A 288358-nucleotide genomic window follows, 5' to 3' on the forward strand; every position below is an offset into this window, starting at 1 on the left:
TCTCCAGGAATTCCCTCCCCCAGAGCTGGCAGCCCCAGGCCGCACCCAAAGCTAGAGCTGGGCTCCCTGGATTCTGGAGCAGATGTGAAAGGAGCCCAGGTGGAAGTAGAAAGCTTTTGCGGTTGATACTAGGCCTGAACACCTGGAAGACTGGGCCTGTTTGCTCGTTCACCTCTTTTGGGGGTAGGGATATGGATGTCAGCAACTGTTCTGTGGCGTTTAACACACAACTTCTGAAGCCATGTTGGGTACGGAAGCCCCGTTTCTGAAAGCCAAAAGGGCAGGCAGGGGTGGAGCAGATCTTTCCCTGACCCTGCTGCTCATCTCCCCTCAGTCCTTTCCAGCCAAGGTCACTTCTGGCACCAGAGCTTCGGCTGAGGGGTGGGCTGAGGAGCTGCAGGGAGGGCCTTTCGGCATTCCTCACCTGGCTCCCCTCTGGCTCCTCCCCACCTGCATTTCATGCCGTGGGGGCAGCTCTGCTTTTAAGCACCAGCCTTCAGCTCTTGAGGTTCCTCATTCGGTACCTAGCAATCCTGACACCATTCATTGCAAAGCACCGGGTGGGGAGACTCTGCCTGGAAGGCATCTTTGCTTCAGATCTGGCAGAATGGACAATGAGGTCCTGGCTGGTGGTGAATCTTGGTCCTAAGGTTCTGGCACCAGGAGACCCAGGCCAGCCTTTAGGCAGACATCGAGACAGCCATTCAGGTCGGTCTTTTAGCACTGTAAGTTTTCCAATATACACAGGAACAAAACAAAGGCATGTGCAGTGTGTGTGTGTGTGTGTTCTACAGAGAGGGAGAAAAAAAAGAACAAATTCTTCACATACCTTGGACACCTTGTCCAAGCAGGATCAGGAATATTACTCACTTCTAAATCTTACTTTCGGCCAGAGGTCCCCAACTTTTCCAGCCTGCGAGCACCTTTGGAATTCTGACACACCATAAGATGTTCAGCCACAAAATGGCCACCACAGGAGGGGGAGGCAACCACAAATGGCTGCCACAATTTATCTGTCCTTCCATGGTGAAGATCCCTGTGCTCTGGTGGCAGCTGCTACCAAAGCAACATTTTTTTTTAAATCTGCACAGCTAATCAGAAGCTTTTCTGGGTAAAAGCCTTCTTAGCCCCACCCACATTCCAAACACAGGAAAGATGTCAGCAGGTGCGATGGTGCCCGCAGGCTTTAGTTGTTTCCCCCTTCCTGGCCCCCACCCGTTTTGTTGCAAGCTCTTTCCCCCCCCCCTAAATCGTTTTCTGCAGAACTGAAGATGGCTTTGTTCCCTAAACACTGTAGGGAATCAGCCGCCGCAAACCTGGGCCAGCGTCCTGTTCCTGAACATCTGGGCTTGATGGAGAACAGCTTGGTCTGCTAAATACCTCTCTGGCAGGAGGACAAGAGAACCTGCAGTCACTTTACAACCAGGCACACAGATGGGGACGGCAGCACTTCTTTGAAACCTCATTGGCAACCCTGTTTCCCCCGCATTGTGTGCTGCACAACAGTTCTTCAAGAGAGCAGGCCATTCTGCAAAACCCACGCTGCTGCTTCTGGCACACATGCAGCACCCACCAGGGCAACTCAGAGATGTAAGAGGCGATGCTGGCATTATCAGCAACCTAAAGGTCATCAGCTGTCTTGATTGCTTTGGCCACTCCTAATGGGACTGGAAGGAATCCACAGCTCATTTCTGACAGGAATTAGTCCACAGAAACTCATCCTCTGGGAGATGGGAGGAATGCCACTGTCAGGGTGCAGTTTGGTGTGTATATTCCAGCCCAGAAGGAAGTTCAGCCCCTCCACAGTGAGCCAGGTCAGCCATGGGAGAGGTTAGAAATGAGGGCTGCACTCTCAATTGACTGGAGAGCAATTTGGAACCCGGCTGTATTCGACAGACAGGAGCTGGGCGTTCTCACCTGTATTTCCTCCACTGCTGCCAAAACCTGCAAAGGGCTGCTTCAAGGGGCGTGGTCTTGATTCTGGTAGCATCCAGCTTTCCTTGGGGAGGGCATCTCTACTAGCTTCATGGAAATGGATTCCAGCACCTTCTGATAGCGTTGCAGAGCAGCTGGACTGCTTGGCAGCCGCGCCCCCTCTCCTCTGGAGCAGCTCTACTCATTGACCTTTGCAAGCTGACCATGGTCGTTTATAAAGTCTGGATGCTGAATGAATGTGATGGGGAGGCGGTGAAGAGCCACAAAGGCAGCAAAGACAAAGCAGGTTTGGAAGCAGGGTTGATAGCAAATCCAAAATGCAGCTGCAAGGCATACTAAAGCTACTTGCTCTCTCTTTCTCTCTCTCTCTCTCCCCCCCCCCCCGGACAGCCTGTTAAAAGCAGCCTCTTTGCCACTCCTGGAAACTGTGGAGTTAACATCTCCATTAGGGAAGAGGGTGAAGGGCACTCAGCTCTGTGTTGGGAAAAGTCCTTATGACCCGGGGGCTGGAGGAGGGCAGGGTTTCGGGAGGGGAGGAACTTCAAGGGGGTGTAACGCTATAGAATCGATCTTCCAAAGCAGCCATTTTCTCCAAACGGTTTGGAGATCAGTTGTAATCCAATCATCACCTGGAAGTTGGCAACCCAAGGTCCCAACAGCCATGCACATCTGTCTGTTTTACCAGGTGCCTGGATATGATTTCCACCTTCCATATAGGCAGGGAAACAGCAGTGGCATGCATTGAGTGTGAGGGAACAACCCAATCCCTGGAATTGGGGGTGGGGGGCAATTGATTGATCAAGTGAGTGGTCATTTTGTTGAAACAAAGGAGCCTTAGAAAACCTGTTTGTCCAGCTGCTGTGAAATGCCATGGGGTTTGCTGGACACCCACTGCAACAACTGGGGCTGAGGGTTTTGTCCTCGTTGAATGGGAGGCAGAAGGAACAGAGTTTGGTGGCACTGGGAGCTTGCGGGACTCTGCCCCTGCCTCAGTCCTGCCTTTGTGCCAGCCCTTGGCTGCTGCTGTCGGGACTCCATTTCAGCCTCCTTCGGTGGGGGCTTGATTCTGCAGGGACTGCCCAGGGAAATGTCTGTCTTCTGGGAAAACACATGTCTGTGTGACCTCCTATCCTAGCAGCTACTGAGAATACAGACCCCGGCAGTCCTCCTGTCAGCTCAACACATCCTGGCTCCGTTGAATGTCCTCTGCTCCCATCTCTCACCTGCTAGGAGGCCTAAACGTAAGGCAGTTTGCTTCTTGTGCTTAAGCTCAGCTGAGAGGAGCTGCAGGTAAATTTCCTCGAACTGCAGTGGTCAGATCTTCGGCCGTTTTGTACACCAGGATGGAATCTTTGCCTCCAGGGTCCCAATTGCACCTCTTTCACCCGAGCCACCCAAGCCTTTCTCTTGAAAACCCAAACGTTGGCTCCTTCCCCAGTCACTGAGTGGCATGAAACGTAACATCTTCTGATGGACAAGGCAAATGTTCCTCATTTAATGCAGGCATCTCTTTGTATCAATGTGTGCTGTACGATCTCCAGCAGATATTCTATCTTAGCTTTGCTTTAACAGATTTCTGGTCCTAGTAGAATGTCAATAGATCGTCCTTCCTTCCTTGAGGCCTGGATATCTCCCTTTTCGGGGACTTGTTACATAGGGTGTTGCAGCAAACCTCTCTGCCTGCTGATTCTTGGATGTGCTCAGACCAAACGGAACACAAGCATCACAGGGCAGATTTTCTTTGGGTATCAAAGCAACTCTTTTAAAAACTGTGCCTTGAGGCCAGGGTAAAAATCTCACCTGTTGCATACCTGGTCCTTCTCTGGTATTCTTGCTTGTGTCTTTACATGGGAGAGTTACTGGTTTAAAAGGAACCTGGTTTGGAATTGGGAAAAAGAGGTAGAGACTGTGCCTTATCCAAAAGCCAACTGTACTCGCTGAAGGAACTTCTGAAGCATTAGAAGAACATCATTGTTGGGGGGAATGTTTGGTTCCTGCTGCCCCAGACTCTCAACAAAACACCACTAAGTTACAGGGGGCTGGGCTGGGTGGGGTAGAGGAGGGGAGTGGTGGGTAAAGGGGACTTAATTTTCATCTCGGAGGGGCCGGATCTTCATTTCAGTAAATTTGAGGGAGTACTGCCAGCCTGTCCATGAAGACCACTCAATGCCATCCGCGTAGGAGCTGTGATGACCCTTGAGGTACTGCCCGTTCAGGTTGGAGGTGTGGCAGTTGCGGTACCACCAGGCCCCGTGGTAGAAGGCCGCACAGTTGTTCTCCGAGTGGTCATTGTCCAGGTCTTTGGTAGTGAATTTCATGCCATTGTGCTTCAGGAAGGAGTCTCCTGTGGAGGAAAGAAACAGTTCAGCGGTGGCCCTGGGGAAAGGCTATAGGACCGTGGTGGCGAACCTTTGGCATTCCAGATGTTATGGACTACAATTCCCATCAGCCCCTGCCAGCATGGCCAATTGGCCATGCTGGCAGGGGCTGATGGGAATTGTAGTCCATAACATCTGGAGTGCCAAAGATTCGCCACCACTGCTATAGGACCATCTCACTTCACAGACCCACTTCCAAGGGGGGTGAAGGTAAGAGCCAAAAGGATTTGGTTCCCTAAACCATGGATTTTGATGAGAAATAGACTCTTGATGTGGAAATATCTAATTTTAAAACAGCTTTGGAGCTGAACATCCAATATTTTTGACATCTCAAGCAACATTTCACAGTGGTGCAGTTTGGGCATCATATGAAACCACAGTTCATTTACTGTAACCATGGTCGATTCCCCACTTCAAAAATAGATACATACCGGTTTGGTAAGATTCGGGACCTTTTGAGCACGGTTTCATGGTCCCCACGGCAGCTTCTGCCCCCTCGTTCCCAGAAACGCAGCAGCCACGCAGGAGTCCCCACTGTAAGCAGATCAAACGTGCGATCTGCTCAGGGGCTATCCTGATTGGCTGCTGCGTTGTGCTGTGCGGGGAATTGTTTTTACTTTCAAACTGATGGATCCACGTCTCTGCAAGCATGCGCAGAATGACCCTACGCAGGGACGGGGAAACGGGCGATTAAAACAAAGTCCCATTTCCACATGCCTTCATGTATTAGTTTTTAAGTGAATGCAAGGTAGACACAAACACACTCCCCCACCCCCACCCCAAAACTACAAAAAGGTTACAGTGTCCAGAGGTGGGTATTTATGCCTGAAATCATGAATGTGGAGCAGAAGGGACTGGACTTGCTCCAGCATTTTAAGGGGCTAAAATAAAATGAAAACTACTTGTCCCTTGGTGGTCTCGAACTAGCAACCTCTTGCCCAGCAGCCCAATTCTCAATCAACTGTGCCATAGAGACATGCTGGCTTCAGGCTGGGGGAAATGTAACTTAAGTCTCCCTACACAGGTAGAAACAGGGAAATATGCCCTTGTATATTCGTCTTTAAGTGAATGCAAGGTTTTCTGTTGCCTTGTGTTGCTATGTATGTCTTTAGTCAGAAAACCGGCCCCACGTTGCCTCAGATCCACGTGAATCTCTGGTCCATGAAATGTTTTTAAAAAGGGCTGCGAGCACATCACGCACAGCCCACTGCGTCCTAATTGGATGGGAGGCTCCATGTCACTCGCAAGGGCGGGTAGTTCGAATTTGGTTTCATCCCCCCCGCCCCCTGGATATTTTGTGTGATGAGCACGCATCTAATCGTGAGTGTGGAATTGACCCATGATTAGTTTGTCTTTACCCTTTTCCTGAGTGAAGAACTTCTGTGGGTACTCTATAGGGTTTATAGCAGTGAATTCAATATAATTTTCCTTGCACAGTGGAAACTGGAGACATAATTTAAATTTTTGATGACTAATTTTTAGATTTAATTCGACAAGTATGTTCCTGTGTTTAATTCGACAAGTGTGTTCCTGCATTGCAGGGGTTTGGACTTGATGGCCTTTGGGGGTCTCTTCCAGCTTCATGATTCTATGATTTCATTGCCCCACGAGGAAAAGCCAGGATCAAACCAAGGAGCCTGCACTCAGACATCACGTGGAACTACAGTTAAGACTGACTGCAGGCTGCCAATCCCCATTCGGGAAACACCTGGACGTTGGAGGACGGAGTCTGCGGAAGGAGGGGAAGGGGAAGCGTTCCAGAGGGGCATAATTCCATGGGGCCCACCCTCCAGAGCAGCCACTTTCTCCAGGGGAATTGGCCTCTGTTGCCTAGAGATTTGCAGTTCTGGGAGATTTCCAGCCCCCACCTGGAGCTTGGCAACCCTAACTCCAGTTAATAAACCACCGTCAAGCCATGCCCTCAGGTCCTGGCTCTGTCGGGTTTTCCAGGCTGGTATTTTTACTCCTAACGTTTTGTCCACCTGCAGGAAAAATGTGGGTTAGGAGCAAAAACTACCAGACCACAGCCATGCAGCTCAGAATGCGCACAACAGCCAGGTGATTCTGCCTGCCAAAGCCTTTGAGAATACCTTCTGTTTTCATGGAATCCTGGTTACCCATAGTGAGGACCAGCAGTGGTGTACCACTAATGGGGACACGGGGTATCCCATGTCCCCGGGAGCACACTGTTTCGTCATGTGGGGGTCGCTGGGTGCTGGCCAGGTCCGTGCACCCGGCCTCTCCCATGGTGCAGCAACCCAGCTGCCGCCCGGCAGCTCCACCCAGGGCCGGGGCGCTGCTTGCTGGCTGAGCTGGTTCCTGTGGCTGCAGGCCGGCTCCTGTCCTCCCAGCGAGACCGGGGAGGGCAGGAGCCGGCCTACCACTGTGGCACCCGCCACCGAGTGGTCCAGGCTGCTGCCATGGCACCCATCCGAGCTGCTCCCGAGCCCCAGCCTCCCTGCTGGCTCCCGTGAGTGGGGCGGGGGGGGGAGCCTGGCTGGGGGTGGGGTGGGGAGCCCGTCATGCCCCAGGCACCATTTGGGCCTCGTGTGCCACTGAGTACCAGTAGAGGAGGTTCACATCTAGACAACTGCACTATCACAGTAGAGTGACCAACCTCACCATGAGGCTTGGGGTTTTCTCAGAATTACAACTGATCTCCAGGCTGCAAAGATCAGTTCCCAGGAGAAAAAAAGCAGCTGTGGAGGGTTGACTCAACAGTATCAGATCTTTGCTGAGCTGTCCTCTCCACACACCCCCCCTCAAATCTTCAGGGATTTCCCAAGCCAGAGCTGGACCCCCTGACGCACAGCTAGCTGATTAAACCACTGCTGGGGCCCTGTGATGTCTTCACAGAGCCTCAGTGTCCACCGGCACAAGCCGAGCGCTTCCCGTCTCCTCCCGAAGCCTCAGTCTTTTCCCCAGTTGCTTCCTATTCCCACTGGTTCTGAGTCTGGCAGTACAGTGAGGACTTGTTTGCTTTGGTGTAATTCTTCCTGTCTCCTGATTCCCGCTTTCCTCCAGCTTCCTGGGGCACTTTTGACTGGCATGCCTCCAAGGGATGAGTAGGGTCTCCTCCCACTGTTGGGTCTGTATGCCACTGGCCACTACTTTCTCGACACTCAGAAAAAATTAGTAACCACTTCTAGAGAAGTGGAGAGAACTGGTTGGATCCCACCTCTGGGTGGAGCATAAGAAGAAAGAGTATCACATGATGTTCTAGGAATTCCCCCAGTCTCTATGACAAAGACAATCATAGAGACTGGAAAATTCCTCAAGTGTTGAGAGTGCAGCAACTGGAAATGACATCGGCCATGTCACCCCCTCCCCATTTTCTCCTGCTGCGGCAGTGGGCGTGGTGGAGAAGAGCCAGCAGGGGAGAGAGGTTGCCACCTGTGGCTGGTAATCTGGCAAACCTAAGGCCTGGCCATTGGCCAACCCAAAGACTGCTCAGAAATCCTGATATTGTACATCCATTTCCTTCAGTGCATGGTCCTGAAATGCTCACCAAGCAGCCATCCACTCAAATGCCAGATGCCAGATCACTTTCCAGATGGTCTGAGAGGCTTGTCTTTTTCAAACTGGCAAAAATGTCAGGTTGGAGTAAAGATGAGAGTGAAAAACAAACCTAGGTTTATTGGGAGGGGGCATAAAAACTTTTAAGAAGAAGAGTAGTAGTAGTAGTAGTAGTAGTAGTAGTAGTAGTAGTTTGGATGTATACCCCCCCTTTCTCTCCTGAAGGAGACTCAATCTCCTTTCCCTTCCCCCCTGGCCTCATAACAAACACCCTGAGAGGTGGGTGGGGCTGAGAGAGCTCTGAAGAGCTGTGACTCGCCCAAGGTCACCCAGCTGACGTACGTTGGAGTGCACAGGCTAATCTAATTCCCCAGATAAGCTTCCACAGCTCAAGGGGCAGAGTGGGGAATCAAACTTGGTTCTCCAGATTAGAGTGCACCTGCTCTTAACCACTATGCCACTACTGCTCCTTAAAACTCCTTAAAACAACTAACAGAACAGAACTTTTTTTTTAAAAAAAAAGATACCACAGTTCAAATAAAATATTTTTCCTTTCCTGTCAAGTAAACTTAAATATTTGTATCTCAGTCAGCCACTAACCACTGCAATCCAAATTCTTCCTTGGAAATTGGATGTTCCAACTCTCAAACATTCTTACAGCAGGGTGAAATGTTGATTTCTGACATGAAATTTCAGTTCTGAGTGGATGTCTTGAAGTGGAAATTTGCCATTCTGACAGGCCAAATCGTTTCAATGTTATTAGTATCGGTGCTGCATAGAATATAATCCAACTTATTTTGAGCCCAGAAAAAAATAGTTCCTTTAGAGTCATCCATGAAAAAAATATACCCCAAAATGATACCTTCAAAATATACTCATGAAAAAATATACCCACATTTCCAATTAGAGATCAGGAGATTTCTCCCCTTTTGTTTTTTAAACATCTCGTTCTTCTTTTATTTCTGTTTGATAATAAATATTTCTAGAATTAATTCTGAAATTGGGTTGTGCTTGCTTTGGCCCTGCTTTATGTCCTTCTCAAACCTTCAGAAGTGAGATCTTGCTGGGAATGTGTGCCTCATTGCATCAAGATGCTTCGTCTGCAGTGTTCTGCTGATGTGCCCAGGTGCTCTCATGCACAGGTGAAACACCAGACAAAAGGAACTTGGATGCAACTTAGTATAGTCGCATTTAGATTCTGTCTTTGTTTGTTTGCACTTTTATCAATACATGGCTGTGAATCCATGGAGCTGGTGGTGGTGAGATACTGTGCATTCACTGTTCTATGGAAAGTTCAGGAAAAAAAATTTAAAAAGGGAATTCCTAATGCATCTGTTCAGTCTGAGAAGCAAAAGTCAGTAATTTATAATTTATGTACACTAATTTATATACACACTCGTTCCTGATACTCACCTGCAGTCCCTGAATAATCAGCAATGTGGATTGGGTAGCCATCTTCCTCGGGGTCAACCGAGAACAGACCCACAGCAAAGGTTCCGTAATGGGCGTAGGCGGTGCCGTTATCAAAGTCTTCCAGGTCAATGCGGAGCTCGTAGCTGGCTTGTGTGGTCAAGGCATGGATGCGCTTCAGGCCTACAGCGACACAAGAAGGGAAGAGTCAGCATCCTAGTGTGACCCAGATGGGGAGAGGCAGATGCACGGATTTATTTACTACATTTTTATTTTATACTTTTTTTCAGCCAAAATTTTGCTTCCTGAGTGGTTCACAGGGATTAACATCAAATATAAACAACCATTTCAAGACAAAATCTTCCTTCGTGAACTGGCCCAGCAGGGGGGAAATGGCAGGAATTTGGGGGTGGGGATTAGCAGCATCCTAACACGCTGACATCATTCCGTGCATCTGGAAGTGACATCAGAATGTTGCTGGCAAGGGCAGGCTATTCATTGCTGGTGAGGGCCCCCACCATTGCTAAGTCCCCTCCTCCCCTGCTTGGCAACCCTATTGGACCTTTCTACTGGGAATTGTAGGCCTTACAGGAAGGGGTCATGTCTCATGAGGTTTTTTGGAGAGTACCAAAATGTTTACCTTTGAACATGGCCAATGTGTTGCCATCATGTAAGAGATTCAAGAAGAGCCTGGACAAACAAGGGGACAGCAAAACCTTCAGGGCGTCCTTTTGCTTTATTGCTTCTCAACCTTTTGGTTAAGATCAAGCGTAAGATCTCTTTTCAACCCCTTCAAGTACTGGTTAGCCTGGGTAGATCTCTCCCTGTTTACCACTCAGTTTGACCTCGCCGTTAAAGCCTCTCTTAAAAGCTTCACCCAGATGCTGGCAGGGGAATTTGTTGTCCATTAGTCAGGACTGGGAAAGAATTCCATTGCCTTCAGAGCCATTGTGTGTGAGTCTTCCTGCCCATTTTATTATCTCTTGATTAAGAGGGGATTTAATCAAACATTTGGGGAGCTGTCAGCAGCAGTGCTTGAGAGTTCATTGAGAGAAAGGGCTGGGTTCTCACCTCTGTTTTATTTTCTAGTATTTTAAGCTGGGCTTGCAGAAGTGACTCGGTGGGTAATTCTCTTGGGAGCATCTGGGCTTCAATCCTTCTCTGTTCTTTCTTGTGCTTCTGGCTTCTTTTTTAATTAAAGGAGAGTATCTCAAGAAGACACAGCGCTGGCACGGGCCTGCTTTTTAAAAGCCGGGGTGTCTCTGTCTGAAAGAGTGTTCACCAGCAGGCAGCTGATTCACCAGTGGGACACGGTGCACCGGCGGCGGCTGAAATTTTGCCTTCAGCCAAACTCTGATCAAATGTGGAGGTTTCTCCCTGGGGTTAAACATCTGGGGAATTTCAGGGAATGCCAAAAGAACTTTATTAAGGTGAGTGAAATTTCTCCCTGAAGTTTCTTCACTTCCTTACATACAGTTATCGGGCTAGATCCAGTTAGCTTTTCTGCTATTGAAAAAGTAGGGCTGCCAGGTCACCCAGCCATGGGCAGGGGGCACTGGCGTACTGCCCATTGGGCAAGGTGGGCAGCTGCCCAGGGCATCACCTTGTGGGGGGCATCAAAATGCTGGGTTCGTTTTTGGGTATTTTTAGTGGTTTTCCAATTTTCTGGCCTGCAGGGGGAGCGGTTTTTAGGCTAGCAGCACCAAAATTTCAGCATATCATCAGGAGACTGTCCTTATACTACCCCTCATGTTTGGTGAGGTTTGGTTCAGGGAGTCCAAAGTTATGGACTCCCAAAGGGGGTGCCCCATCCCCCATTGTTTCCAATGGGAGCTAATAGGAGGTGGGGGCTACAGTTTTGAGGGTCCATAACTTTGGCCCCCCTGACCCAAACTGCACCAAACCTGGGGGGTATCATTAGGGCAGTCTCCTGATGAGACCATGAAAGTTTTGAGACTGTGCCTTCAGAAATATGCCCCCCCCCCAGCCTGCAACCCCCATTGACAGCAATGCAGAAAACTCAATGCAGAACAAAGATTCTTGGGCAAATTTCTGGGATGTTCCTGAAGGGGGCGCATTTTTGGATGTATCGGCACCAAAATGTCAGGGTATCATCTGGAAACTGTCCTAATGGGACCCCCCCCCCAAGTTTGGTGCAGTTTGGTTTAGGGGGCCCAAAGTTATGGACCCTGAAAGGGGGTCCCCATCCCCCATTCTTTGCTAAGGAGATTTGGGAAAACTCCTGGAGATTTGAGGGTGGAGTCAGAGGGACGAGGCTGGGCAGCCCCCTCTGAAGCACCCATTTTCTCCAGGGGAACTGATGTCTGGAGATGACCTGGAATTCCCCATGGGCTTCCCCATGAACAGGGCAGGAAGGGCTCCCCTTTGATCACCTCCCTCCCCCCCAAACCCCCCCTATGCTGAGGATTATGGGGTCTAATTGGACAAAGGGGTGAAAAAGGATTGGAGGAAGAGAGTTAATTAGGTGAGATCCTGTGGAAAAATCTGACTGCGTCCAACCAGGTCCACATTTGTCATTAAGGGTCACTCTGAGTCCCGCTGCCAGGAGGCAACCTCAGGGGAAGGCCTCGGCCGCTATGCCCTGTTGCTGGACCTCCAGAGGAACCGGTTGGACTTTGTGCTAGATGGGCAACTGTTCTGATCCAGGAGGGCTCTTCTGACGTTCTGATGATATCAAGGGCCTCGTCTATGTTTGTTTGTTTGTTTGTTTGTTTGTTTGTTTTATTTCATTTTTAAACCGCCCTCCCCCGAAGGGCTCAGGGCGGTGTACATCAACATAATAATACAAATATAAAACAATTATAACAATTTTAAATTAATAGAATTTAAACAATTTAAAATTTACAATTTACAGTTTACAGATGGCGACTTATCCCAACCCCATTCCCGCCCATGGGAGACCAAGATGGTATGGGGGTCAGATATGGTCATCCCGCTGGCCAAAAGCAAGCCTGGCCAGGAGGACAGGAGTCCGCTTTTACAGGCCCTGCTGGAAACTCCTGAAGGTCCCGCGAGGGCCATGAGATGCTCCTTAGGGAGCCTGTTCCACCAGAGTAGGGGCCAGAGGCAGTAAAAGCCCTGGCCCCTTGTTGATGCTCTCAGCCAGATCTTTTTTTGGGCCAGGGATTTCCAGCAACGGCTCCTCCCGTCCAGAGCCGGAGGGGCCCTAGTAGAGGAGCAGTGCGGAGGAGATGCCGATCCACCTCAGATATGTAGGTCCAATGCCGCTTAATGGCCTTAAAGGTCAAGACTTACAGTTACTTTGAAGATGGCCCCGAGGAACTTCGATGGGCAGCCAGTGTAGATGGTATGGGACCGGAGCAATCCGGTCCCAACTAGCTGTTCGACCATGTAAGTAGTCTGGCTGCTGCATGATTTGAACGAGGATTTCAATTTCCAGATCACCGACAGAGGCAGGCCAGCCGTGACAAAGGCGTTACAATAATGACCAGCCTAGAGGTGACCGTTGCATGGATCACTGTGGCCAGAGTCCAGAAGGCGGGACAGATACGAGGGGCTAATTGTCTAAAAGCTTCTGTCGCAGATGGTAAAAGCGATTCGGGCAGATTTGAGTGGACCTGGCCCTCCATTGATAATGTCGGGGTCCCGAAAGCCATGCCCAAGCTCTTAACAGTCGTAAGGTTAGATACCAAAGACCTGCGCTACGGTTAGCGGCCGGCAAGCAAGGAAGTCCACCGGTCTCTCCACTCGTCCCAACCACAGGACCTCCGTCTTTGCAGGGTTTAGCTTCAAGCCGACTTGCTTCCTCAACCACCCAGGCTACGGCTTCCTAAACAGCACTGGAGAGCTCCAGGGGCCGCAGACGGGCTGCCCTCCATCGTGAACACGAGCTGGGTGTCATCGGCGTACTGATAGCACCGCAGCCCGAAACTCCGAACTAAACTTGCCAGGGGGTGCATGTAGATATTAAAAAGCATCGGGGAGAGGATCGCCCCCTGCGGCACCCCACATTCAATGTTAATTGTTCTCTACCATTCTCTACCATTCACGTCACTGAGCTTGCTTGGAATCCCGCCCTGTCCAGTCTTTAAATAACAGACCTGCCGAGTATCCTCCAGAACTGTGTCAGACCAGGGGGGGCCTACCTAGCCAATGCTCTCCAGTGAGCTTCCCAAATCCATCCCGATAAGCTTCCCATCCACGGAAAAAATTCACAGAGCCATCTTCACGCCGCTGGAAGACCTGAGAAGACACAACGCAACAGAGAGTTAACAACAGCGAGGGAGAGAAACGAGCACAGCGCACGGTGCTGATCGAGGGCGGACCAGACCTTTGTCACTTATACCCAGGCTTCTTCCGTTCATCGCAGCTGTGATCTCACTGGCAGAGCCACTTCATTAGATCTGAGTGCAAAATGCAAATTAAAAGCTCTTCAGACTGGCTAATTGCATTGAAGTGGCTGAGCACAGAGCATTCTGGAAAGGAAGCCTCTCACGATTAATAGGTGGCGGAGGCCACAACTGGGTGTTATCATATAAACAGTGGGGCTGCTGGAAATGGCAGCTGCATCCCCCTTCTTGTTCTGCAATTGCTGTAACTTACCTGAGCGTGTCCAGGCACCCTTGTGTCCCCCCACTCTACCTTCGCTGCTGGTGGGGAGATGCATTGTATTGCGATGTTAAAACATAGACAAGTTACAGTTTAAATTATCCAAGGGGCGGGGGAATTAGGGGCACAGCTTCTGTTTTCAATGGTAGTTGTGCATATGTTTAGCTCCAGGTGGAAGTAAATTAGCAAGCTACAGCATTTCCCCCTCACCAAGTCACAATTGACTGACAACGCCCCCGTAGGGTTTTCAAAGCAAGAGGCATTCAGAGGTGGTTTGCCACCGCCTTGGGGGTCCCTCACCCAAATACTAACTGATCCCGCTTGGCTTCTGAGGTCTGATGAGATGGGGCTAGCCAGGCCAGGGCTGTGGGGTTTTTCAGGGGGCAAGCAACTCCGATAGATTCAAGCCGTTTGACGAAATATGGACACCTGTCCATTCCCAGTTAACCTGGAGTCTGGTCAGGAATCCACTGTAGATGCAGTGATTGGAATGTTGAACTAGACGGAGGGAGCTCCCTGGGGGCTCTAGGCCCGGCACTCTCTCGCAGCCTTGTTTGCCAGCGTTGTTGTGAGCACAACAAGAGAAAGCTCTTTGTAGAAAGTGCAGGATAAAAATTAGGTAGGTAACTAGGAAGGCTGCTGTTTCTGCGGCTTTTATAGGCCGGTCGTCGTGGCAATTGTAAGTCAAAAGCTATCATGGCTGGAATCAATTGAGTGATGTGGGTTTTCTGGGCTTTGAGACCTTATTCTAGTACAGGGGTCTGCAATCTGTGGCTCTCCAGATGTTCATGGACTACAATTCCCATCAGCCCCTGCTAGCATGACCAATTGGCCATGCTAGCAGGGGCTGATGGGAATTGTAGTCCATGAACATCTGGAGAGCCACAGGTTGCAGACCCCTGTTCTAGTAGGTTTTGCTCCTCACTTTTTGCCTGCATCTGTGGCTGGCATCTTTGGAGCTGCATGTCACAGTAGGATGTGTTTTTCTCTCTGTGGCACAGTGTGGAGCGATTTGTCTGGTTGGGTGGCTGCTTTGTTCACCTCATAAATGGGAGGGGTGGGAGGGGTATTCGCAAGTGTCTGGGTGGAGTTCATTTGCTGTCAAGCTTGTTCATTTGCAGTTGCAATTGGAGTTCATTTGCACAAACACAATTGCAAAAGAACTCCAAAGAGGGTGCAGATTTGGGGCTCTTGACCAGCACGGCTTCTGAGCGGCCACTGGAGATTTGATTGATTGAGCAGAATAACATAATGTTTCAGTGCAGCTGCCACCACCCAAGTGTTGGTTTTGTTTTCTCTCACTACACTTTCTACTGCATTTTTAAAGTATACCGCTTTTCTTCCCTTCATCTGGACTTCCCTTCCTCTACTTCCTGAAGCAGCTATTTTGTGGTTGAGCCTCCCAACCTTTATCAGGATAGGGGTGCTGTGTGGTTTCCGGGCTGTATGGCCGTGTTCTAGCAGCATTCTCTCCTGACGTTTCGCCTGCATCTGTGGCTGGCATCTTCAGAGGATCTGATAGTAGAAAGCAAATGGAGCATATATACCTGTGAGCAAAGGTGAGGGCATCTTGAATAGGAGTGGCCTGGGCAAGTGAAGGTAACAATGAAGTGTGTTAGCACGTGAGTAACAATGGGAGATAGTAAAAGGTCAATATGATGAGGGCATCCCTGAATAGAAGTAGCTTGGCCTTTGTTCCCTTTGATTGTTTATTGTCTATAATCATCCTGTGTTTGTGTGCAGCTGATTAGTCAGTGTCTTGACTCTAGTGTCTTTCAACACTGGGAGCCAAGTTTTGTTCATTTTCATGGTTTCTTCCTTTCTGTTGAAATTGTCCATGTGCTTGTGGATTTCAATGGCTTCTCTGTGTAGTCTGACGTGCCATTAAAATTGGTTGTCAGGAGTGGTCCAGAATTTCTGTGTTTTCAAATAATATTCTGTGTCCAGGTTGGTTTATTGTGTGTTCTGCTATTGCTGATTTTTCTGGCTGAAATAGTCTGCAGGATTGCAAAGGTGCCTACAGAATCAAAAAGGTTGGCGGCCCCTGCATTAGTGGAAAGCAGTTGGGAAGACACCCACTGTACAAATGCAAAATGTTGCTTATTTTAAAACGGCAAGCAAATTGGCAATGTGAGCTTATGGGATGCTCAAGTTGAAAGAAAGCGGCATTATAAACAGCATAAGTTCGATTTTCAAGTACATTATTTGTGAGGGTCAGAGCTGCACTGCCTGTCTACAGAAGCAGACTGCTGCAACCTGTGGGTTACGGCTCTCCTGCATGGCCATCTTCTGTTAGGGCCTGCAAAACAGCATTATTCCACCAGGCGGGTACAGAAAGGCTGCCACTCCTGTTGTTAAACTGATTATTCTCTGAATGTCACCTTGACCAGGTGACATGTACTGTGAGATCAGCGCCATCTGATTATTATATGTTAAAGTTAGTAATTCGGAATTTTACATGATGGTTTTAAGGTTTTATGTTATCTAAGTGTTTATTTGTTGGTTTTAAACATGTTGTACACCGCCTAAAGCCCTTCAGGGGTGGGCGATCTATCAAATTAAAATTATTAATAAATAAAATAAATAGATATGCTCTTATTGTTGTTTTCAGACATTATGTAACCAACAGATCCAGCCTGCTAGAAGTACACTTTCTCTCACTGACTTAGGCCGAATCCCCATCTTCGATCAAACGCGTGATACTTACGTGAAATATCCAGGTTTTGTGCTTCTTATCCGCCTTATCACGGGGGTGTCCCAGACCTGGATGGATGTGCACCCTTTCTAAAAATCCCACAATGGATCCGGATCAGAAGGCAGCGGTGGGGAGGATTGGGGGTTGAAATTCCTGCCACAATGAGTGATGTCGAGCCTCCCATCCAATCAGGGCGCAGTGGGCTGTGCGCAATGTACGTGCAGCCCTTTTTAAAATTTTGCGCCCGCAGAGGCGCAATGTGGAAACGGAGCAATGTGAACTGGGACACTTTGGCTTCTACTGCCTGTTCGCATCGTGTTGACAGCATATAAAAAGGCCTTCCCTTTCGTCAGACTCTTGGTCCATCATGGTCTACACTGTCTAGGTTAAGAACACCAGTCTCCAGGTGGGACCTGGGCATCCCCTGGAATGACACCTCATCAGTCCCCCAGGAGAAAATGAATGCTCTGGAGGGCAAACTATCTGGTGTTATCCCCCACTGATGTTGCTGTTCTTCCCAGACTCCACCCCCAAATCTCCAGGAGTTTCCCAGCCTGCATCTGGAAACCCCAACCTGCCATCCCAGTAAACGGCCAAGGAGGGACCTAGTCTATGCTGAGGGTCAACAGTTTTCTGAGGTTCAGTGGCTTTGGCCACGTCTCAGTGGTGGAGCATCTGCTGGCAGTCAGAAGGGGACAGGTTTCATTGCTAAAAATGAATGTGGGGTGGAGATTAAGACTGACAAACTGTGCTGCTGGCTGAATAAGAAGACAATGAATTGGATTTATATCCCCCCCCCCTTTCTCTCCTGTAAAGACACTCAAAGGGGCTTACAATCTCCTTTCCCTTCCTCTCTCCACAACAAACACTCTGAGAGGTGGGTGGAAGAACTGTGACTAGCCCAAGGTCACCCAGCTGGCATAATCTAGTTCACCAAATAAGCCTCCACAGCTCAAGTGGCAGAGTGGGGAATCAAACCCGGTTCTCCAGATTAGAGTGCACCTGCTCTTAACTTAATTTTTTTGTGAGCCAGAGTTCACTCCGGCAGGAGGCATGGAATCCCCAAAGCAACCTAACTTACTCAAGAAGTTAAACTCCTACTGGCCAATGAGCAGCTAAGTTTCAAGAGTAGGAGTAGCATCAGATCTAAAAGAGGGGGCTGGGGTGGGCTTGGTTTGGATTTTATCATGGTGGGGACTTTTTTGTGGTTACTCCATGATTGAAGGAGTCTTGCTTTGGAGACCCATATTCTTTTTATCTGAGCTTGTTTTGGCAGCTGGAAAGATAACCTGGAGATGGGGCCTGCCTGCCTGTCTGTCTGAACTAGTCCACCGACTGTTGGCTCATCTTTACTGGTTCTACTGCACCTCTCAGTGGCTTCTGAGACCAGACTCAAGGCCTCTGCCCCCTTCTAAAGGGCCGAATGACAATCAAAATTCAGAACAAGAGGTGAACTAAGAGCTAATATAAGAACTCCCACTCTGCACAATTTGTGCAGAGAAAATCTGCACACGGTTTGTGCTTGGATAATTGGCAACTGTTCCCTTCCGTCATTTCCCTTCTTGTCAAGCCTCACTAAAAAGCCCTTAAGTCCTCTGGAAATCTTTATCTGCCACTCCAGCACCCGCCCACCCACCCCTCCAATATGCCTTAACTTGAAGATTTCGTCTTCTCTTTTCAGGTCTGTACTGAGCGACATCATGCGGCTTTCGAGAAGCCAGGCTGCAGACCTCTGCTTTGATGGGAGGAGTCTGGAAGGTTTGCAGCGCTTCCTCCCAGAGAGCAGCCAAGATTCCATCTTGTTTCCCCTGTTACTTAACATAACAAAGCTGTTGTGTCAGACACTTGAAGGGAGAAGTTATCAATATGCAGTCAGCTCTTTCTGCCTTTCTTTTCCACCTTTCAATCTGACTCTAACCATGCTGGCTATGAAGCCCACCGAATGTTCCTGTGAGTTTGTGTAGGAGAAATATCTTTGCTGGCGCAGATCAAAGCCCCCAGAGTTGAAAGTGGCCAGCCAGGGTCCTCCAGGAAACCTACGAGCGAGGCGTGAAGGCAGCAGCCATCCCCTGTTGCTTGACTCCAGCATCAAGTGTTCAAAGGTAGACTACATCAGCACAGGGTGGCTTCATTTAACTTTTGTGATTAACAACCATGAATTTATGTAGGTTTTAAAACCATCTCTGCTGATGGTCAGAAACACATCTTGCAGTAGTTAAATCCAGAAATTAAACATGTCTGAACGAATACTTTCTTCCGCCAATGAATTGCACTGAGTGGCCAGAAATTCTACTCTAAAGAAAGAAGAAGGGAGGGAGAATGACTTCTGTGCTCTCCCCCCCCCCCCCCCCCCGCCCCTGTTTCCCTCTTTTAGCTGCCCAAATATCCCCCCAAGCTTTGCACAGCTATGGATGGTTTTTCCTGAACAGATTTGGGCAATTTCATGCTGTGTAAACTTCTTGTGATTATGTTGTGGCAGGAGCTGGCTGTCAGGAGCTGCTTTGGATGCACGGGGTCTACATTCCTGCCGGCACCGTTCAGTGGCACCGTTGTGTTCAGGGTCACCCAGGAAGCATCTGCCTCTCAGTCAAGATCAAACAAGATGAGGCAGGTGTGGTTCTCTGGGTCCTGAGCATGAAATGATTCCCCCACCTCTTAGAAAACAAACTGCTGAGAAGTGTGTGTATGGGGGGTGGGGGGTGGGGGGAAGGGAGCAGGGGGAATACAATTTGGGGTGACCTGGTCACCTTGGAGAATGGTTATACTGGAAAAGTCATGTGAAGAAGAAGGAGGAGGAGGAGGAGGAGGAGGAGTTTGGATTTATATCCCCTCTTTTTCTCCTGTAGGAGACTCAAAGAGGCTTACAATCTCCTTGCCCTTCCCCCCTCACAACAAGCACCCTGTGAGGTAGCTGGGACTGAGAGAGCACCGAGAAGCTGTGACTAGCCCAAGGTCCCCCAGCTGGCGTGTGTGGGAGTGTACAGGCTAATCTGAATTCCCCAGAGAAGCCTCCACAGCTCAGGCGGCAGAGCTGGGAATCAAACCCGGTTCCTCCAGATCAGAGTGCACCTGCTCTTAGTCACTGCTCTTAGCCACTACGCCACTGTGCTTTGCTTTCCTGTGGGCAGCTGAGGGGAGAGCTGAGGACGGTATGTTTGGGGGTCTGAGGTGGGTCAGCAGCCCTGCATGGACAAAGGGTGAGAGGACGGGGGTTGACAGTGGTTGCAAAAATGGCACGTGGGTGAGTGCTGCAGGGCCCCCCTCGGGCTAGTGTCCCACCCCTCGCCTGGACTGGTATTCTTCTCTTCTCATGGCTGGAGATACCTTTCCAAAAGCAACCAGGGAGAGAAGCAAAAATATTCCAAAAAGATCTTATGGAAGACTTTGTTGTTATTTTTCCCCAGATGCCCACTATCTCCTTACTTTCTTTACAAGGAGGATTCAGTACCCTTTTAGCCCATGCCCTTGATTGGGTGCTGGTGCAGCAAACTGAATACTGGGCAAACAACAACAAAAGGGGGGGGTATTTTGAAAACAACATGGATGCCTTTAAATTAAATCCTTTAAAATCCTTTCACACTGAGCACGTCAAATACCTGCAGAACCACAAGTGGTGATCCCTAGAAATGTCTGCAGCTGTCCTTAAATCTCTCTTTGCCTGTCTCCATCACAAACATCTGTGATCCTGCTTTCAGCTGCCTCCTGTGGTTGGATGACTTCACTGTGTTTTGGGGAGGAGGTTGTGGCAGGCCCAATGCCTCAAATGAGGAGCTGGGCCAAGACCTTGAGCTTCTGGCTGCATGGACGGCGGACTCGGACAACTTGCCACTCACCAAGCTGAATACAACCAGCCAGGTATATTTGGAGCCCCACAAAACACCAGGCAAACCTGCTGGGGGCTACCAAACTGGGGGCAGAACATGAACCTCAGGGGCCAGAAGATATTTCTCATGGATTGAATTCAGCTTGGGGGAGGGTGGGGTTGGGCAGGCCTGCACTGCAGGGGATGCTGATATGACACACTCTACTGTGTGTGTTGGTTTTACAATCACTGGTTCAAGGGTCAGTGGGGAGGAACCAAAATGTCTGAGATAGCTGCATGCACATTATGGACAAAGACCCTTTTAAAAAAATACCAAGGCACACCCTTAGATGAGCCAACCCAAATTTGATATTGGCCAAGTTTGCAATTGCCCCATTTAAGGCATCTGCTGAGGCCTTCTGGTGGGTTCCATCGCTGCTGACCCCCACTTATGCCCCTCCTCTGCCACCTGCCTGCCTTTTCCCAACCGTTTGCTTTAATGGCTCCACCGACCATGCTCCCAGCTGTGCAGCGCCATTGAAGAAAGGCACACAGAGGCCTCTTCGGCACATGTGGAATAATGCACTTTCAATCCACTTTGCAGCTGGATTTTACTGTGCGGAATAGCAAAATCCACTTGCAAACAATTGCAAAAGCGGGTTGAAAGTGCATTATTCAGAAGGGGTCAGAAGGTAGGTTCAGTTGGGGCCCTCTCCTGGTGACAGAACTCCCAGCTGCCCACACTGACCAGTGCCCTCGGGAAAAGGGTGGGCAGATGGTGGAGGTAAATGGGCACGGGCAAGAAGAGGAGCCATAAGCAGGAGAAGGATGCACAGGCAGGTGCGGGGTGGAGAGTGGGAAACGACTGGGCACCTGGTGATGGACGGATGGGACTCCGAGACGTTGCCTGCCCAGGGCTCCCCCACCTTGGGGCTGTCCATGTGCCGCTGGCTGTGTAGTGAGCATGGAGAGGAGCCAGATGTCATGACACTTGCCCAAAGCTCTTCTCCTGATCCTTGCTGTACTTAACCTCTAGTATTAGAGCCTTAATTTCTGTCTGCAGCACTGAGCTCTTGGGAAGCTGCTGTTAAGCCCCCTTTGAAAGGGTTTTTGGTTGGAGAGGGTTGGTTGACAGCAGAAGGATGCTTTGCTGGACAGGGGCCCAAAGCTGATTGCTCCGGAGAGCAGGGGCTGGCCTTGGTATCCATATCAGCCGACCATGGCAGGGGGAGGTGGGGGCGGGGGCCGATTACCCTGCCCCTTCGCTAATCTCCTTTAACCTCAGGCTGGAAAATAGGCCAGTTGTCCGTAGCGCACACAGCCAAGGGTTTGGAGGGGCTCAAGTGCGCTTGCACAGAATCCCCCCCCCCCCGCCCCATGTAATAAGGCCTAATTCCATTAAACGCCTTGGGAGATTAGTGGCACATACGGCTTTGTGGGCAAATGCCTCCAACTGATCACTCCTTTTGGAGGGGTGCAGAGACTGACCAGCTCCACAGGCTGTAATAAGCCCTGCCAAGCCCCGATTGCACGGCTCCATCCTCCCTGCCAGCTTTCCAGTGGCGATGAGGGCTAGAAACCTGACCCCCAAATGCAATTAGCCGTCTCCTTACATTTATCACTGGTTGTTAACATAACAAAGTGAGCCTGTGAGCATGATAACGTTTATGGCCATGAAGCTTCCAGCAGCGTTTACAGTCAGGATTAGGTGGGGTTGCCAACTGTGACTTGGGAAATTCCTGCGGATTTGCTGGCAGGGGCTGGAGAGGGTGGCATCTGGGCAGCGGAGGGATGTGACGCTGCTTCCTCCGGGGAACTGATCTCTGCAGTCTGGAGCTCAGCTGCCATCCTTGGCCGTGGGAAGCACAGGGTGCCTTTCCAATCACTGCTGGCCTCACAAACCTGGCCAGTCCGGACAGGGAGCCCAACCCTGCACTTACCAAGGTCAGCAGACGATGGGCCAAGCACCTGCCCCCCAGCAGGTCCAGCAGTGTGGTTCTGCCCTAATTGCACCCCTTGGAGAGCCTGGCTGGGCCTGCGAGAACAGCAGACATCAAAATGCTGGCTGTATCAGAGAAGGTGTGTCCCTTTTAAGGAGGAACGCCTGACAGCTGGGGCTGGTGTCAGCAGGCCCAGAATTAGGGTTGGTACCTCAAGGTTTGGAAATTCCTGGAGATTTAGGCTTGGAACTTGGGGAGGAGAGGGGCCTCAAATGGGGCATAATGCCATAGAGCAACCTGGGATAATGGGACAGGGCAAACTCCACCCCCATCAGTGCCATGATGTCACTTTAGAAAGAGATGCCATCACGTCAGGCCAAACTCTATGGTTACAACATAGAGTTTCAGGTAAATGCTACAGTATCGCCCCCTGTGCAACAATATCACTTCTGGGTTGTGCCAGAAGGGACACTACTGGTGACATTACAGTTTTGCCAGGAAGGGTGGAGTTGTCAGATGTGGCTCTAGACGGGGCTTGGAGATCTCCAGACTACAGAGATCGGTTCCTCTGGGGGGGAAACAGTGCATCACCCACAGGAGTACTTGCCCCCCTCAAACTCTGTCACCCCCCAAGTCCTCCAGCCCTGAACCTCCAGGAACGTCCTAGTCTGGAGTTGTCAACTCTTGGCAAGTTCCCTCCCCAGGAATCCCCTGACACAACGTTTTGTTTGTTCTGACACAACGCTTCTGACACAACGTTTTGTTTGTTGTCTTCTGGCTGCAGGATCAAGCTTCACACAGTTGGTTAATTAAGCATAAGCCAATGGATTTTCTGCTGGGAACCCAGGGCTTGTGATGTCCTAGGACCGTGGTGGCGAACCTTTGGCACTCCAGATGTTATGGACTACAATCCCCATCAGCCCCTGCCAGCATGGCCAATTGGCCATGCTGGCAGGAGGTGATGGGAATTGTAGTCCATAACATCTGGAGTGCCAAAGGTTCGCCACTACGGTCCTGGGATTTCCACTCAAATACCAAGGCTGTCTCATTAACAGCATGGCGGCAAGCGTGGCCCACTTGGGCTGCTCCCTAAGGAATTCACCAACCCCCTATTCAGGTTTTTGAGTCACAATAGAGCACCATCTTCTAGAGCACCCCGGATATAAGCAGTCACCCTTTGTACTGATGTGCTTGAGGACTTTGTTCTACTTCTGGAGCACAAAAGCTGTGTGTATGGATACAAAGTAACATGACCCACACACTCCAGGTCAGAAAACAAATTAATATTGGTTGGGGCCAGGATCGTACCACCCAGGGGAACATATCGGGTCATCTGTTCCCGGGCTGTGGCCATTTGGTAGCAGGGGGTGGGGGGTGGAAAATCACCTCCCCCACACCCCTCCTCCTCCTCCCCCTGGGTCCATACACAGACTTCAAGACCTGGTGCAAAAAAAGCTGTTTGGTTGTGGTGGGGGAGGGCGGGGCAGCGGAAAACTCAGATTTTGCACCGGGCTACATTTTCCCTAGATACACCTTGGATTGGGAGGGTTACTAGTTTGTGGTTTTTAAAGACTGGCTTCCTGGGTAGTGCCAGGGAAGAAGCTGTTAAATTAGGAGTGGCACTTGGTTAGGGTTAGGGTTAGGGCCTTGACTTACCCTGGCCTTGACTTACTGATGGTTTTACTAGTCAGAGAAATGCAGGCCTTCATTCCTCCCCATCAGGATTAAGCCTGTGTGTCTCATCCACTTCCTTTCCCTTCCCATGGCTAACCATGCCAAATGAGGAATTAACAAATGATTAGATGGTTGTAAATAAAATTGAGATTCCATATTTTGTGTGTGTGTGTGAGTGTCCACTATGATAACTAACTGGAAATGTTATTGGCTGCAGCCAATATTCTAGAAATCAAAAAGCTTCCTTGAACTATGAAGAAAGGTGGCATATAAATGTTTTAATAAATAAGTAAAAAATAGATCCTGGGATTGTGTCACTATGAGGATTCTTACCCCTATTTCTGCCCACATGGCACGAATTTGGGGGGTCTTGACCTCAATAATGGGGTGCCTGTGATGCCTTCAAGCATCCAAACAGTCAGCTTCAATGTCTGTAAGGACTTTCCCACTCCGGGTTTATCCAGACATATTATTATTTGTGAGAGGCTGAAATATTAATATGCAATTCTTAATGTAGGAATCAAAGCTGACGGCCACCTGACAGAGGATTCAGGCTTAAGGAGATCAGATGTGGGAAACATTTGCTAGCATTTCATACAAATGAAACGGAAGCGGCCTGCGCAATATCAATGCCATGTTTGAAGGGTTTAAAAAACCAAAACAAAAAAGGCGAACCTTTGATCTTGGCTTTTGATGGGGGAGTGGCCCAGAAGTGGGGTCAGGGAAGCGCGCAAGCTGCCCAGCCGGCGGTGGGGAACTCCTTGCCTTCAAACAAGGAGGAGAGCCCACTGTGGGGGCAAGCAGCAGCGTGGGAAGCGCTCCCTGCATAACAGGGCCCTCGTCTTTCAAGCTGGGGGTGAATTACACATTTTTGGCTAGGAACTGAAGCATTTTCATTGTTATTTAAACAAGACCAGCCTCTGCCTCTTGTCAACTATGGCACAAATATATGAGACAAAAAGTGAGTCAGGAAATATAAATGGCCATGACTCAGGGGAAATCCCTTCTCATGTAGGGGCACTGAATCCTGCCAGTTAACCCCCTTCCCAATTCCTGTCAGGTCTGAACAAAAAGGAAATTACTGCTTTGATTTTCAGGGGAAAGTTTGATTGAGGTTTGCTTGTTTCCCCTCGGAAGTTGCTGACTGAACAGGTGGCGGACGGGGCTGTCAAAATAGATTTAACACTGAGGGCCAACTAGCAAGGCCAGGCTGGTCTCTTAGCATATGTACTGGTGGGGAAGAGGTTGCCTTGGTTTCTGGCTTATCTCAGGGGGTCTGCTTTGGGCTTGTGAGAGGTGGCCAAACGTTGGCCAAGAATTTAGGAGCTGACCTGTCGTCATTCATTCATCCAAAGTACAGAGAAGAGAATCAGGTGTTGATGGTCCATGGCCAAAGAATGTTTGTTTCAAATCTCCAAAGCCATTCCATTGTGAGCTGCCAGTGATCAAAGAAGCGCCACTTGAAAGCTTGTGACTGTGGGCACGTGAGCGTGTGGGCAGCGGAAGTGGCATGCTGTAGCCCAGTCTTTTCAGACTTCAGAAGCTAAACTAGATTGGTGCTTGGATAGAAGACCACCAAGGAATACTTTGCAGACGCCGGCTGTGGCAAAGATTCTCTCCTTCTCACTTGCCTTGAAAGCCTCTTGTTGGAGTTACCATACGTTGGCTGGGCCTTGACAGCACTTTACACACACATGAGAGTGTGTACACACCCAGAGGGCCACTGCTGTACATATTACTTTATGTAGTATGTTCATTTAACAAAAATTACAGGTCTCTGCCTGAAGTCTAGTTTGATTTATACATGATAGTCACAAGGCAAAAGAACTTATCCATGAGGCTTTGCTCTCAGTGTCTTGCGTAAACTGGTGAACTGTGTAACTGCTTCATGTGGGGAGCAGCCCCATTTAAACTAGCTCCTGGGCATACAAAGGTTTTAAATGAAATAGATAAAATAAGTGCACAGTTCCATGGGCAAAGTTAACCACCTTAATGTATTGTCGAAGGCTTTCACGGCCGGATTCAATGGGTTGTGGTGGGTTTTCTGGGCTGTGTGGCTGTGGTCTGGTGGATCTCTGAATACACCTCTGAAGACGCCAGCCACAGATGCACACGAAACGTTAGAAACAAGATCCACCAGACCACGGCCACTCAGCCAGGAAAACCCACCACAACCAGTTAACCACCTTAAGTTCGGGCAGTGCTGGCATCACTGAAAGGAGGGGGTGGAAAGGAAGATGCAAGGGTACAGAACAATGTTTTTTTAGCAGAAAGTATCATAAATATTCTTGTATCTGTTCAGTCAGGGTGGGGCCTGAATACTGAAGTCAAAAGGCTCAGGGGAAAGGTGAGTTTTAAGAAGGGGGTGGAAGGGGAAGAGAATGGGGTGGCATCATGCTGGGGTATTCCAGACTCAGCTGGCCACAAGGGAGAAGAGTTTAGGCCAGTGATGGCGAACCTTTTCAAGACCCAAATTGCAACCCAAAACCCACTTATTTATTGCAAAGTGCCAACACGGCAATTTAACCGGAATACTGAGGTTTTAGTTTAGACAAAACGGTTGGCTCCAAGGTGTGCATTACTCGGGAGTACGCTTGGTGGTAGTCAATGGCTTTGCTTTGAAGCAACTGGGCAACGGGTGAATCATGACCCTAGGAGGGTTTACTCAGAAGCAAGCCCCATTGCCAGCAACCGAGCTTACTCCCAGGTAAAAGATCGTGCTTTAGTTCTTCGCATGAAAATCAGTGGGGTTTAACAGTGCTTAACAGGGTTACCTACACCGCTTCCCCAAAACTAGGTCTTAGGTTTAATGCTAATAATTGAGCCCAGCCTAGATGTGTGTGTGGGGGGGCGATTTCCCCCCACATGATGAACTCTGTTAGCGCATGCCCACAGAAAGGGCTCTGAGTGCCACCTCTGGCACCTGTGCCATAGGTTCGCCACCACTGGTTTAGGCCATTTTCAAAGAGCAGGAGACCCTGGTGGAGCTGACCAGGTAGAGTTTTGAAGAACATAGAGCTCTCGAGCCGTAGCCTTGATAGGCCAACACAGCTAAAGGTTAAGGGTCAAAACAGATGTGATGCCTGACTTTTCCAACTCAGTTGCAGCCAGAGGGAGGGTTCTGATTCCTTCTGAGGCCACACAGGGTGGGGAGAATGGGTTTAACCCTTTCAAAGCTGCACAATTATACAAGCTGGAACTGCTACCCCAATGACAGACTCCCACCCCTCTTGAAAAGAACAACAGACATCCATGAGCTTCATGACTGCTGGATGACCTTTGAAATCAGGAAACACCCCTGCTTTGAATGTCACCCGTGAACTCCTTTGGGAAGCCCCTCCCTCAGCTTTTGCCCCTCCCTCCATTGCAATACTAGAGTAATCAGGCCACCTTACAAGCATTTCAGCTAGAAAAAGCACATTGGAAGAAAATGCACTTTGGACACTTGAAAACACAGCACTACTAATAAAGGCAGGTCAGGGTGGGAGAAGCTTCAAACAAAAGAATAATTTGGATGCAGAAGGAGATGGGGGCCCAGCACAAAGAGGCACTTGAGGGGTTGAGTGATGAGAGAAGTGAGCGGTTTTGACAGAGGAAGTGTGGGTAGATGTGCGACCAGCGAAGGCTGCAGTAACCAAGCACAGCAGGCACTGGAGGAAGAAGAAGAGATGGGCTTTGGCAGAGGAGCACGGCAAGGTCAGTCCTCATGGTTGGATGAGCAAGAAACAGCTGCCTATATCTTCAGCTTCTCTTTGAAGAACCCTCTCTACCCTCTGCTTGGACACCCACTCTGTAACTTGCAAGGATGCATGTCAAAGCACAAACTCCAGGCCTGGCCAAATGCTTCTGGCACATTCTTGCAGCACATGACTCTGCCTGATGTTTAACTTTCAAAGGCTGGATTTAATCGTGCCTAGAAGCTGGAAGGGGCCCCTGAAAGACCTGTGGAGGCATTTGCTGCCAGCACGATGCTTTGACACTAAAACATTTCCTTTTCAAAGAGAGGGCACCTCCGACTTGAGTGGGCTTTAAACAGGTACTTAAGCTTCTCTGATATCATCTCCTGCTGCTGCCCTTAAGGTGGCCTCCCTTTGGCATTTGGTGCCCGCTAGGATCTGAGGAAGAGAGCCCATGGTGGGAGGACAGCTTTTCTCCTTTCTGCCTCTTTCTTCCTCATCATGAGCGTGGCTGAAGAAAAAATGGCACTTACTTTGCTCCTACAATAGACAAATGCCGTTGTCTGTTGTTGTTTCTCACAAGCACAAAAAATGTAGTTCTGCCCATCACCACTGAGCATAATTTGGAAACGTAGGCAGAGAAGACAAAATGGCCACTTTCATTAATGCATCTGACGACCCATCCATTGCACCATATAATTCCAGTAGCATTTTCTCCTGACATTTTGCCTGCATCTGTGGCTGCCAGCCACATATGCGGGTGAAACGTCAGGAGAAAATGCTACTAGAACACGGCTGCCAACGAACAGGCCTAGAAACAAACACCCTGTTTGTTTATGCATGAAAATAGGAAGCTGTAGTTTTTCATGGCATGGAGGTGAATAAAATCATAACACCTGGCAAAAGCATTCTATTATGCCTCTACTGGTGAAGGTGAGGACACTTTCCTCCTTAGGTAGTTGACAACCTTGTCCCCAGAAACACAAAACAATCTGATTAGGTAGGAGAAAGGCCCACTTTTGTGTGAGTGAGTGAGTGAGTGAGTGAGAGAGAGAGAGAGAGAGAGAGAGAGAGAGAGAGAGAGCTCACTTGCAGGTTTTGTATGCTGCTCTCTGAGGCCGGTTTTTCACAGCTCCTTTGTTAGCACGGGAAATGCCCCGGTGCAATCGAGTGTTCTTTACTGCCCCCACTGCATGTCTGCCATGTTGTTGCCCCGGCCCTGCCCCGGAGCACTGGCTTTGCTCCGTGACTTTCCAGAACCGCCAAAATAGAGGTTCTTTTTTAATGCCCCCGTGTTGCTCTGGGGGCTTCCCTGCTGTGAAGAACTCCATGGCAGCAGCACCAGGGCCATTTTCCCCACCTTGTGGGGGGGGGGAGGGGGAGGCGGAGGTTCTCTCACATGCGCAAGGAGTTTAAAAGGGGGAAAGCAGCGATTCTCTCGCATGCACAAGAAGTTTGGATGGGGGCAGCAATTCTCTCGCACGAGTGAGGATTTTAGAAGGGGGGGGGAGGGCGAGGGCACTGATTCTCAGCACCTGCCTGTTTTCTGATTTAAAAATTAAAATATACTGAAAATGAGTTGGGAATGGGGGAAGATTCAGCCAATCAGAATGCTGGAAGCGGAGGCTGCCCACGCATGCGTGGAAGAGACTGTGGAAGTGCTTGCGGTGCTTATGGGAAAGCTCTGGGCTCGTGGGGGACTAGCTGGGGCTTCCCGCACTGGCCCTGACTCAAGTCAAGGAAAGAGCCGGGCAGCCTTGGGGGGCTACAAGCAGGGTGAGAAGCCCCACAGCAGGTACACTCCCAGGTACGCCACGGGGCATTTCAACAGTGAAAAAACAGACTGAATCTCTGCTGAAGCACCATCCCCTTGCTTCTGAGTAGAAAGCAGCAACCTGAACACACTCTCTCTCTGTGCCTTCCTTTTTGGCTTGGCATCGTGGGCAACTTTGAAGAAAATGTTTGAGTTCCCCTACAAGGATGTATAGAGAAACATGAGCAATTTAACTTGCATCCTATGGACCTTCAAAATTGAGATGGGGAGGGGATTTAACTCTAAGATACACACAGACCTTTTTATTACCAGATGTGACTTATACAAGTTGTGACAACTGTCCTAGAGTGAGCATGCAGTAAAAAGAAAATGACCACCCATCTGTCAGTATGGCTTTAGGGCAGGCCTTCCCCCCAAATTGTTAGCACTGGGAAGAAAGAAATGAAAGGACACCCAGTAGATGAATGAAACATTTTGAGCGTAATAAATCTACTTACATACATTTAGACATGTTGGTGTAGTCTGGGGAGGGCAGGGTGCTCTTTGTGGATGGCGGAGTGGAAAAGGAAGGGACAGCATCTTTGGATACTACAATGTAACTTCTGGTTGCACAGCCAGAGGTAACCTCATTGCACCATATCATTCTTGGTAAAGAAAATACACTGAAAATGGGGAAAGAGAACGAACAGTTGTACAGGCTTAATTATGATGGAGGTTCTGTTCTCAGATGCACTGAAATGCGTGCCACTTCTCTGCAGTTGTTTTTCAGTGGTCTTTCTCTTTAAAAGCTTCGACCATGAATCTGCACGACCATGACAGGGATAGCCCAGTTAAAGGGAGTAGCAAAACAAAAATGGCATATTAAAGAACTTGTGCTGATGTCCAGACTATCTCTCGTTGTCTCCTCAAAATAGCTTGGTTTTCTGGGTATAATCTTGCTAAAGCAACAGATTTTTAAAGATCATACATTGGTTACCCAGTGCACGATGAGGGTGGCCATCTCTACGGCTTCCCCTGATTTAAGAACCCAGCCCAATTTTGAACTCGGAGGAGTCTCCACATGGTGCCTCTCAGCCAGGGCATTGATGGCTGCAAGTGAAGAAAGACGGATGGGGCCCAGGTGACAGTCTCTGCTTTTTCCCCTTAACTAACAAGCTGCAATTGAGTCCCCAAACAATTTGCTCTGGCAGGCCTCTCACTCTTGACTGATGCCAGTAATAGATGGAAGCAAGATTGGCCTAAGCAGAGCCGGGAACAGATATTACTCATATCCCTCCATTTCCCTGCATAAAGGGGCCATGGCAAATTGTACATGATGTTTTGTCAGCGATCTAGATTGTGGAGCTGCTGGGCATCAAAGCCTCCTGACCTGGCCTCTCTGTCATCACTATAGATACCTTTCACAGCAAAGGTAGACACCTGTCAAGTTGTCATCAGCACCGTGCCAGTTTGTTGCCTGATTCCAGGAGAAGGGCATCTCCAGCTGCCTCCAGCTGCCCAATGGACCAATTATTCTCTCCCACTCTCATCCTTCTCTTTTATTCAGACACGTAATAAGGGGGGAGGAAGGGGGCAGGAGCCCTGGGCAGGACTCATGTGGATCATGTGAGGGGTGTGTCTGGTGTGTCTAGGGAGGAGTTGGGGCAGCTTCCACCTGGCTGCAGCTCACCCCAGGCCAGAAGGTGACAGCAGCTGACTGCCCCTGGATGAGCTCTCTTTCCCTCCCTCCCTCCCTCCCTTTTGCAAAATGGCCAGCCAGCCCAAGCCCAGTTCCAGCCTGGGCCTTGAGAAGCTGGGCTGAAGGGCCACTGGGGGAGCAGGCTTTCCAACCAAGGGCACCCCAACGTCACTTCCTGAACTGCCCGCTCAGCCCACTGTGCAAAAAGGCAGGTGAGTGAGGGGGCAGCTGGTTCTCTGAGGAAAGGGAAGCAGAAGCAAGGCTGGGCTCCTGGGATATCTTCAGGGTGCAGCACAGCCTCACCACCAACTCCAGCGGTTGTCCCTCCTCTCCCTGGGTGTTCCGCTGGGCTCAAGACAGCCAGGCTGTGGCAGAAAGAAGGTGAAGGAGAGAAGCCACGTCCCCCGTGCAGAAAGGATGCACACTGCTGGTGGCCCAGCCAGCCCCTGCAAAGTTCCTTTCCCACACTCAGGATTTCTTGCCTGGCCCTCCATTCCCTTCCTCTCCCCTCCCCATGCAGAGCGGGGCACCCAGGCATGGCCTCCTCTGGCCGGGCTGCGGCAGGACCCACTGCCTTACCTTCCTTCTGGAGCTGAGCCTGGCTAGGGTGAGCGCTTGAGATGGTCTCCTGCTCTTTTTCTCCAGCCTGAACCAGAGTGGCTTCCCCGCCCTGCCTCCAAGCTTGTGTGGTGGTGCAGCAGGCATCACGCCTGGGATCAGGGCCAAGGCGGCTCGATACAAGGACTGCCCAAGGAGATGCCCCAACAGCCTGAAGAAGCCATGGGAGGTGGGGGCGCATGGCCATTGGCCGCAGAGCAATCAGAGAGGCAGCAGGCAGGCTAGCGAGGGGGTGGCTGGTCAAGGGGGAGATGGGCAGCAGCCTCCCAGGCCCACTGCATGAGCTCTGTTCAGCATTCTTTGCTTCCTTTTCCTTTTCCTTTTCCTTTTCCTTTTCCTTTTCCTTCCTTCCTTCCTTCCTTCCTTCCTTCCTTCCTTCCTTCCTTCCTTCCGTAGCAAATTAAAAATGTGTTTTCTACTAGGAATGAGGGAATGAGTCATAAGGGAGGATTTTAGATCTGGAATTTGCATATTTACATCTAGCAGCCAAACGAACCTGCTCGCCTATACAATTCCTAATTCCATTCGAGCAGAACCACATCGCTCATTACCTTTATATTCCAATGAACCCCCGTGCAAGGAGAGCTCTTACCATTGTGCGATTCAACGTTATGCCCTCTGCCCTATTAAAGGGTCGGTTTACTAACCTAGAAAAATCTGCAAGGTTATGCAGCTGCAAATCCAATGTGGTTGGAACCCTGGCCCACCAACTTTTGCACTGCACCAGATTTGTTGAAATCAGATCTTAATATATCAATTTATATTCTCTTTTCCAATCTTGGTTGCCAGATCTGATTAGGTTATCCTTATTGCTGAATAACTCTAACCCTAGTCTTTGTGAAGAGGTCGCCAATTTTATTATGGAGATAGCTGAGAGTACCCAATAGTATGTATCTGTTATGGTCCTTTTGGGGCCATTTGTTTTTATTATCACTGTATTCATTTTGCTTTCCGATTATGCCAATAAAGGCTTACATATATACATAAGGGAGGATGTTTGGGGCTGGACAAGATAAGAACTGGCTGAAACTAGTTAGAGTCGAGTACATAGGCTAAAGGGCAAAAGTTATGTAAGCAGCGTTAACTGAGTATGCTTAATGAGCCAATGCATATTAACTTATCCTCCTGCTCTGATGACAACCTTCATTATAATGTACATACAAGAGGGGTGAGGGTGGGGGGCACATATCAAGGAGCAACATGTAAATAGGTGGACCGGAAAGTTGTAACTCCAAGTGTCCTTAGCCAATGGGAGAATGGAGAGGGTGTGGCGGAATTGGGGAAAGGCAATAAATATGGTATGTATGTAACGAGCCATTGGAATCTGCCCATGTGGGGACGGCTCCCCTTTCTTTGCAAATAAAGCTACTCTCTCCCCTTGGCTTGATATTTGGTAACAAGATATTGGGCACCCCACTTCCTTTCACTTTTTCTCTTTCTTTACCTTCCACTTCACCCCTTCCCTCATTTCTCTCTCTCCCCTTTTTAATCTATCAGATGGCGGACAACTGGAATAACTGTCGAAGGCTTTCACGGCCGGATTCAACTGTTGCTGGTGGGTTTTCCGGGCTGCGTGGCACTTCCCTCTGTGATACACCTCTGAAGATGCCAGCCACTGATGCAGGCGAAACGTTAGGAACAAGATCCATCAGACCACGGCCACACAGCCTGACAAACCCACCAGAACCAGCTGGAATAACTGCCAGGTTTCTTTCCTCCCTGATGAACCTTCTTGCCTGCCCACCCATGGAATTCAGGTCTGTGCCACTAAAAGATGGCCAGGGATGGAGACGACGACAGCAACAATTTCACTGCTTACCCTGGGTGCCATTTTCTGCCGAGACACCACTGCTTTTATTCATCCTTTACTATTATTTAGCTCCTGTATTTATTAGTTTTCTCTGTTTCAGGTGGGAAGCCATATTGGTCTGCAGTAGAAGAGCAAGATTCAAGTTCAGCAGCACCTTAAAGACCAAAAAGATTTCCAGGTATACTCTGAAAAGATTTCAGATCCTTGTAGACTTTATCTGTCACCTTTGCACACAATCATAACTTCAAAAAACTCCAAAACTATCCCTTGAAACAAACTAAAATGAACCTAAAATGCAAACATGGCTACAACACTTTCTGATTATGCAAAGTCACAGCCCTCATTACAACACTGCAAGGCAGAGGTGTAGCTGGGCCAGAGTGCACCCAGTGTGCACCCTGGCTTTTTCGCCCCCCCATGGCGCCCCCCCCCCCACACTTACTTTAGCAAACCGAGCAGGTTAGAGAACAGGCCTGCCTGTTCTGGTGGGAAATGTAGTTCCCACACAGGCAGGGTCTCCTGGGAAATGTAGTTCCCACACAGGCAGGGTCTCCTGGGAAATGTAGTTCCCACACAGGCAGGCCTGTTCTCCAGCCTGCTCAGTTTGCTAAAGTGTGTGTGGGGGTGCCGTGGGGGGGCGCTGGGGAGGGGTCAGGGTCGGGGGGAATTTTCCGTCCCCCACGTGACCCGAAGCCATGCACCTGGTGCGTGGTGCACCTCCCCAACCCCGGGTAGCTCCACCACTGCTGCAAGGTAATTTACTCCTCAAATTACAGTTTAAAGACACAAAGGGAAGGCTACCTGAAATCTCCTCATGCAGGAGTCCCCAATGTGGTACCCAAGGGGACCACAGAGGGCCTTGACACCTTTTCTGGCACCCACCAAGTGCTTTTAGGAAGTGGGTGTGGCTAGCTAGGACTTTTGCCCACAAAGGCTTCTGATTGGCTGTGAAGATTTTTTAAAAATGTTGCTTCGGCAGCAGCTGCCAACACTGCACAAGGATCCGCCCAGCGTTACTGAAGTTAAGCGGAGCCATTTTGTGGCGGGCTCCGCCTCCTGCAGCAGCCCTTTCGTTGCAGCCATTTTGTTACTGCACCCACCATGCCATGTCAGAATTCCAAATGTGCCCACAGGATCCAAAAGATTGGGACCCCTGTCCTAATGACAGAGGTGAGATTTGAACTGGAGGGATCTCTTGTTTCATGGCCCAGTCAATTACACAACAGGCTACACTGGTTCCGAAGAAAAGAAAGGTACCAAACGCAGACGTAAAATAATACTGATGAATCAGGAATGGAGCGTATTGAAAAAAACAATCCTGCTTGGTCAAGAAGACCATTTGTGTCCCACGTATTTTCTCTGGCAAATATTCTGTTTGTTTCTTTCTTTGCATGCAATTGCTGGGAAAACAGGTGTTGCTTTTAACATAAATTTTCTATTAAACGATTTACTGCAATTGCTTCTGTTAAAAAATTTCTATCAAACAGGGACAGCTGCCATTTCATCTGGAGTGTGAGAAACCACAAAAAGAAACTTTTCAAACTGAGCCAAAGTTTTCTTTGCGAAATTCAGTAATGACCTTGTCATTAAAATCTATCAGAAATGGAACAGAAAAGCTCATCAGCTTGGAAACAAAAGATCTTCGACATGGCTTTGGTCCTGGTTACCTGAGAGATCACATCTGCCCACATGTTCCTGCCCAGACATTGAGATCAGAGGGGGAGGCCTGCCTGGCTTTCCTGCCACCTTCAGAGGTGAGGGAGGTGGGGGCGGTGTAGAGGGCCTCCTTCACAGTGGCCCCTACATTGTGGAATGCCATCCTTCCAGAGGTTTGCCAGGCTCCTACTTCATCCAGGTGGTGGGCTGACTCTCCTCATCGGGAGGGAGATCCCCCGAGATGTCAGTACAGCCCTCCCTTTTGCAGATGGGTGTGGTGGGGGCTTGAGATTTTAGACTGTTTTAGGGTTTTTAGGATGGGGTTTTATTGTGAGATTTTGAATGGTTTTTAATTGTAATCTGCACTGAGACCCTGATAAAGGACAGGGGATGGATGGATGGATAGATAGATAGATAGATAGATAGATAGATAGATAGATAGATAGATAGATAGATAGATAGATAGATAGATAGATAGATAGATAGATAGATAGATAGATAGATAGATAGATAGATAGATAGATAGATAGATAGATAGATAGATAGATAGATAGATAGATAGATAGATAGATAGATAATCCAATTAAATACAGTCAGGGATGGTGAGTGGAGGGTCTCCCAAATGTGGGCGGTTCTGTGAAAGTCTTGCCCCATATACTACTCCAGGGGTTACAAACATGGTGCCTGCAGGTCCCGTGGCATCTGCCAACACCTTTTCTGCTGCCCCCAAGTGATTTTAGGAAGTGAGTAGGACCAGCTGGGGTGTTTGCCCAGTAGGGCCTCTGATTGGTTGTACAGATAAAAAGAAATCTTATTAAACAGAGCTCCTGTCTCAAATGTTGAAGACTTCACTGCCTGACATTTTATTGTTGGCTCTACCTAGGGTAGCAGGCTGCTACTAGCAGCCATTTTGTGGTTGGCCCCACCTGCTATGGCACCTACCACCTTGTGTCAGAATTGAACAGGTGACAACAGCCCACAAAAGGTTGGTACTACTCAATAGCTGGTGCACAAAGCAGCACAGAAGCAAGGGGGGAGGGGTTTGAAGATACGTGCTAAAGTCTGCCAAGCCCTAAAACAACCAAGGTCCACAGTCCCTCCCTGCCTTTGTAACCTAGTGATGCTGCCCTTGTTGAAGCCAAGAAGACAAATAGCAGGACTCAACATTATTCAGAATTTATTTAGAATCTGCACTCAAAATGGTGCAGAGTCCTGCCCAAAAAAACTGCCTGGAAGGAACATTTCTGTTTCTTCCTGCAGGCAAGGAAAAATGTCTTCATCAGAAGTGATTTTTTTCCACCTCCACGAACTAATCCTCGCCATCCACATGTCCACAGGCCTCTCCTACTTACACTAATCTTCCAGCTTCATCTGTCTGGTTCTCCTTGAGTTCTTCTAACAAGAGCCCAGCCGTTCGTTTCCACCAGCGCCCCTTCTGTGTCTCTGCATTTGGCATTTCTTCACGCCTGTTTGTTAATTTTCACAGGCAGCTTCCAGGCCCACAATCAGCTTTGCTATATGTATGAGTTGCTACCAAGACCCCAGCTCTCCAAGGGAAGGTCACAACAATGACTGTCCTCCCAGAGGCAATCTTGTCAGATGTTGCCAATAACTTCATCTTGGCTTTAGAAAATGGCAGGACACGTAACTGATGAACTGTCCCATTATGAGCCAGTCTCTAATTGTCCGGATGTGGTGAGTGTGTGCTCTGTCCTTGAGAGGTGGCTGCCGGCTGCTTCTGGCTTTCTGCCTGGGATGGGGATTTTTGCTTGTAGGTTATCTGTGTGAAACTATGCTTTGTTTATTCTGTATTGCTTTGAGTATTGGCTTTGTTTATTCTGGTTTGGCGGGAATGTGATGTGCCACTGTGTAAAATCTAAAATCAAAGGTCTGAGGCTCTCAGACCTCACATTGCTTGTATCCAACTATGATTGCCAGCACAATAAAGAACTGAGAACGGTTACTTTGGCCTGGACTTTGCTAGTTCGTTACACTAATAGACTTTCAACTACACTATAACATCTGAAATTCAAACATTCTGGGACTCATACTTAAAATCACGTCTCTGGAAATAGTAACGTCGGGATATGTCATAGAATTCCTTTCTATCCCTCCAAGCTGCTTCATGATGTCCCCTTTATCCAAAATCCCAGAAAAGAGGTTCAGAAAACTGAAAGCTATCTCACATCTAATAGAGATAGAAGCTGTAGAGTGCGTTCCAATGGAACAGAGGGAGCAGGGAGTCTACTCTATCCTGTTCACAGTGTCCAAGAAAAACGGGGAATGGCGCCCAATTTTAGACCTAAAATACGTCAATCAATTTGTCAAACTGAGACTTTTCAGAATGAAAACCCTGCATTCCATCACGGACTCCCTACAGCCCGAAGAATTTCTCACCTCGATCAATCTCTTCGAGGCTTACCTACATGTCCCCATATTCTAAAGTCACTGAAAATTCTTCAGATTTGGCATAGGAAAAGATCATTTTCAATTCAGGGCTCTTCCGTTTGGTCTGTGCACTGCCCCAAGGGTGTTCACCAAGTTACTCATCAATCTGGTGGTCTTACTCAGGGAGAGGAACATCAGAGTACACCCTTATCTGGACGACATACAGATCCGATCGAATTCTCGGGATCAAGCATTATTGGACTGTCAGGAGACCACACTATTCCTAGAGAAACATGGATTTATAATCAACAGGGAAAATAGTTCCTTAAATCCGTCTCAGAGACTGGAACACCTGGGTTTCGTCATAGATACCAAGTCTTGCAAGATTCTGCTTCCATTACAGAAACAACAGACTTTGAGGTAAAAAATACATCAGATTCTCAGCAGGGACAGGTGTTCTGTACTGACCCTCGCCACTTTGATAGGTTTGCTGGTAGCTTACTCCTAAGCGATTCAGTGGGGAAGATTCAGATCCAGACCACTTCAGAGGTTCCTACTACCTTTTCAGGAAATCATCTCCAACAGAATCCAAAAACAAGTTGTGGTTCCGAGATCAATCAAGATCAGTCTTCTGTGGTGGACCAGAATGACCAATCTGAGCATCGGAAAAACCTTCTGGATATTTTCCACCAAACAGATGTTCTCAGATTCCAATTTTCAGGGCTGGGGGGCTATGCTAGAGGGTATCCCGGTCTAAGGGACCTGGTCAGCAACGGAGGCTCGACTTCACATCAATGTTTTGGAACTAAGAGCGATTCGACTAGCCCTCATACGTTTTCAGCATCTGTTAATGGGAACCCATGCTATTGTACGGACGGACAATACAACAGCCAAGTCATACCTAAACAAACAAGGAGGTTCCAGATCGACAGCCCTCCACAGGGAAGCTACTCTACTGTTTCAATGGGCAGAAACACATCTATCCTCCATCCGAGCCAAACATATCTGGGGCAATCTGAACATTCAAACGGATTGGCTGAGCAGGCAGAGCGGAGAGAGTGGTGTTTGAAGGAGGAGATCTTTCAATTGATGTCTCAAAACTTAGGAACTCCAATACTGGATCTCTTTACCTCTAATCAGAGCAAACAGCTTCCCAGATTCATGCCACACTTCCACCATCCGGAGGCGGAGAATACGGATCCCTTATCCTCCAAGTGGCCTCCCAAAATTCTTTATGCCTTTCCTCCTTTTCCCATGATTCCCAGACTACTGCGAAAGATCAGGGAGGAACGGGCAGACGTCATCCTTGTGGCTCCCTGGTGGCCCAGACACCCGTGGTTCACGGTGCGGATGTGGCATACGCGAGCCTCAACGTCTCCCATCTCACCAGGACTTGCTCAGTCAGGGTCCCATTTGTCACCCAAACCCAGAGCAATTGAACTTAACCGCTTGGAGATTGAAAGATGGCAATTAGTTTCCAGAGGGTACTCTACAGCCAAGTTGAACACCATCTTGGCCTCTAGAAAGCCCTCCACGAAGAGAATCTATAACATCACGTGGAAGGCCTTTGTTCGATGGTGTTGGAGGAAGAAGGTTTCCCCCACAGACCCTAAGATTAGTGACATACTAGCCTTCCTACAGGATGGTTTAGAAACTGGCCTTAGAGCTAATACCCTTCGCAGACAGGTGGCGGCACTGACCTCAATACTCCCTGGGTTGGAGGGTTTTGCACCTACCTCTCATCCCCACATTATCAGGTTTCTTAGGGGGGCTACTCTGAAGGATAGGCCAGTCAATCATCATTTCCCAATGTGGAGATTGCATACAGTGTTACATGCCCTTACTGCAACCCCTTTGGAGCCTATTATGGATATTTTGTTAAAACACCTTCGAATGAAAGTTATTTTCTTAGTTGCCATCACTTCCGCCAGAAGGGTGTCGGAACTAGCAGCCCTTTCCATCAAGCCACCACTATGTGTATTCCATAAGGATAAAGTAGTATTGCGTACAGATCCTGCGTTCGTTCCCAAAATTAACTCTACCTTTCACAGACGACAGGAGATTTTTCTACCTACCTTTCGTCCTGACCCAAAACACCCTAAGGAGGCATATTGGCATAAACTTGACGTCAGGAGAACCTTAAAAGCCTTCCTGATTAGGACCCAAGAGTTTAGACAATCAGAGGCCTTGTTTATCTCAATCGCCAATCACAATAGAGGTCAAAAATTGTCCTCACCCTCCATTAGTAAATGTCTGAGAGAATGCATAGCCGAGGCATATAGGGTGCAAAAATTGACAGTTCCAGTCGGAATCACGGCACACTCTGTACGTAATGCTTCCACAAACGCAGCCTTCAATAATAATGTGCCCGTGGCTGAAATATGCAGAGCAGCGACGTGGTCTTTTCTTTCCACGTTTGTTCATCACTACAGACTGAATGTTTACAGTGTGGCCGATGCAGATTACGGCCGGAGGGTGCTGCAGCACATCATAGGAGAGGATTTCAACCCCACCCTTTAGAATACTGTGACACTGCTAGGGGAGGTCACCCAAGATGTCCTCTTGCTCAATGGAGAAACAACATTGGTCTTACCTGTGAAGAAGACTTCTCCATTGAGCAATTGAGGACATCTGCCCTCCTGATCTGGTCATCCATCCTCTCCAGAAAATACCATTTAGTTACATTGTTAGATGTAGAGATACAGTTCATTGCTGTTCCTTTCAAGGAATTAATCCTCCGTTGTTTGTGATAGGTCCCTTCAGTATTCCCATTCACTGTTTGAAGTTCTTCCTGGACTAGTTTTTATTCCCCGTTGTCATGGGAAGTTGTTCTTCCGGGAATTTTTTCTCCATATTAATATTGTCATAGTCTTCTCTACTCAACTGACCACTACTTTCTGGAGGAACCAGAACTGGAGAGAGAGAGAGAGAGAGAGAGGAGGCGGACCTATAGGAAGCGGAGGAGCCTGGAAAATATTTTTTATTAACCCCTGCCTTCCTAAATGGAGATCAAGCAAGAACCCAAGATGTCTTCAATTGCTCAATGGGGAAGTCTCCTTCACAGGTAAGACCAATGTTGTATCCCTGGCAGATAGAGCCAGCTGGAGGTACTCGGCAGTCCTACAGAATTGCCAAATGCAAGGAATCGATTTTAGAGACCATTACACATAATAGGAGGGGTATGCATTTGGCAAAGCTGAGGCAACCCCCCCCCAAAAAAATCTTATCCGTGTTTTTCAGGAGCTTTTTCTCCCCCTCAAAATGGTGGTGATTTGAGGGAGCCGAAAAGCAGATCCTGAATAATGCTCATTTTCCCCAGCCTTTTTGGGATGCTTTGGCTCCGTTGCCATTAAAAAAGGGGGGGGACCCCCTCTTCCCCTCACTCACCTGCTGGCTGAGTCTCAGAAGCAGCAGCCTCACAGAGCCACCTGCTGCCTCGGGGACCCACATGGAGTTTGGAGACGATGTGCAATTTTTCGGTTTTGGGGTTCAACACCCCCCCCTTTTTCAAAAAACCAATCCTCCCCCCATATTGGTACAGGAATTGGCTTTTTAAAAAAACGTCTGGGTCTATTAACTTGAACAACACAAGAAAAAAATGGTACACATCCCTATGCAGTTGTAAAGTGGCTTGCCCTTGTGTGGATGATAAAAGTTATCCAATCAGCCACTTGGAAAAAGGCCCCCATTTTGCAGCAAACACTGACTTCATCAGTTAACAAAAGGAATAGAAAGGAAACACAAATGGTCTGAAGGGGAGAAATGTTGAGACTACCTGAGAATCAGGTAAAGGAAGAAGAGAGTTTGGTCTGCTTATGCCCTGGAAACGTAGAGGATGAGCAGGGGGTGGCGGGGGGGCTTGCGAGGGCGGGATTTCTACATTTCCCCCCCTTCTGCAATTCTTTACTGGCCCCAAGTTTGAATAGGTAATACTGACAACCTGTTAAACTGCTGGCATCTGGGAAATTATAATTGTGTCCACAAATCATACATTTATGTGGACTCTGAATAATAAAATCTGTTATTATTTTGCATTTTCATTTGCGCTGATAGCTTTCCCAGACGATTTTTTACAATGTCTGTGTATTATATCTGCACAATAATGCCAAGACAGGCTTGTGTGTAACATAAGCTAATTCTAAGCCCCAGAGATGAAACCAAACCCAGAGCTGATTTTAATTGGCCAGGCCCCACCCTCAGGGCCCCCACGGCCCACTCTGTGCTGTCTGGGCTCCTTTCCCCTCCTGGGGCAACCTCGTAATGGACCAGACAACGGGACCGGGCTCCTTTAGTGCTCGCCTGCCCTGGGCATTGGCCAATCTTTTCTCTCTTGCCCTTTTCTCCAGACCCCTTCTTCCTCCCAACTCTCCCCCCCTCTGCCTTTAGCATTCCAGGAAGGTCTTCTCCTGCCTTTCACGAGGATGGGGTCAGTGCTCCCTTGGCCTCCTGGGCTATTCCCCAGGAGCCCTGCTGGACGGGGCCTCTCTCCTGCCGCTTCTGGGTCCAGCTGCCTTCCTCTTCTAGGTGGGCATTGCTAGACCAGTTCAACTCGTCTGGCAGCCTGTGTGACTGCGGGGGGGTGGGGGTGGGGGTGCGTGGGCTGGGTTTAGCAGGTGCCCTTGTGGGACAAATAGTACTGCTTGTTTTGGACAAAGGAATAGCAATGCCTGTTTTAGATTGTAAGGCAGAAAAGCCAGGGTCAAAGGCCAGGGTTAGCAGTTAAAAATGCTTACGCTGCATTTCTGCGGCTGCCAGAAGGGGTAGTCAGGTCCTGGGTCAGCAAGTCCACAGCCAAGGGTTGAGCACTGTGGCTCATCCCTGAGCTCCCCCGCCTCCCGAGCTTCTAGGTCTCTGGGGAAGTTGCTCCGTTCCCCTTCAGTGGTGGCCCCGGACACATTTGCTTTTCAAAATTTCTGGGAAAAACTCCCATTTCTCATCAAACTCTCTAGACATGCTATATTTTTAGCAGCACCAAATAAACACATCTTCTAACCTAACAATAAACAACTGTCATGTTGGCCTTTGGGTTTCGGCGGTCTGTTGTGCTTCCTGCTCAAAGGGAAATGGCTGAGTGCTGAGATCTGCAATGGGCCCACCGGGATCAGCCAGAAGGGGCCGATCCAGACTCTCCGGCATTCAGTCTGCAATTAGGATTGCCAATTCCAGGTTGGGAAATTCCTGGAGCTTTGGGGATGGGGCCAGGAGAAGGCCGGGTGTGAGGAGGGAAGGGCAGAACGCCCCAGCTCCCACCTTCCGAAGCAGCCATGACCCCCAGGGGGAACGGATCTTTGCCATGTGGAGATCAGCGATAACTGTGGAAGAACACCAGGCAGGGGCCTACCACCCACAGGAACATGGGGTATCTCATGTCCCCAAGTGCCACCCATTTGATCACATGATCAAGCTGTGGGGCGCCCCATCTCTATTGGAGGCCAGGGGGGTGCAAAAACAAGGCCTTGCCCCCAGGTGCCATTTCATGCCAGTACGCTTCTGACCCCAGGCAACATCTGGATGCGAGCAACCCTATATGTACTAGTGGCACAGAAAGAGCATTATTTTACCGTTTTGCTTGGAAATCGCAAAAGGGCGGCCCAGAGTTTCCCCTGGTGCCAGCTGATGCCGTCCTTTTATCTGGCACGCCGCCTCCATGACCCAGCGGGCCCCACCCACCAGTCTGCAGAGGATGCCAGCATCCCCCTTCCCCTTCTTAGGCACTCCGGGAGCTCTCGGGTCTCGGCCCGTTTCCTGCCTCTGCCTTTTGCTTCAACCTTGACAGAAAGTCGCATGTTTCGACCAGCCTGCGGAGCTGGCGACGCCTTTGGGCTTCTTCCCGAAACGAGCACGTCGAGCAGGCAACGAGCCCTTACCGCCCATCCTCCGCTGTCGGTCGTCATGTCACAGTAGACCTGGAAGCCTTCGGGATAGTGAGTGGGGAAGACTGAATAGACGCCGTCCTCTTGTTGTCCGCTCGCGTAGATGTCAAAGCAGTCCCGGGGCCGGGAGCCTGCAGGGCAGCGGGGAAGGGGTTTGCAGAGAGGGAGATGCAGAGCAAGACTAATTACTGGTCTAAATTACAACTCTCCCTGTTGAAGCTCTTGCGCTTGGGCTCTCTCGCCTGCGATAATTGACTGCCTCAACCAAAACACCCTCCACTCCACTTCATCTGAGGGTCTGGGCAAGAGCAGTCCTTGCATGACTCTGGCTCTGAGCGAGACGGCAGCAGAAATAGTGCAGTGAAGGGAACGGGTGCCGCTTCCTCCTGGCCTTGCTGAATTATGTTCACTTCTCTCTCTAATAGGTCCCCCAACCTCCAGGTGGGCCTGCGGGTCTTCTGGAATTAAAACCGCTCTTCTGACTATTCAGTTTGGTGATCAGTTTGATGGATTGCCAGGTCAGCGGGAGGTTTTGGGAGGCGGGTACAGGGGGCAGCGGTCCATGGCTGTTTCCCCACTTTGGTTGTTTCCCCTTTGCTGCGTGCTACTCTCAGCGCGCGTCATTTCTGGCGCGCGCCCGGGCTTCCCCACGACCCGGCGCTCTGTGCGGGGTCATCAAAAGGCACCGTTTTGAAGAGCGCCAGGAATGACGCGCGCGAAGGGGGCGCGAGAGTGGCAACTTCGGGGCGGCTGTGTTGTCACCGCCCCTGTAGTGGGGAGTACCACGGGACCCTGCGCTATTTGGGGAGAGTAGCGCGCAGCAGAAGGTAAGTGGGGAAAGGCCCAAAGTCCCTGTGTGACGACATCACTTCTGGTGCAATGCAGAGGCCTCCACATTGCGCTGGAGGGATGCTCTGGCACTTGCCCCAGAACTCCTTGGTTTGAACAGATTTTTGAGGATTGTGTTAGAGCGTACCTCTTGTGCGATGCTGGTGCTTCCGCACTGCACTGGAAGTGACGTCATCACACAGGGACATGGACCACCCTCCCCTTTTGGACAGCTGGCTTCCACCCACCAAATGTCTAAGTGTCAGTGAGCAAAGACAAGAAGTGCTGAGAGATTTCCCCACATTAGTAGGCACCTGGGAAACCCCACAATTCCCCTGGAGGAAACGGCAGCTTTTGAGGGTGGCGTCTATGGAATGACATTCCTTTCCCACACTCTGCTTTTCTCTGGCACCACTCTCAAACTTCCAAGTATTTCCTAAGGTAGAGTTGGCCACCCTGATCTAAGAGCTCACCTGCTTGGGGTCAGTCTATAGTAAAAGGATTCCCTCACAGTTGAATGTCAGAGGACAAACCAAAGCTATTTGCACAATGTTCCAGTCCACCCAAACCTCGAATGAGTAAGCCACCTGCCATGGCAGGATTACTCAACAGGGTGCCATGGCACCTGCTCTGCTTTTTTGAAAGGGGGAGGAGCCTTTTGTGGGCTGGGCTTGTGGCGTAGGAGGTTAAGAGCTCGTGTATCTAATCTGGAGGAACCGGGTTTGATTCCCAGCTCTGCCGCCTGAGCTCTGGAGGCTTATCTGGGGAATTCAGATTAGCCTGGGCACTCCCACACACGCCAGCTGGGTGACCTTGGGCTAGTCACAGCTTCTCGGAGCTCTCTCAGCCCCACCTACCTCACAGGGTGTTTGTTGTGAGGGGGGAAGGGCAAGGAGATTGTAAGCCCCTTTGAGTCTCCTGCAGGAGAGAAAGGGGGGATATAAATCCAAACTATTTATTATTATTATTATTATTATTATTATTATTATTATTATTATTATTATTATTATTATTATTATTATTATTATTATTGGCTGGCCTCATTCAAATGAAAGGAGAATGAGGAACACTAGTAAGCAATGGCGATTTCCTCAGTCAGCGTGTGGTTCCCGCATTTCCTTCCCCAGGGGGTGGGAGGCGGGAGGCATTCCACTTGCTCTGCTTCGGGAGGCAGATGTTTAAGGTTTGGCTTCACTTCCTGTAGCAGCCATTTTGGGGTGGTGCTTGCCCCCCCTTCTAAAATTCCAAAAATGCCTGCATAGAGTTGCCAGGGTAAACAGCAGAGGAATGTCACTGGCAATGTGCTGATATTGCCCTCAAAGGCCCCTCCGGTCATTGGAGGGAAACCTTTTGGCGATCCGCAGGCCGAGAGTCATTCGGCTGGCATCAACAGGAGCCACAGCCTTTTCCGCCCTGGCTCCAGCCTGGTGGAACAAGCTTCCGAGTGACGTGAGAGCCCTGCGGGAGCTAACACAGTTCCACAGGGCCTGCAAGGCCTGGCTGTTCCACCAGGCTTTTCCAACTAGCCAGCCGGTTTGAATCATGTCAGATCATCTCCTTTCGGTCTCCAAGTGGGTGGGAGGGTGAGTGGAGTGGTGAGTGGGGATTGTATTACCTACAGCCTTCTGAATTCTATTCATTGGATGCCGGAGTTTATTGTTTTAATATTTGTATTGTTCTTTTAAATGATTTTATTGATTGTTTTATGTTGTAACCCGCCCTGAGCCCTACAGTGATAGGGTGGAATATAAATTCAAACAAACAAACAAACAAATAAATGTATTGTTGAAGGCTTTCCCGGCCAGAATCACTTGGGTGCTGTGTGGTTTCCGGGCTGTATGGCCGTGTTCTAGCAGCATTCTCTCCTGACGTTTCGCCTGCATCTGTGGCTGGCATCTTCAGAGGATGGAAACCACACAGCACCCAAACAAATAAATATCACTCCCTGTGTTCCCAGAAGTGACATCACACTGTCGCTTTCAGCGTTGGCATCTGGACAAAACTCTATGGTTAACCCACAGAATTTTGACGTGATGGCATAGAGCCCCAACAATACTGTGATGTCACTTCCAGGAGCATTGGCAGTGACATCAGGATGTCACAATGCTACTGACATCCCCCCCCTCTTCCCTACATTTCCCCCCCTGCCAGCAAGTGGAGTGGTGGCTGGGAAGTGCCTGCCAGCAGTGGGAAATTCCTTGCCCCCAGCAGGTGAATGGGAAGACTATGCCTGCAGTCCCCAAAAAGTTAGAGGCTCTTGTTCTATGGAATTGGCGGGCTGTATGAAACGAGTAATGTCTTCTCTGCTGATTTTTCCTGTGAAGGAGGAGGCCTCTCTCTCACCATTGGCACATCCCTTTGGCCGGGCACTTCTGGTCGGGGCTTTCTGAAGATCAGCCTTGACGCGAGGCCGGATCACGCTGCGGTCCTTCTGCAAGGTGTCCAGAATATCACTGACGGAGCTGACCAGCCTTGCCATGTTGGTCTGGCTCTCCGAAAGCAACTGTGAAGAACAAAGAAAAGAGCAACCGAAACATGAGGGTGAGTTCGATTCTGAAGCGTCTCCTGCCCAGGCTGAGATATGTTTAGGTATTAAAGATGAAAATGCTTTTCGTTCATTCTCATAGCTGGCAATGTGTACAGTGGAACTGTATTATGTATTCCTATAGTATATGAGTAAAATACAGATTTAAGAACAAATGAATCCTCAGGCCCTGTCTATTTCGCTGGGAGCTAGAGATGCCCAGTTACCGCGCAAGGCTGCAGATTTTGCTCCAGTCTCCTCTGAAATCATTCCAAGGAACAACCACCGACCTGGCAAACTGTCATCTCAGCAAGGGCACTGGTCTGGATTTCAGTGGTTTTCCTTCATTTTTTTATTTTAAATGGAAAAAGTATTCCATCAGCATTAAAAGAGTTTTATTTAAGTGATCCTGAAGCAGAGAATGTAATGCACTCATGTGTTAATATGACCAGTATAAATACAATTTAATTAACAATTTTGCCTCCAAAGTAAACATCTCAAAACAGACGCAACTCATCCACCGAGCCAGCCAGAGCCTGAGGCAGCGGACAAAATGTCCCCAAAGCACATTGCTTGCTCTGGTTGCAATCTCTGGGGCTGGCTGTCCTACTAGTCAACAGGCGCCCAGTGGAGGAACTCTAGGCAACATTCCCTTCGTGCGTGTTATTTCAGGCACCCTCACCTCGATGTGGCATAAGGCTGATCCAGACGAAGCAAAGGCTGGCAAATGAAGGCAGGGCATTCTTCTTAGCATTCCTGACAAATGAGGGTCTTTTGCAGGGTAAGGGGTCGAGGCTGCATTGCCAAAAGTGGCAGGTGAATACTGGGGCTGGCGTCAGCAAACTCTGGCCGGGGGCAGCTGCCAGAGTGCAGAGTTTTTGGCAGGGCCCACTGCCTCTGACCTCTGGCTCACATGCCGGCCCTGCCATCTGCCAATGTCTTCCCTCCCATCTGTCTGAGCCTCCACCATCCATGCTCCCTGCCCTGTGAGCCACCCAGCACCACTGGAGGGTGGGTGTGCAGGTGGTGCAGATGAGTGGTGTGTTTGGCAGTGACAGCAACGGCACTCCCCAGCCACATGCCACACTGCGCCGTTGGAGAATGGGCACATGCGAAGGCTACCAGGCAGCAGAAAACCACTTAGGGAGGTGGTAGGCAGGAAGGGAGATGCCAGTGGAAGATCCTGGTGGGTCTCAGCCATTCACTTCCCATCAGGCCACCAGCATGGCCACTGGCCATGCTGGGACAGAGGCCATGGGAATCAGGTTCCTGAACATCTGAGAGCCGCGAGGTTCCCTACCCCTGGCAGCAGAGGAACTCCCAGCTCAGATGTCTAGGGACTCCCATCATTTCTCACCAGCATTGGCCACTGGGCTGCTGACAGAGGCTGATGGGAATTGTAGTTCCTGAACATCTGGAGAGCCGCAGGTTCCCTACCCCTGGGGCAGAGGAAGGGAGGGAACCCCTCAGCACTTAGTGGCCAGGACACACCCCCCCCCAAATGTGGAACTGGCCCTGGTGAATTCTCAGCAAGCATTCCAAGATGAGCATACAAGATTATGACATAACCTTTCCCACCTCCAGATGAGCAAAAGGAGACTTTCTTCTGTGCTCACACCTGATGTGGAGGGCTTTGGCCACATGAGAAAGAGTAAAAGCTGCAATAAACCTGTTTGAGATGTCACTCAGCTCCTCAGGAGAGGACCAACTGTTCCAGTTTCCACCACTGAGGAGGGTTCTGCACAGAAGAAGAGTTGTATTTATATCCCCCCCTCTCTCGCCTATAAGGAGACTCAAAGGGACTTACAATCTCTCCTTTCTCTTCCCCCCTCACAACAAACACTCTGTGAGGTGGGTGGGGCTGAGAGAGCTCTGAAGAACTGTGACTAGCCCAAGGTCACCCAGCTGGCATGAGTTGGAGTGCACCAGCTAATCAAGTTCACCAGATAAGCTTCCACAGCCCAAGTGGCAGAGCAGGGAATCAAACCCGGTTCTCCAGATTAGAGTGCACCTGCTCTTAATCACTGCACCACGCTGGCTCTCTAGGTGGATGTATGTTGCTCTGTGGTGGGAAAAGTAGCACGAGGCTGACTTCCACCTATCCTGGAGAAAAGCACCTTTGCTCACCTTGACTCACAAACCCCACTGTGAGATGGAGCTGGGATGAAGAAGGACCATTTCTCCAAGTGACCAAAACCTCACAAGTCAGTGACGTGCTTTCCTCCTAATTTCAACAGGAAAAGTATCATGTTGCATCCAGCCAGGCGATTATCTTTTTCTCTGGGCTTCTGTTTAGCTAATAATTGCTGAAGGTATTTCTTTGTTGGGTGCTGACAGCTGAGAGACACTCGTTTGAATGAGCATCGATGGCTCTTGATGGCAGGTGGCTATTAGCTCTGGATTCATCCAAGCTGCTTGCGGAGAGGTGGAGGAAGCGGCCTGGCAGTTCTGCATGGAACCAGCAACAGAGAATCAAGAGGTGGGCGCTGGCAGGGGGCTGCCAAGAAAAGGCTCTCTTGCCAGGGGCTTCAAGCGCTTTGGGGGAAACTTTAAAAGATAACCGTCTCCCTCAGCCTGCTCCCGGCTGTTCAGCTTGCACATATTTCCAAATAAATAGATCTTACACGAGTGCCACAAGCCTCCAGTGCTCTCTCCCTGCTAGGGAATCAGTCTCATGCGAGGCTACACCCAAATATCGCACAGAGACGAGGGAAACGTGCAGAATTATTAGTTTGACTTTCTCCTTGGATGGCCCAGACTAGCCCAATTGCATCAGATCTCAGAAACTAAACAGGGTTGGCCCTGGCTAGTACTTCAATGGGAGATCATCAAGGAAGTCCAGGGGCGCCCACAGAGGCAGGCCATGGCAAACCACCTCTGAACGGCTCTCGCCTTGAAAGCCCTACAGGGTTGCCGCGTGTCCCCTGCAGCTTGATGGCACCTCCCGACACCTCCATTCCTCACTGTGGGCACTTCCAGCAGCCGTCTTCAGCAGCTTCAGCTGGCATTAGGAACTATTAACTAGAAATAATGGTAGAGTTTTATCCATGCCCCCCCTCCCCCGCCCCCATCTCTTCTGGCAGAAGAGGGTCCTACATGAGATGGATTTTTTAAAATTGAGCCCAGGATCTTTGATGGTGTGTTCCTGCATTGCAGGGGGTTGGACAGGATGGCCCTTGGGGTCTCTTCCAACTCTATGATTCTGGGATTCCTCTCATCTCCTAGCAGAAAGTCCTTGTCAAGTACCAGTATGCATCAAAAGAGAACGTGGTTCCTGCTGCTACCTTTTGTCTCGGTGGCTGTCATTTGGGTGGAAAACACCGGAGAAGATTTCTGGGCGGTTCAAAAATAGCTGTGACCTGCTGTGGAGAGGCCTGACGTCTGCTCTTTGGCCTTCCCAGAAAATGACAGCAACTTATTTAAAAGGTTCTTGATCTCCACCTACTCATCCCCACGCATGAAAGGACATGAGAGAAAGATCTTAGCTGTGCTGGACAAAATATTGAATCTAAAATAATTGTTATTGTGTCGCAAAAGGCCTGTGCTTGCATCTTTTGCTAGATCTGGAAACAATGGTATTGCTCCATTCAGGACTAGTAAAAGGGACACTGGTGCCAACTCTTGATTTTAAAAGCAGTGGTTCCCTCTGCTGAGCTAGCCGCAGGGGAGCCAAGGTGGGCATGGGTTGGCTGCACAGCTCCCACTGTGGTGGGTTTAATCAGAGTGTTCCAGCTGTTCCTAGAGCAGTGGTGGCGAACCTATGGCACGGGTGCCAGAGGTGGCACTCAGAGCCCTCTCTGTGGGCATGCGCAAATAGAGTGCCCTTCCCCACATCTAGGCTGGCCTGGGCCACTGTACTCGATTATTAGCATTAAACCTAAGACCAAGTTTTGGGGAAGCAGTGTAGGAAACCCTGTTAAGCACTGTTAAACCCCACTGATTTTCATGCGAAGAACAAAAGCGCGATCCTTTACCTGGGAGTGAGCTTGGTTGCTGGCAATGGGGCTTGCTTCTGAGTAAACCCTCCTAGGGTCGCGATTCACCCGTTGGAAGAGTTGCACGGTTGCTTCAAAGCAAAGCCACCGACTACCACCAAGCTTACTCCTGAGTAACGCACGCCTCGGAGCCAACCGTTTTTTCTAAACTAAAACCTCAGCATTCAGGTTAAATGGCCGTGTTGGCACTTTGCGATAAATAAGTGGGTTTTGGGTTGCAATTTGGGCACTCGGTCTCGAAAAGGTTCGCCATCACTGTCCTAGAGCAACGTGATGTAATTTCTGTTCTTCTCTAGCAGTGACATCACAGCACACACAATGCCTGTGGTGCCCGTCATGTCTCCACCCCCAAACTCCTGCCAACTGCCAAGCACAGCCTGGCACCCTGGAGCCAAAGAGGATCTGGCAGGCTGTGGGTAGGAGAAGGGCAAATATCTGATTGGGTGGAGCTTGGGTAGAATCTGTGTCCCCTGGCTGTACAGATGTCTGGCACTGCTGACCTGACTGAACGGTTGCAGTGGTTGGGCCAGTGAAAATACCGGCAGTCCCACACAAGGACTGGGCAGTCCAAAAGGACACAAAGAAGAACAGCAGAATAAGGGGGCTGCAGGGCAGGGACACGGACTTCTCCATTTCCCAGGGTGGGGGAAAGACTCAGACGTAAACCCAGGGAAGGGGTGAGGCCAAACCTGGGAGCCTAAAAGTGCCAAAGCCCAAGTCCAAAAAGACAGCTCAAAAACAAGTTATGCAAAGGTCTACAGGTAAACCCTGGGGACTTCCCAAAATGACAGCTGATCTCCAGATGGCAGAGGCCTCCTAGACAAAAGGCAATTTTAGCAGGACACTCACAGATTTCAGGTGAAGACCCCCAATCCCCCCCTCCACTGGCAATGCCCCCCAAATCTCTACACTTGGCAACCCTGTACAAAACAGATCTTTATCACATGAATTCGCAATAAATGTATTACCACAGTGACTAAAATGTTAATCAGAATCAAATACACTGTATGCATCTATTGCTAGGATTATTCACCATAATGTATTTCTTTTAAACGGTGCCATCTTGCTAAATCCATTAGCTTTACTATTAGATCCATCTCCCAAGAGATTTGTTTGTGTCCACAGACATGTAACGGAGCCTACTTTGCTTCGTGCTCAACCATAGAAAAGGATTTATCCCACAAAGGCAAATCAGAACGACCTTTGGGATGTCCAGGATGAAGTAGATACGTGTTTGTTTCAAGTGCTATCAAGTCTCTTCTGAGCCTGGCAACTCTATGAGTCCACGACCTCGGCATATTGTTAACAGCCTTGTTCAAGCCTCGCAAACTGAGGGCCGTGGCTTCCATCCCATGTTGAGACTTCCTCTTTACCTGCTGCCTTCAACCTTTCCTGGCATTATTGCCTTTCCCAGTGACTCTTGTCTTCTCACGGTGTGACCAAAGTATGACAGCCTCAGTTTACTCATTTCAGCTTCTAGGGCCGTGGTGGTGAACCTTTGGCACTCCAGAAGTTATGGACTACAATTCCCATCAGCCCCTGCCAGCATGGCCAATTGGCCATGCTGGCAGGGGCTGATGGGAATTGTAGTCCATAACATCTGGAGTGCCAAAGGTTCGCCACCACTGTTCTAGGGGGAGTTCAGCCTTGATTTGATCTGGAATCCACTGGTTTGCCTTTTTGATGGTCCACAATATCCTCTTACATAATCAGCTTTGGAAATTCTGGTAACAGCTGCTGCAGACGGTTTCCTTGTTTTCCTCTCGGAAGACCAACCATATCCTGGAGAGCGGGAAGTTTAACTTTCTTCTCCCTCGCATATGATGAGAGGTATCCAAGTGAATTGGGTAAAAGCCTGCAATGCAAGTGCTCCTGTATGGAATTTTCCAGTTTTTCTCATTTGTTGACAACACATCTGAGGAAAGGCAAGTATGTGAACTGCTGTTGATATTACTGATGACTTCACAAAAGATTTTCCTATCAGATTCTTTAGGAAACTCAAACTGGTGAGCACACCCAGCCCCAAGGGATTTTGGAGGCTTTTTGTGCTTAGGAAACTTAGGATTCACCACATCAAAGTATTTGGCTGTCAGGAGGGTCTTTGACTGGAGTTTTCAAAGTTGTTCTAAAGTTGCTTTATGCTCTCCTTGGCAAAAGTGAAAGGAACTGCATATTACTTTTTTGAAGAGCTGTATTTAGATCATCCAAATATCCAAACACAAATAGTTATATGTATCGGCAGTATAAAATAGGATCCAAACCTCTGCAAGGTCTGCACCTCTCCATCTGCTTTGTCCCCAGGAGTTGTTTTTCAGACGACACATCCTCAAGCAACTTAATCAGTTTCTGGTATTTACAAAAAATGGACAGCATCTTGTGGGGACAAAATTGCTTCTCAGGTGTATGTTTTCCTTTCCTTGTTGGAAGGGTTTGAACAAAACAAGGTGTTTGGCTGATGTTTTTGTCATGATATAAAAAAAGAAAGGTTCACAAAAGGTTCATCTTCTAATCAGCAGAAGTTTGCCAACAGCAAGGCCAGAGACAGTAAGTCTAGGACGAAGTAGCAACAGTTGACCTTTAACATGATTGGTGAGTTCAACTGTGACTCTCTAGACCAATGAGAGGCTGTTGCCGGGGCAGGGAAAACGTATCCTTGTTGAATGTATAAAAAGCAAAGCATTGTATATGCTAAGTTCTGAGTCTAAGTTCAGAGAGTGTGTGTTCAACTTTGTTCTTGCTGAAGAGTTCTGTATAGTTTTATAGTCTTGTATAGCATAGACTTGTGTAACCTTGCAACTGCTAAAGTAAAACCTTCCTATGGAAAGAACATATTGCGTGGAGAGTATTCTTTTCCAAGAGTGGCAGGAGGCTGCAGTGAGTGCAAGAAGACTACTAGACCTTCTCATCTTACCAGAGTAGCTCTGCTTTAAACTCTGCTGATAGTTTTTACAGAGGAGATTAGGTCAGCTTTTTTACCCAAACTTTTCCTAAGGTCTACGATACCACTCAATGGCAGACTCTGGATTTCATCAATTACCAGCCTTTACTGAAATGAACATCGAGCACCTGGCTTTTGCAAAGCCAGCTCTAACCCGCTCCCCCAAATCCCCTTAGCTTTATTCAATCTATTGTCTACTCCCCCCTCCCCGCCCTGCTCCTTGCTACCTCATGTTAAAAGCGGGAAAAGTGGCAGAAAGCGAAAGTCCATTTCCAAGGTCTATGGAACAATAGAGAGCCATCTGTCCAACTCCCCTCCACAGGGAAGGTCAGTGATGCCCCTGTTGTCTACAGTTGCCAGCACAGAGAGAACAAGAAAAGAAATGAAAGAGTCAAAAACTCAGAGGGCCCCATCAAGGGATGGTAAGGCCTAGACATTAAGCACCCCCAACACACTGACAACCTATATGTACTAACATTTTCTGACAAGTCTTACTACGTTTACAACATATGCTATACATTGACCACACAGTGCCTTTGGTTCCTCTTCCTGTAGCTTACCACTATGCCAATTTATTGGACTTCCAAAATGGGCAATTTCATGAATAATTAGGAAGCTGAGACCACAGCCCATGTGATTGTATCAAGCTAGTAAGTCTTACAAAGGCCTCGTTAGAACTTGGTTGAAAGAAAAGGCCACCAACCCAGCAACTGATTCACACACAGCAACACAACCTCCATGTCCTTTTTTCCAATATCACAAGAACAGAAAAGGACATAAAGGCTGTGTTGCCACATGTGAATCAGTTGCTGGGTTGGTGGTCTTTTCTTTTAAATAAGTTTTATCTGGTCCTTGACCAGAAGTTCCCTTGGTGGGACTCGCCCAAGTAAAGTAGCCCAAGTGAAGAAGTGAAGAAGAGTTGGCTTTTATACCCCATAAGGAGTCTCAAAGCAGCTTAAAATTGCCTACCCCCCCAATACACCTTGTGAGGTAGGTGGGGCTGAGAGAGTTCTGAGAGAACCTTGACTGACCCAAGGTCACCCAGCAGGTTTCATGTGTAGGAGCAGGGAAACAAATCTGGCTCACCAGATAAGACTCTACCACTCATGTGGAGGACGGACGGACGGACGGACGGACGGACGGACGGACGGACGGACGGACGCACACACACACACACACACACACACACACACACACACACACACACACGGCCCCGATGCTACTTTCTCTGATGCCCAAGAGATGTTTGAAACAAATCACCAACTCCCATTGTCAGAGGGAAGAATTCTAATTTAATTAATATTGTAAGCCGCTGTGAGCTCCATAAGGGGAAAAAAGTGTGTTAAAACCAACAAAAGATTAATGCCCTCAGATGCATCAAAACGTTCCTAGAAATGTACATCTACCTGGCTGAGATAAATAGGGTTAGAGAGGGAGAGATGAAAGAAAGAGAACATAGTGATGTAAATAAGGAAATGGTTCTGTACTTCAGAGAAAGTTCAGAAGGGAGTCAGGAAGGAAGGATAAGAAATCGTTTAGAAGGAACAATCCCTAGCAAATTCTTAGTGAAGTTTGCAATGGCACCAAAGAAACAGCTATTTCATATTCAACGACCGTGGCTGGACAGAGTGAAAAAGAAAATGGAAGTCTCTAAGCCTGGCCAGAAAAGGAAAACATTGCTGGGACCTCTGGTAGCCCAAGGCAGGAGAAAATGGCAGGAGGCGTTGGTTGGCAGCCCACAGGCTATTGTCCGGCATTACACATTTAGAACATGTTCCACAAAATAATTCAACGATGTTTTGGTGAGAGTTGTAAGAACATGGGGTGACTGTGCACCTGAGATGAACATAGTTGTATAGCTCCCCTCCTCTAGGCCGTGCTTTGCCTCTGAGCAGGGACACTAGGCCTTACTGCTTGTCAGATTTGCGTCTTCAAAGAATTGGCACCCTGAGTCCCACCCACAGTAGCAGGCAGAATTTTCCCAGGTTGTTTATTTATTTATTTAGATTTCTATACCACCCCTCCCCTCTTGGGCTCAGGACAGTTTCCAGCATAATATACATGATACATGCAACAGCTTTAAATATCTACTATGGGTTAATTAAAAAAACCAACAACTTTACATGCACCTACTAAAACAAGATGAAGAAACTAACACTTCACTGAGCCCCAGTAAGTCTTAAAAGAAAGGGCAGACAAAGCAATCCTGTGTCTCATAACAGTGGGTGGTTGGGGGTGGGGTCAGAAAGGGGGGAAACCAGAGAAGGTAACCACTGCTGCCTCAGCTGAATGCCTGATGGATCCCCTCTGTCTTAACAGGCCCTGCAGAGCTGCATGGAATCCCGCAGGGCCCTGGTCTCCTTGGGCAGAGCGTTCCACCAGACGGGGGCCGGGGCTGAAGGCTTCCTTAGGGCAAAGAGCCACGAGCAAGTTTTCATTAAGTGGCCGAAGTGCCTGTCGAGGGATGGTCCTGCAGGTCTGTCCCATCAGGCACTGCTCAGAGCCAGCTCTTCTCAGCTTGAGAGATAAAATAGGCAGCCAACTTCCAAGAGATCTCCTGTTGTCCAGACGGCAGAGATCAGTTCCTTTGGAAAGAGTGGCCTGCTTTGGAGGGTGGACTCTAGGGCCGTTTCCGCATGGCCACAATTGGGGTTGGGTCGGCGTACACGATGCCGACCCAACCCCCCTGGGACCGTTCGCACAAACTGTCCCAGAAACAACCGGGAAGACGGCACCGTGGAGCGCCATCGCCCGGTTGACCTACTGTTGCTGCGGCCGTCTGGCGTCTCGTCGAGGCCTGGGAACACGCCCCCCCCCGCCCTGCGCGACCGCTCCGGCGTTGCAGGGCAGGGGTGTGTGTCCCCAGGCCTCGGCGACGCACTGGACGGCCGCAGTGACGGTAGGTCGACAGTTAAAAAGGGGGAGGGAGGGCGCCTTCGAGCCGCTGCTGTTCGCACAGCAGCGGCTCGAAGCCGCCGTTTTACGTAAACCTTGCTCGGGCAGCTTCGCACCGCTTGGGAGGTGCGAGGGCGGCGCGAACAGCTCCCTGGAGATGGCGTTTTTGCCGTCCCCAGGGCGCTGTTAATGGCCCGTGCGGAAAGGGCCAAGGGCATTATACCCCACTATGGTTCCCCCTTCTCCAAACCCCACTCTTCCCAAATCTCCAAGAATTTCCCAGACTGCAATTGGCAGCCCTAGAGATGAGGGCCATTGGTGGACTTGTGGTCTGCTCTGCAGTGAGTGTACATTACTTTGGGGTCAGATTCTGGATTGTGCACAAACTTTCCCCCTCCCAAACTCACCACATCACAGATGAGGGAGTCCCCACAGTTTCCAAAAGGGAAAAGGAAGCAGACGGTGTGCATGACTCTCTCTTTGGTTTTTCTTGCTCCTCCCTACCTTTCCCCACCCCAGTTCCAATGGTTGAAATGGATCAAAAGGGATTCTTTTTTTCAAGGCTATCAATGGAACAAAAGACCATGCCAGCAAAAGTCGGGGGGGCGGGGGGTGTCAGCAAACAAACAAAAGTGGCCGGCAGCTGAAACAAGGAAGGGGCAAGTGGGCTCCACCAGTTCCACCGTTACAATATGAGCAGTGAAGATCTATCTAGCTATCTTTAATCTAGCAAAATAGCACCAGATCAAAGACAGGAAATATACACACCCAAAGATGCCAAATGGGGTGGCGAGGAAGCAAGGAAGGAAGCGGTAGGTGGGCAAAATGGCGGATTGGCTCGTCTTGTCTAGGGATGCTTTGTAGCAGGAAACTTCCCTTTGGAAGAGAAAACTGCAGGGAAACGCCACTGCGAAGAACACACCACGCTGCAGACAGCAAGAGTACAAAAGGCTGAAGGGGGATTTTGTGGCCTTCTTGAATGAACGGCAACCAAAGCTTAACCAGGCGAGAGTTCACGAGAGCTCAATCTCAGAACCTGGTAGCAAATCTAAGAGCTTCCTAGATTTGAAAGCAGGTTCTGGGGTTGAGCCTCATGCAATCAAGCCTCACCTCACCACTGAGCAGAGAATCAACCATCCATTCTGTTTCAGGGGTTTGCATGTTCTAGTTGCGCTGTGAGGAATTAATGGTTCTTCTCTTTTCCTCTAACCTTGCCCCAGGCATCAGTACCGAATTTGCAATTCCTCCTTGTGTGGCTTCAGTCAAAATGAGAAGAGGTTCACTAAGGTAAGCCAATGTCCTGAGGGCTCACCAGTGTTTAGCTACCTTTCTGGCAAATTAGTTCTCAAGGTCATGTGGAAAACGTGAATCTACTTTTTTCCTTCCCTTCCCTTTCCACAGTTTGACCCTCCCACGTTTTCTTGCAGCTCTCTTGCAAGGGGATAGAAGTTAAAACGGCTGTTGGTTTTTGCAAACCCGAAGGCGCAGTTCTCCTTTGCTACATGAGGTGCCCCAATTTAATAAACACCCAAGAAAGGAGGGCTGGGAGTCCACAGCATTGCAGAATCAAAGGGGCTGCAATCCTCACCCCTCTGTGATGTCCCTGTTAAGAGGCTGAGACTTTCTCTGCCCCGTTGCATTCGCAGTATTGCATCTGAATGGGGCATGGTTTCTTGGACCCCAAAGGGCTGCCAACTCTGGGATGGGAAATTCCTGGAGATTTGGGGGATAGAGTCTGGGGAGGGCAGGGTTGGGAACAGGAAGGATTCTAGCCAGTCATAATGCCCCAGAGCCCGCCCTCCAAAGCAGCCATTTTCCCCAGGGAGACAGACCTCCTTAGTGAATGTGGACAAACATCAGAAACGGAGGGATCAAAAACATTCTGAAAGTGTTCTAAGAGACTGGTGTGAAAAAAGCCTAAACCAATAAGGAAGGTCCAGATACTCAGTGGCTTTTTTGACATCAATGTTAGATCCCCTTTTATTTTCAAGACCCTAATAATTCTGTTCTCCAGTTGTTTTAGTTCATGTCTGTTGTTTTTTTCATGTGTGTTTTTTTTTTGCATTTGTTTTCATTAGTTTTACCCTGCCTGAGACCTTGGTGTTTTGCATCCAAACATCATTCAATTTTGCAAATATTTTACCTAACCTAACAATTTTTAAGGAGCTTGGACAGCCATTTTAGAAGCACACAGAGAGAGAGGGTACGTCGTTTGACTTTCCCATTGCTGATGCTTTGCTGCAAATGGGAAGGCCTTCCAGGCTACCTTCTTTCAATCATTCATTCCTGTGACCAGCACAACATGCTGCCACTGCAAAGCTTCACATTGCTAATGGAAAAATGGAGAAACCAACAAGGCACCAGTGAGATTTATTTTCATTAGTGTGGATTTCACCATTCATTATACAATTATAAATCAACGGGGTAATTTATTTTTGAGGGACCATCTCGCTCTTGCTTAAAGACCAACATGATTTTCAGAGTATAAGCGCTGGACAGTGAAAGCTTCCTTTTAACTCTCAAAAGCTTATTTCCTGGGAAACTGTTGGATTTTAAGGTGTGACTGGACTCTAATCTTGCTCTTCTACTGCAGACCAACATGGCTTTGTTACCACCAGGAAAATAGGAAAAATATTTTCCTGAGCCAATCGCTGAACTACACTGGCTAAGGATCAGAGCAAAGAGACCAGTGTGGTCCAGAAGCCTCCATAAGGCTTGGAAAGGATATATGTATGTGATTGTGGCAATGTTTTATATGGTTTCCTTCTTGTTTTTAAATCCCTTTTAAGGTTTAATGTAAGTCCCCTCAGTGTTGGATTTATTATTTGCCCAATGTTTAGAATTATACTTTAGTTGATGTTACTGTTAATTTAGGATACTCTTGCTTATATGTATACGTGGTTATACTGTATTGGAGGTTCTTTAAGATTTCCTCTAATGTTTAAGTTTAGAAATGTTATTTTAGATATCTGTATCTATGGGTAAAAGCAATAGCTTGTAGAAGCTGATATTAAGGGCCAAGGAAGCTAGCCTTGGAATTCAGTTTGGACCAACACCCGGTAGATCTCTTTAGCGAAAACAAAGACCCCTTTGGATTTACAAACTGAATCTGATGACGGCACCCCAGATATCCCAGCCGTTGAAGGACGTGCCAAGATCGCCATTGGACCATTTGAACTTTCTTTTGTTGCGGGACTGAGGCGCAGGAGCCTCAGGACATAACTCAAGGAAGCAGCCCATCTGATAACCAGATTCCTGGGTGCGTTAAACAGCCTCACCCAGTTTCATGAATGGACTCTCTCCGCTCTCCATTTCAGCACTATCGTAAAGTCTCGTGGGAAGACGTCTGACAGTGAGTTCTCATGATCCCATTCACAAAGTTGTAATGGTACCTTTTCTTTTATGTGTTGATGTTTCCTTATTGTTGCAAGGTAAGGGACCTGCCCCCTTGCCCCTTTTGATGTGTGTGTATAAAAGTTCTAGTGCTTGGCTACGAAAGCGCGATTCCCCTGCCCGAGCTGTAGCAACCACTTCCGAATAAAATACTTTGCTTTTGAAGAACACCGGCTTCCTGCGCCTCACTACGTTGCCTGAGCTGAAATCACTTAATGTTACCCGAGCAGCAGCGGTAACAGCTTCCCGCCACAAATTCATTAATTGATGTTGATATTTTATAAGCATTTTATAAACCAGAATCACAGAGCAGCTGGTGGCACAAATTGTATCCAGGAGGAAATAATAAATGCTCCAAAATCTCCCTTTCTTAAATGACAACAGCAGAATTATGTTGCTAGCGGGAATTGCAGAAGAACTCAACAATGTCTATATTGAATTAAAAATGGGTGGGGATGGAGATGGCTTAAATTAAATTGCCAAATAACAAAATGTGAAGACTGAAAATATACGCCACATGACTTTGTTTAGCAGTGATCACCAAAGCTACTTTTCAGACCCTAACTTTGTACAAGAGGGCCAAAGCAACAGGACCTTTGTCTCTGTCCAGTGATCCTCTTCTGCAATCGAGGCACAGAGATCAGGGACCATAGTAGTGGTAAACAGGGTTGCCAACCTCCCGGTAGAGCCAGGAGACCTCCCAGAATGATAACAGATCTAAAGAGATCAACACCCCCCCCCCCGGATAAAATGGCTGTTTGGAGGGTTGCCAGTGTGGCATTATATCCTGCTGTGGACCAATGCTGCACCAGGGCTAAATTGTGCCCTGGGGCATCACTGCCTCCCTGTGCCCCCCTGCCTTCCTGTGCCCCCCTGCCCAGCTTCCCACGTCCCACTTATGGAAGCCAGGTAGCCAGCAGGGAGGCTGGGGAAGGGTGGCGCTTGGGAGGGGCAGGGCTTGGATGGGCGCTACAGTAGCAGGCCGGCTCCTGGGTCACCCACCGCTGATCTCCGCTCTCCCTGCAGGCCGGCTCCTGCCCTCCCCAGGCCTTGGGGACAGCAGGAGCTGTCCTGCAGGGAGGCCGGGGGAGGGGTTGGGAGCATGCACCCGGAGGACATGGGATACCCCATGTCCCCATTAGCAGTACGTCACTGCTGAGGTCCCTCCTCTCCCCGATTCTGGCCCTCTCCAGATTCCATCTCCATATCTCAAGGAATTTCCCAACCCAGAGTGAGAAACTCTACAGATGAACTTCCAGCTGCTTATCCTCTTCTATTAGAAAACTACCACAGAGTTGGAGGGGAAATCTGTGCCTTTCTCCAACACGCCCCTGGCATTCTTGCTCTTTCCTCACCTGTATGAGGCGGCCTTGCTCACTCTGCAGGGCGTTCAGCTCCTGCCCCATGGCACTGTGCCCCTTCTTCAGGCTGTCGCAGTCCACTCGTAACTGAGTGGCGTGGGTAAGTAACTTGGAAACTTCGTCCGTCAAGCCGACCAACAAGGCCCGCTCCTGCCCCTTCGACGACTTTGTTTCAGCATCGTGGTCGGTCACAGTCCTCAGGAGTGAAGATTGGAGGCCTTCCAGACGGGCTAAGTCGTTGACTTGATCTGGGCAATTGGGGTCAATGAATATGTTGATGCGGGAGCTGTCGGCTTTCTCGATGGTCACCAAGGCATTGGCCTCGTCCGGATTGGTGCTGATGACGGGTGGGGATTCTGTGACGGGTGTGTGGTATTGGTTCATGAAGAGAATCGCGCCAGTGACAGTCACAGCTAAGAGAACGGCCACAGACAGCAGGACTGTGCATAGGATATAACCACAGCTCATTCTCTAGAAACAGAAAGAAAGGAGGGGGAAAAAACACCGGCATGTTTAATATACCAAAATAATACTTTTCCATAAGTAATTCTCATGCACACAAGTTGCTTCCTATCACCAAGTCTTTAAACATGTGAAGGTTAGGTTGGCATGTAATGCAGGAGATGCCATTTTGAAATATATTCATTTATTTATTCATTCATTCATTGCCCTTTTTCCATTTGAGGGCCCATAACTTTGGCCCCCATGAACCAAACTTCACCAAACCTGGGTGGTATCATCAGAAGAGTCTCTTACTGGTGCCACCCAGGCTTTGTGAAGTTTGGTCCAGGGGGTCCAAAGCTGTGGACTCCCAAAAGAGGTACCCCCATCCCCCATTGTTTCCAATTGGAGATGGGGGCTACACGTTTTAGGGTCCATAACTTTGGCCCCCATGAACCAAACTTCACCAAACATGGGTGGTAACATCAGGAGGGTCTCCTAAAGATACTTGGAAATTTTGGTGCTGCTAGCTTAACAATTGCACCCCTGACAGCAAGTACCCCCCAATGGGCAGGCCTAGATGTCTTCACTAGAAACAAGCTGCAGTAAGGATGTTGGAACCTGGATGAAAAGGTGCCGATTCTTTTGAAACTTGGTTGTATCTAGATTGAATTTTCAGTGGGAATTCGGCCACAGATTAATGAGCAAAAGCGAGCCATTTCCCCTGTGATTTTCTGATCCCTGCCCACTAGTATGAAGTCCAGTGTATCTTTGTTATTTAAACCAGGCCTGTCAGGACTGGACTGAAGATTTCCTTACGGAACTTTTCATAAGTGGAACATCTTGATATTAATATTTGAACATGTTGTTATTACAAAACTTGCAAAGTTAAATACATAAAATCTTTAATTTCATTGGAATATTACACAATAATATATAAATGAAAATGAAAGCATCGAAATTATAACAGAAGATTAGTGTAGAAGAAGTAGTGGACCTGTATGTGTACGTAATGCTGATAATTCCACGAATGGAGTTTCCAGTAGTTCCCCCCCTTCCCCACTTAACAGTTGCATGTTTAGGACCCCCATTTTGGTCTGGACTGTGGTGCATGAGAACAGAGCTTCAAATTGCAGACAGCAGATATTTAGCTATAGCTCTGCTCCCAGCTGTCACTAGTTTGCATGCTAAACAAAGGCGAATGGAGAATGCATTGGAAGAGCCACCATGTCTTGGAGAGGTATTATGACTGTACTAACTGAAGGGGAAATAATGAAGATAACAGCAGTATGGAATTTCATGACCTTTGGCAAAGGACTCTGTTAGGAAGGAGCCAACCCTACAGCTGGATATTGAAACATCAGAAGAGGCAGAGTTGAAGTGATTGATAACCGGGAAGAGTTAGCAGTTTTCTTCCTCTGCAGCTGATCCACTTGAGACCAGGAGCAGAAATGACTGTGAGCTAAACCTAACCTTCTCCCAGAGGGCTGTCCTGGGCGCTGCCCCTAGTCCAGGGCTGCCCCGGTTCTTTGCCTGGCAGAAAAGGGGAACTGCTCCCAGGGCAAAGAAGCCAGAAGAAGGATTTCCCTTTGGGCCTTTGTGGGAAGAACTCCTGCCTGCTGAAGAAGACGATTGTGGCCTCTTGGATCACACCCAAATCTTCCAGATGAACTCCCTGCGCTGGGCCTTCCGTAGGACAATAGCTTGTGCTAGTTGTTAATGAACCATTTTGACATTTTCTTGGCCTCTGGAATGTTCTGTGCATGATTTAATTTGTATTAGAATCTCTGAATAATCAGGCGCGAGCCTTATTTTAGACAACCCGGCCATTGGGGCAAAAGGGGTGATGCGAACGTACCATTTCAAAATCATGGAACTGCAGAATTGCAATAAGCTGCCTTTAAATTCACCAAGAGACCAAAAGGTTTAATTCTGCATGTCGTAGGCCTTTTTGAACCTATGGGAAGATACCTAGATGCAGTGAATAACACTCGGTATAGCTAAGACCAAGAGGCGGGATAGCTTCCTTTCAAATCGTAACCGACCCCATGGCCCCTCTAGGTGACTGCAGGGAAGTCAAGCAATACAATTCTCCATAGGAGCTGCCACAAAGGCTACTGAGATTATGCACGTGAACACTTGAAAGGCACTCTATAAATGCTAAGTATTGTTATTACATTTGAAAGTGTCTTTTGGTGTGATCGCTGGTTTGTAAGCATCACTTCAAAGGAGTGGTAACGGATTCATATCCCTGTGAGGAGAAACATTCCCACACGAGATACTCAAGCATAGACCATGCCAGCAAGTGGGGGCGGGGGGGGGGGGTTATGAAGGAGAGCTATTTGTGCTAATTAGAATGGACTTTATAGAAATAATGCATTATACCCTAACCATAAATATTTATACTTGGACACACACACCCCCGCCCCCGTCCACACATCCCTTCCCCCAGCTTGGCTGATGCCCTATTCAATAGCTGCAAGGGGATGATTGTTTGAGCTGTTCAAATGTGGCCAAATGAATTCAGATATGTCAATTTTCATAATTATTTTGCTTTGCTGTCCAATGAGACAGTTTTCTGGCAGCAGCCCTTCCCTTATCACTCATCTGCCACTGTATTAAGAAAATACAGATTTTTGAGTTGAGACTTACTATTTAGTGTTTCTGCATGCATTTAGTGTCTCCCCATGAATCTTGCAATCATTATCGCTTCTCAATAGATGCCATAGACAGTGCAGGTACAAACAACAGGCAATGCAATCTAACCGATGTCCCTCATTTCAATTATGCATGACCAATCAGGCACAAAGAGGAGAGGAATGGCAAGTGCCTTCATGCATAGCCCTCCCTTTTCCAATTGATCACCTCCCAAAGAGATGGTATACTGTTGTTGCTTGAAGGATGGAAAGCCTCCAGTTCAAATTCCAACTCAACCACGACCTAGCTAGAGACCTGTGTCAAGGCACTGTTAGGCTGAACACCACTCAGACCAAGTCAACGTAAAAAGAAGAACTTTATTGGTTTGTCACCCTAGCTACAAGGTGCTGGAACTGAGGATTCTTGACCTCAGTCCCAATATTTATTCTATTTACAAAACCAGACAGTAACCAATCAGCTCCCCCCACCCCCCCAAGTTCCTGGTCTCTCATTGGTTCTGACGGAGTTACATAGTTTTGGTCTGACGTAGCTCCCCAGCTTGGTTTCCCACTCTAATGCAAGAAGGCGGGAGCTGGTGATTGCTGGGAGTTGCAGTCCTGACAGGCACTATAATTCAGCTTTGATTTTCCGTCTGCAGTAGGGGGATAACAAGTTATTGATCCATTGTACAATATCAGTGGTAGTGAAAAGTGCTGTCAAGTTGCAACCAACTTATGGTGACTTCTCAAGTTTTTCAAGTCAAGAAACGAACAGAGACCATTTGCCACTGACTACCCCTGGGCAACAGCCTGGTCTTTCTGAGTGGTCTCCCATCCAAATACTAATCAGGGCTGACCCTGATTAGCTTCTGAGATCTAATGCCATCGAGCTAGCCTGGGTGGTCCGGTCAGGGTGCACTGCAGGGGCCCCAGCCCTTTTGAGCCTGTGGGCACAGTTGGAATTCTGCATCAGCAGCAAGAAAACGACTGCCGCAAAATGGCTGGTGCAGGAGGTGGAGCCAGCTGCAAAACAACAGCGGAGACGCTTCTGCTGTGCCGGCCGGTGCCACCAAAATCTGCAGCAGCTTCTTGTTTAAAAATCTGCACAGATCTGTCCATCAGATCTCCACTAATCACTCAGAAGCCTTACTGGACAAAAGCCCTACCTGTTTCCACCCACTTCCTAAATACACTTGGCAGGTTGGGGAACCCTGCCACACAGGTTTGGCTTCATGCAATAACGTATGTCAAATGTGCTGAACATTTTTCAAAAACCTTCTAGAATGATTTTAACTGTTTCATGTTCTCCACTTTTCTGCATGATGAGAAACTCCAAAGGCAGAACCTTCAGAGCTTGATTTCCTTTGGAACTCCATAGATTGATGGGACTTTTGTAATATATGCTTTGTGCATATATAAATACAGCACAGGTGGAACCAGAGGGATATTCTTACAGGAAACAAATCAACCCCCCCCCCCCCCCGCCAATGATATCCTCCGAAGGAGAGAGATCCTGCAACCCCTGGAGCTTCACTTTCAGCTAGTTTATGCCTTGCGTTGTCTATCTCTTGCTCTTTCTTCACAAGGATAGTCCTCCCCTTTAGTTGGAAGGGGGCTGCCTCCAAGCTCTGATGGGTCCCTGAACAATAGCATGGAAAACGGGCCAGGAGTCTCTTGCCTGATAATTAGCCATTGAAGAAAATCAGTATTCTTTTGTTATAGGTCTCAAGCTAGTTTTCTTTAAAGTAAAGTAAGGTTGCCAACTTCCAGGTAAGGCCTGGAGATCGCTCAGGAAAACAACTGATATTGAAATGGAGACAATGGCTGCTTTGGAGGGTGGACTCTGTGGCACCAGAACCAGCGGAGGAGGTCTCTCCCGTTCCTGAACACACACACACCCCCACCCCGGGATCCATCCTGAAATCTTGAGAAATTTCCAGACCCTGAACTGAAGCCATCAATGGAGGAGAATCTCTGGACGTGGCCCCTCCCCTGCTTGGCTCCCAGGATACTCGATCTCCAGTTGGCAACAGGCCTCCCGACCTGGATGGCCCTGGCGATGCCAAGCTCAGTAGGTCTCAAAAGCTACACAGGGTCAGCCCTGGCCAGTGTTTGGGTGGGAGACCACTAAGGAAGCCCCAGGCCACTGTGCAGCAGAGGCGTACTGGCCACGGGGACATGTGGTGTCACATGTCCTTGGGCGCAGCCCATTCAGTCATGTGGGAGCCCCACAAAATCCTCCCCCCCCCGCTGCACCCTCTCCACCCCAGTCCAAGCTGCCCATCCGTGTGTCGCCTGCTCACCGGCTGTCTCCCTGGCCTCCCTCAGGCCATGCCAGGGCTCCCCTCAGACTGCTGTGAGGCGCTGTGGGAAGGGGCGCCTTGGGGGGCAGCCTGCGGTCAGCCCCTCCCCGCTTGCTCCTCAGTGCTGGGGTCAACAAAGCCGGTTGCCGGTGGGCAGCGGGAGTGCGGAGGTGAGGGGAGGAGGCACGGCTGCTGGCAAAGACACCCCACCTGCCGGCCCCCACCTCCATCTGGGGGGGCCTCAAGCGAGAGGGGCACGGCCACCGATCGAGGGGTGGGGGGAAGCAGCAGCTGGCACCGGGCTGGGAGCCTGTCAGGGGGCACCCCTCGACGGACTTGCGGCAGGCCCACGGCCCCCCCACCTCGATCGGAGGCAGCACCTGCCTCGTTCAAGACCCTCAAGTGAGGCAGGTCTGGCCTCTGATTGAGGCGGGGAGATGATGGGCAGCTGCAGCCACTGCCAGGCTGGGAGCCTGCCGAGGGGAGCCCCTCAATGATTGCGGGAAGGGGGGCACGAAGGGCACAGGGGCTGGGGATTTGCCATGGGCGCCGTTTGTTGCCGGTATGCCTCTGCTGTGCAGGGACAGACAATGGCAAACCGGCTCTGCCTGTCTCCTGCCTTGAACACCTTGTGAGGGCTCACCCCAAGTCAGCTGCAACATGATGGGGGGGGGGGAGAAACGAAGTCTGAAAAAGGAGGGGCTCGCAAGCAGCACGCCAGCCGGAGACCCCCACGGCTGCGGAGGCAGAGCAGCTGGGACCTCATCATGCAGTGGAAATTAAGGGGAGGGAGCAAAGGGGGGGGGGGTTAGGTCCAAATGTTTAGTACAAATAGGGATAAGTCTGTTTGCTGTGATCAGACAAGAAATCACGCAATATTTATTTACTTAATTTATATTCTACCGTTCTCTCCAATGGGGACCCAAAGCAGCTTATCTCGTTATCCATTCCTCTATTTCCTCCTCACACCAACCACCCTGCGAGGCCATTTAGCATGTCGGGTCCAGACTAATGATCCACTCATTTTTTCCTATTTGCTTATGTAACCGCTATGTTAAGAACGGGATGACCCAGAAAAGGGTGGCGTCTGAAGGGAACAGAAGGCTGCAGGACTCGTGAGGTTGGAGGAAGCGAGGCTACCAGGCTGGGACCAACCTGGATAGATTATTATAAACTCTTAACACCTTGTTTAAGGTAACTGCAATGTTGTGGGGAACTAGTGGGAAGGGAGATGCTTAATTTGGCTATACTGTAAATGTTAGAATTTATTATTTAACAGCCACAACTACGAGCTGTTGGAAGCGGTGGCTAAATTTTTAAATGGTGTTATTTTAACTCGTCAGTTGTAAAGTTGTAAAGGCTGTTATTATCTTGTTAAGTTAATCTTAAACTATTTATATGCCATTAAAGGTATTCGAAATCGACATCGAATTTATTATTTCAGTGTTTTTGTGAGTGAATGGTGAGAGTTCTTTTGGGAACCTTCATCATCTTGAATCCAGTACACCAAGCTTCTGGAGTTTCATGAGCCAACCACTTGCAGGAAGAAATGGACTTGGCATTACAAGACTGTAAATAGAAGGACTTGAAATGAAACTTAACAGGACTTTGAAGTGTTATGTTAAATGTTAATGTTTGATGTTATATGTTAAGAAAAATAAACCCTTTTGTTTAAAATTTAGTGGTTGCAAACTCCTTCCAAATTCTGCCCCACAGAACCCATAAGCTGAAGTTACACTGACTTCATTTTGTATCCCACCTATTTCCCCAGTGGAGACCCAAGTTGCCTTTCATCCATTTTATCCTCACTACAGCAGCCCCATGTTGTAGGCTATTCTGAGGTTATGTGACTGGCCCAAGATCATACAGCAAGCTCCCATGGCAATGCAGAGATTTGAACCTGCCCCTCCTGATAGTTTGCGCAGTGGAGGCGAACTTTTGCACTCCAGATAAGTTATGGACTACCAAATTCCGGCCATGATTGCCTCCCCTCCCAGCATGGCCAATTGGTCATGCTGGGAGGGACTGATGGGAATTGTAATCCATAACATCTGGAGTGCCAAAGGTTCGCCACCACTAGGCTAACACCTTCAAACCACTATACCATGCTGTCTTCAGCATCTATTTCCCAAGTAGTTAACCAGATACCCCAGAAGGCCCAGAAGTTAGTATTCAGAGATACTGCCTCTTCCATGGAGGTTCTATTCCAGTGATGGCGAACCTTTTTGAGAAAGAGTGCCCAAATTGCAACCGAAAACCCACTTATTTATTGCAAAGTGCCAACACGGAAATTTAGCCCCCTGGATAAGGTTTTCCAGTTTTAGAAAAATGTTTGGCTTTGAGGCTAAAGCACTCGGGAGTAAGCTTCGATGGTAGTTGTTGGCTTTGCTTTGAAGCAACTATGCAACTCTTCGAACGGGTGAACAACATGACCCTGGGAGGCAAAGCCCCATTGCCAGCAACCAACTGCTTTCTACTCCACGGGTAAAGGATCACACTTTAGTTCAACTTTGGTAATGGAAAATCAGTGGGGTTTAACCTTGGCACTTAACAGGGTTGCCTACACTAAGCTTCCCGCAAAAACTAAGGTTTACGCATCGCTAATAATCGGTTTCCAAGCGGCCCAGGCCAGCCTAGGGGGGGCATTCCCACCTCCACATGACGAACTCTGTTTGCGCGTGCCCACAAAGAGGGCTTTGAGTGCCACCTCTGGCATCCGTGCCACAGGTTCGCCATCACTGTTCTATTCTGTCATCAGGGCCAGTAGCCACTGATGGACAAATGTGCTCTGAGTTGGTCTCTTCATGACTACAGTCATGCGTATTTGATCTCCCCCATTCTGAGTTGCTCCCCAGTTGTCCTGGATTAAGCAGCTGAGGATCATTCTCTTCCTTGGTGACTTTTATAAATGTGGGATATATGACTAATACAAAGAAGTTGACCTACATGATCAGGTACTTTGGGAAGACAGTTTGACTAATACGATTGTAATGACATTTTGGGAGAGGTTTAGGTTTCCTGGCAACATTGAATGCTATCTAAATTTATTGATTTGATTAATTAAGCTGTTCACATTGATATTTTTATATGAAAGAGGTTTTTTAAAAAAGATGGGGGGGACCCCGCAGGGCCTTGCTTTAAGGTGAACAGGTAGATATTAAGCCCCAGGCGATTATTTTACCAGGCAGTTATGCAGAATGCAAAATTGATAAATTACCCCGTGGTGTGCTTGCACTGTGAAATAATAACGGAGGGTCAGGTAGCAGATGCACTGCTACAGCTGAATCTTTTATTTAATGCAACAATAAGCAGCTCCCATTTCCGGAGGGGCAAGCAGCGAGACCTGGCTCCGACGGGGAATTTCCTCTGCCGTGACTGCCGTGTCACCCGGGCACATTGCGACAGTGGGGTGACCGAGCCTCCTCACTCTTTAATGAGGCTGGTGGTTTTAAGCATTAAGCATCCACTTGCTGTATGAATCATGACTCTTTTGTTAGTAAAAAGCTGAAGGAAGTGGGGAGGGAGGGAAGAGGAAAGACGGCTGAAGGCAAAAGCAGAGAGAATTTTTTTAGAGAAGGGAACTTGATTTGGAGATGCTGTCATGGCAGTCCATTCAAGCATCTCTGTTTCTTGCCAAAAGTTCTGCAGATCTGCTAAGAAGACAACTAATGGCCAAGCTAAATATGATGTTTGACACATGACCGCCACTGGGATTCATACAGCCTGACTTCAGCGGCAAGTTCCCCGTGGGAACTCGGTTTCCAAGTGCCACAGGAAATCGATTGTTCAGTGTATTGTTGAAGGCGTTCACGGCTGGAATCACTGGGGTGTTGTGGGGTTTCCAGGCTGTACGGCTGTGTTCTAGTAGCATTTTCTCCTGACATTTTGCCTGCCTCTGTGGCTAGCAACCTCTGAAGATCCTCTGAAGATGCCAGCCACAGATGCAGGCAAAACATCAGGAGAAAATGCTACTAGAACACGACCATATAGCCCGGAAACCCCACAACACCCCAAATCGATTGTTATCAGGACCGTGGAAGGGGGGGAGAGTTTCAGTTGCCCCCTTTCCCCTGCCATTTTCCAAACCTGAACCATCCCCTGGGGATTTACTTCCAGATGTACTGAATGGTGCACATATAGACCCCCCCCCCCCAATAGGCACATAGTATCCCAGGGTTGTTTCAGATCAGGAAAACGATGCTGGGGCCGTGGTCCTGATTCAATCAGGTTCTTGCGAAACTTGAGGATTGAGCTCTCATGGGGAAATTGCAGCGGCCATCTGACAGCCAGTTCTTGTGGCATCACACGTTAAACATCACATTCAGTTAAGATCTAAGAATTCTTCCCTTCCTTTCGTACCCCCGGAGCATCTGCAGCTTTGAAGCATGTGGGTTCCCCCAGTGAGTCCTGTTCCTTCCCCCACGCCCCCCAGGACTGTTTCAGGTCAGGTCAAACCAATGGCAGGGTGGGAACTCTGCAGCTCCTTTTCCACGTGTGCTGCTGTTGCAATCCATATCAGGCAACGCATGCAGGGGAACTGAAGAGATTCTGAGCCACGTGTGATGCTTACACAGGGTGTGGACTCTGGACCCAAAGCATGGAGAAGGCATGGCAAACTGGTCAGGTAATGCCAAGTGGTGTGTGCCAGTGTGTAGGAGAAAGCTGGGCTTTGCTCTGGCTTTGGGGCATTCCACAAGTCTTTTTCATGTTACCTCTGCATTCTTCACATTAAAACAATACAGCTGAGAAGAAGGGGTGATGCCAGGGGCCCCACATGTCCCTAGGTGCACACCAGCTTGTCGTGTGGGGGTGCAGAATTGCCCCCACACCCATCCCCTCAGCTCCACCCTGCTAAAAGAGCAGCCTGGCAGGGCTGGGTCAAGGGGCAGTCCGCAGCAGGCTCCCACCAGCTAAGGTGAGTGGGGTGCAGGGTGGGATGCAGGGTGGGGTGGGGTGTTGCCCTGGGCGCCATTCCCCCCTATGCCTCTGGGTGATGCCAACATGCAGAGGTGCCATTTAAACACCCCTATTTTAATTTTGAGAGAACCAGTGTGGCGTAGTGCTTAAGGCGGGCCAGGGACTGGGAAGCCCAGGTTATAATCCCAACTTGTGCCAGTCAGACACTCTCGGCCCCAGCCCTGGCAAGTATTTGTATGGGAGCCCTGCAAGGAACTCCAGTTGTGTGATGCAGAGGCAGGCAATGGCAAACCACCTCTGAACGTCTCTTGTTTTGAAAACCCTGCGAGGGGTCACCCTGAATTGGCTGTGGTGGCCTTTTACGCACATTTCAGTTTTATCTCTCTTTTGTGATAAACCTGTGACTTTATTCGTGCCCCGTGCTTTCTTTCCCACACCACATTTTTCTAGGGGAAAAAAAATGTGTTTACAGTGTTATTTTGGAGTCTAGTGCTTACAAATGCTCTATACCTGTTGAAGGCAAATCAATCGCATAACAATAATAGTGTGTCTGTATGAAACACGTGAACGAACCAAAGAATCATCCATGAAAATGACAAAAATTAAGCAAACCACAGACTTTATCCCTGAATTCCCAGATATTTCCCAACCTGGATCTGGCCACCCGAAGGGGGCAAATAAGACTGGAGGGACAGCTCTGGGGAAGGAGATTATTGATTATTTCTCCTTTTGATGTTTTCCCCAATCTAAATGCCATCCCTGAATTGGCTCTCTGCCTAGGGAGGGAGGTAGATATTTCCATGCAGACCGGCATGTTTCCCTTTGGGGAGCAAATCGAAGCTTTGGGGTGGGGAGGGGGCTGTTTTGATTGGGGAAATGGTGAGTTGTACCCCACACGCATTTCTGCTGGTGAGAACGGGAGGCCGGGTCTCTTGGCATCTGAAAAGCAAACGCCAGGGATGGTGGGGCCCATGCGGGGACAGAGGCTGCAAAAAAAGAGGAGAATTAGGTAAGCGCCAAGAGAAAAACTGGTGGGTTACAAGGACCCGGGGCGTGTTTGGCGTTTGTGCTCGCTCACTTTAATGTCCCTTCTCCAGTTCACTTTGGCTTTGGAGTTCTTTCAAATGAAACTGCAGGAAATCATCTTGATCATGAATTTCTTGGGTCACACTCCCATTGCTCAGGGAAGGGGGAAAGAGAGAGTCTGGTGACAGCCCTGGTTCTGCAGCGATGTCGTTAAAAACAAATACCTTCTAGGGACTGCCAGTTTAGAACCCATTACTGCTTTAATCTTTAAATAGACCAGAAAGTTTAGTTCCCATACAGTACATAATGTTACTTACTCCCCATTCGCTGGATCTAGCCTAGTGGTGTCTTTCTAATATTTGACCTTTAATGACATAATGACACGGAGGATGTCGGAAGCAAGTTGACTCTTCTAAGCGGATCGTGGAGGCCCAGCGAGAGAGCAGCCGTGCCCATGGGGAAGGTTCAGCCACCTCCTGCTCTTCCCAGCCTCAGCAAACAGCAAAACTGTCAGCTTTCCCTTTACGCGCGCACTAATGCTGGCACGCATACGGCTGCAGAGTACTCACCCTTGACTCCCCCCCCCCACCCCCCGCAGGTGATTTTCCCATTCAGAAAACCATCTGCAAGTATTAAGAAGCATTCATGTTGTTTTATTGGCTCCCTGGCTGCTCATTCATGACAATTACATTGGCCAAACTCAGAATATTACAACTGCAAATTAGAAAAGAAATGATACTGGGCTTTGGGCAAATGCAGAGAGAACACGGCACTCACTACACCAGTGATGGCAAACCTTTTTGAGACCGAGTGCCGAAATTGCAACCCAAACCCCACTTATTTATCGCAAAGTGCCAACCGGTTGGCTCCCTCTTCCTCCGCCCCACCTGCTCAAGCAGGGGCCAGCCTGCTCTAGCCTCCAGCAAGTCCTGCGCGCACTGCTCTGTGCCGCTCTAGCATCTCTGCCTCTTCTGCGCCCCCCCCCCACCCTCGGGCAACAGCCACCTGGAGCACAGGCACCAGGCCCGCCAGCCGAGTCCTCCCTGCTCACCGCGGTATGCGCACGTCGTGCTCAGTGGCCAGGCCAGCCTCGGTGTGTGTGTGTGTGTGTGTGTGGGGGGGTGATTTTCCACCCCCCCACGATGAACTCTGTGTGCACGTGCCCACAGAGAGGGCTCCAAGTGCCACCTCTGGCACCCGTGCCATAGGTTCGCCATCACTGCACTACACTCTAGAGCAGGGGTCTCAAACTCATTTGTTATGAAGGCTGGATATGACTTAAATATGACTTGGTCGGGCTGGGCCTCATGGGGGTGGTTGCTGCCTTGGCTGGCCCCAAGATGGCACTGGGGGGGGGGGCGGTGTCTGGACTGGTGAGCTCGCAGAGGGGTGGGGTGGCTGCCTTAAGAGGGTTTATTGCAGTGGTGGCGAACCTTTGGCACTCCAGATGTTATGGACTACAATTCCCATCAGCCACCTGGGCTGATGGGAATTGTAGTCCATAACATCTGGAGTGCCAAAGGTTCGCCACCTCGGGTTTATTGGATCTCCGAGCCAACTGAAGCAAGGCCCCCTTCCCACTTCCAATCAGGTCAGATGGGGCCGGGGGCCGGTTGCCTCATCTGGCTCATGGGCCTGATAAGCCTCCTCAAGGGGCTGAATCCAGACCTCAGGCCGCACGTTTAACGCCCCTGCCCAAGAGTGAGCCTTCCTGAGGATTCAGGAGAACAGCAACGCCCAGGTGGAAAATCAGGCTGCTCCCCAGAGGAGATTTCAAAATGGAGTCACCGTGGCTCAACTCCATCATCCAATCAGGTGGCCACAGCAACGAAGCCACGACTCGCTTGGATGGTTCACCAGGCTTATCAAGCAAGACCTCCAGTTCAAGGGGGAGGGACTGTGGCTGAGAGGCAGAAGGTCCACTTTGCCTGCAGAAGATCCCAGGTTCAGTAACCGGCCTCTCCCAGAGGCGTAGCGGAAGAAAATTGCGCCAGGGGCAATGGTGCCCGACTTCCCCCCTCCCCCTGCACCGATCCAGCTCAGACGAGCCGAGTCGGTTCGGGGGAGGTGCAAAATCGCCCCGTCACACAGTACACGCCTCCTCCCCCATGCCAACGCAGCTCTGACGAGCCAAATCAGCATGGGGAAGAAGAGGTGTGGGGGGCAATTTTGCATCCCTCCCCCATGGGTGCTGTGCCGACTCAGACGAGCCACGTCAGCATGGTGGAGAAGAGGCTGTGGGGCGATTTCCCCCCCACGGGCGCCATACTCTCCTTCCCTCCATGCCGACTTAGCGCGGGGGAGTGCAAAATCACCCCCCCCACATGGCACAGCCCTCCTCCCCTGCATCGATGTGGCTCGGAGAAGCCCCGTCAGCGTGGGGGAGGAAGGGTGTGGGGGCGATTTTGCTCCCCCACGGGCGTCATCCCCTCCTCCCCCACGTTGACTTTGACGAGTCGAGTTGGCACGGGGGAGGAGGTGTGGGGGCGATTTTACTCCCTCCCATGTGACAGGATGGCGTGCGCCCGGGGTCATATCCCCATGGGCGCTCTGCCCCTGGCCTCTCCAGTTACAAGGGTTTGGTACTTGGTGATTCAAAGACCTCTCAGCCCGAGTGGACCAGATTGTCCTTGATGCACCCCTGGTCAGAGTCTGTATGAAGCAGTTTCCTATGTTCACATGACATGATGTTCACCTGCATTCAAATGAAAGCAGACTTCTGTAATTTCAAAACGACATCTGCATTGATTTGCAGCGTTATTAAAACTTTGCTTTGCATTGTGATCTAGTCAGTTGTCACTATAAAACTGAATAAAGGAAGTCCAATTCTTTCTTTAAAGTATCTGCAGAGGTCTCAGTAATTGTGGTTTGATTGGTTTGCTTTTGCTGCAGAGAGCCAGTTGCTTTGGTTTGGGGAAGGATGTGATGCTACTTGGGAATTTGAGCAGGAAGCAATTTTAACCCTCCTGAGTATGTGGATGTGGTAAACTAAACAGCAAAACTCCACCCTGTGCCACAGAGAAAAAACACATTGATGCAGGCTCTACACAGGCCTACCCTTGATCCGGCTGACCTGGAAGTTGAAATTGGTTCAGATTGCAGTGGGGAGGCTCCTCACTGGTACAGCGGTCAGGGAGCATATCATGCCAATCTTATGCCAGCTGCACTGGTTGCCAATGGAGTTCTGGGTCATGCTGACAGGGGCTGATGGGAATTGCAGTCCATAACATATGGAATGCCAAAGGTTTGCCACCACGGTAATAAGGCCTTGAGTGGTCTGGAGCCCTCATACCTTTGATAGCGGAGCCAGAAGTGAATTTGTTCCACTTCTGGACTTTTGTTCTGAATAAAAGATTAACCAACGTTTTGTTTCTGTGTTAGATAGGTAGGAACCATTTGTATTAGATAGAAATAGGATTTATAGTTATAATTTGTATTTGCATCTGCATGGAACCTCCTTGGCTCAAGGCAGGAGCCCACCCCTGCTCCACCTAGATATATTTACCTTTCACTCGTAAAGCTCCTGATGGACGTGGACAAAAGAGGATCCCGGAAGAAGCGCCTTGCCCTGCCTAATCTCGTCAGCAGGCAGATAAGGGGGCCATCGTCATCAAGTTTCGTTTCCTGACCCTGAACACCCAAGGGACCCTTTGTGTTCTTCCCGCCAGTGCATACGTCATCGCCTACTCCAGCCACGAAATCCAAGACTCTGATTGGTTCCCATGTGTTGCAAATGCATGATTGGTTACTTTGTATTTTGTTAATGAATGGTGGTGGGCTGTCTTGTATTCTCCCGGACTCCCGATGGGAGAAAGGATATTTAAGACATTTTAGAGCTGCTAGGCAGCGCAGTTGCCGTGGAGCGGAGGTGATGACAGGTCAGCATCTCAATAAAGCCTTCTTTATTCTTTATACTCGCTGTGTTGGGCCCGTTTGTGTTCCCCTGTGCTGCCGAGAGCTGGGTGTTCTGGAGCTAATAAAAGTTACCAGGCAGCGCGGTAACACCTTCACATAAGAACATAAGAACATAAGAACTAGCCTGCTGGATCAGACCAGAGTCCATCTAGTCCAGCATTCTGCTACTCGCAGTGGCCCACCAGGTGCCTTTGGGAGCTCACATGCAGGAGGTGAAAGCAATGGCCTTCTGCTGCTGCTGTTCCCGAGCACCTGGTCTGCTAAGGCATTTGCAATCTGAGATCAAGGAGGATCAAGATTGGTAGCCATAGATTGACTTCTCCTCCATGAATCTGTCCAAGCCCCTTTTAAAGCTATCCAGGTTAGTAATGCCATCACCACCACCTCCTGTGGCAGCATATTCCAAACACACCAATCACAAGTTCGCGTGAAGAAGTGTTTCCGGCTTTTATTAGTCCTAATTCTTCCCCCCAGCATTTTCAATGGATGCCCCCTGGTTCTAGTATTGTGAGAAAGAGAGAAAAATTTCTCTCTGTCAACATTCTCTACCCCATGCATAATTTTATAGACTTCAATAATATCCCCCCTCAGACGTCTCCTCTCCAAACTAAAGAGTCCCAAATGCTGCAGCCTCTCCTCATAAGGAAGGTGCTCAAATCCTTCAATCATCCTCGTTGCCCTTCTCTGCACTTTTTTCTATCTCTCCGATGTCGCTTTTTTTGAGATGTGGCGACCAGAACTGAACACAGTACTCTAAGTGCAGTCGCACCACTGCTTTATATAAGGGCATGACAATCTTTGCAGTTCTATTATCAATTCCTTTCCTAATTATCCCCAGCATAGAGTTTACCTTTTCCCAGCTGCCATGCATTGAGCTGACATTCCCATGGAACTATCCACTAAGATGCCCAAATCCCTTTCCTGGTCTGTGACTGATAGCACTGACCCCTGTAGTGTGTATGTGAAGTTTGGATTCTTTGCCCCTATGTGCATCACTTTACATTTTGCTACATTGAACTGCGTTTGCCATTTCTTAGCCTACTCACCTAATTTATCAAGGTTGGCTTGGATGCTCTTCGCAATCCTTTGGCCGGTTCTCACCACCCTACATAATTTGGTATCATCTGCAAAGAGCTTGGCCACCACACTACACCACCCCTACTTCCAGGTCATTTATGAATAGGTTAAAGAGCACTGGTCCCAAAACGGATCCTTGGGGGACACCACTCCCTACATCTCTCCCATTGTGAGAACTTCCCATTTATACCCACCCTTTGTTTCCTGTTCCTCAACCAGTTTTTAATCCATAGGAGGACTTCCCCTCTTATTCCCTTCATTGCTGGGATTTTCTCAGCAGTCTCTGGTGAGGAACTTTTTCAAAAGCCTTTTGGAAATCCAAGTAGACAATGTCCACTGGTTCCCCCTTATCCACATGTCTGTTTACACCCTCAAAGAACTCTAGTAAGTTTGTAAGACAGGACTTGCCTCTACAAAAGCCATGCTGACTCTTCCTCAGCAGATCTTGCTTTTCTACATGTTTAATAATTTATCTTTAATGATAGATTCTACTAATTTACCAGGAACAGATGTCAAACTTTCCTGGGTCCCCCCTAGACCCTTTCTTAAAGATTGGTGTGACATTGGCCATCTTCCAGTCTTTAGGGATGGAGCCTGATTTCAGGGATAAGTTGAATATTAATGTGAGAACATCAGTAATTTCATGCTTGAGCTCTTAAGAACTCTTGGATGAATGCAATCTGGGCCAGGGGATTTGGTAGCATTTAGTTTATCAATGGCTGCCAGAACTTCTTCCTTGTCTACCACTATCTTCACTAGTTCCTCGGATTCGCCTCCTAAGAAGCTTGGTTCAGGTGCAGGAATTTTCCTCACCTCCTCTAGGGTGAAGACAGATGCAAAGAATTCATTCAGCTTCTCTGCAATCTCCCTGTCATCTTTTAGCACACCTTTTGTTCCTTCATCATCTAATGGGCCTACTGCTTCCCTAGCTGGCTTCCTGCTTTTGATGTACTTGAAGAACTGTTTGTTGCTAGTCTTGATGTTCGCAGCCATGCGTTCCTCATAATCCTTTTTTGCCTCCTTTACAGCTAACTTGCTTCTCTTTTGCCACCATTTGTGTTCTCTCTGGTATTCTTCATCAGTTAAGTTGGACTTCCATTTTCTAAAAGACATCTTTTTTTCCCTAAGAAAAACCTCCCTCTCTGTCTGCATCCCCATGGACTCTGTATTCCAAACCAAAGTCACCTCAGCTCCTGTCGGCTTTCCCCCAGGGATCAGTTTAAAAGCTGTTCTGCCACCTTTTTAATGTTGAGCACCAGCAGCCTGGTCCCTCTTTGGCCTGCCTTATCCCAAAAGGTTCCCTAGTTCCTGACAAAGCTGAAACCCTCTGCCTTACACCACCTTCTCATCCACGCATTGAGACCCTGTATCTCCGCTTGCCTAGCTCGCCCTGCGCGTGGAACAGGTAGCATTTCGGAGAACGCCACCTTGGGGGTCCTGGATTTTAACCTTTTCCCTAGCAGCCTAAGTTTAGCTTCCAGAACCTCCCGGCTACATTTCCCAATGTCATTGGTACCAATGTGGACCACAACTGCTGCTGACTCCACCCCAGCACTGTCTAACAGCCTATCTAGACAAAGCGTGACATCCGCTAACCTTACCGCTTTCCAGGCAGGCAAGTCACCATGCGGTCATCACGCTTCTCACAAACCCAACTCTCTATATTCCTAATGATCAAATCACCCACTACAAGGAGCCCCCCACCTCCCCGTGGGGTACCCTCAGTGCGAGAGGATATCTGACCACCAGCTAAGGAAGGGGTCCCCATCTAAGGGTATCTTCCACCACACTCAGACTAGCACCCTCCATCCCCCCGCCTCTCATTCTCCATGACATCTGAAGAGATGTCACCTTGGGAAGTGGGACCGAGCTGCTAAGGTCCCTGAAAGCCTCGTTTGTTGCCCTCTCTGCCTCTCTCATCTTTGCCGGGTCTGCCACCTTGGCTTCCAGCGTCCGCACACGTTCCTTGACTGCCCGCAGCTCCTTGCCGTGAGGGCACACCCATGCCTTCTGCCCTAGTGGCGAGATGGTCATACATGTGACACTCAGTGCAAAACACTGGAAAGCCCCCATCCCCCTGCTGGCTTCCTGCCTTCATATCTAATTTTGTTTAGATATTCAAATACTGATTTTAATTAGTGCCTCCCTCTTAAGGTTTCTATACCTTCTACTATCCCTTAAAATATGTTCTTATTTAGTAAAACACCTGCATGTGCCGTTAGGCACGCGCCGCTGGTTCCGGAGACTAACTGAAAAGATTTACAAATGTGAGAAGCCCCACCCCTTCAGCACTAACCGAAAAGATTTACAAATGTGAGAAGCCCCACCCCTTCAGCAGCCTCCACCAATCAGCAGCCCTAGGACAAGGAGGAAAAAAGAGAAACCCCCTGTTTAAAATACACTGTTTAAAAGATGTGGCTTTGAGAAAAGCCCTCTGTAAAGAAATAATCAGAGCTCCTCAGCCCTTTCTGGCCCACTGCTGTTCTCCACTGCTCCTCTTCTCTGCTGGTTCCAGAAACTAACTGAAAAGATTTAAAAATGTGAGAAGCCCCATCCCTTCAGCACTTCACCTACCTGTATTGCCCACAGAGGAAAGACCGATCCCCCAGTTGTAATATCCTGGTGGTCCCTAACCCCCCCCCCCCCCGCAATTAGGTTGCCATCGACCAGAGCTTCAGCCTGGTGAAATAACAGAATCACAGAGTTGGAAGAGACCACCAGGGCCATCAAGTCCAACCTCCTGCCATGCAGGCACACGCAATCAAAGTACCCTTGACGGATGGCCTTCCAGCCTCAGTTAAAAACCCTCCAAAGAAGGAGACTCCACCACTCTGCAAGGCAACCTATTTCACTGGTATTTTCCCCACAGGCACAATATCCTGGGGTAGACCTGGGATCATATATTCCAGGGTGTATTTATCCCGGTTTCTCCCTTTGCACAGCTGCCCGTCAGGCCGGGAGGAAGAACTCCAGTGAATTATGCATGAGCCCCCAATTTATTTTCATTTTCCACATGAATATTTATGTTTACGTCATTTACGTAGTTTGCGTACATTTACATAGTTTACGTAGATTCCGTTTTTCTGACGTTCTGACTGGCTGCAGCAAAGGGGTGAGGGGAGCAGGAGGCGACGCTGGAAAAATAAACCGCCCCGTCTCCCGCGGTGTTTGCACGGGTCCGGGATTGGCGTGTTCTTTTTGAAAAGAACCGCTGATTTTATCATTTTTTGAAAGCTGCGGGATAAGGCAAATTTCCCAGGGCGGGCCAGAAATAGGCACGGAAGCCTTGCAGAATTCATGCCCAAACTGGGACGATTCACTTCCTTATCCCAGGATCAGAGGTGGGATCCAGCAGGTTCTCACAGGTTCCCGAGAGTAGGTTACTAATTATTTGTGTGTGCCGAGAGGGGGTTACTAATTGCCGATTTTGCCACGTGGTTTTTGCCTTAGTTATGCCACTCCTCTCAGCAGTAGCGCGCAGAACTTGAAGCAGTCTAGCAGGAGGTGCCCCAGCGTGCGTGGCAGCCTGCGCCTGCGTGCATTTGATTCTCGCCCAAGGACCAGTGCAGCAGCTGCGTCCTTGCCACAGCCCCACCCATGAATGCCCCGCCCCGGAATGCCCGGCCATGCCCCCATCATGCCCTGGCCAGCCCCATTGGTGCTCCGCCAGTTTGAATCCCACCACTATGGGAACCTGTTACTAAAATTTTTGGATCCCACCACTGCCCAGGATATATTGGACTTGGGGAAAACGCCACTGTCGAACAGCCTTTACCGTCACAAAGTTCTTTCTAATGTTTAGGTGAGCTCTCTTTTCTTGACCTTGAACCCATGACTCCTTGTCCTAGTCTCTGAGGCAGCAGAAAACAAACTTGCGCTCTCTCTTCAACATGACATCCCTTCAAGTATTTAAACATGGCTATCATGTCACCCCTTAACTTTCTCTTCTCCAGACTGAAACATGCCCAGCTCCCCAAGTCTCTCTTAATTAGAGCATGGATTCCAGACCTTTTACCATTTTGGTCGCCCTCTTCTGAACCCATCCCAGCTTCTCAATGTCCTTCTTGAACATTCTGTCAGCCAACACCAGGCCTCTGTGGGATTTTAAACAGTTAAGCAGGGTCTGCAATTCGGAGATGTTCCACTCAACCTATGAGTCCGCTGAACCATCCGGCCTCCCTTATCCTGCCTGCTATCAACTGCAGGCCCCTTGGCCCCTTCCACCTCCTGACGAATTGAGAATAGCTCCTGTTGGAATAGAGGCTAGAGCAGCGATTCCCAACCGGGGTTCCATGTTACCCTGGGGTGCCGTGAGCATGTCCCAGGGGTATCGTGGCAACACTACCAGCCCTCCTCACTTTTGTGGTGTCTCCTGCCAGCCCCAGCAAGGACATGGAGTTGTCCAGGGGGCAGGGCCTGCCGCAAGGTCAGCAGCAACTTCCCGCACCCCCCCAGTGGTTCCCCTGGGAGCAGGGGCGTACCTAGGCAAACTGGAGCCCTGGGCAAAACCTGAGTTTGATCCCCCCCCCCCCGGGGCGGCCAACCTCTCCCACGGTAACCAAACAATGATTTTTTTCCACCAGGTTGTTTCAAAGTCACCATCACATTATAGAACATGCCCCAACTCACAAATCTGAACACAGCAGAAATTTTTTTGAAAACATTTTCAAAATGCTTTTGAAATGTTTTATTACTGCTATGAAAACATTTTATGGTGTTGTATCCAATCCCCCCAATTGGGGAAAACAGCATCACTTTCAATGTTATTTAAACAGGGGACCCCAGATTCTCCCTTTAAGGTGGATTTAAAAGGAGAATCTGGACTCCCTAGTTTAAACAAGTGATGCTGGAATCCACCCCCAAACAGCATTATTTTCAATGGTGTTTAAACTAGGGAGCCCAGATTCTCCTTTTTAAATCCACCTGAAAGGGGAGAATCTGGGGTCTGAACTAGAAGTGACATTGAAAGTGATGCTCTTTTTGGGGTGGATTCTCCCCCACCCTGAAACAGCATCACTTTCAATGTTTAAACTGGGGACCTCAGATTCTCCCTTTAAATCTATGCTGAAGGGGATGGATTTAATAATAATAATAATAACCTTTATTAGGCATTGAGAGAATAAAAGAAAGAAAACAAGCATTGGCAGGAAGGGGGTGGATTTAAAAGGAGAATCTGGGGAAATTTAGGGGGTGCCTGCTGTCAGGGGTGCAATTATTAATATAGCAGCACCAAAATCTCACAGTATCTTGGTGAGACCCTACTGATGATACCACCCAGGTTTGGTGAAGTTTGGTTCAGGGGGTCCAAAATTATGGACCCTCAAAGGTGTAGCCCTCATCTCCTATTAGCTCCCATTGGAAACAATGGAGGATGGGGGCACTCCCTTTGGGAGTCCATAACTTTGGACTCCCTGAACCAAACCTCACCAAACTTAGGTGATATCATCAGGAGAGTCTTCTGAAGAATCCCTGAAATTTTGGTGCTGCTAGCCTGTAAACTGCGCCCCCTGCAGGCCAGAAATGGAAAAAACACTGAAAATACAAAAAAATCCCACAAACGAACCTACGCCCCCACACAAGGCTGCGCCCAGGGCAACTGCCCACTTTGCCCAATGGGAGGAACGCCTCTGCCTGGGAGGGGAAGGGGGGTGGCATGCAGGGGCACTGGGAGGGGAAAGTGGGGGGGATGGGAGGGATACCGTGAGATATGAAGAGTGAGGTCAAGGGTACTGTGAGTTCAAAATGCTTGGGAAACACTAGGCTATAGGGACTTTTAGGCTAGATTGGAATGAATGTGCTCTACTTAGATGTGAGGTTTTGAGTGTGAAGTTTTAAATGTTTGTTGGCTTATGTTCTGGACTGGGCTTTAACTTTATTGCAAGCTGTCCTGAGCCCGGCCTTGACTGGGAATGGGCAAGGTGTAAATCCAATAAAATAAAATTAAAATAAATAAAATGTCTCTGAAGATGCCAGCCATAGATGCGGGTGAACTGTTAGGAGCAAGAACTACCAGACCATGGCCACACAGCCTGGAAAACCCACAACAGCCAGTGAATGACAAAAAGGTTTCTATCTTTCCCAATCCTATTAGTGACACACTAATTCGAAATTGGGATAAGTGGTTAGAAATCTTACGTTTAGTTGTTACCCACTGAAGCCACAAACCTGTTTGTTAGAATTTAGGAAAAGTTATGAGCTGGGAACTTTGACTTGGGGTTTAAGGCAGGTTTGGGGAAATTTATGGATTTTCAAGACAGAGACAATGCACTGGCAGTTGAAGAAATAACAAGAAAAGTTGCCCCAGACAGAACCCCACTTGCAGCTGGGAAATGGTATTCAACATATACTAGAAACTGCTAATGTATTTAGACCCCTAAATAAGGTGGAAAAGATGTTTACACCTCAAGGGCAAGCAAAATGATTGTTGGCTAAGGTGTACTGAGGCCTACATAAAAATGACAAACATGGTAGGGTTATGAAAAGAGATGGGTTTCAAGGTGGGATTTAGAGGCGCCAGTTCCGTGAGTAAATTGGGGGGGGGGGGGACTTTTAAGGATATGGAAAAGATTTCTCTAATTGCAGGAATCAGGAAAAACTGTTAGCAATGTGTTATGGATGGTGTCTGATCTCAGTGAGGTTAGCTAAAATTTCAGGAGCATCAGATTTATATTTGAAATGCAACAAAAAAGGTACTTTTTCACCTATGGAGGACTTGTGCACCAGTACAGAAATTCTGAAATTTAATACACAAAAAAGATATTGAATATACTTTCATTGATTCCTGGGATTTATAATAGTGTTTATGAACAATTTCAGAATGACATTTGGAGCATCTATCTTGTTATTTTAGTTATGCAATAAGTTCAGGGCAACTATATGTCACACACTGTTAAAGAAAATATTTGATGCTGATGATGAAGAAGCTGAATAAAGGATGTCCAGATTTCTTACAATCATGTCTGTGCAGCTTCATGTAACTGTGGTTTGATTGTGCTGCAGAGAGCCAAATAAGAAACAACAGAGGCAAACTGCAAGCCTGTTTGGCCCTGCTGTGGATTGGGGCCCACAGGAAGAGGGAAAAGTGGCTTAAGCCTTCAAACCTCCCTTGGTTTTGCTCACTGAAACAACGCCCTGCTCTGTTTCTATCACTTGAAAGGGAAAGGACGGGTTCTTTCACAAAGGTTCTGAAGAGAAAGTTGTCTTCTTTGCTTTCCATGGTGTTGTTCATTTATTTCTAACTGTCTTATTGTGATACTTTGAGAGTTGTGGAAGGAGCCCTTTAAGGGGATGAGTATGAGCGATGGAGACGTTAATGGCATAGCAAGAATTGGTAGAAACTTTAAGGGTGTCACTGAAGGACGGGTCCTGTTCTGCCCTGTGCCCCCTTTATACCACCTGCTGGTTCTCAGTTCTTCTGCCACTGGTTTCCCTATTCCAGTGACGGCGAACCTTTTCGAGACCGAGTGCCCAGATTGCAACCCAAAAACCCACTTATTTATCGCAAAGTGCCAACACGGCAATTTAACCTGAATACTGAGGTTTTAGTTTAGAAAAAACGGTTGGTTCCGAGGCGTTTGTTACTCGGGAGTAAGCTTGGTGGTAGTCGGTGGCTTTGCTTTGAAGCAACCGTGCAACTCTTCCAACGGGTGAATCACGACCCAAGGAGGATTTACTCAGAAGCAGGCCCCATTGCCAGCAACCAAGCTTACTCCCAGGTAAAGGATCACGCTTTAGTTCTTCGCATGAAAATCAGTGGGGTTTAACAGCGCTTAACAGGGTTACCTACACTGCTTCCCCAAAACTAGGCCTTAGGTTTAATGCTAATAATCAAGTCCAGTGGCCCAGGCCAGCCTAGATATGTGCCCACAGAGAGGGCTCTGAGTGCCACCTCTGGCACCCGTGCCATAGGTTCGCCGCCACTGCCCTATTCCATCACCCCACAGGGAGATCTAGCACCTTTTCTCCCTCTTGGGCTCCCGGTGCCCACCCTCCCCTCTGTGCTGCTGGTGTTTTGCATTAAGGACTGCTGTTCTGTCACCATCTGCCTCATCCTTCCCACTGCACCTTCAGAATGAAGGCGGCCAATTTTCTCCTGACCTCAGACACAGCTGTCAGAAGGAATTGAAGACTGGGGGAGGGGGGCACTGCATATTCAAAGAGACAAAAGGCGACTTTTCTCTGGGAGAAGAAGAGGGAAATTGCTGCCTCCGCAAAGTGTTTTCCCTCTGCACTCTTTCCCCACGCCCTTCCCTGTATCTGGATGCATGTCTCCTAAGATTGACATCTTCCTTCAAGCACCCTTCATTCCCATCTTTGCAACCATTTGCATTAAGGTGACTTCAGCTAAGCTCTGGGAGAGAGGACAGAGGTTCCCCTTGCAGTACTGGTGCCCCCGCCCTGTCCGATCCGTAGCTGCTCTGGTGTGCATATGAAATTGGACATAATTCCGTGACCTGGAGGTGTGCTGTGACGGCTGGCAGGGTGTTCACTGACAAAGCCGACCCACGGGAAGGTGATTGTCTTAATGCAGGTGCAGAAATCCTGTGCTGCTGTCTTTTAGTGTGGATGCATTTGCAAACAAGGTGACAGTCAGTCAGAGGAAGGCTTTGGACTTATAAACACAAATTGGTGCTTATAATAATACACTCAGATTTGAGAAAGGCGAAACTACCCCTGCAGAATTCTACTCACACGGAGGAGCTAAAACTGAATTGCAAATCTGGAGGTTGCTGCTGAGGTGAACTAGGCGGAGTTTTTAGAGAAACAAAGAAGACGGTGGCAATAAGGCTAGCAACGTCTCCCGCAGAGCGACTCTCAGGACACGCTCCTTTCTCTTAGGTGGTTTGAAAAAGGGGATTTGGCAAACTCAGGGATGGCAAGGCCCACCAGTAACTATTAGCTAGGACAGCTTAGTGGAACCCAGAGGCGGGGTGGGGGGGATGCCGCCCAGGGCAACACCTGCTCTGGGTGCTGCCCCCGCGCCCCACTTACTTTATCTGGCAGGAGTCTGCCACGGGCCGCCTTTCGGCTGCGCCCCGCCAGGCTGCTCCTCCAGGCAGAGCCTCTGCTGGCTGAAGGAGCAGCCTGGTGGGGCAGGGCCAAGGGGAGGGGCATGGGGGTGGAGAATCGCTGACCAGCTGGCATGCGCCCAGGGACATGTGACCCCTCTGGTGGAACCTCCATGTTTAGATGCAGAGCACATCTGATTACAGTACAGGAAACTTTGGCCCCTGTGCCATTGTGTGTGGGGTGGGGGGAAGGGCCTTCTGGGAGCATCTGATAGGCTACTGTGAGAAACAGGGTGCTGGGGGGCTGTACCCTCAGGGTTCCTCTTTCCCCACCGATTTTACCTGAAGGGGAACTGAAAAGCCAGCTAGGAATTTCCAAGAGGCTTAGGTTCTGTTTTGTCACCATTCCTAATAACCATTAAAGGACATCTTCTGGTCTCCTAAGAGCCATCTAAACTAGTTACTAATGCTACCCTGTTTCCCCGAATATAAGACATCCCCTGAAAATAAGACCTAGTAGAGGTTTTGCTGAAGTGCGAAATATAAGGCATCCCCCGAAAGTAAGATGTAGCAAAGTTTTTGTTTGGAAGCATGCCTGACGAACAGAATACAGAAATATAAGACATCCCCTGAAAATTAGACATAGCGCATCTTTGGGAGCAGAAATTAATATAAGACACTGTCTTATTTTTGGGGAAACACGGTATATATTGTGACAGGAAATTCTGTAAATTGTATCTGGCATTATCTGGCATGAAACACGCTGAGTGGGCCAAGCACACATATTCACAGGTTTGTCAAGGATAACAGGGAAATTTTCATGAATGCTTTTCTGGGGAAGGGAAAGAGGCAAACTTGTGAGAACAATGAGCATTTCATTCAGGAACAACAAACACCCAGGAAAATGACCACTAATAAGCAGAGTCCCAAGAATAGCGCAGCATCTAGCAGCTGAAACATCCCTTTACTAAGAGAACACATTCAATTGTGTTAGCATTCTTAGCTGTGCGTAATTCATCTTTCCAGAAATTCTTGCTTGTGGGGAGGTGCGTGCGTGTGTGGAGTGGGGGGTGTCCTTTCGGGAAGTTGCTGCCTTCTTGTCTTTGCTGAAGGTCTTTGCCATCTCTGGAGGGTCTTTAAGCAGTTACATAATAAGCAAAAGCCAGCACCGCAGCATGCTTACCTCACCATCGAGGAAGAAATGGGTGCCAAGTTTTATGTTCTCTCCTAATTCGCCTCTTCTTCCCTCCCTAGAGGCAAAGCTGCCGAGTTGGCGCACCATCCGTTTTCAAAAGCACTAGAAGCAGACATTCGCCAGGGTCTCCAAAAATGCAGGCAGCACCATCACAAGCAGTGAAATCAGACAAGTCACAAAAGAATTTGGGGGGGGGGGGAGGTTAGGTGATTCTGCATCAGAGAAAGTCGGTGTCCATCCCCTTTTCAACAAAAAGAACTAAGTAGAATTGTAACTTCATCGGCCACATGCTGGGCCACCTTTGTTTCAGGATGCTCCGCAGGTCCAGCACGTGGCCGATCAAGTTACAATTCTACTTAGTTCTTTTTGTTGAAAAAGATATAGCTGCTTAGTGTTTGCTGTTTAGCTAAACATTCCCTGTCCCTGTTTTTTTTGTGTGTGTGTGGTTTGAAATGTGTACCTCAAAAAGCAAAATGTTGCCTACCTGCTATTAGGTCCTGGACCAGAGGCCAATAAGCAGATTCCAGATTTTGAAATCAGAAGTTTTTCTTGAGTTGGCAACAGGCACTCAGAGTCAGAAAGCCAGCTCCGTGAGTCCTGGCTTTTGCTGTGTCCTCCACACTCCCCCCTCCCACCTTCTCAAGGCATGTGGGAACAACCAGGTGTGGAAGACATTGTTTTGGAAAGCAAGTGCCTCAAGGCCATGGCAATAGTCTCCTGCCAGCAGAGGCGTTGTAGGAGGGGAAGTGCCCGGTGCGTCCTCTGCCCCCATCCTGCCCCAGAACGCCCCCTGCCCCGGAACGCTCTTGACACATCCCCCACAGGGGAGCATGCCCGGTGCGTCACCCCCCCCCCCACTTGGAGCTATGCCTTGCCCATGGCCTCTGTACCTCCCTCCTCCCTTCTGGAGCCCATAACAGGGGTGCTCTAGTTTATTTTATCATATTTACTAAGCGTCACTCCTGACACCCACAGAGTTAGTCCACCCACTGGGTTTCTGAGTAAGTCTTGGTTTGTGGGACTTTTCTTTGCAGTCCTTTGCCTCTGGGGTCCCTGAGTCGTGCCCCGCACCTGAGCCCAAACTATGCATTGAGGCAGCAACAGGCCATCTTATTTCCTTTCCGGCACCTTTCCTGCATTCTTTCCTTGATCTTTACGTTATGGCTTCACACACTTTGTACATAACTAGGTTTCCCCTGACACCCTGGTCCCATGAGAAATGGAGATGCATCCATTCTCTCATGGGGGCAGGAAGCCAGGTGGCTCTCTCATGCTATCTACTGCCGACCTTGGGGCGCCTGCTCTGGGGACTGTTTTCCACAATTTCTTGGGAAAGTGGGAGGGGGGATTTGCAATGGGATAAAGGGGATGGCAAAGGCCAGGTTTGTCAGAACTGGCTTTGCCAAGCTGTGGTGCTTCAATACTGAATCAGTAAACGCTGCTGATCAACAAGACAGAGTCCATTTATTGGCTCAAGGTTCGAGACCTGACAGCATGTCATATAGACCACAATTGCACAGGACTTCATTTTAGACATCTGGAAACCTTTTATACAAACTTGTGTGTAGATCTGCCACCACTTTTGTACTATTTTTGTTTGTACTTAATAAATACTTCCCCTGCTTAAAATTTTTTTTCTGGATTGTGAGGTTTTCCCCATTATTGTTCTTTTCAATTAAAAAAAAGATTGGAAATAAAAGAGCCCCACGGGGTTGCCTGAGCCCCCAATGCTTTTAGAAACGGATTCAGAACCCCAGATAGGATAAATTGTGACAGATTATGGATAAAGCTACAAAATACAACTATTGACTATCTAACTATACAGAATATAACTATTTACTTTTCTTAACAATGGCTGAGGTATAAGAATCAGGAATGGAACGGGTGGACAGTTTTCTGGGTTTGATCCATCATATCTACAGCGGAGAGATGGGATTGGTTTGCTTTGCTTTGTTCCTCTTTGATTCAATTTGTATGTAAATAATCTGATATGAGAACTGCAGCATCCAGCACATTTTCGTCCCCAGCTGTCAATGCAAAGGGAGGGAACATGTCACTGAACACAGATGACATGGTGCTGCCACCTACAAAACAAAACAGTTTGGGTTGTGTATGAAGGGATCACGGATCTGGGCTGCTAGAAAGAATGGGAGATTTCATCACCACGATGGGGGTGATCAAGAAACATCCTGCATCTCCTCAAATAAACTCTTCATGCTCAAGGAATTCAGGAAATCAGACACTTCAGCTCCCTAGAAGATGATGGTGTTTGTTTGTTTGTGGAAAATGTAATTGGAATAGCAACTGCCAAACTGAAAGCATTAAGATCTTCTGATGCTGTCTGGGGACTTGCAAGAACTAAAGGAAAAACTCAAGGAGCTAGTCTAGCCAGTCTTGAGAGATGATGCAGGGAAGTCTTTCCCCTTCACCTTCCAGTTGATGTATTGGGGGGAAAGGCCTTGAAAGGGAGTCTTGAATTCAGATCAATTAGAAATCCCGCAACGTAAGTTTTTAAGATCCTGGCTCTGCATTCCCTCCAGACCTCTGCTGCTGCATGTTTGAGAGCAGAGGCAGGACTTTGTGTTTTTATGGGCAGCTTCTTGTATAACTTCACGCTGTGTAATATGGCTGAAAATAAGCTTATTATAAGTAAGTTTTGGAACAGATACAGACCCCCAAATCAGATTAACCTGGCAAGCTAATGTTAATTGGTGGCAGGGATGAAAGGGATGGGTGGGTGGGCGCTTGCTTGATTTGGGAGCTCTGTTCTAAGGGAGGTCGGCTCAGCCTCCTCCCCTTGGCTCCTTTAACTCAGGGGTTCAAATGTTTCAATTCTAGAAGAAGAAGAAGAAGAAGAAGAAGAAGAAGAAGAGGAGGAGGAGGAGGCGTTTGGATTTATATCTCCCCTTTCTCTCCTGCAGGAGACTCAAAGGGGCTGACAACTTCCTTGCCCTTCCCCCCTCACAACAAACACCCTGTGAGGTAGGTGGGGCTGAGAGAGCTCCGAGAAGCTGTGACTAGCCCAAGGTCACCCAGCTGGCGTGTGTGGGAGTGCACAGGGCTAATCTGAATTCCCCAGATAGCCTCCACAGCTCAGGCGGCAGAGCTGGGAATCAAACCAGTTCCTCCAGATTAGATACACCAGCTCTTAACCTCCGACGCCACTGCTGCTCTACAGAGCTGCTCTACCGAGCTTTTAAGGAGACCAAGTCAATTTTTTATCCCGCTGTTGCTTATTTTTCTTCTTCTGGACTGCTGCTGCGGTGTTAGGATTTGTCAGTTGTTTATATTAGGTAGGATGCAGTTGAGAATCCTTTTGTATATTAGGGTTTTATGGATTGTGAACTGCCTGAGGCATCGTTCTTAACAGTGAAGGAGTGGAGGGGATAAACATGTTGACTAATACATTTGGCTTTGCACATTGAAGGTCCAAGCGCAATCTCTGCCATTGCCAATTAAGAACGAAAAATATCTCAGTTAACAGAATCACGGCAGAGTCCCCACTAACATGCTCGGATCCACACTAACTGGCTGCTGGTGAAAGTACATGATTGTGGGCAACATGGCTCCAGCTCCCTGATCTGGAATAAGGCAGTACAGTAGGCACAGGTAGTAGGAAGGGTTTTTTTCCACAGCTCAGAGGCATAATGAAAGCTCCAGGTTCAGATTAGGGTTGCCAGGCTCCAGGTGGGGGCCAGAGTTCTCCTGGAATCACAGCTGACCTCCAGGCGACGGAGATCAGGCCCCCCAGAGAAAACGGCTGCTTTGGGAGAGGAACTCTGTGGCATCATCGGATCCCTGCTGAGCTCCACCCCCTTTCCAGGCTCTGCCCCCAGATTCCCAGGAGTTTCTCCACTTGGAGTTGACAACGGGAGGCTTTCAGGTAGCTGAGTCTGGAAAGGCCCCCACCTGAGACCCACAAGGGCAAACAGCAACAGACTAGGTAAATTACCAACTCAACTCACCCCACTGTGATTTCATGCACTAAAATCTAGCTATTTAGCATTGATCCTCAATATTTTTTTTTTAATGTGGATTCTGGAGCAGGTGAGTAAATGTATTTTGAACATTCTCTTGGCTATGGGGAAGACTTAAGACTTCATTTTTTCCTCTCCCACACTTTTTCATGGTAACCTGTACACTACAGAATCATTTTTATGAACCCCAGCCCTTCATTTTGTGTAGTTGTTTGCAAACAATTCCCCTGCTATATAAGAAGGGCCCTTTTGTAAAATCTTCTCCAAAGAATAGCTGTGCTCCATGGAGCAAGGAAAGTAGGCATCTTACGTGTATTCTGTATTGTGTTCTTTGTGAAGAATCCAGGAAGAAATTCACTGAAAATTTTCTTATTGATTTATCTGATTTAGAACACGAGAATGGCCTGTTGGCTTATCAAGCAAGCGGCAGAAGCGGCTTTCAGAAGTGCCAGCTCGGCAGCCTTTGAGCAATGCTTGCAGAAGGAACACACTGAAGCTCAAGTAATGAACTACAAAGTCTGTGAAACATCAGCAAGGTTGCATTTGTTCTTAGGGATGAATGACTATCTTTTATTTAGGGTGTTGTGGGTTTTCTGGGTTGTATGGCCGTGTTCCAGTAGTATTTTCTCCTGACGTTTCGCCTGCATCTGTGGCTGGCCTCTTCAGAGGATCTGATGGCAGTAAAGCAAGTGGAGTATATATATCTGTGAAATACCCAGGGTGGGAGAAAGAACTATTTGCATTGGTTAAATGTGTTAAGGGTGCAGTTTGCAAGTGTAATTTACATGTGTGAAGTGGAATCCCCCCATTTTAGTATTTGTATGTAACACTGAAGTTGCATAATCAATTAGTAGGTGCATTTGCATAGGAGTTTGCCTGTGCATTTAAGAACACATTTACAATCTTTTTTTTTTATTCCTGCAGAGAGACGTCCTGCGTCTGGGTGGTGCTCATCTTGATTCTAGTGTTTTTAAGTACCGGCAGCCAAATTTTGTTCATTTCCATAGTTCCTTCCTTCCTGTTGAAAGTGCTTCTGGATTTCAATGGCTTCTCTGTGTATCTTTTATTTCCTTTCTTTTTTTTGTTTCCCAATTGGACTCAGTAGGTTTCATTTCTCATGCAAAAGCATCCTGCAGATTATTATAATACAATACATATATCTTATCTATCAGTCTGTCTGTCTAGCTGTCTAGCTAGGTATCTCAATGTGATGCCCAAGTAACATTGAAAATGGCACACACTTTATAGGAATATCTGGGGCAAAAAAAAAAACCCAATTGGTTTGGAAATGAAGAATCAGGCACAATTCACTCAAGGGAGAAATGGAATCAGCATGGAGGTTTTCAGGTCACAATAACCAGGTTGAGAAATGTGTGTAGACATCAAATGCTCTTTTAGGTCATTAGTAATTGTGATTAATGCCACCGCTTAAGTTCTCTTGCTCCAGTTAATCTGATTTTTTCTCAAAATGTTTCTACTCATTAGCAAGCCATACTCTGCACATCACTGGGTATTGTTCAATTGTAATAATTCATTGCTGGGGGTTTCAGAACAATGTTGGAAGTTAAAGTTTCCAATACTGCTGCAGTATTGAAACATGGGGAGTCTCCCGGAGTGTTTGCTGCCGTGGCTACAGAAATACATCTTTGCACCCGTCCACCTGACCATCTTCTCTGTTCAGTTTTGGGTGAGTCCTTCTGCTTTAGGCCTCTGTCAGGTGCCCTTGGTGGTTTCTGTGTTCTATCAACCCATTTTTATGTAGGATTATCAACAGATCTAGAAAAAAAAATACCCTGCCCTTTTGTCAGAGGCTTAATGTGTGGCAATGGGCAGTTGGAACTTTTCACAGGAGGGAGGAAAATGATACCAGCTGATAAATAATATCCCATCAAGCCTCAAAGAACCAAGGCATTTCTCTTCCATACCGTTTGCAATGTAAAAAGGTAAAGGTAGTCCCCCTGTGCAAGCATTGGGACATTACTGACCCACGGGGTGCCATCCCATCACAATTTTTTATTATGCAGACTTTGTTTACGGGTTGCCTTCCCTAGTCAGATATACTTTACCTCCAGCAAGCTGGGTACTCATTGGGGGGGGGGGGGTCTGAGCCGACCTTTAGCTGGCTACCTGAAACTGACTTCAGACAGGATTGAACTTATGTCATGACCAGAGCTTTGACCTCCCTCTCTGCATCACAGGGCTCCTAGTTGGCATTTGGCAACCCTAAGTTAAATAACTGGAACCCCTAAGTTGTATTAATGTCACACTCCTCCAATGGGATCAGATATACTTCAGATATACCTGCCTACATTGTCTAGTGATTTCACCCCACTGAGATGGGGTGGGCTAGAGGGGTACTTGGGGAAGGAATATTAATCTGAAGTTGTATAATGGAACTCAATTTCAGCAACCAGACCCTTGAATTCAGAAATCAGTTTATTGATGGAACACTACAAACAAAATCTGAGCAACTCTTGTGGTAACTGAGTTCCACTACACAACTTTGGGTTAATAACATAAATAAATTTGTTATTATGATTGGAATGTTGTGAATATTTCAGCCCCCTGCCCCCAAGTCATATATTTGATTAAATAGCAAAACTTAAAACTACTGCAGTTCTCAAAGAACAAATTATTTATTTATTTATTTATTTATTTATTTATTTATTTATTTATTTATTCCTTCGACTTCTATACCGCCCACCCCGGTATTCACTGCCGTGACCTGCCCAGTGTATCCTGAGTGTCTATGTTGATCTCAAGTATTCTCATTCTCTCTCTCTTTCCCACACAACCTATTTTCAGGAGATGGGTATCAATTAAGTTAGTTTAAGTCTGTGGGGTAGATTTCTCCCTTTTTTAGCACTAACTGTGGCAACCTCCCTCATTTCCACATATTTCAGGCCTTGTTGGAAAATGAACTATTCTCGTGATCTTTGGTTCCTTCTTGGACCACCTTTTCTGAAATACTGCATGGTTTTAATAGTCCTCATTCCTGTCCCTTCTGCCTCTTTTGTTCATTTTGTCAGGAATGGATTGTGTTGACTGGTCTCCAGAATGCGTGATGATAATTAGGGTTGCCAACTCTGAGCTGGGAAATACCTGGAAATTTGGAGGGTTGGATCAGGAGGGTGGGAGGTTGGATCTGGAGTTGCCTGGAGACCCCAGCAGAAGATACCTACAATGTTTTTGACTAAGGATGCCAGCCGCCTCCAGGTGGGGCCATGAGGTCTTCAGAATTACAGCTGCTCTCCAAACTACAGAGACTCAGGTTCCCCTTTGGAGAAAAATGGATGCTTTGGAGGGTGGACTGAATTGAATTGTAATTCCCCAAAGACACCTGTTTTCTCAGGCTCCATCCCCAAATATCCACAGGAATTTCCTAGTTTGGATCTGGAACCCCCCCCACCTAACCCCATCCCCGGGTCATATGTGTGACAGATTCTTCTTTAGTAGTAGCTCCAGGAGGTCCACTCTAGAGGAGCTAAAAGAGTTTGGATATTCCCATGTAAGGAAGAAAGGTACAGCAATTCTCCCAGTTTTTATTGAAGAGCCTGGCTGCCAGTTGGCAGTTCTGTTGGAAGGACTCCAAGCATGTTACGAACTATATATATTGATATCTCCAGGGACTGTACTGGAACCCTTGAGAGAGAACGAGCTGACTCAGCAAAGGTAAAGGCAAAGGCTGCAAAGGAACTTTCCATTTCTAAGGGACCCAACTAAGCAAAACCCAAAGGAACTGAGGCTCTGCTAGTCTGTTTAAGAAAGACAGGCCCTGAACCTTTATATATGTTAATTATTGTTTTCTCTATATTTGATTTACTGTATGTTATTTCTTATGTTTTTTACTGTATGTTATTTCTTATGAGAGAAAAAAGAGAAAAGAAAAGAACAAGTTGGAAGAGTGTTTACTGCAATTTTTGTAAGCAATTACTGTAATTTTTTGTCTGAGTGGGGTCATACACTGTCAAAAAAGGAAACTTTCAGGTTTCAATTGAGAATAATAATATCCCCTCTTGGAGAGTTAGGGTGGGTTACACTGAGACTGTGGAACTGCTCTCCGCTTCATGACATATCCTTAGTCCCATCCTTAGGTTAGGGTTCCCCAACCTTTTTTGAGCTTGTCAGGCATTTGAAATTCTGACACAGCATGGTATTACAACAACAAAATGGCTGCCACAAGGAGACAAAGACAGCCACAAAACTGTTGCCACATGTTTCCTAGTTTCAAAACACAATGTAGAATCAACTGTGAACAATGGTGGCAGCTGCTGCCAAAGGAACATTTTAAAAATCTGCACAACCAGTCAGATGCCATGCCAGGCAGCCCCTCCCTGACCCACTTCACTTCCCAGAAGCACTTGCCGGGTGGGCACCACAGAAAAGGTGCTGAAGGGCCCGCTAGTGCCCATGGGCACCACGCTGGAGTATTCCTACCATTATCTCCCCCCCCCCACCCGACTATCTTCTTCCAGCAGACATTTAATCTTTCTGAAATCACAATTCATACACCCAGTTTTTCTGTAATTCTTTCAGTTATTTAGCTGCTGTTTTACAGTTGTTGATTATATTATTTGGATTATATTTATTTCAATGTTATATACTATGTGTTTTAAATTATAGTTTTGTTGTGTCAACGGGTTTCAAATATCCAAATATGACACTAAAATGCTTATATTTTAGACTTTCTTCTCCAAATTCCTGCACAGGACTGGGCAGGAAGGGGTTAACCGCGATTGACAGGCTTTGTAGGAATGGGTAGGGCGTGGCAGAAGAAGAAGACTTTATTCACGTCCAGGACGCGTGCAGAGAGATTTGAAAAGATCACATCTCGCTAAGGTGTGGTTTATTTATATCATTTCTTGTATAAATTTATTAGTAGCCCTATTTTGCACACAGAGCAGCTTGAGAATAAAAAAGGTATACGCAATATTAAAAGAAATCCCTTTATTAAAACAAAACCAGTTCTACAACCAAGCAATTGAAGCGCACTGCGTATAAAGAAACCAAAGCAGGCTCATGAAGCCAGCACAGCGGCAGGCACAAAAGCTCTCTACAACAAAGGTCCTCGTTTGCTTTAGCTGGTTGTATTTTTTTCAAGCGGAAGGGAGTTCTTGAAGCCCAGGCACTCCTGTTCCATCCACCAGACATCAAAGCTGGGCCTGCAGCTGCTGGTCTGAGATGCCAATCCTGGCCAATCCAGAGACTCCAGACCACCTGCCTGCCAGACCCCAGCTGACTGATGATACCCTCTCTTCAGTTCCTGAAGAAGGGTTTGTGTGTGTGTGATTTGATTCCCCCAGTCCCTGAATCTCTCACTTCAATCCCTGGTTAGTCTTTATCCCTCTCCTGGTCTTTTATCTCTCCCCTGTGAAACAGAAGGGTTTGAAATGAAGATTATTAACTTGATGTGCATGTTTAGCTGGATGTGCCTTGATCGCAAGAAAGCTGAGAACAACTTGAACTCATGTGGTAGCTGCTTCATAATCACGCGCGGTTACCCGCAACAGCCATGTTGAGCTCGAGGCAGGCGGCCGGTAGGCATGACAGGTGGTGTGGCAGGCGGCTAACGAAGCAGCAATCGCTCCAGGAGAGTTAAGCAAGTCTAAGCGTGTTCATTTTCAATGGAGTTAGACTGGTAGTAATTCGAATAAGCGATTGCCCTGTACTGAGCCCAGCTGACCGGGGGGGTAAGCTAACTCCCTGGCCTACCCAGACCCTACCTCCAAGCCTCACACAGGTACCTCAACATTTTCTTGAATCAAAATAAATCTGGCAGGCTTCATCCCATCAGTTACTCAGTTATTAAATTCGAGCCCAAAGGAACACAGACTCCTGAAATCCCTATGAGACAGACACCAGGAATCCTTGCGGAGGGGCACATAGAAGCAAGGCCTGAAGTGTCTCTTTCTCCCTGCAGAGCCTCTGGGCAATTAGTCCACCTGTGAATGTGATGATGGAGAATTCATGTCATGTGCTTGTGGCCCACTCCAACCCACACCGCACACACATGGCTCGGGCTCAGCTGCAAGCTTAAAGAGTCAGTGCTGGTGTGGTGTGGTGTGAGAGGAATTAGAAGTGTCAGACTAAGATCCGAGGGAGATCCAGGTTTAGATCCTCACTCTGCCCTGGAAGAAGATTGCTCACAAACTGTCATGGCTACTGTCATGGCTCTAATAATATGGTAGCCAGAGGCCCTGCCATATTTCTTTCAGGGTCTCTCTTAGAGATTGCCCTTAGGAATTGTTTGCTCTTAGTAGAGATGTTCAATGTATTGTCGAAGGCTTTCCCGGCCAAGAATCACTAGGGTGTGGTGGAGTGCTTCCGAGGGTGGCATCTTTGATGCCAGCCACAGATGCTCTGTGAAACATCAGGGAGAAATGTGACTGGAAGCCCAACAACACCCTATTGTTTGCTCTGTTTCCAGCCTGCACCAGCCTTCGTCTCTTTATCCTAGTTGATGGTTTTCTACAGCTGGAGAAGAGGGGTAGGTTTGGATGTCTGTTTCTCCCTCGTCTGAGGAATGTGTACCTCGTGTTTCCCAAAAATAAGACAATGTCTTATATTAATTCTTGCTCCTGAAGATGCGCTATGTCTTATTTTCAGGGGATGTCTTCATTTTTCCACTCCCACAGCTGCATGCTCTGGTTGAAGGGGCATGCTTCCAAATAAAACTTTGCTGCGTCTTACTTTCAGGATGTTTTATATTTAGCACTTCAGCAAAACCTCTACTACGTCTTATTCTCCGAAGCGTGTGTCTTATATTAGGGGAAACAGGGTATGAGTGTGCCTTCCCGCCCTGAATGGAGAAGGGGTGGGGTGGGGGAACGACATATCTACTGCGGGGGGTCTAATGCTTTGCCTGTTTTATTGTATTCAGTTCTGCCACTATGAAGTCATCTACTTTCCTGTGCTTGTGATCAATAGATAAGAGTCCTGCTTTCAAAGTACCAATTTGTTTATTAAACAGAAGTCTTTTGGGGGTTGTGACCCTGACTACTCACAAGGGTGTTGTTAGGATAAAACTGGAAAGAAAGAATGATGAAAGCCCTTTTCTAAGGTCCTTATGGAGTAGAAAGGTGGGATAGAAATGAGGGGAAATAATATAAATAATAGAAGCAATGGGAACACAGGTGTCAAACTTCAGCAGGTCCCTCAGATGTTATGGACTGGCGACAGTTCCCATCATCCTGGCGATGTATGCTGGCGGGGAATGGTAATGAATCCTATCTGGAGAACAAGACTGACTACCTAATACAATAGAAGTCCTGCTGTGGACAGCACAGGCCAGCCTGACCTCCCCCCCCCCCTCAGAAGCGGGAAAGATCTGCCCTGGTCACTGTTTAGATGAGATACCCCCAAGAGGCTGAGCAGCGACAAACCAGCTCTGAATGAATCTTGCCTTATAAAACCCACAAGGACCATCACAAGTTGACTGCAACCTGGCTGTGAAAAAACAAAAAACACAACACGGTACATGATTAAAATGATAGGAATCCCTTCTTGAGCGGAGTCAATCCTTTTGTTAAGGATTGTTAAGGAATTGTATTCAAATTCTGCATGGTTATGACTCATTTTATTGTGGTTGGATAAAGGTTATACTCGATTAAGCTTAACATTTTATTAGGAAGTTCAATATCACCTCTTCTATGAGATCACTCGGAGAAACCAAGGTTAACCTTTCTTAACAGTGTGATTATTCTGTATGAAGAGAGAAGAGGCTCTCCCCGCCCACCCCCTGCTTATCCTGGATCTCGCTGGTGAGGATGTAGGACAGTGTTATGAACCTATAGCACTGTTGCCAGATGCCAGGCACTCAGAGCCCTCTCTGTGGGCAAACGCAAACAGAGTCGCCCCCACCTCCCCACACACATCTAGGCTGGCCTGGGCTGCTGGGCTCGATTATTAGACCTAGTTTTGGGGAAGCAGTGTGGGTAACCTGTTGCAGCTGTTAAGCCCTTTACTGATTTTCATGCACTGATCTAAAGTCGCGATCCTTTACCACAAGGAGTAAGCTTGGTTGCTAAGTAATGGGGCTTGCTTTCCTGAATGCAAACCCTCCTAGGGTCGTGATGATTCACTGGATTTGGAAGGATTTACTTGCACGTTTGCTTCAAAGCAAAAGCCACCAACTACCACCACAAGCTTACTAGTAACACACTGCAGCCTTAGATATCGCTTTTCTAAACCAAAACCTCAGTATTCAAGGTTAAAATTGCGTGTTAGCCACTTTATGCGATAAATAAGGAGTGGGTTTTGGGCACGGTTCAAAAGGTTCACATCACTGCTGTAGGAGGTTCGGACCATGGTGTGGATGCCTTTAGCCTCTGGCCCAAAAGGGATGAACACAAATATCCCTGAGTTTATCTGACTAGGCTACAAAGCACTTCCTTCAAAAACACTTTTGTGCGTTTGCCTGAAAAGAGGCCCCTCACGCTCTCCGACCTCACTTTTTACTGTGGGCCGTGGAAGGTTGGCTTTGAGGCAACTCCTTCTACTCTTTAAAACAGTCAGGAATTCTAGGAGAAAATGCTTGGGGTGGGGTGGGGTGGGTGGGATTTGGTAAGGGAAAGAAAGTGAGAAAAAGTGAACACGGGGGAATAAAAAAGCCCAGGCTGCCGCTACGCCCACTGCCTGTAACAGGCCCACAAAGCGGTGGTGGTTATGAACTCATGCTTGTTACACGGTTAGGATTGCCAGGTGAGCCGTGAGCTGGTGTGAAATGGCTGTGCCATTTTTTTCACCTTCTTCCCGCCTCCCGCCCTGCCACGGAAGGATCAGAGCTTATGTTCTGAGTGACAGATCACATTTTGAGGTACGAAATTATTTATTTATTTATTTATTTATTTATTTATTTATTTATTTATTTATTCCTTCGACTTCTATACCGCCCACCCCGGTATTCACTGCCGTGACCTGCCCAGTGTATCCTGAGTGTCTATGTTGATCTCAAGTATTCTCATTCTCTCTCTCTTTCCCACACAACCTATTTTCAGGAGATGGGTATCAATTAAGTTAGTTTAAGTCTGTGGGGTAGATTTCTCCCTTTTTTAGCACTAATGTGGCAACACTCCCCTCATTTCCATATTTCAGGCCTTGTTGGAAAATGAACTATTCTCGTGATCTTTGGTTCCTTCTTGGACCACCTTTTCTGAAATACTGCATGGTTTTAATAGTCCTCATTCCTGTCCCTTCTGCCTCTTGTTCATTTTGTCAGGTGTCGTTGTCTTGACTGGTCTCCAGAATGCGCTGATGATAATTAGGGTTGCCAACTCTGAGCTGGGAAATACCTGGAAATTTGGAGGGTTGGATCCGGAGATTGGGAGGTTGGATCTGGAGTTGCCTGGAGACCCCAGAAGATCTACAATGTTTTTGACTAAGGATGCCAGCCTCCAGGTGGGGCCATGAGATCTTCCAGAATTACAGCTGCTCTCCAAACTACAGAGATCAGTTCCCTTGGAGAAAATGGATGCTTTGGAGGGTGGACTGAATTGAATTGTACCCCAAAAGACACCTGTTTTCTCCAGGCTCCATCCCCAAATATCCAGGAATTTCCTAGTTTGGATCTGGAACCCCCCCACCCCAACCCCATCCCCGGTCATATGTGACAGATTCTTCTTTAGTAGTAACCCAGAGTCCACTAGAGGAGCTAAAGAGTTTGGATATTCCCATGTAAGGAAGAAAAGGTGCAATTCTCCCAGTTTTATTGAAGAGCCTGACGCTGTTGGCAGTTCTGTTGGAAGGACTCCAAGCTTGTTACGAACTATATATTGATATTCCAGGACTGTACTGGAACCCTTGAAGAGAACAGACGGCTCAGCAAAGGCAAGGCAAAACTGCAAAGACTTTCCATTTCTAAGGGACCCAACTAAGCAAAAACCCAAAAGGAACTGAGGCTCTGCTAGTCTGTTTAAGAAAGACAGGCCTGAACCTTTATATGTTAATTATTGTTTTCTATATTTGATTTACTGTATGTTATTTCTTATGTTTTACTGTATGTTATTTCTTATGAAAGAAAAAAGAGAAAAGAAAGAACAAGTTGGAAAATTATTTACTGTAATTTTTGTAAGCAATTACTGTAATTTTTGTCACAAGGTGGGGTCACACTGTCAAAAAAGGAAACTTTCAGGTTTCAATTGAGAATAATATCCCTCTTGGAAGTTAGGGTGGGTTACACTGAGACTGTGGAACTGCCTGCTTCATGACATATCCTTAGTCCCATCCCTTAGGTTAGGGTTCCCAACCTTTTTGAGCTTGTGGGCACATTTGAAATTCTGACACAGCATGGTAAACACAACAACAAAATGGCTGCCACAAGAGACAAAGACAGCCACAAAACTGTTGCCACAGCCTAGTTTCAAAAACACAATGTAGATCCTTGGGCTGTGGTGGCAGCTGCTACCAAAGGAACATTTTAAAAAATCTGCACAGCCAGTCAGATGCCATGCCAGGCAACAGCCCTCCCTGACCCCGCCCACTTCCCAGAAACACTTGGTGGGCACCAGAAAAGGTGCTGAAGGGGGCCATGATGCCCATGGGCACCACACTGGGTATTCCTACCGTATCTCCCCCCCCCCACCCGACTATCTTCTTCCAGCAGACATTTAATCTTTCTGAAATCACAATTCATACAGTTTTCTGTATTCTTTTTCAATTATTTAGCTGCTGTTTTACAGTTGTTGATTATATTGTTGATTATATTATTTCATGTTATATACTATGTGTTTTAAATTATAGTTTTGTTGTGTCAACGGGTTTCAAATATCCAAATATGACACTAAAATGCTTATATTTAGACTTTCTTCTCAGAATTCCTGCACAGGACTGGGCAGGAAGGGGTTAGCCGTGACAGGCTTTGTGGAATGGGTAGGACGTGCAGAAGAAGAAGAAGACTTTATTTACGTCAAGGACGTGCAGAGAGATTTGAAAGATCACATCTCAAGGTGTGGTTTATTTATATCATTTCTTGTATAAATTTATTAGTAGCCCTATTTTGCACACAGAGCAACCGAGAATAAAAAAGGTATACGCAATATTAAAAATCCCTATTAAAACAAACCAATTTACAGCAAACGATGAAACGCACCGTGTATAAAAACCAAAGCAGGCTCGCAAGCCAGCACAGCAGCCGGCACAAAAGCTCTCTACAACAAGTCCTCATTTGCTAGCTGAATTGTATTTTTTCAAAGCGGAAGGGAGTTCTGAAGCCCAGCACTCCTGTTCCATCCACCAGACATCAAGGGCCTCGCTGCTGGTCTGAATGCCAATCCTGGCCAATCCAGAGACTCCAGACCACCTGCCAGACCCCAGCGGCTGATGATACCCTCTCTTCAGTTCCTGAAGGGGTTTGTGTGTGTGTGATTTGATTCCCCAAGTCCCTAGATCTCTCACTAATCCTAGTTAGTCTTTATCCCTCTCCTAGTCTTTATCTCTCTCTCCCTGTGAAACAGAAAGGTTTGAAATAAAGAAGGTGTGCTTGATGTGCATGTTTAACTGGATGTGCACTTGATCACCAAGCTGAGAACAACTTGAACTCATGTGTGGCTACTTCATAATCACCTTACAACAGCCATGTTGAGCTGAGGCAGGCCGGCCGGCAGGCATGACAGGTGTGGCAGAGCGGCTAACAGCGCAATCCTCAGGAGAGTTACGCCAGTCTAAGCGTGTTCATTTCAATGGAGTTAGACTGGAGTAATTCCGGGTAGGATTGCCCTGTACTGGACGCGGCCAGGGTCGCTGTGCTCCCTGGCCTACCCCAGACCCTGCCTCAAGCCTCACACAGGTACCAACATTTTCTGAATCAAAATCTGGCAGGCTTCATCCCATCAGTTACTCAGTTATTAAATTCGAGCCCAAAAGTTTCTGAACTCCTGAAATCCCTGAGACAGACACCAGGAATCCACGGAAGGGGCACATAGAAGCAAGGCCTGAAGCGTCTCTTCTCCCCACGGAGCCTCTGGGCAATTAGTCCACCTGTGAATGTGTGATCGAGAGTCATGTCATGCACTTGTGGCCCACCCAACCCACACCGCACACACATGGCTCACAGGCTCAGCTGCAAACTTAAAGAGTCAGTGCTGGTGTGGTGTGGTGTGGAGGTTAGAGTGTCAGACTAAGATCCGGGAGATCCAGGTTTCGATCCTCACTCTGCCCTGGAAGATTGCTCACAAACTGTCATGGCTACTGTCATGGCCCTATAATATGGTAGCCAGGGCCCTGCCATATTTCTTTCAGGGTCTCTCTTAGAGGGTGCCCTTGGGAATTGTTTGCTCTTAGTAGAGATGTTCAATGTATTGTCGAAGGCTTTCACGGCCAGAATCACTAGGGTGTGGTGGGTCTTCCGGGTGGCATCTTTGATGCCAGCCACAGATGCAGGCGAAACATCAGGAGAAAATGTGACTGGAAAACCCACAACACCCTATTGTTTGCTCTGTTTCCAGCCTGCACCAGCCTGTCTCTTATCTCGTTGATGGTTTCTACAGCTGGAGAAGGGGGGGGGGTAGGTTTTGGATGTCTGTTTCTCCCTGTCCGAGGAATGTGTACCGTGTTTCCCCAAAAATAAGACAATGTCTTATATTAATTTTTGCTCCTGAAGATGCGCTATGTCTTATTTTCAGGGGATGTCTTATTTTTCCACTCCACAGCTGCATGCTCTGGTTGAAGGGCATGCTTCCAAACAAAAACTTTGCTACGTCTTACTTTCGGGGGATGTTTTATATTTAGCACTTCAGCAAAACCTCTACTACGTCTTATTCTCAGGCGATGTCTTATATTCGGGGAAACAGGGTATGAGTGTGCCTTCCCGCCACAAGATGGAGAAGGGGGGTGGGGTGGGGGAACGGCATATCTACTGCGGGGGGTCTAATGCTTTGCCTGTTTTATTGTATTCAGTTCTGCCACTATGAAGTCATCTACTTTCCTGTGCTTGTGATCAATAGATAAGAGTCCTGCTTTCAAAGTACCAATTTGTTTATTAAACAAGTCTGGGGTTGTGACCCCTGCCTCACAGGGGTGTTGTTAGGATAAAACTGGAAAGAAGAATGATGAAAGCCACTTTGCGTCCTTATGGAGTAGAAAGGTGGGATAGAAATGAGGGGAAATAATATAAATAATAGAAGCAATAGAACACAGGTGTCAAACTCGCGGTCCTCCAGATGTTATGGACTACAGTTCCCATCATCCCCTGCCAGCATGATGCTGGCAGGGGATGGTGGGGACTGTAGTCCATAACATCTGGAGGGCCGCAAGTTTGACACCTATGCAATAGAAGTCCTGCTGTGGACAGCACAGGCCAGCCTGACCTCCCCCCCCCCTCAGAAGCTGGGAAAGATCTGCCCTGGTCACTGTTTAGATGAGAGACCCCCAAGAGGCAGGCAACGGCAAACCAGCTCTGAATGAATCTTGCCTTATAAAACCCCACAAGGACCATCACAAGTTGACTGCAACCTGGCTGTGAAAAACAAAACACAGCACGGTATGATTAAATGATAGGAATCCCTTCTGAACGGAGTCAATCCTTTTGTTAAGGATTGTTAAGGAATTTTATTCAAATTCTGCAACGTTATGACTCATTTTATTGTGCTTGGATAAAAGTTATACTCTATTAATCTTAACACTGAATTAGGAAGTTCAATATCACCTCTTCTATGAGATCACTCGGAGAAACCAAGGTTAACCTTTCTTAACAGTGTCTTATTCTATGAGAGAGAGAGCTCTCCCCCCCGCCCACTCCCTGCTTCTCCTGGATCTCGCTGGTGAGGATGTAGGACAGTGTTGGCGAACCTATGGCACGGATGCCAGAGGCGGCACTCAGAGCCCTCTCTGTGGGCAAACGCAAACAGAGTCGCCCCCACCTCCCCACACACATCTAGGCTGGCCTGGGCTGCTGGGCTCGATTATTAGACCTAGTTTTGGGGAAGCAGTGTGGGTAACCCTGTTAAGCGCTGTTAAACCCCACTGATTTTCATGCACTGATCTAAAGTGCGATCCTTTACCTGGGAGTAAGCTTGGTTGCTGGCAATGGGGCTTGCTTCTGAGTAAACCCTCCTAGGGTCGTGATTCACTGGTTGGAAGAGTTGCACGGTTGCTTCAAAGCAAAGCCACCAACTACCACCAAGCTTACTCCCGCGTAACACACGCCTCGGAGCCAATCGTTTTTTCTAAACCAAAACCTCAGTATTCAGGTTAAATTGCCGTGTTGGCACTTTGCGATAAATAAGTGGGTTTTGGGCACGGTCTCGAAAAGGTTCGCCATCACTGCTGTAGGAGGTTCGGACCCCATGGTGTGGATGAAGCCTCTGGCCCAAAAAGGGATGAACACAAACATCCCTGAGCGATCTGACTAGCCAAAGCACTTCCTTCAAAAACACTTTTTGTATGTTTGCCTGAAAAAAGAGGCCCCTCACGTCTTCCGACCCTCACTTTACTGTGGCCGTGGAAGGCTGGCTTTGAGGCAACCTCACTTTTAAACAGTCAGAATTCCTAGGAGAAAAATGCTTGGGGGTGGGGGTGGGGGGTGGGGTGGGATTTGCAAGGGAAAGAAAGTGAGAGAAAGTGAACAAGGGGGAATAAAAAGCCCAGGCTGCCGCTAAGCCCACTGCCTGTAACAGGCCAACAAAGCGGTGGTGGTTATGAACTCATGCTTGTTACACGGTTAGATTGGGTTAGGTGAGCCGCAGCTGGTGTGAAATGAGGGCTGTTATTTTTTCACCTCTTCCCCCGTCTCCCGTCTCTGCCACGGGAAGGATCAGAGCTTTATGTTCTGAGTGACAGATCACATTTTGGAAAATGAAAGGAGCCACAAGAAGAAAGCTGCTCTCCTCGCCCGGGGAATGAACATGGCAGAACGAAGGCGCTTGACTCACCAGAGGGGAAAGCAGGCGACGGCTGCAGACAACTGCCTCCCTTCATCCTTCCCACCCGCTCCCAGCAGACACGGAAGCAGGCAGGCTGCGAGGAGCCAAATGCCCGGTTGCTCTTTATGGGGGAGGCTGGTGGGCAGAGCGTGTGTCACCCGGGTGCTGGCTGAGGGGCAACTGGGCCAGTGGCCGGAGCATTACTGACTCATTGGGGGGCTACATATGGACTATGAGAGCACCTGAGGGAAATACGACTGTGTGAGGAGGAGGAGGAGGAGTTTGGTTTTATATCCCTCCCCCTTTCTCTCCTGTAAGGAGACTCAAAGGGGCTTACAACATCTCCTTTCCCTTCCCCCTCACAACAAACAACCTGTGAGGTGGGTGGGGCTCAGTGGTGGGATCCAAAAATGTTAGTAATAGGTTCCCATGGTGGTGGGATTCAAACTGTGGCGTAGCGCCAATGGGGCTGGGCGGGGCATGACAGGGGCGTGGCCGGGCATTCCGGGGGCGGGGCATTCCTGGGCGGGGCTGTGGCAAGGACACAGCTGCTGCGCCAGTCCTTGGGCGGGAAACGAATGCACACAGGTGCAGGATGCCATGCACACCTGCTAGACTGCTTCAAGTTCTGCGCGCTACTGCTGAGAGGAGGGATGTAACTAAGGCAAAAATCACGTGACAAAATCACCAATTAGTAACCCCCTCTCGGCACACACAAATAATTAGGAACCTTCTCTCAGGAACCTGTGAGAACCTGCTAGATTCCACCTCTGGTGGGGCAGAGAGAGCTCCAAAGAACTGTGACTAGCCCAAGGTCACCCAGCTGGCATATGTTGGAGTGCACAAGCTAATCTAGTTCCCCAGACAAGCCTCCACAGCTCAAATGGCAGAGTGGGGGATCAAACCTGCTTCTCCAGATTAGAGTGCACCTGCTCTTAACCACTATGCTCTCAAGGTGGCAGACCCCTGTCTCTCTTGTCCTCCATCAGTGCGTCCCAAACAATGGCGCTACATTTCCTTGAACTGGAATCACCCTCCTGGATAATCTCTATGAAAGGAATTTTGGTTTGCATTTCCCATGATTCTTTCTCCAGGGAGCTCAGGGATCGGCCGTGCCCTTCAATCCATTTTATACTTCACAGCAATGCTGTGAGGTAGGCTAGGCTGGATGATAGTTACTTGAGTCCCAGTGGGGATTTGAACTTTGCCCTCTCTGCTTCAGCTCTGAAACTCCGCTCATGACACTGGCTGCTGGAAGAACAATAATGCCCAACATTTACAGATTCTTCACTATTAGAGGGATAGATCAGACTCAAGACTGCCACTGTCCAAGAGTCGTCTCCTGTTTTCTGCAGTGGTACAGGGGAAGGCAGACACTCAACAGATGAAGTGTTCCTCATACCTGCCCCAGCTGCCAGGAAATATTGCAGATGTTCCATTTCTGCTATCATGCAGATGTTAAAAGCAGCAGGATTGTGCCAAGGTTAATATACAAGCCCCAACAGGCTTTATAACCATCCAGCATCTGGCTGTGGGTAGTTTTGCTTTGAGCTTTATATTGTGCGTATTGCAAAATATCACAGACGTCTGAAGCTGATGGTGGTGGTGTAATTTTATTGCTAGTGTTTTCCACCTACAACTTGGCCTGCCAGGCTCCTCCCCACATGCCAAAGAAGTCCATCACTCCACCTCCTGGTTGTAACCAGAATCTTCCAGGCTCCGCTCCTTGATTTGGCCACGATTGCCTAGTTGCTCTCTTGGCCGCCAAGAATTGTCCAATTCCATCCCCTGACAAGTCAAAGCTGACTCCCCCGGCCACTGGAGCAGATATTTTTCAAACCTCACATGGGCAACTCAGCAGCAGCAGCAGCAGCAGGGGAAGCTGCACCAACAGGTCACAGTTTATACCAAGTCTTTTCATGGCATTCTTCACTCTGGTTTCCTCCTGTTACTAAATGGACATCCAGATGGTACAGATAGATTGTTCTGGATCCTGGGCTGCTCAAGAGATGTAATTATCAGCCAGCCTGATCATCATCAGCAGCAGCAGCTACACTGGGACACAAGTAACTATCCTTCAGAAGTTCCCCAACAGTGGCCCAATGGTGTGGCCACCAGAAAGTAATTAATTAATTTAAAAGACCCGAGTTCCAAACTTCCTTCTGCAAAGGAGTCTGCCTGCTATTCCTTTGAGTGAGTCTCTGCTCTGGCCTTTCCTCCTTCCTGTCTGAATCCTTGGGGTCTGGTAACAGCTGTCTTATGTTGATAGTGCCACCCCATTGCTAATGTTCATACTGGCAGCTCAAACTTGATCATTTGTGTTCATTGCCACCAATCCAGGTGATTTCTGGGAAATATAACTGATTGCTTGTTGCAAGATACTGTTTCTGCTGTGGACTGAATGACCACCAAAAGAACTCCATTTAAGTGAATGTAACATTTCCCAGCATTGTGGTTTTTTAAAATATTATACTGGGGCAGCCTCAAGGGCAATAAAATTCTCCTTGCAGATGAAGAATTGCCCCCTAATTAGGGCTCCATTTGGCCTGGCCAAAGTTCCACTCTAAGGTCTTCAAAGTATCTTGGCAGCTATCCTGGCTTAGAATGGAACAACTTGGCCCTCAGCCTGCAAATATTGGACTGTCAAGAGTGAGACAAAAAATGGGTTCCAAGAGGCAAGGAGGACCCAGTTGGTGGTGGTGGGCGTGGCTGGAAGAGCAGAATGACAGAAACTCCTTGCAGATGCCAGAAGGCGTGGACAGCAGAGGGCAATGGAGCCCCACAAGGTTCTAAGCCACCTGACCCAGCCTGTACAAGTGGAGAGGGTGAGAAGCCCAAACCTGTTTGTGAAGGCACTCTTGGAATGGGGGGCAGGTGGCCAACTCTGGCCTGAAAATTCCTGGAGATTTGGGGGCAGTGCTGTAGGAGGAGGGAGTTTGGAGGGGAATCAAAGGGTCTGCTTCTGAAGCTCCCCCCCCCTCCGCCCCGGAACTGATCTCTGTAGTCTGGCGCTCTCAACTATAGTTCCGGGAGATCCCCAGCCCCACCTGAAGGCTGGCAGCCCCAGACTGCAGCTGGTGATCTATGGCCTAGAGAACATCCAAAAGACAACCATAACCAGCCGCAAAATATGTGAGATTAACTGAGTGGAGCTTTCCCCTCAACCATCCACCTGGCACTAGATGTTCTCCATGTCCAGTGAAAACACAAATGTTACCCAACCCTCTAAATTTATTTTCTGTTTTTGTCCTCCCCTTGTTACCTGTATTATATAAACCATTAAAATCTTTGTCAGGAATTTTGGCTGCCCTTTACCTGTCTAACACAGTATCCGCAAAATGCTGCTGGGCCTTTTCGAGGGGCTGTTTTGATGCTTTTCCATCAGCCAATCTAATGGGAAGATTTAAAAAAATCCCACGGCACAGGACAGGATGTGTTTGCAGTTCAGAGGTGTGGACTCTGCGTCACACATCCATCCTGTTGCATTGTGAGCTCCATAAAGGGGAAAGGAAGTCTTTAATTCATCCACTGTTAACTCATTATACAAATTCAATCATAGTCAATCCTGATTCAGTTCTTGTAAGAATTTTAATGGAAGACCCAGTTTCCTTCATATCGCAGCAGGTAGCCAAATTCTGTATGTTGGCACATAATAAGTGTAGATCAAGTTAGGACAGAGAGCAAGACTGCATGGTGGTGATCATAATAATGTTACAAGCTGCTGATATTTTTGCATATAGGTTTTATACCAGGGATTTCTGTACACGTGTAGAATTTGATTTTGCTTTTGTTCTCTTTTTGCTGGCCTAATGGCCGTAATAAAACTGTCTGCCTGTCTGATTTTCTGTTTTTGTGGATTCCCCTCCGTTCTGTTTGTGTTGCTTTTTGAGTGCAGGAGATTCACCCGCTGCTTCTGTTTTGACTTTGTTCTGTTTTCCTCTGCTTTAATGCTACCGTTGGAATGTTAGATGCTCTCTGGCTTGTATTTTCAAAGAAAAAGTATAAAAATGTTTAAAGCAAAATCATACACAAAATGGAAGAAGTGTCTCTTCAAAGACTTAAGGCAGAGTGGGTCTCAGTGGTCCATGTGGTGCCACTAACATTTATGGCATGCCAGAGGTAGAAAAACAAAACAAAACAGACCAGCTCCCTGCCCCATGCAGCATGCAATATGAATCTTAAAACCAGCTTATGAACTGACCCCTCCACCCAAGCTTGTCAAGCCCCCCCCCCCTTTTCATGCTCATCCAATAAGTTGAACTCTGTCCTTATAACCATAATCAAGAAACGCTTCTGTCCTCCAACTGGCCCCCAACAATTGTTTGTATGTGAGTGAATGCCATTAATATCCCACCTGTTTCCACCACAGAAGCTGATGTGAACTTCTGATGCTACCTTACGAGAGCCAGCAGTGGGCTGGGTTTAATTCCCCACTCCTCCTCCTCATGAGCAGCAGGTTCTCGTCTGGTGAACTGGGCTTGTTTCCCTGCTCCTACACATGAAGCCTATTGGATGACCTTGGGCGAGTCAGTTCTCTCCAAACTCTCTCAGGCCCAACTGCCTATTCTGGGGAGAGGAAGGGAAGGGGTTTGCAAGCCACTTTCTTGCAGGAATGAAATGTGGGGTGTAAATCCAAACTCCTCCTCATCTTCTCAGTCAGACCATCAGAAACAGTCCTGTCTACTTTAGTGGTCCCCAACATTTCTGAGCCTGTGGGCAGCTTTGAAATGCTGACATGGTGTGGTGGGCACATCCACAAAATGGCTGCCACAGTTAAACATATGAAGATCTTTGTGCTATGGTAGCCACTACTGCTGAATCAATGTTTGTTTGTTTTTTAAAAAACCTGCCCAGTCTCTCAGAAGCCTTGCTGGACAAAAGCCCCACCAGGCTTCTCCCACTTTCTAAGAAGAAGAAGAGTTTGGATTTCTATCCCCCTTTCTCTCCTGTAGAAGACTCAAAGGGGTTTACAATCTCCTTTCCCCTCCCCCTTCACAACAAACACCCTGCATAAGTAGTTTGATATGTTCAAAATAAACGCACGAACCATCTTAAACGCTATTCTTGTATTTTGTACTAACCATATTACTTTAATATAGCTTGAATACATTGATTATTGATGAGTTAATCCTTAATAACCCATGCCTTAACACAGATTGTTTATAAAGTGTACAGAGGTTAATGCGATATAACTGGAGTTTGCAATTTGCTTTAGTTTTAAAGTATTCATCTGTGGAAGCAGTCAATCAAGAGGCTATTTCTTATGGTATTTTATAGTGTTGTTTTAACAGTTGATACCCCTACTCTCTACCTGGCCAGGAAGAAAGGTGTCTTTATTGCCTGCCATTAGGGAGGACTGATGCATGGATTATTTCCTCCAAATGTAGAATTTCAGGGCATAGATTTTCCTGGGTGTCACGCTATTCAAGGATACTTCCTAGACTCTAGGTCTCCATCCCGCAGTTTGATGAAATGTTTCTTCCTGTGATAAGAGTGCTACACTATGGCTAGTTCATGGTTTTATGGCATCTACATGGCCTTCACTTAGTGGGTGTTATCCTTTCTGGGCAACGGTGCTGCCCTTATGACCGAGAAGCTCGTTACCAAACGAAAATCCCCTTCTTTACGTGATAAATGCCCTCATCTTTTAGATCATGCAACCTGTGTAATGGCATGTGGTGAGTTTAACCTGTATTGACATGTAAAGGGATAGATCGAAGTAATGCAATCAATGATGTATTGGTGATGTATTAATGACTGATGGATGTACCTCCATATAATAAAGAGCCGGAAATGCATTCATTGCTTCTGCCTTGATCAGAGACCCTATTTTCGCTACAGCTAAAGTCTTTATTCATCTCTTGCCCTTGGAGTCTCTAATTGGGTCCGGGGTCTCTGAGGACCTGATTCTGAGTCACAAATTGTGATATTAAAAACACTTGGCAAGCATCAGGAAATATGTTGGTGAGAGCCAGGGCGCCCACAGACATCACGTTGGGGATCCTGGTCTGCTCAAACTGGTAACTGATCCTTTTAACTGAGCCAGCATGGTATAGTGGTTAAGAAAAGGTGCACTCTAATCTGGAGAACCGGGTTTGATTCCTCGCTCTGCCACTTGAGCTGTGAAAGTTTATCTGGTGAACTAGATTAGCCTGTGCACTCCAACACATGTAAGCTGGGTGACCTTGGGCTAGTCACAGTTCTTCGGAGCTCTCTCAGCCCCACCTACCTCACAGGGTGTTTGTTGTAAGTGGAGAAGGGAAAGGAGTTTGTGAACCCCATTGAGTCTACTTACAGGAGAGAGAGGGGGGATATAAATCCAACTCCTCTTAACTGGGAACAGAACTGGGACCTTGTGCAAGCCAAGCCAGATGCTCTACCACTGAGCCACCACAGCCCCTCCTTGTGATCAAGAGAAAGATGGTCATCTGTAGGCATTCTGAAAGGTGGTTCCTACTAGCATCAGAGGCAGCAATGGGGTAATGGATGGAATTGGTTTAAGAGATCAGCGGACATTGTGGCTCTTGGTGGTGTGGTCCTTGCATCGGCACAATGCTCCTCTCCTGAGTGACGTGTCGCAAGAGATGCAGAAGAACTGCATTGGTTTGATGCTAATGATGGTTCTTTTGTATTCTTTTAGTGTGCAGGGTTATGTTATGTTGCTGGTTATATTTATTTTGAACTTATAGAGGAATGTCCACCAGTCCCTCTATAAAAGAAAAAAAAGCAGGTTTCAATATTGACACACCTGTTGTTCAGAGTTTGGCAATTGATCCAGCTGTGTTTGCTCATTTGCCTGTGAACTGGTTGAACAGTCCTTTGCTACCTGGACAGCGCAAGACATCAGCTGATCTTCTTTGACTGGTGTTTAATTGTTAGGAGCTAATCTCCTGCTAACACATCCTTTCTAATTAGCCTGGAGAAAGGTGATGCAGTTTACACACCAGGAGAAAATTACAGGTGATTGGGAAAGCACTAAGTGATAGATGTAAAAGTAAAAGCACTAAATGATAGGTGTAAAAGTTCAACTAAAATTTTACAAACCAGCCCCATTCAGATTTATATATATATATGCTGAATATGTGTGTCAAGTCTTTATTTGCCTCTCACCCCATCAAGTCAAAACCAACTCACGGCAGCCCCATGGAGGTCTCAAAGCAAGAGACACAGACAGAGGGATTTGCCCTCGTCTGCCTTTGTAGACCCCCATCCGAGCATTAACCAGGACCAACTATGCTTAGCTTCTAAAATCTGATGAGACCAGGATAGCCAGGGTCGTCCAGGGCAGGTCAACCTTGAATGCAGGAGAATCCAAAAAAGCCCCAAAGTGGACAGGTCCATGCATTAAGCCACCTTCCAAATGTCCGTGAAGAAAGGCCAAGGGAAAACAAGGACAAAGTGAAGCTGGAGCCTTTGATGTAGTGCATGAAAAGATGGCGCTCTTTTTTTCAGGACACTTCATGTTGACTAGTGATAATTTTTGTGGGTTAGTAATGTTTAACCAATCAATAGGATTGCTGCCTGGTGCTGCAGCACTTCTGAAGCTGATCTGGTGGGCAGATGTGATCCTTGCCCAACTGAGAGGCTACCGCCAGCTGCCTAAATAAGCTACTCTGGTCTCTTAAAAGAACAGCAAGGTAGAATTATACAGTGAGAGTTACCGACTTATCAGCAAGGTTGGAACACGCTTTCATCATGACTCCCCACACTTAATCTTCTTTTCTGCAGGCTACACCTTCCTTTCAGCCCTTGGCCTCATCAGAATTCCCTTCTAGCCCCCTTTATTGCGGCTGCCGCTCTCATGGGAATCCTCTTCCAACAGATCAACACCCTTCTCGAGCTGTGATGATCAGAACTGAATGCTGTTCTGCAAATGGGATATTCCCAGGGCTGAGCAAAGCTGTATTCTAATGTTCCAAGCCTGGGAAATGATTAAACAATTTAGCATGGCTTTGACATTTCACGGACGAAGGCATGCTCAGGTGTCCATGGGAATACCTACATCTTCCTCAGAGTTGCTACCACTTGACTTGAAGCAATAACCCTGGCCCTTCACACCATACCCTCAGCCCTGGCAAGAAATTCTGCCAGGAAATTCTCAAGCTTAGTAGTAAAGAACATACTTCGCGTGAGGAATCACCAGACAAAGAGAAGTGGAGCTAACAGGCCTGTGAAATGCCCCCAGTTGGGAGTATGCATTAATTACATTTTCACTTGTCCTCCTTCAAGGAGCAAAGAAGTATGAGGTTATCCCTCCCCCATTTTCTCCTCACAATAAAACTACCAGATCAGGCGTGAAAAGGAGGGACTGGGCTAAGATCAGTTAACTCCTGGCGGAATGCAGATCTGAGTTCCAGTCTCCCCACTCTGATTTATTTATTGTCTTTATTTGCAGCATCTGTATCCTGCCCTTCTGTCTGCAAAAGGGCCTCCAAGGTGGCTATCATTTAAAAACAGGCATTTTAAAACTACTGAAATCTCTCCCAGAGCATATATCATTTACACGATTGAAAAGCAAAGTTAAAATACATATTAAAACATCAAAACAGAACTTAAAGCATTGGCCAGGAAGGAGCGGCTGCTGACGGGATGCCAAACAAAACAAAAAGGTCTTCACCTGAGACAAGCAAATCTCTCCGGGGAGAGAGTTTCAGTGTTTTCGTGCCATGACCGAGAAGGCCCTGTCCCAGCCTACTCTCAGAAGGGTGCAGGATGGGCGTTGGGATGGGCCGCTCGTCTGTATCCACAAGGTCCTGGGTTCAGTCCCTGGTATCTCCACTTCACAGGATCAATTTAGAACATTTTTATTCTGCTCCTTCTTCAGGGAGTTTATTTTGCTATTTTATCTCACAACAACCTTGTAAAGTAGATTAGGCAGAGAGTAACCAGCCCAGCAAGGTCACCCAGCAAGCTTCATGGTAGAAGGTGACTTGAACCAAGATCCTAATCCCATACTCCCATCACTAAAACACAGGTGATCTCGTGAAGCAGGGCAGGAAAGCTCCTCTGCTTGAGCCTATGGAGCCACACCGATATCAGACCACACAAAACTGGACCACCCAAGGGTCTGCCTCAGTGAAGGCCAACTTCACACACAGGTTCAAGCCACCCTGGAGCACAGATGTGGCTGCCATGAGCACAGGTAGCCAGCAGCAGGGACAAAATTCAACCACAGCGCCCACCCACCTGATGACAATAATCTACAGATGTGCCATTTTTTCCATTGACGCCTATTTTTGTGCGTACTCATCAGGATCATTTTGCCACTGTGTTCAATTCTGTGCTGCTCACAAAACTATCATCAATTTTAACATCAATCAGGTTTCATTTGGCCAGGAAAGCCACGGCCCCAATGTTGTGCTGAGGGCCAAGAAACCATTAAAACTCCATAACGGTCAATAACGTCCTTAGCTTTGAAGGCAGAGGTAAACTAACTTGTTGCTTCAGAGGCCTATGGATCATAATTCCTCTATCAGCCCCTGCTGGCATGGCCAATTGGCTGATGGGAATTGTAGTCCATGAACATCTGAATCGCTCAAATTGGACACCCCTGCTCTAAGTAATGAGTGTTTTAAAAAGTGCTTCTCATTCTGCAAGGTCAGTTTAAGATGTTTTGCCCCCTCCAGCAAGGTGTACTCACCCCTGGTAGGTAGGGTTGCCAATCTCCAGGTGAGGCTTGGTAAACTCAAAAATATAACTGGTCTCCAGACTACAAAGAACACCCCACCCCACCCCTCCCGAGAAAATGGCCGCTAGGGATGGTAGACTCTATGGCACCATGCTCCTCTTCCCCTCCCCTCTCAGGCGCCACCCCCAAATTTCCAGAAAACCCCAGTTTGGAGTTGGCCACCAGAAGCCAAGAGCTGATACAGATCCTTGGAGAAAGAGGTTCTTCTTCCTTAGCCCTGGCTCAGGTTCTGTCAATAATACTTTTCTGGCCTCTCCTGCACTGAAAAAGGAATACAAATGGCAGTTGTGTTTGACCTCCCGTGGGGATAACAAGGACTGATCCTCTACAGGTTAGCTCCTTTCTGTAATCTAGTCTGAGCCGTCGCATCTGTCACCTTCCTCGTAATGATTTTACAGCAGAGAACACTCTTGGGGAAAGGATTAAATACACTAGCGTAACGTCCATTGGGCAGGATGGGCGGCTGCCCAGGGCATGAGACCGTTTAGTCACGTGGGGGGCATGTGAGGGATGTAGTCACGTGCAGAGGTGGGATGCAGCCGGCTCCCCAGAGGTGGTTACTCATTTTTTTTTAGTGCCGAGAAGGGGTTGCTAAGGGCTAGCCTGGCCCCTCCCCCTTCCCCCCTCAGCGGCCGCTCGCATCCCTGCCCTGCCACAGGCAAACAGACTTGCAGCCAGCAGCACCTTCAGAGTTCAGGCTGTGAAGGAAGTTGAAGGTAAACAAAAGGAGGAGGTGGGGCGGCCAGCCAGCAGTCGACTCTCAGCAGTCGACTTTCAGCTCTCTCCGCCCCCTCCCTTCACACACACAGAGACTTTCTGGAGCCAGGAGGCGAGGCCAGCTGCAGGCAAGCACGTGGAGTCAAAACGCAGCAGAGGAGAGACTTTCCGTCTGGAGTCCTGGAGAGAAGCGGATTAAAAAAAAAGGGAAGAGACAAGGTAACTAGTTTCAAGACTCAGTGGGTCAGAGGCAGCCAGGGACAGCTTTCTCCTCAGCTAAAGTTTGCTCCTCTCCCTCTGGGATGCAAAGCAAATCCCCCCCTTTTCTCTTTCCCTCTCTTCTGTCTGCAAAACGGGCTTTTGCATTTGCTATGGGGATGAAAAAGGAGGAGCAGCAGGTCTGAACTCAGTGGTTGGCAAACACAGGGCAGGCATTCCTCCCAGTGACCTGACTTGCAATACTAGCTCCTGCAAGGGTTTTCCCTTGAAAAGAATTGCAGCATTAGCCCTCTTTGGAAAAGATCCTCCCCTTCCTGCTTTGTTTATCAGATAGACTCTGTCTTTTGAGTCAGAAAAGGATTAATGATATCAACCCTCTGGATTTTTTGTGATCCATCATCCTTGGGATTCTGGGTTCCATTCAATTCCCACTGGCTCTACAACCCTGTACACAATCATTGAATTGCTTACTTTGTACTCAAAACAAATTTTTAAAATATCCATTTTATTTACACTGTAAGACCCCCCTTGAGTTCCCAAGCAAAATGGAAAGGAGGTTAAGAAACATTTAAAATAAAATAAGTAAAATTAATAAAGAGCTTCCTTGACATCTCCTAAAACTTTTATGTTGCTATTCATTTTCCATTGGTCTAATTACAGAAGGAGAGGCCTACACCTCTGATTGGGTGGGGGACTTGCTGCCAGAGCCTTTGCCAATGCATGCGAGGGGTGAGTGGGGATGCTGGCAGCTTTGCTTTTGTTCAGAGCCCTTGCAGCCCTTAGGTGGGTGCAGGCAGAGCTGCTTGAGTGGCATGAGTTCTTGGGCAGGTTGGAGTCCAGCATCTTTTGACTGGATGGTGTTTTGGGGGAGTCTGGAGGGATGGTGGGAGGGCTGAAGGATTTCTCCTGCTTCCTGAGACTCTAGAGCTCTTTTCAGTGGTTCTCTGTTGGTGAGGGAAAATAACAAGTTCATTTGGGGACTTTTGTACCTGGATTTCTGTTAATGTAATGGGTCATTCACTCACTTTTAATTGTTGTCCTTGCAGTGGGTATTCACAAGGTGATGGCTGTCTCACCTAAACATTCCTCCCTACTTCTGGTTGTGGTGGGTTTTCCTCTAGACTGTGTGGCCTTTGGTCTGGTAGATCTTGTTCCTAACGTTTCACCCAGCATCTGTGGCTGGCATCTTCAGAGGTGTATCCCCAGAGAAACTGGTTGTTGTGGATTTTCTGGGCTGTATTGTGGCCGTGGTCTGGTGGATCTTGTTCCTAATGTTTAGCCTGCATCTGTGGCTGGAATCTTCAGAGGTGTATCACAGAGAAACTGGTTGTGGTAGGTTTTCCAGGCTGTGTGGCTTCGTGGGTCTGAGTAGGATCTAGTGAATGAGCCTATAATTGTTATGATAGTGGAATGAGCCTAATGACCTCTTTGTCATTAATATCCTTTTGATGTATCACAGTGCCTGGAGAGCCTGTGTGTGTGAGTGCGGTGCGTTTTCCTGTTTGTCACTGCTTCACATCAGCACACCATTGTTTGTTTGTTGGTATTATTGAACAATTGTAAATAGCTTTTGGTTTCTCTCCTTACTTAAGAACATAAGAACTAGCCTGCTGGATCAGACCAGAGTCCATCTAGTCCAGCACTCTGCTACTCGCAGTGGCCCACCAGGTGCCTTTGGGAGCTCGCATGCAGGAGGTGAAAGCAATGGCCTTCTGGGCGGCTTAACTGCATCCTGGAGCACCTGGTCTGCTAAGGCATTTGCAATCTGAGATCAAGGAGGATCAAGATTGGTAGCCATAAAATCGTGACTTCTCCTCCATTAAATCTGTCCAACCCCCTTTTAAAGCTATCCAGGTTGGTGGCAATCACCCCTTCTTGGGCAAGCATATTCCAAACACCAATCACACGTTGTAATAGGCTAGAAGTGTTTCCTTTTATTAGTCCTAATTCTTCCCCCCAGCATTTTCAATGAATGCCCCCTGGTTCTAGTATTGTGTGAAAGAGAGAAAAATTTCTCTCTGTCAACATTTTCTACCCCATGCATAATTTTGTAGACTTCAATCATATCCCCCCTCAGACGTCTCCTCTCCAAACTAAAGAGTCCCAAACGCTGCAGCCTTTCCCCATAAGGAAGGTGCTGCAGTCCCTCAATCATCCCTCGTTGCTCCTTCTCTGCACTTTTTTCTGTCTCTTCGATATATCCTTTTTTTTGAGATGTGGCGACCAGAACTGAACACAGTACCTCCAAGTCTTGGTCAGCACCACGGCTTTATATAAGGGCATGACAATCCTTGTAGTTTTTATTATCAACTCCTCTTTCCTAATGAAGTCCCCAGCACAGAGTTTGCCTTTTTTCAAAGCTGCCATGCATTGAGTTGACATTCCCATGGAACTATCAACTTCACATCACTAGAGTCCTTTCCTGGTCTGTGACTGAGTAGCACTGACCCTATGTATGTGAAGTTTGGATTTTTTGCCCTATATGCATCACTTTGCATTTTGCTACATTGAACTGCATTTGCCATTTCTTAGCTCCACTCACCCTAATTTATCAAGGTCCGCTTTGGAGCTCTTAGCAATCCTTTGTGGTTCTCTCACCACCCTACATATAATTTGGTATCATCTGCAAACTTCTGGCCACCTCACACTACCCACCCCTACTTCCAGGTCATTTATGAATAGGTTAAAGAGCAGCACTGGTCCCATAATGGATCCTTGGAGGACACCACTCCCTATATCTCTTCATTGTGAGAACTTCCCATTTATACCACCTCTTTGTTTCCTGTTCCTCAACCAGTTTTTTTAATCCATAGGAGGGACTTCCTCTTATTCCTTGATTGCTGAGTTTTCTCAATAGTCTCTGGTGAGGAACTTTGTCAAAAGCACCTTTTGGAAATCCAAGTAGACAATGTCCACTGGTTCCCTCTCTATCCACATGTCTGTTTACACCCTCAAAGAACTCTGAAAAGTAAGTTTGTAAGACAGGACTCTGCCTCTGCAAAAGCCATGCTGACTCTTCCTCAGCAGGTCTTGCTTTTCTACATGTTTAATAATTTTATCTGTAATGATAGATTCTACTAATAATTTACCAGGAACAGATGTCAAACCTGACTGGCTCTGTAATTTCCTGGGTCCCCCTAGACCCCTTTCTCTTAAAGGTTGGTGTGACATTGGCCATCTTCCAGTCTTCAGGGATGGAGAGGCTGATTTCAGGGATAAGTTGCATATTAAAGTTGAGAAGATCAGCAATTTCATGCTTGAGCTCTTTAAGAGCACTCTTGGATGAATGCAATCTGGGCCAGGGATTTGGTAGCATTTAGTTTATCCAATGGCTGCCAGAACTTCTTCCTTTTGTCTACCAGTATCTTAGCTAGTTCCTCGGATTCACTCTCCTAAGAAGCTTGGTTCAGGTGCAGGAATTTTTCCTCACCTCTTCTTTGGAGTGAAGACAGATGCCAAAAGAATTTGTTCAGCTTCTCTGCAATCTCCCTGTCATCTTTTAGCACACCTTTTATTCCTTTGATCAATCTAACTTGGGCCTACCGCTTCCCTAGCTGGCTTCCTGCTTTTGATGTACTTGAAGAACTGTTTGTTACTGGTCTTGATGTTCGCAGCCATGCGTTCCTCATAATTCTTTTTTTTTGTCTCCCTTTACAGCTAACTTGCTTCTCTTTTGCCACCATTTGTGTTCTCTCTGGTATTCTTCATCAGTTAAGTTGGACTTCCATTTTTCTAAAAGACATCTTTTTTTCCCCTAATAATTCTCTCTCAACCTCCCCTTGTTAACCATGGTGGCTTTCTTTTTGGACATGGGCGCTGCCTTTCCAAACCTCAAGTGGAACACATTCCAGCTGAGCTTTTGAAGACTGTGTTTTTAAATAACCTCTTAAGCATCTTGGACAGTTTTGACTCTCTTTGGATTTTCCCTTTCAGCTTCCCAAGACTATCCCCTCTCATCTTTGAGGAAATTTCCCTTTCTGAAGGGCAAATGTAACTACATTAGTAGTTGTCACTTGTTCACATGCAGAGATACTGAATCTGACAGCAGCATTGTGGTCGCTGTTCCCTATCGGCTCAACAACACTGACTTCCCGCACTGTGTCCTGGGTACCACATCGAATTAGATCTAGGATCACCTCCTCCCTGGTTGGTTCCACACAACCATCTGCTCTAAGTCACAGTCATTTAGCATATCAAGGAATGTTCTCTCCCACTATGACCTGAGGATGCATTTTTCCCGCTTATATGGGGATAGGCTAAATCACCCATTACCACTACATTTTTGCTTTTATTGGCCTCTCTGATTTCTTTTTCCATCTCAGAATCCTCTTGTGCACTTTGGTCAGGGGGACAATAATATATTCCTAATGTTAAACTATGCTTCACCCCTGATATTGATATCCACAGTGCTTCTGTAGAGGAATCAGCTCCCCCTGCATTGTCTATTTTATGTGACACTATGCTCTCTTTGATGTAGAGGGCAACCCCACCCCCAATACTCCCTGTCCTATCCTTCCTGTAGAGCCTCTAACCTGGGATAACAGCATCCCACTGGTTCTCCCCTTATTCCACCATGTCTCTGTGATGCCTCCACTATATCAATGTCCTCCTTCAAAATCCTCTGTACTCCAGCTCCCCCATTTTAGGGCGAAGGCTTCTTACTATTAGCATAGAGACACTTGTATATTCTGGGTCTCTGTCCCTAACCTGGGATTTATGTGTTTTTCCCTCTAGCCTTTTGTAGACACTATCACTTATCACATTGCTATGCACCTTGCTTGCATGTGGCTGATTTAGAAAAACCTCTGTCTCTGTCTGCATCCCCCATAGATACTGTATTCTGAACTGAAGTCACCTCAGCTCCTGTCGGCTTTCCCCCAGGGATCAGTTTCAAAGCTGTTTTGCCCCATTTTTAATGCTCAGCGCCAGCAGCTTGGTTCCTCTTTGGTTAAGATGAAGCCCGTCCCCGCTTGTACAGGCCTGCCTTGTCCCAAAAGGTTCCCCAGTTCCTGACAAATCTGAAACCCTCTGCCTTACACCACCTTCTCATCCACACATTGAGACTCTGTATCTCCGCTTGCTCTAGCTCGGCCTATGCCAAGTGGGAACAGGTAGCATTTCTGAGAATGCCACCTTTGGGGGTCCTGGATTTTAACCGGTTTCCTAGGTGCCTAAATTTAGCTTCGAGGACTTCCGTGCTGCATTTCCCAATGTCATTGATGCCACTGTGGACCAATAACTGCTGACTCCTACCCAGCACTGTCTAACAGCCTATATCTAGACGAAGCGTGACATCCGCAACCTTCGCACCCAGGCAGGCAAGTCACCATGCGGCCACTATGCCTCTCACAAACCCAACTCTCTATATTCCTAATGATCAAATCACCCACTACAAGGGAGCCTCCCCACCTCCCCGAGGGGTATCCTCAATGCTAGAGGATATCTGACTACCAGCTAAGGAAGGGGTCCCATCTAAGGGAGCTTCTTCCACCACCTCAGACTGGCACCCTCTGTCTCACAGAACTTATTTCCAAAGACTAAGTTATTGTTGTTGTATTTTCTAAAGTTATTTTCTAAAGCACTTTTCACAGTAAAAAAAATTTTTTTAAGCATTTTTTTATTTCTGCTGTGTGGCATGGCCCATTGCTGTGCTCAGATTTGTGAGTTGGGGCATATTCTATAATGTGATGATTTAGAAATGACCTGGTGCAAAAAAAAAAAATTTGGTCGTGGTGGGGTGGCCGTCGGGGGGGGGGGGGCATACAACTCAGGTTTTGCCCAGGGCTACAGTTTGCCTCGTTACGCCCCTGATTAAATATTGTGCTCTCAAATCTTGAACATCAAGTCTCAGTGCCCCATTCTGGGCACCTTTCCATCACGGCGCATACAAATACAGCTGGCAGCGAAAGACATTTTCAAAACTTGGGCACAAACTGACAGCACATTTTTTGAGAAGCGGTTCTGTTTTGGAAACACCCAACTTGTTCAGTACAAACATCTCTTTTTTCTGTGCAAGATCCAAGAAAGAAAAAAAACCTGTCTTAATTTTAGGAAACTGGTGAAAATGGATTATTTGCTCAGGTAAACGAGTTGTTGGCTTGTGCGGAGATGTGTGATTTGCTGCTGTCCACTATGAGGGCTGGGCTGGGGGGCTTTAATTGCAGTTTTAATGACATGCCTGTTTTGTACGTTTTCTCGAAAGTCATGTGTGGACAGTTTTTGCAAGACATAATTTTTTACAAAAACTGAGGGTGGAGATTTTCCTTTTGACGGCAGGCTCCCTGCCCTCGGCTTGATCAATTGCTTTTGGAGACCTTTCTCCCTTTACACTCACCTCCCTAAAACTAACATCCTACCTTAAGCTGGGGTGGATAATAGGGTAGCCCATCCCCACGCAAAGGAGGGCAGGGCCCCAGTCTGTGCAGCAGAGTCATGTGGAAATGAGCAGATCTGAAACAGACCACACAGGACTTAAGAGAACATCTTCAGCTATCGGAAGTTCCCATTTCATCAAGTATAGTCAAGATCCAAAAGCCTCCCATTTTTTGCCTTTTCTAATCTTAAGAGTGATTTTTCTTTCAAAATATACACGGCAATTTTCTTTTTAAAAAATGTCCTACACATTCATTTTGGAAGGAAGTTGTGGCATAGCGAATAGAGTGGCTGACTAGGACCCCAGGTGACCCAGTTTTGAATACCCACTTCTACTAACATGAGCCCATTACAAACTCTCAATCTTGCCTACCTTGCAGGGTTGTTGTTGTTGTTGTTGTTGTTGTAAGGAAATGTAGGAGGGAGAACTGTGCTCTAAACCCACTTTGTCCCAACTATGGGGAGAAAAGAAGGCTATAAAAAGCAAGCAAGTGCATACTTTTAATTTCTAGGCTTCTGTTTCCACTGTAATCACATGATATCTTTGGGAACAAAATCTATGGGTGCAAAAGCTGAAGCATTTCATGGGTTTTTGTCCCAGCAAACAAATGATGGGTATGTGTGGCAGGTGTTTATGAAACTATAAAAATAATAGGAATAGGGACATTTTCTTCCTCCCAAAACGTTTGTGGGGGTGTTACCTGATGAAGATTAATGGCAGCAAGATGAATGGCGCATCCCCCCCCCCCCCCCGCTAATGGAATGTCACTGTCACATAGGACATGATTGCTGTCCTAAAGAGATTGTAATGCGTGGAGGATTGGTCCATTGACCATTAATTCATGACTGTTAAGAATGGAACCTCCATGTTCACAGGCAGTATATCTCAATACCAAATAGGGCAAGGCAGTCCCTTCCATTCCCTGCTTATGTGAGCTTCCTGAAGGCATCTAGCTAAATGTTTTTCTCCATGGATCTTTATGCTGAGATTCACTGGGCAGCTAGGTTTTTAATTCTTCCTAAAGGACAAATGTCCAGGTATTTGGATATGGTCCTTTGCTCTCATTCAAAGCTCAGTATCTCAAAGGACTGGCAACTCCATTCAGAATCAACTGGTGGTTGGTTTTTTTCCAGAGTAAACTTGGTTTTAGTGGAACTTGTCTGCAAAAAATATGCTTAAGTCTGAGCTATAAGACTGAAATCAGCACAAAAGTTCAAGTCAGGTACTTTGATCCTCATTTGCACAGTGGCTGCAGAGGCTGAGAGAAGAAGCCGTGAGCCACAAGGGCCCCAGTTGAAAGTTTGGTTCAGCCACAAAGTTCTGGGTCTAGCAGAGAGTCTGCTCCTATGTTGTGGCACCATGGCCAAGAGATGTGAACAAGGAGCCCCACAATTCATATCTCAGCTGCACCAGCAACTCATTTGGTAAATTTAACCAAAACTTCTGTCTATGTCTCATCCTCACCCCCACCTTCACAATACGGAGCAGATAACCCTCACTGGGTCGTTGTGACAAAATAATGCTTGAAAGCTGAAAACCACTTAAATATTGTTATCAGTTTAGACTGCAAGTGGGGCTCACTTGACAGGTGAGTCTTCTGTTTAAACACAGTCCCTGCACACAGAAAATTAGCATGTCAAGGAAAAGCAGGATTTTTTGTGTTATAGGACGCCAGCCTCAAATTAGATGCACAAATAAACAAAAGGTGGTCTGCTTCTCATCCCTATAGCTTTAACTGCATGCACACCGAGGACAGCAAAAATTGCAGCTACTTGAAGCTACTGATTAAACCCTGCAGCCAAGTCATATATACAGCACTTTTCTGCAACATTCAGAGCCCCTTGCATAACATTCCCTTTAATGCTGTTATCAACAGCCCTGCAAGGTAGGCCTAGGCACTGATGATAAAAAATACAAGGTTGCCCAAGGTTGTTTGACCCAGCATGTCAAAGAAAGGGTTTTTTTCCAGGGATCTCAACTGTATGGAATTGGGCCCCACCCCCACCCACCTTTGGACATCTTCCAGTAAGTACATATCTGTTTCTGCCAGGGGGCCTTGAAATATTTCAATACGAGGGACACTTCGTATATTTTACACGTTTTCACCAGCAGAAAAAAACACGTTTTATAAAATCAATGGATGAATAAAATACACACGGATGAAAAGCGTACATATTGAAACATTAGGAGACCCCCGGTCTAGATTGTCACCACAATTTTGCATGCGCGCGCGCACACACACACACCCCAGTTTCAGCACGACTTCAGGGCTAATGACTGGTAGCTTGTGCTAGTTAAATGATTATCTCACCCTTCCTGTGATTTTTCAACAAGCTACCTATCTTGACATTTTTGGCAATGTGCAAATTTATTTAAATTGAATCTGTGATGAATCAACCCAGGCTTCGTATTCTGGCTGGGAGCAGCCCCAGAGATCTTGCTTTGGAGTTCATACAAATGACTTCTATACTTTCAAAAAATGTACTGATTACACAGGCTAAATTCGGGGGGAGGAAAGGATCCCTGCAAAATGCTCTCTGATTGTCAAAATCTTGGGAAGGCGAGTCATGTGAGCATCCCAGGGACGGAGGGAGGGGCTTCTGCTGCTGGCGATGGGCCCAATTTTGCCTGTTGCATCTCTGTTGGGTGCTGCATCTCCTCCCGCTCGGTGGGTCTGCAGATTACGGGAAAGGATGGCGGGACAGGAGGAGGATCCCCCAGCAGAAGAAGAGGCTCCTGGGCTCATGCCCTGCGCAGCGTTTCCCGGGGCTCTGGCCTCCCAGGCCCTGGGCAGCAACTGATTGCCTGTGCCGAAGATGGAAGGTCACAAAGATGAGCCTGGTGCTTGGGGGGAGGGGGGAGGTCGGCCACCTATTGACAGGTGGGCTGCAAAGCAGAAGACCTGCTTGTGGGGGCGGGGGGGGGGTGCTGGTGTCCGTGGGGTCCCTGCTTGGATTGTGCTGCTGGGGTCACAACTATTAGGAACTTCCCAGCATGTGCTCGGCAGGGCTGGGACGTTTCGGCTGGAAAATCCAAGAGCTGCATCTCCTCCTATCCCACTCAATTCTCCCTGCGCAGCCTTCCCCACCGAGCCTTTTGCGCCAACTCCACGGAGCTGTGAACTTTGTCCTGGTGCAGCTCAGCGGGGTTTGTGCGGGAGGACTCCCCCTCCGTCTCACGGGCCAGACCTTGGGGGCTCCAGCCAGCCCCCAGCCTGGTCCCTTTGCAGGGGCCTCCGCCGATCCCTCCGGCGTCTCTGCGGCACCTGCTGCTCTTCTGGGGAGTGGGGCGGCACGGGCAGGAAGGGCCCTTGGAAGCCGCCGCCGCCGCCGCCGCCGCCTGCCCGGACCCCGAGTTCGGTCCCAACAGGCGCTCAACTCTGCTGGGCCCCCGGAGCGACGCCGCCGGCTCTGAGCTGCTGCAGCGGCGGCGGCGAGGCTGGCCAGGCGGAGGCTCTTTCCCCGCTCTGTGCTCGAAGCTTCTCTGCCCCGCTGGCTGCTCGGCCGCGCTGTTAGCGGCGGTGGCTGCCGCCGGCCTTTGGCGAGCACACGAGGCGTTGCCCCGACCCGGCCGGCCGGGCGGCCCTGCTGCTGCGCGTCACCCACCTGCCCCCACCTGCCGCCGCCACGTTCCTTGTGAACACCCAGAGCGCCTGCCCAGGAATGCCAACCGTTCAGCAGGCCAGGTGCCACGCTTTTGAAGAGGTCTTCAAAGTTAGCGCGGACACAACCTGGGTTGTGCACACACAACTGTGCAGGTATGTGTTTTTTTAATGCTTTTCTCCTGGCAAATGCAGCTACGTTTGGTGGCGGTGTGGTTACTTGTTCCCACAGCCTCTGCCACAGTTTGACGCCCCTGGATGTGTTCCTGCGTTGCCTTCCGTGTAAACGGTTGTGTTGTAGGGCAAGCACTCGTGAGCCCACTTGTGAGCACGGGGTGTGCGCAGAGGCTGCCCCGTCATTTGCACAAGCCCAGGCGCTCGGACGTGGACGGGCGCGCTTTCCTCCTCTGCCAGTGGTGACCCAAGTGTGGGGGGGGGGGGGGGCTGAGCATCCTCCGGGACCCACTCCGACTGTTGCATAGGTTCCCCCAGGTGTCGCGGCGCGAGGCTGCCAACGCATCACCTGGAGAGCAGCTGCTCCCACAACATGCAGGCTCAATCGAGTGTCTCGCTAGCGCCTTGCTCAGGTGTGCACCTGCATGCCCAAAGTGGCCTGATTCTGACAAAAGGCATTTGGGGGGGGGGGAGAGGGTGTCCTCTGGAACGGCACGGGAGGTGCTGGGCGACTGGAGGGGGCAGGCTGGGAATTTGACCCAGAGGAAGCCTCTCTTGGAGGGGCTCCCAGGCAGGGGCGAGCGGTTCGCCCCCCCCCCCTCGGCAGGTGGATCCGTCCCCGCCCGTTTCCGCAGCCCCGCCGGGGAGAAGCGAAGTGACCGACCCTGCACATAAATAAGCTAAATAATTCAGGGCGACTTTGCCAGCCGCCAGCAGCCACGCGGGGCCCCGGGGCGCCAGCCCAGCCTGGCAAGAGGGGTGCCAACCGCCGCCATCCATCCACACACCTGTTTCCAGAGTGCCCCGGGCCCTGCACCTGCGCCCCCTCCCTCAGGTGACCAGGCGCCGCTCCCGTTTGCAGCCGAGGGTGGGGGGAGCATTGCTCAGGTGTGTGTGTGTGTGTGGGGGGGTGGAGAGCAGGACTCCCTACCAGCCCCCCCCCCCAAAGGGCCAACTCGCGGCCGATGCTGGAGTCCCATTGCGGGGAGGAAGGCAGCCAAGCATCAACAAGAGGGGGAAAGTTTGGGGGAAGAAGGGGCCAGATCCCCGTGGCCCGCCCAAAAGACCCCAACTCTCAACCAGGAGCCTTGGTGCCCCGTTGCGCCTTCACCGCCCCCTAAGACAGGAGGCACCCCCACCCCGTGCCCGACACGAACCGGGTTGCACGTCTGAACCGTTCGCTCGGGTTCAACCCGAGCCCGATGAGCAGGTAGCCAAAAAAGACCCAGGCGCCCCCTCCCCCCGCCGGCCCCCCCGCCCCCGCCTCCTACCTGGCCCTTCTCCTGCGGGCCGGCTTCGAGTTGCGCGGCGCCCCCCACGTGCTTCCAGCGCTCGCTCGCCATCGTCCCGCCCGGCCGGCCGGCGGCTGCAGGCTGCGGGCGCCCCCCAAGTGCGGCCCGGCGGGCGCGATCCGGTAGCTCCTTCCCGGCGGGGATCGAGTGGCTCCTGCTGCTGCTGCTGAGCAGATCCTCTGGCGGGCGGGCTCCGGCGCGCTCCCTCGCTCCCTCGCTCGCTCGCTCCTCCTCCGACTCCCCGGCAGATGCGGACGCGGGGGGGGGGGCGAGGTGAGTGGGGGGAGCGACTGCAAACCAACGGCCCGGAGAGCCGGACGCTTTGGGGGCAGAGGGCAGGTCCTGCCTTGTTCCGGGATCGCCAAAGCCGGGCGGAGGGGGAGCGTGACCAGCCTCCCGGCAGGGCCTGGAGACCTCCCGGAACTAAAACAGGGAGAATGGGTCCGGGGGGGAGGGGATCACCCCTCTCTCGGTGCGTGTCAAGCCCCCTCCCCTCCCCAAGCGCCACCCCCTAACCTCCAGGCACCTCCCAGCCTGGAGTTGGCAACCTGGCCGGCCGCCTTCGTGACCCTGACTTCGCGCCTCGGGGGCGGGGGGGCGGCGGCCGTGGTCTTTTGCCGGAGCAGCCGCTAGGGCGCACGCGGGGGGGGGGGGGGGGGGGGGGGCGGCGATTTGTCCGCTCGTTGCTGTTCTTGCTGGGCGTCCTTCTTCATCTCCCCCCACCGCGCCCTTCGGAACTTCAGCGAAGAAGGACCTGCAGGCCTGCCTTGGCCCACGAAGCTGCTGGAGCCCCCGGCCCGCCTGCCCCCGCCCGCGGAGAACCCCTTGCCTCCCCAGGACAGGAACTCATCCAGGAGCTCAGCAGCAGCCTCGGAGTTGGAGGGTTTTTTGTTTTAAGGAAGGGCTGCTTTGTTCAAAACCCGGGCCCTTCTACAGTTTTGCCAGCTCATAAAAAAGGTACGTCCCATTGGGTTGCCAGCCTCCAGGGGGTGCCTGGAATTACAACTGCTCTCCAGCCTACAGGGATCCCTGCGGCTTCCCCTGAAGAAAATGGCTGGTTGGGAGGGGGAGCCCCTTTGGACTCCATCCCCTCCTCCCCTCCCACCTTCCCCACCAGGCTCCACCCCCCAAATCTCCAAGAATTTCCCAACCCAGAGTTGGAAACCTAACCTGGGTGGCAGCACCCCCCCCCCCCCCCCCGCTTGATCTCAGCCAAGCTGGACAGGGCCATCACCCCAGAGACCCAGGATGGGGTGCCAGTCAGCATCCCTGGCTCTGAGGGCAGAGATCGGGTGGCGTCCTGGCCATGCCTTCCTCTTTGGCCCACCCCAGACAGCCGCTTGGCTGGCTCAGCAAGAGAACCAGCCCTGCCAGCTGGCCGGCCCAGGAACGTCTGTGGCGTTGAACGCACCAGCGTGTCTGTCACACCATCTGATGGCTGTGGTCTCAAGGAGTGAGTTGCCCCCCAGGAATGAATCCATTCCTCAGAGATGGTCGCCTTCCTGCCTTTTGAGTGCTCTAAGTGGCTTACAGATGACCTAATTGTTAGAGCTCATTACAAGGCAGGGGAAACAGTAGTGTTCCTTGGTGCACCGAAGCCCATGCCAGAGCCAAGCAAGTAGGCAAGGAGCCACCACAAAGGAGGCCCCGTCCTGCTCTCGCCCCTGCACCTTGTGGGGACTGAAACACAGGCCTCCGAGCTTAATGATCAGACGATCTCACCGCAGGGACACGGGGTCTTCAGGCACTGCAGAGTCATTCCTTTAGTTATATAAGATTTTAAAGCTGTTTCCCCACTCTCAAAAGCCACCCAATCAAAATAAAAGCAAACAAGAAAAATGAATAGAAATAGAGGAAACCAGCAGAAACACACACACACCAGATTTTTTTAAAAAATAATTTATTTACTTAATTTATACACCACCTCCCCCCCCCCCCGAGGGACCCAAAGCGGCTTATGTTGTTCTCTTCCCCTCTGTTTGATCATCACAACACCTCTGCAAGGTAGAGCAGACTGAAACAGCAAGGGTTTGAACCTGGGTCTGCCAAGGACTCCCAAGGGACAGCAGCCGTCGCCCGCAGAAGTGCCAGGGCACTTGAATGACTCGCAGCATTTCTTGCAGCAGAGGTTTTTTTATGAATCAGAGAGTGCTCGCTTTGACAGATGCAGGGTTTTAAGGACAGGGAGGGTTTATTTCTTTAATAAGGCCTCAGATCAGCCTCAAACCTCAAAGGCTGTTGAGGTGGTTACCCCAGAATCTAGCATATTTTAATCCACCTGTCCTCCCCTGAACTGGAGATAGCAGTCATGGTTCTCCCCTCCTCTAGTTTATCTTCACAATAATCCTGGAAGGTAGGCCCCATCAAGACACAGCAACTGGCCCAAGGTCAGCCAGCAGGGGTAATGGCCAAGAGCGCACAGAACCAAGAGTTCCCCAGTTTTAGTATGAAAACACTACATCATGTTGGTTCTCTTTACAGAAAGCATACTTGAAATACAAAAACCATAAAAATAAACAAGCAGCAATAAAATACGGCAACTATGAAGGCTTGAAGCAACTAAGCAGCAAGAGAAATGGGATACGAGCAATTTCAGATGCCCTGTCAAAGGCTTCATGGCCGGAATAACTGGCTGTTGTGAGTTTTCTGCTCCTGGGACATGCCCCTGAAGATGCCAGCCGTTAGGACCCAAAACTACCACACTTCAGCCACACAGACTGCAAAAACCCACCACAGCCAATTTCAAGTGCATTTAAAGTTACTGCAAGTTACTGGCCAATCCCAAGCGTCTCTGGGCCTGCTCTATAAAGCAGCATGTTGATTGCCCAGGTCAGGGGTCCCCCACCTTTCTGAGTCTGCCAACGTTTTTGGAATTCTGAGGCAGCATGCTGGGCACGGCGACAACGTGGCTTCAAGATGGCTGCCGCAAAAGAGCTGCTGCAGGAGAAGGCAGAACCATCCTTCTAGTGGTCACTACAGCAAGTCTCACACAGGGAAGATCCTTGAGCTGTGGTCCTCTCTGCTGCCAAAGCTACATTTTTTAAAAATCTGCACAGCCAATCAAATCTCCAATGACCAATCAGAAACCTTGCTGGGCAAAAGCCCCACCTCGCCCCACCCACTTTCCTAAAAATAGTTGGAGGCAGAGGCATAGCTACCATGGGGACATCCAGGGACAAGTGTCCCGTGCGCCCCCTTCCGGTGGGCGCAAAAATTGCAGGTTCGTTTGTGGCTTTTTCTATTTTTTAGGGCTTTTTCCATTTTTGGCCTGCAGGGGGTGCGGTTTTTAGGCTAGCGGCACCAAAATTTCAGACTATTAGGTGACTCTGCTGATGATACCAGCCAAGTTTGGTGAAGTTTGGTTCAGGGGGTCCAAAGTTATGGACCCCCAAAATGGTTGACCCCATCCCCTTTTGTTTCCAATGGCAGCTAATGGTAGATGGGGCTACCCTTTTGAGGGTCCCTAACTTTGGGCCCCCTGAACCAAACTTCACTAAACCTGGGTGGTTTCATCAGGAGAGTCTCCTGAAGATAGCCTAAAATTTTGGTATTGTTAGCTTAAACATTGCTCCCCTGGCAGGCACCCTCAAATTTTCCCCAGATTCTCTCTTTAAATCCACCCCCATTGGAGTGGATTTAAAGGGAGAATCTGGGCTCCATAGATTTAAAAAAAACATTGAAAGTATTGTTGAAGGTTTTCACAACCAGATTCAACTGGTTGTTGTGGGTTTTACAGGCTGTGTGGCCGTGGTCTGGTAGATCTTGTTCCTAACGTTTCACCTGTATCTGTAGCTAGCATCTTCAGAGGTTTATCACAGACAGAAGTCTGTTATAAGGGAAGGCTGGACACAGTGTATAACAGACTTCTCCTTTGATACACCTCTGAAGATACCAGCCACAGATGCAGGTGAAACATTAGGAACAAGATCTACCAGACCACGGCCACGCAGCCCAGAAAACCCACAATAACCAACATTGAAAATTATGCTGTTTGGCGGGTGGGTGGGAATCTACCCTGAAACAGCATCATTTTCAATGTTGTTTAAACTAGGGAGCCCTTAAGGTGGATTTGAAAGGAGAATCTGGGCTCTCTAGCTTAAACACCATTAAAAGTGATGCTGTTTCAGGGTAGATTCCCACCTTCAAAAAATAGCATCACTTTCAATGTTGTTTAAACTAGGGAGCCCTGGGTGTGTTCAGATTTGTGTGTTGGGGCATGTTCTATAATGTGATGGTGACTTTGAGATGACCTGGTGCAAAAAATGTTGTTTGGTCGTGGTGGGGGAGAGACGCTGCCCATATGGGGAGGCGCAAAACTCAGATTTTGCCCTGGGCTCCATTTCCCCTAGCTACGCCCCTGCTTGGGGGACACCAGAAAAGGTGTCAGTGGGTCCCATGGTGCCCATGTTGGGGGTCCTCTGGTCTTGAGACTGGGAACCTTTTCTTTTCCCTACCTCCAAAATTTGTCAGGGAGGATCCCTTTAATGAGTGGTACAGTCCCTGCATATTGCATTCCAGGTGGGCAAAAATAAAAAAACAACTTACAACCCAAAGCGTGCTTACCCATTGAAAACAGTGGAAGCTTGTCAAGAATGCAATTGCTGAGCTTTCGACATTGATTCCCAGATCATAAAATATTGGAATTAAATGCTTAGATACTAAAATGAACCAAACACAAAAAGGAAACTCTGGAGTGTAAAACTAAACCGAAGAAGCCATTTTCCACATACCATTAATGGGCTGGGAAGTATTCCCCTCCCCCGCACATAAAAACTTAAATTCCAAGAATCTCTGGATTTTGCAAGAGTTAATGTGACGGTTTCAGAAAAAGAAAGAATAGAAGGCAAGCTTCTTAGGTAAGCTGTATTTTAAGCTGCTTAAGGTTCAGCGCTTTCTCTGGAGAATTGATGCACCCAGCCCTGAGATTTCATGACCAGCGTGCCTAGGACGCTGCAGCCCCTCAAATGAGCGCTGTTTTTGATGCCGGGTGGGTGGGGGATGGGAGGTGCGTTAGCCCATCCTTAGGTCTCGTTGCAACAATCTGCATGACCCCAGACCTGGGCAAATACAGCAGCTGTCAATCACTCTGTGCTCCCTGCTCCACCTGACCGCACCTGTGTGGTTTCCAACCTTGAACCCTTCCTCAGTATTTCTCTGGCTCTGGCAGATTTGGGCTTTCTATGTAGCTGGTCGCATTTTAGCACACAGCTCTTAAAGGTATACAGCATTCATAAAACCAGACAAGTCTGTCCAGGGGAGGGCGAAGTCTACAGACACACACGCACACACACGCACACAAACACACACACACACACGCAAAGCCTACACAGCTGTCCTTTTCTTCCATGTTCCCAAAGGAAGGAGCACTTTTCCATTGGGCAGCCACACTCACACCTGTAAATCTCTTCTTTAATTTTAAACAAGGACAGCCTACAAAGTGGCATGCAAACAAAAATGAAGATCAACGAGATGAAACAGCAGCCAAAAAAGACAGAAGCAGCAGGACAGACTGTGATAAAAGCAGATGCTTCCAGGAAGCTGAAAGTGTTTGTCCCCCAAACTTGGTATTTTAAAGTATACTGCCTCTGACCATGGAGGTTCCCCTAGCCCATCAAAGATGCCTCTTCCAGGAAATGGTCAAATCTCCTTTTAATGTCGGTGATCATCATCTCACCTGCTAGCACCAGATCCCGTAAACTGTGACAAGGACCCCCCTGTGCCCTGAATCTTAAATGACCCCGAGCGCTTCATTCCTTTCAGTCTGTTCTCTCAGCACTTGGCACAGCGGGATCGTCCACCATTCATCTCTCCCGTCCTTTTTCTTTCTAGTGGGACACCTCAGTCACTTCCTTCCACGCTGAGCGAGGGGTGGGTGGGAAGCAGCATCAAGCCAGGGGCAATTTTTGGTGGTTTGCCACGGCCTGCCTCTGTGTGGCCCCCCTGGACTTCCTTGGGGGTCTCCCAACCCCAAGCACTAACCAGGGCCAAAGAGATCAAGCTAACCTGAACCCTCCAGGACAGGGCAAGCTGAGAGAAGGGCTTTGAGAGGCAGCGTGTTGTATTGGCTTAAGAGCAGGTACACTCTAATCTGGAGAACCGGATTTAATTTCCCACTCTGCCACTTGAGCTGTGGAAGCTTTTCTGGTGAACTAGATTAGCTTGTGCACTCCAACACATGCCAGCTGGGTGACCTTGGGCTAGTGACTAGTCACAGCTCTTTGGAGTTCTCTCAGCCCCTCCTACCTCACAAAGTGTTTGTTGGGCGGGGGGGGGGAAGGGAAAGGAGAGATTGAGTCTCCTTACAGGAAAGGGGGGTATAAATCCAAACTCCTCCTTCTTGATGCTCAGCAAAGGGTTGCAAATGCTTCTCAAGTGCTCACTCCGCTGCATCAGGACAAGTGGGAGCAGGCAGCTGAAAGGACTCAAAGGCCAAAGGAAACCTTATTGCTCACACGAGGATGGAAGAGACCAGATGCAAGCACTTTCTCTGCAATGGGGGTCGCAGGAAGTAATCCAGTGGGGAAAGCGAGGGACTGGACAACATTGCTCAGCTAAAAACAGCATTCCTTGCCTACTTCCTGTTCAGGGGCGCAGATTCCCAGGCTGTGCGTTGGATCAGGAGATGCTCAGACCGGTTCAGCTTGTGTCCTGTTTGCTGGTTGCAAGCAAGGACCTGCTTGTCAGCATTCACTTCAGTAGGATGTTGGTTGCTTCATTGGTGTTCAGCAAGTTGCTTCCCCATATTCCTTCCTAACCATGTAGTACATCACAATTTGTTGTTGTTGGCATGCGTGTTCTCACACAGCCTAATCGGGTTTTACTACCCGTGCCCCATCCTTGCTGTGAACCTTTTCCACTCAACAGAAGCTTGCTAAAATCGACACTTAGGTCACTTGCAAACCATGTCAATGAGTCATCTTCTGGCAGCTGGGGGGTGGGATGCAATGCTTGCTTTGTTATTTTAAAAGACCTACATCTCTGGCTGCTGCTCTGCCTGGGCCCTGCTGCATTGGACACACTATGTGGAGGAGGGGTCCCCAACCTTTTCGAGCCTGGGGACACCTTTGGAATTCTGACACAGGGACGTGGGTGCAACCACAAAATGGCTGACACAGGTGGCAGAGCCAGCTGCAAAGATTATGCATCTCTAGTAAATCTTCCATATTTCAGGCAGAAGCTGTGTTCAAATGGGATGCTTCTTAAAATGAATATATTGTCTAAAAATGTTTTCTTGCACACATACAGAGCAGTGCCATGAAGATCCAGGAGCCAGCGATGGAGGAAGCAACATCAAAAATATCTGTACAGTCAATGAGATGTCCAATGGCCAATCAGAAGTCTCCCTGGACAACACCCCCCCCCCCTGGGCCTGCCCCCATTCTAATGGCCCAGAGGTCCATCCATAGGAACCCTGGGGCTCATGGGCACCATCTTGGGGATCTCTGGGGCAGAACAAGGAAGCTGGCTAGAAATTCATAGAGGTGATCTCAATCCAGAGTCACAAGTAGTCTGTTGGATCAACACCCATCCCACCCTCGCTGTGTGGCACCCAGACCAACGTTGAATTGAAATTTTCTATTGGGCAAAATTTCTTCAGAGTCCCATCCGTTTGAGCTGCTGGTCCTTATGGGTGCAGTGGATGCCCCTGGTGGGCCGGCAAGGGGAGGGCAGTCAGGGAAGCCTGCCAAAGGAAAGAGAGGTCCGTCGGGCTTCATTAGCTGAGCTCTTACCCTTGCAGATGGGCAATTCTGGGCGGCTTGGCAGAAGAAGAAAAGGAGGCCTGCCGGCTCGCTGCCCTTCTACACGTCCTGCAGCAATTAATTTTACAGCTGGGCCAATGCAGACACTTAGTTGCAACCCTGGCCTCTTTCACACATGCAGAATAATACATTTTCAATCTACTTTCAATGCACTTTGCAGCTGTGGGGAATAGCAAAATCCACTTGCAAACAGTTGTGAAAGTGGATCGAAAGTGCAATATTCTGCATGTGCGGACGGAGCCCCTGTATCATTTTTGACTTGTTCCCTTGGCATTTGCAACCAATTAGGGCCTTTGTGTGGATGGTATCCCTCCTTGCCATAAATCTCTGCAATTGTGTCCTTTTTGTGCATGCCTCAAAAACAATGCATCTGGTCAAGGGCACAGGGGCAGGTTGTGGCCAGGACACCAAGTCCAAAAAGTGTTTGTTGTCACATTCTGCTTGACCCAGATTCTGACCTGGAAGTGGTGGGCCTAGAGAAAGTTCTTCATGGCCTTGGACACCACATGCTCAAGCCGTGAATCTGAGTCGGGGGGGGGGGGGCAGTGGGACTCTGCTTTGGGGATCCAGAAGATCTCCACCTGGTCTGAGGTCCAGTCCGCAGAATTGCCTGTCAGGACTTGGTGCTTAACTCTGGCCTCAAAGCTGGTGGGTGAGTGGGTGGTTGGGCGGATTTAGTCACTTAAGCAATTTCTACCCTGATCTGTCAGCTTCAAGTGGGGGGGGGGGGACACTCAGGGCAGCATAGCTGCTCCAAACAAGTAAAATATTAGCTAAAATCACCAGAGATGCTGATAACTTTGGCATGCACATACCACCACCAGGCAAATTTCATCTCAATCTAACTCTTGCTTACACATGAAGAGAGTATCTGATCAGGACACCTTGAAGTTTTCTGCAGAAATCCATCTCAAACATTTTGCCCCAGAGTTTTGTTGTTGTGCAACAGCTGCTTGTTCTACGGACCAGGTTATGTCTTGGTAAATAAGAAAATAAGTTTGCAACTTGAAAGGTTGACAAATGGAATCTTCATAGCTGCCGGAGAAGAAGCATGCATGCATCCTCTGGCATCAAGACTGGCCAAATATCAAGTACAGAGTCATTCAGTTTGTTCCCGCTGCACACGTGTCATTAGATGCATCTTATAAATACTCCTACAAAGGACAGGTTGCCTGTTTTCTCACCTGTTCAACAAGCAAGTACGGTAATTGCAAAAGTTGATTGGTTCAGAGGCAGACATTGAGTAAGTCTCAGAAATCTCAAATAGATTTTTCCTGTTAACTGTGTGGCTTTTAACAACTGGAGATAGTAGCAGATATGAGGTGGTGGCAACTGTGAGGGAGCGTTCTGTAACCGTGCACAAACAGATGCATTTGGATTCGTTTAACCTTATCAGTGGGGCTTCAAACTGAGTGAAGTGGGGAAGAGAGACAATATTCAAGTGGGAAGGAGTTCACCCAGTACTAGAGAGAATTGGCTGAAGGTTATGGAGAAAACTGAGTGAATAGTTCAAAAACCCAGCAGTGAGGAGGATGAAACCTTAAATAAGCACCCACGGGGCATGAGCCAAAACCTTATATGTCTCTGTACTAATGCACAAAGCATGGGCAATAAACAGGATGAACTGGAACTCTTAACACATAATAAATATGATATAACTGAAACCTGGATCTCATGATGGATCTCATGACTGGAATGTAATAATTGAGGGGTTACAATGTATTCCAGAGAAATAGATCAATTAGGAAAGATGGAGGAGTAGCACTGTATGTCAGGGATGATTACACCTTTGAGCAGGTCCATGACTTAAATCCTGGGAACCAGGTTGAGAGCATCTGGGTAAAAATTAAGGGAGAGAAAAACAACAGTGATCTCATTGTGGGGGTCTGTAATAGCCAGGCTGAAGAATTGGATGATGCCTTCCTGGAGGAGATAACCAAAGTTTCACAAAGAGAAATAGTAGTAATGGGAGATTTCAATTACCCAGATTTGCTGGGAGTCAAACTCTGCCAAGACTACCAGGTCCCACAATTTCCTCATTTGTCTTGCAGACAATTTCCTGGTCCAGAAGGTGAATGAAGAAACAAGGGGATTGGCTATTTTAGATCTGCTCCTAACCAATAATGATAACCTGATTAATGGGGTGGAAGTGGTAGGTTCCTTAGGTGGGAGTGACCATGTTCTCCTGGAGTTTGTTATACAATGGAAAGGGGATGCCAAGTCTAGTCGGACGCACATTTTAGACTTTAAGAAAGCTGATTTCAGTAAATTTAAGAAACTACTGGGTGTGATCTTATGGTTACGAATACTAAAAGAGAAGGGAGTTCAAGATGGATGGGAATTTCTTAAAAGCGAGATCTTGAAGGCACAATTTCAAACAGTTCCAATGAGGTAAAAAAATGGGAGGTGTCTATAAAGAAACCAGGATGGATGTCTAAAAAACTCAAGTGAGCTAAAATATAAAAGTGACATGTACAAGAAATGGAAAAGAGGGGGCATTACTAAAGAGGAATTCAAACAAATAGCCAAGACATGTAGGGAGAAAGTCAGAAAAGCTAAAGCTCACAATGAGCTCAGACTTGTGAGAAATGTTAAAAACAATAAAAAGGGCTTTTTTGGTTATGACCATAGCAAAAGGAAGAAAAAAGGATATAATAGGGTCATAGTGTGGAGAAGATGATGAAATTCTAACGGGACAGAGAAAAGGCAGAACTATTCAACCCCTCCTTTGCTTTGGTTTTTCCCCAAAAGAAAAGTAGAGCTCAACTGGGGGGAAATGGATCAGAAGATACAGGAAATCCAGCACAGAATAAATAAAGATCTGGTACATGAATATCTGAATACTTTAAATGAATTTAAATCTCCAGGGCCTGATGAACTACATCCCAGGGTATTAAAAGAACTGGCAGAAGTAATCTCAGAGCCACTTGATATAACCTTTGAGAACTGGAGAACAGAAGTCCCAGCAGACTGGAGGAGAGCTAATGTTATCCCCATCTTCAAAAAGGAAATAAAAGAGCACCCAAACAACTGCCTGACATCAATACCAGGGAAGATTCTGGAGCAGACCATTAAGGAAATAATTTGTAAGCACTTGGAAGGGAATAATGTGATCACTGATTTTACTAATTTTATCTCTTTTTTGGATAGAGTGACAGACTTGGTAGATGAAGGGAATGCTGTGGATGTAGCATACTTTGATTTTAGTAAGGCCTTTGACAAGGTGTCCCACAATATTCCTGCTAGTAAGCTGGAAAGACGTGGACTAGACAATGCAACTGTTAGATAGATTTGTGATTGGATGACTACCGAACCCAAAGAGTGCTCATCAATGGCTCATTTTCATCCTGGAGAGAAGTGAGTAGTGGACAGGGTTCTGTCCTGGGCCGAGTGCTATTCAATATTTTTATCAATGACTGGGATAATGAAATGGAGGGCATATTGATCAAATTTGCAGATGATGCCCTGGAGGACAGGGGCAGGATTCAAAATGACCTGGACAGATTAGAGAGATGGGCCAAAACTAACAAAATGAATATCAACAGAGATAAATGTAAGATACTCCACATAGGTGGAAAAAATGAAATGGACAGATATAGGATGGGTGACACCCGGCTTGACAACAGTACATTGAAAGGGATCTGGGAGTCTTAGTAGACCACAAACTGAACATGAGTCAGCAATGTGATATGGCAGCCAAGAAAGCCAATACAATTCTGGGATGCATCAATAAGAGTCTAGTATCTAGATCAATGGAAGTAATTGTTCCACTCTACTCTGTATTGGTCAGACCTCACCTAGAGTACTGTGTTCAGTTCTGGGCACTGCAATTTAAGAAGGATATTGACAAGCTGGAGTGGGTCCAGATAAGGGCAACCAAAATGGTAAAAGGTCTGGAATCCATGCCCAATGAAGAGGGGCTTCGGGAGCTGGGGATGTTTAGTCTGGAGAAGCGAAGGTTGAGGGGGGACATGATAGCTATGTTTACATATTTTAAGGGGTGTTATGTGGAAGAGGGAGCAAGCATGGTTTGTGCTGCCTCAGAGACTAGGACATAAAGTAATGGATTCAAGGTGAAGGAAAAGAGATTCCACCTAAACATTAGGAAGAACTTCCTGACTGTCAGGGCTGTTCTACAGTGGAATTCACTGCCTTGGAGTGTGGTGAAGTCTCTTTCTTCGGAAGTTTTTAAACAGAGACTGGATAAACATATGTCAGGAATGCTTTGACTGTGTGTTCCTACATGGCAGGGGGTTGGGCTTGATGGCTCTTGTGGTCTCTTCCAACTCTATGGTTCAGTGATTCTATGATTAATTCAGGTACATTTCAACAGCTCTGTGAAAAATCAGCTCACTGGTTGCAACAGGTACAAGCTGAATTTTCAGGGGACTGAGCATACCTTACAAGAGAAACCTTCAATAAATATTGCAATGCTCATAAACAACTACTAGCAACTATCTGAAAACCTCAGAAGAATAGTAAAAAGCAATGGTAGATACTAACATCTCATTTAAAAATCAATGTTAGATTAGTGCCAACCATAAAATTGTAACAAAAAAGGAACAACAATGAAAACCAGTGTCAATTATCACTCAGTAATTCAACCTCTACTAACAAAAGAAGCAGAATCCACAGCTGCTCCCTCCGCCCTGAAAACTCTTGGTGGAGAAAACTGGAACCATCCCAGAAATACTGAGGATCTGTATTCTGATCCAGGGACATGCCCATTTACTTCAATCTGGAGAACCAGGTTTGATTCCCCTCTCTGCCACTTTTGCTGTGGAGGTTTATCTGGTGAACCAGATTAGCTCGTGCACTCCAACACATGCCAGCTGGGCTAGTTACAGTTCTTTGGAGGTCTCTCAGCCCCACCTACCTCACAGGGTGCTTGTTGGGGGGGGGGAAGAGAAAGGAGATAGTAAGCCCCTTTGAGTCTCCTTACATGAGAGAAAGGGGGGGATAAATCCATACTACTACTACAACTACAACTACAACAACTACTACTACTACTACCACCACCACCACCACCACCACCACTACTACTACTACTACTACTACTCCTTCTTGCTCGACTCAGGGATAGGATCTGAGCCAGTATCGAGAAGTGTCCGGTTTAGCCTCTTGGCAAGATGAGGCATCTTTGTCCAGGGAACTGTCCCAGGTCCTGCACAGCTCCCACACCAGCTGCTGCAGATTGTTGGGACTTCCTGGGCTCCAGACTTGCATCAGCAAGAGTCCCCCTGCGGACCTTGTTCAGTCCCCTGCAAGTTCCCAGCTTGGGGAGAAAATATTGACAGCCCTCTTGGTGCCCTGAATCCCAATCTAGAGATGAGCAGATGGGGGGATACCAGTACAGAAGAAGACCCAGACACTGGGTCAGAACCTTTTAATGATATTTGTTATCGTATTTTTACTGTATTTTATACTGTATATGTTTACTGTATTTTTACTATATTTTACTTTCTTCAAAAAGCTCGTATGTAGTTCTCTCCTCTTCCATTAAAAAATAACAAAAACCATTTATTAGAAGATTTATACAAAATCTGGGAAAGGCAGTGCAAATACTTTAATCAAAAATCCAGCTGCAAGGGATCTACTGCCATCACTAATACCTGCATTTCCATCAATGTACACCAAACAATGAGCAAAACATAATAAACGGCATCCATAACATAAAATCTAAAACATTTTTCTGGATTTACCTTCAATTAAGTATATAAGGGAGTATATTAAACAAAAACATGCCCTGGTTTCTCTTCAGTTTCTCTTTCACCTTCATTCCCTTCTTCCTTTATCCTCACAACAACTCTGCAAAGTAGGTTACCGTATGTTGAGAGAAAGACTAGCCAGTGGTCAGAGGTTTCAAAGTGGAGGGAAGATTTGAGCCCGTGTCTGCCAATGCCTGCTGCCCCTCAGGACCCATCTCTCAGCCTAACCTGTCCCCCAAGGTTCTTGCAAAGATAAAATACAATGTGAGGATGCAAAATGGGGTGTGAGATTGTTGTGAGAATGAGGCGGGGTGGAGGAAGCCAGAAAGCACTGGTGCAATAAAGATGCACTAAAGCAGTGACTACATTCCACCACCCACATTTCAAATACCTGACCTGACTAGTCTGTATTATATTTTTATTCAGAATTCCAGCTTTGCAGAGCTTTGCAGGCTTGTTTCGTGCACCACAGAGGTCAGATGAGAGATTCTGACAACTCCAACATTATACAGATCGTCCCTCCTGTCCTCCCCCTCCCCCTCCCCCTCTTAATGAGGCATGGAGGGGACAGCAGAGCTGGATTCTTGGGAGAGATCTTTTAAAGCTGTCTGTTTTGGGGGACCCGGAGTAGCATCTACTTTTGTTTTTCTCATGGACTAAAGGGAGCTTTAATGAAGCTAAAAGAATGCACGATCTGGCCTTCTCACGGCCCATTAGCATTCCACGTTCCCAAACACTCTAGGCCACAGAGACCAGGAAATCTGGAGCCAGAGAGGACAGGGGAATGCATTTCTATCACGAGTCAGCAGGGCCACATTTTTTGGGCACAGAAAAACAACGTGGATGGTTGGGGACATGCTAATTAATACAATTTGGTTTATTTCTGGGAAGAGGAGGCGAGACGAGAAATATCCTTTATGCTCTTAGTGTGTTTGTCTGGTTTTCTGATGATAGTGCAGGGCTGGATGGGATATGAAAACTGCCCTGGACCAAGCAGAGGCAATTGGCCCCTGTAATGCTCACAGCCCCACAGAGACACCCCCCCGCCCCCACGCTGCTCGGCTCAGATCCAGGCTGTGGCAACAAGGACAACAATTGCTGGCTTGAACACCCCGTTGCCTTCATTATCACGGCCCAGTTCCCAGCTTAATGGGGGGGGGGGCTGCTCATGTGGGTGAGATTCTAATCTCCAGAGGTCATAACTTCCAAACCCCACAACGCTGCAGTTGTGCGAAGGGGCAACCCTCTTGGGTTGCTAAGGCAAGAGATGCTCAGAGGTGGTTTGCCATTGATTGTTTCTGCATAGCAACCCTGGACTTCCTCAGTGGTCTCCCATCTAAGTCCCAATGAAGACTGCTCCTTCTTATCTCCTGAGCCTGGCCCATCTAGGTTGCGGACGGGGTGTGTGACCATCAAGTTGCAGCCAATTTATGGCCATCACGAAGGGTTTCCAAGACCAGAGGCATAAAAACATCAACTGCCTCTGTGTGACCTTCTTGGTGGTCTCTCATTGAACTTCTAACCAGAATTGACCCTGCTTAGCTTCTGAAATCTGATGAGATTGGGCTAGCGGCCTGAACCATTCCAGTCAGGGCTTCAGAGCTATACCCAAACTTAGGTCGTTTCCGCACGGCCATGCTGAGGGTTGGGTCGGCGTACATGACGCCAACCCAACCCCCCTGGGACCGTTCACACGAATGGTCCCGGAAACTACCGGGAAGACGGCTTTCCCGATCGACTTACCTTCCCTGCGACCATCCGGCGCATCACCGAGGCCCTGTGTGACCGCTCTGGATTCGCAGGGCAGGGGGGCATGTCCCCAGGCCTTGGCAACGCGCCAGACGGTCGCAGGGAAGGTAAGTCAATTGGGAAAGGGGGGAGGGATGGCGCCTTCCAGCTGCTGCCATTCGCACAGCAGCGGTTGGAAGCCGCTGTTTCCCAAAAACCTCGCTCATGAGTCAACAGTGTGATGCAGTCACCAAGAAAGCCAATGCGATTCTGGGCTGTATCAATAGGAGCATAGTGTCTAGATCGAGGGATGTAATTGTACCTCTTTATTCTGCATTGGTTAGACCTCATCTGGAACTGTTCTGGGCACCGCAATTGAAGAAAGATATTGACAAGCTGGAACGGATCCAGAAGAGGGCAACCAAAATGGTAAAAAGTCTGGAATCCATGCTCTACAAGGAGAGACGGTGTTGGGGATGTTAAGTTTGGTGAAGAGAAGGTTAAGAGGTGACATGATAGCCATGTTTACATATTTGAAGGGGTGTCATGTTGGTGAGGGAGCAAGCTTGTTTTATGCTTCCCTGGAGACTAGGACACGGAGTGATAGGTTCAAGGTGAAGGAAAAGAAATTTCACCTAAACATTAGGAAGAACTTCCTGACTGTTAAGGCTCTTTGACAGTGGAATGCACTGCCTTGGAGTGTGGTGGAGTCTCCTTCTTTGGAGGTTTTTAAAGAGAGGCTGGATGGCCATCTGTCAGGAGTGCTTTGATTGTGTGTTCCTGCACTGCAGGGGGTGACTTGATGGGGCTTGGGGTCTCTTCCAACTCTATGGCCGTTTCCGCACGGCGGTGGAAATGGCTGGGTCGGCGCATTCCGCGCCGACCCAAAGACGCTGGGACCGTCTGCACGGACGGTCCTGGGAGGAGGTGGGATGCCGGCGCCGCGGAGCCCCGCCGCCCCGCCCCCCTGCGTGTCCCTGGGCCTCCTGCACGTCGCCGAGGCCTGGGGACACGCCCCCTGGCCCTGCGTGCCTGCTCGAGTGGCGCAGGCCAGGGGGGCGTGTCCCCAGGCCTTGGCGATGCGCCGGAGGCCCAGGGACAAGGTAAGTGCCGGGTGGGGGAGGCGGCATGAAGCCGCTGCCCTTCGCTCGGCAGCGGCTTCAAGGCGGCATATTCCGGAAAAGAACGCTTCCCAGCGTTCTGGGAATACGCCGGCTGCGGGCCAGCCAGGCGGCGCGAGGGCGGCGCGGCGGCGCTGCAGCTGCGCCCCCCGTGCGAATGGCGGCCTGGAGACGGCGTTTTTACCATCTCCAGGCTGTCATTTTCTGCCCGTGCGGAAACGGCCTATGATTCTGTGATACTAAGGTCATGTTTGTGATCTCTCCTGACTTCTTGAGGTAAGGCAGGATCAATGAATGAATCATTTACTTTGTATTTTGTTGGCACATAGGACTGATTGATGTTTGCTTCCCAACCCGATTTAATGTGCTGGGGATAAACTTGCATGACCTGATGCCTGGAGATATCAGGGAGCAATACTTTTTGTATGCATTCCACCAGTGACATGCTATGAACACCCAAGGAAACCCTGAATAGTCTGCATTTTGGATGCTTTCATGGTCTGGGAGTATTTGAAGAAGGGCCTTTTTTGTGGTGGCCTCTTCCTTTTGGAATACTTTCCTCTGAGCAAAGATTTGAGCAAAGAGTGTCTTCAAGTGAATATCCAGCACAACAGCTTCATCACACATTCTACACACCAGATATGCAGCAACATCTTCTTGACTGTTGGCCAGGATAAGAGCACAAGCAAAGGCCTCATGGATCAGACCAGCAAGGGTCCATCTAGTCCAGCATCCTGTCTCACACAGTGGCCAACCAGTTCTTCCAGAGGGCCAGCAATGGGGCGCAGAGGCTGTCCACTAGGCTGAATCGAGGGAAAGTTCCTCAGGGTCAGTGAGTCAGGCATGTAGACTCCTGTTCCATCTGGTGTTGGTGGGGTCAGTTTAGCCTGAATTAAGTGACTTTTCTGCGCAACTGTGGTCACAGCCGGCCTTGTTAGTGGGTTGGAATCACTGACTGGCTTACCACAGGGAATCCTGATGTGCTGCTTTAATGTGGAATCTACCTGTTTCAGCATTCTGTTTTCTACTCACCTTGGTTTTCTACTCACCTGGTGATTCAAATGAGGGTGGGGAAACTGTGAAAACAACAATGGAGCCCATTAGCCAAACAGTTTGACAAGATTTATACTACTTGAAATGACATATTTACTTAGGTGCGTATTTATGCTATGTTGGTGCCCCCGTGTTATAGTTAAGAGCAGTGGACGGTACTCTGGGGAACCCAGTTTGTTTTCCCCACTCCTCTGCTTGAAGCCTGCTGGGTGACCTTGGACCAGTCGCAGTTCTTCGGACCTCTCTCAACCCTACCTGCCTCACAAGGTGTCTGTTCTGGGGAGAGGAAAGGAAAGGAGTTTGTAAGCTGCTTTGAGATTCCTAAAAGTTAGAGAAGAGGGGGGTATAAAAACCAAGTCGTCGTCGTCGTCTTCTTCTTCTTGCATGTTTTGTTTTCTGGTCACTTCTGGGGCCAAAATGGATTGGAAAAGCAACAGAGCTAGGCACCGAAACAGGGAAGCAACACTATTTCATAGGGTTAATTTCAATCTACAGGGCCTCCAAGAGCCACAGGAGGAGCATGATAGAGGCCTTGAAATCCTGCATGGTTTGGAGAGTCCAGAGACACACACACACAACCTTTTCTCCCTGTCCCAAGATACTGGCACTTGGAGACACCCAATTTGGTTGGCAGGAAGGTGATTCAGGACAGACAAAATAAAATTTCTGCCACTGGATGCCATGATGGCTATTTGGCTTTAAAAGAGATGAGACAAATGGGGAGTGGTGATTAGTTAAATGGAATCTCTGTATTCAGGGGCAATCTACCTCAGATTGCCTGCTGCTTTCAGGACAAGACTTCGGCCTCTACAGGGCTGCCAAGAGCCACTGTGGGCCCCCAGAGAGATACACCCCCATCTGGTCCAAACATTCTATAAAACTAATCACAGGACTTTCTCAACACTTTGACTTTCCAGTGTGACCAGGGGATCTGCAATACTATCCCCAAATGCTCTGAGTGGCCCTGAGCTGTTGGATTTCTGCTTTCAGGCATTCTAGGATCTGTGGAAACCAGCAGGCTGAACCAGACGGAGCTTTGCTCAGGTTCAGCAGAATTCTTCAGAAGTAACATTTTCACGACCTCTCTTCTGTCACTCTTTGCTTAGCGAGAACTCCAACACTAGAAGTGATGATGGCTGAGATCTGAGCACCTGGGGAGTGGGTCTTCAGAGAGGTCAGCAATGGAAAGGGAAGGGTTTAGCTCCCCTGACTCAAATGCCATTTCTGCCTTTAAAAGCAGATTCCCTGCCTCCCAGCCAGCGTCTTTCTACTTATATCCAAAATTTTGTCCAAGGGGCTTAGGAGAGACAAGCAGAATTCTGCTTTCCCCATTTTATCCTCACCCTGCAAGGTAACTTTGAGTGAGTGTGAATGACTGGCCCACAGTCATGCAATCAGTTTCCACAGAACAGCAGGAATCCGAACCTGGGTGTCTCCAATTTGAATCTGACCCTGTATCTACTATGCTACACTCTCTTGCTACCTCCCTGGGGCACTGCATAGCTTTATCTAGGGATACACATATTTCCTCTGCACTTGTTTGGCCTCCGACCCTTAAGCCAATAAACAGACTCGGAAGTATTGATCAGTAGCATTTATTGAATAGGCATCAAACTTGGCTAAGCTAGTCCTGACGAAGCTGCCGTTCACAGTCCCCTTTATTCACCCTCCTGTTTCCCCAACAGCTTCTTTTTGTTTTTAGAGCTCAGGCGCCCCAAGGCCGGCGGCAGGTAGCAAGAGAGCGCCACCTGGCTTCCTCCCCTATGAGATAACGGATGTAACACAGTTCCCATGGAACAGGAATGCCAGGGGAAGCCTAGTTGTCTATAGAGCATGTGAAGCCATAAAGTAAAGATCAAGGAAAGAGTGCACAGATGGCAGTGGTCTGTGCAGGATATAGCAGGATGGTCACGTATATCTTTCTAGCAGCAGCAATTTGTTATTTTAAGCAGTTGCATGGTTTTGGGAATGTATCCCAATCACCTAGGCTCATTCCGCACATGCAGAATAATGCACTTTCAAACTGCTTTCAGTGCTCTTTGAAGCTGTGCGGAATAGCAAAACCCACTTGCAAACAGTTGTGAAAGTGGTTTGAAAACGCATTATTTTGCGTGTGCGGAAGGGGCCCTAGATAGCATCCCCCTGACAGCTCTGTTCCATTCTGCATGGGGGTGCATCTACCTGCTGCATTCCACTCCTCCTGAGGAAGGGAAGGACTCGGATATTAGGACAGTCCTGACACAAATGGTGCTCAGTGGTGCTGGTGGGTCCACTTGCCTTGGACCCGGTACACTGGGGGTTGGCTCATTCATCGCGATTGTTGTCTTGGGAACTTTGTGAGAAATGTCACAGCTGCCACCAAGGACAGGGCCATTTCTGTTGTGGCCTCTCATCTCAGGACTGCCTTCCCAATTCTATTGGCACACATTTTCTTGCCTTTCTGGTCTCAACATTTTCTTGTTACATGCCTAAATATTTGCTGTTTGTTCAGCTTCTTCTTTCACTTGTGTATTTGCTCTTTGACTTTTTCATCTATGCTGACTGCTTAGTGGTTTTATCGCATTTTGTGTTGTTTATGCTTTTTGTTATTGGGGGGGGGGGTGCCTCTGTGCTGTAGTGCACGTTTATCTCTGCTTCTGGTTGTTATGGTTCAAGATAATTTTGTTCCTTTCCCCAGGTTTGATTGTCTTTTGGAAGTAGCACCATGCAAACTTGGAGGGTGGAAAATGTGGTTCCTTGAGACCAGTACAGCACCCAAGCTTCCAGCTGCCAAGTGGTACAACCACCTGCCCTGATTGTAAACAGGGGTGAGTCAGAAGGGAGGTTGAGCTGCCAGTGTGAAGAGCTGGACTTGCCAATGAGAGCAGGCATGGAAGCCAATGAGGAGAGACATGGAGAGGAGGAAGAGCTGCTGGGTCACATGCCTGCCCTTCAGCCCAAATGGCAGAGACTGGAGATATCAGGGAGCATTCCACCAGAGACATGCTACGAACACCCAAGGAAACCCTGAATATACTCAGAGCTAGAAGGGGGCCAACACCAAGAAGATCCACACTGCTAAGAGTACTCTTTAGGGCAGTGGTGGTGAACCTTTGGCACTCCAGATGTTATGGACTACAATTCCCATCAGCCCCTGCCAGCATGGCCAATTGGCCATGCTGGCAGAGACTGATGGGAATTGTAGTCCATAACATCTGGAGTGCCAAAGGTTCGCCACCACGGCTTTAGGGAGTGCTGTAATGTACCTGCCTTAGGGCGGTAGAGGACACACCTCCACTGGTTCACAGGCAGAGAGAAAGGCTTGCTCTGCCAGATCTGGTTAGTTTCATGCTCACAGCTGGGAAGGAAAGACAATGCCCAACCCTCCTCAGTTCTGCCAGCCAGTGTGGTGCAGTGGGCACAGTTATGGGCAACCTGACTTTGAATCCCCTTTTTACAGTGGAGGCCCACTGGGTGACCTCAGACCCATCACAAACTGTCAGCGTGGCCTACCTCACAGGGATGCTGTTGAGAGAAAGTGGAGCAGGGGAGAACAACGGTTGAAAAAACACTTTGAGTTCCAACTGGGGAGAAAAGTGGGATATAAATAAATAAATGTGTGTGAATACACAGCATAAATGCACAACTGTTATCTCTTATGGGGGTCTTCATTCAGGGTCAGGAGAATGCAGCTCTGAGCCCTCCCCCCTCCCAGTAGACCTGTGCATCTTCTCACAGCACCAAACAAATTACATTTAATCCATCAATCAAGTCATAATAAACAAACAAGGCGAGCACCCATTAGTTAAACATTTATTGTATACAACAATACAAGTACTGAGCAATAAAATGTTAGTTACACACAGATTAAAACAGCAGGCAACACAAGTCTAAAACATCCAATCAACAGATTGAATTGGCGACTTTCTTTAAAAGCTCCTTAGCTTGCGTTTTCTTGACTGCCAGGGCAAAAAGTGCCATTGTACAGGAGTCAGTGTGAGTGTCCGATTACAAGAAAGCTAGTTTGTCGTGATCAGAAAAAAGGTGTGTCCTGGGAATTATCTTATCAATAATTTTTTTCCTAGGATTTGAATACAAGGGACAGGTCAGGACATAATGGGGAAGATCTTCCAAGTTGGAGTTCCCGCATATGCAAAAATGTTGGGGCTGTGGTGTTTGAGAGTATCACCCATTAAGGATAGCCAATGGCATTGTTTGAAATTGTAATGAAGTTAATGCTGCTCTTAGTTTTTAAAAATTGAGATATTTACCAGATATAAAGCTCTGATCCCTTTTAATTACACCATACCATGGGACAGATTGCCTGTCTGTCTTATCTTGGCGTCACCTTCATAGACCCAGTCTCGCAGATCGGCATTGTTCGCTGAAGACCTTAGAAGATCATCTGGGATGGTTGGAATGAGCGAATAGTGTCAAAAGAACCATTCTCATTTATTTATTTATTTGTTTGTTGTTTGGTTTTCTATACCTCCCTATCCCCGAAGAGCTCTGTTACATTGATTGTCAAAGGAGTCCATGTTGGCTGTCATGTTTTCCTTCCAGGATTTTAAAACTGCTAGATGGGCACAAGCTTTGATCAAACGGAGGCGAGCTCGTCCCTCACTGGGGCTGCTGGAGGTCCCTTTGGAAGTGCCAATGCCCCGCTAGGAAAGAGGTGTTGGATGGGTTCCAGGTTTTGACCACTTGCTTTTTCCACCCCCAGACTTTGATGCTATAGAGCAGATGAGAGATGAGCTTGCTTACAAGAAGTTCCAAGACTGGGTCTACAAGAAACCTTCCTTTAGTACAGTAAAATCTCAAGATCACACCTATGATCTTTAAGGCTGAGGCTCTTACAGTTGCCAGGTAGACACTGCAGTTCAGGGTCTCTCTGAAGATAATTCCCAGATATTTAAAGGAACTACATTGCTCAGTGGAATTACTGTGTACACTCCACATACTTTTTTGGTCTTTTCCTAAAGACCTTTGGTTTTGTGTAACTGATGGAAAGTGCCTCCCTTCTTACTTTTTAACCTAGTTCCGGTAAGGGAAATTAGAATCATACCATGTTCACAAAATAAGATGGAAACTTTCTGCTGACCAATAGAAGGGGAACAATCTCTGCACCAGATAATCTCTGCACTATATCATTTATGTATAGATTGAAAAGCAATGGAGCCAGTACACATCCTTGTTTTACTCCATTTGTAACCAGAATTTCATTGGTTAGGGAGTCTGAGATGCCCACTCTAATTCTGGCATATGTGTCTGAGCATAATTCACGCAGAAGGAATAGAAGGAGTTTATCATTGTTCAATGTCATTCATTTCATCCAAACTCTATTCCTATTGCTTGAATCAAAAGTTTTGGCCAGATCAACAAATACAGGGCTCTGGTAGGTCCTTTCATACCAGAGGGTTTGACCATGACCAATGGTAGGCTGCCCCTTTTTAAAGCCCACTTGGTGTGGATATATGATGTGGTTATTATTATTATTATTATTATTATTATTATTATTATTATTATTATTATTATTATTATTAATAATAATAATAATAATAATAATAATAATAATAATAATAATAATAATAATAATAATAATAATAATAATAATAATAATAATAATAATAATAATAAACCGCCCTCCCCCGAAGGGCTCAGGGCGGTAATTGGTAATCCAATCCTCAAGTTTGGTAATCCAATCCTCAAGTTTGAGAAATAAAAATTTACCGTAAATTTTTGATGCTGTGTTGAATAAGCTTATTAGGTGGCAGGTGTGGGGGTCAGTTTCATCGCCGTTCTTATAGATGGGAATCACTATGCTTAGCTTCCAGCCATCAGGAAAGGTTCCTGATTCGTTAATTTGGGTAAAGATCCTAGCTAGGATAGGAGCCCACCAGTTGGGAAAAGTTTTAAATAGATCGAGAGGAATTAAATCTTCCCCAGGTGGTTTACCAGAAGCCATAGATTTGATAAGGCTTTGACCTTCATACTCTGTCACTGAGGGCCAGGTGGGTAAACTTGTCAGCTCGATAGAACATGCCTGATTACTTTCTACTCTAGAGGAAGGTGCGTACAGAGAATCCCATGGGCCGGGGGGAGAAATGTGTGTGCCAAATGTTTCCAGGAATTTGGGCTTCCATTTGCTGAAGTGTGGTGCCCCTGGACTGTTTAATAATGAGACTCTGTGTCCAGATGATTTCTTTATTATGAAACAACATCAGGAATAAGCATTTACACCTCTATTGCCAGAACTGAAACACAAGCAGCAAAGCGTCCTCCGTTATACCCCACATCATGTCTCCACATCAGACAATCCCACCCCTAAAACCCAGTTCCCAATGGGAGATGGCACCCCGCCAGTCCCACAGCCCAGAGACAATGCAGTCTCCTCTGGAGTCAAAACAACCTACATTCCACACTACTGATAGAACTACAATGGCAGGTGTCTAATGGGCTAATAAGGCATTTCTCAGGAAGTGAAAGAACAAAGAGTAAGACAGTACAACCATCTTGATGAAGAAGGAGGGGGAATGAGGAGAGAATGGACCCCACGTCCCAGCTGGGAGTCGTGCCAGGATCAAACCAGAAATGGGCTGATCATAACGTGAAGAGATCTCCCTTTCCCAGAGGAAATAAGATCCCCCAAATGGGACTCTTCCTTCTCCTTTACTGCCTGATCTAATTTTTTCCAAAGCTGTCTGGCCAGATCAAATTTCTTGCTTGTGAGTAACGTCTTGTACTGAGATGTCAGGATACTGAGTTGTGACTTCCTGAGTTCCTTTTTACTATGATGGGTCAACCTCATTTGTTTAATTTTTTCCTGAAGGACTAACATTCTTGATCAAACCAAACATTATTAGAGTGAGGTAAAGACTCATAAACAAAGGTCTGAGCATATTGACCATCTTATCATAGTGCCCTAACATGTCATGGTCAGATTTCAATAAGGGAGGATGACATGTTCTCAAGACTTCAGGTGTCAGGACTTGAGGTATTTTGTTTTGAAGCACTTGTGACCACTTGAGCTTTCTTTGACCAGGAAATGAAACTTCGGCTATTTCTGGTATTGGAGAGAGAATTGCACTTCTGTTATATTTGAGCACAAGCCTCAAGGACAATAATCACTTCGTGATGTATCACCAACTTCAAAGTTTACCACATTTGCCAGTAAAGTGGGAGAAATAGCTATGTAGTCAATAGAACTGGCATGGCTGGAGGAAAGTAAGGTAAAAGTACCCCCAAATGGATCATGCCCAGCCACTAGCTGTGAATCGCCCGATGGGATGGTGCTGCTTCCAGGGCATGAGACCGTTTAGTCACGGGGCATGTGAGGGATGTAGTCACGTGCAGAGGTGGGATGCAATGGCTCTCAGAGGTGGTTACTTCATTTTTTTTAGTGCCGAGAAGGGGTTGCTATGTATTAGCTCTGTCTCTCCCCTTCCCCTGAAGTGGCTGCTTCGCATCCTGCTCCCACAGTAAACAGACTTGCAGCCAGCAGCACCTTCAGAAGTTCAGGCTGAAGGAAGTTGAAGAACAAAGGAGGAGGTGGGCGGCTGTGCCAGCAGCAGTCGACCAGCAGTCGATTCTCAGCTCTCCGCCTCTCTCCCTTCACACACACAGAGATCTTTCGAGCTAGGAGGCCAGCTGCAGGCAACACGTGGGTCAAAAAACGTAGCAGAGGAGAGATCCCGTCTGGAGTCTGGAGAGAAGGATTAAAAAAGGGAAGAGACAAGGCAACTAGTTTCAAGACTCAGTGGGTCAGAGGCAGCCAGGACCTTCCTCAGCTGCAAAGTTTGTTCTCTCTGATGCAAAGCAACTCTTCTTTTCCCTCTCTTCTGTCTGCAAACGGGCTTTGTATCATATGGGGATGAAAAGGAGGAGCAGCAGGTCTGAACTCAGTGGTTGGTGCAAACACAGCAGGCATTCCTCCCAGTGACCTGCAATACTAGCTCCTGCAAGTTTCCTGAAAAATTGCAGCATTAGCCCTTGGAAAAGATCCTCCCTTCTGCTTTGTTTATCAGATAGACTCTGTCTTTGAGTCAGAAAGGATTAATGACATCAACTTCTGATTTTTGTGATCCATCATCCTTGGGACTTGGCTCCATTCAATTCCCACTGGCTCTACAACCCTCTGTACAATCATTGAATTGCTTACTTTGTACTCAAAACAAATTTTTAAAATATCCATTTTATTTACACTGTAAACTCTTGAGTTCTGCAAAATGGAAAGGAGGTTAAGAAAACATTTAAAATAAAATAAGTAAAAAATTAATAAAGAGCTTCCTTGACATTCTAAACTTTATGTTGCTATTCATTCCTTCCATTGGTTCAATTACAGAAGGGAGAGGCCTACACCTCTGGATTGTGGGGACTTTGCTGCCAGAGCCTCACAATGGCTTAGGGTGGGTGGGGACAGCTTGTTTTGTTCGAGCCCCTGCAGCCCTTAGGTGGGTGCAGAGCTGCCAGGTATGAGTTCTGGCAGGTTGGAGTCCAGCATCTTTGACTGGATGGTGTTTTGGGAGTCTGAGGATGGTGGGAGGGGCCAGCTGATTTCTCCTGCTCCTGAGACTTAGAGCCTTTCAGTGGTTTCTGCTGGTGAGGAAAACAGTTCATTTGGGGACTTTTGTACCCGGATTTCTGTTGCTAATGTAATGGGTCATTCACTTTAATTGTTGTCCTTGCAGTGGTATTCACAAGGTGATGGCTCCCACCTAAACATTCCCCTCACTTCTGGTTAGGTGGGTTTTCCAGACTGTGTGGCCTTGGTCTGGTAGATCTTGTTCCTAACGCTCACCAGCATCTGTGGCTGGCATCTTCAGAGGTGTATCCAGAGAAACTGGTTGTTGTGATTGGCTGTGTGGCCGTGGTCTGGTGAGATCTTGTTCCTAATGTTTCGCCTGCACCTGTGGTTGAATCTTCAGAGGTGTATCACAGAGAAACTGGTTGTGTAGGTTTTCCAGGCTGTGTGGCCGGGTCTGGTAGATCTAGTGAATGAGCCTATACTGTTATAGTGAATATTTCCACGACTTTGTCACACATCCTTGATGTATCTGTGCCTGAGCTCTGTGTGTGGTGCGGTAAAGGCTCCTCTGTTTGTCACTGCTTCACACATCACACACCATTGTTTGTTTGTTGGTATTATTGAACAACAAATAGCTTTGTTTTCTCTCTTACTTTTAAGAACATAAGAACTAGCCTGCTGGATCAGACCAGAGTCCAGCCTTAGTCCAGCACTGCTACTCACAGTGGCCCACCAGGTGCCTTTTGGGAGCCTCACATGCAGGAGGTGAGCAATGGCTCTCATGGGCTGCCAGTTCTGAGCACCTGGTCTGTTGTTGCATTTGCAATCTGAGATCAAGGAGGATCAAGATTGGTAGCCATAAATCGATTCTCCTCCATAAATCTGTCCAACCCCTTTTAAAGCTATCCAGGTTAGTGCCATCACCCTCCTGTGGCAGATATTCCAAAACACCAATCACACGTTGTATGAAGAAGTACTTCTTTATTAGTTCTAATTCTCCCCCAGCATTTTCAATGTATGCCCCTGGTTCTAGTATTAGAGAAAGAGAGAAAATTTCTCTCTGTCAACATTTTTCACCCCATGCATAATTTTGTAGACTTCATCATATCCCCTCAGACGCTTCCTCTCCAAACTAAAGAGTCCCAAACGCTGCAGCTCTTCCTCACAAGGAAGGTGCTGCAGTCCCTCAATCATCCTCAAGGTTCTTTCCCTCTGCACTTCTTTTTCTCAGTTCTCTCGATATCCTTTTTGGAGATGTATTTACCAGAACTGAACACAGTAATTCAAGGAACACTACCTGCTTTATATAAGGGCATGATAACTCTTTGTAGTTTTATTATCAACTCCTTTCCTAATGATCCCAGCACAGAGTTTGCCTTTTTCAAAGCTGCCATGCATTGAGCTGACATTCCCATGGAACTACTAACCAAGACGCCTAAATCTCCCTTTCCTGGTCTGTGACTGATAGCACTGACCCTTATATGTAGTTGGATTTTGCCCCTCATATGCATCACTTCAGACATTTTGCTACATTGAACTGCATTTGCCATTTCTAGCTCCTTACTCACCTAATTAAGGTCCGCTTTTGGAGTTGCAACTCTTTGTAGGTTCTTCGCTCAATTCCTACATACTCTGGTATCATCTGCAAACTTGTCACACCACCACCCAGGCACCCTACTTCCAGGTCATTTTATATGAATAGGTTAAAGAGCACTGGTCCCATAATGATCCTTGGAGGACACCACTCCTATATCTTCACACATTGTGAGAACTTCCCATTTATACCACCCTTTGTTTCCTGTTCCTCAACCAAGTTTTAATCCATAGGTGATCTCCCCTCTTATTCCTTGATTGCTGAGTTTTCAACAGCCCTGGTGAGGAACTTTATCAAAGCCTTTGGAAATCCAAGTAGACAATGTCCACTGGTTCCTTATCCACATGTCTGTTTACACCTCAAAGAACTCTAGTAAGTTTGAAGACAGGACTGTTCTGCAAAAGCCATGCTGACTCTCTTCCTCAGCAGGTCTTGCTTTTCTACATTAACAATTTTATCTGTAATGATAGATTCTACTTAATTACCAGGAACAGATGTCAAACTGACTGGTCACTTCCTGGGTCCCCAGTCTCTCTTAAAGGTTATGTGACATCAATATCTTCCAGTCTTCAGGGATGGAGGCTGATTTCAGGGATAAGTTGCATATTAAAAGTGAGAAGATCAGCACACATGCTTGCTTCCTTAAGAACCTTTTGGATGAATGCACTGGGCTAGGGATTTGGTAGCATTTAGTTTATCAATGGCTGCCAGAACTCTTTCCCTGTCTACCAGTATCTCGGCTTAGTTCCTCTGGATTCACCTCCAAGAGGCTTGTCTGTGTTGCAGGAATTTTCTCACCTCTTCTTGTGAAGACAGATGCAAAGAATTTGTTCAGCTCTTGCAATCTCTCCCTGTCATCTTTTTTTTAGCACACCTTTTATTCCTTTGTCTAACGGGCTTCTACCGCTTCCTAGCTGGCTTCTGCTTTTGGATGTACTTGAAGAACTGTTTGTTACTGGTCTTGATGTTCGCAGCCATGCTCTCATAATTCTTTTGTCTCCCTTACAGCTAACTTGCTTCTCTTTTGCCACCATTTGTGTTCTCTGGCATTCTTCATCAGTTGTTGGACTTCATTTCTAAAAGACATCTTTTTCCTAATAATTCTCAACCTCCCTTGTTAACCATGGTGGCTTTTTTTGGACTGGGCTGCCTCTTCTAAACCCAAGTGAACACATTCTCCAGCTGGGATGAAGACTGTGTTTTTAAATAACCTCCAAGCATCTTGACAGTTTTCTGACTCTTTGATTTTCCCTCAGCCTCTGCGCACTATCCCCCCTTTCTCATCTTTGAGAAATTTCCTTTCTGAAGGCAATGTAACTACATTAGTAGTTGCCTCACTTGTTCACATGCAGATACTGAATCTGACAGCATTGTGGTCGCTGTTCCCTATCGGCTCAACAACACTGACTCTCAAGCATCTCAGGGTCCTGGTACCACATCGAATTAGATCTTAGGATCACCTCTCCCTTGGTTGGTTCCACAACCATCTGTCGTCACAGTCATTTAGCATATCAAGGAATGTTCTCCTACTATGACCTGAGGATGCATTTTTCCTCGCTTATATGGGGATAGTTAAAACGCCCCATTACCACTACATTTTGTTTCTTTATTGGCCTCTGATTTCCTTTTTCCATCTCAGAATCCTCTTGTGCACTTTGGTCAGGGGACGACATATTCCCACGTTAAACTATGCTTCACCCCTGATATTGATATCCACAGTGCTTCTAGAGGAATCAGCTCCCTGCATTGTCTATTTTATGTGAGACACATGCCTCTTTTGATGTAGAGGGCCACCCCACCTCTGTCCTATCCTTTTTCCCAGAGTGCCTGTAACCTGGGATAACAGCATCCCACTGGTTCTCCCCATTCCACCATGTCTCTGTGTGATGCCCACTATATCAATGTCCTTCAAAACTCTGTTGTACTCCAGCTCCCATTTTAGGTCAAGGTTTTACTATTAGCATAGAGACATCTGTGGTTATCTTGTCTTCTGTCCTTAACCTGGGATTTATGTGTTTTCCCTCTAGCCTTTGTAGATTATCACTTATCACATTGCTATGCACCTTGCTTGTATGTGGTTGGATTTAGAAAACCCTCTCTCTCTGTCTGCATCCCCATAGATACTGTATTCTGGAACCTAAGTCACCTCTGCTCCTGTCAAGCTTTCCATAGGGATCAGTTTAAAAGCTGTTCTGCCACCTTTTAATAAATGTTGAGCGCCAGCAGCCTGGTTCTCTTGTTAAGATGAAGTCTCGCCCCACAGGCAGGCCTGCCTTGTCCCAAAGGTTCCCAGTTCCTGACAAATCTTCAGCCTGCCTTTACACCCAATTTTCTCATATCCACACATTGAGACCCTGTATCTTGCCTAGTTCTGCCTTCAAGGGCCAGTGGAACAGGTAGCATTTCTGAGAATGCCACCTTTGGGGGGGTCCTGGATGAACCTGTTTCCTAGTAGCTCTAAATTCTAGCTTCCAGAACCTCCCTGCTGTATTTCCTAATGTCATTGATGCCAATGTGGGACTACAACTAGTTGACTCACCTCAGCACTGTCTGCTCCACAGCCTATCTAGACGGCTGTGGACATCCGCAACCTTCGCACTCAGGCAGGCAGTCACCATGCGTCATCATGCCTCTCACAAACCCAACTCATTCCTAATGATCAAATCACCCATGAGCCCCCCCACCTCCCCGCCAGGGGTATCCTCAACAAGTAGAGGATATCTGACTACTAGTTAAGGAAGGGGTCCCATCTATGAGCTTTCCACCACCTCAGACTGGCACCCTCTGTCTCACAGAACTTATTTCCAAAGACTGCTATTGTTGTTGTATTTTCTAGTTATTTCAAAGCACTTTTCACAGTAAAAAAAATTTTTTTAAGCATTTTTTTATTTCTGCTGTGTGGCATGGCCCATTGCTGTGCTCAGATTTGTGAGTTGGGGCATATTCTATAATGTGATGATTTAGAAATGACCTGGTGCAAAAAAAAAAAATTTGGTCGTGGTGGGGTGGCCGTCGGGGGGGGGGGGGCATACAACTCAGGTTTTGCCCAGGGCTACAGTTTGCCTCGTTACGCCCCTGTGCCCAGCACCATGCAAAACATTAAACAAAGACAACTTTCCAAGGAATGTTAAGCCTGGCTTGTCAATCGTTGGATCTTGTGAAGATCGTTCCAGAAGACAAGCGTGCTTGGCAGTTTGAACATTGGTGCCCATCTGTTAAGTTAGGCACCCTGGACCAGTCCTGGCATTGAAGTCACCACAAAATTATGTGAGCATTGAAGAGTTATTGAAGAGTTAAAATTTCCAACATATGAAACTACTGATCCCGAAGATTTCCTTTGTCTTGTGGTTCTAAAAGTTTAGGAGGAACAGAAATGTTTATGCACAGAAGAATACTAATATGCTAACTCTTAATCTATAATACTTGTATATAATTTGGACAGCTGCTTCCCAGTGTCTGATTTCGGCTATTAAGTCAACTGTAATAAGCACAGCCAGATTACCACGACCCCGGGCCTTAGAGGCCTGGTAACCCTGTAGGCTTCTGCACCCAAGTTTCCTGTAAAAATAAATTCTCGAAGCATAAGAATTTTTAAAATTCCTGATCATAAAATTTGTTTTGCCATCCCCCCCTCTGCTCCCAGATTCCATGATATTAATCTTTCGCATCCAGTCGATTCCACATGATCCAGATATCCAGGATTGAGCAAGGGAAATATCCTGGTATGGCCAGGAGGTTTGCATGTCTTCTGATCCTAAAGTGTTTTTGTCCTGTGATATTACCCTCATCCCGGGTTTTTCAAAACCCACTAAAATGTTGGTCTTTTTCCAGATTCCCACATTGAATTGCTTCCGTGAGAACACCATGGGAGCAAAACCGATCTATTTTTCCTGCCCCACCACCTGATCTCCCCACCTTACATCATGTCAGTTTCATTTCTGCTGAGTTGCAGCCCACACAAACGTTCCCGAAGCAAGTTTTCTGCCCTTTGAGAGGAGCCAGGCCAGTGAGCCCAGGTGGGAAAGCATGACTAAGCATTCCTCACTAAGCATGACTTGCGAGCCGAGCCACAGCCTGGAGAGCCCAGCCCCACAGCTCCGGGCTCACATTCCCAATGGGATCCTGGAGGGGAGGGGTGGGGAAGCGCCTACCTGGCAGGATGCTCGCACCCCATGATAGCCCCAAAGACCAGTCAAATGTTATTTGGTATATCATTTGGGGGTGGGGGTGGTGAGTGTCTCGTGCTGTGGTTTCTTGCACACTTTTAATTGGGGCTGGAACATAAGGCTCTGCCCAGTATTGGTCAAAAGTTTTAACTTTGTGTAGCACAATGTGCTTGTTGTGTTGCTCACTGCACCAGCTCCTTTTCAAAGCCAGAGAAAAGGGGTATGTGTATCCTACTTGGTTTTCCTGTGGTTGCTGTGGATCCACCAATCAGAAGCATTGCCTTTTGGGGTGGGGGAAGAGCCAATCAGAATGAAGTACACCAGGGATGTTCGAGCATGCATGCTGCATCTGTGTTGTAAAAAAAAGCCAGGCTCATGCAAAAGCAATCAGAGTATTTTCTCCTGGTCTTAACTCGATTCCTTCCCAGAAACAGGCACCCAAGCGAAGGGAGGAACCAGGATAACAGAGACCCAGATTTTTAAATACAGAATGTGACCCGGTATAATTATGCTGTGCAGAATCAACCTTAGTCAGAAGTGAATACTTGGTCCATCTCTCCTCTTGATGCAGCCATTTCTGGGCAAGATCTCACAGATCAGTTTGGTTCTTGAGGGGATTGACAATCAATTTCCGATTCTTGAGCCAGTTAATGATTGCTTGATGTTTCTTCTAAATGGCTCTTAGTTCTGTCAAGGTTTGTAATTAAAAAGGGGACAAGCTGTTGTGATTGTTTGAGGGGGGATCCTTTGGCTGAGTTTTAAAGGTGGAAGGGGATCCCGGGTTGGAGCGGCCTCTTTAGTTTGCAGAAGTTTGAGTCTTAGGCCCTTTCCAAATGGGCCAATTAAACTGGGATAACACCGGTAAAATGGGGTGGGGGGGGCTTCGTGTTTTTCGCCTCAACCGGGGTTTTTCAACAATTGTATTATGTGCAATTCCTTTGTTTTAACACGGTTCACAGCTGTGGCCGAGTGAATGGGCACAGCTGTGAACCACATTAAAACACGAGAATCGCACATAACACGATTCTTGAAATCCCCTTCCCTAGCTCCCAACTGTGGGATAATGCAGGGGCAATGGGTCTGCTTCGCAGGCAGGTGGAAGGGGGGGAAGGCAGACAGGGGAGGGGGGAAAGCGCCTTCATGCAAAGGCATGCGCCCCGAGGCAGCCAGCCAGCTGTGGCTGGGGCGAGGGCGGCCTCATATTACCCGCCTTTCCCCCACTTTTATTGACCCGTGTGGAAAGGGCCTAGTCTGTGTGTAATGGGTAGTTGGTCAGTAGGTGGAAGGGTCGAAAGGAGTTAATTTGGTCCTCTTCAATAGAATTTTCAAGGTGGAGACTCTCAGAATTAGCAGGCGGGTGGTCTTCTGAGTCAGACCAGCTGATTAAACCATGTTGTTGTGTCTCAGATGATGTTTTCCAGAAGGGCAGCCTGTAGGTCTGGAGTTATTGGTGTTTGGTGTTTTGGGAACAGAGAGGTTATTACAGTGTTGTCAAATACTCAAACTGGAAAAAAAAACCCTTTACATTTCAGTCTGGATTTGTGTTAGGAAGAGTATTAGTGAAAGTATTCTGGAGCTTTTAAAGGTAAGCAGAACTTTCTGTGCTTGATTCGAGTTATCAAGAGGCTCTGTAGAAATAAGATCTATTGGAAAGTGATTCTCCCCAAGCAGTGCTCTCAAATGATTAAACGCCAGGGGCCTGGTCTTCCAGTGAGGCTGCTGCCCTTTATGCCTGCTTATGATCAGGCAAACCTTATGCGGTTGTAACACCACATGATAAAAGTTCCTTTGATCCTCTGCCTTCTTTCCACTGAAATATGCATTTTTCCCTGTGGTGAGGACAGAAGCAGAATAGGGAGGCTGCGCAGGGGAGACAAAGCTGCCCAACGCTGGTTTGGTCCGTTCCGTTCCGTTCCGACCAGCCTTGGGACTGTTTGAGGGAGTTCAAGTTATTATTATTATTATTATTATTATTATTATTATTATTATTATTATTATTATTATTATTATTATTATTATTTATTTATTTAATTTGTATACCGCCTGATCCCCGAAGGGCTCCTAGCCTGTTTCAAAGAGTCAAAAATTAGTTCCGCTATTTGTGCTGGCAGCACCCAGAGCCTTCTCACAGCATTTTCGTTGTCTTCACTGCTGTATCCTCCTGCAGACACCCCCCCCCCTTCACTTCCTCTGTAATGGCACCCTCTGCCAAAGGGGTAAAACGGTTTGAAGTGGGAATTGTAAGTGCTGTGGTATTTTGTGGAGCAAAATAGCCTCCTGCTTTGGTCTGCTGGTGAAGATAAGTCCTCTGGCTCACGCATGCATTTGCCTGTTGGGATTGTGCAAGTGTCTGTCACAACTCAGTTATAAAAGGGTTAACTGTTTGGATGCAAACAAGTTGCTGAAGTCACTGTTTATGACCTGGTCTATTGATTAGATATTGGTCAGTCAGATAACCATTGCTTACATGCTAGTGAGCACGTACACCAGAAGTTATAAAGTTAACTCTGTGTTATGTACTGTCAAAGGCTTTCACGGCCAGAATCACTAGGGTGTTGTGGGTTTTGTGGGTTGTATGGCTGTGCCACTGGAACATGGCCATACAACCTGGAAACCCCACAACAGCCTTAATTCTGTTTCTTTGGCCCTTTCTGCACTGCAATGGTGCAGGGGTGCGTCGGCATAAACAATGCCGATGCACCCCCCCGAGACCGTTCACATGGACGGTCCCGGGAGTGCAGCAGGCAGCGGCGCAGCCTTCGCACAGGCTGCGCTGTTGCCGAACACCTACCTTGTCTCCTGGCTTCCAGCTCGTCACAGAAGCCAGGGGACACACTCCCGCAGCCTGGAGCTATGGCTCTGGAGTCGCAGGTCAGGGGGGCATGTCCCCTGGCCTCTGCGACAAGCCGGAAGCTAGGAGACAAGGTAGGCGTTCGGGAAAGGGCGGAAATAGTGCCTTCCAGCCTCTGCCGTTCGCACAGCAGCGGTTGGAAGCCACTGTTTCCAAAATACCTTGCTCAGGGAGCGAGGTTCGGAAACAGCGACTTTGCGCCGCTCGGGGGTTGTGAGGCTGTGCGAGCCCCTCCCCAGGGACGCTGTTTTTAGCTTCCCTGGGACGCTGTATTCTGCCTGTGCAGAAACAGCCTCTGTTTGAGACAAGACAAGACACAAGGAGACACCAGAGAGGAGACAGCAGATAGGTAGCAAGATGTAACCAAACATTCAGTAATGTAGATGTGTAACAGGAAAGAAAGGATTTCTTATTTTATCTCCATGTAACCCTCCCTTTAGAATTAGTAACCGCTCTTTTAGCAACTGAGATTCTGTCTCTTCTGTTCTACTCTGCTAATATAAACACACACACACACCAACATTGCCAGCTCCCATTTCCCAACGTCACGGCTGCATTGATAATTAGTCAGTTGGTCAATTAATAACAAAGTTTAGTGGTTTAAAGCCTCCCCACCCTTTTTTCTCCTTGGTTCTATTATGCTGTAAAACATTTGTTTGCCTTCAACCTGGCTTCTTGTACTGTAGGTACAACAACAATTTGCTTTAAACAGCAGCCAGATGCTTAGGACTCAGGGACATTTCCCAGATTCACCACCCAAAAAGGATCAGTCTGTGATCACTCCACAAGTAAAAACTGCTTCCGACTGAAGTTTTAAATGACGTGCCCAAAGTCAAGCCCCCAAGGGTGAGGACCGCTTCGGATAACAGCAATTAATCAAATAAGGAAAACAAGATAAAAAGTAACTTGCAGAGTGAAGAGGGTGAAGAGAGCAGTTTTTCAAGTAGGATCTATCCACCTATGGTCTCTTATTAAAAGGAAACAGAGGCCCTTTCTCCACTTACCCTTTTCCGAGGGTTGCTGCGCGCAATCCCCAGCGCGCGGCATCCCTGGCGCGCACCTGGGTGTCCCCACAACCCCGCGCTCTGCACGGGGTCATCAAAAGGCGCCCTTTGAAAGAGCGCCAGGAATGCCTCGCGCTGAGGGGCGCGACAGCAGCAGCGGCGGGGCGGCTGCGCTGTAGCCGCCCCTCTCAGTGGGGAGTGCCGAGGGACCCCGCGCTACTCTCCTCGAGTAGCGCGGGGCTTAAGGGAAGTGGGGAAAGGGCCAGATTTAAAGACCAAATTAAATTTCACTTATGAGCAGTAGCTGACACATCTATCTCTGCACCATCTTGAACAGGAAATGGGCAAGCGCTGGGAGGATCGGAGAGGGATGGGTCCATTTTATTCAGAGCAGGGCTTTGGTGACTGACATCGCTGTCCGGCTCATTTCACCCCTGGCAGGTTCCCAGCCCCAAGAACAGTGACCCGGCTAGCTTCGAAATCAGCCAGGAGGCCTCATCTTGCTAAAAGCTGTTTCGACTTAGCTCTGACAATAAAATTTACCATTAAAAATACATTTATCTTGGCTTCACGTGGCCTGGAAATCTATGGAAGGAGTGATTTAGGGGGCTTGTCGCAGCATGACACGCAGCACTGAGCAACTGGATATTTTCCAAGACCAGCAACTCATGTTCTGCTGCTGGAATCAGGACTGTACAGTGGGCTGATGTTTAATTTAGCATCTAACATACCTTGACATCAACTCCAAATGCAATGGCAAAGGGCAGAAGGATACAAGGGGGAGGGGGGGTGAGAGAAAGGCAGGAGAGAACGTCCAGTGGATGGAACAAATTCCTTTGTCTCCTGGTTTGCTCTGTCAACAGTTACCAAATATGACAGGCTGACATCAGAATAAAAGGGTTAGGAAGGGGAAATTGAAAGGAGTGTGGGATTGGTTCCTGGCATGTTATTGTTAGGCAAAGTTTGCCCTCTCCACAGTTGTCTTGGTGTGCACATGCTCTCTCTCACATGCACACACATGCACAAATGCTTTCAGAAGTGATGCACAGTCGTGCATTTTTTCTTGGTGTGCACATGTTCTCTCTTGCTTGCACACACACATGCCCAAATGCCTTTAGAAGCAATGCAGTTTCTGGCTGTCTTTTTCGGGCAGCAGCTGTAAAACGAACACTTGCAAACACTTAAAAGCGGCCCCTAACTGTTGTTAAATTGTGGAAGTTTGCATTTGCTTTGAAGGATGACATTTTGTCTCCCGCTGAGCTGTGAGTCATTTAGGCTGGGGTGGCTTGATTTGGGCCACACCAGATAGGAAATGTCAGAAGCTGTTGTCTGTGGACTCTAGAGATCTGGAAGAGATATCCAAGCGGTATTTTAGTCTTCATGAAAGTTATGTAAAACATTGTAATTTTATGATACAAAGAATGCATAATATGTTAGCTAGTCCTTCCTACATTTGATTGACCTGCTGAAATTCTATGATTGAGGGATGTTGTTATCTTGTATTGGAAGATGTTATGGAAAATGCCGCATGCAGAGGCCAAAAGAGAACAAGAGAAAGCCCAACTTGTAGCCGGCAGCATCCTCTGTGGCTTGCAAATGATAGAAGATCCTGGGACATCTCTGGAGGGATGAGATATCATTTAATTGCAGCGGGTGGGGGTGGAGGGTGCCAACTTCCAGGTGGAGCTTGGGGAGCTCCTGGAATTACAACTGATCTCCAGACAATGGAGATGAACTCTCCTGGGGGAAATGACCCCTTTGAAGGGGGGACTCTATGGCTTCATACTCCACTGAGGTCCCTCCCCTCCCCAAACCCACACACAGAGGCGTACCGGGGGGGGGGGAAGGAAGTCTGGGGCAACACCTGCTAAGGGCACCCCCAAAGCCCTCATGCCACCCTGTGCCCCCCACCCCACCCCCCATTTACCTTAGCTGGAGGAGGAAGGTGGCACGGTCCTAGGCAGCCTGGTGGGGCCCGGTCTTTCGGGGCCTGGGCAAGGGGTGCCCGGTGGGCCTGCGGTAGGCTTCCAGCTTGGTCAGGCTTGGTGGTGGGCAGCTCAGGTGGGTGGCTAAGGCAGGCGCCCGAGGCTGGCTCCTGCCCTCCTCAGCCTCTCAGCTGACAGGGAGGCCTGGGAGGGCATGAGCCAGCTTGCGGCTGCAGCAAAAAGCTCAGCTGGCGAGCAGTGCTCTGGCACAGAGGGAACTGCTGGATGCCAGCCGGGTCACCATGTTGCAGGAGAGGCCAGGTGCAAGGACCACACTGGTGCCTGGTGCCCCCCCCCCCCACATGACCAAACGGCATGCACCCAGGGACATGTGATACACCATGTCCCCATGGGCGGTCCGCCACTGCCCACCCATCCCAGGATCTTCCCCCAAATCTCCAGAAATTTCCCAGTTCAGAGTTGGAACCCTTGTTTGCACCCAAAGTCCAGTTGACTCTTAATACTCCTGCAAATCCTCTATCAGTGACCCTCAAATATTGGTGGGGGGAAGTTGCAGTCATCTTTGGTGACCCCAGAGTGTTTTCAAGGGATGAGATGAGCAGAGGTGGTTTGCCATTGCCTGCCTCTGCAGGGTGACCCTGGTCTTCCTCGGCGGTCTCCCATCCGAATGCTACCAGGGCTGACCCTTCTTAGCTTCTGAGATCTGATGAGATCAGGCCAGCCAGGCCAAGGTGGTCACGTGAGAGGAGAGTGCTGCAAGGGTTAAACTAACAAACCTTGTAAAGAGACAAAGGAGAAGTTTGATTAGAAGTTGGAATTGTATTTTTTGTATGTTGCTGAATCACATAATTAAATAAAAATAATAATAATGCCAAAGGGGATGACAATTAGAAGCAGAGGAATGAATTGAATCAGTCAAAATGTAAAGCTACAAATGTATTGCATGTTTACTGTTTATTGTGGGTGTTAACTAAATAGCAAAATGTTAAGTGAAACCTATGATGGTGTTTTCAAGAAAAGAGATTTCAGAGGTGCTTCTGCCATTGCCTGCCTCTGAGCAGAAACCCTGGACTTCCTTGGAAGTCTCCCACCCAAGTAACAACCAGGGCAGGCCCTGCTTAGCTTGAGAGCCGATGTGATCCGGCTCGCTTGGCCATCCACCTCAAATATCACATATGTTTACATGCATATCGCATATCTCTGTCAAGTCAGATCCTCCATCCACATAGCCTAGAACTCTTTCCTCTGCACAGCGTCAGTGTGTTGTAGTGGTTAAGAGTGGTGGACTCACAGTTGTCTCAGAACTCTCTCAGCCTCCCCTACCTTGTAGGGTGAATGTTGTGGGGAGAGGAAGGGAAGGAGGTTGTAAGTCTCTTTGAAACTCCTCATGGTTGAGAAAAGGGGGGTATAATTCCAAACTCCTCCTCCTCCTCCTCCTCCTCCCAGGGCCTTAGGCAGAGAGAAGTCTTTCCCATCACTTTCAACCTGAGATTTTCTGTGGTGGCTGGTGGGGGAGATCCCTGTGTGGGATCTTATGCCTGCAAAGTTGGTGCTCTACTTCTACACTGCAGTTGGTTCCCTAGAGATTATCTGAAGCTATTTTGTAGGGAATCAAAGCTATCCAGCCCATAACTGTATGATCCTGCCCGGCAGCAGGCCTCCAGAGTTCCAGGCAGGGAAAGGTTCTTTCCAGTCTCTCTGTGATCTTTAGCCTTTCCTGTCCAAGCACAGCCCTGCTTCCTGTCAGCTGCCAGACACCATCGCCCATCAGCTGTCCAACACTAGAAGAAAATGTATTTCTGAAACTAGCAGGCAAAACACTTTGCAAAACTGCTTACTTAAAATATCTTCAGCCTGCCCTGTACTCCACCACACTCCCAGGCAGTGAATGCCACTGTCGAACAGCCCTGGCTGTCAGGAAGTTCTTCCTGATGTTTAGGTGGAATCTCTTTTCCTTCACCTTGAACCTGTCACTCCTGGTCCTAGTCTCTGGAGCAGCAGAAAACAAGCTTGCTACCCTCACCAACACGACATCCCTTCAAATATCTAAACATGGCTCTCATGTCACCTCTTAACCTTCTCTTCACCAAACTAAATATCCCCAGCTCCCCGCGTCTCTCCTCGTAGGGGTGGTGGTGGCCACAGGAGGATTCCCACGTGCTCATCTTTGTGGAATTTGATGTATCTTGTTTTATAGGGAGGTTTTCAGGCAGCCTGCAGGTTCTCTGACAAGGTCTTGCTCTCAGGAAAAGTGTGTTGAGATGGAGGCCTACTGGGATCCCGGGAGGATGTGTGTCATTTGGGTTGGGAAATACATGGAGATTCTGGGGGCGGAGCCTGTGGAAGGCGGGGTTTAGGGAAGGGTTTCAATGCCAGAGGGTCCACCTTCCAAAGTGGCCATTTTCTCCAGGGGAACTGATCCGTCGGCTGGAAATCAGTTGGAATCCTGGTAGATCCCCAGCCACCACCTGGAGAGTGGCAACCTAGGTATCAGCCAGACTCCGCCTTCCAGAGAAGTCCAACTTCCCTCTTCAAGCAACACATGAGATTCAAGTCCTTAATAGTGAGAAGAAGATACTTTTGAAAGCCTGTGGGCCACATTTGATGAGATCACACCTGCCAAAGGACTGCGGAGATAAAATTTCGACCATCTTTCGTATTCATTGTGCTTCTCGTGATTTGAACTGTGCAGAATGAGGAAGCCATGTGACCAGTCTTGCAAGTGTGCAGAAGCTCTTGATCTGTAAAAGGAAGCTCCTTTTTTCAAAACTTTCCTAAGTGGCAAGAACCGTGCTCATGGTGGGGTTTGTAGAACGAAGAATCTTCTGTCTTTATAACAGGAAAATCTGTGTGGTGTAGTGGTTAGAGTGTCAGACTAGGATCTGGGAGGACCTGGTTGAAATCACCACTCTGCCAAGCCAGCTTGCTGGATGACCTTGGACACTCAGCTTAACCTACCTCACAGGGTTGTTGTGAAGGTAAAGTGGAGGAGAAGAAAAGGGCGTAAGCTCTCTTGTGTGACTGGGAAGAAAAATGGGATATAAATTAAGTAAATGTTTTAAATAAAAAAACATTTTTCATATGACATACCTGGCACTGAATTCAGCATCTCTGGGACTGCATGGATGCACAATTTTAATTTTCAAGACAGCTGATACATGGCCTAAATAGCCCTGACTGCTCAATCCACAGTTAAATGCAAATGTCAGCCTTCTGAAAACTTTGGCTGGGCTGAATCGCTTGGTCTGGACGGAGCTCTGGAGAGGTGTGGGATTTGGGATGATTGAGAGCAGGATTTATTTCACAGTTGAATTTGTAAGAGCTCTCCTGGGTGAGAGATCCAGCTGGAGCGTTTGCAGTACACCTCTCATGCTGCTGCAGGATCAACCCCACCCCGCCTCTCCAATGGCCTCTGCATCTCTCTGCCTCCTGCCAAGAATTTAACAACCTCCAAGGGAGCAAATCCCCGCGGTGATCGTCTGGGCATCCTGGCCCGCCTAATAAACACACAGCTCCCTCTGCCTTTCCCTGCCAGAGTTTTCCCAACTGGGACTGTGCAGACAGTCAGTGGGTGTTCTTTCCTCACGCCTGCATAAGTGTGTGTGTTTAAATTCACATCGCTGAAGCTCCCCAGAGGAGGCAGCAGCTAGAGAGAGGAAGGGAGCGAAGAGACCTGGCAGCGCTCTGCAGACATACAAGAATCTCAGCATGTCTGTTTGGTGGTGTTTGAAAGAACATCTGCAGTAGCAGGACATACTGCAGGGACTTCACATGGCGACTCACAAGTATGGCTGCCAACCTCCAGGTGGCATCTGGAGATCTCTCACTATTACCGTGAATCTATCCCTTTCTGCTTTTTGCTCTGCTCCATTTATATCTAGGTACCCCTCCTATCGATGGGACCCGCCGTTCCCCTCTTTTGCGGAGGGTTTAAATGTGGGTTTTACTGGACACCTTTTATTGTATTAACCGCTGTTTTAATAGGATTTTAGTAATTATGTTAAATTGATGGAGCCTATGTAATTTGTAATTATGTATACGTGAATGATTTTGCTCCCTTGTTTATTATTGTGATAGAATGTTGTGTTGTACGCTGCCCAGAGCCCCTTGGGGATAGGGCGGTATAGAAAACTAAGAAATAAATAAATAAATGAATAAAATCTCCAGATGATGAAGATTAGTTGCCTGGAGAAAATGCTGCTTTCAATCGTCACACACATGAAGTCAACATTTATTGTATTTGGCTGAAGGATTTCTCTCACCAAGCATTTGTAATTATTTAATCACAAATTTAAAAACTTGGAATTATGATAAGGCAGTGGTGGTGAACCTTTGGCACTCCAGATGTTATGGACTACAATTCCCACCAGCCCCTTCCAGCATGACCAATTGGCCATGCTGGAAGGGGCTGATGGGAATTGTAGTCCATAACATCTGGAGTGCCAAAGGTTCACCACCACGGCGATAAGGAATGCTACAATATCAAATAAAATGCCTAAATTCTTTTCTGTGGGACCGCAGTGCACCTCTCTGCCTTAGGTAGTGACTCACATTCACAAGTGAAGAATTGGAAGGATTTTTGAGATGAGTTTTTATCTGGAGTGCTTGTCAGGCTTGGTTGATGTTTATTTTGAAACTGACCACACTCACTGGTGTAGAATTCAAGTCTTAGGTTGTTTTGGAATTTAACTGACATACATTGTTGTGGAAACTACTCGGTTGTCCTGTGGTTGAACAGTTTTTCTCACTTGGAGATGGATGTCCTTTTGATGACTATCAAGCGTGGAATTACCTGACGGATTAATTGTTGAAATACTTCTTGGCCTTTGAATTACAGTAACAAAGAAGAGGTTCCCACCTGAAGGCTGGCAACCCTAAAGACACCATGAAAGGATTTGGGTTGGGGGTGGGTGGGTGGGTGGGTGGGTCTTTTTTTACTTTGAATACAAATGCAAATGCAATCAAACTATCCTAAACCTGCCAGCTTCTCAGCTTCCTGCCTTCTTTGGCCTTCTTTGTTCTCATCATCCTTTGTTTCTTCGGCCCTTCTTGCCTTTCCAGGCTCTCTATGACATTTGAATAGCCCAGCCAATCACTGCCACCCATGTGACAAAATCCCATAGCCTATCACTTGGCTTCGGTAGTTTGAATGGCTGCCAACATAGTGTAGTGCTTAAAGTGTTGGATTAGAATGTGGGAAACCCAAGTGTGAGTCCCCATTGACCCACTGGGTGACCTTGGGCCAGTTACACATTCTTGGCCTAACCTACCTCACAGGGTGATTGGGCCAGGGAGGAATGGAGAGTGACATGAGCCACATTGGGCGGGCGGGGTAGGGGGGCAAAATATACAGAAGTAAATAAAGGCAGAATAACTCTGAATACCAGATGCCAGAAATTCATGATCAATTCTTTAGTTCAAAGCAGCCATGAAAAATGGGACAAAGAAATAGAATCATGGCCACAAAAAATAAATCCCCACCACCACCAGTTGCTACTTGCCCAGTGGGGGGAAACATACATCTCCTATAAAGGGACATCTATATTTTTCTCCATAGAGTAAATTGGATGGGGGCTACAATTTAGATTTGGGAGAGGGTATAGAAGCAGGAAATTCTTTCCCTGCACTGTAGGAAAAGCTCAATCTCCTTGACCCCCAGCATCATAGGCTAGTTCCTCCCCTCAACCCCCCTAGTTGGATCTTGTGGGTATATTTCATGGGGAGTTGGATCTAAAATTGAGTTGGATCTTGTGGGTATATTTCATGGGGAGCTGGATCTAAAATTGAGTTGGATCTTGTGGATATATTTCATGGGGAGTTGGATCTAAAATTGAGTTGGATCTTGTGGGTATATTTCATGGGGAGTTGGATCTAAAATTGAGTTGGATCTTGTTGATATATTTCATGGGGAGTTGGATCTAAAATTGAGTTGGATCTTGTGGATATATTTCATGGGGAGCTGGATCTAAAATTGAGTTGGATCTTGTGGATATATTTCATGGGGAGCTGGATCTAAAATTGAGTTGGATCTTGTGGGTATATTTTATGGGGAGTTGGATCTAAAATTGAGTTGGATCTTGTGGGTATATTTCATGGGGAGTTGGATCTAAAATTGAGTTGGATCTTGTGGGTATATTTCATGGGGAGTTGGATCTAAAATTGAGTTGGATCTTGTGGATATATTTCATGGGGAGCTGGATCTAAAATTGAGTTGATCTTGTGGATATATTTCATGGGGAGTTGGATCTAAAATTGAGTTGGATCTTGTTGATATATTTCATGGGGAGTTGGATCTAAAATTGAGTTGGATCTTGTGGACATATTTAGGGTTAGAGATTCGGATGGTCCAAATCTGAGTTTGGACTGAATCTGCACTGATTCGGACGGATTTGGACAAGTTGGGTCTGAATCCAAGCTGTCAGAATCACATCTGATCTGAATCCATGGGGATCCATTTTTAGAAATATTGGCACCAAAATTTCAGGGTAGCATCAGGAGACTGTCCTGATGATACCCCAAAGTTTGGTGCAGTTTAGTTCAGGGGGGGGGGTCAAAGTTATGGACTCCCAAAAGTGGTGCCCCTATTCCCCATTCTTTCCAATGGGAGCTAAGGAGATGGGGCTACCCTTTTGAGGGTCCATAACCTTGGCCCCCCTGAGCCAAACTGCACCAAACTTGGGAGGTATCATCAGGACAGTCTCCTGATGATACCCTGAAATTGTGGTGCCAATACATCTAAAAATGCACCCCTGCAGGCACCCCCAGAAATTTGCCCAAGAATTTTTGTTCTGCAGTGACTAGCTGGATTGGATCTTGTGGATATATTTCATGGGGAGTAGGATCTAAAATGGATATATTCCATGGGAGTTGGATCTGAAATTGAATTGGATCTTGTGAATATATTTCATGGGGAGTAGGATCTAAAATTGAGTTGAAACTTGTGGATATATTTCATTACCCATCCTTGTAATTCTGAAAAGAATAACAGAAACTTACATATGAGCATCTCAGATGCCACTTTTTATTCTACACCCTAGAAAGATGGACACCCTTCCTTCCATAAGGTACTGCTTACTCACAAGGAGGCCAGGAACTGCTGCTTCCACCACACAAATTCAAATATGTTGTTAATCCTGATCATTTTTTGAACATCTGGCAAAAGACTGACTTCTCTAATCTCTCGATTAAGAGTGTCTGGCCCTGTTTTGTCTTTTGGAGGCTGTGATGGAGCTTTCCTAATATAAACTTGGTTCTCTTCCTCTGCAAAGTGGCAGGGACTCATATTGCTTCTCTGTTCTGTAATTGTTCACAAGGGACCTTCGCACAAAGGCTTGAAGATTTGTTATTGTTTCTTTTTTTAAAAAAGAAAAAAGAAAAGAAAAGCGCTATTGGAAGAGTTTTTATTTATTTGATTTTAGTCCCCTTGATAGAGTGGACAACATTTCTTGGCTCTTGATGAAAATCACCATAAAGCCAAACGGAAAGGTTATTCAAACAGACAGCAGAGTCCCTCAGATCAGAGGAATTGGATGCAGCTGCAGCAGAGAGACTTCAATGAGATTTGATGTGGGAAGTGCCCACTACTGATTGCCAGGGGAAGGGACACCAGTCAGGGCTGGCTGGGACCCAGAGGCAGCCATCAGGCAAGGCAAAGCACCTCCCTTGGGGTGTATGTTTCTATGAGCTGCTAAGGGTAGCGCCCTGACCTGGTGGCCCAGGTTAGCCTGATCTCGAAATATCTCAGAATCTGAGGGCCAGCCTTGGCTAGTATTTGGATGGGAGCCCACCAAGGACATTTACGGTAGTAACACAGAGGCAGGCAATGGCAAACCCACCTTTGTTCATATCGTGAACTTGATAGCCCATTCCATCAGTACTATACTGAGGGCAGCAGAGTGCACAAGTGGATTTGCAGGTCAACTTTTGGCTACAACAAATATGTGAAATGAGTGTCACGCCCCTGGACTGTTCAATTATGAGACTCTGTGTTCAGATGATATCTTTATTATGAAACAGCATTAGGAATAAGCATTTAGACTTCTATTGCCAGAACTACAACAGCAGCAGACAGGCACCCCCCTTCCCAGCAGCCCTCGCTTTTTCTAGTTCGTGGTGGGGAACAGGTTGCTCAGTTATATAATTACGTTGCACTTCTGTCCCAGTGGAATCCCAAAGTATCTTGCATCATTTTCTTCTTCTCTGTTTTATCCTCACAACAGCCCTATAAGGTAGGTTAACCTGATAGTTTGTATGTGGCCCAAGGATACCCAGCAAGTTTCCATGGTCGAGTGCGGATTCCAACGTGGGGTTTTCCAGATCCTCATCTGACACTCATCATTATACTGCTTTGGTTTTTCTGCTGCTATACAAATGGAAAGCCCTTTGTTCTACAACATCTTGCCTGGAACACCAATTCTTGCCCCTTCAGAACATTTTGAAAAAAATCCCTTTTAATATTTTATATTGCAGCTTCCGTTTAGAGAACAAGAGCTTGTTCTCAGAATGAGAATACATTTGGTTTCTCAGTAGTGGCTGGTTCACCTTGCAAAAAATGGGAAGTGCTCCAAATATCTCACATTTTTTAAAATGCTGACCTTCCCCCAAAGAGCGCTGAGTGGTTTACAAGGGTATCCATCCCTTCATTGTATTGTCACAACAGCCCTGTGAGATAGGTGTGTCCAACTCTGGAGCTTCAGATGTTCATAGACTACAATTCCCATCAGCCAGTTTGCCATACCAGCAGGGGCTGATGGGAACTGTAGTCCATGAACATCTGAAGCGCCAGAGTTGGATCCCCCTGGGTTAATGTGTGACGGGTGTAAGATTACCCAGCAAGCTTTGGATATGGGTCACCCCAGTTCCTGGTCTGTACAGCATAGTGTCTCTCATAAACTGCCCATGTCATGTGTCCACTTCTACCTGTTTTCGAACCTCGCTCAGGTTTTTTCGGAAACAGTGGCTTCCAACCGCTGCCGTTTACACGGCAGCGGCTGGAAGGTGCCATTCCCCGCCCCCTTCCCGAATGCCTTACCGTCCCTCCGGCCTTCCGCCGCGTCGCACAGGCCAGGGGACACGCCCCCTGCCCTGCGACTCCAGAGCTGTCGCACAGGGCAGGGGGGCATGTCCCCTAGCCTGTGCGACGCACCGGAAGGCCGGAGGGCGGTAAGGTGTTTGGGAAAGGGGGGAAATGGCACCTTGGGTGGCTTCCTTACATGATTCTTGGGGGGTGATTTAGGACTGCAGTATGCCAAGGCTGACTATAAAAAGCATGCTGACAGGAAGAGGTTGCACATGACTATTGGGGGGGGGACTCTGTGTCTACGCGCATGTTTGCAGGGCAGCAGGAAGTTGGGCCATAAATACATTTGACCATTTAAAGTGGTGTGGGTTATCAATAACGTGACAGTGGAATTGGGCCTATTTTCCAGTGGGGGACAACGAGTGGGTAGACGTTGTCCATATTAAATCTCCTTAGCTGGTGAAGGCTTTCCACAAAGCTTATCCTCACTGCCCTTGGGGGTGGGGGGCTCTTAAGGGGGTCAGAATGTCCGAGTCCTGATCAGTTACTTCTCACCTAAGTACGTTATTTTACAGCTGCGCCATTAACCATTTAACCCCTTTCAGTTTCAGCTACTAAATGCCTAATTCAGTGACAGTTTATTGTTGCGTCCTGCTGGGAGGCTGGCACCCAAAAGCCCGTTCACGTCAGAGCTGACATTGTCCAGTTTACAGCCATTTGGTCCTAATCTCTAACTGGCTTCACTTCTCTGATTTTTCCAACTCCACCCGGTCCCCGCATTCAGCCATCCTGTATTGTAAGTCACCCAGCTAGACATAAACATTATAACTATCCCTGTTTTTCCCACCAGCTTCTGGGGGGAAGGGCTAGCGAGGGGGGGGGGGTCAAGCTATACCTCCCTTTGGCTTTCTCACATTTCTCAGATCTGGCTATGGAAAAGTATGATGCCTTTCCTTGCATAGACCTTTAATAAAGACTACCATTAAATATCATAATCTGGTTAATGTCTATTGACAAGCAACCTTGATTCCCCCTCCTTACCATGAAGCCTGCTGGGTGACCTTCTGTTAGGTCTCGGAACCTTAAGCCAATAAACGGACTCTGAGGTATTGATCAGTAGCGTTTATTGATGAGGCATCGAAACACCCAGCTTGGCAAAACCAGTTCTGACAAACCTGGCCTTTGCCACCCCCTTTATCCTTGCAGCAAGTCTCCTGCTTGCCCAAAAAGTTGTGAAAAACAGTCCCCAAAACTAAGGCACCCCAAGGTCAGAAGCAGATAGTATAAGAGAGCCTGCCCCCATGAGATGTAGCTCTGTTTCTCATGGGACCAGGCTGTCAGGGGAAGTCTAGTTATCTACAAAGTGTGTGAAGCCATAAAGTAAAGATCTAGGAAAGACTGCTCCAAATGGCAGTGGTTACATATAGCAGGCTGGTTACATATATCTTTTAGCAGCATTGATTAGTTGTTTCAAGCAGTTACATTGACACAGGAATGCATCTCAGTCACATAGATACAATCCCCCTGACACCTTCCTTGGGCCAGTCACAGTCTTCTCAGAATTCTCTCAGCCCATGGAGTAGCAGGCAATGAGAAAACACCTCTGAATACCTCTGAAGTGTCCCACTGACACTTCCCCTGATGAACAGTGGTAGTTCTCCTGCTCTTTGGAGTGTGATTTCTTTTCACAATCTAGGCTGAGTGCAACTTTCAGTAGACTTTTTTTTCAGGATCTGGGCCCAGTTGTTGTTTGTGTTCGTGATGCTGGAGTGACAGATTGAGGCCCACAGGTGGACTGCAAAGTGCTGGCGATGTTATTGTCACGGCTTGTTTAGGAAATCTGCAAACTCAATAAGCAGCATTAGTTGGCATTTGATTTAACTTGAGCATATTGGTAACCAGATTAATGTTGGCATTTACTTTGCCTGCAATGCGTCTGCACACTTGTTCAAACTCAGAGTGCTGTGAAAAAACACTTGACTTGAGCCTTTTAGTCTTCTGAGACAACAGGAAACACCATTTTATTATTATTATTAATCATTTCTATAGCGCTTTTAGTATGCAAAGCTCTTTAACATCATGGTGAAACATTCATCCTTGCAAAGGACCATGGCACTAAGCACTGAGCTTGGGGCCAATTTGTGTGTACAAAACTGAATTTTATTGGATTTAAGGCACACTGGAACTGCCCCCACAGCTCTTCTTTTACACAACCAGGTAACCTTTAAACTCCCAATGAGGAACAGAATCAAACATTTCCATTGGCAACTAAAAAGAAAACGAACCTTGATTGCCTGGTAGAGCAATCAGGCCACCGCTTCACCCTGCGTCCAGGTGTGTGCTGGCAAACTGGATTCACTGCTGGTTGTGTGGATTGGCTCTTTTTAATCCCTGGTGGTGAACAAAGGCCGTTTCCCCACTTAAAAAAATAACGCTGAGGCAAACCGTGCTCCTTTGGATTGCAGCTTTTGAGTACGGGGTCATGTTCCCCACCGCAGCTTCTGCCCCTTGGCACAATGAACACGGCAGCTGCGCAGCAGCCAGGCAGGACTCCCCACGATCCGCTCAGGGGGTGTCCTGATTGGCTGCTGCATTGTGCTGTGGCGGAAATGTTTTAAAATTTTCAAATGGACAAATTGATGTGTCCACGCTTTCCCGAGGAACCCACGTCTATTTATGCACACACAATATGCATCCATGCCCATGTGCACTCAAAATGACGTGCAGACGTGGATTCCTAGTGTTAATAAGAAAAAATTAAAACCAGCTGTGTGCGCATTGCGCACACCCCGCCATGCCCTGATTGGACGGGAGGGTCACGTCACTAAGTGGCGGGAAAAATGGAACTCCCTAGGCTTCCCCACTGCCCCGCGCTCCCCACGGGTTTCTTCAAAAGGCTCTGTTTCGAACAGCGCCAGAAATGACGCGCACTGAGGGGGCACGAGAGCGGAAGAATCGGGGCACTGTCACCGCTCCTGTAGTGGAGAGTGCTGCTGGACCCTACGTTACTTGCCTCGAGTAGCGCGCAACAAAGGGTGAGTGGGGAAATGGCCAAAGAACAGTGAAGGTAAATCAACATGGAACAACTAAGCCAAAGTTATCAATGGTGTTTTTACCTGCCTTGGTATCTCCTTAAATTTTTTCTTAATCCTTTTCTTGCCACCAGAGAGTGAAGGAACTCATTTTATCTTCCCACAGGAGACCAGAGTATCACTTACATTCCTGATGGGTACGTGCTTCCTGACTAATATAAATATTCTGATTTTATGGATTGAGCAGACTGATATGTGTTCGTTGATAGCCTTTCCCGATGAATGAAGATAAGAGAAGGAAAGCATCAACATCTGCCCTTGCTTACAGTTCTCTTGGGTCCTGCTAATCCTGACGGAGGTAGTCTGTCTATCAGAAACCTCCTCCTTGTTTACTTACTTATTTCACGTACACCCTGCCTGTTCCCCCAGTGTGGACCCCGAGCAGCTCCCTGTGCCCTCCACATCTCCATTTGAATCTTACAACCACCCTGAGAATATGGGACTGACCCAAGCAAGCTTCTGTGGCTGAGCAGGGAGTCAAACCTGGGTCTCAGATCCTAATTTCACACTTCAGCCATGCTGGTTGATAAATGATTCCTGCTGAAGATCAGCCCCCTCCTGCTCCCCCAGGGTTTGTGGTTTGGCTAACACAAAATGCCATCTTTATTTGCACAATTGACCCCAGCAGCAAAAGGGCCCTAACCCTGACCATGGAGATTCCATTTCCAGCCTGCCAGCATTTGCTGCTCTGCTTAAACATATTTCAGGAAGCATACCTGCAGACCAAGAATGGAGTAATTATCATCAGTTGCGGATGACCCGGTGGCAGACAGGCAGCAGTCATGTAGGTAGTCAGGCAGCACAAAGAGAGCCTGGCAGCCTCTGACAGCACAAAGAGGAATCACAGAAGATTTGACAGTTTTATTACAGGCAGCAGCAGAGAATCACTAATGGAGACTTATGTGGACATTCAAAATGGCCCCTGATTTTTGTCGAACAAACTGAAACCTACCCAAATGTTGCTGGCTGATTGGAATTTCCAAGTCTCTTTTGCTGTAGCTGATTCATCTTTTGCCATATATAAGCAAAGAACACATATGGACCTTTCTCCCCAGCCGGCCTGAAGCTGTATGTTTCTATTTTACTATCTTACCTATTGATTGGTTTAATATTTTACTGAAAATTTTATGATTTGTATTAGGACCCGGTCACTTGACCCAGTGTTTTATGCCATTAAAGGTTTTTTTGAAATTTGCTTTGGACAGTCCGGTGTTGTCAGCGGTGTGTGTACCCACTTGAACTCAAGTGCCAGTTGCTCCCCTGGCTCGCTGCCCGCGTGACTGAGGGAAGACTGACAGCTCTCCAGGTTTTCACGCTGCAGTTGACTCCTCCAATGACTTTTTAACCTCTGCAAAGCCATCCCGTGAGGTCGCCGTCACCCAACCTGGCTGGAAACGAATGCCAGAACTCTGTGTGTAGCCTGGGCCAGCTGCCTTTTCCCTGCACTCTGAAGTCTTTTCCTCCACGGCTGGAAGTTGTTAATAAGAGATGTGAAAAATGAGGAGAGGCGGGAGAAAGGAAGAACAACAGCGGTGTCTGTTTCGGCCCCCTGAGTCGGAGAACGCGCTTCTCTTGGAAGTATGCCATTAGAGACGCCAAACAGTCACTGCACACACACACCTCATCAGACATCATAATAATATTAATAATGAAAGGGCAGCTCTTTCAAAGATCTTAGACCCCGGCGTACCACGGCTGACAGGAGCGCCGCATGCAAAGGAGTTGCGTGAGACTCATTCCAAGCAGAAGCCAAAGAAAACACAGAGGGAGGGAGGGGAACCAAACACCCACCCAGTCCTTTCTTCAGTGCTCACTGGAGAAATTAACACTGAATGCTTTTTAAATATATCCCGGCATCTTTGTGTACTGACTGGAATCCTACAGGTCTCTCTCCTATGAATAGAGGCAGGAAGTAGCGGGAGGGAATGGCTCAGACAGATGAAAGCAAGAACGAGGAGAAAAAACACCTTCACTCCTAATCAGGCAATATTTAAGAAGCTTCTCCCTAAAGCAGCTTGTAAAAAAATAATCACATCTGTTTGGGGAGGGGCGTTCCAGAGATTTCAGTCCCATTTTGCACAGCCATCTGGAATGGCCGGGTCCACAAAGGACAGCGTGTTCAACAAGGTGGTCTTGCAGGGGGAGGGTGGGGGGAGGGATCATCCGTGAACCCTGGGGGTCCATAGGACTCCATGCTCCCAGAAGGAAATAGCCCCTTCACGTCTCCCCCCTGAAGTACTCTGGTCATGGGAGGCTAGTGGGAACATATATGGAGAGGGGAGACCTTTAAACCCTAGTCTGCAGTCATGATGGGCCAAACTAGATGGGACTTTCCCTCTAAGCTGTGTCTGTGTTTCACCAATTCAGCTCCCACCCCCCTCAGGCAGACATCAGCGACTGGAAACTAATTTCCCAAATGCCCCTGGGATCGAATGTTGATCAGGAACGTAGCACAGGGGAAGGAGGGGCTTCCACCTCCCCCTGCATTTTTTCCAGACCTAAAGCAGCTCCAGGGCATTATTTGTTCCATTGCAGGGGGGTGGGGTGGGGTGGGGGGTGGGGGGCTGCAGCCAGATCAGTTAAGGATCACACTGAATGTCCACCTATTGTGATATCCAGTGCCACGTCCTGGTTGGCTAAGCAAGGATCAAGTGAACCCAACCAGTGGTTTGCAATTTTTGAGCACTTCCCTTGCCTTCAGCAGTGGCGTAGGAGGTTAAGAGCTCGTGTATGTAATCTGGAGGAACCGGGTTTGATTCCCAGCTCTGCTGCCTGAGCTGCGGAGGCTTATCTGGGGAATTCAGATTAACCTGCACACTCCCACACACGCCAGCTGGGTGACCTTGGGCTAGTCATAGCTTCTCGGAGCTCTCTCAGCCCCACCTACCTCACAGGGTGTTTGTTGGGGGGGGGGGAGGGAAAGGAGATTGTCAGCCCCTTTGAGTCTCCTGCAAGAGAGAAAGGGGGGATATAAATCCAAACTCTTCTTCTTCTTCTTCTTCACAGCAAATGCATCATCTGACGCATTTACTCAAAAAGCCACCCCGAAGGCTGCTGCATCCAGAAGGAGTGGTGGCAGCTTCTGCTCACAGCAGACAACCCAGAAGCCCGTTTGAATGTCTTGCCACGACTGGGGTGACCGTCAGCTCTTAGGGCTTTAGGGTCCCGTCGGCAAAGCATCCTCAGCAAGAGACCCTTAACCTGCAAAAGACAAACACGATTTCTGGGTGCCCCATGCCAAGAGAGAAAGCCATCACTTTTGAGGTGGTTTGTCTTTTGCCCATTTTGGGTCCCTGGCAAACACCCACAAACATTGCTGGCCGTCAAACGGTTGGCTAATGTTGGAGTGAGCAACTGTCATCAGGGCATTTACCCGAGTGGGAGGGATGCACTCGTGAATCTATGGAAACAGCCATATGTAACAACCTAGCCTGTTATACGCAACCACTGCCATCTATGCATTCTTTCCTTGGCCTGTTCTTTATGGCTCTGCATGCTTTGTAGTGAGGTAGGCCTCCCCTGTCTCCCCTGTCCCGTGAGAAAAGAGTTACGACTGTTATCTTGTGGGCAGGAGACCAGGTGGCTCCGCTGCTATCTGTTGCTGACCTTGGGGCAGTCTTGGTTCCAGAGGCTTCCTCTGAGAAGTTGGGAGGGGGGATCCTTGGGGGGAGTATATGGGACCTGAGATGCCAGCTTCGTTTGAACTGGCTTTGCTAAATGTTATGCTACCTCATCAATAAATGCTGCTGAATATCACTTTGAAGTTCATTTATTAAGTCTCCAAGACCTAACAGCAACTCAGCATGCCTGGACACTGGGGGTAGGTGGTGGGTGGGGCAAGGGTGGCGCTACATCAGAGGCGTAGCAAGAGGGGAAAGCACCCAGTGCACCGGTGTGTCCTCCGCCCCTGCCCCGTAACGCCCCCGCCCTACCCCGCCCCGTAACGCCCCACCCCACCCCACCCAGCCCCCAGAATGCCCTCACCACGCCCCTGGAATGCCACAGGGGCCCAGTGCATTGCACGCCCCTTCCCCTTGGAGCTACGCCTCTGCGCTACATCATTCTAAGTGTGTATAAGTGTTATCTCCTTGAATGTGAAGTTCCTCTCTTTGTCCTGGGAGCTGCCCCCTGACTTCTGCTCTCTCTCTCTCTCTCTCTCTCTCTCTCTCAGTGTCTGTTGTTCTTCCCATTTTTCCTGCATGGCTTTCCATGGAGTCGCATGCAGCTACAGATCTTTCCTGCAGCAACAATGCCTGGTCCTTCCATTCATATGGTGCCGCCAGATCATCTGGCCACTTGTGATAAGGAACGTATTCTTTGGATTGGCCTCCTCTCTCCCCTTTCAAGTGCAACTTCTTCCAGTATACTTCTTGGAAAATTTATTTACTGCACTCAATATCACACTTCTATGACTGGGCAAACTATATTGACCAAATGTCCGAATAAGTTCAACTAGGATTGTTGTGTATGATTAATAGTTTTTCTGGGGGTACGCTTTTTGCTGGAAACTGATGTTCCAGTGGCTCAAACCTGGGAACAAACTATTATCTTGGGAGGTCCTTGTTGTTTTTGGAGAACAAGATAGGGCTTTGTGGGGATCCAGTTAGAACTGGAAATATATTGGATTGAACTATTGATCCAATTAGTAGCAGTAGAAGAGTATTGTCTAGTCCAGGGGTAGGGAACCTTTAACACTCAAAGAGCCACTTGGACCCATTTTCCATGGGAAAAGAAAATACTTGGAGCCATAAAATAATTTTTGACATTTAAAATAAAGATAACACTGTATATATTGGGGGTTTTTACCTTTTACTCCGCTCATTCTGAGAACCGCATGGATGCATCCGCCCTGCTGCCTGCAGGGCGGGCAAGGATGAGGCCAGCAGCTTGGCCTTGCCGGCTGCCGGGAAAGCACCCGTCCCTCTCCAATGGGGCAGGCGAGAGGGGAAGCCCACGGCGCGGCCCAGCCGGCCGCGGGCAGTTGGTGCGCCCGCCCTGCTGCCTGCAGGGTGGTGGTGGTAAGGGAATGGGGGCGGTAAAGGTTGGCACCGTGGAGTCAACGCGAGGTGCAAGGGCAAGAAGAGCTGCGATGGAAATGCCTCGAGGAGCATCAGGTTCCCTACCCCTGGTCTAGTCTATCTAAAAATCCCAGGCAGAGGGTTTTTTTTACAAACTTGCTGCTTGTTTGCATGTCAGCCACTAAATTATCACTCCTGATACTCTGTGCCTTCCGCTCTGCCGCTGCTCCAACACTGTCTCCTTCAGCTCAACGCCAGTGGATCGAATCAGTAGCTTCATTTAAGGCTGTCCCTCCAACCAAGAATGGCTCTTCAATTTTTCAGGAATTGGACGTTTCCAGGTCTTGCCACTTGGGATGCCCAGGACGGAATGTGAGGCCTCTGGCATGCAATGCTGGCGCTCTGCCACTGAACCACAGAACACTCCCGACCACTAAATTGCACCTGAAGCGAAATGGCAAGACAAACTTGGAGGCTCCGGTCCAGGAAAAACACATGTGGATTTTCAAGAGGAGCAAATGGAGTTTTGATAAGACGAATAAAATGCAGAGTAGGGAGGGAGAAACCTGGACCCTGTCAGGATGGGCCCCTTGGCTCATCCCCCCTCCCTCTTCCAGCCTTCCAGGAAACGAAAACTAAAATGCAGCTCTCCAAGGTGTGGCCAAGCCCCTGTCTTTCGTAATGTTAATGTTGGTATTTGAATGTTGGTATTCTTTCCTTTGTTATCTTACTGTAACTGCGGCTCTGGGACCCGGCAAGGGCAGCTGGGATTTAAGGTTTGGTTCTTTCTATATTCTTCAGGAACCATCTAATCTCTCACATGCTTCAGTTCTCAATAAAGTCTCACGTTTTTTAAAGAAAAACTACAGTTCACTTTATTTTGGGACTGGGGTCTCACAGACCCCTCCCTACATCCAGTCTGGCAGTTCTGAGGAAGAGGCTCTGCTGGACTTCCCATCGAACCACGAGACCTGCAGCCAGCTTTGGTTTATGGCCGTCATTCTGTGGACAAAAACTGGCTCATGCTTGAAACACTCCAATTCTGACACCGAGGATCACTTCGTAAGCCTCCTCTCTGAATTTTGCACACTGTAGAGGGCTCTTTCATCTGGGTGATAGGCTTAATTCATTTACTGTGCAAATCGACTCGTCTTTCATTGATTTTCAAACTAAGGGGCTCTTTGGATTAAAGGAAAGCATAATTATCCTGCAATTTGTTATCATGAGTTCAAGATCTTTCTTGGCTGCTGCACTGTATAAATTGGCAGGGAGATGCTGCAAACCATGTGGCTAACAGGCGAGAGAGGTGAATGGGCCACGTTTAACAGTCAGATCCTTGAATCTGTTCACCTTGCCACCAACCGCCTTGAAAAGTTTGTGGATGAACTGCATGGTCTCAGGTTTTTTCCTTCTGACATCATTGAATTTGCCTAGTGTGGTGTAGTGGTTAACAGCAGTGGACTCTAATCTGGACAACTTGGTTTGATTCCCCACTTCTCCACATGAATGGCAGACTCTGATTTGTTTCCTTGGTGTTGTTTCCTTGCTCCTACACATGAAGCCTGCTGGGTGACCTTGAGCCAGTCACAGTTCTTTGGAACTTTTTCAGCCCCACCTACCTCACCAGGTGTCTGTTGTGGATAAAGGTAAAGTTTCCCCTTCAGTCGTGTCTGACCCTGGGGTACTACTGCGAGCAGTGATTTTATAGTCAAGCCGCTTTTGTGGGGTAGTTTGCCATTGCTTTCACCGGCTATTCTTTACCCCCTAGCTATGAGCTATCAGCCAATTGGCCATGCTGGCAGGGGCTGATGGGAATTGTAGTCCATGAACACCTGGAGTGCCGTAGGTTCGCCACCACTGAGCTAGGTACTCATTTACCGACCAAGAAATGAATGGGCCAGTCAGTTTGACATCTGTTCCTGGTAAATTAGTAGAATCTATCATTAAAGATAAAATTATTAAACATGTAGAAAAGCAAGACCTGCTGAGGAAGAGTCAGCATGGCTTTTGTAGAGGCAAGTCCTGTCTTACAAACTTACTAGAGTTCTTTGAGGGTGTAAACAGACATGTGGATAAGGGGGAACCAGTGGACATTGTCTACTTGGATTTCCAAAAGGCTTTTGACAAAGTTCCTCACCAGAGACTGTTGAGAAAACTTAGCAATGAAGGAATAAGAGGGGAAGTCCTCCTATGGATTAAAAACTGGTTGAGGAACAGGAAACAAAGGGTGGGTATAAATGGGAAGTTCTCACACCGGAGAGGAGGTAAGGAGTGGAACTCTGCTGGATCTGTTTTAAATTCAGTGCTCTTACACCCTATTCCAGGTTCATCTGGAAGTAGGGGTGGGTGGCAGTGGCGGCCAAGTTTGCAGGATCATGCCGCAATTATGTAGGGTGGTGAGGCACAAAGGATTGCGAGCCATAAGAGCTCCAAGTGGACCTCGATAAATTAGGTGAGTGGGCTCAGAAAATGGCAAATGCAGTTCAATGTAGCAAAATGCAAAGTGATGCACATAGGGGCAAAAAATCCAAACTTCACATACACGCTACAGGGGTCAGTGCTATCAGTCACAGACCAGAAAAGGGATTTGGGGCTCTTAGTTGATAGTTCCATGGGAATACCACACCCAATGCATACAGCTGTGAAAAAGGCAAACTCTATGCTGGGGATCATTAGGAAAGGAGTTGATAATAAAACTGCAAGGATTGTCATGCCCTTATATAAAGCAGTGGTGCGACCGCACTTGGAGTACCGTGTTCAGTTCTGGTCGCCACATCTCAAAAAGGATATCGAAGAGATAGAAAAAGTGCAGAGAAGGGCAATGAGGATGATTGAAGGATTGGAGCACCTTCCTTATGAGGAGAGGCTGCAGCATTTGGGACTCTTTAGTTTGGAGAGGAGACGTCTGAGGGGGGATATGATTGAAGTCTATAAAATTATGCATGGGGTAGAAAATATTGACAGAGAGAAATTTTTCTCTCTTTCTCACAATACTAGAACCAGGGGGCATTCATTGAAAATGCTGGGGGGAAGAATTAGGACTAATAAAAGGAAACACTTCTTCACGCAACGTGTGATTGGTGTTGGAATATGCTGCCACAGGAGGTGGTGATGGCCACTAACCTGGATAGCTTTAAAAGGGGCTTGGACAGATTTATGGAGGAGAAGTCAATTTATGGCTACCAATCTTGATCCTCCTTGATCTGAGATTGCAAATGCCTTAGCAGACCAGGTGCTCAGGAGCAGCAGCAGCAGCAGAAGGCCATTGCTTTCACATCCTGCATGCGAGCTCCCAAAGGCACCTGGTGGGCCACTGCGAATAGCAGAATGCTGGACTAGATGGACTCTGGTCTGATCCAGCAGGCTAGTTCTTATGTTCTTATGTTCTTACTCCCACCGTGTGCGGCATGCTTTATAAGGGATCCCTTTTGTCCCCAGGTCAGAATACTTTGCCCCTGTTGCATGGGGCTCCCTTCTTCTTGACGTCCTAATTAGCTTACATGGGGGAAGCAAACCTGAGAATGCTCCCCCTCCCTCCCTCCCTCCCTCCCTCCCTCCCTCCGATCCAGTCCCTAAGAAACGAGAGGAGGGAAAGTTAAACAAACACCTGAGCAAAGGAGCTCTAGGCTCTCTTCGTCTTCCACACGTTCAGCTGAATTCCAATTAGCAATGAGGGAAACTTGTCTTCTTCCCGAGGCAGTGGGGGACACGAACATCTGTGGAGGAGGACAGAGGGCCTGTGGAGAAGGATCCAGGGAGGCTTTGGGGTTTCTTTCTGTTCCACGGCAAGCGAGGGCGGGGGCGGGGGGGGGGGGAACTCCACCACCATAATAAAGCCGGGCCTGGCTTGAACCCACAGGAATATATCTTTGTTTCTCTGCTGTGCCCAGTCTTATTTTATTCTTGGTTTCTCGCCTCCAAGTGCCTTCCCCTCCCCTTGACTGTCTCCCTCATCCTCCCTCCCTCCCTCCTTCATTCAACCACAGAAGAATATTGATTGGAATGCCTCATAATCCATGGTTTCTGTGAAAATTTGGCTTTGAACCGTCCCAGGTGGAAGGCGGGGGGAGGGGGAGGATCTTCATCTGCATCCTTCTCTTCGTTGGCAAGGTGGGGGGGGGGTGAGTTAAGAAGGAAGACTGTCAGCAGTCTGCGTGGCATTGAAACACTGCGATAGTAATGAAAAACACGTTTTATTGCTGCGTAGGAAAGGCCTGGTGTTGTGTTCCTTCCAGCCTGATTTGCCAGGAACCTTCCCAATGCCCTCGTGAGTGCCCCATCCCTGTTTTCTCTTTTGCAGAGAGGTTTCAAAGGTGTTTTTTGTAACCTGCTCTTAGGGGGTTTGAGAAGGTACACCAGCAGTCTGAAGCCTGTGCTAACCAAAAGTCAGGCCCTGCCCCAAGGATCTTACAATTGGTGGTTTCTCTCCAACTGAGAAGACAGGGCTGCCCGGCACAGAGCATCTTGGCTTTTGCCCCCAACAAAGGGGCTATCTGATTGGGCAGGGCAGAGGTGTATGGGGTAGAAATGATGGCCGGAGACAAAACCTCCTCCAGGTCCAGTGGCGTACCTAGGCAAACTGGAGCCCTGGGCAAAACCTGATTTTGATGCCCCCCCCCAACAACAACAACCTTTATTAGGCATTGAAAGAATAAAAGAAAGAAAGAAAATAAGCATTGGCAGGAAGGGGGTGGATTTAAAAGGAGAATCTGGGGAAATTTTTAGGGTGTGCCTGCTGTCAGGGGTGCAATTATTAAGATAGCAGCACCACAATTTCAGAGTATCTTCATGAGCCCTTCCTGATGATACCACCCAGGTTTGGTGAAGTTTGGTTCATGGGGTCCAAAGTTATGGACCCTCAAAGGTGTAGCCCCCATCTCCTATTAGCTCCCATTGGAAACAATAGGGGGATGGGGAACATTCCCTATGGGAGAGTCCATAACTTGGCACTGGACTCCCCTAAACCAAACTCTCACCAAACCTGGGTGATAATCGTAGGATAGTCTCCCTGAAAAATCCCTGAAATTTTGGTGCTGCTAGCCCAGGGGTAGGGAACCTGCGGCTCTCCAAATGTTCAGGAACTACAATTCCCATCAGCCCCTACCAGCTACATGTGCCAGTGGCCAACTGACAGAGGCTGATGGGAATCAGCCTTCCTGAACATCTGTGAGTTCGGCTGTCAAGCATGGAGTTACCCCTGTCTTAACTTGCTAAAAACTGCACCCCCTGCAGGCCAAAAACAGAAAAAAACACTGAAAATTCAAAAAAATCCCACCTGCAGTTTTTGCGCCCCCCACAAGGTGGCGCCCTGGGCAACTGCCCACTTTGCCCAATGGGAGGAACGCCTCTGTCCAGGTCACAGAGCCCCGCCCACCATGCATCACATAGCCCCACCCCCCGCATCCCTGCGGCCAGCTCCTGCTCTCCCCAGGGCTTGGGGAGGGCAGAAGCCTGCCTGCAGGGATCCCGGGAGGGTGGAGTGCCACCGCTGCCCGCTGCGGAGCCCCGCTCTTCTCCCTCCCCCTGCAGAGCCCGGGGAGGCCTGCCTGCCTGCAGGGAGCTTTGTCTGACGTCGGCCCCCCTCTGCCCCGCCCATGTCGTCGAAGAGGATGACGAGGGCGGGGCTGAGGGTGGCCAAAGTCAGACGAGGCAGCAGGCCAGGTGGGCTGGGCAGATCCTCGTCTGACTTCAACCTCCCTCAGCCCCACCCACATCGCCGCATCGTAGGTGGAGCTGAGGGAGGCCGAAGTCAGACGCGGATCGGCCTGGCCCACCCCATGTCATGCTGGCCTGCTGCCTCGTGAGCGACGTGGGGCTGGGCTGAGGGAGGCCGAAGTCAGATGGCGAGGCAGCAGGCCAGCGCAACATGGGGTGGGCCGATCCTCATCTGACTTCAGCACCTCCCACTTTGTGACAATGTGGGCAGGGCCGAGGGAGGTTGAAGTCAGACGAAGGGGAAGGCATCTGGTCATGTGGGGGGGGGGCGATTTTGCGCGGGACCAGATTAGTTGCGCCCAGGGACGAGGGTGACCCACACATCCCCAGGCAGATACACCCCTGGGGGAGGGTTTAATTTGCTGTCCCCCTGTCTTAGGTTGGCTGAGGTCATCCAGAGATTTGAAGCCAGGCGTCCTCAAGAAGTGCAGATGCAAACCTGCTCAGGCGAGGTGGACAATGTTCTGAATCAGTGCCTGAAGGTGGTGAAAGGGGTGGATGTGAGGCGGAAGGGGCTCTTCGGCCCAAGATGGTAGTGGATCACCTGTTGTGGGTGGGGCAGATGCCCTTGCAGGGAACAGGCTTGCAATTGGGTCTGACTTCCCCACATCCTCCTGGCATATTTGTACACCTCCCACGATTTCTACAGCCTTTCCCAGATCTTTTCCAAACCTGGTTTGCTGCAAAACTATGAGAACTCTGAATGGCTGCTATGTGGGTAGAAAAGTTAAGACTTCCCCATTCCTACTTTCCCTTTCCCTAGCCTCACAGCAACCATTTCTACCTCCACCCCAGCTTTCCCCCCCTAACTGGCAAGAATATCATTACATTATTATAATGATCTCACCACCTGTGTATCAGGTTCTCTGAATTCCCATAGTTCATTTGAAAAAAGTAAGTCTCTAGTCCCTTCTGTTGTGGAGATTTAAGGAAAAGGTGCATCCCTGCCACAAAAAAGGGTAGAGGCTTACTTTTTTCAAAATAAGAAAGTTAAGAATTCAGAGAATTGGAAACACAGATGGTTTGATTGTTATGACAATATTCAAATTGTTGGTTTTAAAATTACAAAAACAAAACAAAACAAACCCCAACCCCACAACACAGTAAGAGCCCTGGTGGTTTGTGGAGCAGTTGAGGGACCAAAGCAGGGGAACAGAAGCGAAATCTGCCGTGTGAAAACCCCATTGCTGCTGTGCTGATATACAAGCTTGACCTTATGTGCAAAGCACTCCAGTGGTGTTCATGGTTCAAAGAGCCTCGTCAGGTGTGCCCCCCCTTCCTGTCAAGGTATGACCCGAGGCCAGTTCTGCAGACTCCAAACATATCAATGCTAGGATACTGGAATGTGTTCTATGTAGGACTGCCTAGTCCCCCTGACGTCACCTCCCTCCCGCAAAGATAGTGTCATCGAGTGGATCTAATGGTTGAGCTGAGATTGGAGTGGCTTGGCATTCACATCCCTACTCTGCCTTGATGCTTGTTATCTACCTGGGGCCAGTCAGTCTCTCTTAGCCTAGCCTACCTCACAGGGTTGTTGTGACGATAACAAAATTGGATCAGGGAAAAACTGCGCATACCATCTTCAGTTCCTTTTGAAGGGAGAGTGGGTTAAAAAGCAGGAGGGGAGGAGAGAGGCTTTTGTGAGAGGGTTATTAGAGAACGCTGCAGCAATCGATCGCCTCCGTAATGAAAGAGCTATGTTGCATTTTAGTTTGTCTCTTGGCAAAATTCAAAGTACTGGTGTTTTGCAAAATCCTTAAAGTACGATGAGCTTTACTCTATCTGCCCAGTGCACAAGGATCTGAAGAAATCTTTCTTCCTGTGTGGATCTGTCCACTCACTGTCAGTGGGGAGAAGCTCATTTCCAGGTGCCCCCAGCTTCTCAGCTGAGACCAGTGGTGATCGAAGCCAGGATGTCCCTCGTGCTTGTCTGAGGAACTCTCTCCCCCGTGAGATTTGCCCTGTGTGTTCTCTGTGTTCAAGTGCCAGCCAAAGACTTTGTTACTTCATGCTGCTTTATACTGAGTTGCTTTGATTGGGATCTTGTTCAGTTCTCTTCCCTGCTGGTTTTGCAAGTTTGATTTGCTGCTATATTTGGGGGGCTTTTTTGAACTTCTGTTATTTTCAGTTTCTTGAAATGTTTAATGATTTTAAGGTGGATTTTTGGAGACAGTTATCTTTGAACCAATTCATCAGAGACTTTGAAAGTTGGGAAAGCAGGGCATGGCTCTTGTAAATGAACAAAACAAATAAATCAAGATTATTGTTATTTCTTTGTTGTTAGATTTCCAGTTATCTCTTGTTTCATTACTGGCCCTTTGGCAGACCCCTAAATTGGCATTTTGTGGCATTCTTGTATATTAAAAGTGTGAAGTATGTTTTAATTGTGGTTTTTGTGATATGAGCTGCTCTAAGCCTGACTGGTTCAGGAAGAGAGGGTTAAAAGTCAAAACAAACACAAACCAGTGTGGAGGAGACAAAAGAGTAAAGGGGTGGAAAAGAGGACAGAAAGGACGTTCTACTGAATGTACCTCAGCTTGCTGTAAGCAGCAGATGAGGTGATGGTTGAGATGGGTTTTCAGGAGGGATGTGATGGAAGGAGAAGAGGCAACAGGTAGGCATTCTGGGAGGGAGAGCAAGGAAGAAAGGGCGGAGCAAAGGGGAGTGTGACAGGCAGAATCTCAGGAGCTATTTGAGATGGTCTTTAGCTGAGAGAGCACCCTGAAGACTCAGTGGTGGAAAGTGTCGCCAAGTGGCACAGGACCGAAAGCGATCCAACAGGGTTTTCAAGGCATTGCCATTGTTTGCCTCTGTGTAGCAACTTGGGCTTATTTGGAGGTCTCCCACCCAAATACTAACCAGGACTGACCCTGCTTAGCTTCTGATAACTCAGGAGCTCAGCCTAGCCTGGGCCATCCAGATGTGGACACTGGAGACTGAGGGCCTGATAAGATTTTATTTACAGGATATAAATGGAGGCAGATACACTCCTAGGAGCAGACAATAAAACTCCCACCCATGCATCAGTTTCTAGACAGTGACTTTAGTAGCTCCCTCTCCCTACCAAGCAACACCCCGTTTTTGAAGACTTCAATTAGAAATCCTCACCGTACTCATTGTGCTTTTACATCCTTTCTAAGAATTCTTTACAGCCCCTCACCCACCTCCTGACTGGGATAAAAAGACACTGATGCCCACTTCTATGCATTCCTGTTGAAGGCAGCTTCTGCCGTGAAAAGGTCGCTGGCCTCTAAGGCAGGCCTGTAGCCAGAAGATTTTCTTGTGTGTGTGGGGGGGGGGGTGGCAGGGGGGATGTCAACCCATCATTATTTATTTTCTTTCTTGTTTATTTATTTGTGCTTTATTTATTGATTTTGAACTTGAAACTCAAGGTATATCCATGGTACTAAGCAATTTAATTGAATGCCATGAGGTATTCATCTCACAAGCAGGGGTGCGCTGCCCACAGGGACCGAGGGATCAAATGAACTGGGCGCAACAGCGGGGAGGGCGGGGTGCAAAATTGTCCCCACCCCCCTCCTCCCCCATGCCGACCTGGCTCAGAAGAGCTGGGTCAGCGTGGGGAAGGCACCTAAGGACAGCGCACCGCCTGTCCAAGGCAACTCCTCCCCTCCCCAGGCCCCCCGGGGCAGGGCTCAAGGGTGGCTCAGACGGGCACTGTGGCAGCAGGCCACCTCCTGGACCGACCACCACGGCGCCCTGCCCCCGCCTCCCTGCAGGCTGGCTTCTGCCCTCCCCAGGGCCTGGGAGGGCAAGAGGCAGCCTGCAGGGAGGCGAGGGGTGGCTTGGATGGGTGCCGTCCAGTAGCCGGCCTGCCACTGCGATGGCTGTCTGAGCTGCCCCTGAGTGTGGGGGGTGCAGGGGAAGGGGGGGCACCCAGGGCAGTTGTTGTCCATGGGTGCCATTTCCAGCCCTCCCCTCCAATATGCCTCTGCTCATAAGCAATGCAATGGATCCAGGATTGCAAAAATTTGAAAGTGCAAAAAGTTTCAGACATCCCATATCAACCCCCCACCCCGATCCCTCACCAAGCTTTTAAAATTAGGATACTTAATCCCTGCTTACTGCTAATTCGGTTCTAGCCAATTGCCTAGAGAATTCATATTTGGAAGATTAATGAGAGGATTCACACCTTTTTACCTCAGTGACTTCCTTTTCTTACAAAGAGAATTTACACTTGAAAGACCCATGTTGGGTTCTCACCAACCCTCGTGCTGATAGGAGGGACAGGAACAATGATTGATGGGGCCCAGCCCCTTTTGCACCACCGTGGCTATTGGTCAGCTCTAAGGTGCTACTGGACTCTGTTCGCCTCTCTGTGGTGGATTCATCACAGCATGAGTATGATGTCTTTAGGATTTTTTTTAAAGATCAATTTTGGGATTTTGTGGTCCCCCAGCATGGGAGAACACAAACATTGTCAGCCAAAACAGATCTTTTTTCCCTGCCTGCTACCCGGAGCTCTTGTCAGTTTCACAGTGGCACCCACCAGTCTGTGGGCTGCAGGAGATTCTCCGTGGAGATTCCTGGGAGACATTTCCTCTGCCTTCCTCTCTGTTTGCTATTTCACTTTCAAAAGTAGATGAATAAAGTTTGTTTAGCCTAGTGATCCCGTGCACATGACATTTTTCCTTTTTTTTGCTTTGAGGAGGCTGTCTGTAAAGCTGCAGCAACACAAATGTGTGCATATTGCAGCTTCTCTTGTCATGTTGCCATAGCTTCACAGACAGTCCCCTCAAAAGAAAAATCAGAAAATGACATGTGCACGGGATCGCTAGACTAAACAAACTTTATTCATCTACTTTTGACAGCGAAATAGCAACGGATTTGCTTCAAGCAGAGGAAACCTCTGTGGGGAATCCCCATGGAAAAACTCCTGCAGCCCACAGACTGGTGGTCATGAGGCAGTTTTGTTTGGAAACAAAAGTAAGAGGTTTGGACAGGAGAAATAAAGTGTTTCCTTCCTGCTTTGCATTTGCTCAGCAGGCAGGAATCATTGGTCGATTCCGCATGGTCCAAATATCCTGGGTTGAGCAAGGGAAACAGCCCAATTTGGCCAAGAAGTTCTCATGGTTCCTGGTCCTAAAGCAAGTTTGTCCCATGATATTTTCCTTATCCCATTTTTTAAAAAACCTGCTAAAATCACACTCCCCCCAAATCTCACGTTGAGCCCGCTTCTGTGCAAACACCACAGGTGTAAAAACGGTTTATTTTTTCCGCCCCACCACCTGATCTCCCCTGATCTCCCCACCTGACGTCATGTCAGTTTCATCTCTGCGGAGCTGCCAATCGGCATGGCAGGTTGGCCTTCCCGAATCGTTCCTCAAGCATGTTTTCTGCTCATGGTATCGACCAAGTGCTATATTGCCTGGGTTAATCGGGAGTTAATTGGGAGTGGAGCCCCAAAAACGTCCTCGTTTTCTTTTCTGTACATGTACTGGTAGCTCGGAGCACGTAGCTAGGGAGATGTGCACCTTGGACCAAATGTTACTGGGCCCATCATGCTGGGGGGGGGGGGCAGTGTCTCGTTTTTTGCAAGATAAGAGAATGTGAGTGGGAATGTGATGCTTTGCCCCATTGTTGCTACCGCTTGCATCCCAAGAAGCCATGACACCGTTGTCCCACCAGTCCCTGCTGCTGTGTGGATCAACCCAGTAATGAGGACACTGGGGGTGGTTGCCAGAGCAATCCATGCCCGCCTGCCATGTCCCCTCAGCGCAAAAGACCTTCCAGATTCCCAACCCATCTCTTCCTGGTAGTGGGTGTACGTGGTGCGTGTGCTGTGCACAAAGCTGAGGAGCAGCACCAGAAACACCTCCAGATCCACGTCCAATAGATTCAGCTGAGAATTTCCCAAGTCACAAAACGTGCTCCTATCTGAGAATCGCACAGTAGGTTTAGTGGCGGGTGCCAGCAAATCAAAAGGCAAGCTGGAAATGACCATTTAAGCTGCCGCCCAAAAAGAACAGCCAATCAGAACGCAGGACACTGGGGATGTTCACGCATGCACAGGTACGCTTGTGGTGTAAATACAAGAAACCCAGGCTTGCGCGAAACAAATTGTTGCATTTCCTCCCAATCTTAACTCAATTCCTTCATGGAAATGGGCACCCATGCAAAGGGAGAAACCGGGATAAAATAGACCCAAATAATAAAATAACAAATGTAAACCGGTATAATTATGCTGTGTGGAATTGTCCATCCTCAACCTGGGTTTGGGGGAAAAGATTGCTAGTTTGGTGATCTTTGAAAAATCCGGTTGGGAGAAACATGACAGGCTGAACTCATTTTTGGGAAGAGCAGAGGCATATGAGGGAGAAGTGGAGCCTGGGGACAAAACGACCTCCAGGCGCCCCCCTGCGGGTCACTTAGCCCTGCCCCCATGCCATGTTTAACCCCGCCTCCTGTGCATCCCTGCTGCCGGCTCCTGCTCTCCCCAGGGCCTGGGGAGGGCAGAACCCTGCCTGCATGGATCCCGGGAGGGTGGAGCAGAGCCATATCTAGGGAAAATGGAGCCTGGGGCATAATCTGAGTTTTCCACACACACACACACAATCCATTTTCCCTAGAGGGGGGAGAAATCAAGCCGTCTGCTGATCTCACAGAGAAGCGCCCAGGTCGACTGCTTGGGAAGGCTGGAAGGGCCCAGGTCTACTGCTGGGCAGGCCGGAAGGAGTTGAGTCGGCATGCTGGCATGGGCTCTGGCTCCGGAGGGTCAGTGCCCTCCCTTGACCTGTGGTGCCCACCTTAAAGGGAGAATCTGGGGTCCCCAGTTTAAACAACATTGACAGTGATGCTGGAATCCACCTCCCCAAATCCCCAAACTCGGGAGCCCAGATTCTCCTTTTAAATCCACCTTAACAGGAGAATCTGGGCCCCTCAGTTTAAACAACATTGAAAATGATGCTGTTTTGGGGTGGATTATCCCTCACCCTGAAACAGCATCACTTTCAATGTTTAAACTGGGAATGTTTAAACCTCAGATTCTCCCTTTAAATCCATGTCGAAGGATGGACCACATGGTTTAAAAGGAGAATCTGGGGAAATTTGGGGAGTGCTTGCTGCCAGGGGTGCAATTGTTAAGTTAGCAGCACCAACATTTCAGGGTATCTTTAGGAGACTCTCCTGATGGTACCATCCAGGTTTGGTGAATTTTGGTTCAGGGGAACCAAAGTTATGGACCCTCAAATGTGTAGCCCCCATCTCCTATTAGCTCCCATTGGAAACAATGGGGGATGGGGCACCCCTTTTGGGAGCCCATAACTTTGGACCCCCTGAACCAAACCTCACCAAACTTGAGCAGTATCATTAGGAGAATCTCCCAAAAATACGTGAAATTTTGGTGCTACTAGCACCAAACTGCATCCCCTCCAGGCCAAAAACGGAAAAAACACTAAAAAATAAAAACACAAACAAACCTGATTTTTTGCACCCCCCTCGTGCCCAAATGGGGGCGCCTGAGGACATTTGACTCCCCATGTCACAATGGCAGATATGCCCCTGGGAAAGAGAGCTGTACGAATTTCTTCTCCCAAACACTATATATAATGTCCTGAATTTATATTTGTGCTGTGCAGAATTCACCTGTGTTTCTCTTTCCCTCTCAAATTCAGACTGACTCCAAATGTTTCTCCTTCCCCACTGTCCAAAAGGTGGTTTTCCAAAGGTGAGTGGCTGGTGTGTGTGTGTGTGTGTGTGTGTGTGGGGTGTGTGTGGGGTGTGTGTGTGTGTGTGTGTGTGTGTGTGTGTGGACTGAGGGGAAGGAGGCAGTTTTGCTAGCCATTTGGCCAGCCAGTGCTTTGCAGGAAGCCATCCAGACAAGATCATTTTAGCCTACCTGGGGAGAAGTGAATGGGCTGCCGGCTGGCAGGTGAAAGCGAAATGATTATATGGCCATCCTGGGGACGTTGCGGGGGGCCTCTTTGCAAAGAGCACACTTGGGCCTTTCTGCAGCTTGGCTGACCAGAGGCTGAAGGGAACTCATTATCTGGTTTCCAGCAGGCTCTGCAGGACAATAGTTTCCCTTCTGTATTATTTTTTTCCCAAAGGACTAGAAATGACGACGACGAGGAAACCACCAGGGAAGAGCCCCTGCTGGAGCCAAAGAGGACCTTCCCCCCTCTTGCTTTGCTTCTTCCTCCCAGTCATTACGGGAATCTTCTTTCCTCCCTGACAGCCCCGGCTACTCCATCTATAGTTAATGACAGGAAATGGGCCCTCGCAAAAAAGAGGAAAGAAATACATGGGGGGCGGGGGCTTTAATTTTAAAAATCCCTTTCTAGCTCAGATGTGGAAGGAAAGTCACCCAGCCATGTGGGGGAGTTGTGGGCAGGTTGAAGAAGAGGAGGAGGAGGAGGAGGAATTTGGATTCATACCGCCCCCCCCACACACACACGCATACACACACTTTCTCTCCTGTAAGTGTTACCGCCAGGAAAATAGGAAAATATTTTCCTGAGCCTATCGCTGAACTACACTGGCTAAGGATCAGAGCAAAGAGACCAGTGTTGTACAAAAGTCTCCATAAGGCCTGGAAAGAACGTGTATATATGAATGTGCTGATGTTTCACATGATTTCCTTCTTGCCTTTGTCCCTTTTAAGATGTAATGTAAGCCCCTCAGTGTTGGATTTATTATTTGCCAAATGTTTAGGATTATACTTTAGCTAGGTTCCCCAGTTGATTTAAGGTTTTGTTACTGTTAACTTAGGATACTCTTGCTTATATGTTTATATGGGCTTGTACTGTATTGGAGGTTCTTTAGACGAGAAGAAGAGTTTGGATTTATATCCCCCCTTTCTCTCCTGTAGGAGACTCAAAGGGGCTTACAATCTCCTTGCCTTTCCCCCCTCACAACAAACACCCTGTGAGGTAGGTGGGGCTGAGAGAGCTCTGAGAAGCTGTGACTAGCCCAAGGTCACCCAGCTGGCGTGTGTGGGAGTGTACAGGCTAACCTGAATTCCCCAGAGAAGCCTCCACAGCTCAGGCGGCAGAGCGGGGAATCAAACCCGGTTCCTCCAGATTAGATACATGAGCTCTTAACCTCCTACGCCACTGCTGCTGCTTTAAGATTTCCTCTAATGTTTAAGTTTAGAAATGTTATTTTAGATATCTGTATCTGTTGGAAAAAGCAGCAGCTTGTAACAGCTGATATTAAGGCCCAAGGAAGTTAGTCCTGGAATTCAGTTTGGACCAACACCCAGGTAATCCCATCTTCACCAACAAAAGGGCCTTTTGACTAACAAAGAATGGACTCAGGGTGTGGACTGAATGTTGGAAGATGTCACCCTGTTTTGTTGTTGGACTGTTTGAAGTTTTATTCTCAGGATCCAGAAGCTCATTGGGCTGTTCACATTCTTACTTTCAGGATCCAAGAATTCATTAGATCATTTAAACTTGTCTCTGTCTAACACTCCCAAGGAACCACCTCAGGCAAGAAGGTGCAATCTTTTCTTCTGGGATATGATCTCATCAGCATGTGCAAAAGGATTGTTTTCTCCCTTTGGTGTTCTAGGATATTTTCTCTGTATTAGATGGGAAAAGACCGCCCCCTTCCTGGTTTTTGCACTATGAAGGTGGGACTGCCCTACACCCCCTTTCTGGGTTACTGGGGAAATGTATAAAAGGGGCTGATGCACAGCCATGTGCGGGTCATTTTTGCTGAGCTGTGCCAAGAAATTACTTGCCAATAAAGAACCTCCCTGCTTTCGAAGAATCTCCGGTTTCCTGCGCCTTCCCTCCTTGCCTTGCTGCCAGGAGCTGAAATCACTTGAAATCACTCCTAGAAATCACTTTATGTTACCGGGGCTGCGGCAACATAAGGAGACTCAAGGCAGCTTACCAACTAATTTCCCTTCCTCTCCCCACAACAGGCGCCTTGTGAGTTGGTGGGACTGAGAGAGTTTGAAGAGAATCGGGACTGGCCTAAGCTCACCCAGCTGGCTTAATGTGGAGGAGTGAGGAAACAAATCCAGTTCACCAGGCAAAAGTCTGCCACTCATGTGGGGAATCAAACCAGGTTCTCAAGGTTGTCGTCCACTGCTGTTAACCACTACACCATGTTGACCTTCCCCAACTTTGAATTTTTAAAATTTTCCACTGTTTTATTTTAGTGTTTGAGGCTTCTTTTCCTCAAAAACAAAAAACCCAAAAACAAACAAACAAGATCATTCGGCTTTTAATTTCTGCTGCTACACCAGGTGATGTGGAAAAATGTGTCCTGCTCTGGACTGCTATGCTTGGATACAGCAGGCATAGATTCATTCCTGCCTCAACGGCTCACATCCATGTGCTTAACAAAGTGTCATTACACTAAATGTTGGTAAGTGTGATTGTCTCAACACAGGCCATAGTTCTCATCACACCTATCTAGCCAGGCTTGGAACCTGGTTTACTGACCACATTTAGTTTTCACTAGGATTTAACTTTAACCCTAACTGGATCCTGGCTTGCTCTCTAGTGACAACCTCCTGGGCAACAAAGCAAAACCAGTGTGTGGTTGAGGTTCTCCTTGTACATATTAACAGTAGTTAAAACAAACCATGGTTGGCATCATGTTTGAGCTCCATCCTGAAGGAGATCCGTTTCTCCCCCTTCATTGCTGTCTTTCCCCAGCAGCTGAACACTTTTTTGTTTTGTCTGGCTGGCATACCCTCAGTGGCTGCTATTGGCCTTCCTTCTGGTGTAGCAGGTCTATGTGTTTTTAATTGCATTATTTTATAATTTCAACTGCATTTTTATTGGCTGCTGTGGGGTTTTGGGTTGCTGTGGTTCGGGGTCTGATAGTTTTAGCTCCTAATGTTTCATTCACATCTATGACTGGCATCTTCAGAGGCATGCCACGGTAAGATGTGGCCAGCGGCATACCTGCCAGAGGGACACGGGGGGATCAATTGACCCAGGGCACCCCCATTGGATCATGTGGGGAGTGCCCGGCGGGAGGCTCCTAGCAGCTGGGCCAGGAGCCTGCCACAGGCCGCCACTCGGCCCTGCCCCTCCAGGCTGCTCCTAAGGTCAGTGGGACGGGTGTGTGTGTGTGTTTGCCCAAAGCAGGTGTTGCCCTGAGCACCGCAGTTGAGTTGGCATGCCTCTGGATGTGGCACAGGGTGGAGTTCATACCTCACCATGACATGCCTCTGAAGATGCCAGCCATAGAAATGAGTGAAACATAGGAGGTAAAACGACCAGACCACGGCCACACAGCCCAGAAAACCCACCACAACCACCACAGCTGTGAAAGCCTTCAACAATACATATTTATAATTGTTCAAATGTTTTACTTTGTTTTAATGTGTTATGTTTGCCATCTTGAAGACCTTGATAGGCTGGGAAGGTGGCATAAAATGTTTTAAGATCAATAATAAATAATGTATATCTAGTCAGATGTGCATGTTCATCACTTTATGTCTTTTGAGTGTAAATGGGGCCACAGTATAGATCAGTGATTCCCAAAGTGGGTGCCACCGCCCCCTGGTGGGTGCTGCAGCGATCCAGGGGGGCGGTGATGGCCACAGGTAGAAACATTAATTCATATATCTTTCTGTTTAATTGCTATTAAAATTTTAAAAAAATTAATTTCCAGGGGGTGCTAAGTAATATTTTTTCTGGAAAGGGGGAGGTAGGCCAAATAAGTTTGGGAACCACTGGTATAGATGATGGGTGTCATTAGGCAGATAAAAGTCACAATTGCTCTCTTGCAGATGGATGAAGAAAGGAAATTACTGGGGGGGGGCTGCTGTGGTGGAGGTGGGGAAATGGCTCTCTGTGGGGCAGCTGAATGCGAGTCAGGAAAGGGTAAAGAGTGAAAGTGGCCTCCAAGACCATATGCACAGATATAGCCTGTTAAGGACACCTTGGTTGGAATGTCATCTCAGCCCCAATATTAGTCACAGGCAAACTGCTATTCCTGAGCTCCCCAATCCTGCAATGACAAAGGAAGGGGCTCATAATGTTGACCTACTTTTCCCGGTTGCGGGGGAGGGGGGGGGTTGTAACACTTGCAGCATGATCATGCATTTATTTAGGGAAAAGATGCGTGCCCTTTTCTGTCAAGCAAATGACCTCCAAGACGGCTTATAGCAGATTAAAAGAAGCCACTTCAGCTGCAGAGAGAACACGGCTCATCTCTTGGTGGTGACGCTGGGGGGATGGGGCGTGAAAGTCTCCACCCACCCCACCCACCCCCAACTCTCACTCACTCGCTCTCCTTCTCTGAGAACTGGAAAGCACTCCATCAGGGTTATGTAATACTACAGAGAGGAGGTGGATGGGAGAGTTGACCAGCGTAGCGGATGGGAAGCTTGGTCTATGTTGGGTGACAGTTTGGTCGCAGCCTGACCTGGATGACCCCAGCTAGCCTGATGTCCTCTGATCTCAGGTGTTAAACTAAGCTAACCAGGGTTGCTTTGGGTTAAACTAAGCTAACCAGGGTTGCTACAGTCACCCATGTCTGGCAGCTTGGGTTGGACAAGACTAAGGAGAGATAAGGGAGCTCCAGGGTTTCACTCAGCTTCAGGATTCATAGGAGCCTAGGTAGGGTTGACCTGGCCCGATTCTTAGGCGTGCTTCTAGGCCAGGTAAAGTCATCGTTTCCGGGCGATTGAGCTCCTGCTGCTTTCCTTGGATAAGTTGTCTGGGAAGCTTTCCTTGTCCGATGACGGGGTCTCTTCTGCGGCCATCGCCGTTTTGGTGAGGCGCGGACGCTTGTCACTCTTGGTCATCTTCTTCTCAGTCCCCGGTCCGGTGGGCTTACTTGGAGCTGGGGTGCATGGCTTCTCCGGGCAGTTGGCAATCAGATCAGCCCATTTTACCTCTCCACAGTACTTAGGGCCAGAGCCCAAAGAGCTAACGGTAGGAGGTAAAGCCGGACTCCTCCGCCATGGTTGGGATGCCACTTCCTTGCTTTGCTTCTTGGACTTTTGCTGAGGAACAGCAGGGGCTTTCCGAAGACCCAGCCCTTCCGATACTTGGCATGTTGGACCTCTTGGAGGTAGCCTTCGGCATCTGCTGCTAGGCAGATCCAGCCCATAAGGGTGTCGGGATCCCCTGACACTAGGTTCCATTGCAGGATTTCGGGGTTCAGGCCATCCTTGAACAAGTGAATAAAGATTCTCTCAGGCCAATTCTGCAGGTGGCTTGCCAGCTGGCAGAATTCAGCCCCATAGTTGGCCACTGAGCGAATCCCCTGGTGCAGGTGCTGCAAGCGGGCCCTCACTTTTTCCTCAAGGAAGGGGTCCTCAAAGTGGCGGTGGAGGGAGACCATGAAACGGTCGAGATCTCGGAGCTCCGATGCATCTTCTTTGAAGAGCCCGACCAGCCAGGCAGCCGCCTTGCCCTCGAGGAGGGCTCCAATGTCGTACACTCTCTCGGCATCACTGGCATACTCATCGTCCATCATTCTCATGTAGGCCCCCACTAGGACCAGGAAGTAGGGCAGGTTTTCAGGGTCCCCGTCGAAAGTCGCTTTCAGCTCCCTTCTCCTCAGTATTGGGACTGGAGGTGCCGGCCCTGCTGGAGCTGGGGCCCCACCTGTGGGTGCCACACCTGATGAGATGGTTTGGTTCCCTTTCAGCCCAGCCATACTGCGAGTAGGTCTGGGCAAAGAAAAGGGGATCCAGTGAGAGTCTCAGCTAAATGTAAGGGTCTAGTACCCCAGTCAATATCAAGGCTCCAGAATAGCTTTATTAGAACTGTGTCAGTACCCTATGGCCAGGTAGCTGAGACTGAAGCCCCAGCTCCCTGGCCCCCAGTATAAACCTTGAGATTATAGTGTGGTTGGAGTGGGATAGCCCCCACCTTTGCATTCCCCCAATATCAGCATGTGAAAGGATAGTTGAAGACAGTTGCGGTAGTTACATTGTTTTGGGGATGGCCGGGCTACTCCCAGAGATAGATAGGAAGTGACGGGAAGCTTCATTCACTACGTTACAGCAGAAACAAAAGACAGGGGCCTCTGGCCTTGGGCAAGGATGATATGAGTCCAGCTGCAGCCCGACATGCCCAGGCATGTTACGTGCGCTTTGGGCCTGACAGGCGGGGGGAGCGCCAGAAACGGGATGAAAGCGTGTTTGGCACTGGTGCAGTGGGGAGTTCTGCTGGAAACCTGGATATTTTGTGTGACGAGCACGCATCTAATCCTCAGCGGGGAATCGACCAAACCGTGCCGCTGATCCGTTTTCTTGCCCATTTCTGTGTGGCGTTCTTTTTCAGCTGCAGTGGCAGGCATGTCAATGGTGCTGCTATAGTGCAAATATTAAAACCTTTTTTAAAAAGATGAAAAGAGCATGCAGAAAAAGGCAGGGGGAAATAGTGGTCCTTTTGGAAATGCTCCAGATATTTTAAACAGCACATTCAGAAGCTATTCAGAAGCGAAAGGAAGAACGGAAAATGGGAGAAAGCAGATTTAACAAAAAACCAACAACAGCTGAGTTGCAGGATGCCGGTGGGGTGCAAGCAGCTCTGTCTGGAAAGGTATAAAAAACCTGTTCGCATCCAGGAGCCAAAAAGGTTGGTGTCTGAAATGACACAAAAATCCATTCACGACTGGGCACTCAAATGGATTACAAAGGCAATTTGAAAGGGGCCATATAAGTCTGTATCCCAAAATTGCCCCAATGTCTAACAAAACACAGTGGGTTTCACCTGACGCCTATGTTAGGTTGTCAGGTCTTGCACTTCAAGGAATAAACGGACTCCGGATTCTTGACCAGAAGTGTTTATTGAAAGGCAGCAAAGCACCCAGCTTGAGAAAGCCAGCTCTGCCAGACCTGGCTTAGTTGGCCTCCTTTATCCTCCCTCCCGTTTTCCCAGAGAATGTGTGAAAAGAGCTATTTTGGAGCGTAGGCTCCCCAAGGTCAGTGCTAGGGAGAGATGCAGCCACCTGGCACATGTCTAACCCCAGGAGACAACAAACAGGGCCAGCCTAGTTCTCTACATGTTAAGCCATAAAGATCAATAGAAGCGAAAGTAAAGTCCTTTACACAAAGCAGGCGGGTTACATATATCTTGTGACAGTTATACTGAAGTGAAAGTACCCAGATACTATCTCTGACAATGCAAATTAAACAGCAATAAGCTAGGAAAGCCCCCCAGGCACCAAGCCCAGTTCCTGACATAGGTACAAGAAAGAGTCATGTCTGGGACTTTCCATAAATCAGTGCACTAGTGTGCTACCTGTGAGAAGCCCCTGTCTCTAGTGACTGCCCCCTTCATTTCATTAGAAATCCTGATTAGTGGATTAGCTCCCTTGGAACTGGGAGCCAGCAGACCTTTACACCTGGTCCTCTCCATGATCTGCTGTGCTCCATATTATTTGGCAATTTCACTCCCCCACCAATTCAACGGGGAAATCCCTGGTTTTGGTTTTGCTTCTCCCGTGTGGAAATCAAATCCACAAGTCTTATTTTAATGCCATTTTCTGCTTCTTTGTGCTGAATCTTTCCTGCCAAACTTACACCCTTTTTAACATTAGCATCTTTTTGGCATCTCCATATAAATGGGATATATTGTGAAAGGAACACAGGAACTGGGAACACCAGCAGTGGGAATAATGGGAATAATGGAAATGTTGGCACCAACCATATATGGGAACAACAAAAGAAAAGGCGGAATGTGTGCACATTATAAAGGGGGAGAACTCAGGATTTCTCTTTTCAGCCGTAGCCCAGTGTTTCCTGTAATGTTTCTCTTGCAATGTATTGTTGAAGCAGGCTATCACATCTGGAATCAACTGGCTGTTGTGGGTTTTCTGGGCTGTGTAGCCATGATCTGATAGTTTTTGCTCTTAACATTTTGCTGGCATCTATGGCTGGCATCTTCAGAGCTTGGTGAGATGTTTTTCTCTCAGGTCCCTTCTGCACATGCAGAATAATGTACTTTCAATCCACTTTCACAATTGTTTGCAAGTGGATTTTGCCATTCCACACAGTAAAATCCAGCTGCAGAGTAAACTGAACTTGGATTGAAAGTGCATTATTCAGCATGTGCGGAAAGGGCCTCAGAGAGTACACGCTTCTGAAGATGCCAGCCGTAGATGCAGATGAAACACTAGGAGCAAAATCTTCCAGACCACGGCCACACAGTCCAAAACCCCCCACAACAACTAGTTTTTCTTCTAACTTTCGAAGGACAGGAACTCTACTAAGCATGGCCTGAGCTTCCACCTTCTTATAGTAAGATAAGTGAAGTTGGTGTATGATCCCAAAGTTAATGTCCAGCTAAGTTTGGCTGCTGAGAAGGGTGTGAGAATAGGGAGACCAAATATCCATAGCAGTATGAGAACACGAAGTGTGCTGCAAGAAATAAATATTTATTTATTTTATTTATTAAACTTTTATACCGCCCCATCCTCTAGGGGCTCTGGGCGGTGGTAGTAATTTAAACACTTCTGTGAGTCCAACTCCTTTGCTAATTTGACTGTAGCTCCTTAAAAATCAATTTCTACTCAGAAGAGGGGGAAAGACTGGATCTTTGGAGTACGCCTGATCTAGAGATGCAATACTGTTATACCTTCACAGAGGACCCTGCCCACTATATCTCTGCATGAGATGCTGATCGTTTTCAAACCAGGGACTCACGCAGAGACATTGGGAAGGGGTTCCTTTGAAGGCTTAATAGTCTGACAGTGTGGCCATTTCTGAGGGCCCAAAAACAGCACCCTAGGGATGGTAAAAACACCTTCCCTGGGGCACTGTTCGCATAGCTGGCCAACCCTACCAAAACAGCGGGAAAACACCACTTTTGAAACTCGCTCCCTAAGTGAGTTTTTTTTTTAAAGCAGTGTCTTCGCACCAGCGCAGTGCAAAATGCACCAGTGTGAGGGCGCCGCTTTTGGCCCCTCCAGTGTTCTGTTTACTTACCTCTCCTCCCCGCACAGCTTTCTATGCCAATAAAGGCTTGCTTGCTTGCTCCCCGCACAGCTCTGGTGGGACATGCCCAGCTGGTGGGACATGCCCACGCTACCCTCCAACCCCTGGAGGTTGGAGGGCAGTGTGGACATGTCCCTCCAGCCATCCAGAGCTGTGCAGGGAGGTGAGGTAAGGTGAACAGGATGAACCCAAGGCGGCTCCATGTGGAACCACCTCTGTGATTCGCTGCAGCTTCAGGGCCGCCCACACAGGACCGTTCAAGTGGTCCTGAGGCTCCACCGGCATTAATTATGCCAGTGCAGAAACGGCGGGTGAGAAGTAGGCCTTTGGGGCATGTGTGGAAAGGATGCCTTTAGTAATTTAGAAAACCTAGGGCTGCTATTTATTAGAAGAGGACAGCTTGGCAGGAGGGAAATTGCTGAGGGGAGGATTGCAGCCCCCTCTGTCCACCCCCTCCCCCAGTACTTTTACCATTCAAAAAATACTACAGGAGATCAAGACCCCTCAGTCAGCCAGAGTTCAATCCTGTGTGGTCCTCGACCTCTGAAGCTGGCTTGGTGGCTGTGGGCCTGAACACGCACCTGCCTCATACCTACACTCTGACACACATATCCATGTGCAAACACATACACTGCCCTCCTGTGACTGCTCACAAACTCACTGGGGAGATCCAGTTTTCCCGTCCAAGTGTCTGCAAATCTCATCCCAGGCAGTAAAAGCAATTAGGAGTCCCAACACAACTTAGAATTTGCAACAACAACAACACACACACACCCCAAACAACCACCACCAGGTCTGTTGTAAGAGATTAATTCTGTGGTTTAATTGAAAGCAGAGGAGCAGAACCAGCAGTGGTTACGGGAGGAAAAACCTTCTTTGTATGAAAGGGACCCAGCAAATGACGTCCGTCATTCCTGCTCACAGTGGTTATCCACATGGGCGCCCAGACACCCACCCTTATTTCTCTCGATTAAGGGTGTAAAAGTTTATTCTAAATTGTCAGCAGAGGTAATTTAATACAACGGTAGAACTCGGTAGAATCAACATTCTTTCAAACTTTAACTCAGGTACAGGCTTTGTATAAACATCAGCCAAATTATTCTCACTTTCAGTGTAATTCAAACTTATAATTTTTCTTTGTACCATTTGCTTAACTTTCTGATATCTCACTCCAATGTATTTAGTCCTGGTCTTCATATTCTCAGTTTCTGCCAAATACATGTCTGTGAATCATCATACACAGCAATGCGTTCAACACATTTAACATTTAAATCATTCAACAATTGCTTTACCCATTCTATTTCTGTACATGCCTCATTCAAAGCACTGTACTCTGCCTCTGATGTGGATAAAGCAAAGAATGGGGGATGGGGCACCCCCTTTGAGGGTCCATAACTTTGAACCCCCTAAACCAAACTGCACCAAACTTGGGGAGTGCCATCATGACAGTCTCCAGATGATACACTGAAATTTTGGTGCCGATACATCCAAAAATGAACCCCCTACAGGAACATCCCAGAAATTTGTCCAAGAATCTTTGTTCTGCATTGAGTTTTCTGCATTGCTGTAAATGGGGGTTGCAGGCTGGAGGGGCACATTTCTGAAGGCACAGTCTCAAAACTTTCATGGTCTCATCAGGAGACTTCCTTAATGAGACCCCTCCATGTTTGGTGCAGTTTGGTTCAGGGGGGCCAAAGTTATGGACCCTCAAAACTGTAGCCCCCATCTCCTATTAGCTCCCATTGGAAACAATGGGGAATGGGGCACCCCCTTTGGGAGTACATAACTTTGGACTCCTTGAACCAAACCTCACCAAACTTGGGGAGTAGCATGAGGACAGTATCCTGATGATATGCTGAAATTTTGGTGCTGATATGTCTAAAAATGCACCCCCTGCAGGCACCAATGTCCTGGTGCAAAAGAAATTGGTTGTGGTGGAGTGGCCACGGGGGGGGGGGGGGGGGCATCCAATTCAGGTTTTGCCCAGGGCTACAGTTTGCCTCGTTATGCCCCTGACAATTCTGAGAATAGCCAACAAATCTTAATTTCTTCCATTTTTGTTTTCCTTTTTGTCTTTGTGCACTGGGAATTAACACATTTGCAAAGCTACCAAACCTTCTAAGATGCTTTAAGGATGGTTGCTTGTCAAAAAGCATGAAATGTGGAGTTTGGTTAATGCTAGAACTCCATAAGTGATTGATCACGTAAGCTGCAGTACAAACAGCTTCCCCCCAGTAGTGAAAAGGAAGTTTTGCATCTTGCAGCATACTGGTCAGTTTGTTTGTGCACAGTCCTTTTTGCTTCTAGCCAAGACTGGAACCTGTTCCCCATCCATTCTCTGCCGTGGTCAGTTTGAAGGCTCCCCACTTTATAGGGAAATTTCCTTTCTATCATAGCAACCCAGTTTTTGAATTTTTCAAATGCTTCTGACTTATGCTTAAGCAGAATGCAGTATGAATACCTGCTGTAGTCATCCACTATCAGGAATATGTATTGGGCATTTCCTTGACTACGTTGGAAAGGTCCTGCTAGGTCTGCATGGACTTTCTGTTTTTCTATTGCTCTCTTTTGGTACAGGGTAAGCCTTCACCTTACAACCACTGCACACAGAGTATTCTAGGTAGTGCTTACAGGGTTTCAAATCTAAGGCCGTTTCCACACAGCCATGATGGGGGTTGGGTCGATGTACATAATGCCGACCCAACCCCCCGGGACCATTCGCACAAACAGTCCCGGTTGCGATGGGGAGGATGGCGCAGCATCCCCACAGGCTGCGCCGTCCCCCAAACGCCTCACCGTGTCCTCCGGCCTCTGGCACATTGCACAGTCCAGGGGACACGCCCCCTGCCCTGTGTGGGGGGGCAGGGGCCGTGTCCCCTGGAAGTCGCAGGGGGGGGGCATGTCCCCTGGCCTGTGCGACGCACCAGAGGCCGGAGGACACGGTGAGGCATTTGGGAAAGGGGAGGGGGAATGGAGCCTTCAAGCCGCTGGAATCCGCTGTTTCCCAAAAACCTCGCTGGGGAAGTGAGGTCGGGAAACAGCGACTTCGCGCCACTGGGGAGGCACGAGGGCGGCACAGCTGCAATGCAGCTGTGCCCCCCATGCGAACAGCTCCCTGGGGACGGCAAAAACGCCGTCCCCAGGGCGCTGTTTATGGTCCATGCGGAAAGGGCCTAAGTCACAGACTTTTGCAAGTTGCTTAATTGTTGACCACCCCGCATGTCCAAATACACGATGTAATTCATGAACACAGTTATCATGCAATGGCTTATTATTTAAGCTAGACAATTGCTTTACACTTCCACTACCTTTTGGAATCATATAGCACAACATGTCTTTCAGTTGTCCCTTTGCACAATTTACATTTCCCTTGTTTACATAGCACATATTTTCAAATTCAACTTTATAACCTTCTTGAGTTAAACAATCCACGCTAAGTAAACAGAAATCAAGTTGGGGAATAAACAGAACATTATTTAAGTATTTACCAAGGGAAGGTACATACATTGTCCCTTGAACTGAAACTTCAGTTTTTGATCCATCTGCTAAACTCACATGAGTTACATCAGCAAGAGTCTCTTCAAGGAGTAGAGTTCTGTTGTTGACACAGTGTGCTGTGCAAGCACTGTCCATGATCCAGGAACTCTGTTGATCCTCTGAAGCTTTGCTCACCATCATTGCAGATTCACTTTGTTTGAAGTTTGAAGATTTCCCCTTCTGCCCCTTCTGGCCTTGTATTGCTGCCTTGCTTCTGGCTGCTGGGCAATTTCTGGCTAGGTGATCTTTGGACCCACATGTGAAACACCTTCTCACAGAAGAGATTTTGACAGGCGTTGTCTCAGGAACTGCAGATCTCCCATCGGGTTGATGTCTGCTGGCTGTATAGGCTCTCTGTGCTTTTCTCACTGAAGCTTGACTTTCCTTTGGAAATTTCTTTGTTCCTGACTTTCTAACAGCTTTGCAGTTACTAAGGACATAGTTAAATCCTCTTCTTTTACACTCTGCAAACTGCAGACTAGCTGGTCCCAGCTCTCATCCAAGGAAGACAGGATGATATAAACTTTATGAGACTCAGGAAAGTCCATTCCTCTGTCTTCTAACTGAGCAAAGAGAGATCTCATTTGCTGTAGATGAGAAGACATACATTTGTTCGCCTTTAACTTACAGTTATATAGTCTTCTGGCAATCAGCATCTTGGAGCCAGCTGAATCTTGTTGATAGATCTTCTTCAAAGATGTATCGGCACCAAAATTTCAGGGTATCATCTGGAAACTGTCCTTATGGTACCCCCAAAGTTTAGTGCAGTTTGGTTTAGGGGGTCCAAAGTTATGGACCCTCAAAGGGGGTGCTCCATCCCCCATTCTTTGCTAAGGAGATGGGGGCTACCCTTTGAGGGTCCATAACTTTGGTCCCCCTGAACCAAACTGCACCAAACTTGGGGGGGTGCCATCATCTACAGATGATACCCTGAAATTTTGGTGCCGATACATAAAAAATGCACCCCCTGCAGGGACATCCTAGAAATTTGCCCAAGAATCTTTGTTCTGCATTGAGTTTTCTGCATTGCTGTAAATGGGGGTTGCAGGCTGTGGGGGGGGGGGACACATTTCTAAAGGCACAGTCTCATAACTTTCAGGGTCTCATCAGGAGACTGCCCCAATGATACCCCAAGTTTGGTGCAGTTTGGTTCAGGAGGGCCAAAGTTATGGACCCTCAAACTGTAGCCCCCATCTCCTATTAGCTCCCATTGGAAACAATGGGGGATGGGGCACCCCCTTTGGGAGTCCATAACTTTGGACTTCCTGAACCAAACCTCACCAAACTTGGGGAGTAGCATAAGGACAGTCTCCTGATGATACCCTGAAATTTTGGTGCCGCTAGCCTAACAACTGCACCCCCTGCAGGCCAAAAATGGAAAACCACTAAAATACTCAAAAATGAACCCAGCATTTTGATGCCCCCACAAGGTGATGCCCTGGGCAGCTGCCCACCTTTCCCAATGGGCATTACGCCAGTGCACACAGAGGTAGTTTGCCATGGCCTGCCTCTGCGTAGCAACCCTGGGCTGACATGATGATCTCCCATCCAAGTGCTCACCAGGGCTGACAACATGGTCAGGATGGACAACTGGGGAACTGCCTGAACCAACGCTGGGCCCTGGGCGTACAGCGCAGCACCTCAACCCAATGGTGTTTCTTAGGACAGGGAGAGAATGAGAAGCTTCTGGCACAGGAAAGGAGAGTGAGATTTGAAACGAGGCCGATTCATGCATTTGTTTCTCAAAAGGGAGACAGAAACCCTAGAGATATTGCCACATTCCTTTACTAATCTGTTTGGATTTCAGAGTTGGATTTTTAAAATGGGTTCTCAGGTGAAATTAGTCATAATTTTCCTAACAAAAACTGTGAAATGCAGTAGTAAAGATTGCCATTAAAATTGACACCTGTGTTTGCATAGAGATATTCTGTAGTCTATAACTGGTGTAAAAATGATGCAAAAATTATATTGAAAGTTAATGAAATAGAATTACTAGCAACAGAATAGGTAGGATGAAAACCTGTAATGCACGCACACAAAGAGAGAGAGAGAGAGAGAGAGAGAGAGAATGAAGAAACAAGAAATGTTGGTACATTTCTGAACAAAATGGGGATATTTAAAATCAATCCAGACAGCTTTGCAAATTGTACCAGAAGAGTGTGGAGTGGGCACTCCACAATACCTAATGCCAATTTGTATTAACCACCAAAATCTTTCTTTTGGACTGAAACGTCCCTTCTGTTTCAATTCAGAGTGAAATGTGCCTTCACACTCTGGCATTTAGGAAACGCTGAGAGGAATCATGTATGTCAAAGGGAGCTGATGTAAAAGGTTCTCTCTTTGTTTTATGATGAATGCCGCTCTGATTTCCCCAGATTCCTGAAGGGAATGCTCGTCTTCTGCAATCAGGTCTTGCTGATTGGCTGGGCTGGGCCGTGCCGGGGTTTCTTGGCACAGAGCGGGGTGGGGGCAGGGGGTGGGTAGAGACCTCAGCTCTACCCAGTGTTTTGAGTTATGCACACTAAAGCAGTCTTCATTGGGTCCCCTCAACCTAAACATATGAAAAGTCCTATCCGATCAGACCCAAAGTCCCTCATTCAGGGTGAGAGAGCAGTAGTGGCATAGTGGATAAGAGCAGGTGCACTCTAATCTGTAAAACCAGGCTTGATTCCCCGCTCTGCCACTTGAACTGTGGAGGCTTATCTGGTGAACCAGATTAGCTTGTACACTCCAAGACATGCCAGCTGGGTGACCTTGGGCTAGTCATAGTTCTTTGGAGCTCTCTCAGCCCCATCCACCTCAGAGGGTGTTTGTTGTGGGGGGAGGGAAGGGAAAGGAGATTGCAAGCCCCTTTGAGTCTCCTTACAGGAAAGAAAAGGGGGATATAAATCCAAACTCCTCCTCCTCCTCCCCTCCCTTTTTCTTCTTCTTCTTCTTCTTCTTCTTCTTCTTCTTCTTCTTCTTCTTCTTCTTCTTCTTCTTCTTCTTCTTCTTCTTCTTCTTCTTCTTCTTCTTCTTCTTCTTCTTCTTCTTCTTCTTCTTCTTCTTCTTCTTCTTCTTCTATTGCCAGATACCTCCAGAAAGTCCACAAACAGGACTGAAAGGCAAAATTTTCCCCCCATTGTTGTCCCCAGAATCCAGGGGCATAATTATAATAATTCTTAATTTATCCAATCTTCTTCTGAAGCTTGTGGGAATGAATTCTTCTGTTTTATCATGCAGTGTGAAGGGCTTTTTTCCCCTTGGTTTCTCCTGAATTTCCTACCAATCAGTTGCACAATATCAGGGATGGTTCAGGTTGCCAAGTCCCTGCTGTTTGCTGGGTGGGGTGGGTGGGGGGTGGGTAGGGATTGCTAGATCCAGGTTGGGAAGCTCCTGGGGATTTGCAGGAGTCGGGGGGGGGGGGCAGGGACCTCAGTGGGACAAATGCCAAAAAGTCCACTCTCCCAAGCACCCATTTTCCTTGAGGAGAATTGATCTCTGTAGGCTGTAGATAAGCTATTATTCCAAGGGATCCACAGTTCCCACCTGAAGGCTGGCATCCCTAGTGGCTATGAGTGAAATAATTCTCTCTAGCCAACTTTCAGCAAAGCCTGCATGATATACAAATATCTGTCTTGTCCCCTCCTGTTCTTCTTTTTCTCTTCCTAAGCTCCAGACACATTAGCTTTTCCTCAGAGGGCAGATTCACCTGCCCGCTTGGCCATCTTGGGTGGAAATTAACTCCTGCTGCTTCCAAACATGTGAGTGTCAGAATGGCAGCCGCAGAGCCCAACAAGTGCTTGGTCTGGGCACCCTGGTGAGCACTCCTCGAGTCCACAGCGGCAAAATATTTTGGTTCCTAAACTTGACTGGCAGCCATTATGGGAAGGGAGAGCTGGCACTGCTGACTGGCTTGGCAAAAGGTAAAGAGGGCAGCATCTTAGCAGTGGCTGGAGCGGCTTCCTCGTGAGCAGCTGGGAGTGCCAGGAAGCACACAGCGCGGTGCAGGGCTTAAGAGCAGCAGACTTTAATCTGGAGAGCCAGGTTTGACTCCACTCGTACACATGAAGCCTGCTGGGTAGCCTTGGGCTAGTCATGGTTCCCTCAGAGCTCTCTCAGCCCCACCTGCCTCACCACAGGTGTCTACTGTGGAGAGAGGAAGGTGACTGTAAGCTAACCTTGAGCTTCCTTAAAAGGTGGGGAAAAGCTGAGTAAAAAATTAACTTTTCTTCATTCAGGTGGGGCCAGAAATTCGTCTAGATTTATTATTATTATTATTATTATTATTATTATTATTATTATTATTATTATTATTATTATTATTATTATTATTATTATTATTACTACTACTACTATTACTATTACTATTACTATTACTATTACTATTATTATTATCACTATTATCATTATCACTATTATCATTATTATTATCATCATCATCATCACTATTATTATCATCACCATCACCATCACCATCACCATCACCATCACCATCACCATCACCATCATTATTATTATTATTATTATTATTATTATTATTATTATTATTATTATTATTATTATTATTATTATTATTATTATTATTACAGTTCAGGCTACAGAGATCAATTCTTTGCAGAAAATGATGGGCAGTCTGGCCTCACCTCACTGCTGAGTTCCCTCTCAAAACTCCACTCTCCCGTCATCAGGAATTTCCCTGTCCAAAGCTGCCAGCCCTCCACGCGGTGTCTTTTTGAGGGGCCGAGCTGCCCAGGAGGGGAGCTGGCAAGGGGGTTGCCCCCTCCCAGGAAACACCAGGGTCGTTTTGAAGGCTCTCCCTCATCTCAGTTGTGCAGCTCCAGAGTTTAGAAAAAAGCTTTCCAAATCAACTGGAGGAGTTTCTGTTCAACAATCCTTTCAGGGGTCTGTCGAGGACAGCATTTCACTACTGAGCAGCACTGCCACATATAACCTAAACCCACAACTATCCTCCAGGTCTTACAATAGACGAGAGTGCCGTCCACTTGTCATGATGCCTTTGCCCACTGCTTTTGCATCAGTCTGACAATTCGCCCACATCCTTCTCCTTCTGTCTTGCCAAGGGAGTGTCAAAATTCCTTCCCTTGAATTTTGCCCCCATTAGAGGAACCATCCTCACTGTAAAAACAAAAAATCTCCTTCGGTCATTTGTCAAAATGTCCAGCCACTGTTCTGTTGATTTTAAAAGACATGACACACACTTGGGAGGTTTATCGGCTTCCAGTTGATTTTGGGGAACAATTAAGCTCTCATTCTTATCTTTAAACATCCCTGGACCAAGATCCCTGTGATGATCACTTTCTCCCATTTCAAACCCTCCTCTCAAGAGCTAAAATGTGCAGGGGAGACCCCCATGCTTGGGGTCCCAGGGGCAGGTCCTTTCCAGGGTGGCTTCTGCCTAAGGGATTCCTTTCCTGTATCTTGTAACCTGGCATCTGCTCGCTTGAGTTCTGGGCATCGAGTGGAAACCATTTTCTCTCTCTTTTCACTAGGACTCAACATGTGTTTGGTTTGGGGGCGATACCCTTCATCACCATTTCAGTGTTCCCAAGGTTTTGTTGTTTGCTTCACTACTAATTGCTGGAAGATTTTCCTCTATGCTTAGATAATGGATTTAGAGGCAGCAGCTTAAAAAAATATTAATTGTGATTGTTGGTGCTTCTTTTTTTATCCCCTTGGGAATATCCTTTTTATACTGCCATACCTCCAACAAACTCTCCCTCCAGTTTACCTTCACAACAACCTTGCAAGGTAGGTTAAACTGAGTGTGAGCAACTGGCCAAGATCACCTGGTGAGCTTCATGGCTATGCCAGCATTTGAACCCAGCTCTCTCCAGCCCTAGTTCAACAGTTTAAAAATTACACTGTTCTGGCTGGCTATCAATGATGCATTCAGAGGCAGCAGCATAAACAGTATTCTGAACAAAGCCTACGATTGACAATGCAGTGTGGCAGGGTTGCCAAACTCCAGGTGGCATCTGGAGATCTCCCTCTATTACAATTGACATAAATCAGTTCCTTTAGATAAAATGGCTGCTTTGGAGGGTGGTCTCTGTGGTAACACACCATTCTGAAGCCCCTCCCACCACAAGCCCCACCTTCCCCAGGCTGCACCCCAAAATATCCAGGTACCTCCCACCCAAGAACTGGCAACCGTATGGTCAGGTCATGATCACGGAGTGTGATTGGCTGGTATGGATGACGGAAGACTGCAGTTGGTCACAGCAGGACCAGGGCAGAAGCAGAGTGTGTGGCAGGATCTTTCAGGGCTTTGCCGACTAACAGATTTAGCTGTCAATTCATTGTTTTGGCCTCCCAAGCCCAACGCTTCCCGAGCTTCATTTCAGCTCATTTCTTTTTGGCCCTGCAATTTCACCGTTCAGGAATTATCCCTCTGCATCTTTTTTCATATAACGGCTTCTCCAGCATTTCCTCTTTCTACCCATCTGTATCAGACCCTTTTCTATGCTTTGGATCAGGCGGCACAGACACTGCGTCCCATCTACCACCACCACCACCCGCACCCTCCCCCCATGGCTGGTTTACATATCTCCATGTTTATACCACTTAACTCTGGCAAGTCACCCACAGAATCCTGGGGACTGTAGTTTGTGTGTTGCTCACAGAGCCATAATGTTAGCCTTTGATGGAGAGACCTCAGTTCATATTCCTATTCAGTGACGAAGTTAGAGTGGGTGATGGGGAGGTAGTGTAGCCCTACCTCACAGGGTTGGTGTTGGGATGAAATAACACCATGTACGCCATCCCAAGCTCCTTAAAGGAAAGATTAGCTAGAAATGTGGTAAGTAGCAGGTGCTTCATGGAACTACAGAGAGGATTGGGGAGAGGGAATGATCACTCAGACCCCTTCCTCATGGGCCAATAAACACGGGTGTAGAACACTAAAAAGCCGGTGGGGGGTGGGGAATGTCACACAGATCCCACCCCCAAAATGAGTCTGCCCTGCGTTATTTCCTCCTTTTTAATCGCTAAACAAGCAATCCTTTTCAAAAATCCCAGGTTTCAGCTGCTCACCAACAAATGGCCAGACAGGAGGCGTTTCATTCGCCTCCGTTTTCCTTTCCTTTTTTGTGTGCCTTGCTTCTGCATAGCTGCACAGGTGCAGGTGGTCATATTGTGGGACATTCACATGACTGTGGGGCTTCATTTGTGCATGCCTGCACAGCTACGTATGTGTGGGAAGTAATTTTTAAAAATAGACGTGTGTCTGTGCAAAGGCGCAACAGCAACCCGGATTGTTTTTGTGGGCTCCAATTGCTGCCTGCACGGGTGCATGTGAATGTGAAAACACGAAAACAGGTTCCTTTATCCCGACTGCAACCCACTATACGTTTGATGTGCAGAAGGGGCCTCCACAGATTTAGGTCTGTGGTAAATACTGCTTGTCCTGATCTGGATGACCCGGCTAGCCCAGTCTCATCAAACCTCGGAAGCTAAGCTGGCTTGGCTCTGGTGAGTGCTTGGACAGGATGACCAAACCTTTGGCATTCCAGATGTTATGGACTACAATTCCCATCAGCCCTTCCAGCATGGCCAATTGGCCATGCTGGAAGGGGCTGATAGGAATTGTAGTCCATAACATCTGGAGTGCCAAAGGTTTGCCACCACGGACGTAGGAAGTCCAGGGTTGCTATGCAGAATGGCAAACAGTCTCTGTTAGAGGAAGAAGAGTTTGGATTTATATCCGCTCTCTCTCTGTCTTGAAGGAGACCCAAGGCAGCTGACAAGCTCCTTTGCCTTCCTCTCCCCACAACAGACACCTGGTGAGGCAGGTGGGGCTGAGAGAGTTCGGAGAGAACTGGGACTGGCCCAAGGGTCCAGCAGGCTTCATCCAGAGCAGCTGGGAAACAGATCCGTCTCACCAGATGAGAATCAAACGCAGTTCTCTAGAGTCCACATGTCCTTAACCACTACACCACACTGCCCTTGTCAGTGTCTCTTGCCTTGAAAACCCCACGAGGGGGTCACCATGAGTTGACTGTGACTTGACAGCCCTTTCCACCCCCAGTACTGCTTGGCTGGTGAGGATTCTCATATGCACATGACCATCGTGAAAGAAGACTAAGGGGAAGACAATTTTAGGATGCCCACCATATCTATGCTTGCCGACTCAGGACTGGGAATTTACTCGAGATTTCAGTATGAAGCCTGAGTGTCCTGTTCCCCTTGCACTTGGCCAGAACAGAGTGTAAGATCCACAGGCGAAAGAGCAACATTTCAAAAAAGGGTTTAATAGTATTGAAAGTTTAGGGCTCTGATTATCCCATGAAGTCTAAACTAATAATGAATACTTGTGATGCTGGAAATGTTTGGAGATTATTTGAAGAGCTTGCAGACACCAATTCTTCCTTAACTGCTTCTAAGAAAGTCTGCGCTGCTTGTGCCGCTTCTGAGATTTCCTGGTGTCCTCTACTTGGACTCTGTTTCCTGGCAATTTTGTTGAAACTTGATTACTCAAATACCATGGATCTTTAACACCTTAAATGTCTGAGATATTGCCGTCTACAGCCTTCCCCAGACACCTGAAACTAAACAGACTGTAAAACAGGAACTGCTAACTAATAAGAATTTGATAGTGCTCTGCCTCTAGAGGGCTTCTTAAAGGGACAGGGTCTAACTAAGGTTCCCTCCCACAGAATGCTGTACAAAAGGCAACTAAGCCCATTCTAAGGGTACAACTGAGGCTTAAATAAAGAAAATAGTGAAGAAGAAGAAGAAGAAGAAGAAGAAGAAGAAGAAGAAGAAGAAGAAGAAGAAGAAGAAGAAGAGAGCTGACGGCTGATGACGACGAGCTTGTGACGAAGCAGCAGCGGCAATAGGAGGAGGAGGAGGAGGAGGAGAAGAAGAAGAAGAGGAGGAGGACGACGACGACGACGAGGGGGACGAGGAGGAGGAGGAGGAGGAGGAGGAGGAGGAGGAGGAGGAGGAGGAGAAGAAGAAGAAGAAGAAGAAGAAGAAGAAGAAGAAGAAGAAGAAGAAGAAGAAGAAGAAGAAGAGGAGGAGTTTGGAGTTTGGATTTATATCCCCCCTTTCTCTCCTGCAGGAGACTCAAAGGGGCTTACAATCTCCTTGCCCTTCCCCCCTCACAACAAACACCCTGCGAGGTGGGTGGGGCTGAGAGAGCTTCGAGAAGCTGTGACTAGCCCAAGGTCACCCAGCTGGCGTGTGTGGGAATGCACAGGCTAATCTGAATCCCCCAGAGAAGCCTCCACAGCTCAGGCGGCAGAGCGGGGAATCAAACCCGGTTCCTCCAGATTAGATACGCGAGCTCTGAACCTCCCGCGCCACTGCTGCTCCTGAGGGTGTATCTGGGGTCTTGACAGGCAGGGGGCACGGCTGGAGGCAAGGAGGGACCTGGGCAGAGTGGAATGCCACAGAGCCCACCCTCCAAAGCTCCCCTTTCTTCCAGGGGAGATGACCTCTGGAGGCTACAGAGAAGTTGTCATCCCAGGACCTCTGCAGGCCCCAGCTGGAAGTTGGCAGCCCTAACCAAACGGCATCTTGTTTGACCCTTCACCATTACTGTAAGGATGGCAATTCTGCCTGGTTCTCTCCCAGCCAGCTGGCCTTGACGGAATGCCTCCAGCCGGGCGACAGGCCAGATTCGGCAGCAACAACCTTGGTGGACGGCTTATCTTGCTGTCCAGGATGAGCATTCCATTCTCATGAGATGGGCCCGGATGGCCCAGGGAGGGGGGAGGACTCGGGTACGTTATAACCTGTAGTTTGGGCAGGAGGTCTCATTCCTGTCATATCGTGTGTGTGTGCTTTCTAAGATGTCTGAATAAACGGACTTATATTCAAAAGCCTTTTATTTCTGCTCTTTGGAATTCCTTACATTATGACAGGAAACACATTTTGCTTCTTACTGTTACATGAAATTGGATCTCTGGTGTTCCGATTTGTACAAAGGTTGAGTACTCTTGACCATGTGGAAGACACATTAAGCCCCATAGAGGGTTTCGAGCCTTCCCTTCCAGATTCCGAGGGATCTAGGAGATGGGGGAGATGGGCCGATTTCTCCCGTTGACTCTCTACAGACCTAGAGACAGTACAAGTTTGCCCTTGTTTCATTGGGATAGAACAAAGGTGGAGTCCGATTACGTGGAGATGCACGAAACGTTTGAGTGCATTATCCATGGATCGGGCTCCTACCAATACATTCAGTTCGTTCCCCTCCGACTAGCGAGTGGATTACAAACCCCAAATGCAACCAGTCCCCGAGGGGATGGGACAGACAACCAGCCATGCTGACACCCAGGAGTCCTTGGGAAGATTCCTGAACAAGTACTTTGATGATATTCCCAAGGAGCAGCAGTGGCGCTTGCACCGAGTAGCGTCCCAAGAGTGCAGCTGAGGCTGGAACAATAGCGCTTGTCCAGTTCGATGATGATGGTAGAAGGGTTCCACACTAAAATCCCAGCTCCGGAGCCGAGAGGCAAGTGAGAGCGGATGGAAAGAGCTCATTGGAAGCTGATCGGAGGAATCGAAAAAAGTACGTCTGAGAGTGGAACTTAATCCCGACCCTGACCCGTTCCCAATGCCCTCGAGAAGAGAGTTGGGACGATGGAAATTAGCCACCTACTGCGTGAAGCCAAACTTCACCGCCTGGGAGCCTTGAACGCGAACTTTGGGAGGAGGAGGGCCTTGAAACTCTACCTTGAGACCGTGAAATATAGCAACGCGCATGAAATCCAAATGGAGTTGGACTGAAAGAGAAGCGTTGCGTCGACAGTTCCAGCAAGAATCTGACAATCCATGACAAAGTACTGGATCAATCGAAAAGGAAATGGATTTACAACGCATGTGAGAAGACATCAGGGCTGATCCAAACATGGCATGAACCCCGGCTACAGCAATACAGCGAGATGAGCGAGGCAAATTGGATGGTGAAAGGGCTGCCTTGCCATGCTTACCAGGACGCCCTATGCATAGAAAGAAAATTGTAGACCTGGAACAGGAGTTGCGAAGACAATGGGCTACACTGGCGAGGGCTCCAGATGGGAGTCTCCCGGGCACCACCTGTCCCTCCTCCTCTCGGGAGGCACGCAGTGAGTCGAGGTCCAGTTCCAAGCTCCCCAGCCAGGGGCGCCTCAAGCCACTCCAGGTTCCATGAGTCCCGCCACCTTACACCTTGCAGCAACAGCCTCAACCGCAGCGCCTCGAGCTGTTGAAAGAGGATTTTACAGACCCATACATCCAGGCTCGTTTTGACGGGACTGCATCGAAAACTACTTCATCCCACCACAACTCAAATTACCCATATGCAAGAGTATGATGACCTACTCGTTCTGGAAGCGTAAAGAAGTCCGAGACATTGGATCAGTGCTGGATGGCACTTGTGGCTGAATGGTTCGTTACTCTCCCTACGAATTGCAGGCTGGCGGCACTCGCACAATTAGAGGGGGGTTCCTCCAGGCATTACGTCTTCGTTTCCAGGATCCTGATGCAGAAAACATTGCCATACGTACAGTAAAAACCATCCAGCAAGGTAACCGTTCTTTCGCTGAATATGCCCGGGAATTTCGTGCAGCGGCCAGTAAACTTCCTCCAGACTGGCCGGAACGCATGAAATGTGAGTACTTTTTCGAAGGCATGGACATCAAACTGCGAGAAACGGTTATCCTCATCCGGATTCCGCGGACAGTAGCTGAATGGATCGAACTGGGATCACAAGTCGCTGCTCGTCTTGCGCACGCCCGCGCAGATGGCCGTCGGCGCCCAAAACCAGCCGCAGCACCAGCACCAAGTACTCGCAAGTCAACTCCTGCCGTCGCAACTGAAACCACGTCGGAACGTCGTCGCCGCTTGGGATTGTGCCTTTACTGCGGGGGCCCTGGCCACCTGGCTGCCAACTGCCCAAAGAAGCAAAAACCTCAACCTCCGACTACACGCACCGTGGCGGCCAAGCCTCCACGGAAATCAGGACCGCCGCCTCAGGGGTCGTCTAAAGCTACTATCGAGGAAGATTTCGAGGACGGAGAAGTAGCGCTCTGCCTGTCAGCAGCACCTGAAGATATTGACCCTACTCCGGATGCGGTGAGTGAAGGCAGTGCTCCCATTACCATTTTGACTGCGCTAGCCAACCCAAGTAAACATACGCGCATTCTGGCCTCTGCACTTGTGGACTCGGGCTGCTCCCACTGTCTCATGAGACCACAAGTGGCTGACGAACTCGGTTTAGACCGAGTCCCCTTGGTGAAACCCATTCCCTTCACCCAAATGGATGGTAGCCCTCTAGGTGGCGAAGGTCCGGCACGTTTTAAAACCCAGCCAGTATTTCTTCGTTGTGCCGACCATTGGGAAAAAATAAGTTTCATCCTTGCTCCTGTTGCTAAACACTCTATTGTGTTAGGCATGCCTTGGTTGCTCCTACACGAACCAACCATCATATGGAAAGAACGGATCCTCCAATTCACGGATCCTCCCTGTGGGGATCACATGAACGGGGGGGAAAACCCAACTCCCACTGAGAACGAGCTCATGAGTCCCAAAGCTTTAAATGTATTGTCTGCCTCTGGTCCTGCGGAAATCCCGCAGGCGTATCGAGACTTGTCCAGAGTGTTTCAGGAACAGGAGTGCGACCAATTGCCCCCCCATAGGGATACTGACTGTAAAATTTTACTGCAACCCGGAGCTCAGTTACCCAAAGGTAGAATCTATCGCATGAGTCCCACCGAAGAGAAGGAGCTCCGCGCTTTCTTAGATAAAAACCTGGCTCGTGGATTTATACGAAGAGCCACAAAACATACCCATGCCGCCCCTGTTCTATTTGTTAAAAAGAAGGATGGTTCGCTAAGACTTTGTACTGATTATCGCGGATTGAATGCTGTGTCTGTATCCAACAAATATCCTTTGCCCTTAATTAAAGACCTCTTGGATGCTTTGGGCAAAGGGCGGATCTTTACTAAATTGGACTTAAGAGAGGCTTATTACAGAGTCCGTATTGCGGAAGGCTATGAACACTTGACAGCTTTTAATACAAAGTTTGGACAATACGAATATTTAATAATGTCATTCGGATTAGCTGGAGCCCCAGGAGCTTTCATGGCTCTTATCAACGAAGTTTTACAAGATCTGTTATACAAAGGGGTGGTCGTATATTTAGATGATGTTTTAATTTACTCACAAAACATTGAGGAGCATGAGAAACTAGTACGAGAAGTCTTACAACGCCTACTAGATAACTCCCTCTTTGTTAAGTTGTCAAAATGTTGTTTCCATCGCTCCTCCATAGATTATCTGGGGTATCGGATCTCTCATGAGGGTTTGGAAATGGACCCAGCGAAAATAGCCGCCGTAATTGAATGGCCTGCCCCCACCAACAGGAAGGAACTACAATCCTTTCTAGGCTTTGCCAATTTCTATCGTGACTTTATTCCCCGATTTGCTGAGATCACCTTACCGCTCACAGATCTCCTACGTACCAAAGGCAAAGACTTGCAGGCTTCTAAACCCGGAGCTCCCCTCCTCTGGTCTCAGGAATGCCAGTCAGCATTCCAGCAGCTAAAAACAGCTTTTACCACAGAACCAATTTTAAGTCACCCAAACCCAGATCTTCCCTTCATCGTGCATGTGGATGCTTCGGATAAAGCGCTAGGCGCTGCCCTCTTGCAGAAAAATAAAGATAACAAATTGGTGCCGTGTGCTTACTTGTCCAAAAAGTTTTCTGGGGCTGAACTGAACTGGACTGTGGGGGATAAGGAGACCGCGGCTATCAAAGCTGCTTTGAGTGTTTGGCGCCATTGGCTAGAAGGAGCCAAGCACCCTTTCCAAGTTTGGTCGGATCACAAGAATCTAGCTGCCCTGTCTACACCGCTCAAAATGTCTGCCAAACAATTACGTTGGGCCGATTTCTTCTCCAGGTTCTCTTTCACAGTCCATTTCTTTCCTGGTAAGAGCAACAAACTGGCTGATGTGCTGTCTCGCCTCCCCGGGGAGGGGGGGAACACTTCGCTACGAGACATCCCACGCACCGTTCTTACTCCCTCCCAGCTGGGATTAGCTGTCACCCGATCGCAAACAACAATGGCTCCTCCCCCTCCGGCCATCCCTAACATCGTCTCCCCCTTCCTCCAGGGATTCAAAGAGGCGGGGCTCCGCGAGCTCTCGGCGGAGGACGGAGATTCACAACTACGTTTGGAGGGTGGTGTTTGGAAACGGGGTGGGTGTTGGTACGTCCCTCCTCCTCTCCGGAGGCAGGTTCTCGAAGTATGTCATGATGCCCGTCAGGCTGGGCATTTCGGATTTTTGAAAACGTTGCATCTGGCCCGCCGACAGTTCTGGTGGCGCTCCATGCGCAAAGACATTGAAACGTATATCAAAGGGTGTCCCGTCTGTGCAGAAGCCAAGTTGATACCGGGAAAGCCGCATGGGTTATTAAAGCCCCTCCCCGTTGCATCTCGACCCTGGCAGGTCATTTCCATGGATTTTATAACTGATTTGCCGGAAAGCCACGGGAAGACGGTTTTATGGGTGGTAGTGGATCTTTTTTCTAAACAAGCGCATTTTATTCCTTGCACCACCATCCCATCGGCACCTAAATTGGCCCGGTTGTTTATCCAACATGTCTATCGTCTACACTCCTCCCCCGATAAGGTGGTGTCCGACCGCGGTCCCCAATCCGTGTCTAAGTTTTGGAAGGCATTCCTGGAGCTGTTGGGAACCACCCCGGCGGTCGCCGCCCCCTACCACGTTCAAAGTGACGGCCAATCAGAACGGACGAACAGAACGTTAGAACAGTATTTACGTTGTTACACTAATTATCATCAGGACAATTGGTGCGATTTACTCCCTTTTGCGGAGTATGCGTATAACAATGCCATCCACAGCAGCACGCAAAAGACCCTGTTCGAGATTGTTTCTGGTCGGTCCTTCCCACCGTTGCCCCAGCTGCCTGCAGAGGTACTGCAGCCGCCGGAATTCGAACAATGGATTTCTTCGCTAGCCGAGGGTTGGAAAACGGTGCAGTCTACCTTACAGCAGGCCCAAGAATCACAAAAGGTTCAGGCGGACAAACGTCGCTCAGACTTCCCTTTGCGGGTTGGGGCATGGGTCTACTTGTCCACTAAAAACCTTAGAGACGTGCACAAATATTCAAAACTTGGCAAGAAATTTGTGGGCCCTTTTCGGGTTACAAAGGTGATCAATGATGTTACTGCTCGTTTAGAACTGCCTAACTCGTTAAGTAACATTCACCCTGTCTTCCATTCCAGCTTACTCAAGGAGGCTCCCGTTTCAGATGCCTGGCACGACCCTCCGGAGCCACCCCCGCCAGTTATAATTGATGGCCACAAGCACTATGAAATAGATGCTATTCTGGACTCCCGTTTCTCCCGCAATCGTCTACAATATCTAGTTTCATGGGTTGGCTATCCCTCTGGCCATAATCAATGGGTGTATACAGAAAATATTGATGCCCCCTCCCTTATTTCTGCTTTCCACAAAGCCTTTCCTAATAAACCAGGGGGGGGGGGGCTTTCTTAGGGGAGGCAGAGTGTAAGGATGGCAATTCTGCCTGGTTCTCTCCCAGCCAGCTGGCCTTGACGGAATGCCTCCAGCCGGGCGACGGGCCAGATTCGGCAGCAACAACCTTGGTGGACGGCTTATCTTGCTGTCCAGGATGAGCATTCCGTTCTCATGAGATGGGCCCGGATGGCCCAGGGAGGGGGGAGGACTCGGGTACGTTATAACCTGTAGTTTGGGCGGGAGGTCTCATTCCTGTCATATCGTGTGTGTGTGCTTTCTAAGATGTCTGAATAAACGGACTTATATTCAAAAGCCTTTTATTTCTGCTCTTTGGAATTCCTTACAATTACACTCTCTATCACTGAAAGGACCCACAGTTGCCAACGCCAGTGACATTCCTGGAGATGTCTCAGAAGGGTGGAGTTTGGGAGGGGAAATGATATCACATCTGCTGTTTGAAGCTGCTGTTATTTCCTCCAGGGGAAACTGATCTCTGTTCTTTGAAGACCAATTGTAATTGCAGGAAAATTTCAGGTTCCACCTGGTTGTTGGCAACCCTACTAGAAATGGATCCCTATTTTTGCAAAAAAAACCCCAACCCAGCTATCTTAGGCCTCTTCCGCACACGCAAAATAATGCGTTTTGAAACCACTTTCACAACTGTTTGCAAGTGGATTTTGCCGTTCCGCACAGCTTCAAAGAGCATTGAAAGCAGTTTGAAAGTGCATTATTCTGCATGTGCGGAATGAGCCTTAGGCTTTTTCTGCACATGCAGAATAATGCACATTCATTTTCACAATTGTTTGAAAATGGATTTTGCTATCCCACAGTAAAATCCAGTGCCAAAGTGCATTGAAAATGGATTGTAAGTGCATTATTCTGCAAGTGGGGAAAGGGCCTAAGTTAGAAAGGAAGCCACCTCTGCTGGGAGTCTCTCTTTGAGAGCTGAATTAACAATGCTCAGCTAGGCGTCTGTGTTTTCCCTCCCTTATATGTCTATATAAGATGTCCTTGAAAAGGTAAAATTACAGGAGTGACATCTTGTCTCCGCCTGAATGTTTGCACAGTGCTCTGGCAAAGCAAAGCTTGTGCATTATTGCTGTTCTAATTACGATCTTGGAGCCCCCGTTGCCAACTTCTTCTTTCTGAATAGCGCCCGGTGGCCTAGAAACAGGTTTCCTTTCAAGGTGGAAAAGGCAGGTTAAAAAAAAGGAGGGGAAGATCTGACTTTGTCGGCTAAATGAGATCAATAATTGAAGTATTTCTTTTCTCCTCTGATATTTACTGGCTTGAAAAGAAATACCTTCAGATCGATGGGCATTCCATTTTGTGGGACATTCACAGACATGAAAAAGTTCTCCTACCTTTTAAAACAACAACAAAAAACCCCATTATTTGGATGGTTAAAAACGGTCCTTCCTCCCTTTCTGGTAGTTGCAAATGGGGGAAAAAATTGGCTTAAGTCGATAACACTGGTTCGGGTAAGGGGGGAAAGTATAGTGTTCTGTTTTTTGTGTGGAAGATACAAAATGCATCATAAAACCTGCAAGATGAAGTTTTCAGTTGAGAAAGATCAAAATATCTTCTGGGTAGATCTCTTCACAGAATGTTTATTGTTGACACATAAAACCCACACACATCATTAGAGCAACATTTTACATTCCAGCTGACACAAACAGCATTGTTTTCTTTGTATTGCCCAGTGAAAGCGAGTGACAGAAGGTACAGATAAAATTTGGATTGGATGAAACACTGCAAAACCCCCCCCCTCTTTTTTCTTTTGCCAATCCACAGAACTGCACAAACAATTAAACAGAGTCCTAATATCAGTAAAAAAAAAAGTGGAAAACATATGTAGATGCAGCTGGATGCAAGATCATGGGGGGGGGGGCATGTTTCATCAGTGCTCCTACCTGTATCACTAACAGTTTGTGTGTGCTCACATGCATGTGCAAAGAAGCTGAAGGTGGTTTTTGAATGTATGTGCTATCAAGTTTAACTGATTTATGGCAGCCCCATCAAGCAGAGCTGTAGAGAGGGGGAACTGCGCCCGGGTCACATGTGTGCCCTGTGCCACTGCTGCGCCCCCACCACGCCCCGGAATGCCCCCACACTGCCCCCGTACCACCGCGCGCCCGGGGCAAGATGCCCCCTGTCCCCTGGGTGCTATGCCACTGCCATCAAGGGGATTTCAAGGCAAGTGAGAAGCAGAGGTGGTTTGCCATTGCCTTCTTTTGAAAAGACTTATTTGGTCTCCCACTAGAGCATCAACCCTCTTTAGCTTCCAACAGCTGATGCAATCGGTCAATATTGTCTTATTCCACATCCCTGAAGGTGGTTTGGAAATTTCAATTAATGTAAAAATCAGCTGTGGAAATATTTTTGATATCATGCCTTACCTGTGTTGGAAGAACCCTAACTGATTACAAAGTACACAAGTCAAGTTCTTCTCCGTGGCCTCTGGTGCAGCTCCCAATTTAGACTGCAAATACGGCAAATCAAGAGATATAGATTCAAACTTCCCCCAATGGACATTTTTCCACTTGGGGGAAGGAGAACTATTTAGTTGGTTGGAGAAACTTCCATGGGATACATGGAGATTTCCCCCAGTTAGTCGAACAGTGCCGCTAGGACTATTTCAGGTTGGAGAAAACAGCACAGGAAGAAGGCTGCAACCTCTTCTCTGCCTGCTCAGTGGTTCTGACATGGCTAAGGATCCACATATCCAATGAACTGTTCTTCTGCCATATGTTCATGTATATATAAAAAGAGTAAAGGTTCACAAAGGGGTCATTTCAAGTTAGCAAAAGTTTGCCAACCCCAAAGGCTGGAGACAGTCAGTCTAGGGGCGGAGCAGTTAACCTTTAAAATGATTGGTTAGTTCAACTGTAACTCTAGACCAATGAGAGGCTGTGGCCTGGGCGGGGGGGCGGGGGGGGGAGGGAGTATCCTGTTGGATATATTCATTGTATATGCTATACTAAGTTCAGATTGATAGAGATAGAGATAGAATCTAGTTCAGTGTGTGTTCAACTTTGTTATTGCTGAAGAGTTCTGTATAGCTTTATAGTCTTGTATAGCATAGACTTGTGTAACCTTGCAACTGCTAAAGTTAAACCTTCCTATGGAAAGAACATCTTGCGTGGAGAGTATTCTTTTCCAAGAGTGCTAGGAGGTTGCAGTGAGTGCAAGAAGACTACTAAACCTTCTCATTTTACCAGAGTGACTCTGCTTTAAACTCTGCTGATAGTTCATACCCATCCACTGAGATCATTGTGGGAACTTTGTTCCACTCTGGTCCATTTTCAGAAGTGAGCAGTGTTGCCAAACTTCAGGTGAGGCCTAAAGATCTATAGAATACCAAAATACACTATGCTCATTGGCAAACCAAACTTATTACATACAAAAACCACGCACAGGGGAAAAACGCAAGTGCTCTATTCATGTAAAAACTTAGAAATTCCCATGGACTATGATGCATATAGGACTTAAATTCCTACAGGTGTGTGCATTATAATATAGGATGCACATTAACAGCTGCATGTGTTTATAGTCTTTGTAGATTTTATATATGTCTCTGTTGCACTTTTGTATATGAAAAGAGGACTTGCACTTTCCCCCTGTGTATGGTTTTCGTATGTAATAAGGTTGGTTTGACAATGGGCATAATGTATTTTGGTATTCTGTAGTTCATCACATTGCCCATATACTATATTGTAGCAGAGGCCAAAAGATCTTCCAGAATTAAAACCGATCCAGAGTTCAGAGATGAGTTGCTCTGGAGGAAATGGCTGCTTCGGAGGGTGGACTGTGTAGCCTCCTCTCCCTCCTCTCCCCAAACCGCTCTGACCAGGTTCTACCTCCAAATCACTAGCAATTTCCCAACCCAGAAGAAGCAGGTGGGGCAAGTATCAAATAGGAGCAGGGCCTCTTCTGTTATGGCACCCAGGTTCGGGATATTCTTCCTTGGGATGCATGCCTAACTCCAGATTTGTTATCTTTCCGGCATCAGTTTAAGATTTACTTTTTCTCTCAGGCTCTTAGGTTAAGGTTTTATTTTTCACTCACCTGCTCTGAGATTTCAAATCTTGGACTGTTTTACCACTCGTTTCTGTTGAATACTTTATTTTTGTAGTTTTATCACAGCCTCAGTGTTGTTTTGAACGGTTTCTAATTTGTTTAACAGTTTTATTGTTTTGTGCTTCAACGCAGGAGATGGGATGTTAGACCATCATTATTATTTTAATTTCCTCCCAAGTAATTTTATGAGCTGTCCCAGGAGTCAAGGTTGTATCTGAGGGGTGGGAGGGAAACGTTTATAATTCATAAATAATTATAAATAGGAAATGATCAGCCTGAATGCTACAGAAAACTAGAAACCCTCTTCATTAAACTGGAATTGGGGAATAATAGAATGCTACAAACCCTGAACTGACTGGCCCAGGCTGACCCGATCAGAAGCTGTTGGCCTGTTTAGTGCTTACATGGGAGGACACCAAGGAAGTCCAGGGCTGCTATCCAGAGGCAGGCAATGGCAAACCACCTCTGAACTTCATTGGCCTTGACAACCCAACAGGGTTACCCTGTCAGTTGTGACTTAAAGGCACAATAATTTTTCCCTGACCTGGATGGCCCAGCTAGCCCAATCTCATCAAATCTCAGACACTAAACAGGGTAGGCTCTGATTGTTCCTTGGATGAGGGACCACCAAGGAAGTCCAGGGGGCTACACAGAGGCAAGCAATGGCAAAACGTCTCTTGCTCTGAAAACTTGACCACACTTTCCACCACAGAATCATAGAGTTGGAAGGGACCAAGAGGGCCATCAAGTCCAACCCCCTGCCATGCAGGAATACACAATCAAAGCACTCCCGACATATGTTCATCCAGCCTCTGTTTAAAAACCTCCAAAGAAGGAGACTTTACAACACCCCTAACACTCAGAAAGTTCTTCCTAATGTTTAGGTGGACTCTCTTTGCCTACACCTTGAATCCATTACTCTGTGTCCAAGTCTCTGAGGCAGCAGAAAACAAGCTTGCTCTCTCTTCAACATGGCATCCCTTCAAATATTTAAACATAGCTATCATGTCCCCCCTTAATCTTCGCTTCCAGACTAAACATCCCCAGCTCCCTAAGCCCCAGCTTCATAGGGCATGGATTCCAGACCTTTTACGATTTTGGTTGCCTTCCTCTGGACATGTTCCCGCTTGTCAATATACAATATACCAGAACTGAACACAGATGAGGTCCAACCAATACAGAGTGGCACAATTACTTCCCTTGATCTAGACACTATTGCATTGGCTTTCTTGGCTGCTGCATCACACTGCTGACTCATGTTCACTTTCGGGTCTACTAAGACTCCCAGATCCCTTTCAATGTACTGTTGTCAAGCCGGGTGTCACCCATCCTATATCTGTCCATTTCATTTTTTTCCACCTAAGTGGAGTATCTTACATTTATCAATGGGCTTTTTCGCACACACGGTTTGTTCTTGATTTAATATATGCCACAATGTAAGGAATTCCATAGAAGCAGAAATAAAAGGCTCTTTGGTGTAAAAGACCGTTTATTCAGACATCTTAGAAAGCTCAAGTACACGCAGTGGCAGGAATAAGATCTCCCACCAGAAACACAGGTTATAACCCTGTCCATCCCATCCCCCCTCCCGGATTCCCATGGGAACGGAGGTCTCATCTCCCTCCATGAGAGATAAAGGTCTCCGCCCGGGCTGGCCCATCGCCCGGGCTGTGGAATGCACTCAAGGCCAGGCGGCTGCCCTTCCCATCAACACCATTGAATCCTTTACAGTCGTCACGGTTTCTGCCTTTTTTTCGCACACACTTGAGCCGTAATGTGGCCCGACCCCTAAACTGTCGGCTTTCATTTCAGCCTTTTGTCTCACATTTTTTTCCTGTCGCTGCGATGGTTGTGCAACATTCTTGGATAAAAGCGGATTCCCCTCACAATCCTGGTGCCCTAGGTGCAAAACGCATAGCTGGAACAAAGCGACTGCGAGGGATCCGGACCCACTGTGTTGATGCAATTTCCTCCCAACCAATCCAGGATCGCGGTGAGAGAGCTTGCCAGTTGCCTCGCGCGCATTTCACTGTTTACGTTTCTATCTCACTGTCCTCCAGCGCCCTCCTCACGGTCCACTCATTGCAGTGCATTGTTTCCAACTTACGCCCGATATCTCCAAGATGGCGGAAGTTCTCAATGCAGTGGTACACTGAGATAGTGAAATCATGCTGACTCGTTAGCTTGTTAGCTCGTGATACTGGGAACCAAGCGTCACACGGAACACGCCCTTGGACGGCACAACAGCCAATCAGAGACTGCTGAAAGCTTGTACTGCATTCCAGGGCAATGCAAAACCAAGGGGTTTCTGAAGCAACAAGAACATCCACAACAACCTGGTGATGTGTGAATGATCTCAAGCGACGAAACAGCAACAAAAAGGTCAGGATGTCAATGCGGATTGCCTTAATTCAAGAACAAACCATGTGTGCGAAAAAGCCCTCTGTTGAAATTCATTTTATTAGTTTTGGCTCAGCTCTCTAATCTGTCCAGATCACTTTGAATCTTGCCCCTGTCCTCCAGGGTATTAGATACTCCTCATAATTTAGTATCATCTGCAAATTTGATTAACATGCCCTCTATTTCATTATCCAAGTCATTGATAAAAAATATTGAATAGCACTGGGACCAAGACAGAACCCTGTGGCACTCCACTACTCTCCAGGATGAAAATGAGCCATTGATGAGCACTCTTTGCGTTCAGCCAGTCAATCTATTACAAAATCTAAAAGTTGCATTGTCTAAAAGTTACAGATGAAATTCTCTGGGATGCATCTAAAGAAACAGTTACAGATGAAATTTTCTGAGATGCATCTAAAGCAGTAATTCGAGGTATAGCTAGAGAAGCACGATGGAATAAAGTAACAAACAGGGAAAGGAAATAATTAATAGAAGGGATCAAAGCTGAGCTTGTAACTTGTTTAGTTCATTTTTTACTCAACTTTAGGATGAATATGATACTGTAATAAAAAATGAACTAAACAAGTTACAAGCTCAGCTAGATGATTTAGATCAGGGGTAGGGAACCTTTAACCCTCAAAGAGCCATTTGGACCCGTTTTCCATGGGAAAAGAAAACACTTGGAGCCGCAAATAATTTTTGACATTTAAAATAAAGACAACATTATATATATTGGGTTTTTTTAACCTTTTACTCCGCTCATTCTAAGAAGTGCATGGATGTGTCCGCCCTGCTGCCTGCAGGGTGGGCAAGGATCAGGCCAGCGGCTCGGCCTCGCCGGCCGCCGGGAAAGCATATACTTTCGAACAGAGGCGGCCGAGAGGGAAAGCCCATGGCGCCACAGCCAGGATTAGGGCAGATGGATTCGGAAACTCGTGGAAGACAGCAGTGCAAGAGGAGCAAAAGAGCGCATATCGCTTGGCTCGAGCCGCCAAAATTCCCCTACCCCTGATTTAGATAAAGCTGAGATGTGGAAAAAGGAAATTTTTGTTAAAAATCAATTTCAAAGAGCGAATATAAATTCAATGAAAAGATTGGCTAATTTGAAAAAGAGAAAGGAGAAACAGAGAATAAGAGCGATACAAAGAATTATTTAGTCAAGTCCGGAATGAAAAATATGATGAGAAACCAAAAAAGGTTATAACACAGGAAGAGAGAGATCAAATGCAAGAGGCTATTACACAAGAGGAAATAGCTAATGTTATTAAAGATTTGAAAAATAACAAATCCCCAGGATTAGACGGGTTTAATGCCGAGTATTATAAAGAAATGTCAGAATTCCAGAGATGCAGATATTGTTTAACCAAATTTTAACCAAATTTTAAGAGAACAGAGGGTTCCAGAGACATGGAGGGAGACGGAAATAATAACAATTGTAAAACCAGGACGGAATCCAGAGCAAGTAGAATCATATCTCTACATATAAAAATCTATCAGTGCGTTTTTCTGCTGACAGGTAATCTCCCAAACTACTGGACCGATTGCTTTGAAATTTTCACACAACGTTGCATTTGCGCGTGGTCAGGTTTCCATACTGTTTCCACACCTCCTGTTGTGTACATGTCACAACTGTGCCTGTTATTGTGTACATGCTACACCTGTGACAGTTGGAACCACAGTTCTGTTCTGTAACAGCACCATCTGCTGGTCGTCAAAGCAACACCCTCTGATACAAGGGAAACAACCATGCCTTCCTTGAAAACCACTGCCATCTGGAGTGAAAGGGATGGGGCGGGCCATCTGCACATGGCCCACCCACCCTAGCGGAGGAAGGGGAAGGTGAGGGAGGGTCCAGGGGTTTGCTGGACCAAATGCTCTGAAATTTGAATACAACGTAGCTCATGCCTCCTAGCGTGTTTTAAGGTAGATAATTCGCTTGCAAGGGAAGGGAGTGAAAGGGACAGGGCCAGCCACCTGTACATGGCCCACCCACCCTAGTAGAAAAAGGGGAACATTAGGGAGGGATGGGCCTAGTTGCCATGTAAGGGAACGGGAGAGAGGGAGGGGAGTGATGAGCCCCTTGCCCCTCCCCTCCCCTCCCTTGCAATCATTGTGCAATGACACATGTTTGAACCATTCGGTTCCCCTTTTCTTTCTTTTCCACTTCACCAGACTCAGCCACAGCAACACGTGGTTGGGCCTGCTAGTAGGCCAATAAGTTTATTAAACCAAAATTACAAGATTTTTGCGAAAGTATTTGCAAATAGATTAAAAAACATCCTTCCAAAGTTAAATCGGACAAGAGCAATATGGCTTTATTAGAGGTAGAGATATCAGTGACCCATTAAGGAATGTATTAAATGTAATAGAACATGGCAAAAGTGAAAAATTCCTGGGTCCCATCAAATCTCATGGTCATCCGGGCTTGATGTAGGAATGGCGGGCACCCTTGTATCGGCCCAGGATCATAGGAGGTGCCCCGGGCAACCATCAAGGGTGAAGTGGCGGGATCATTGGCGGGGATGCCGGTTGCCCTGGCAGGATGGGAACCCCTGCTGGAACTCCCGCAGGAGGTGCAGGTCCCGGGGGCACGGGTGCTGGAGCAGGCGGCACTGGTGCTGGTGGGGCTGGAGTGGGCAGAGCCAGCAGAGCTGGGGCGGGTGGGCAGGGCTGGTGGAGCTGGAGGAGCCCCTCCGGGCTGTGCAACATGTTGACCGGGTTTTTTTGCCCTTGACGAGTCTGGGCAAGGGCCGCACGTGGATGCTCCATGTCTTGCTCCATGTGACGTAGGGCCCAGCGGTACTCGTCTCTCTCAGCCTTCCAGGCTCCCTCCGAGGTCCGAAGCAAACGGCAAACTTCGGCTTCCGATGCAGAAATGTCTCCAGAAGGGCAATCCCCAAACAACACGTTGCCAGCCAAAGGTGCAGTAGCCCATAAAGCACTGCCAGAGACCGGGAATTGGGAGCCCTGGCCCTGGCAACGGCGCACGGTTACCCCCGTTCACCATCTAACAGGGCAGTTAGAAATGGATTTACAAAGTCCAGATAGCCTCCCAAAGCCGAGTCTCCAGAGCCAGGTAGGAGATGATCCCCATCGGGAGGGTCAGAGGCAGAGTCAGATGTTCCCGTCAAGTCCACGGGAATAGGGCACCCATTATTTCCAGAAGCGGCTCCTGCAGTGTAGAAGTCTTGATTCCTACCCAGGAGCCTTGTGGTTCCAGTCTCTGGAACCAGCAGAGGGGAGTAACAGTGGAGAAGACTGGGCCAGGAAGAGCAGAGTGAAGAGCAGAGTGAGCTCTGGAGTTCATTTTTGAGGGCTTGTCTCAAAGCCACAGCTTTTAAAACAGTGTATTTTAACAGGGGTTATCTCTTTTTCTCCTTGTCAGGCTCCTGAGAGCTAAGACTGCTGAAAGATGGGGCTTAACAGGGGTTAACAGAGTTCATCTCTTGTTCCTCTTTGTCCTGGGCTGCTGAGAGGTGGGGCTTTAGTTCACTCTCTGGAACCAGAGGTGGGGCTTTAGTTCAGTCTCTGGAACCAGCGGCAATTTTGTTGTTGTTTTTTTCAATTTTTTTTTTGTTTTTTTGTTTTTAAATTAATGACATTTTTGACAGATAGTACATACAGATAGCTCCAGAGGGGCACTGACTAAAAGTTTAAAATTTAAATATCTAAACAAAATCAGATATGAAGGCAGGAAGCCAGCAGGGGGATGGGGGCTTTCCAGTGTTTTGCACTGAGTGTCACATGTACGACTATCTGCCACTAGGACAGAAGTCAGGTGGGTGTGCTCCCACCATGTAATGAGCTCTCCTGGCACTCCAAGGAACGTGTGCGTTCTCTTGAAGAACCAAAGAGTGGCAGACCTGGAGAAGCTGAAAAGAGGCAGAGAGGGTGACAGGCCGAGGGCTTTCAGGGGACATAACAGCCGGGTCCCACTCCCAAGGTGACATCTCTTCTTAGATGTCATGGAGAATGAAGGTCTGGGGAGACCGGAGGGTGCCAGTCTGAGGTGGGAAGATGCTCCCTTAGATGGGAATCCCTTCCTTAGCTGGTGATCAGCTATCCTCTAGCACTGAGGATACCTACGGGGGAGGTGGGGGAGCTCCCTCATAGTGGGTGATTCAATCATTAGAAATGTAGAGAGTTGGGTTTGTGAGAGGCGTTGATGACAGCATGGTGACTTGCCTGCCTGAGTGCGAAGGTTGCGGATGTCACACTTAGATCTAGATAGGCTTTTAGACAGCAGTGCTGGGGTAGAGTCTCAGCAGTTGTGGTCCACATTGGCACCAACGACATTGGGAAATGTAGCCAGGAGGTTCTGGAAGCTAAATTTAGGCTGCTAGGAAACAGGTTGAAGTCCAGGACCCCCAAGGTGGCATTCTCAGAAATGCTACCCGTTCCACACGCAGGGCGAGCTAGGCAAGCGGAGATACAGGGTCTCAATGCGTGGATGAGAAGGTGGTATGGCAGAGGGTTTCAGATTTGTCAGGAACTGGGGAACCTTTTGGGACAAGGCAGGCCAAAGAGGAACCAGGCTGCTGGTGCTCAACATTAAAAAGGTGGCAGAACAGCTTTTAAACTGATTCCTGGGGGAAAGCCGACAGGAGCAGAGGTGACCGGTTCGGAATACAGTATCTATGGCGATGCAGACAGAGAGGGAGGTTTTTCTAAATCAACCACATACAAGCAAGGAACATAGCAATGTGCCTGTGACAAGGGATAGTGTCTACAAAAGACTTGAGGGTAAAGCACATAAATCCCAGGTTAAGGACAGAGGCAGGGTATACAGGTGTCTCTATACTGTAGTAGAAGCCTTCGATCCTAAATGGGGGGGAAGCTGGAGTACAGAGTTTTGAAGGAGGACTTTTGATATAGTGGCGATTACAGCGACATGGTGGATGAGGAGAACCAGTGTGACGTTGTTATACCAGGCTACAGAGCTCTATATAGGAAGGGATAGGACAGGAGGCATTGGGGGGTGGAGTTGCCAGCTTTACATAAAAAGAGAGCATAGTGTCACATAAAATAGACAATGCAAGGGAGCTGGTTCCCCTACAGAATCACTAAGTGGATATCAATACCAGGTGTGAAGGACAGTTTAATATTAGGAATACATTATCGTCCCCTGACCAAAGAAGTGTACACAAAGAGAGAGTTCTGAGATGGAAAAAAGGAAATTAGAAGGCCAACAAAACAAAAATGTGAAGTGCTTCAATGGGTGATTTTAACTATCCCCATATAGAGAAGCTGGAAAAATGCATGTTCAAGGTCATGAGTAAGGAGAGAGCATTCCCTGGATATGCTAAATGACTGTGGCTTAGAACAGATGGTTGTGGAACCAACCAGAGGAGAGGTGATCCTAGATCTAATTCTATGTGGGACCCAGGACCTGGCGCGGGAAGTCGAGGTGTTGTTGAGTCGAGTAGGGAACAGCGACCACAATGCTGTCAGATTCGAGAATATCTCTGCATGCGAACAAGTGACAACTACTAATGTACGTTACATTAAGCCTTCAGAAAGGGAAATTTCTCAAAGATGAGGGGGATAGTGTGTGCAAGGGGAAGCTGAAAGGGAAAAATCAAAAGTGTCAAAAGCTGTCGAAGATGCTCTCGGAGGGTTATTTAAAAACACAGTCTTAAAAGCTCAGCTGGAATGTGTTCCACAGGTTAGGAAAAGGCAGACACCAAGTCCAAAAGAAAAAAGCCACCATGGTTTAACAAGAGAGGTTGAGGGAAATTATCAGAAAAAAAGAAAATGTCTTTTTAGAAAATGGAAGTCCAGTTTGACTGATAGAGAAGAATATGAGAGGGAACACAAATGGTGGCAAAAGAGAAGCAAGTTAGCTGTAAGGGAGGCAAAAAAGGATTATGAGGAATGCATGGCTGCGAACATCAAGACCAGCAACAAACAGTTCTTCAAGTACATCAAAAGTAGGAAGCCAGCTAGGGAAGCGGTAGGCCCGTTAGATGACAAAGGAACGAAGGGTGTGCTAAAAGATGATAGGGAGATTGCAGAGAAGCTGAATGAATTCTTTGCATCTGTCTTCACCCAAGAGGAGGTGAGGAAAATTCCTGCCTCCTGAACCATGCTTCTTGGGAGGCGAATCCGAGGAACTAGCGAAGATAGTGAAGTTCTGGCAGAAGGAAGTAGTTCTGGCAGCCATTGATAAACTAAATGCTACCAAACTAAGTTCTGGCAGCCATTGATAAACTAAATGCTACCAAATCCCCTGGCCCAGATTGCATTCATCCAAGAGTTATTAAAGAGCTCAAGCATGAAATTGCTGATCTTCTCACTTTAACATGCAACTTATCCCTGAAATCAGGCTCTATCCCTGAAGACTGGAAGATGGCCAATGTCACACCAATCTTTAAGAAAGGATCTAGGGGGGACCCGGGAAATTACAGGCCAGTCAGTTTGACATCTGTTCCTGGTAAATTAGTAGAATCTATCACAATAAAGATAAAATTATTAAACATGTAGAAAGCAAGACCTGCTGAGAAAGAGTCAGGCATGGCTTTTGCAGAGAGCAAATCCTGTCTTTACAAACTTACTAGGAGTTCTTTGAGGGTGTAAACGGAAAGGCATGTGGACAGGGGGGTGAACCCGGTGGACATTGTCTACTTAGTTTCCAAAAGGCTTTTGACAAGAAGTTCCTCACCACAGAGACTGTTGAGAAAAACTCCAGCAATCAAGGAATAAGAGGGGAAGTCCTCCCTATGGATTAAAAAACTGGTTGAGAAACAGGAAGCAAAGAGTGGGTGTAAAATGGGAAGTTCTGCACAATGGAGAGATGTAGGGAGGTGGTGTCCCCAAGGATCCGTTTTTTAGGACAAGTGCTCTTTAACCCTATTCATAAATGACCTGGAAGCTATTAGGGTGGGTAAGCGTGGTGGCCAAGTTTGCAGATGATACCAAATTGTATGTAGGGATTGGTGAGGAACCACAAAGGATTCTTGGGCCGAAGAGCTCCAAAGCGGACCTTGATAGAATTAGGTGAGTGGGCTAGAAATGGCAAAATGCAGTTCAATGTAGCAAAATGTAAAGTGATGCACATAGGGGCAAAAAATCCAAACTTCACATACAAGCTACAAAGAGTCAGTGCTATCAGTCACAAGACCAGGAAGAGGGATTTGAAGTCTTAGTTGGATAGTTCCATGGGAATGTCAACTCAATGCATGGCAGCTGTGAAAAAAGAGCAAACTCTTATGCTGGGGATCATTAGGAAAGGAATTGAGAATAAAACTGCAAAGATTGTCATGCCCTTATATAAAAGCTAGTGAAAGGTGCGACCTGCACTTGGAGGTATTGTGTCCAGTTCATAGTCGCCGCGATCTCAAAAGGATATTGAGGAGGATAGAAAAAGTGCAGGAGAAAGGGCAACCTTAAAGGATGATTGAGGGACTGGAGCACCTTCCCTATGAGGAGAGGCTGCAGCGTTTGGGACTCTTTAGTTTGGAGAGGAGACGGCTGAGGGGGGATATGATTGAAGTCTATAAAATTATGCATGGGGTAGAAAATGTTGACAGAGAGAAATTTTTCTCTCTTTCTCACAATACTAGAACCAGGGGGCATTCATTGAAAATGCTGGGGGGAAGAATTAGGACTAATAAAAGGAAACACTTCTTCACACAACGTGTGATTGGTGTTTGGAATGTGCTGCCACAGGAGGTGGTGATGGCCACTAATCTGGATAGCTTTAAAAGGGGCTTGGACAGATTTATGGAGGAGAAGTCGATTTATGGCTACCAATCTTGATCCTCTTTGATCTGAGATTGCAAATGCCTTAACTGAAGTCCACAGGTGCTTTCCGGGAGCAACAGCCGCAGAAGGCCATTGCTTTCACATCCTGCATGTGAGCTCCCAAAGGCACCTGGTGGGCCACTGCGAGTAGCAGAGAGCTGGACTAGATGGACTCTGGTCTGATCCAGCTGGCTTGTTCTTATGTTCTTATGTTCTTATGGTTTCTGCTTTACCAAATAACCCTGTTTGATGTTCTTCTTAGCATCAAATCGAGAGGGCTAGGACTCAGGAGGTGGAGGTGCTTACTGGAGAAGAAGGTCCCCCAAAGCTCTTAAGAGTGGCGGGGAACAGCGAAATATTCCCTTAGGGAAGGTTGGGGTTTCCCTCATGCAAAATGAATCTCCCTCGCCTGTGAACAGTGTTGTAGCTCCCTTGTCAGCTTGCTATCCTGGAAGGGGTTGGAGCAGGATTATTGCAGCCATTTCTAGTTAAGCTACTCGTATGGCAAACACAGCACTTCCTCCAGGCGCAAAAGGTGAGGCTCTTCTCAAGCACGCTTTGCTCCAAAGAAAAGAAGGAAGCTGGGACCCTTCCTTTGATGTGGGGATGAGACTGTTGTGCCTCCGGCCTGTTCAACAACGAGGTTTCTTATTCAAGCAAATTCTTTTACTGAAACAGTATCAAGAAAAGGCATTTAGATGTCTTCTGAAAAATCTAAAGATTAAGCACCAAAACAGCTTCCATTATACCCCCCTTACCACGACCCCCTTCCACATCATGTAACAACACCCCTCAGTCCCAGTTCCCAAAGGAGAACAGCCCCGTCCATGATCACAGGAAGGGGACCGCACGGACCTCGTTTAGGCCAGAACGGCCCCCCCTCCCCTCCCCAGAGCTTTGAAGGGCAAAAGCCAGCAGGTGTCTAATGAGCAGATTAAGCAGTCAGTGAAACAGTCCCAGGGAAAGGAGCCCACGTCCCAACCAGGAGGCATGACAGGATCAGGCCAGAATGGGGCAGGTCATTGTTTTCGGTTTTCTAAGGAAGGGTTTGCTGCTCCCTGCATGCCTGCAAAGGCAAGTTTCCAAACCCACAGACCAAAGAGGGACCTGCAATCCCTGGGAGATTTTGGGGGCACCTGAACCTGGAAGCGATGTTACTTCTGGTTGATGTCTAAAGCCCCCTAAATCTCTGTGATAAGAACCACAGAGATTTAGGGGGATTTGTAAAGTACCCCCAACCCAAAGTCACTTTGGGGCTTTGATGCCATTCTCCATACTCTTTTCTCCTGCTGCAACCATCAGCAGTGATAGGCAGGTAAGTAAGAAGGTGGGCAAATGGCTGCTGCTGGTGAGCGTAAATTTATTCCCCGAACTCAAGAAGCAAGTCGGCACCAGGAAACAGATTGGCAAGCACCACTACGCTCACAAGCATTACATTGGGGATTGCTAAGGCAACTACTAATGTTCATGTGACCGGGTTTCTTTATGACTGCAGAGCTGGAAGCCCAAGTCTGGAATCCCATTTCCATTCGAAGGAAGACCTCACTGCACTCAAGGCAGCAAGAGGAGGATGGCTGTGAGCCTGAGGTCACGCCCCACGCCCCGCCTTCTGGAGCTCCATTTTATCTCCACTCGTCCTTGTACATTTTTTAAAAAAAAATTGGCACCATCTGCTAAGGATAAGTTAAACCCCAAAGCCTATTAAACATGACATAGCATTTCTCCACCACCTTCCTTTCAAGGATTTCAAAGCCCTTCACAAACATTACTTAACTAAAACCAACACCACCTCTGGGATATGTTATTATTCTATTATAATACTAATTCTGGAGGAAGATGCAATGAGCTGCGAGGAGACGGGAGCCAGCCGAATTTTTCTTACCAAAGGTCTTTTTATCTGTTCTCCCCACCCCCACCCCCGTGAGCAGTGTCTGTATATCATTATGATTTTTATTCAAGATTCATACAAGAGCTTTTAATGTGCAAAGTGTTCAACATACATTGTCTCACTCATCTTCGCAGTCGTCTTGTGAAATGTTGTATCACTCCCTCTTCCTCCCTCCCTGCTTCCCCCAAGCAATGGAATTCACATTCAGATCAGCTTCTGCAACATTAATTTAATTTTGGGGAAAACAGAGCAGTGGAGACTTATCAATTTTTAAGCAATCTGTTCCTTTCAAAGCTGAAACCGATATTTGAAAAGATCTCAAATTCAGCAAAGTCATCCAATTGTGCCACAGAAATTTTGAATACGATTTGTTGTTAACAGAAAAATGGGAAAGGTTTAGACATTTTTTCGTCTCTTTGGATGTTTTTGATTTTGACAGGCCTCAAACAAGAAATAATTTAAGCTGTCAAATCCTGTTTACAATTGATAAAGGACTGAGCCCTCCTTGACTTGATTTGCAGGTTGATTGAAAATTGTGAGTGGCAACCACAACCACCTGAAAAATTGTTAACTTTTAAAACCCTTGGAAGTGTGTTAAATTATATTGCACATCTTTGACATGTGTACATTCTCCACTGCTTTCCCACAGCTGCCCCATTCCCCCCTCCCCAACCTATCATTGGCCAAGTCTACCTGTGAGAAACATCCCCCAAATATGTACTTTGATGACCACAAGCTTGCTGAGGTCCGGAGCAGTCAGGAGAAGCAGCCTGGCTTATCTGTCCAGTTTTCCAACCTGACCTGTTTGCCTGCCTGACTCTCCAAACTGAGCACGTAAACCAAGTGTTCCAAATTACATCAAAATACTCAGCACAGCCTCCCAGTGCCTTGGTTGCAAATGCCTCAGTCCACTCATAGGGCAGGTGCGAAAGCAGCACATATGCTCAAAATATAACTTTTAAAAATGTTGCATGATCTTCCTTGGGGCTCAGTAAGGCAAGCAAGCCGTGTGCAGTGCAGACACTAAACGCCTTGAAAAGGTGGTGATTTTGAATTGTAAGCAACTCAGCAATGTGGGGCTGAACTTGAGGAAGCCTCCTGCAAATAAGGCAACTTCCATTTCTGAATGCCTCCTTTATGAACGCTGAATCATTCCTAATTCCCATTGTCTGATTTCTGTTGAATAGTGATGGACACTGAACACCACTCCGTGCTATCTATGAGAGGCTGAAACATAAAAGAGAGGGATTGATGGGGTGGGGCGGGGCGGGGCAGGGTGGGGGGGGGGTTGGTTCAGCTTGATTCAGATCTGAAGTATTTAGCCCCCCAAAATGAGACAATCTAAAATGAACAATGAAGAAATTAAAAGTGTGGCAGGGAAGGAGAAGCCAGAGAGGCAAGGGACCCAGGAGAGAAACTGTGTTTACAGGTTAAAAAAACTTTAAATGGGGAGTGATAAGAGATTCAGCCAAAGGAAACAGTAGCGTTTGATGAGAAATTGGATGAGCATGAGGAAAGGTATCCTACAAGGGTGTCATGAGGTAGTTTGAGGCATAAGGGGCAGAAGAAGAAGAGTTTCGATTTATACCCTGCTTTTCTTAACCGTAAGGAGTCTTCAGGCAGCTTACAAACTTCTTTCCATTCCTCTCCCCACAAAAGCGCCCTTGTGAGGTAGGTGGGGCTGAGAAAGTTCCAAAGAACCGTAACTAGCTCAAGGTCAGCCAGCAGGAACGTGTAGGAGCAGGGGAACAAATCCAGCTCACCAGATAAGAGTCCACCTCTCATGTGGAGGAGTGGGGAATCAAACCAGGTTCTCCAGATTAGAGTCCACTGTTCTCAACCACTACACCAAGCTGGCAGCAAGGGAGGGGTTGAAGCATTCCGAAGGCCTTCAATCAACAGTGGGTTGGGAAGACCAGGCTCACGGGCAGAGATATAGCAGGAAACAAGACCAGAAGTGGGGTTGCCAAGTCCAGGTTGGGAAAGTCCTACAGATTTTGGTGGTGGAACCTGGGAAGAGCATGGTCTGTGGGGGAGGAGAGACGTCACCTGGATGTGATGCCAAACAACCCACCTGCCAATGCTGCCATTTTCTTCAGGGAACTTGATCTCTGTTGCCTGGAGATCACTTGTAATCCTGGTGGGGGATCTCCAAGTGGGTAGCCATAGCTGGAGGACAGGGCGGGGCCCAGCTGAGGGCGTTCTGCTCGGAATGCTACCACATGCCAAATAATTTTGCATGTCAGCTATCAAACACTGGCAGAGTTCCTTCGTGGGCTATCAAATATCAAGGGATGTAAAATACAGAGAAAATTTGGGGGTGTACATTTGAGCACTCTTTGGAAAATTTGGTCATAAAAATTCTCAAAAGACGTGTAAGGGAGAAATGTTGAGAGCAAATTCTTTTCAGACACCCAGGTGGGAAGGAGTTTCAAACAGTGCTAATCCATTTTTTCTTTTAAAAAACCAAACGCCAACTTCGTCCTCATTCTTTCTCTGCCTCTCCCTTGTCCAAAGGATCCAGTAGCTGAGAGGCATGAGGGGATACTTTCCCAACATTTTTTTTTTGCATGGGGAGGAAAGAGGCAGGTGAAAGAGGCAGGGCAAAGCCCCATGGCTTACCTCATGCAAGAGAAAAGAGCTGACATATATAATATTGGGAAGTTGTTGGAACTGAAGACCAGATAGGAAACCCTCTAGTGGTGGCGAACCTTTGGCACTCCAGAAGTTATGGACTACAGTTCCCATCAGCCCCTGCCAGCATGGCCAATTGGCTGATGGGAACTGTAGTCCATAACATCTGGAGTGCCAAAGGTTCACCACCACGGCTTGAATCTGACTGAGACCTTGATCATGAGTTACTCACCCCTGTTTTGGGGAAAAAAGGAAAAAAAGGGGACACTAGAAGAAAGAGTTCTCCTTTATAATGTGTTCCCTTGGCATTCAGTGGTATACTGCCTCTGAACCTGCAGGTTCAGTTTAGCTATCAAGGCTGCTAATTATGGATGGAACTTTCCACTTCATGAACTTGTTGATTCCCATTTGAAAACCATCTGAGCGAGTGGCTCTTTAGCAAACTCTGTGGCAGAGAGTTTCACGAGTCAATTGTGTGAAGGATATTCTTTCGTTGGGCCAGTGGTGGGATTCAAATAATTTAACAACCGGTTCTGGTAGTGGGATTTAAATAATTTAACAACTGGTTGTTGTGGGTTTTCTGGTCCAGACCACATCCACACATCCTGGAAAACCCACCACAACCAGTTGAATTCGGCTGTGAAAGCCTTCGACAAATTTAACAACTGTTTGTTTACTTTAGAAGCACCATTTTAACAACCGGTTCTCCCAAAGTGGTGCAAACCTGCTGAATCCCACCACTGGCCTCTACCCGTTGCATTCAGTGTCCTTGGTACGTCTCCATCTCCTCTAAGTTCTCCATCGTGGATCAATTTGGTTGTCCTCTTCCTGTTCCTTTCCCTGCTTAGCAATGTTTTTTTTGAGACCAGGCAGCCAGAATGGGTTCCAGGCGCATTAACCATTGGGGTTGGTGTCCAAAGTTCTAGGAACCATTGCAGGATTGCTGATGTGCTGTTTGGAAGAAACATCTGAAACAGATCCTGATGACAGGACAAAACTGAAAATAATCAGCTCCCAACAATTCTCTCCCCTCTATTAATTTGGGTATCAAACATTATCCAGATGTTCTGGGAAAGCTCAAATATTTGCTGAATATTCTCAGAATATTTGACATCTGTGTTTGATATCCATTAACAGTTGTATTTTTATCGCTGGTGTGTAATGCTGTAGTGGCTAACACACAATGTTTGACAGCCTCTATCGAATGAGACCTGATGTCTGCCAAAATAACGAATAGAAGTTGGTGAGTCTGAAGGACTCACATTTCAAACACTGAAGTAAAATTGCACATTCAAAATACATATGGCAAAGTTGGGAAATTTGCCACATCTTGAAGATGAATAAATGTACATTTGAGCTTTCATTAAAGGGCCCCTTGGGCAGGTCTTGGCCTGAGTGCAAGAAATGGCCGAGGGTGACAGACGGGGGAGGGGGGAAGGCAGATTAAAAACTGAAGCCACTTGTTGGCTGCCCTTGCAGCCAGATAAACATCAGTATTCAGGAGGGAGGAATTCTCTGCTCCCAAGATCGTCCTATAAATTGCATGCATGTTTCAGAATTATTTGCACATCAATAAGTCAGCAAGATACCTATAAAATACTTCTCCATACAAGTGGAACATACTGGGGAGCTGCCTCTCCTTGTATGTCCCCTGAAGATTGCTGCAATCAGCAAATGAAAATCTGCTTGTGATCCCTGGCCCAAGAAAGGCCCAGCTAGTCTCAACAAGGTATTAGGGGTTGTGTTTAGTAATTGAGGGGTACTTTTACTTTAATGTAATTATTATAAGATATTTATAATTTATTGTTGAAGGCTTTCACAGCCAGAATCACTAGGGGTTTTTCCGTGCTGTATGGCCAAGTTCCAGTTGCATTTTTTCCTGACGTTTCGCCTGCATCTGTGGCTGGCATCTTCAACCTGTAGCCTGCCTTGCCGACACTCCAGCAGGCCTCCTGGCCCTCCCCCAAATGTCGTGCTGCAGCTGGGCCCCTGAAGTCGCTGTGTTCCCTCACTCCCCCAACACTGGAAAGGGGGAGCGCAGCAGCCAGGTAAGTGGGCGGCAGGGGGCGTGGGGGGCGGGGGGGCGGTGGTTGATCCTGTTGGATCCCTCCACTGGTGATTGCCCATCAGGGGCGAACCTAGGCAAACTGGAGCCCGGGGACAAAACCTGAGTTTGGCGCCCCCCCCAAAGCCAATGTATGCCACCCTCCCTCACCATGAACAAACAATTATTTTTTGCACCAGCTCACAAAACACCTCCCACTCCCAGCAAAACATACATGGCTCTCTCCCCAACAACTCTTTTCCTAATTTCCTAATCACAACAACCCTATGAGGTAGGTTGTTAGCCTGAGAAACAACTCCAAGCCAGTGCAAGTGGGTATTAAGCATGTAAATCTCTCACAAATCACCCCCCAGCAAAACATTTACCAAACAAATGTCAGCATCATCTCTCACTAAAATACCTCCAGTGGAATTCACTCCCCCAAACAGCATCACTTTCATCGGTGTTTGCAAACTAGGAGCTCAGATTCTTCTTTTTTAAATCCACCTTTAAAGGAGAATCTGGGGTCCCTAGTTATTAAGGCCTGAAGGTAGTGATGTTGTTTTTTGGTGATTCTTCCTCTCTAATTTGGAAACAACATCACTTTTGAGGGTTGGAGATTTAGATGAAACAAATAACCAGATTCAGCCGAATCTAAGCAATATTTGGGCACATTTGGACAAAAGTATCCACCATGTCCTGCCCAAATAAGAACAGAAAATGTGAATGCAAGGTATTTGGGCTTGAGGGGTATTTTGGTGTTTTTCGGTCTGCAGGGAGGGCATTTGTAAAGCTAATAGCACTGAGGATTTCCTGTAGGGCATCATCCAGAACTGCCCATAATAATCTGCTTCCAGATGTTTGGTGATGTTGGTTCAGGGAAGCAAAGTTATGATCTTCAAAAGAGAGTGCCCCCCATCCCCATTGTTTTCAATGAGAGCTAACAGGAGATGGGGGCTACCCATTTGAGGAACCATACCTTTGGTCCCCCTGAACCTAACTTCACCAAACCTGGGTGGCATCATAAGAATAGTTACCAGATGATACCCTGAGAATTCCTTGGTGTCACTAGCTTGCACATACACCCCTACAGGCAACCCCAAGAAAGCTGCCCAAGACTTTTTTGTTCTGCAGTGACTTTTGCTCCATTGTAGCCAATGGGAATTTCTGAGGAGCAGGCTGCACATTTTTTGAAGATAGAGGCACCAGGACTTCTCAAGGTGGCTCCAGGAAGCCCTCCTGGTAATAGCATCCAGGCAAAGAGACTCCTTGCTTCTGAGGGTTCAATTCTTTATGGGCCTCAAAAGGCTTATTTTGTTTCCATGCTCCCTGCCCATGAAGCCTCGGGCTGGAGTTCTCTCAGAAGGCTCTCTCAACTCGCCCCCACTCCAGAAGCAAAGCTCACCGCTTGGATGCTATTACCCAAGGCCTCTTGGAGCCACCCTTGAAAGTCTGGTGCCTCTATCTTCTTCAAAAATGTGGTCAGTGCTTTACACACCTCAGAAATTCCCCAGAATCTGCCAGGCTCTTCAGTTAGTTCCCATGGTGGGAAACACATTTTTTCCCACCACATAGACTTCAATGGGGCTTTCTGTTACGCTCAGCTGGCGCTGTGGTAGAGGTTTCAACAGTGAGGCAATGTGGTAGTGGTGCTTGCTCTCTGGGTGGGGGGCACTAAAAGTTTGCCTGGGATGGGCCGAATGCTGTGGGTATCAGGTTCACCTTCAACTTGGTGCCCACAGCATTCGGCCATCACAGGCAAACTTTAGCAAAATTGGCTGGTTCCTTTTCAGGAGACTCACACCAGCAGCCCCTGCAGGAAATGCCCCCACCCAGAGCAAGACCCCGCCACAGTGCCTCCCATTGGAAACCTCTACCACGTATCCATCTGGGCATGTAACAGAAAGCCTCCCATTGAAGCCCATGGTGGTAAAAGCAATTTTTCCCACCACAGAGACTTCAAGCCCTGAAGAGCTCTGGCAGATTTGGGGAATTTCTGGAGTGTGTAAGCACTGGCTGCACATTTTTTGAAGATAGAGAGGCAAATCAGGATCTCTACATGGCTCCAAGAGGTCTTGGGTAATAGCATCCAAGCTTGGTGAGCTTTGCTTCTGGAGTGGGGAGAACGAAGTTGAGTAGAGTTCTGAGAGAACTCGCCAGCCCACAGGCTTTCATGTGAAGGGAGCAGGGAAACAAAATAAGCCTTTAAACTTAAGGCCCTATAAAATTGGACCCTCAGAAGCAAAGGTCTCTATGCCTTCCGGATGCTACACACAGGAGGGCCTCCTGAGCTACCTTGAAAGTCTGCGCCCTCTATTCTTCAAAAATGTGCAGCCTGCCTACACACCTTCCAGAAATTCCCCATTGGCCATACAATGGAGCAAAGTCACCGCCAGAACAAAGAATCTTAGGCAACTTTCTTGCAAGTGCCTGTAAAGGGTGTATTTAGTGACACCAAAATGTTCAGGGGTACCCTCAGGGCCCAGATGTTAATGGTACCCAGGTTTGGTGAAGTTAGGTTCAGGGGCCAAAGGTATGGTTCCTCAAATGGGTAGCCCTCATCTCCTGTTAGCTCCATTGAAACAATGGGGATGGGGGCACCTCTCTTTGGGAGTCCATTAACTTTGTTTCCCTGAACCAAACAACATCACCAAACCTGGGTGGTATCATCAGAGACAAATTCTGGATGGTACCCTGAAAATTTGGTGCTGCTAGCCTTTAAAAAAATGCGCCCCTGCAGGCCAGCGTAAAAAACACTAAAAATTAAAAATCACTAATAAACGACCTTGAGTCGGTGGCGCCCTCCAGCGTGACCAAATGGGGGGCGCCCGGGGACATAGGGTACCCCCTGTCCCTAGGCAGGAACGCCACTGTTGCCCATTCACACATGCCTGCCGTCACCAGAGGTTGCAAGTCTATCTGTGGATGATTTTAACATGAGGAGAAACCAAGAGAGCAATTCTTGCCACAAATTATGCAGCTCAGAAATAGGGGTTTCCATCAGTCAGCTGTGTCTTGATGGCACTTTCCACATGCACTGGCAGGCACAGGGAAAGCAGAGAGACTGGAATGAGACCCCCCCCCCTCAACCCAACCCATTTCTTCTCAAATTACCCCAGCCTCCGCCTCCAGCCCACTCAGTTTAATTTGCCATTCACTGCTTTTGTAGTTGTGGAAAGTGAACCTCGCTCTGGTTGTGACAGCGATGGGAGGGGGGCTCGGGCGGGGAAGGAAGCCTGTCTCTGAGCTGTCAGGCTGGATTTTCACCTTGACGCTTTAATCGAAGATTCAGACTTTTGCACGGAGGATTTGAGTCTAAAAAGGGGCCCTGGTTTTGACTTTCAACGACTGCGTGTCGAGGAGGAAGCCGGCTGGTGCTTCCTGCCTCCCCACAGGCTGCCGCTCCCAAGTGCTGCCCTCGCCACAATTAATGGGCAGCCCAGTCAGCATTAATGAACCTCTTTTTGTTCTGGGCACTTTGGGGGGCAGGGCAACGGGTCAGCCGTTCTGACGAGTGGCTCTATTCCGTTCTGTTGCTATGCTGTTCTTAAATCTAACTCCCTCGTGCCTGCACCTTGCAAAGAAGTAGTAATTCTTGGGCCTCGAAGAAGCAGGGGCTGGCAAGACGCTGCAGGCACCCCTTGGCCCCAGGTTGAGGCTTTATAGCTTGGGTTGCAGAGGAGGAGGAGAGCACCAGGAAGACCCTGCCCTGCCTCCCCTGCCCCTGTTATTCACGGGAGCTAAATCAGAGGCCCATGCCAGGCCTTGCAAGGGAAGGTCAACGAAGATGCTTTCAGGATATTCTGTCAGGGCTGCCGTAAGGCCAGAGGGGATGGCAGCACTCCAGCTAGGAAGCTGAGACACGGCTTAAGTGGAGGCGCAGAATTCTCCCCAGGAGAGAGGAGAGGAGCATCATGCCCTGGCGCAATGCAGCATCAGCAAGGGCAGTTTCTGGCAGCCAAGTCCTGGACCCAGAGGTCAGGTTGCTACCAAAATCAGACCCAGAACTAACGGGACAGGAGCTGATTTCTCTTCTCCGTGTGTGAAAGGCTGGAGGAGGGGATTGCAGGCAAACCAAACTGGAGATGAGAATCCTCCTGATCTGAGGAGTTCAACAATTATGAGAATCCAGTCCAGGGTCATTACCTCTAGATCTTCCGTACTCCTACAGTCTGGGTTCTGTAGGAAGCCCCTGAGTTCCCTGCTAACTCTCTGGAACTACAGCCCAAGGTGAAGGGGGTACAGAGTCTGTCCCAGCCAGAGGAGTATCTAGGGAAAATGTAGCCTGGTGCAAAATCTCAGTTTTCCGCCTCCCCCCACCCCATATGGACAGCCGCCCTCCCCCACCACGACCAAATAACTTTTTTTGCACCAGGTCATCTCAAAGTCACCATCACGTTATAGAACATGCCCCAACTCACAAATATGAACACAGCAATGATTCATGCCACACAGTGGAAGGAGGGGTGTAAAGGGCAATTTTCTGCCCCCCGTGTGACTAAATGGCTGCAGACTGGGGACATTTGACCCCATATGTTCCCCTGGGCACGATGACCCTGGCCCCAGCCCCCCCCCCTCCATTTTGAACCCTAACCCTGGACACACAGTTTGGCTCAACAGAATTCAGCTTCCTTTCAGCAGGGATGAGCATATCATTGTTTTATATGTGGAGTCTATTTGGGTTTTTTTGCTTTACTGAGCTGTTCCAGGACTCCACCGTGGGCTGAATTGGTTGATTTGGTTGTATCATACTCTCAGATTGCATGCCTTTAATATGCAATTCACATGGTATTTATACCAAGAGATTCAAGATACTTGCGCTAATCATGCTTGGTAAATAAACATATTTTTTGCAGTCATGATCAGAGAGGAACCAAACCTTGGCTCTGCAGGTGTGCAGTTGCTGTGGTTGCTCACTTTAGTTCCACTGTGGTCTCTTCAAGAGGCAGGTTTGGTACCTGGTTGGAGAACATGCTTTAAGAATGTCGTTTTCCTGCACAATCAATGCTTAATTTTTGAGTAGCTAGGGATTCTAACAAATAATCATTTTAAAGATTCATCTGGAAGTTGAAAGCTTCAACTCCCAGCAAGCTTTGGGAGAAAAAAGTATATTCCTAAAATGCTGGTATTCTTAACAGATAAAGAAAAGATCAAAGGAAGCCATGTCTGTCTGTCTTTATCTATATATATAAAAATCTAACAGTGTGTTTGTCCCTGATGGTCTCCCTCAGAAGCTGCTGGACAGATCGCCCCCAAATTTTCACAGGACGACCCTCCCTATTATGGGCAGGTAATCGGACCTTCAAATCGCCGACAGTCCATACCTGAGCCAGGTAAAACGTTTTTTCCTGGTGCACCAGGCCATGCAGCTGGCTGTGTTTAACTGTCACCCTTAGAGTGTTTGTGCAGCCTGTCTGTCTGTGGCCTGAGGGGTTGGTATGCCCTTAGAATGTTTGCGCAGATGGCCAGAGATGAGCAGTTAAAACAGTAAATAGGTAACACTGGTAGGTAATACGAGTGGACGTGAAACACATACACACTTTGCCATGTGAGATATCAGGTGGGTTCCCCCCCCCCACAAGCAGGTAACTTTCACTCTCTGTGCCTCACCCACTGCTACCACACAACACACATACTCTCGTATACATCCAGCTCATCTTCACACACCTCACTCTGCCCTCCCTCACATCCAACCACCACTTACCCACTTCCTCACCCATATTCGCCACAGCTCTCTTTCACTAAAAGCAAGCTGGAGTTTGCCTTTTTCTTCTAAGAAAATCTGCGGGGTGGGGGCGAACCAACACTACCGGCTCCGCTTCTTTTGCACATGGCTCGCTTTAAGAACCCAGGGAGGCGGGTCACTAATCTAGCCTCACCACCCTGCCTCTGCCTGACTGGGATAGCCTGCTTGCCCCAGTTCTGCCTTACCCAAGCCAGGACTGTGCGTGTCAACCAGCCTCATGGACAGCGGGATTCACACTCTGGACAATTCCGCTGTGGAATGGAAAGGGTTACCTTATACTAAAAAAACAATACAGCACCATCTAATGTGCATTGAAAAGGGAAAGAGGGATTCCATTTGACCACCCCAAAAGGCTATGCTGGGGATCATTGGACCTGCGTGGACATCTGTGTAGGTTGCGGACTGTGATGAGAAGGACAATTAACACAGCAACGCGTGGCCGGGCCTGCTAGTGATTAGTATATGACTTGAATGACGGCTTTGCACATTCTTTATTTAAACAACTGACTGCAGAGCAGCAGCAACAGATCTCTGTTTTTGAGGGAATGGGGAATTCATCTCCCACCAGACAGAAAGGTGTGTGTATGAAAAGCTGCAGAGGACACTGTACTGTTCTGTCTGAATACGCTGAAAAATTAACCTGCCAAACAGACTCAAAATGCTCATGAACAGGCAAATAACCTATTGAAAAACCGGCTCAGTTCTCACAACCAGCAAACACAATGTGAGTTAAATTGGTGAATGTTGTAGCATTTTTAATGTTGTAGCATTTACAGGGTACATCACTCCTAAGACAGAATGCTGATTTATTGTTGCAAAATAGTGTGGGAAAATGTAGATTTCACCGAAGAATTTTGGTGCAAGGAAACAGAAAATAATTGTAGCTTTGATTCACATCAGAGAAACATAAGGATGGCATAGAATGGTGCTAACAGCAAGAATATAAAAATTAGAAACCATCCTTTGCTTGATGTGCTGGAAGCTTTCATATTTTTATCTGATGCAGCCTCTGAAGAAAACATACGTAGTTCTCCTTTCCATTTCATCTTTCTAACAATCCTGGCTGTCCAGCTCCTGGACTGTTCAATAATGAGACTCAGAGTCCAGATGATTTCTTTATTATGAAACAGCATCAGGAACAAGCATTTAGACTTCTACTGCCAAAACAAAAGCATTAGCAGCAAAGCATTCCCCATTATACCCACATTCATGCCCCACGTCACGCGGTACCACCACTGACTACCAGTTCCCAAGGGGGGATGGCACCCCACCAATCCCATGGCCCAGTGACAATGCAGCCTCCCCTGGGGTGAAAACAACCTACATTCAGTGGTGGGATCCAAAAATGTTAATAACAGGTTCCAATGGTGGTGGGATTCAAACAGTGGCGCTGCCGCACACACGCACCTCCAGTCCCTATTGGGCAGGGAGGTTGCTTTAGTAACCCCTTCTTGGCACTCAGAAAAAATTAGTAACCACTTCTAGAGAAGTGGGGAGAACTGGTTGGATCCCACCTCTGCCTACATTCCACACGACTACCAGAACTACAGCAGCAGGTGTCTAATGGGCTGATAAGGCATTGCCTGAAAAGCAAAAGTACAGTCGATCGGAGAGAAAAGGACAACCACAGTCATTCGGGGTGGGCGGGGGGGTGGGGGGGAGAAGATCCCACATCCCAGCCAGGAGACATGGAGGGTTCAAACCTCGCTAGGCAGTGTGAGGACTGCAACTCCCAGCAATCACCAGCTCCTGCCTTTTTGCATTAGAGCAGGAAACCGAGCTGGGGAGCTATGTCAGACCGAAACTATGTAACTCCGTCAGAACCAATGGGAGACCAGGAACTGGGGGGGGGGGGGGAAGCTGATTGGTTACTGTCTGGTTTTGTAAATAGAATAAATATTGGAACTGAGGACAAGAATCCTCAGTTCCAGCACCTTGTAGCTAGGGCGACCCAAGTCAATAAAGTTCTTTTAAAGTTGACTTTGTGTGTGATACGAGTTGCACTCACATGCACCACTGGGGGACTCATCTGGCAAAGCCCCAATTGCTTGTGGAGGATCGTGACCACTTTGAAAGGGGAGGAGGGATTGCAGGTTTCTTCTTTGCACCGTTTTCCTGAGTGGATGATTGGACTGAGGATGCCTGGGGCCTGAGAAAGGGGCAAATAGGCTTCTTGTAGCCATTTTCATTCTAGAAAACAACACAGGAGGGAAGGCTGAAGCTCCTCCCCACTTGATGCAGCACTTCCAAGCCTCTGCAAACGGGGGGGGGGGGGCTGGCAGGCAATTGAGTTCCCTGAGGATATATATATGACTGTGAGCTAAATTGGAGGATATCTGACCTGGTGACATCACATCTATCATTCAGCTGCACCAGAGTTAAGAGCAAGTTCACTCTAATCTGGAGAACCGGGTTTGATTCCCTGCTCTGCCACTTGAGCTGTGGAGGCTTATCTGATGAACTAGATTAGCGTGTGCACTCCAACCAGTGGCGGAGGGCCAAGGGGGTGGGGTGGGCGTCGTGCACCGGGTGCATGCCTGGGGGGGCAAAATCGCCCCCTGGCCCCTCCCCCTTTCCCCCACGACCCCCCCTTTCCCCCACACCCCCACCCCCTTCCCACACTTACCTACGTTCCTTTTCTTTTTGTAGTACTTTTTTTGAGGCACAGAAAAAAAGCTACAGATTCCACAGTTCAGGGGAAAAACTTGCCTGAGGAACTACAGTTCCCCAAGGGAGACCTTGGAGACTCACAAGGTCTCTACTGGGAAGTATGGTTGCGTCAGGCAGCTTTCTCCTTGAACTGTAAATGAGCCACATTTCAACCTCAAAAATACTACAAACGTAGGCATAAGTGTGTGGGAAGCCCAGTGTGTGTGTGTGCCATGGTGAGGCAGGGGGAGAGGGGCAGAAAAAACACTCTGCGCACCAGGTGCAGTTTGGCCCAGCTACGCCTCTGACTCCAACACACGCCAGCTGGGTGACCTTGGGCTAGTCACAGCTTTTCGGAGCTCTCTCAGCCCCACCCACCTCACAGGGTGTTTGTTGTGAGGGGGGAAGGGCAAGGAGATTGTAAGCCCCTTTGAGTCTCCTGCAGGAGAGAAAGGGGGGATATAAATCCAAACTCCTCCTTCTCTTAAGCAGATATGTTGCCAGAGAGATTCCTAGCAATGAATTTTCTCTTTGACAGTGGCGAAATCCCCTGTGCAGTAGGTAGGATCCCACAAGAATAACCCGTCAGAACTGCACCTTCCAGCCTGGAGTGTCACACACTTTGCAAAAATATAAAGGCACTGACAGTACACAGTCACGTCTCTCTCTTTGTCTTGTTCTTAGATATACGCCTATAGTTTTACATTCTGAAAGATTTTAAAAAATAGCTTCTTGATCACATTTCACATTGGAATTGATAGCATGAGCTGTATGTGCAGTGGGACTGGATGGCTAAATTCCAGGATTGTACCACAGCCAGCTGCAGGTTTGAATGGTCCCCCACAAGAAAAAACAAATCCTGCACATAATTTCACAGGATAACGCACAGGAGACCCTTCGAGCCTGTAGTCCGCTCCCCATCGGCTTCTTTTCAGCATTCAATTATTAGCTGGCGTTTTCCTAAGCACAGCTGAACATGAGAGAGCTGGCAGTGTTTGGCCTCATTTACCCTTTGCTTGCAGTTTTTTATATTAAGTTTTTATTTTCTCAACATAAAAAACATATACCACTGTACATCTCCAGATCTACCATTATATTAATACAAAATAAAAATGTAAAAACTCCACAGGAAAAATTTAAACATACACTTTACAGTATCTAAACACAACCTATTATTACTAACTAAACACCATGAAAACCATGCTTGCAATTTTGAAGCAGCACAGAAAAAAATGTTTCCATTTTACAGGGCTTTAATTCATTAATCAGTGGGAAACAATTTTAATCAGGAAGGGTGCATTTTAATTGGTGGCAAGTTAAAGGCTCACCTACCTGTTGTTTATAGCTGTGCTCATTTTCTGTATTAAGACTGGTTTGTGTATGCGTGCGTGTTCTCTTTTTGCATTGAATGGTGTTCTTGTTAACTGAGTCTTATTTTACATATTTTTACTGCAGGCAGGTGGTGTCATAGTGTCCACCTTCTAAAGCGGCCATTTTCTCCAGGTGAACTGATCTTTGTCACTTGGAGATCAGTCATAATCCCAGGATAATCTCCAGCCATCAACTTGCATAGGCAAGGAATGCAGTGTCAGGACCATGCCTGTCAGTATCTTGATGTCTTGCTGTGTGTGATTTGCAATTGTTTTTCCTGTTTCCCTCTTCCCTTCCTAGCAATCTCCTGTTAGCTATCTCCTGGCACCAGCCCATCTTCAAAGAGGTGTGAAAGGTTCCCAGGTCCTTTGTGTAAGGAATTCCATAGAAGCAGAAATAAAAGGCTCTTTGGTGAAAAAAGACCGTTTATTCAGACATCTTAGAAAGCTCAAAATTGCGCCAGTGGCAGATGGCTTACTTCAGCCAAGCCTTTTAGTTTATAACTCTATTCATCCATCCTCTATAGCTGAAGACGGAACCTCATCTCCCAGCGCAGAGATAAAGTCTCCGCCCGATAGAGCCTGTGCTCATGGGCTGTGGGATATGCATCGGTTAGGCTGACTTGCCCGCCTGCATCAACACCATTGGAGGCATTTTTACATCTGCCTCGCATAAAGAGGGCCCTCCCGGGTTTATCGCGGAAAGGCGGTGGAAAGCAGAAACAAAGGGAAGTATTTTGGAATAAACCCATTGAAGTTATACCCGAATCCACTGCAGGAGCTAAATATTGCAAAAGCGTTTGCGATTAAAGCGAGAGTCAGGATGAAGCGTCAATTTAAATGATGCTTGTGGCCATCAATAATAGTTGTTAGGAATCTCTCCGGCGGGTGGTGCAGAGCATGTCGGGAAGCGGAGCATATGAAATGCTTGGAATGCAGAAGAACCAGGATGAATATTACTAAGGGGATTGAAGCAAATCAATCGGGCAGTGACATCGTGGTAGCGTAATCTGAAAAGTTACGAATCTTTTACTGGTGCGGAAAGTTATGCGTCTCTGAGATTTTTGGTAGGAGCAAAATACACTAGCGCCACCGCGCTTGAGAAAATCCGGTGCTTATCTGCTGCGGCTTTTGAGGAGTCCTTAGCTGTTGTAAGCCCGGTCTGAAGGACATTTCATCCCTGGCTGGGGATGAAATCCATTGTTAAACTCTGGAGAATCCAAAGCTGGCGGTGAATTCGGCTTAGCGGCGGGAGCGGCGACGAACACGATTTCGAAGGTTTCTTTTGCTGTGAACTTACCGCATTGTTATAAAGGCATTACTCATAAAGCGGAATGAGCTACTTTTAAGTGTGCTTGAGTGAAGCGTTGGTGTAACAGCGTAAAATACTATCCTAAAAGGTTCTGTTGATTTCTCTCCGTTTCGTCACTGAGCGTGGTAAAGGCGGCGACGCTGCGAGGCTCGCCCCAACAGCTTTAAAAAGCGTAACTTCAGAACAGAAATAGGTGGGCATGGGTGGGCCACCTTAGCAGTGAATTAGCCAGATGGTAAACATGTTGAATGAACAACCCGTGCTAGCAAGGGCGGAAGGGGATGGAAGCACATGGATAAAACTGTTTGCGAAGATAAAGTCCACCACCACTACCTATAAAGACCGTGTTGCCATGACTTCGGAACGTCTGTAATAAAAGTCTGGAATGACTTCCCAAAGGCTGAGGCCACCGGGAAGGGAGTTCAAAAGCAAAGCCAGCGGGGCTACAGGAATAGTTTTGGCTGCTGGCAGGCAGCGTAACCATATGCCTCAATGTCCTTGCATTCGCCTGCAGCGGGCAAATGCAGGATTTCAAGCGGAAATGTCCAGCGGCGGGCATGTGGCGGAAGCTTCAGGAACCTGCTGTTGAGGAGGCAGCATTGCTGCTTCCCCCTCCATGAAACTCCCACGTCTCAAAGCGCGAATTGGAGTCGCCTCACTGGAGCTCGTGCAACCCGCCTCTACCGGTTACTGAGAAAGGAGGCAGTTGGTGGGCGTGAAGAGGAGGGTGAGCGTTGAAGATGAGGAGCAACCAGTCCCTAACTTGGGAGGAGAAGAACGGTCGTGGAATGTCGTGGGCAACTGCCCCCTCGAATTGCTTGGCGAAGGCAGCGTCAAGCCAGTTATTGGTTTTCCGGGGAAAAATGGACTGTAGAAGAAGCGAAGAAATACGACCCCGCCGGAGTTGTTTTGCGGACATCTTGAGGGGGGGGTGGAAAGAAGGCCCAGGTTTTTGTGATCGACCAAACCTGAAAGGGTGTTTAGCCCCTCCAGCCAGTGGCGCCAAGTGGAGAGAGTGCTACTTTGATGGCTGCAGTCTCTTTATCCCCACCAGTCCAGTTAAGGTTGGCGCATTTCTTTGATAAATAAGCACCACGGAACCAGCCTACCTTCTTTATTTTTTTTTTTCTGCAACAGGGGACTGCCCCAAAAGCGCTTTGTCCGAGAGCATCCCGTGAACCTATGGCGGGAGATCTGGGTCAGAGTGTTTTAGGATAGGTGGTAAAAGCAGACTTTACTAAGAGCTGAAAGGCTGTTTGACATTCTTCAGACCAGGAAGGGCCGGGCTTGGCGGACAGTGGATCTTTACCCCTTAGTCATTAAGAGGTCTGTGAGGAGAGTCCAGCTCCAGCGGTGGGGTATAAAGAATCCCACGATAGAAATTAACAAAGTGAAAGATTGGAGTTCTTCTTGGTTGGTGAAGGACGAGGCCATTGGAGGGACGTCAGTACAGCAGGATCATTCCAAGCCCTCGGTGAGATCGGTAACAAATAGTCAATGGAGTCTGAATTGGAAACAACATTTTGGAGTTTAGCGAGAGTTGTTGTTGAGCAGATTTCAATGCTTCGAACCAATGCTTCATGCTCTTCTATGGTTTGTGAATAAATTAAAGCGTCATCCTAGGTATACCACAACTCCCTTGGCCTGCAATGGAAATGTGGAGAACTTCGTTGATGGGGGGCCATAAAAGCCCGAGTACTTAACCCGAATAGCATTGTAAATTATTCCAAACTATTGACTTTGTGATGGCATGATCAAGTGTTCATAGCCTTCAGCCAATTCTGACCCTGTAGTAGAAGCTTCTCCTCAAGTCTAATTTAGTAAAGATCGCCCTTTGCCCAGTGCATCTAAAGGTCCTTGATCAAAGGGCAAAGGATATTTATTGGACAGGGGAGACTGCATTGAGAACCTCGATCAATCTGTCGCAAAGCCGTAAGGACCAATCTTTCTTAACAAACAAAGCGGAACTGGCGTGTGGTAGTCATTGTTTTGGTAGCCACGCCCGTATGAACCCTTGGCGAGGTTCTTGTCCAAGAACCGAAGTTCCTTCTCCCTCATTAGGACTCATCACGGTTGAATTCTACTGCTTTGGGCGGTTAAGCCCCTGGCTGTATAGCGATTTTGCAGTCAGTGTCCTATGGGGTGGCAACTGATGTCGCATTCTTGCTCCTGAAAAAAACTCTGGCTTCTAGATCTTGAGTACGCCCGGTGGGATGTCAATAGAATCGGGGCAATGGCTGATGAAGAGCCAGGGGAGTGTGTCAGGAGGATTGAGTTTTCCCCAATTCATGTGTTCACGCGGGAGGGTCCGAGTGAATTCTAAGATCCGTTCTTTCCAAATGAACTTTGGTTCATGTAACAATAACCATGGCATCCCCAAAACTATGGAGTGTTTGGCCACTGGCCAAAATAAAACTAATTTTCTCCCAATGGTGGTGCCAGCAGGAGGAGAGCCGGTTGTGTTTTTGAACTGGGCGGTCCTTGGTTCGAGAGGGAGCTGCCGTCCATTTGGGTGAATGGTATGGAGCTTAGCCGGGGAATTTGGTCCAGACCTAGCTCCTCTGCCACCTGGGGCGCATTAAGAAAGCAATGGGAGCATGCCAGAATCCACAGGGGCGAGGCTATAATGCGAGAGTATGTTTGGCGGGGTTGGCCAGAAGCGCTTGGACAGTAATGGGGCGCTACCTTCACTCACACGGCGTCAAATTAGGACCCACATATCCGCTAGGGGAGCTGAAAGAAAGGCAAACAGCTGCTTCCCCCCTCCTCTGGGTGGCAGCCTTGATGACCGCCGAAGAGAGCCCGTCGGGCGAGCCCGACTGCGTGTTAGCTTGGCAGATGGGGAATGCCAGCGTGGCGAGGCGGTTGGTTTTGTTCTAGCCGGACAGTTGGCGGCTATTGACCTGGTCATCGCTTGAGTGAGGCACAATCAATGTCGTGGCGGCCAGCTCAAAGTGGTCGGTAGAAGTGACTGGAAAAACTTGCCTTGGTGGGCCTTGACAGTGGCAGGCTTGGCGTAGGCGGCCTCGACGCGGCGATATTCCAAGCTGAGGCGCCACCACGGGATCTAACTGGATCAATCAGCAACAGTCACGAGGAACCGAATTAAAAGCACCGTTTCGCGCAGCCCCGTCAAGCAGCATCTGAGAAGTATTGGCATTTCATGCGTTCAGGCCACTCAGGAGGGAATTAGAGCAGCATACGCCCGCTGCAAATTCGCAGACAGAATTCTGCAAGCGGGGCGGTTGCCTTGCTGGATAGTTTTGATGATGCGGACAGCCTCATTTTACGCCGGATCTTGGAAGCTGGCAGCTCTTAAGGCTTGGAGGAATCTTGGGCACCCGATGCGAGAGTCTTCATCTTACACAAATCAAAAAGGGTCACAAACCAATTAAATATACCCATCCAGGACTGAGCCGATGTCCCGGTATTTCAGCGCTCGAACCGGTATAAATCATCACTTAGTCCCTCCATAGTGGGCATGGTTTTGCAAAATAAGAGTAGGAAGCTTGGGCGGTCCCATCAAAGCAGACGGCAGGTATCGGGAGCCTATAGTAACCCCTTTCCCGCAGCTCAAAGCTGGCGGCGGTTACCTGCGGAGTTGAAGCAGGTTGAACGCGTGATTTGCACAGGGCGGAATCGGAGGAAGGCCTGATGTCCAATGCGTTGCAGCTGGCGTTTGGAGTGGCAGGACCAACCCGTTGCCCTCTAAGCGCCCGGCAGTTATCAGTAGCGGCACTTAGACTCCAACTTAGGGGCTTCCTGGTCTGCTGCTTCCTCAGTTTCCCTCTCCCAGCGCCAGCCAACCCTCTCTCCTTGAGGGGTCAATGCATCCTGGTATAGCATGCAGGGCTGCTTTTCACCGTTCCAATTTCAGCCAGTTAGGTCGTCCGTTTAATAGCTGCAGTGGAGCTCACGCTGCGTCGCGCCAAGGAGGCCTGAGCGGCTTTGGCGTTGCCGCTGTAAATCCAGTCTGGAGTATTTCCCAGGACCTTATCATGGGCTGACGGGTTCTGCGCATGGTAATGCGTTAGGCGCATCTTTGCTTGCGGTCCAACTTCGAGTTGGACTTCTTTTCGCGTTGCTGTTCCGGTAGTCCCTCTGCAGGTTTGGCTGCTTGCTGCAACTGTGCCACGTTCGCCTCACTCCCATAGCTGGCCGTTCAAGGGTCCATGCTTCTTGGGCATCGCGTGACCCACTTCCCTCATCCCAGTTTTTCTTTCGATGGGAGAGGAACAGATCCGAAGCTGGGAGTGCAGGAAAAACTCTCCGGACTCTTCGAGTCGGTCTGGAAGCGAGACATGGCAGGAGACACCGTAGCCACCGGTGTTAGCTCCCACAAAGTGCATTAAGCGTGACCGGGATCCAGAAGTCCCGATCCGGGCGATGACCGGACACCCCTCCCAATCCCAGGTTTAGTCCCAGTGTCCGCCGGACGAGGCCCCAGATGCTGTACCACGGTGGTTCTTTGGGAGCATCACCAATATCTGAGTCAGGAATGCGTTCAATGGACTCCCTGGGTTTGCGCATGAAAGGTGGTCAGGCCCGTCTCCTCCATGACAGAGTTGCATCTGAGGTTTTGTAATCCATCACGAAAAGCGAGGGTAGATACCCGATCCACAGGCGCTCGATCCATGAACCAAAGCGCCCCAAAAGCTTGGCCTATATAAGTCCCCATGAGCGTTAAATTAAATCGTCCACTGGATTCCAACGCGGAGTAAAGGAAGACTTCGTGCTGATACGAGGGCTGAAGGAGAATCACTAGCGAGCCCAGTTCTCCGGCGTTCCTCAGGAATCCAGAGAGGGAAAGGTGGAGAAACCCTCTTTAGGGGAGCTACGCGCCTTCCGCAGTAATATTCAACACTCTCCATGCGAGAGACACCAGAGATTTTCACTGCACTAGGGATATAGATGAATTAGGATTCACGCCACAATGTAAGGAATTCCATAGAAGCAGAAATAAAAGGCTCTTTGGTGAAAAAAGACCGTTTATTCAGACATCTTAGAAAGCTCAAGTACACGCAGTGGCAGGAATGACACTTCCCGCCAGAAGCACAGGTTATAACTCTATTCATCCCATCCCCCTCCGCAAAGCGCTTCCCATGCAGGAGCGGAGACCTCTCATCTCCCGATGCAGAGATAAAGTCTCTCGGCGTCGAAGCTATTTATCGCGCCCGGGCGCTGTGGAATGTACTCAAGGTTAGGCGGCTGCCCTTACCATCAACACCATTGAAACCTTTACACTTTGTAGCTTTCTAGTAGAAACTGTAGTGGACATTTGGTGTGGGGCAAAACGGGGAGGGGGGGGATTAAAAGATAAGTCCTGGATCTGAGCTCTCTAGCTCAAATTCTGCTTTACATTGTTACTCTTTGCATTACCTGCTTTTGGACTTTCTTACGGTCTCTGTTATTTCCACGTTCGAGAGTCCGACATGCAGAACCTTCTGAGTGAGCTATTTGATTTCTTTTTAAATTCATTAAGTGTTTTGTCTCCTCCTCCTAGTTTGTGCTTTTATTTGGATGTGTATGTCTATTTAGTTGCTATTGAATTGTTTAATTATTCTATGCATCTTATTTCAAATGCTGCTCTAATGTTTTTAATATTTTAATGTTCACCACCTTGGAGATCTTGCTTGGGTGGAAAGGCAACATAAAAATGTCTTTAATAAATAACATTTTGACAACAGTTTCAGTGCTGGGATGTTCACAGTTGGTTTTTCAGATTTATGTGGACTGCATAATTATTGTGTGTGTATCGTATTACAGTGGTGGGATTCAAAAATTTTAGTAACAGGTTCCGATGGTGGTGGGATTCAAACAGTGGCGTAGCGCCAATGGGGCTGGGCGGGGCATGATGGGGGCGTGGCCAGGCATTCTGGGGTGGGGAATTCCTGGGCAGGGCTGTGGCAAGGGCACAGGGCGCGCACGCCCCAGGTGCAGTTCCCCTTCGCCCCATCTCTAGATTCAAATAATGACTGTTTAAAGTATTAAAAAAGCAATATACCATATGGTAGTGTATTATTTCTTTTTTATATAATTATATTGATTGATTTTTAAATAATAACATAAGGAGAGAAACCAAAAACTGTTTACAATTGTTAGCATATTACAAACATATCTAATTGTCTATCTCTCTCAACGCCCCCAACTAAAACATTCTATATTGCCTCCCTCCTTCCCATATTTCCTTCCCTCCCTACTTTCAACTTCCCCTTCAGATTCCTATAACTACTCTATCTATTCCACTTGAAAGAAAACTAACAGAGGGAGAGATCCAAAATCCTTAATCTAAAAGAGTAGTTTAAACTGCTCTCTTTCCAATATAAATTTCAAGGGGGAAAAAATGAAAAATCTTTACCTATAATACTTTCCCAACCTTTATACCAATGAACAAAAAAAAAGAATTACTATATATTGTATTATTTCATACAGTTCGTACACACATGGGTGGGGTGCCATGGGGGGCAGGGGGGCTGCAGGGGGCCCTGGGGGACGATTTTGCATCCTGCACTTGATGAGATTTGTTGTACCCAGGGACAGAGATTACCCCCTTGTCCCTAGTGGAGTTAATCATTAATAACCAGTTCTCCGAACTGAGAAAATTTTAGTAACCGGTTCTACCGAATAGGCTGCATCCCACCTCTGATCATATAGAATAGTGACTTAATGCACAGATTAATATCTAACATCTCACTATGTACACAGGAAATTTGGTTCGAGGAAACAAGCTGGCATAAAAATTAAGGCAATGGGGGAATCAAGACAGGATAATGGAGTTAAAATAGCAGGGAGGAGAAATTTGAAACCATCTGCTTTTTGCTCCCTGTGCTTTATCACTTCATATACATTCCTGCTGGCCAGAGGCATATGGCCTATAGGGACAAGGGTTCACCCATGTCCCTGGGCACACACCTTTCGGTCATGTAGAGGGGGGCGCCAGGTACCAGGCGCCCCCCCACATGACGAAATGGCATGCACCCCAGCCGCACACCACTGAGCCCCGCCCCTGGCCTCCGTGCAGGCCAGCTTTTGCCCTCTCCAGGCCTGGGGGTCCAAGCCCTGCCCTCGACCCCACCCCCGAGCATGGGGTGGGGGGTTGCTTAGAGGAGGCGTTGCCCCTGGGAGCCATTTCCCCTCGATACGCTTCTGCTGCTGGCTTGGTTATGTCCTACAACAGGGATCTCCAGCTTTTTCAAGCCTGTGGCCACCTTCAGAATTCTGACCCAACCTCAAAATGGTTGCCACGAGACTCACATGGCTGCCAGCTCTTATGTGGGAAATATCTGGAGGTTTGCAGGGGTGGAGCTGAGGAGGGTAGGCTTTGGGGAGGGGCCTCATCAGGGCATGATTCCTCCAAGCAGCCATTTTGTTCAGGGGAACTGATCTTGGTCTTCCAGAGATAAATTGTACTAGCAGGAGATCTCCAGGTGCCACCTTAAGGGTGGCAACACTACACAGGAGGCAGTGCCAGGCACAAAATGGCTGCCACAGCTTGCCTTCAGTCACACACTTAAGAACCTTGTTGTGGGATTGGGAATTGCTGCTGAAGCAACATTTTTTTTTTTAAATCTGCACAGCCAATCAAATTTCCAGTAGCCAATTGGAAGTCTTGCTGGGCAAAAGTCCCCTTCGGGCCACACCCACTTTCTAAAAACACCTGGTGGCCACCAAGATGAACTGCCGGCAAGCGCCTTGGTGCCAGCTGGGGATCCTTGTTGTGAGGTAATGTCAGTGTGTGTGTTGGGAGGGTTCGGCTCCCCTCAGTAGACTTTGCCTTTCACATCAAAATTAGACTTTCCTCATGATCTTGTTTTATACCTGAATGGGCCAGTTCCTGAAGAAATAAATATGTCTGGCTGCCCAGTTTGTCCTTGAACCCAGAGGCATAGCAAGGGGGGAAAGTGCCCGGTGCACCCCTGCGTCCTCCATCCCTGTCCTGCTCAGGAACCCTGGAATGCCCCTGCCACGCCCAGAACACCTGCCATGTCCCTGGAACACCCTCTCCACACCCCCACAGGGGTGCGTGCCCAGTGCGTTGCTGCCCCCTTGTCCCCTTGGAGCTACGCCTCTGCTTGAACCCCACAGAAAGGCAGACAGATTTTTAAACAGTGGTGCTCCATCACCCCCTGTTGAGGCTGCAGTCTGGGTTCAAACAGTAAACGGGGCTCTCAGACGCTGAAAAAAATGTTTGCTGGTTTTTCAAGCATTTGAACTTTGATCACAAATGCTTTGCACGAGACTGTTCTCTCATTATTTTCCCCGTGCCTTATTCCATGTTTTAAGAATCAATAAAAGCAGGGTTGTTTTGAAGATCCTACTAGGCTTCTCACTCTATGATAGTCTTGCCTATTCTGGCTGGCTAGGAGTCCAGATCACCCGCGAATAATTGCTGTGCTTCACCATTGCTTCACCACCTCACCCCCAATTTGCTTGCCCACCTTACATGGGAGGGAAAGATATTGATTTGCTGAAGCAGAGGTTTACTTTGCTGCCTCATTCCTGATGGGGTGGGAGTTGCTGAGTCGCTCATCTGTTAAGGGTTTCCCATCTTCTTCCTTTTATATCCTCCCGATTCCCAACGCTGAGCATGGTCAATTTATTTGTATTAATTGGATTTACATGATCTCACACTGCTGCTCATGACTCTGATACTACAGCAATTACACTGGCCACCAACCCACTCCTAAGCCCAGTTCAAAGTGTAGGTTTCGTTCTTTAAAAAGCCCTACATGATTTGGAACCAGGGTGTCCTCTTCTCCATGTTGCTGCCTGGAAACTAAGATCACAGAGAGAGGCCATCCTGACAGCCCCACCAATCAATCGAAGCTCCAGAGAGGACCTTTTTGGTGGCAGCCCCAGGATTATGCAACGACCTCACCTGCAAGGAGCAAGGCACTTGCCCCCCCCCCCCCACTGTCAGAGGGCAGCTGAAGTCGGTTTTATTTGGGACTGCATTTGATGGATTTAGTTTCTGTTTATTGGCAGTCCTAACTAGGACTTTTAATTTATGGCCTTTCATGTCTTTATGCGTTTTATGAGAGCCAGTAGGGTGTAGTGGTTAAGGCATCAGATCCAGGATCAAATCCCCATTGGCACCGTGGAAACTTGCTGGGGGGCCTTGGGCCAGTCACCCACTCTCAGCCTGGACCCTGGCTAGTATTTGGAGTACTTGCACTCATAGGCCAGATGTTTCCAGATGACATCACAGCTTTATTTCAACACTGCCTAACAACCAGCTACTTCCAGTGGGACAATGATTATTATGAGCAAACCGATGGGGTGGCCATGGGAAGCCCCCTCAGCCCAGTGATAGCCAATTTCTACATGGAACATTTTGAGAAACAAGCCCTCAAAACAGCACCCAGGAAACCTGCAACTTGGTTCTGATTTTTGGATGACACTTTTACAATCTGGAGCCATGGTGAGGAGGAACTGCTGAATTTTCTGAACCACCTTAACAGCATCCACCCAAACATACAATTTACCATGGAAACTGAAAAAGAAGGGAAACTGCCTTTTTTAGACGCCTTGGTCTTTCGCAAACCCAACCACCAATTGGGCCACACAGTATACAGAAAACCAACACACAGAGACCAGTATTTACATAAAAACTCCAATCATCATCCACAACAGAAAAGGGGCATAATCAAAACTCTGACAGATCGGGCAAAACGCATTTGTGAACTTCATCTCCGCCCTGATGAACTCAACCATCTAGACTGGGCTCTGCAGGCTAATGGCTACTCCACTACAGAAATCAGAAGAGCTTTAAGGCCAAGAAAAACCCAGAGGACTGAGGAGAAACAGCCCACCACCGGAAAAATATTTCTACCATACATCAAGGGAATCACAGATCAAATAGGGAAACTGATGAAAAAGCATTACCTACAGATCATCTTCAAACCCACCAGGAAGAAATACAGCCAAATGCTACTGCAGCATTTCAGCAAAGGGACAAGAGAGACCCCCGCGACTTCTGCAGGAGTATATCCAGCACATACCCTGTAGCTGTGGAAAGGTCTACATAGGGAACCACAAAATGCAGCAGCATTCAGATCCATTATTAAGGAACCACGAAGACAATTGCTGTTGGCTTGAACCATCCTGAAAAATCTGCAGTTGCAGAACATGTAAGTGTTAAAACAAAAAACTGGACATAATGGCTATTTTTATTTGAGAACACTGGAAATTCTCGGACAATTCCAGAAGCTTACTATGTCCAGACTGCACAGGGAGCATCTTCATTGAAATTCACTAAATACCAGGAGAGAACTTCAATTAAGAAAGGGACATTAAAAAATTAGGCAAAGCCTGGCTCCCAGTACTTAAAAAATGGACTGATAACCCCACCCGCAATACAATGCACTCAACCACACCTTTGCATAGCAAGTTCCACCCAAACACTTAATGATTGGTTCCCCACCCTGGGACATGGACTAAACTAAACTTTCCCTTCTCACTTAGACACAGTGTGAAACAGACTTTTCTCTGTGATACACCTCTGAAGATGCCAGCCACAGATGCAGGCGAAACGTTAGGAACACAATCCACCAGACCACGGCCACACAGCCCGGAAAACCCACCAGAAACAGTTGAATCCGGCCGTGAAAGCCTTCGACAATACATTGTTTTTATGATTGTTGCCTCATTCATTGTGTTGTGTACAATTGTTTTATTTATATTGTTAGGTACCTTGAATTCTGCAAGTGAAAAAGAAATAGAAGGAAGGAAGAAATAAATAAATAAATAAATAAATAAATAAATAAATAAATAAATAGAAGACATAGAAGACATAGAAGACATAGAAGAAATAAATAAATTATGGTTCAAGCCACCGGTTATGGTTGTGCAAAGCAACACATACAGTGTGGTATAGATGATTTTAATTGGCTGCCCATGATAAGCCCAGGAAACATGCAGTCCAATCTTGAGAGCACTGTTATGGGAGTAAGCCCTGCTGGGTAACACGGGTCCTAATGCTGAGTGTGGAGAAATGGCTCTCCCCCCCCCCCCCTTTCGTTTCCTTTTTCGTTCATCCTCTCCTTCTCCAACCAGGTACCAGAGATTTGGAGGACTTAGAAATCCCAGAGAAACATCAGGAAATGCTACCTGACCTAGGGGGAAATGATATCTTGACCCAGCCTGACCTGGTCAAAGGAGGGTGGGGTCTGGGATCTGATAAATTGAGGGGAAGAGCCGGGCGAGGGCTCTTTTTTGCTCAGGTCTCTCTGGAGTGGAGCAGAGCTCTTGCCTGAACTGGGAAGGTGGCAGCCATTTTCTGGACCATGTGCTCAGCCAGGTAATGGGAGCTCTTTGCCAATGGCAACATTTTAAGCTTTAAGGACCTACCCTGCTTTCTGCCATCTTTAGCCAGGGGTATGTGTGTATTGAGTGATAGAGGAAAAGAGGATTTTATGCGTTTTATCTCCTTTCTATCTTTAGTAACCCTTTGCTAAATCTGGTGTGTGCTACAAAACATATGGTAATCATTTTCTTTTTAATAAATACTTTTTAAAACCTTAGCTGTGGAGGAAAGTTCTCTGTACCACGTATGCCCCACTGTCTTGGACACGCTATTTAAACAGGAGGTAGAGGAAGGCTGAGCAGCTTTTCCTCCAGGATTTCCAGTCTACCCTGTGGAACCCAGGAGAGGGGAACCAAGGGGAAACTGAGGCAGGGGCCTCGTACAGTTGGAAAGGAAGCTGGGAAATCCTGATCTTCCCCAGCAGGCAGTCCTCAAATGATCAGGTGGTGGCAGCATACCCAAAGAGAAAGTTAGCCCTCCCCAGGAAAAGTCGGTAACTCCTGGGGGTGTGCAGAGTGCAAAATAGGGCCTGCCAGCCAAAAGCAAGCCCGTTTCGCCACACTGAGTCTACCTGCTCAGGCTGATTCCCTGAGTGTGAAGATCCAGCCAGCCAGCATACTGATCTCCACAACTGTGCAGGTGCAAACTTTTTTGAAAGGCTGTTCATTTTCAAATTCAATGGCAAGCAAATCATCAAGATATTTATGTGAAAATTGGTCACAACACAGAACAAGCACTACGAGCAAGGCAAGTTCAATTTTTGACTGCTTTTGAGGGGGGGTAAAAATCACAGCATCCCTAACAATGGATTCTTCACCCAATGCAGGAGCTCAGCGTCTTTCAGAGCTTCACAGCTTGCAGGCCAAATGAACCCGAAGTCATCAGGCTCTGAGTCAGCCTACAGCTTTGACGCACCCTCCCCATATTTTTCACATTGGAAGTCCACATTTTAAAAACAATAAAAATAATATTCCACAAATACATTTGTGTGTTCACCACCTCAGTTTTTTTCAAGAAGAAACATTTAAAAAACCATTCAGGGGAATGGAGGGGAGCACAACACCTTTGTGACGTCGAGTCACATTAACATTAAAAACCACCATTAAAACATCCTTTAAAAACAGTCAATAAAAACATTATTAAAAATCCCCACCCTCCCTTCAGCTGGCATCGATGGGGGAACCCCACAATGAAGCTGCCAGAGCTGGGAGCAGGAACCACCCACTGCTGCTTTCTGGAGCCTGCCCCAAAGGAAGGACCACTGAGGAACAATGCCCGCCAAGCCTAACTCACAGAGCCACCCCAAGAGGATAACATGGCCAATGGAATCAAAAGCGGCTGAGAGGTCCAGAAGAACTAACAGGGAGGAATTCCCCTGTCCCTCTCCCGGTAAAGGTCATCCATCAGGGCGACCAAGGCCGTTTCTGTGCTGAAACCCCACCTGAAACCAGATTGAAATGGATCCGGACAGTCCGCTTCCTCCAGGTGTGTCTGCAGATGAGTGGCCACCACTGTCTCCAGGACCTTCCCTAAAATGGGGACACTGGCAACTGGACGGTAATTGTCCAGAACTGTGGGATCCAGGGAGTGCCTCTTCGGAAGGGGGCAAACCACTGCCTCCCTAAGAGCCAGCGGCATCACCTCCTCCCTCAATGAGGCATTGACAACTCCCTGGATCAAGATGGGCACGGGTCCAGAAGGCAAGTGGAGGCCCACATCCCTGCGAGCAACCTATCCACATCCTCAGATTGTAAGGAATTCCATAGAAGCAGAAATAAAAGGCTTTTTGGAGTAAAAGTCCATTTATTAAGACATCTTAGAAAGCTCAAATACACGCAGTGGCAGGAATGACACTTCCCGCCAGAAGCACAGGTTATAATACCAGTCACCCCATCCCCCTTTCCTGCTTCCCATGGGAACAGAGGCTTCATCTCAGCGCCATGAAGATAAAAGTCTCCGCTGATGCATCCGGCTCACCGCCCGGGCTGTGGAATGCACTCAAGGTTCACTCTCCATCAACACCATTGAATCCCTTACACTCTGCCCCCCCTAAAGAAGACCCCCTCCCCCCAGGTTTGTCGGAGAAGCCTTGGGTGGAAAGCAGCTTAATAAGGGTGGGGAGGCTTCAATGTTTTAGGAATAAACCCATTGATTATACCCAGAGGAATATCCCACCCAAGAAACTAAATGTACAAGCGTTTGCGATTAAAGCGAGAGTCAGGATAAAGCGTCCAATTTAAGTGAGTGTTTGCTTGGCCATCAATAGTGGGTGGGGGAGCCTCTCCGGCGGGTCGTGCACCAGGCATCGAGGCGGGGAGCCTCCTTGAGCAAGCTGGAATGGGAGAGACAGGATGGATGTTGCACTAAGAGAGTTAGAGCAAATCCTAAGCGGGCAGTGACATCATTAATCACTTTACAGTAATCTGAAAAGGTCCCACAAATCTCTTGCCAAGATTTGGAGAGAAGAATTTATGTACACGTCTCTAAGATTTTTTTGTAGATAAATACACCCAGGAGCCCACACGCAGAGAGGAAATCCGAGCGGTGTTTATCCGCCTGCAGTTTTTGGGAGTCCTTTGCTTGTTGTAAAAGGCGGTCTGGACCAACTTCCCATCCCTCGACTAGGGATAGAGAAATCCATTATTGAAATTCCTGGGGGGTCCAACGCACTTGGCAGCTTGGGTAGTTGTGGCTTGCTTGGCGGGGAAGGAGCTGACCAGACACAATTTCCAAAGGGGTTTTTCTTTTGTACTACTATGAACTGCATTGTTATAGAAATTACTCGACAAGCGGAATAAGCTCGCACCAATTGTCTTGGTGGTAGTTGGTGTAACAACGTAAATACTGCTCTAGGGTTCTGTTACGTTCTCATCCGTCTACGCCGTGATGCACTTTGGCAGCGCATTGGTAGAGGGCGGCTGACGGCTTGACCCCTAACAACCCCAAAAGCGCTTTCCAAAACTTTGAGATGAATTGGGGGCCTTGGTTGGAGACCACCTTATGAGTGCGGAATGGAGGCGGTAAGAAACATGTTGATGTTGAATAAACAGCCACAGTGCCAACTTAGGAGCGCAGGGGATGGAAGCACATGGAATAAAATGGGCTTGCTTAGAGAATAAGTCTACCACCACCCACATAAAACTGTGTTGCCATGACTTTCGGGACAAGTCTGTAATAAAATCCATAGAGATGATGACCTCCCAAGAGGCTGAGGAGGCTACCGGGAGACGGTTCCAGTCCATGGGGCTTTCCCGGAATAGGTCTTGGCTTCTGCACAAACCGGGCGGCCTTTAATGTATGCCCTCAATGTCTTTGCGCATTCTGGCGCCACAGAACTGCCGGCGGGCTAAATGCAGAGTTTTCAAAAGCCAAAATGTCCAGCTGAACGGCAGACCAATGCGTGGCAAGCCTCAAGAACCCTGCCTTGAGGGAGGCAGCGTTACCAACATTCCCCCCTCCGCCAAACTCCATTCTTAAGCATGGTGGGAGTCTCCTTCCGAGCTGCTGGAGGGCTGGAGTGCAGCCACGCCTCGCTCCAGTTCCACTTGGGAGGAAAGGAGAGCAAGCAGAGGCTGGGAATGGGGGGGGTGGAGGGAGGAGAAGTGGGCCGTTTGAGATCGGGTGACAGCCAACCCCAGCTGGGAGGGGGAAAGAACAGTGCGTGGGAATGTCGTAAGGCAGCTCCACCCACCTCCCCGGGTAGCGAAGTAGCGCGTAGCAGCCAGTTGTTGGTTTTCCCTGGGAAAAAATGGACTGTAAAAAGAGAAGCTTGAGAAAAGAAATGGAGCCCAACAATGTGGTTGTTTGAGGACATCTTGAGGGGGGGGGTGGAAAGAGCTGCCAGGTTTTTTTATGATCCGACCAAACTTGAAAGGGGTGCTTAGCCCCCTCCAGCCAGTGGCCAAGTGGAGAGTGCTACTTTGATGGCCGCCCAGTCTCTTTGTCTCCCACAGATCCAGTTGAGTTTGACACCTGAAGAAGGAACTTTTTTAGACAAATAAGCTTGCTGAACCAGCCTACCATCTTTATTTTTTTCTGCAACAGGGCACCCCAAGTGCTTTGTCCGAGGCATCCACGTGAACCACAACCGGGAGATCTGGGTCCAGAGGTGCTTTAGGATAGGTTAAATTGGTAATTAGCACTTAGATTTTAATAGTTGAAAGGCTGTTTGACATTCCTCCAGACCAGGAAAGGGGGGGCCCGGGCTTGGCGGGACAAGTGGATCTTTACCCACTTAGTGCGTTAAAGAGGTCTGTGAGAGGGAGAGTCAGTTCAGCAAATTGGGGTATAAAATCACGATAGAAATTAGCTTAAAACCAAAAGAAGCGACTGGAGTTCTAACTCTGCGGTTGGTGGGGGGGCAGGCCATTGGAGGACTCGCGTCAATTTCAACACTTGGGATCCATTTTTAAGCCCTCGGGTGAGATCCGACCAGCAAATAGTCAATGGAGGTCTGAGTGAAAGCAGCATTTTGGAGAGTTTGGCAAAGAGAGAGAGTTGTCAAGCAAAGCGTTTCAATACCTCTCGAACCAATATTTCATGCTCTTCTATAGTTTGTGAGTAGAATTAAAAGCGTCATCTAAGTTATACAACAACTCCCTTGTACAGCCAAATCATTGGAGAACTTACCGTTTGATAAGGGCCATGAAAGCTCCGGGGGCCCCGCACACTTAACCCGAGATGGCATTATTAAATATTCAAACTGTCCAAACTTTGTATTAAGCGCGGATCAAAAGGTTGTTTCATATCCTTCAGCTAATAATTCTGACTCTGTAGTAAGCTTCTCTCAAGTCAATTTAGTGAAAAATCGTCCTTTGCGAGTGCATCTAAAAGGTCCTATGATCAAAGGCAAAGGATATTTATTGGACAGGGAGACCCGCATTGAGAGACCTCGATAATCTGTACCAAAGCCGTAAAGACCCATCTTTCTTTTTGACAAACAACTGCAAGGAGCAGCGTGTGTGTGTGTTTAGTAGCCATACAATATGAACCAGCGAGCAAGGGTTCTTGTCTAAGAAGGCTGAGGATTCGCTTCTCCTCATTTAAGGACTCATCGCGGTAGATTCTACCCTTGGGTAGTTGTTGCCCCTGGTTGTATGACAATCTTACAGTCAGTGTCTCTGTGGGGTGGCAACTGATCGCATTCCTGCTCCTGAAAAGAGCTCTGGCTAGATCCTGATATGCAGGTGGGATGCCAATAGAATCGGGAGCAATCACTGAAAGAGAGGAAGCCAGAGAGGGGGGTGTGTCAGGAGGCGTTGGGTTTTCTTCCCAATTCATGTGTTTCTACCGCAGGGAGGGTCAGTGAATTCTAGGATCCTTTTCTTTCCAAATGAACTTTTGGTTCATGTAACAATAACAAGAGCATGCACCCAAAACTATGGAGTGTTTGGCCACTGGCCAAAATGAAAACTAATTTTCTCCCCAATGGTTGGTACTAGCGTGGAGGAGAACCCGGCTGTGTTTTTGTACTGGGCGGTCCTTACGTTTCGAGGGCTGCCGATCCATTTGGGTGAAATGGTATGGAGGCTTAGCCAGGGGAATTCGGTCTAGACCTAGCTCCCCTCTGCCACCTGGGGAGCCGCATTAAGCAGTGGGAGCAGCCGGAATCCCACAAGGGCCGAGGCTATAATGCTTGGGGAAGTGTGTGCCATTTAGCGGGGTTGGCCAAGAAATGCTTGAACAGTAATGGGAGCGCTGCCTTCGCTCCCACCCAGCGTCAGGAGTCGGGCCCCATGTCCATGGGAGCTGAAGAGAAAAGGCAAACAGCTGCTTCCCCTCCTCTGGGTCGCCTGGTCCACGCTTTAGAGCGAGCCAGTGGGAGGCTGACCCCTGACCTGCTTGATGGTGGTTTGGCAGCAGGCGGAGTGCGCGGAGCTGGAAGGCGGTTGGTTTTGCTTCTTGGGACAGATTGGCCGGCTAGATGACCTGGCCCTCCGCTTAGTAAAAGACACAATCCAAATTGACCGGCGTTCCAGAGGTGGTTTTGGTAGGAAGCTGGCTGGAGAAGCTTGATTTGAGTGAGACACAGTAGTGGTTTTAGAGCGTGGCTGACGGCCTCCTTGTGGCGATATTCCAAGCGAGGCGCCACCTGAGACCCAACTGGATCCAATCTGCAATAGTACGCAGGAACCCGAGATTAAGAAACACCGTTCCACGTGGTTTGCCTGTCCACAGCATCTGAGAAGTGTTCGCATTTCATGCGTTCAGGCCACTCAGGAGGGAAGTCGAGCAGCCCGCCGCACGAAATTCCTGGGACAAATTCTGCAAGCAGGCGGTTGCCTTGCTGGATGGTTTTGATAGATGCGGATGGCTTCATTCAGCGAGCCTGGATCTTGGCAGCTCTTAAAGCTTGGAGGAATGCGGGCACTGTACGAGAGTCCTCATCCTGCAAATCCAAAACAGTCACGAACCAGTCGGCTGCTGCCCCATCCAGGACTGAGCCGATGTCCCGTATTTTTTCGCGTTCAGACCGGTATAGATCATCATAGTCTTCCAAGTGGGCATTGAGTTGCAAGATGAAGTAGGGAAGTTTGGAAGCGGTCCCATCGAACGGGGCTACTATCGGCCTCCGATACCAGCCCGTTTTGATGGCAGCAACTGAAACGGATCCATCACAACATGACCAGATGGCCCTCTGGACACCCCCACTGAGAACTGCTCAATGGTGGCATCCAATCCCCCACGGATCTGGGCAATTTTGTCCCAGAAGTGCCCAGCAAAAGTCTCACAACAGATCTCTGGGGGGTGTCCCAGCCCCTACCCCCAGGTTGCAGGATAGCAAGCTATTCCCCACTCGGAACAGTTCTGTTGGATGACTATTTGAGGATGCAATGATGGAGGAGAAGTAAACTCTCTTTGCCTCCTCAACATCACCTGATAGGCCCGAAAATGGGCTCTAACCTGCAGTGGGATTTCAATCACCTGCGCTCTAGCTGTTGCCCCTCCTGTTTCATCCCCATTGAACCAAGGGGCTGAGCGGGCTCTACAGGCAGGGCGGGGATGCTCGGGAGCAATTGTGTCGATGGCCCTCTTAATTTCACCATTCCACAGTGAAATCAAGAACTCGGCAGAAGCTCCAACCAGGTCGCCTGGAAACTCCCCCGGAGCTATCAGGAATCCACCAAACTCCATTCTTCGCCAGGGGCAGGCCATTGTAACAGGGTCCTCACTCCTGCGGTGGGAAGGAGCAGCCAGCAGTCCAAACTTCACCAGGTAATGATCCGACCATGACAATCGGTGAGTCACCAGCCCTCCAATCAACAGATCAACCCCCATTCCCCCTGTTGCAAACACCAGAGCGAGAGTACCATACATGGGTTGGCCCAGACACAAATTGAGATAGCCCCATGGTGGCCATGAGGTCCTGAGCCGGTCTGTCAGAGACATCCTCAGTGTGGTTGTTGGAAGTCTCCCAGAACAACAGTCCTAGGGGAATCCACCACCACCTCTGAGACTGCCTCTGCTACCTCAGTCAGAGAGGCTGCAGGGCGGGGGGGTGAGCGGTACACCAGCAACAATCCCAACTTATCTCTCTGGCCAAACACCAAATCAAACTCTCAACTCTGAACACAGGACGAGAGGGGCGCCTGGTGAATGTGGACTATGGCTAGTCTGGACTGGTGTGTCACCTGATAGCCTTTGGGGATAAGCTAGGTCAGTTCTAACCCCCTCCCCAGGTCTCTGTTATACAAGTCAGGCCAGCCCCCTCATCCAGAATCAAATACTGGATGAGGGCTGTCCTACTCAGGGCTGACCTAGCATTCAAAAGCAGCACCACTGGGCCAGTGGGCCAGTCACCTCCCTACCTCCCTTTGGACAGGGGGCAGAGCAGAAGGAGCAGTGGCACGAAGACATCCAGTGAGCCTTCTGAAAACCATTCTCCTTTGACCCCCAGCGCCATAACAGCCCCTGCCCATAGGCACCGGGATGGCCCCAGCCCCCCTGCCCTTCTAGGTCCCCTACTGTGCCCTTCATAATTAGTTAAATTATCACTTCTAATTATCACTGATAATTAGTTCAATTACCCTCTGCCTCTCCCCATTAAATAATTCCCCATGTACCTGTTGGATTAGCAGCTCAGTTGAAACAATCATGATGATACAGACATCAAAGAAAAGGAGAGACAATGTGGGATAATGGTTAGCGCAGGAAAAAAACCTCCCCCCCTGAACATGGTGCCTGCCAATATTTTCCATGGGGCCAACAAGTGTTTTTAGAAAATGGGCAGGACCGGGTGGACGTTTTCTGCAGCGAAGCTCCTGTTCAACCGTAGCATGTTAAAGAAGATGAACTGGTTCTTATACGCTGCTGCCTCTGCCTCTGAGGAATCTCAAGGGGGCTGAAAAACTCCTTCCGCTCCTCTCCCCACAACAGGCACCTAGTGAGGCAGGTGGGGCTGAGAGCGTTTGGAGAGAACTGTGACTGGCCCAAGGTCACCCCGCAGACTCCATGCGGAGGAGCAGGGAATCCAACCTGGTTCTCCAGATTAGAGTCCACCACTCTTCACCACTACAGTTGTTACAGCTACCCTCACACCACCACCACCACAGCACACGGATCTTCATGAGTGATTGAAGATAAACAGCAGCAGACGTTTTGTGTCTGGTTCTTTCTCTTGCGGCCAGAGACATGCCAGGGGGAAAGGGCGCCCAGGGCCTCCCCACTCCCCCACCACCCCTGTGCCCCACTTACCTTCGCTGGAGGAGGAGGGCGGTGGCAATCCCAGGCAGCCTGGCAGGGCCAGGCCTGTCGCAGGCCACCCGCCAGCCCAGCCCAGCCCCACCCTGCCAGGCTGCCCAGGACCACAGCCACCTCCTCCACCAGCTGAAAGAGCAGCCGGGCAGGGCCAGGTGCCCACCAGGCGCCCCCATGTGATCTAATGTCCCTCTGGCAAATACACCGCTGCTTGTGGCTGCCATTTTTTTGCTACTGCAGTCATACTATGTCAGAACCCCCTAACGGGCTTGCAGCTAAAAAGGTTGGGGACCATCCATGTCAGACAGATGGATGGATCCAAATTCAAATCCTCACCATGAAAATCACCAGGGGACCCTGAGGCAATCATTCTCTCTCACTTTAACCCCACAGAGTTGTTGCAGGGATAAAATGGAGAAATGTGTACCCCATCATGACTCCTAGGAGGAATAGGGGGATAAAACTGTCATAAATAAATAACCCCAAGAGAGAAGGCATAAAATCCCTGTCGCTCTCTCTCTCTCACACACACACAGACAGAACCTTTCAGCATGGCACCCAAGGGCTGTGGTAGCACATGGATTCTGGAACTGGTTGATGAGGCCAGCAGCGCATTTGTCTCTCTACCGGTTAAGTCCCATCTAGCTGTGAGATTCTTTTCCTGAAATGGTGGCCATCAGGTAGCAGAGACCGAGCTTTCTCTACACAAACACCTTCAAGGGACCACACTGAGGAGGAAACAGCACATGGCCAACAGAACTTCAAATCAACTGAGTTTCAGTCAGTTTGAATCCAGCAACTGCTAAAAAATTGCCTCTACCAACCTATCAAGAGCTGTGAGCTTTGTTTGCACAGGCTAGGTGGGCAAGAACTTAGGGGTGCCAACCTCCTGGTGATGGCCAGAGACCTCAGATTACATTCCAGGCAATAGAGATCTGTTCACTTGGAGAAAATGGCTGCTTTTCCACCCTCCCTCGGTTCCAACCCAAAATCTCCACATATTTCCCAACCAGAAGATGACAGCCCTCCTATGCACAGTTTTCAATATAAAAATTAGTCTCCGTGCTTTAGCTAGGAATGGTGGTTCTAATTAGAACAAAAATGGCTGCTTTCATATCTCATTTGGACCAAAGCCAATAACTTCAGGGAAGACATCGGCAGTGAAGGACAGGACAGCGTGACTGATTAATTAAATGATACTTTGCTTATTGGCTTCATGTTGAAGATGAATTCCCAGGCATGTGAGGGTCCCATTTGGATCAGGACCATGATGCACAGGAAGACGGGGTCTCAGCCTATGCCAAGACACTGACTTGTAATGACTTTGGGAAACTGCTTTTTGTATTTTTGTGGAAACTTTACATATGCTATTAGGTTCTCAGTTCTGCCATTTCTGGTCAAGAAGGCCTAAGTTTCCTCTCCCTACATACCCTGTTCCTGATTCAAATCGAGGGCCTATATGTGCCTAAGAATGAAGTTTCAGGATGTCACTTCCGAGAGCCAGCATGGGGTAGTGGTTAAGAGCAGCAGACTAACCTGGAGAACTGAGTTTGATTTCCCAGTCCACCACAGGAAACCCACTGGGCGACCTTGGGCCTGCCACAGTTGTCTCTGAACTCTCTCAGCCCAGGTGGAGGCAGGCAACTTGCCTTGGAAACCCTAGGGGGCTGCTGTGTGTCATTGGTGACTTGACGACACTTTCTACCATCAGGCAACATCCTGTGTACATCAGCAAGACCTGGGGTGGACCTGAAACAAACCACCATGATGTTACGCATTAAGGGAGCATTAGATAGGTTTTTTTTGGGGGGGGGGGGAGTTCAGGCACAATAGTTCTCTTTCCATTCTGTAGGGAAAACCAGTTAGGAAAGCTGAAGTAAGTCTTTGCTTAAACAGTGTACTTATTTTCCCCCGAATAGCAGAAATTCAAGGTGCTGGAATGGAGCACCCTGGGAAACAGACTCCTTGGGTACATTGTTGTCCTTGTCCTGTGGGTCATTCATGGCTGATTCCTCACCCACAGACTGTCTGGAGGCGGAGGGTAGGTTGAGCCTTATTAGCAAAGGCAGCCTCAAGTCACACGAACAAGTCCATTGGTGGGGAGCTCAGAGGGGGAGCCCAGCTCTACCATTTCAGGGGTGGAGCAGGAATGGTTTGCGGCACAAAGACTTCTGTCCTCAGAGGTATAAGCTTGACAAGCCGCCTGGTTCATTACTTAGAAAGGGTCTCTTGGGGTAGGGCAGCATCCCTGCAATGTGGCTGGATTTAAAACAGTGTCTGAACCTGCTGTTACCAGGAAATCAGATCTTGAGACAGATTCAGTTCAGGATGGGCAAAAGGAAGTCCTTCTTTGCACAAAGTATGATGAGCTTGTGGGATTCCCTGTCACAACACAAAAGTCACCTGCAAGATGGCTTTTCACAAAGGATTAGGCTGTTCCAAGGCTGTTTGGTATGATTGCTGAATGGAGCCTCCGTGGTCAGTGTGCTACTGTATATTTGGATGCTGTGATGGGAGGATCTTTGGGATGCTTTGGGATGTGCTCCAGGAGGCATCTGATGGTCCTCTGTAGGAAAAAAGATCCTTGGTTTGATTAGCAAAGCCTGACCCCAGTTGACCAACATAATCTCATCTGGATGGTCTCTCAAAACTGAAATGACAGTAGAGTTGAAGGGGCAGAGGCCACTGGAATGGAATATAGTGGAAACAAGAGCTGCAGAGCAATTGGCATGATTCACAGTGCAGAACTCAGAATTCCTCCAGTGATGGGCCCACTGATTTCAAGGGTTTTCAAGTGGAATACTCTGGACTGCCCAACGAGCTGTTGTCAGTCTACCCTGGCCTGCATATAGTGGGGAGGCTTCTTTGCTTCTCCCAGCCTGCTTCTGTGGAGACGGGCATCTTCAGGAGATATGATTGCTGGCCAGGAACATAAAAGCAACCCACTTTGGAGTCATTTGTGGGGGGGGGGGGCTGACACTCTTTTTGCCACCCCCATCTAGGCTGGAAAGATACCCTACCCCCACCCCCCACTTGTACAGTTGGCGAATAGTGTGTGCATTGGGCTGCTCAGGATAGCGTCTTTCTGCCACCAGGCTCCATCCAGATATTTGGGGTTTTATGTATTGTCGAAGGCTTTCACGGCCGGAATCACCTGGGTGCTGTGTGGTTTCCGGGCTGTATGGCCGTGTTTTAGCAGCAGGATCCTCTGAAGATGCCAGCCACAGATGCAGGCGAAACGTCAGGAGAGAATGCTGCTAGAACACGGCCATACAGCCCGGAAACCACACAGCACCCATTTGGGGTTTTGCTTTCAAGCACTGGTGACTCTTTAGGGAGGCAACTGTCCAGACACAGCTATGCTGTCAAACCACCAAATGCCTGCCTACGTCCACCAACATTTCACTGAAGAAAAGAGGGACACATTTTATGGCCAGGAAAGATCTCTGGTCAATGCCTAGCACCATTCCTAGTGTTGCCAACCTCTAAGGGGGAGCTGGAACTCCCTGGAATTGCTCCTGGTCCGATCCAACCCCCTGGAGGAAACAGCTGCTTTGCTGTGGCATTATGCTCCACTGTGCTCCCCCTCCTTACCGCAACCTTCCCCCAGGGACGTAGGTAAGGGAGGGTTCTTGGCTTCAACCCCCACATTACATGTCCGAAGCTCCGCCCCCCGTTTGTGGTTTTTTTTGTAATTTTTAGTGTTTTTGTTTTTGACCTGTAGGGGGCGCATTTTTAAGCTAGCATCACCAAAATTTCAGGGATGTTTTGGGAGACTCTCCTGCTGATACCACCCCTGTTTGGTGAGGTTTGGTTCATGGGGTCCAAAGTTATGGGCTCCCAAAGGGGGTGCCCCATCCCCCATTGTTTCCAATGGGAGCTAATAGAAGATGGGGCTACACCTTCGAGGGTCCATAAATTTGGATCCCCTGAACCAAAATTCACCAACCCTGGATGGTATCATCAGGATAGTCTATTACTAATACCACCCAGGCTTTGTGAAGTTTGGTCCATGGGGTCCAAAGTTATGGACTCCCAAAGGGGATGCCCCCATCCCCCATTGTTTCTAATGGGAGCTAATAGGAGTGGGGCTACACCTTTGAGGATCCATACATTTGGGTTCCCTGAACCAAAGGTCACCAAACCTGGGAGGTATCATCAGGAGAGTCTCCTACTCATACCACCCCTGTTTGGTGAAGTTTGATCCATGGGGTCCAAATCTATGGACTCCCAAAGGGGGTGCTTCCATCCCTCATTGTTTCCAATGGGAGCTAATGGAAGATGTGGGCTATACCTTTGAGGGTCCGTAACTTTGAACCCGCTAAACCAAACTTTGATTAGGAGTCTCCTAAGGATACTCTGAAAGTTTGGTGCTGCTAGTTTAACAATTGCACCCCTGACAGCAGGCACACCTCAAATTTCCCCAGATTCTCCTGGATTCGGCATGGATTTAAAGGGAGAATCTGAAGTCCCCAGTTGAACAATTGAAAGTGATGCTGTTTCAGGGTGGGGAATGCACCCCAAAACAGCATCACTTTCAATGTTGTTTTAACTGGGGACCCCAGATTCTCCCTTTAAGGTGGATTTAAAAGGAGAATTTGATCTCTCTAGTTTAAACACTATTGAAAGTGATGCTGTTTGGGGTGGATCCCAGCATCACAGCGGTCGCCAATGGGCTTAGGGAGGCATGGCCACGCCCCCAGGGGCAGATGGGGATGCCTTTCCCTCCCCCAACTCCATCCCTACCTCTCCAGGAATTTTCCAAGCCATAGTTGGTAACCCTGGTTGTTCTTCATGGTAGGAGGCTCTCTTTTGCCTGCCAAGAGCAACATGGGCTTAATCTGCAACAGCAAAATATCAAAGGCTGTCTCAGCCAGCTGCAAAACTTCACAGTGCATGGTTTTAATGTGTAATATATTTTCTGTATTGTTATAATTTTGTAATTAGCAGCCCTTTACTTGTATTTTCTTGGCCTTCGGGTACTTAGTTCCACTGCTTTAGGGTTAAGTTTTGTTTCCCCTTCTTAGTTTGCACTACATAACTTCATGGTGCCGTAATGTTCATGGGCATACATTAAAAGGCAGGTGCATTAACAAGAAGAGTCAATAGGCCCCTTCCACACATGCAAAATAACGCACTTTCAAACCACTTTCACAATTGTTTGAATGTGGATTTTTCTATTCCACACAGTGAAATCCAACTGCAAAGTGGATTGAAAGTGCATTATTCTGCATGTGCGGAAGGGGCCATACAGAGACCCAGATGAGAAGCTGAGCCCGGAAGAATGGCAAAGCTAGCATCTCACACTCACAATCAGTCCCAAAAGGCAGAATGTTTTTTCTAGTGAGAGGGACCAAAGAATAGGTCTATCCTTGGTAAATGTGGACAACTGTACTGGCTGTATTCTTGTCCAAGAAAAATAATAATAAATAAATCTTCTTATTGCCCAGGCAAAAAAGAAAAAAGCAATGCTCTCTAATCTCCTGATCTGTCCTTTCCTTTTGGCAAGAACACTCCTCTAAAGTCTTTAAAATCTCTTTAAACCTTGATCTAACACGTTGTCTCTTTAAGAGCTGGGAAGACAGCCCAGCAGAGCAGAAAAATGGCAAGCAGAGTGTAAATAATGTCTTGAGTTTCTCTCTTTTCATATGGGTTTATTTTGTAAACCTGAACTTTACAAAATGTCAGGGAATAAGTAAATGTGAGGCTCGGGAATAACTAAAACTCTATTAGAATTCCTTGTGATGACAACACCCCTTCATATGCTATCTTGGTATTAGCGTGCTGCGGATAATCCTTGCTTAGGCAGAGGAGATCTCAGGCATTGTGGAACAGGAGAGGTATTTAATTAGCACTTTTATAAATAAAATGGTGACAATCCCTCAAGATGCCGTGACAAGGAAAGGGAGAGCATTAAAGCAAGCTGTGATGGACAGGGAGCCAAGAGGCTAGTCCCTAAGATTATAGGCTCTTTATCTAAAGCACTCCAAGTTTAAAGCCTATTCGCACGGGGGGGGGGGGGAATTTGTTGGCAGTAAGCCCCTCTCCTCCCTTCTTCATGCTCCCCCCACAAGGGGGTCTTGGCAAACGGGTTGCATGAATCATTCCCTGCAAGTCCAACATTTTCCAAACTGAAGGAGAACGTGGTAGAGTGAACATCGGGGACATTTATTTGTGTTATTGATTTATGTGAAGGAGTTCCTTTTTGAAGAAAAAGCATCGAGGATCCTCTTGGTTTCCATTTAACTGAAATTCAAGGTTATTTATAATGTTAACACAATATTTATTATTTATTTATTTATTATTTCGGCTTTTATACCGCCCAATCCCCGGAGGGGTTATATAGTACAAGCCAAGTTTCCGCCCCCCCCGCCCCCCCCCGATCCCCATGAAAGGTCTCCTGAAGCTTAAGCCCTTTAGGAACTGAGGGGTGGAACCTGCTAGAAAAGGGGATGTACGTGGTGGAAGCAGAGGATGGAAGTTAGCCAATTAAAGGAAGAGAATGGAAAAACTCTCAAAGCAAACATCAGATTTCTTGTCGAAGGCTTTCATGGCCAGATTCAACTGGTTGTTGTGGGTTTTCCGGGCTGTGTGGCCGTGGTCTGGTAGATCTTATTCCTAATGTTTCGCCTGCATCTGTGGCTGGCATCTTCAGAGGCGCATCACAGAGAGAAGTCTGTTATAAGAGAAGTCGGGGCACAGTGTGTAACAGACTTCTCTCTGTGATACACCTCTGAAGATGCCAGCCACAGATGTAGGCGAAATGTTAGGAACAAGATCTACCAGCCCACGGCCACACAGCCCAGGAAACCCACCACAACCAATCAGATTTCTTGTCTTTTGATTTTGGCCCCTAGTCCTAAGATTTCCTTCCCTGGTTTCTTTACAAAGAAAGTGTTTAAACTAGTGTAGTATAAGGTGGACTGGCGTGTCTGAGAGGCAAGTTCAAATTCTCATATGGGTCACTAAGTGGACCTTGGACCAGTTACACTGTTTCAATCTGACCTACCTCACAGGGCTGTTGTGCGAATAAATTGGGGGGAGCCACATATGTTGCCAAAAAGGGTGGGATTGGGATTGCCAACAGCCTGGAGAAAAAAATCCTTTCTCTTTAACAAAGGCTTTAAAGGGGTTATTTACCAATTTTATTGACCATTATGCCATGTAAAGCTTCAATTGCCCATTTCCACATAATAATTCTCTATTAAAGGGACAGGGCATTTTTCTTCAGGCCTGATAGCAATCGTAGGTTGGATAGAAGTGCGTGCACGCCCCAAGAAGCCCCTGATTTGAATCTCAACTCTGTCACAAAATGCGGAGGCACCTGAGGGAAGCGGCTGCCACCACACAACAAGGGTCTTCACTGCAGGGCTAAAGGCAGCTGTTTGTAGGCAAGGAAACGTTTTAAAGCAACATGTCATTTGGAAAGGCACCCTGCTAATCAGACAGTTACTTTTTACTGGCATTCTGATACCTGGCAGACCTATCCTCAAATGTGGGGGGGCAGCATTTACACTGGGATCAGATTCAGTGCTGCTCTGCCAAATATAACTTTGATATCATATGAAGCCCAGTCTGAGGAAACTGAGCCAGGACAAAATGGACACCAATCTGGAAGCAAGAGTGTGGTATTGTCAAACCTCCGATCCAGAAATCACGGAAACTGCAGATTTGTTCTAAAGCCTTCAATTCAGAGCGTAGGTAACATCGTAAAAGAGGAATCTGGTGATTCCTGCACAAACCCCTTACCTATATCCCGTTGCCCCCTCCCACAAGCCCAATGGCTCTTACTCCCCTCTACAAACTACAAAGCATTCACTACAAAGCATTGCGAGCTTGGGAACAGTTCACACCTTCCTTTGATAAGATCTGTGCCCGGGATACCCTGGGGAGCCAAGGGGAAGATGCTGGGCTTTTGCCCCACATCAAAGGATGGTATACCGCCTCCCCCTGCCCTACCTGCCATTGGGCACCGGGGAGGGGTCGGGCAAGCAAGACAGGGCATCAGCCAAACAATTGGACTTCCTTGGGAAGAAATGCACCAAGAAGTTGAACTGGGGGCCGGGGAAATCAGCCCAGCGGAGCTGCTTGGAGGAGAGCTTCCCCAGCGTGCGGAACACTGCTGGATTCCTGTGGTCCGTCCACACCACGAAGGAGAGGGCAGCGCCCTCCAACAAATGGCACCAGTCTGTCAAGGCACACTTAATCGCCCCTGTCTCCTCGTCCCCAACGGTCCACTTAAGCTCTGCCCCTGAGAATTTGCGGGAGAGGTAGGCTCAGGGGTGCAACCTCCCATCATCCCCCCGCTGCAGAAGGGCCTCATCCATAGCTTTGTCCGAGGCATCGACATGCACAACAAAGGGTTTGGAGAGGCCGCCATGGTGCAAGATGGGCTCGGACGTGAAGTGCCTGAAAGACCCCCTGACACTCTGGAGACCACAGGAGCGGGGATGCTTGCTTTGCCGCTTCCGCCGCCACCCCCTTATCTTTGGTGTGTAACAGGTCAGTGAGGGGGAGGGCCAGCCGGGCAAAGTCAGAGATAAAATCACAATAAAAATTGGCAAAGCCGAGGAACTATTGTAATTGCCTCCGCATGCGGGGTTCCTGCCACTGAAGCACATCATGTACTTTCCCGGATCCATTTCTAATCCCTGGCTGGAAATACGGTACCCTAAAAAGTCAAGCTTTTCCTTGTGAAACTCACACTTGGAGAGCTTCACAAACAAGTCATTGTCTAGTAGCCACATGCTCCGCTTCCGACTGGGAGTAAATCAGTACATCGTCCAAATACACCACCACCCAGTGGTGGGATCAAAAAATTTTAATAACAGGTTCCGATGGTGGTGCGATTCAAACAGTGGCGCAGCCGCACACATGCACCTCCAGTCCCTATTGGGCAGGGAGGTTGCTTTAGTAACCCCTTCTCGGCACTCAGAAAAAATTAGTAGCCACTTCTAGAGAAGTGATGAGGACTGGTTGGATCCCACCTCTGCCACCACCCCTTTGAACAAAAACTCCTCAAGCACCTCATTAATTAAGCTCATAAAAACCCCAGGAGCTCCGGATAAACCGAATGGGAGCACGCGGTAAGCAAATTGGCCCATCTGTGTGTTAAAAGCCGTCAAGTGCTCTGAGCCATTGGCGATCCGCATTCGGTAGTAAGCTTCACCAATTTGGTGAAGATTTTGCCCTGCCCCAAGCAGCTCAACAGGTCTTTGATCAGAGGCAGCGGGTATTTATTACACGCGGAGACTGCATTCAGTCCCTGGTAGTCAATGCAGAACCGTAGGGTGCCATCCTTTTTCCTCACAAAGAGCACAGGCGCTGCAAAGTCACTGGTCATCCGCTTACTAAAACCCTGCTTCAGATTCTTATCTAAGAACTCAGGATGCAGCCCTTCCTTGAAAAAGTGGATCTTTACTGTCTCCAGCCAGTCCTGGATCACCCCAGCCAGCTGTCGAAACTCAGACACATAGTCGGTCACAGATCGGGTTCCCTGCCAGATCCGCTGGAGGCGCGTGCGGGCCTCTTCCTCCTGGAAATGGTCCTCGAACTGCTGCCGCCGCACCAGCATGAAGCGGGGAAGGAGCGCAACTTGGGTGCCCGGCCTTTGTACAGTCCCACGTACCAGGTGGCCGCCTCCCCTCCCAGGAGGGCCCCAACTTCATTCACCATCTCAATCTCAATCTTGTCCTCATACTCATCTTCATACTGTTCCATTTGCGCTTCCACCTGCACCAGAAAGTAAGGCAGCGCGTCAGTCGCCCCGTCGAAGCGGGCTTTCAAACGCCCTCTCTGTCGCGCAGCTGTCGGTGGTGGCAGTGGGGGTTCGGGCAGCCCTGGTGGTGCTGGGAGGAGGGCTGGTCAGCTAGCGCCGTACCAGCCGACGGGACCAGCTGAGCCGCCCCATTCAGTGGCAGCAGCACCCGACATTCCCGGGCTCATAAAGTCCTGGGGTCTCCCAGGTTTAATCTCATCAAATCATTTTCAACAGCCTTGTCTGTACCTGAGAAAGGAGCTTTGTATTGTTCCAAGAAATTGCCCTTCTTATCATTGCCAGAAAGTCCATTTTTCCTACACCTTGAGCCCCCCCCAAAAAACTTTGTCCTTTGCATGTGGGCTTCCTCCTTGGGCCCAACACCACCCTCTGTGGGAAATGCTGACCATTTCTCTCCCTCAGAACTCTTCACTTCTGCAATGGTAATTATCACCCTCCCAATTTCCCAACCTATTCCCACTATTGCTCATCCCTTTATTTCTTAGGCATCTTAATTCTCTCTGTGTGTATTTATTTTGATCCCTTAATAAAATTGTGAACTCTTTTGCTGCAGTCTTGGTCTTGAGTGATTTTCTTGGGGGACTGATCCCAGCATACACAGGTGTTAGATCTCCTACTCTCTTGCATAGCCAGTCAGCCTCTAGCTAATTCCCCCACTGTTCTAAGCGGCAGACCATACCAATTTGGGTAGCAGCTCCCTGACCTTCTGTGCTTGCCTGAACCTCTTGTGGCTGCCATTTGTGGTTGTACCTGCAACCCTGTGTCAGAATTCCTAAGGTGCACACAGGCTCACAAAGGTCGGGGACCCCTGGGGTAAACTTGATGGACCTCAGTGGCACATCTTGCACTTTGCATGCTAAATATTCTACCTTGAATCCCTGGTAACTCCCAGGTAGTACAACTGAGAAAACAACCCCTGCTTCAAAGTTTAGAAAGCTGCCGCCTTTGTAACTTGGCAATACGAGACATGCTGGTTCTGCACAAAGAAGTATCCATCTCAGCTCTGGAGATGAGCCATTTCTTGTCCCATTTCTTCTTCATATACCAAAAGACCCCACTTAAATCTTTGGTTACCAACCTCCAGGTGGGGGCTGGGCTGGAGATTTCCAGTGATTACAGTTGATCTCCAAACCACAGAGGTCAGTTCCCCTGGAGAACGCTGCTGAGATCGCCCCCCTGCTCCAGCCCCACCCTTGCCAGACTCCACCCCCCAATCTCCAGCAATTTCCCAACCTGGAGTTGGCAACCCAAGTTAAATCCCTAAATCCCACTGCGGGATAGATGAGAAAGGATGATCATCTCCAGGTTTGAATCATTGGCTGACAAAGATCTGAATCTTGCCCCGGATGCGACTCCGGTCAGCCGGGCCTTTGAGGAATGCCGTGGCCAACGTCTGAAGCAGCCCTTTGAAGCTCCTCATTTGAAAGTCTCCGGAAACCTTGATCCGGTTCCAGAATCAGCAGCTGCCCTTTCTGGCTCAAATGCGAATAAGCCCCAAATCCCGGCAGTTGGAGTGAGTGGAAAATTTATCTCCATCACCAACCTCTAGAGCTCACACTCTTCCTCGCTTAAGAGCCTGCAGCTGCAAGGAAGAGTTGCCAGCTTCCAATCACCTGCATTTGGCACCAGTGCTAGATCAGAGTAGTTCACCTGTGCGCTGTCAGGGCTGCTGAGGACCACAATGTCTCTCTGGACCAAGACCCCCTCTCACCACCAATGAACAGTCCAGCGGCACGACCACCCTACGAAAACAGCACACAC

The 288358-nt window shown here is 48.0% G+C and overlaps 1 protein-coding gene and 1 long non-coding RNA gene across 2 annotated transcripts; one reads left to right on the top strand and one right to left on the bottom strand.

Moving 5' to 3' along the window:
• Positions 1-1250: 1250 nt before the first annotated feature.
• FIBCD1 (fibrinogen C domain containing 1) lies at positions 1251-128968 on the bottom strand. Its single transcript, XM_048512970.1, has 7 exons — positions 128742-128968; positions 61343-61819; positions 46586-46745; positions 43409-43545; positions 13367-13463; positions 9243-9422; positions 1251-4279 (listed from the first exon to the last, which is right to left on the bottom strand). Exons 1-7 carry the CDS (start codon positions 128811-128813, stop codon positions 4020-4022), a joined length of 1383 nt encoding a protein of 460 aa, XP_048368927.1. The 5' UTR covers positions 128814-128968; the 3' UTR covers positions 1251-4019.
• Positions 128969-153410: 24442 nt separating this feature from the next.
• On the top strand, positions 153411-166893 carry LOC125441466. The gene is made up of 3 exons (XR_007245862.1): positions 153411-153424; positions 153907-153909; positions 166796-166893. It is a non-coding gene; the product is annotated as an uncharacterized LOC125441466 (long non-coding RNA).
• Positions 166894-288358: the final 121465 nt, after the last annotated feature.

This window comes from Sphaerodactylus townsendi, linkage group LG12, assembly GCF_021028975.2.
Source record: "Sphaerodactylus townsendi isolate TG3544 linkage group LG12, MPM_Stown_v2.3, whole genome shotgun sequence".
Classification (NCBI taxonomy): domain Eukaryota; kingdom Metazoa; phylum Chordata; class Lepidosauria; order Squamata; family Sphaerodactylidae; genus Sphaerodactylus; species Sphaerodactylus townsendi.

Bases quoted from the DNA above. Each gene is read 5' to 3' on its own strand.
- FIBCD1 (XM_048512970.1), bottom strand. From the start codon at position 128,813: ATGGCGAGCGAGCGCTGGAAGCACGTGGGGGGCGCCGCGCAACTCGAA. The intron at 43,546-46,585 runs GTGAGAGAGAGG...GCTGCCCTGCAG, and splicing joins GCCAAAGGGATGTGCCAATG to GCTCCCGGCCCCGGGACTGC. The intron at 13,464-43,408 runs GTAAGGGCTCGT...GTGTCTTCTCAG, and splicing joins CCGACAGCGGAGGATGGGCG to GTCTTCCAGCGGCGTGAAGA.